The sequence below is a fragment of the Phascolarctos cinereus genome, unplaced genomic scaffold (assembly GCF_003287225.1).
Source record: "Phascolarctos cinereus isolate Bilbo 61053 unplaced genomic scaffold, phaCin_HiC Scaffold_4;HRSCAF=312, whole genome shotgun sequence".
Taxonomy (NCBI): Eukaryota; Metazoa; Chordata; class Mammalia; order Diprotodontia; family Phascolarctidae; genus Phascolarctos; species Phascolarctos cinereus.
The window spans coordinates 348704694-348993051 of record NW_027555847.1 but is presented as its reverse complement, the minus strand read 5'-3'; the positions used below and the strand labels follow the sequence as shown (position 1 = coordinate 348993051).

Below are 288358 nucleotides of genomic sequence, written 5' to 3'. Positions count from 1 at the left end.
GACCATTTATCAATTGGGGAATGACTTGTATTCTTATAAATTTGACTTAATTCTAGAGATGAGGCCTTATTAGAGAGACTGGTTGTAAAAATTCTTTCCCAATTTTCTGCTTTCCTTCTAATCTTGGTTGCATTGGCTTTGTTTGTGCAAAAACTAAAATTTTTCCACACAAACAAAACTAATATAGCTAAAATTAGAAGAAAAGCAGGAAGTTGGGGAAAATCTTTGCCAAGTTCTTCTGATAAAGGTCTGGTTACTAAAATATATGAGGAAATCATTTAAATTTATAATAAGAGCCATTCCCCAAATGATAAAAGATCAAAGGATATGAATAGATAGTTTTTAAAAGAAATTAAATCTATCAATAGCCTATGTAAAATTATTTAAATCACTAATAATTCAGGAAATGCTAATTAAAACCTCTCTGAATTACCACCTCACCTACCTTAGATTGGTTAAGTTGCAAGAAATGGAAATGATAGATGCTGGAAGGGCTGTGGGAAAACAGATTCTTTAATATACTGTTGGTGGGGCTATGAATCAGTTCAACAATTCTGAAAAGTGACTTACAACTATGCCCCAAAAGCTTTCTAACTATCCATACCCTTTGACCCACTGATACCCCTATTAGGTCTGTATCTTCCTTTCTTTTCCTTTTATCTCCTTTCTTTCCACTTCTCTCCTTTCTTCCTTATTTACTTCCTTCCTTTCTTCCTTCTTTCTTTCCTTCTTTTCATGGCTAATGTGGTCATTGATTTTGCATGACTATACATATTTGTAATTGGACTTTGGTTTTTCTTGCCATATCAACGGGTAAGGAAGAGAGAGAATATGGAACTGAAAAAAAAATAAAATTGAACTGAATTTTTTAAAATGTTAATAACAGTATAGTAAAGTGGAAAGAGCACTGACTCTAAAGTCAGAGGATCTTGGTTCACATCCCCCTAATGTACAAATAAAACAAATATAACCAAGATCAGTAGGAAAGCAGAAAATTTGGGGAGGAAGGAATGTATAGACAATTAATCACATAAAGGTCTCACATCTAAAATATATAAAGAACATTGTCAAATCTATAAGAATACAAGTCATTCCCCAATTGATAAACAGTCAATAAATTGATAAATGGGGTATAATTTTACACCTTCCAGACTAAAATGATAAAAGGGGAAAGTGACAAATGTTGGAGAGAATTTAGAAAAATTGGGACACTAATTCATTGTTGGTGGAATTATGGAGAGCAATCTGGAATTATGCCCAAAGAGTTATTAAACTACCTATATGTTTGAACTATTTGTTTGACCCTATTTGACCCAGAAATACCACTCCTTGGTCTAGTTCCAAAGATGATTAGGAAAAAAATGGAAAGAACTTATATGTTCTGAAATGTTTATAGCAACTCTCTTTGTGGTGGCAAAGAACTAGAAATTTCAGGGATGCCCATCAATTGGGGAATGGTTAAACAAGTTGTAGTATATGATTGTGATGGAATACTGCTGTGCTATAAGAAATGATGAGCTGGTTGATTTTAGAGAAACATAGGGGCAGGTAGGTGGCACGGTGGATAGAGCACCGGCTCTGGATTCATTTGGACCTGAGTTCAAATCTGGCCTCAGATACATAACACTTACTAGCTATGTGACCTTGAGCAAGTCACTTAACCCCACGGCTTAGCCAAAAAAACAAAAACAAAAACATAAAAAGACTTGAACAAAATAATGAAGAGTAAAATGAGCAAAAACAAGAAAACATTGTGTACAGTAACAGCAATATTGTTTTAAGAATGACTTCAAGCAAATAAGTTATTTTGTCTATTATAAATACCCAAATTAACTATTAAAGACATACAAATAAGATGCTATCTGCATCCAGAGAAAGAACTGATAAATAGAATTAGGTATGGAACAATTTTACACATATATACACATACACATACACATATATATGCCTATTTGTATATAATGGTAGCCATCTCTAGGGTGGGGAGGGGAGAGAGAAGGAAAGAAAAAAAAGAAAAAAGAAATCTACATGATAATTTTATTGTATATTTGAAAAGAACAGCAAGTTGTGCATAAAAGATTTACAGTTTCATGTGCAATCATGGAAATGCATGTTTTGTTCCACAAATTAAAAATAAAATAAATTTTAAAAAATAAAATCCTTAAAAAAAAGAAATGTACACTCAACATACTTTTAAATTTAATTTGCATTATTAATATTTTTCCATCACTTTCTTAAGGCTAGACAAGTAACAAACAATAAAGGAAGCACAGATTGGTAGTACTTGTGGATTTCAAAGGGAAAACGCTCACATTGAAATTTTAGTAATACAACAATTGGAGCTGGCTCCATCATACTCTTGAAAGTTGCTGTCTATGTGACCATGGGGAAGAGAAGAGAATAAGCATTTATTAAGCACTTACTATGTGTCACACACTCTGCTATGCACTTTACAAATATTATCTCAGTTAATCCTCATAACAACCCTGTGAGGCAGGTCCTATTAAGATTCTCATTTTACAATTGTAGAAACTGGGGCTAAGAAGAATTAAATGAATTGCCCAGGGTCACACAGTCAGTAAATAGTTGAGAATAGATTTGAATTCAGTTCTTCCTGACTCTGCACCAAGTATCCATCTATTATACCTAAGTGACTCTTACAAGCTTTTTTATAAAACTGTATCTATTATAGGAAGCATCGGAACTTGGGCAATTCACTGAACTTGTTAGTCTTTTTCCTTGTCTGTAAAATAAGGAGGTTGGAGCAAATAACTTTTAAGGTCTTTTCCAACTGTAGGTCTGTGATCCTATGACTTAAGTACATATTGATACCATTGGAACACAAAAGCTTAACTCTCTGCATTCCTTTCATACAGTTAAAAACCTTAAGCACTGCCTTAAGCAGTCTTTTAGCCTTTAGTTGGATTGAAGGGGAGAGGTTTGGCTTAATATGAATTTTTTCTTTGCAGGGAGAGGGTCAGAAGACTTTCATGATCCATTTGCTCTTAATACCCTAGCTAGGACATTGCATATCCCCCACTCTTCTAAATGCAGGGACCTACAGGCTTTGAAATTTCTTTTCAAAGAGAACTTTCTTATCCATAGTTTCTCTTTATTCCTTTTCTCTTTCATAGTCAAAACATCAAATGATGAGAAAAAAATTATCTTTTCCCTGATGGCATGAAATATGCATAATCTCTGAAATGATTTTCTAATCAAATACCTTGACAACCTAATTACTAAATCATTTCATTATCTTTCCTTATCCCTACTTTATCAAAACTCAGCAATGAATTATTTATGAGCCCTATAGTATTATAAATTATATCCCTATAGTGTTATACCCAGTTCAGACCAATTTGTTTCCTAGAATGACCAAACCATTTTTGTCAAGTTTTTAAAACTGTTTGTACATGACAGAATAGTTTTTATATTTTGTGTTTCTCAAGAACAATATATTGTTGGATTCCATTTCCTTATCCATTCTGCTCTCTTTTTCATATTTGTGGGGTTTCTTGTTTATCCCATACACATTCAAAGTTATGATAATCAATTGTGTGTTTCTTTTCATCCTATTCTTTATATTTTTTCCTCTCTTTGTTTCACGGCCCTGCTGTATAAAGAAAAAGAGGATGGTACATGAGGAGCACTAGTGCAATCAATGCAATCTGTTTCTGCTTCTTTTTATTTTTCCCTCACCTAGAGCCCAATAATTAGCTCTTATTCTTTTTTGCTTTCCTTTTAAACCCATTTTGCCATCCCCTTTGTGTAGTTAGTTTTGTTTGCTACTAATCTCTCCCTTAACCTGACTTCACACTTATTCTCCCTCTTCCTTTTCTCTCTTGGGTCCTTGTTGAATGAAACACATTTCTTTTTTTTTTTCCTTTTTGGTGAGGCAATTGGGGTTAAGTGACTTGCCCAGAGTCACACAGCTAGTAAGTGTCAAGTGTCTGAGGGCAGATTTGAACTCAGGTCCTCCTGACTCCAGGGCTGGTGTTTTATCCACTGTGCCACCTAGCCACACCATGAGACACATTTCTAAACTCCACTGTGTTTATGTATTCTTCCTTCCTTTGGCCAGGTCAAATGAAAGTGATGGTCATGGATTGTCCACTCCCCTTACCAGTCTCTTTCTTGTTTAAATATTCTTCAATTTATGTTCCCCAATTACATAATAGTTTCCCCCCATTTTTCCACTGCCTTCTCCCCCCCATTATATTTCCTTTTCCTTTCCTCCATTTCTTCCTTCCTTCCTTTCTTTCATATTTTCTCTTTTTGCTTCTTTGTGTCTTTCTTTCTCCCTCCCTTTCTTTCTTTATTTTAAGATGATCAAAATATAACAAAATCTCTCATAAGCTCTTAGTCACTCCCTCTGTGACCCCTGATGATATTAATGTTCTGAAAGGACACTTGACATGTCCCCCATTAGGATGTAAATACTTCATCCTTGTTGTGACCCTTCTGATTGCTCACTCATATTTATCCTTTTATGTTTCCCTTGGTTTGTTTTTATTTAAAGTTTTATATTTAAAGTTTTAGTCTATCATTTTTTTCAGGTATGCTTAGAAATCCTCTATTTCATTAAAGATAGATGTCTTCCCCTCTAGGATTATATTGAGTTTTTCCAAGTCATTATTCCTGGTTGTAAGCCTATGTCTTTTATCTTTTGGAATATCATGCTCCAATTTCTCTGCTTCTTTTAAGAGGTGTCTATGAAATCGTGTGTGACCCTAACTATGGTTCCTTTGTACTTGAAATCTTTCTTGCTGACTGCTTGCAATATTTTTTCTTTGGCATGGAAGCTTTAGACTTTGACTATGACATGTTTGAGAGTTTTCATTTTGGTATTTCTTTCAGATGTGGTAAGTGGAATCTTTCTAATTTCTATATATGTACACACACATATTATATATACATATATATATAATACACACACACACACACACACACACACACACACATATATATATATATACACATATACATCCAGGAACACATATAAACAAAGACCAAGAAAACAGATAGATAGATAGATAGATAGATAGATAGATAGATAGATAGATAGATAGATAGATAGATATAAACATTATAACACATTATTTTCTTTTTTAAAATCTTTTTACTCTTTCTTAGTATTTCTTATTGTATTTTGGAGTCACTTCTGTTTTGTACATTCTGATCTTCAAGAATCCTGTTGTTTGAGTTAGATTTCATTCCTTAACACTCTAACTCTCTGGAACTCCCACATTCTTCAACTTCAAACATGACCCCATTTTGTGTGGACCCCCACATATGACCCCATTTTTCATTTAGGGAAGGGGCATGACTGGTAAGCTCAAGCTCAGCCTAGGACCAATTGAAACCAGGGCAGATGGTAAGCACTTCCAAACTTTGAAGTCCCTGCTCAATCTAGTCTTTACTTGGCTTGTTCATACTTTTGGCTTCTGTGACTCTCCTGACTCATTCTAGCAATTTAAGGTTTTGGCTCCTGTTTTTGGCTCCTAATCTGGTGTGATAGATTTTAACCACTCCTTTCAGCACTTGTGATTCTGCTCCCTCCCCTGGTTGTGGTACCTGACTTCACTGCATCACTCCCTCTCAATGGCCCTGCCTCACCTGCTACAATTAGCTCTTGCTTTGCCCAATCAATAGGCATAGCATTAATTTCATTAGAAAACAAATTCCAATCATTAAAACTATCTGGTACTGGCTAAGAAATAGAGTAGTGGATCAGTGAAATAGAGTAGGTACACAAGATGCAGTAGTAGTCAATGACCATAGTAACCTAGTGTTCAATAAACCCAAAGACCCCTGCTTTTGGGATAAGAACTCATTATTTGACAAAAACTGCTGGGGAAACTGGAAAACAATAGGATACAAACTAGGTATAGACCAATATCTCACACCATATACCAAGATAAAGACAAAATGGGTGCATAATTTAGACATAAAGGGTGACACCATAAGCAAATTAGAAGAGCAAGGAATAGTCTACCTGTCAGATCTATGGGGAGGGGAAGAATTCATGACAAAATAAGAGACAGAGAATATTAAGAAATGTAAAATAGATAATTATGATTATATTACATTTAAAAAAATTTGTACAACCAAAACCAATGCAAGCAAGATTAGAAGGAAAACAGAAAGCTGGGAAACAATTTTTATAGTAGGTATCTCTGAGAAAGGCCTCATTTCTCAAATATATAGAGAACTGTTTCAAATTTATAAGAATACAAGACATTCTCCAATTGAAAGGGTCAAAGGATATGAACAGGCAGTTTTCAGATGAAGAAATAAAATCTATCTATAGGCATATGAAAAAGTGCTCTAAATCACTTTTGATTAGAGAAATGCAAATAAAAACAACTCTAAGATACCACCTCATACCTATCAGATTGGCTAATATGACAAAAAAGGAAAATGATAAATGTTGGAGAGGATGTGGGAAAATTGAGACACTAATTCACGGTTGGTGAAGTTGTAAACTGATCCAACCATTCTGGAAAGCAATTTGGAACTATGCCCAACGGCAACCAAACTGTAAATACCCTTTGATCCAGCAATTCCATTACTAGGTCTGTATATAAAAGAGATCATAAAAAATGGAAAAGAACCTATATGTGCAAAAATATTTATAGCAGCCCTTTTTGTGCTGGCAAAATATTGGAAACTGAAGGGGTGTCCATCAATTGAGGAACAGCTGAACAAGCTGCAGTATATGAATGTAATGGAATACTATTATTCAATAAGAAATGATGAACAAGCAAATTTCAGAAAAACCTGGAAAGATTTGTATGAACTGATACAAAGTGAAATGAGTAGAACCAGGAAAACATTGTACACAGTATCAGCAACATTGTGTGGTGATCATCTGAGAATGACTCAGCTCTTCTCAGCAACACAGTGATCCAAGATAAGTACAAAGGACTTACAAAGGAAAATGCTACCCACATCCAGATAAAGAATTGATGGACTCTGAATGCAGATCAAAGCATATTTTTTTCACTTCATTCTTTTTTGTGATTTTTATCCTTTTTGATCTATTTCTTCTTTCACAATTGTGACTAATATGGAAAGATGCTTTACATAATAGCTCATGTATAACCTATATCAAATTGCCAACCATTTTAGGAAGAGGGGATGGGAAAGAGGGAGGGAGAAAAGTTTGGAACTCAAAATTTTGTAAAAATGAATGCTAAAAATTGTCTGGACATATAATTAGGAAAAAATAAAATACTATTATTAAAATAAAATACTTAGTACTAGACACTGTGCTAAGCACTTTACTATCATCTCATTTGATACGACAACCTTGAAAAGTAGGTGGATAATTTTGATTACATTAAATTTAAAAAGTTTTGTACAAATAAAACAAAGGGATCCATGATCAGAAGGAAAACAGAAAATTGGGGAGAAATTTTTATAGACAGTTTCTCAGATAAAGGTCTCATATCTCAAATATATTTTAAAAAAACTGTGTTAAATCTATAAGAATTCGAGTTGTTCCCCAATTGATAAATGGTCAAAGGATTTGAACGGGCAATTTGCCAATGAAGAAATCGAAACCATTTGTAGTCATATGAAAAAATGCTCTCAATCATTATTAATTAAAGAAATGCAAATTAAAACAACCTTGAGATATTATTTTATATTTATCAGATTGGCTAAAATGATTGAAGTGGAAAGCGACAAACACTGGAGGAGATGTGGAAAAATTGGGGCAATAATTGATGGAACTGTGAACTGATTCAACCATTTTGGAGAGCAAACTGAAATTATTCCCAAAGAACTATTAAACTCCTTATATCCTTTGACCCAGCAATGCCACTACTGATCTATTTCCAAAGATGATTAAGGAAAAAGTAAAAGGAAAAAACCTATATGTTCTAAAATATTTATAGCAGCTTTCTTTGTAGTGGCAAAGAATAGGAAATTGGAAGGATGCCAATAAATTAGGGAATGAATGAACAAATTTTGGTATATGATTGTGATGGAATACTAGTATGCTATAAGAAATGATGAGCTCATTAATTCTAGAAAAACATGGATAGGCTTGCATAAAATAATAAGGAGCAAAATGAACAAAACCATGAGGATGTTGTATATAGTAACAACAATATTGTCTTAAAAACAACTCTGAGGATGCCCATCAATTGGGAATGGCTGAACAGGTTGTGGTATGATTGTGATGGAATGTTGCTGTGCTATAAGAAATGGTGAGCAGGCAGACTTCAGAAAAACTTGGAAAGACTTGTATGGACTGATGCGGAGTGAAATGAGCAAAACCAGGAGAACTGTACACAGTAACAGGCATGCTGTGCAATGACTAACTTTGATAGCTTAGCTCTTTTCAGAAATGCAAGGATCTATGACATCTCCAAAAGACTCATGATGGAAAATGCTATCCATATCCAGAGAAAGAACTATGGAGTTTGAATGCAGATCAAAGCATACTATTGGCTCTTTTTTTTCCTCCTGTTGTGTTTTGTTTCTTCTTTCTTGTACTTCCTCCTATTGGTTCTAATTGTTCTTTACAATATGACTAATGTGAAAATATGTTTAATAGAAATGTATATGTAGAGCCTGTATCAGATTGCACACTGTCTTGGGGAGGGAGGCAGAGAGGGAAGGGGAGAAAATTTAAATCTCAAAAGTTTATGGAAGTGAATGTTGAAAATTAAAAATTAAATTAATTAATTTAAAAAAAACAACTTTGAGTGACTAAGTCATTTTGACTATTATAAGTGCCCAAATTAACTACAAAGAACCTATGGAGGAAAATGCTGTCTGTATCCAGAGAAAGAACTGATAAATAGAAGTATGTATAGAATGATTTTACATAATATACATGTTTGCATCTAACAGTAGCTAGGGTGCGGGGGGGGGGGAGAGGGAAGAAAAAATGAAAGAAAAAAGTTACATGATAATTTTATCATATATTTCAAAGGAATAACAAGTTATAAATAATAGATTTGCAGTTTCATGTGCAATCATGTTTTTTTTATTCTACTATGTTATAGAAAAGCTTGTATTAGTTCATAAAATAAAATAAAGATTTAAAAAAGCTAATTAATTCCAAGTTCCAAACAACTGACTTCCAAGCAAACCTTTCAAATACAACCATTGTGTCAGTTGGATATTGTCTAAAAATGAATGAGTTTCTCATAGAAACCATGTTATACATAAATGATCCTGCTTCCAGAAAGAATGAAGAAAGTGAGAAATAGTCAGTGACATGCCTCTAGTGCTCTATACTTTTCTTTCTGCCAAGGCCCAATGACTATCATCACTCCTCAAAGTGCAGGATTGTCTTTCTCATAGAGCAAACATTACACAGGATCAAAGAATCTTGTCTATCTCCTGAGTTACCAAAAATAAAAATGAAATGTTCTTTAAAATAAATAAGCAAGGAAATAAAGAAAAACAAAAACAGCTTCTTTAAAAATGAAGTTGAAAAGGGATCTGAAGAGACAAGAGATTGGAAGGTGAAAGAAAATGAAACAAAGGATAAAGGCAAGAAGACAAACCCTTGGGAACCAAGGAATAGATTTTTCTTCCCAAAGAAGGGAGATCTGAATCCTCTTAGAAGCAATCAGGAAGAAGGAGGAAGAGAAGGAAAAGGAGGACAATGAGGAGAAGAAGAAGAAGGAGAAGGAGGAGGAGAAGAAGAAGGAGGAGGAGAAGAAGAAAGGAGGCGGAGGAGAAGAGGGAGGAGGATAAATGTATCATATCCCCAACATATCAGTGTTTACTTAGAATTTGTATAAATTATATACATGTTCTAATTATGCACATTATAAATATTACACAAAAAAGTGATGCTATAAAGATGAAACATTTTATTCTACACTTAATAGGTAGTCATTGGAACTTATTGAATAGGAGAATAATGTAGTTATACTTACACATTAAGAAAATTATTTTGGAAGCTGTGTGGAAGATATATAGGGGAAGATTCCAGCAGAGAGGCCAGTTAGAAAATTATTGCAATAGTCTAGCAAGAAGCAATGAATTCAGGAGACTCAATGGATCAAAGGGGACATAATCAAGATGTGTTCTGGAGATGGAACAAATTTGGCAACTGTTTGAGGGGAGGCATGGTTCTTATTTATCCCCCACTGTTTTAGAGCACAGAATTCAGTCTCTGAAAGAGGTCTGCATCAGCCATCATTTAATCAAGGTGGAGGGTGGCTAGTGGCATTTGCACAGCTGTTGCTGTGGGCATTAGGTAGTAGTTAGATTATAACTGACTTGAAAAGCCCATACCTGGCTCAGATGGGAAGAGGTTGGGAGTTTGCATGGCAAAGGGAGACAAGGTAATGTATGTATAGGCATTAAGGTAGGTATAATTGACAAGCTCCAGCTATCGAGAGGAGGTTAGGATACAAACCATATTCCCAGCCTCCAACTACTTGATGAAATAGCCACTTTGGGATCAGGCCACACTCTCCTATGGAGATTGCTGTGAGAGATCACTCATTAAGGGTCAAGAGAAAAAAGAAATGAGAAATGCTAATGAATACCTCACAGATTAAGGACTTTGGGGTGGCTATTTGTCAACCTGGTAATAACAATAGAGAGACTTATTGCTTCCTAGAATAAATATCTAGGACATGATGGAGAACCTTTCAAAATCTCTAAAACTTATGAATCATCCAATTGTGCTTTCATGTGGGCAAAATGATATGAGCAAAAGAAATATAAAAATGTATTACTTAGGACTACATCATTTTGTATAAGAAATTGAAAACTTTAGGGACTAAAGTAATGTTTTCAATATTGCTGCCAATCAAAAGTAGGGGTTCAGAAGAGATAGACTTGGAAGCAGAGTGCTGGTTAAGAAGGTGATTTTTGAGAATGAGAGTTGGATTTCTGAACAATGGCTTAAAATAGAGAAATGGCAGGCCCTTGGCCAGGGATGGAATACCCTTAACGAGAAATGGAAAAAAAATTATTTTTATATATTTATATATATATATATATATATATATATATATATATATATATATATATATATATATATATATATATTTATACACACACACATATATATACATATATATGTATATACATATATATGTATATATATGTATATGCCTAAAGTCTTTTAAGTCCAATCAAAACTGAAAAGGAAGGGGAGGGGAAAAACTGTTTCTATCAAGCTATATGCCATAGAGAGTAGCTATAGTGAAGGAAGAAAAATAGCAACAGAGGTGCATAAAAATTCACAGAAGATATAATACCAAAAAAAAAAAAAAGAATCAAGAATAAAACCTACAGTCCCAATTTTCTATATAAAAATATAGAAAGGATGCATAACAAGATGAACTGTTTGAATGCAATACAAGGAAAAAAATTTGACCTCACAGGTATCCCTGAGATTGGTGAAATGGAACCCATCAATGAAATGTATCAATGAAGGGTTATACTTCATTCAAAAGGGGCAGTAGAAAAAGGGACTGTGCAGGTAGAATAGCACTGCATATAAAAAGAATATATTTATGCACAAAACTAGGGACCACAGAGGAGAAAGTATGGCGGAAACCATTTGGGTGAAGATCAACAGAGGCAGAAAGAAAAGTGAGACTTTAGTGATCTTAGAGACCATTTGAACAGGGGGAAAAATAAGGAATTTAGGAATGAGATCACAAGCTTAGTTTGAAGGTGTGGCATAGTAGTAATGGAGGGTTTCAATTATCTGTATGTCTTCTGTAATCAAAATCACAGCTAGATATTTTTTGTACCCTCTAAAAGGTGAACAAATATATCTTCAGATAGGTAGAGATGATAGATACATAGACATATAACAGGTGATAGATAACTACATAACAAATGGATACATAGATAAAAGAAATGCGATAGTTTCATAGATAGAGCCTTTATTAAGCCCCTACTATGTGCCAAACACTGTACTAAGTACTGGGGATATAAATACAAATAAGTATGACAGCCTTTGCCCTAAAAAAAAACCTTTTTACATTCTAATACGGAGACAAGGGAGCTGAAAAGCGACTATTTGGGGAAAGGGGGCAACAAGTTGTATTGAAAAGTGGTGTCGAGGTCTGGTTCGGGGCAATATAAAGTGAAAGCTCATCTAATAGAGCCCAAGTAGTTCCAGGGACAGAGTGCAAGGTTCCTGGCAGGGATAGGGGAGCGGTGGAAATGAGGATGACAGCTGGAAAGCGGGTAGCCTGGTTTGGAAATCACAAACAAAAATTCATCTTTAAGTGAGCAGACTCTTCTGCAGTAGGCTCATTCCTCTAAGGACTGTACCATCAAACAACCCTCTCAGGGTAAATGTCTTCTGTCAAGCCAAGCCAAGAGTTGTATTCCTCCTCTTAGCAGGGGTCACCTGGACAAATTCAGTTGAGGACATGAGCTTTGAACCTTTTGAGGGGAGAGACCTCAGGTTACCATCCTGTGCCAGGAAAATAAAGATGAAACCATGGTTTTCCAGGGTAATGCATGGTCACCAGGAAGTCTGGTCTACTATTTTTACAACACTAAGCTATCCTTCAAGGATGTCTGGTTTTTTGTCCAAAACTCTGACCTACTGTCTTGCACCTGACTCAAACAATGAGCACTTCTTAGTCTTAGGAGGGAGGGCAGGGGTCATTGCTAACCCTTCATTACCAAATTTCCAACCAATCATGTTGTTCCTGACACTTCAGCTATGTAACCAGTTATGTTGTCCTCAAACCCATGATGTGAGCTATCCTGTTCTGTTCTTTATTCTATACTCCTCCAAACCTATAACCTTTTCAATTCTGATAATCTATAATTCTATGGTGGTTAGGATCGCAGGTAAGCCCATAATTGTCTTAGGTTTCTGAAGTACATAGATAAAATATAGCTCCTTGAGGTCAATGAATGTTTAATTTTTTTACTTTATATCCCCAGCAGTGCCTGGCATATGGTAGGTACATAATGAATGCAGGTACACTGATTGATATGTACTGTAATTGTACTGTAACCTAAAAACCATATACAAGAATCTTTAGAAACAAAATTGTCCCTTGAGTTGCAACTTTGGATGACTGAAATATATGTGTCTCCTCGGAGATTCTAAATCCTTTATTCCCCTGTGACTGGGAAGAGAAGGGAGGTATATATGAAGAGTCTGCTGGTCTCCCTCTTGGGATGCATTCTCTGAGTTCCTGGGCCTTTGTCTAGGCTTCTCTACATACATCAACCTTGAGCATGGCACCCTAGTATGTTATATCCTCCTTCCTTCCCTCACCTCCACTAATTTCTTAAATCTCTATTTTCATTATTATTGTTGATCATTCTCCAGGGGTTAATGTCTTCATTCTCTATCTGGCAAGGATATGGAGTACATGATTACAGTTGGTACCCCCTGGCTCCTAGCAATACCTCAGTACAGCTCCATATCATAGCCATATATTTTCTCTCTCTCTGTCTTTTTTTTTTTTTCTGGGTCTTCCTAGCTCACTTAGGCTGGAAGCACAGGGGCTACTCACTGGCCAGTTTCCAGTACTGATCACCCTAGCACTTTAACGTGCTCTGTTTACAACCTGGCCTGGTTCACCCCTTCTTAGTCAATCTGGTAGACTTCTACTCTAAGGAGCTCACCATATTAATGCCAAACCTAGTCACCCAATTGGCTTGGCCCACTATAGCTCAGAACTCAAGAGCTTAACTGTAGCTGTGTAACACTATGCAGGGACACAGTCATGTATTTTAATAGAAAACACCTCTCCTCCCCTAGAGGGGAATAAAATGTGGTTAATTAATTAAATGCCATGTTTTGGAATAATGAAGTTTTGTGCTATTTTGAGCCATTGCCTAGTTGATATTTCAGGATATAACAATTCATGTCAACCCCCACCCCCCAAAATTTGCCCAAGTAGTAATGAGGCTTTTGTCAGATGGCAGGTCCAGCATTACTTCTCTGGAGAACTCAAATGAAGGCAAAGAGAACTAAGAAAACCTCGTGAACTTCCCTGGAAGGAATCTTGCTTGACTCTAACATAAGTTCTGTAACTCTATTGTTCCTGGATGCCCTATTTTTCTGGTCATAGTCTCTTCTGAAAGAAGCTGGTTTGGAGCTAATATAACTGGAGAAAATCTGTTTCTGAGAGGATTTATTGCTTTGCCTCATGCATTAGCATATTCCCATAAATGAAAATGTTTGTCAGAGTTAAAACCAGAAATTTTGGCCCCTAAGGCATGCAGCTTGAAACCCCTGTCCTCAAATCAACTTTTTTTAAGGTCAATTCAGTTGAGGAAGAGAAAGAGACAACAGGGCAGCATCCCTTTGGGGAAGATACCAGGATACTGTGAGGTCACTGAGGGGAGGAACAGACCTGAGAAGAAGCTTACCTGGGATGTGGGTCCTGGAGATGGAGAAGGAAGAAGCAGGACATCTTATAAAATAGCTTCCTATTTTGAATAATTATTCTTGTTATTTAAGTGCTAAGTTCAGTTGTTGTTCTACTGATTAAGGATAGATGCTATCAATGCCCTTTAAATCTTGATAGCCTGAGGTTATCCCACCCTAGTTACGTGTCTGTTCATACTGTCCCTCGAAGATCATTCTCCAACTTTTCATATGCTTCATAGAATCAGGACAACATCCAAGTTGGTAAATGGTCATAGTACACCCACCTATACACCCTGAGGCTCACTCTCCCTACTCCCAGCCACCTTAGTAGATGGATGTCCAAAGGCATTTGATTACTACTTTTCTCAGAGTCTTGACCTTGTCAGTTGAACCTTTAATGGCTCTGATGGGTGTCCCAAACTCACAAAGTCACTGCCTGTACAATTCCATCTCAGGATAGTTTTTCATCTAATATCAGAAAAGAACAAACAAACAAGCAAAAATCAGAGGAATCATGTGATCACAGGAAACTGGTGCTTAGATGGGCAAAGGCATAGCTGCCCTTCCTCCCCCACCTAGAAGGTTTCTCATGGGAATATTAACTCATTCACTGCCAGGAAAGAAAAGAGTCTGAGAGGGCAGCCTCATCCCTTCTGTATGTGAACTCAGTTCAAGCACAACACTGACAAAGTTATGAATTCTTCAAACTCTGTAGTCAATTAGAAGATATTTTGTCATCTCAACAAATCAACTCTTCAATAACTCTTGGCTAGAAACTGGTTCCTGGAAGTTCCACATGTTGGATTGAAACCAGGCAGGGAATCTCTGTGGCTGGTCCACCAGGAAGGACAAAGCCCCTCATTGTCCATTCTTCAAATTATGCAATTATCTTTCTATAGAGTCAAAAGATAAGACACAGGGAAGATAGAGGAATTTTCCAATGTCACTTATATTCACTAAGATTAGCCAGGTGACTATCCAATCCCCCCCACAAGAACACTTCAATAATATGGACATTTTCCAATTAGTCCATAGCCATGTATTTTTTGAGCAGGTAGAAACAGTCAAGTGGTAAAAACAAGTGAGAGAGAAAACTTTAGTCAGGAAAGGGGTGTTCTCTCTTCCTTTTGAGAAAACTGGCCAAAAAAAAGTGCCCCTCCCCACACATTGTTAAAAATCAAATTTTTATTGCCTCACAACCTGAATCCCATGTCAAAGTAGATTTCTTTTACTTCATCTTGATAAGCAGTAAGGCATACTCTTAACTTGACTTTCTCTCATCTTCTTCCATACACAGAAAGCTGAAATTACACCCCAGGCCTCAAAAGCCATCTTTCATAACCTCAGCCTTGTTTTATACAGTGCTTTTACAAATTGCCACTCCATAGGACATAAAAGCAAACCTTTGTCCCCTTGATGCTAAGCCACGAACTATAGAGGAGTCAGAGAGTTGAATCAGGAGACTGTGATAAAGCAAGAGCAAGTGATCTTGAAATAAAAAGTCCCAGGTTAGTTATTTTACTGTTATAAAGGAAGCTCTCAGAGTGATGCCAAAACCAGGGAACTGGCAGCAATATTTATGTCCTTTGATTGAGGTCCATAACAGCCGAATTTCCCAAGACTTAAGACCACATTATCAAATATCACCAGGGGACTAAGTATTATACTAATCACTTTTGCAAGAGGCAAAGGAAAGCAAGGACTGCTTAGATAGGGACAGAGAAAACTCACTTAGCTTCCACATACACTTAAGTCTAGAAAGGAGACTTGATTTATCAAAATGAATTCCATCAAAGAACCAGGGCCTTAACACAAATGACTTTCTTCTGCCAAACTTGGCTGTAATTCTCCTAAGACTAGGGCATTTATCTGGTGAGTCATTGGGGGATTCCTGCTTCTTCAGAACCTAGAATGCTGGGACGATTTTTCTCTGGATATTTCAAAACTTCTGCAGCTGCTCTTTACTAGAAATGGGAAGTGAAAGCACTTTGTAATAGTAAAGAGATACAGGAACGTGTTATTATTATCCTCAACTAACACCACTGACATTTAAAAAAACATTAAAATTAAGATTTTTATTTAAGTAAAAGCCATTTATTCATTCAAAGATGATTTATTGAGCTCTAATTCTATGGAAGGAGTTAAACTGTGCTGGGAGAGGGTTACAAATATGAATGTCACGTAAATCTTACTTTTTGGGTGGGGAGAGAAAAAGAAAATAAAAATATGGTTAATGTAAGATAAACTGTAAAAAGATATTCAGAACAGCATAAAGAGAAAGCCACGGGAACCCCAAGGAGGGAGAGATCATTTCTGGTTTGGGGAGGGGGTGGGGAGAAGGAAGAAGATGACTCAAGGGAAAAAATTAACATTTGGGAAAATTTATAACTGTTTATTGATGGTTTTTCCTAGAAAAGTGGTTCTGAAATCTTACCCAGAGAGGATGTCCCCTCTTCGTCAAGGAACGCAGAGAGAACTTCATGTTCTTTTCTTTTTCCCTGTTGAGCAACAAAAATATCAGGCAAGAGTCAAAGGCCTAAATGTCAGGTAGGAGAACCAAGGCATATCTTTGTGAATTAACCAAGTTCAGCTACTTAGTCCAAACCTTGAGAATCCAAAGCTCCCAGATCCCAAGCCTAAATGGCTTCTAAATAACAAGCTGACATCTTACAACCAGAACTAGAATGAATATATGGCAGCTAGGAAGAGTCCCAAGAGCTGACGTCCAAGGGGATGATGGGGAAGGATGAGGATGGAGAAGGCTTTCTTTCTCCCTCCATCCCTGCAGAAGTACTAGATGGTCCCTGGGTTAATATCCCCTGGAGTCCAGACTAACATGCTCTTCTCCCAGGATAACTGGGTGGAGAAAACCCAAATATTCCAGCTACCACTCTAACACCTGCATAATAACTCAGACCATGATCTCTCACAAATTTTTCTGCCTTCACTTTCCGCTATGCTATCTAATTTATAAAAACAAAGAAACACAAAACAACCCTCTTTCATCCTACAGCTCCTATCACCTTTCTTTCATCTTCTGGACAGTTCACTGATACCTAGCTTTTTCCTAAAGACAGCAGACCTCTTGGCATCTCCTGCAAAGCAGCGCTCCTTTCTCATTCCCTGAGGCAATGAGACAGAAGGAAGAATTGGCATGCTACTCACCCCTCACTGCCATTTCTAGACCACCCTTCTGCCACCATCACTTAGCAATCACCTCTTCCTTTTAAGGACACTCACTTATGTCCAGATCTTTGTTGCTATAACCTAAAAACCTCCAAATCATCCTCTTTAGTTCAATACCTAACTCATGGTCTTGTTGATGAATGGAGTGTTGAACCTGGAGTCAGGCCATCCCAGATTCAAATCCTGCCAAAGATACTTATTAGCTTTGTGACACTGGCCTCAGTGTCCCATCTGTAATATGAGGGTGTAGGACTCAATAACTTCTAAGGTCCCTTCTAGCCAAAATCAAGGATCCTATGATTCTTCTCAACCCCTCAAACCATGCCTCCATCAAACACTCTGCCATCTCAGTTCCTCAGCCCCATCACACATCTCTAATTTACCTTCATCGTGTACAGATGTTGTCACACCTTAAACCCTCTTCCCTCCTCCCTCCAGGTTTCTGCTCAGATGAATTTGCCACAGGTGCCAGAGTTCCTGGTCTAAATGTTTCCTACCCCTCTGGCATCTCAGACACGTAGTCATAGGTCTTTCTTCAATACTGCTTTCATCCTCCTAGAATCTTCAGGGAAAGATCTCCCAAAATGTGTATTATGAACTATGGCACTGAATGTTTTCTACGTGTTTCCCCACTCCATGCCATCAAAGGTCAGGAGATGTGTTTGTGAAATGGGAAGCTCTGAACATTAATTATAACATATGTGACCTTACATTACAAAATCAACATCCACATGTAATGGCCAGCTGAATTTTCTGGCATTAAAAGTATTTGTATTTTTTAAGTTAAAATTGTCCCCCAACTCACCCCATTGAACCTCTCATCCATATCTCATTTCCCTGTCTATGGCTCCTTTTCTCATTCCTACATACATACAAAGGTCTCCCATATACTTCAGAACTTTTTCTTGACCCTCCCATCCTAGACAGGAATGTGTTGGTAAATGTTTAAAAACAGGCTGGGAAGGGGAGAGGAGGGGAAGATGTACACACTTTTAAATTTAATCTGCTTTATTAGAACTTTTATAAACCTAGACAATAAACAAAACAATAATAAACCAAGCTCTGATTTGTAATAATTGCTGATTTCTGAAGCATAAATACTTTTACTGAAAATTTAATAATAGATTCTTAAAGTTGGGGACAGCCCAGCCCTGCTCCTATGTCTCTCTTTCATTGCTAAATTCCTAGATAAAGCTATCTATATTGGATGTCCCTAACTTCCTCCAAAAACCTTCATGCCTTAACCATTTGCAATCTGGCTTCCAACTCTCTACCTGCCTCCACTCCTGAAACTACTCTCCAGCTATCACCAAATAAGACAGTACCTAAATCTATTGCCTTTTTCTCAGTCTTTATCCTCCTTGACATTTATATGTCTTTTGACTTTGTTGACCAACCCCTACTGGATACTCCGCCTTCCCTTGGTTTCTATTCAACTGCTTTTTCCTATTTCTTGGATCATTCCCCTCCCATTCTCTAAATGTGGATATTCCTCAAGGTTTTGTCTTTGGTCTTCTCTCATTATGTATTCATTATGATCTCGATGGATTTATGTGTCACATCAATGCAGAGGACTCTTATATCTCTATATTTAATCCTGTCTTACTTGAACTCTACTCCCAAGTGAGTTGGATCCAACATATCTAAAACTGAACTCTTCTTTCCCTTTACCCTAGATTTCCTCTCATCTTCACCACCACTTTCCTCATTTCACAGCTTCAAATTCTTGGTGCTGTCTTTGATTTTTCCCTCTCCCATACCCTAATATCTAATCAGTCATCAAGTCCTAGTAACTCTCCTTTCACTGTATTTTTAGCATCCATTCCATTCTACTCATATTGGACCAACCTAGTTCAAGCCCCCAACAACTCTTGTTTGGACTATTAAAACAGACTCCTGCTTTTCTTATTTGCCAGTTCTCTCCTCTTTAGTACTTACTTTGCAACACTGCTAAAATTATCTTCCTAGGGTACAGGTCTAACCACATCACTGCCCTGCTCAAAAACTATCAATGGCTTCCTACTGTCTCTAGAATAAAATACAAACTCTTCATCCTGGCATCGTAAGTACTCAACAATCTGTTCCAACCTAACTTGACAACCAGGCCTGCTAAAGACAGTACCAGGAATTCCAAGGGCAGAAGAGAAAGCAACCCGAAAAACACTGTATTTTATATTTATAAAAAGTACTACTCTTTACTATTTTCTATTTCCAGTGTTGTGGTATGCCCATGAGATATGGATCATAATGGTCTCTGGAAATGAAAAATAAATATCACACAGTAGGCAATGAAGAGATGCACGATGGAGGTGAGAATGTTCTACTCTATAACCAATGAGGAACTTTGAAAGACGGTTGTCAAAGATGTCAATGGTGAATTGTATTATAGGAAAAGAAAATGAACTGGTCATGTGGTGAAAGTCAGGGATGACCGGCAGACATCCCAAGTGCTCCACTGATACAATTTACAATATCAAGAAAAAGCAAAGAAGACCTCCAAAACATTTAGTGGTCCTGCTGTGGTAATTTTATGGGAAGCTACTCGTTAGTCAAACAGGATGAGAGAAAACTGATGTGGCCAAATCTGCATCATTGGAGGGAATAGCCATATCAGTAAGATGACAGGTTCCTTTGGGAGTTTCCACTCCAAATGCATGTTATATGAACCACATCACAGGCTAGGTTGGCCTTTGTCAGCTAGCATGGGAACTCAACATCTCTAGAGTAGTAATACACCTCTTCCCCTTCTTTCTGTATTCTCACTGCCACCAATGTCATAGAAACCTCTCTTCCATCCTATAACACTATTGCAATAACATCCTTACAATTTCCCCAGCTTCACTGTCTCTCTCACTGTAATCTACCCTGCATAGAACTCCCAGAATAGTCTTTCTTATGCACGGATCTGTCCATGTCACCCCTGTGTTCAAAAATCTTCAGTTACTCCCTGTTACCCAGAAAGGAAAATCAAAGCCCTTCACAGTCTGCCACCACCCTGTGCTTCTCTAGCCTCTCCAGCATAACTCTCTTTCATGAACTCTATATTCTAAGCAAACTGGACTGTTCTGTCCTCTTACTACTCACTGTGTTCTCCACTCTCTATGCACATGCTATCCATCTCCATTCTCTATCTTCATCTACTGAAATCCTACTTCTCCTCTAAAGTTTACCTTCTCTGTGAAATCTTCCTTGATTTCCTTTCTCCCCCCCCCACACTTCCATAATTCCACCATTGGGCCTCTTATATCGCTTTGTATTATGCCTTTCCCACACACTTATCGTGTTATATCATATATTATTGATACTTATCTTTGTCTCTTATCCCCATACTATCTCAAAAACTCTGTGAAGATAAGAACTATCTTATCTAAATTTTACACATCTCTAAGTGACTAACAAAGTAATTGCTTACCACAGAACTATAATAAATATTTATTAAATGAATTAATTAATATCCTTGATACTGTGGTATTTTGCACATAATCACCTGAATGGTTTTTTTTTTTTGATTATTAGATTGGATTAAACTGAATTGAACTGAACTGAACTGAATTGTTTCTATGAGAAAGTGAATTCTGAGTTCTGAGTAACTGTTTTAAAAACAAACTTAGAAAGATATTGCTTATGGGGCAGCTAGGTGGTGCAGTGGGTAGAACACCGGCCCTGGATTCAGGAGGACCTGAGTTCAAAACCGGCCTCAGACACATAACACTTAACTAGCTGTGTGACTCTGGGCAAGTCACTTAACCCCATTGCCTAGCCAAAAAAAAAAAAAAGAAAAAAGAAAAAAAGGAAAGATATTGCTTATAAGTTGGAGACTTCCTTTGCTGACATTGTTTTTCCTTGTCAGCAGTGTTTCAAAAGTTGGACAAGGGTGGATAGAGCACTGGCCCTGGATTCAGGAGGACCTGAGTTCAAATCTGGCCTCAGAAACATAACACTTACTAGCTGTGTGACCCTGAGCAAATCACTTAACCCCATTGCCTAACCAAAAAAAAAAAAGTTGGACAGGGAATGATTCTTTTAATTACCACCAAAAGCCAGCTCTTTTTCAAGCCTGGATTTTTGTTTTGTCTCTATGTGTCTTTGTCCTGCTACTAAGTAAAAATTCCATTCATGTTTATAAAATTGGGACAGATAGCATGGACTGCACAATGAGACAGAGACAAGATGTGAATGAGAAAGCGTGATTGGCATATACCAAGATAAGGTCAAAATGGGTGCATGGTTTAGATATAAACAGTGACACCATAAGCAAATTAGGAGAGCAATAGTTTACTTGTCGGATTTATGGAAAAGGGAAGAATTTTTGGCCAAACAAGAGATGGAGAACAATATGAAATACAAAATGGATAATTTTGATTACATTAAATTAAAAAGGTTTTGCACAAAGCCAATGCAACCAAGATTAGAAGGAAATCAGAAAGCTGGGAAACAATTTTTACAGCCAGTGTCTCTGACAAAGGCCTCATTTCTAAAATAAATAGAGAACTGAGTCAAATTTATAAGCATATAAGTCATTCCCCAATTAATAAATGGTCAAAGGATATGAACAGTTTATTTTCAGGTGAAGAAATTAAAGCTATCTATAGTCATATGAAAAAATGCTCTAAATCATTATTGATTAGAGAAATGCAAATTAAAACAACTCTGAGGTACCACCTCACACCTGTCAGATTGGCTAATACGACAAAAAAGAAAAAGAATAAATGTTGGAGAAGATGTGGGAAAATAGGAACACTAATGAATTGTTAGTGGAGTTGTGAACTAATCCAACCACTCTGGAGAGCAATTTGGAACTATGCCCAAAGGGCTATCAAACTATACATACTCTTTGATCCAGGAATAGCACTTCAAGAGCTGTGTCCAAAGACACTATGAAAAAGGGGAAAGGACCCACCTATACAAAAATGCTTATAACAGCTCCTTTTGTGGTGACGAAGAAATTGGAAATTAAGGGGATGCCCATCAATTGAGGCTGAACAAGTTGTGGTATATGAATGTAATGGAATACTATTGTGCTATAAGAAATGATGAGCAGGTGACTTTCAGAAAAACCTGGAAAGACTTACATGAACTGATGCTGAGTAAACTGAGCAGAACCAGGAGAACATTGTGCACAATAACAGTAACATTGTGCGATGACCAGCTTTGCTAGACTTAGCTCTTTTCAGCAATGTAAGGATCTAAGACAACTCCAAAAGATTCATGATGGAAAATGCTGTCCACATCCAGAGGAAAAAGCTATGGAATCTGCAAGCAGATCAAAGCATTCTATTTTCTATTTTTTTTCCTTGCTTGTGGTTTTTCCCTTTTGTTCTGATTCTTTGTTCACAATACAACTAATATTGAGATATGATGTTTAAATATGATTGTATGTGCATAGCCTATATCAGATTACTTGCTGTCTTGGGGAGGTGGAAGAGAAGGAAGGGAGAAAAAATTGGAACTCAAAATCTTATACAAGTGAATATTGAAAACTACCTGTACATGTGATTAGAAAAAATAAAATACTATAGAGAGAAAAAAGAGAGAAAGCATGAATGGGCAGAGCACAATTACAAGTAGGTAGTCTTTCATTTACTGCTTTGCAGTGAAATTTTTTCATTTGACTTTCTTCTACTCAAATATAATATAGTCATTTTGTTACCTGGACAACAAAATCAATCCCTGAAATCAACGAAGCTACTGAAAGGCAGACTCAGAATCAAATTTTTCTATTGGATTTTCTTTTGGACCCAAGCTGATCATTAATGTAAGAAAGTATAAAATAGGAGTATGCATACCTGGTTCTTTGGTTATTCACTGGGAAAGATGACTAGCAGTGGGAAACGGGGTGACAATCACACTTTAATAAGTACAAGGAGTATAAGGGTGAATGGCAAAAGAAATATACAAAGACAACCAATGATAGAGAGGCAGACAATTCAGGAACAGTGGTGGGGGGGATGAATGGGATGATGAAGGGAGGCCAGCAGCATGAAGAAGAGGGATGGAGAGGGAACGAGTCACCTACATAACCATGGATTAGAGTTGGGAACAGTCAAGCAGCATCGACCCTTAAGAGATGGAAGAGTGCTTGGGGAAAGAAATTTTAGGTCTCATTTTTATGGGAATTTTTTGAGGGGAACAGACCAACTCCTATCCGTACTGTCTTGGGGTTAGTTCATTAACATACCCAAGTCATCTCATAGTTATCAGTAAAACTTCAAAGTCGTCAAGGTCATACTCAAAGGTATCAGCATCTTTTTGATGTTCTGTTGGTCAGGAGCTGTGGAGATTGGGATTTTGTCTGGAACTTACATATCATAGCAGACACAGAAGATGGAAGCTTTGCATCCAGAAATGTGACGACATCTCTTCTCAGAACCAGTGGAGTTGGAGGGAAGGCATTTTTTCTGGGTTTTGCTGTCTCTTTTCAAATTTTCATTTTGATGTACGTGCATGAAAAGTTCATCTGAGAAGCAGTGAGGCATTAGTGAATACAGAGCTAGTCTTGGAGTTAGGGAGACCTGGGTTCAAATCCTACCTTGGACATTTTTTGACTGCATCTAAAGCAAACCACATAACCTCTCAATGTCCCAGACAACTCTCTGAGAGTATAAGTTGCAGAGAGGGTGCATCTGATTTGGAAGAAGGAGTTTACTGCAACAATGAAATCACAGGTCTGGTTCAAAAAAAATTAAAAGTTCTTCTGTAGTATACTTCTTTAGGATCTTGGGTCTGCAGTCAATTCTGACTGGGCTGGAGACTAGAAAGCTGCTTTGCAGATGATATTGACATTATTTTTAATGGCCACAAGTTCAGAAACAAAAGTACTCAGAGAGGCACTTGTGAGGTTTTATCACAGAATTCAGGAAACATTTATCGAGTGCCTACCATGTCCAAGGGCCAGAATTAGGTCCTAGATAGAATGAGAGGCAAAGCAGTGAGGGGGCAGAGGCAGCTAGGAGCAGCTTTGAGGAAGTGGGGGTGGGCTGGGTTAGGGCAGGGCTAGTGGGGATCCATTGTACAAAGGGAATGGGAAAGGGGCTTGAGGATACTTAAAGGATTGGCCAGGCTTTGATTCCACTCTTTATTCAATCCCTGAAAAAGTCCGCATGAAGAGTGGTAATTTTTAAAACAGAAAGGACAAACCTCCACAGTGAGATAGAAATTGCAACACTAGGATGAACAGAATCAAGCTCTAGACTGCCTTGGTCTCAATGTCCCTGCTCTTCTCCTCATGTTTCTCTGTCTTTCTTACCCCATCTTAACATCTCTGTCATTCTCTCTGTTTCTCCTCCCCAGCTCCCCCTCTACCTCTGGCTTTGGAGAGAAAAATAGAGAACATGGGCTTAGAGAGATAAGACAAGACAGAAGAAGGCAGAGTAAGAAGTAAATGGGAAGATGGAGAAAAGAAGGTGAAGTAAGGTTTGGAATGGGTGGAGGGGAGGCATATAAAATAGGCAACTAACTAGGGGAGGAGGTGGGCAGCTAGGTGGTGCACTGGATAGAGTACCAGGCCTGGAATCAGGAAGACACATCTTCCTGACTTCAAATCCAGCTTTGGATAGTTACTAGCTGTGTGATCCTGGGTAAGTCACTTAACCCTGTTTTCCTCAGTGTCCTCATCTATAAAATGAGCTGGAGAAGGAAATGGCAAACCACTCCTTTACCTTTGCCAAGGAAACCTCGAACAGGGTCACAAAGAGTTGGACATGACTGAAACAACTGAACAACAATATAGCTGGCACCTCAGTATAAAATAATCAGGGCTCAATGTAAAAATGTACTAATGGAATAGGGTATAAAGAGGTGTGAAATGGGACTTTCAGGTAAGGGTTTAAGGTGTCCACAAAGGAAACAATGTACCCCCCTCCAATATTTCAGTGTGCTTATAGCTCTGTTCAAAAGTGAATTACACTTTTGAAAATAATATCAGTTTTTTAAACTATGTATCTCCCTTGGGAGGAAGGAAGAAAAAAGTGATAATTTTCCAGGATGCATAGAATTGGGGTGAAGGAATACTATCTAGAATTGTGATATATTAGAAACAACACATTTTGGGAGTAGGAGGCCTAGGTTCAGTTCTCCACTCTGGCTTCTGATGTTACCTGTGTGACCTTGGGTAAGTCAGAGGCTAGAGTGAGGAAGTCTTTGAGCCTCAGTGTCTCCATCTATCAAATGAGGGAATTAAACCAGATACCCTCAGGGTCTTTCTGGCTCTAAATCTATTATCTTAAAATCCTAATCTATCTGCAATCTTTTTGACCATCCCTGAAGTACCAAGATACTGATCACTTGCTGACCTAGGAAGATCCCTCAAAGTTTGTTTACCAAACTTAGAATTTGGGAGCCAGAGGGTGTATGAGCACACACTCAGCCTCTATCCACTCTGGGACATGCATAATTGTTGTAAACTAGTTTAGGGCTTGGTTCAGACCCAGCTAAGTCCACAGATAGCATATTTTAAAATTATGTCACAACCATCCTACTAAGCTCCAGAAACTAGGTCAAAGGCTAGCTCATCGTGCCCATGTCATACAACCATGCTTATGAAACATAGTGATCTTTATGGGTAGATAGAGTTTCAGGTCACTGGACACCTGGAGGATATAGTGGTAAATCCTAAAAGAGAAGAGAAACCTAGGAACACAGGGCCCACCATGAGCTGTAAAGGAACAGAATCCCACCACAGCTACACCAATGACCACAAACAATGGAAGATTTCCATCCAAGAACCAAAGGATCTTAGATCTCGAGCTGGAAGAGACCCCAGAAGCCTCCTAGTCCCATATCTTTATTTTATGGTTGAGGAAAGTGAGGCTTCAGGAGGTTAAGTGATTTTGCCCAAAGTCACAGAAGCATCATCTGCCATGAAAAATGTAGGAATGGTTAAAGGCAGACCTATTGATGGAAGGAGCCAGAGTGAAAATGGTCAATGTTTTCCAATATTGCTCCATAAACATAACCATACAAATGCTAACTCACCAAAGGAGAGTGGTCCTTTTTCATCCTGGTCTAATTTTCTAAACTGGCCAGAGCTCAGCAGAGTTCCTGGCACATAGATAGATAGATAGATAGATAGATAGATAGATAGATAGATAGATAGATAGATAGATAGATAGATGGATAGATGGATAGATGGATGGATGAATGGATGGATGGATGGATGGATAGATAGATAGATAGATAGATATAGATAGATAGATAGATAGATAGATAGATAGATAGATAGATGGATGGATGGATGGATGGATGGATGGATGGATGGATAGATAGATAGATAGATAGATAGATAGATAGATAGATAGATAGATAGATGGATAGATAGATGGATGCATATAAAGAAAGAAAAGAGAAAGAAGGGAAGAAGAAAGAAAGAAAGAAAGAAAGAAAGAAAGAAAGAAAGAAAGAAAGAAAGAAAAGAAACAAACAAACAAACAAAAAAGCAATTTATTAAGCATTTATATGCCGAGCTCAGAGTATATAAACACAACCAAGCAAGGCAGTCTCAGCCCGCCTTAAAGGAGCTCACATTCTAATGGGGGAACATCACAACATAAAATGGAGCTAGAAGGGGAGAACCCCCTACTTCTCAGGAGTGAAAAGAGTGGTGGCTGGAATGTAAACAGCACGGTGAAGAGATCAGGCCGGGAAGTGGCATAGAGGCCTGGTCTCAGATATGATGAGCCAAAAAGCGCATTTATCAGAGCATGATGATAATGCTAACATTCCTCTCTCATAGGTGGTTAATAAATGTTTGCATCTGACTGACAAATCCCTAATCTTATCTGTGTTTCCACTGGTCCTCCAATCTCTCTGACTTCTCACATGCCAACTATGTTGTAAACACATGCATGTAACTGCACACATATTTCTTTCCCTCTTTACCATAATTTCTACCCTTTGGTCAAAAACTGGCAAAGAAGAATGAGGAAACATATAAAGGACTGCACAAGAAGAATATATTTTTTGAAAGATAAATTTTTATTATGAAGTTAACACATATCAACAATCATTAGCACTTCAATATGCACAGAAAAAAAGGGATTGTATATAAAATTGTGGACTTCTGTCATGTTCATTTTACATTTTCCACTTCCTTTTTTTTGTATAATTAAATTTAAACACTGAAGTTCTAATACTGTTGTGCTTGTCTTTGTCCCTTTCTGAAGTTCCTTCTGCTCTCTTTTTATTTTTAATGATTTGTTGACACTTTCTTTTTTTTTGTATCAGTGTCTCTCTGTCCTATACCCCCTAAACTTCTCTCACACTCCCCCCCACAAAAATTTCTCTCTTATAAATCCAACAATATGAGAAATCAGCAGAGAAGGAGGTTATAGTAATAATAGTAGCTCATGTTTACCTAGTATTTTGCATATATTTTCTCATTTGATCATCACAATAAACCCATTGAGACAGGTAGTATTAGTATTATCATCGTACTCTGATACATGAGCTTCGTCATGCCTAAAATCAGGCCTCCATGCCACTTCCTGACCTGATCTCTTCACTCTGCTATCTACACTCTAGCCATCACTCTCGTCACTCCTGGAAAGTAGAGGATTCCCCACTTCTAGCTCCATTTCATGTTGCAATGTTCCCCCTTTAGAATGTGAGCTCCTTCTGTTGAGTTTTGTTTCCTCTTTCTGATGGTTCTTCCTATTGGTTTTAATTTTTACTTACAACATCACTAATGTGAAAATATGTTTAATAGGAATGTAAATGTATAGCCTATATCAGATTGTGTGCCGTCTTGGGAAGGGTGGTGGGGAAGAAGTTGGAGAAAAATTTTAAACTCAAAAGCATATGGAAGTGATTATTGATAAATCAAAATAAATTAATTTAAAAAAAAGAAAAAAAGAATGTGAGCTCCTTTAAGGGAGGCAAGCACTGTCTTTGCTTGCTTGCTTCTGTATACCTTGGGCTTGGCACGTAAGTGTTTAACAAATTGTCTGTCTCACTATCTGTCTACCTACCTACCTACTTATCTTTTGTCCATCTGTATATGTCATATCTATCTATCTTATCTATCTTTTGTCTATCCATATATTTATTATCCATCAAGCTATCTAGCTAAATGAAGAAACTAAAGCTCAGAGAGGTTAAAGTAATTTACCCAAAGTAAAACAAGTAACAAACGGCAGAGTTGGGACTTGAATCCAGTCCTTAATACAAGGCCAATGTTGTTTTTGCTATACCACATTGCTTCTTCAAGGGGAAAAAAAACCCTAACTTTTATCATGAGAAGAACCCCTGTGCAATCTACCTGCCAGTAATATAAGGTCCCAGGTAGATATTTGTTAACTAAATAGATTGAGATGACTCACCATGAGTTTTACAGAGTGTCAGTTATGTCTAGAAGTGCTTTTTAAAGAGAAAAACACTTGAAGGAATGTTGTTACTCTACCTGCATTCTCACTCATTTCCTTTGCAGATTCTTAAGAGGTCTGAAATGCTTTCCTATTGAGCAAAAAGGAAAGAATAATCTTGGGAGAGAGTGTGGTGTGGTAGAAAGCCAATCTTGGAGGATGGAAAAACTGCATTCCAGCCCTGCCTCTGACACAGACTAACTACATGGCCATAGGTAAGTCATTTCAGCACCTTGTGCCCCAGGTAATTCAGTAAGACTGTAATATACAGATGACTTGTCAATCTTCATTGATAAAGGGCAGCACAGCTCAAAGTGTGATCTCTGGGACTCTGGAGACTTTTTTAGGGGATCTTAAAGTTCAAAATTATTTTCATAATAAATACTGATGTTTAAATATCTAATATGATAAATATTAATAGATATAAGCCACACAAACAAGAGTTCTTTGCAGGTGTTCTCAATTTTCAAGAGTGTAAAGGAATCCTGAGACAAAAAAAAGTTGGAGAACCACTGGTTTAGGCATTTTCACACTGGGAACTCCTTATACCATGAAATCATAATTTTAAAAAAATATTGGACAGAAATAAAGCTGGATGAAATTGTTCTGTCTCATCATATACGAGAAATTACCTGCTAACCTCTCCGGGTGGATTTGTAAGAGCTGTTTCCTTGTTCTGAATAACAAAGAACCACTTCATGATTTGTTTCTCACTAGGAACAAACTGGGTGTTGTTCCCAACATGAAAGCTGAGGGACACAAGAATTCACAAGGATACAGTGCATTGTGATTGGAGGAAGAAGTAGGGGTGGTGGGGAGAAAAGATATTGTTATGACCCCTTGCCCCTTTCAAGATCTCCACATCACATTTTTGGAGCCAATCTCCAGGCACCTTTTCCAAAGGGAGACAGAACTTAGCTCAGAAACCTCACACCTCTGATGATCAGACACATAACCCTAGGCTAAATGTGTACCACCCAATGTCATTGTTTAGACTCCCTTTGGGATATACTTTGCCCAGTCTCTTGATCAGCGCAATACCCTACCAGAGTCCCATACAGAACACTAGAGGAATGCAAACACCGCACATGAACTCCTGACTGCCTCTCTCTGAGGATCAGCCACAAGGACTGCACAGAACAAATACATGAGGGAAGGCAAAGAAGAGCAGACCCAAGGTGCTGCATTGCTCCCTGGAGTCTCACATAGACATTAGCTCCCATGTTCTTCCAAGCACTTCATTGTGATTCCCACTAAACGCGGACTGGTTTGACAATGTTACACCAGTGATGTTTCATACTACTAGCCTCACCTAAATATTCTTTCCTCTCTCCTCTCCTTTCTCACATGTGGTCTTAGGTGTGTTCCTTTGCCCTCACATTAAATTTAGCAACTTGTCTAGAGGGCAACTGAAAGAATGATTCTCTCTGTGGGTGCATATCTATAGACAAAAAGGAAAAAGGATGAATATTTCATTAGGTTAGGTTAAGAAAAAGAAAAAATAATAAAATCCAAAGTCAATTTTTTAAAAAATGAAATAAATTGTTTAAAATAAATTAATATAGCATAGTGGAAAGAGCCCCCAACTTGTGGTCAAAAAATCTGGGTGAGAGCTTTGCTCTGCTGCTAAATAATTGTATGAACTCAAGCAAGTCGCAAAATCATAGAATCACTCATCATCTCAGATTGAGAAGAAGGCTCAGAGGCCACTTGGCTCAGTCTGTACATAGCAGAGTTTCCCTTCTATCATATCTCCAAAATCGGGCACCTCACCTTCAAACAAGAGTCCCTCATCCAGGGGAAAGTCACTATCTTCTGAACATTTGGATAACTATTACGATGTTTTCCCTCATATCAAACTCCAACTCTACTTCTCTACAGCTGTACTCCTAGTCTCAACCTCTGGAGACAAACACAAATCACACTTACACAGCACAGTCCTTCAAATACTTAAAGATAGTACTGGGCCTGGAGTCAGGATGACTTAAATTCAGATATGACCTCAGACACTTACTAGCTGCATGACCCTGGGCAAGGCACTTAAACTCTGCCTCAACTTCCTCAACTCTAAAATAGGGATAATAGTAACACCTGCCTACTGGGTTGTTGGAAGGACCAAATGAGGTAATATTTGTAAAGTGCTTAGCATAGTTCCTGGCACATAACAGGCACTCAGTAAATTCTGTTTCTTTCCATTCTTCTTTCTCTATATTTTCTCTTCTTCAAGTTCACCATTCCCATTCCTTGAAATTGGATATCTGAACAGTGCTTAGCACAGTGGCTGGTTCACAGTAGGTGCTTAATAAATGCTTATTCCTTCTTTCCTTCCTTTTCAACCACTCCTCACATGGCATATTTCCAAGGTCCTATGCCATCCTGGTCACCTTCCACTGCACCTGCTCCAACGTATCAAAGTTCTTTCAAAAATGTGGTCTCCTTATGCAAATATAATGCTCCTTATCTAATCTGACCAGAGTGGAGTACCATGAGTCTATCATACTCTTTCATTCTTCAGACTATTTCAATCCTAATGCAATTTATGGTATCCTATCAAAGTGATGACTCACACTGAGCTTTCAATCTAGTAAAACCCCTAGATTTATTTCAGACAAACTGCTACTTTAGCCATACTTTCTAGTCCTTTCTTGAACTTTTGAAAAGAACATTTTTAACACAGTAGTAAAACTTTACCTTTTTGCCTATTAAATTTATCTTATTGGATTCAGTTCAATATTCTAGTCTGTTGAGATCTTTCTGAATGCCAGTTTTGTCACCCAACAAGTTAATTATCCTTCTCAGTTTTGTATTATCTGCAAATTTGATAAGGGTATCATCTCTGCCTTTATCATTGATAGAAACACTGAACAGGTAAGGATTGAACACAGATCTCTGGAGCATTCCACATCCTTCCAAGATGATAACAAACCTCTAACAGCTATGCTTTTAGTTCAGCCGTTCAACAAGTTTCAAATCCATCTAACTATACTATTGTCTAGCCTACTTCTCTTTGTCTTCTATTTATAATGGTAACATGTAATATTTTGTCAATGTTTTGCTGAAATTCAGGCAAGGTGTGTCTACTACATTCCCCTTATCTACCAGTCTAGTGTTGTTGTTTTTTGTTGTTTAGTAGCATCAATTGTGTCTGATTCTTTGAGATCCCATTTGGGGTTTTCCTAGCAAAGACACTGGAGTGGTTTGTCATTTCCTGCTCCAGTTCATTTTACAGATGAGGAAACTGAGGTAAAGTGGATTAAGTGAGGTATTCAGGGTCACACAACTAGTAAGTTTCAGAAGCCAGATTTGAACTCATGTCTTTCTGACTCCAGGCCTAGCATTATATCCACTGCCACCTAGCTGCCCGATGTTCAAAAAGGAAAGGAGGTTAGTCTCACATGCCCTGTTTTTGATGAAGCCTCTTAGCAATCACCACTTTTGTTTGTAGATGTTTGGTGACCATCTTCTAAATAGTATATAACAGAATTCTTCCTGAATTTGAAGTGGAGTTCTTTGGTTTATAGTTTTCAGATTATACTTGCTTCCTTTTGGAAAATTTTGGAGTTTGTCCGTCTTTAGTCCTATAGTGTTACCCCCATTCTTTACAGTCTCTGAAAGATCACTACCAGTTACTCAGCACTAACATTTACTGGTTCTCCTTGGGATGTATTTCACCTGAGTCTAATTTTCTATTAGTCCTTTTTTTCTGTCCCTTTCAGTCAAAGACATTCTCCTGGACAAAATAAAAGAATCAAAATAAAAGTAGAGACTTCTGTCCTTTCTCCATTGTCTATTATCACCACCTAATCCAACTCAGGCAATGGTCGATATAATAAAATATAACTCTTGCCCCCAATATGATAAGATACACCATTTTTTATTAATTCCCTAATGTTTCCTCAATAACCGTAGCTCATTCTGAGCTTTAACACTCCTCACCTAGTTCTTAAAGGGGGATAGTGACTGTTTCATTGCTGTCTTTTTTTACTGCCAGCCTAGAGGGGGCCTGGCACATTACTGAATCCTTTAAAATCTGTGGTCCAAAAGTCTAGGATGAAAGTTGGATTATGGCAGCTGTCTTCTCTTTTCATTTCTGTCTTCATATCCTCATGAAGAAGACTCTCCTGCATGACTTTTTTCTCCCTCACTTAACCTGTGTCTTATGTTGACTGTTGTGACCTTCCTAAAAGTTCAAGGAGTAGCTGATGCACGTATGCATCTCTACCTATAAAAATGATGGGTCAAGCTATGCATTAAGCCTCTGTCATTATTATTGTTATGACTATTATTATTATGGCTATCTATTATATTCTGAAACTGTGGCACTTCTTTCCTAGAAGGCATAAGTGTATGATCTGTTATAGTTGTGTATTATAAGTGTGCAATCTGTTATAGTTTTTTTTGCTTGAATGTTGAATTAATGGTTTTCCCTGAAGCATAGCCATTTGTAGTCTTGTGAATTTGTTTTTCAAAAGTGCAATACATGACTGTACATGTATAACCTATATCAAATTGCTTTCCATCTCAGGGAGGGGGGAGAGGAAGGAAGAAGGGAGAGAATTTAGAACTCAAAAATTTAAAAAACAAATGTTAAAATTATTTTTACATGTAATTAAAAAATAAAATGTTTTTTTTACGTGCAATAGATTTTTTTCCTTCTTTTATCTTAACTTCTTCAAAAGGTTTCACCTCTTTTCCCCAACTCTGAGATAAAGTAGTATAGCTTGGTCAAAGGACACAAATTGTTTAGTAATCATTTGTGCAGAATTCTAGATTGCTCTCCTATTCACAGGTCCACAAACAGTGCATCAATGTTTCCTGTATCTCCTCTAGCATTTATCATTTCACTTTTTTAATTTTTGTGAATTTGAGGGGTTTGAGGTAAAACCTCAGAATTACTTCAATTTGCATTTCTCTAATTATTAGTAATTTGGAGCATTTTTTTGTATGGCTATAGATAGCCTAGGTTTCTTCCCTTGAGAAATGTCGGTTTGTATCTTTGGATCATTTATTAACTGGGGAATGGCTCTTATTCTTAGAAATTTGAATCAGTTCTTTCTATATTTTGGAAATGAGACCTTTATCAGAGAAGTGTCCTGCAAAGATTTTCCCCCCAATTGTTTCCCTTTTAATCTTAGTTATGTGTTTATGCAGAAACTTTCAAATTTTGCATAGTCCAAATTATTCATGTTATCTTCTGTGATCTCTGCCTTTATTTTGTAGTAAACTCTTTCTGTATCTGTAGATCTATTAAGTAATTTATTCCTTGTCTCTAATTCATTTCTGATGTGACCTTTTGTTTCTAGGTCACCTATCCATTTGGAATATTTGTTGTTTCTTACAGAGCATTCATACTCCATAACCACAATTTGTTTAGTCTTTTCCCAATTGATTAACATAGTACTAATCAAGCATTGTTGTAACAAACAAGCAATTGTGAAATAATTGCTATGTGCTAGCTAAGTGCTATGGACAGGAACACAAAAAGAATGAAACAAGAATAAAGTGGCTGAATAACATTTGGTTGAAAATCGATTGAGGAAAGAACAGAAACAACAACGTGTTGGGAGCATCTGACAGATAATACACACTGAAGGAAGATATAAAAGAGTTCCAGAAACAGATCCCAAACCTGCCCTCGAAGTACAACATAGTAAGGACAAGGAACCTCAGCTATCATGATGTCTGCTGATGCTCTCTCTCTGCCAAAAGCTGGACAGCTGATACATTCTTGAGCTGCCTTAATGATCATTTTATTTTTCAAAAGGTAGACAAAGTAATAAAGGTAACTAGTGGCCAAGGTTGAAATGATGACAACCTTGGGGGAGGGAAAGGAGAATGGGAAGGGGCCAATACATTTTTGAAAGAGGGTAAAAGATGGATGTAGTCTATTATGCTTGCAAGATCTGGGGGAAACCGGTTTCTAATCAGAGAAGTATTATTTCATGTCTTAAAATTATATGAGAAAGGTTAGCCCAAGAAGATTGGGCTGTCGTTAAGAATGTAATTCTTACCACACAAACAAACAATGCCGATGAAAAAAAGAAAAGGGGAAACAGTTTCAAGAGACCAAAGTAAATGTGCAGAGAACTATCAACCAGCTTAGATTTAATGAGACATGTACATGAGATGAAAAAAAAAAGGCAGAATGAAGATAAACACACTCAGTGGTACAGGTGTGACCCACAAGAATAGGACCTGAGGTTTGCAGTTAATGTTAGATAACAAAAGTGCCTCTTTTCTTTTTAAGCTCTATTAAAGGCAAGGAGAAGATAAAAAGGAGAATGAAACTACTGTTCAAAATAAAAGGGATTAAGGGAATGGACCACAAAAAAGGGTTTCCAGATGTGCAAGCTGTTTCTAAGATGTGTATTTGTGCTTTGTTTTGTAAATGCCATCTTGTAAATTTCATTTGTTTGTCACTGATGACTTCCCTTCCAGAAGAAAAAAAAATTCTTTGGAAATTTAGTTTGAAAACTTCTTTGAAAATTAAGTTCTTTTTGAAAACGGGGACCTTCCAGTCCTATACTACCTTTTACTATGTGTGCTACCTTAGGGAAGTCACAACCTCTCTCTGCCTCTTTCTGCATCTATAAAATGAGTAGCTTGGACTAGGACAACTTCTAAGACTCTCTCCAGCTTTAAATCTATGATCCTATGTCTTCAATTTCTTTCTTTCTTTTTTTTTTTTTTGCCTCTGTGCAGCACCTGGTACAGTGCTGGGTACACAGAAAACGCTTGGAAGTGATCACCCAGTGGACGCAGCTGAAGATTGGTGAATTGGGTGGCCTTACTGGAACAGGGGTTGTTTTAGAGACAGAAATGAGATAAGCAAATTGGTAAAAGGTCTAAAAACTTCTGGCCCAGAATTTGGTCTCAATTCAGTGAGTAACATCTCTAATTTATTATGAGCATTCCCAGAACACATCATTTGTCACTGCTCTGTATATGTCTGCACATGAGTGCATGTGTGTATTTGAACATGTGCTGTGCAACAGAAAGCTTGGGATTGAATTATAGGCCCTTTAGCCTAACTCATCCATATCTGACTCAAGCTCACTTGTTGGAGCCAATGTGATTCCTTTGGGTTTCCCAAATCTGATCTTCTCTAATCCCATGTTAGTCCCTGGTGGTGGCAAAACAGAAGTTCCCTAGCAGAATCCAAGGTCAGAGGAGCACAAAGCAGCAGAGGGCATGAAATCATCCGGGGGTCCGAGCAGGCATGAAGTCAGAAATCACCCAATCAGCACTTTAGAGCTAGAAGGATCCCTGAGTCCAATATTCTCATTTTAAACATGAAGAAACTCAGGTACAGGTAAGATGTGTACATTGTTGTAAGTAGAAGGCCCAAGGCTTGAACCTAGATTTTATGGCTCCAAGTCGGTGCTCTTTGGCAAGAGTTCTTTCAATACTATTCAAATTATTTTCTGCCTTCAAGACCCAGATCAGCTGTTTCCTCCTGGTCTCCCCTTCACTAGGCATGATCCCCTTCCCTAATACCTCATTCCCTTTTTTGTAGCATTTTCCATTTTGTAAGATCAGTATTTGTCTAGTTCTGTGACCCTATTAGATGGTAAACTCCTTGAGGACAGGAATTTTTTAATTTAATTTTTGTATCCCTAGAACCTGACAGAGTAGAATGAACATAATAGACACTTATGAGTATTTGCTATATTGAATAGGTCCTGAGAGGCATGGAATAGCAGAAGTCAGGAGGAGGAAGAATAATCCAGGAAAAATCAGTCACTATCACTAGACCCACAGTTCTTAATCTCCTTTGTGTCATAGATCTTTTCAGCAGTTTGGTGAAGCTCATAGACCCTTTCTAAGAAGAATTTTTTAAAAAAAAATCATAATTAAAGTAAAGGCTAACTTTCAGTTAGAGGTTAATGAAACTAAGATGTAATTTTTTTTCCATCCAAGTTCACTGACCCCATGAAACTCAGAATCCCAGTGAGTCAAGTGAAGTGAAGAAGCACTTTTTTTTTTAAGGCAATTGGGGTTAAGTGACTTTCCCAGGGTCACACAGCTAGTAAGTGTGAAGTGTTTGGTCTGAGGCCAGATATCACTCAAATCCTCCTGACTTCAGGGCCGCTACTCTATCCACTGCACCATCTAGCTACCCCAGAACAAGCATTTCTTAAGAGCTTACTATGTGCATAGTACTATATTATATACTGGGGATACAAAGAAAGGCAAAACCTTAACAAACTCCCAATACAATGGGGGGAAACAACATACAAACACCTATAGAGAAACAAGATATATAAAGTGAAAATGGGAGGGAAGATGCTAGTGCCAACATTCTCCTTTCTCTATTAAAATTAGAAATATACTCAGGACAAAAATCTGAATGAGAACTAGCTTTAACTTACCTAGTGATAATTTTTTCACCAAAACCCATAATTTATCAAATGTAAGACTATCAAACTCCATCTTTATGTCCTTTCACATCATATGTTCTTTCACCTTTGTACCTTTGCATTTTCTGCATTTTTCACTAGAAAGTTAATTTAGTATAAAGCTCTGATTCATCCGGGGGTATCTTACATACTTTTTCCCAGGCCAGGACTAATTCCCAGAGCATAGGCAGCCTGAACCTATAGAAGAGTGGGATTTATTAGATTAGAAAGGAAACCAAGGCAGAAGCAATCAAAGGCTGATTCTGGCTCATAACTGGAGCTGCTCACTATTTCTTTCTCTGGTCCCCTCTGCCTTCTCAGGACACTCACGTCTTGGGTTCCTCAATCACTTATTTTCACTAGTGTCTTAAATTTCCTACCACCACCACAGTCCAAACTTCTCCTTCCTCCACGTAAGCAGTAGAATGGTCTTTGAAAAGCATACTAGTTGAACTTAGCTACAGCTGCTCCTACTGTAGCAGACCAAGCCTTGCAGTTCCCACCACCTCTAATTTATCATCTTGGCTTCACATAGCAATCCAGGACAGCTGCCAATACCTGTTGTACATGGTTTATGCAAAAAGGAATTGTATTTCAATGCCAAGTGGTCTGACTAAATTCTCTTATGAAACTGTATGCAGATTTTTGCATCTTTTTTTTTTCTTTTGAGTCACTTGATTCTTGGCCCTTAAACCTTTGAGATACCATGTACTTCCTCTGTGCTTGGGGTCTCGTGCTTACTGACCTAGATAAATTATTAACATGTTTGTTATTTAAACTTCATTGGCTCAACTTCCCACTGTCACTAACAATCTTCATGCTGAAACAATTAACTGTTGACCTAGGTTTTGGGAAAGATGGACTGATAACTTCCAGACCCAAGTTATTGATTTAGGATGCGTTGGATGAGAATCAGAATTATTGTTTTCCTTAACACTGGTGTTTGTGTCTTAAAGATCCCTCAGGTCCCATCTGGTATTTCACAAAGCTACAGCATGGATTCTGTGGTTACAGGGTGACTTCATCGGGACGAACAACAGCAGGGCATCAAATGTATCAAATCTCAGTGCCCAGAATGTATGGGCAGTCTGATTGGGGAGGAGGGGTAGAGTTGAGAATAGAAAAAATGCTGAGCCTTGTCCTGGTTATGTTAAAGACAGAGGAAGAGAAACAAATGGATGTAATATGGAGAGAGGATATATATTAAGATGAATTTTTGTGAGTAAGGAGGATAAACCATTTCATCTCCCACAAGCTCTGAGCCGAGGGTTCCCTAATTGGAGGAAAAATCTCAGACTCTCCTTTTCTGAGTCCCAGGACCTGTGAGAGATGACGTTCTCAGCTGTCCCCTCTAACATCTGTCTGAATTAGGTCACAAATTCCCAGAGGGCAAATCCTGCAGTATTTCCATGTGAGACAATCACCTGGAGGAAAGATCACATTATTCATAGCTGGTTCCAAACTCTTTTCCTTCTCATTTCCCACTCTATCCACCCTAGGTTCTAGAGTTGGGTTTTGGTAGGGGGGGGTTTTGTTGTTGTTTGTTTGTTTTTTTCTGTCATCATCTGCCCTACTTTATCATATTACAAGCAATGTTAGAGTTAGAAAATATCTTAGAGGCCATTCTATTCCAACCTCCTCTTTTGAAAAAATAAGGAAACTGAAACTCCAAAAGATTGTGACGTACCAACATTTGCACAGCTGGTAAATGTCCCAGCTGAAGTCTTTGACCTCCCCAAAGCTCTTTATGCATCTGGATTCAGCTCCTGTGCAGGTGGGTGGGCAATGGTGGAGGAGGAGATGTAGGGAATTGGGGGAGGGTTCCTTTCCTCTTATTCCAGCTGAGACAAGGTTGGAGTTGAAAAAAAAAACATTTGCTAAGAAGTTTAGGGAAAACATGTAAGCAAAGAAATAGGGATATTCTATTGAACTAATGTCTAACCACAGGTTAGCTTGACCAATGTGGCTTGTGAGAATTTCCTGTCCCTGAAACCAAGGATCTTAAGACACTAGATTTAGAATTGAAAGGAGCTTTAAAGTTCTGACCCCCAAGTGTTATAGATGAGTGGCTGAAGCCCTGAAAGGTAAATTTCCCCTCGTTTCACCTTGGTGATTGAAAAGAGTGCTAGATTTGGATCCAGAGGTTCTGGGTTTAAATCCCAACTCTGTCCTATCTGCGTGACCTTGGAGAAGTCAGTGAAACTTTCTAGGGCTCCAGATTCCTCATTTATAAAATGAGGAGCTGGACTAGATCACCTCCAAGATCCTTCTAGCTTTAGATCAATAATTCTAAATCTAGGGAATCCTTTAAACTCACTTTCAAATTACAGATGACTAAATATAACTCTAATCACTATATGATTCCAGGTTACCTGCCTTGCCCAGTGTGGTAGAATGGAAAGCATTCTGCAACTTACTAGCTATGAGACCTTGGGTCAGTCACATATATTTAGAGCCTCAGTTTCTTTATCTATAAATTGGGTATAATAATGTTTGCTCTACCTACCTTACAGGCCATCATCACCTTTCACCTAGACTCACAAAAGCCTCCTAACTGGATTTGGGTTTCCAGTATCTCTCTCCTCCAATTCATCTTCATTTGCTGCCAAGATAAGTTTCCTAATCTTCCACTGGTCTGACCAAGTCACCAGCCTTATTCCTTGCTGTCTCTAGACTAAAATACAAAGTTCTCAGTTTGGTATTTAAGTCTTTTACTGTCTGACTCCAGCTAATCTTTTAAGACATTTCACATAATGGTTCTTCATGCCCTCTGCATTTTAGCAAACTTAGTTACTAGTTCTTCCTTAACCTCAGCATCTATCTGTGTTTTTGCATGGCATATCCTGTATTTTTGGATTGTACTTCCTCCTTTCATCTTAGAATCCTTGGCTTTCTTCAAGGATTGATTAAGGTACCTCCTCCTAGGAGGAACCTTTGTTAATTCAGTACCATTTTCCTCCCTTCCACTTAAGTCCCTCTCCCTCTTCAAAGATATTCACCTATGTAAACATTATATCCTATCCTCCAAGAAAATGTAAACTGGTGATGGCAGGGGCTACATTTTGTGGGAAGGGTGGAAGGTGAGGGGAGAAGTGGGCTTTGTATTCCTAGGACCTAGAAAACACACACACACAAGTGTGTGTATGCATGTATGTATATATATATACATATATATATATATATATATATATATATATATACACACAAATATACATATAAGCTCTATTATATATGCAGCTCTTCTGTATATGTGTATATATATAGCTTTGTTTAATATATATATATATACACATATACATATGTAGTTCTTCTGTATATGTGTTTTCATACATATATATGTATGTATATATATATGTTACATATATATGTATATATATTAGGTTCTTAATAAATGTCTGTTGAAGTAAATCAAAGTTTCAATTATTACAATAAAGCAGGATGGTAGACCCAAGAGAATGGGATACTCACTCTTCTCTCTTTTCCACTCAGTATTGCTACTGCAGCGGTCCAGACCACTCCCATGGATCAAGTTCAGTCCTGGAGGATTCTGACCAGCTACAATATGGGTCAGACTTTTTTCTCATGCTCTTTGGCTCATTAGGTTTTCCTACCTGAATCTCCAAGGAAAAATCACTTAAGGCTTGGCTTTGGGCTCATGAACACATTGTTCCCCCAAGGAGGGAGGACAAAGGTATTCCTTGGGTAGATATTTGTTTCTCTCACTCTGGCTCATTAAAAATCCCTGCCCCAGGGAAAAATTGCTTAAGGCTTGGATGTGGTTTATGTCCAGGGTCTCCCTAACAGAAAAAATAAAAATACTATTCAATATACAATATATAGCAGGTATGAGAAAAGTATACATTTCTTACACACAAAAAATGCTAAAAGATATGAAAGGCTTATAGTACTCACTGACAGAAAGACTTAAAAAAAGTTTGTAACAACTTTTAACTACAGTTATACTCTCCCAGGAAGTTAATGCTTAAACTTCATCAAAACATCAAACAGGGGCAGCTAGATGGTATAGTGGAGAGAGCAGCGGCCCTGGATTCAGGAGGACCTGAGTTCAAATCTGACCTCAGACACATAACACTTAGTAGCTGTGTGACCCTGGGCATGTCACTTAACCCCATTGCCCAGCCAAAAAAAAAAGAAACAAAAACAAAACATCAAACAGCTACAGTTACATTTCATCTTCATTCTGTGCTATACAAATAACTTCAGGCCCACATCTTTTGGCAGAACAGATCATGCTTGTGCTCATCCTCTTGTTAATGGTGGTCTTCTCCAGCAGTGCTCAAGTAGTTTGCTGGGACTTCTTCCCAGAGCCACCACTAAGTTGCTACCAAAAATATCTCTCAATTTATAAGGTCAGTCTGAGTCCTGGATACATTTATCTCAGGATAGATACCAGTTCACCTAATAATCAGAAAACACAGAGATAGGCCAAAACTCAGTTTAAGGCTCACCTTGGAAGTACATGTGCTTTATGTCTCATATACTCACAGCTACATGTGAGCCAGGGTAGGATTAGAGCAAACGGCCCCTTTTTCACCCCTTACCAGAGTTGCTCAAAATAGTCCTGATGCGATCTCTAGCTGCAAGAGAAGAATGCACTAAGGATGGAGTAACTGCCTTTTAAATATTCACTGAGTCATCAGAGCTTCCTGCTCAGCACCAAAAAGGAGCACTGCCATCTTTGCCATCTCAAAGCGCCAAGCCCCCTCTTCATTGAGTAACACACACATAGTCCACTGAGAGCAGGAAGGATAGCTTTGTGTATGGCAAGAGATGGCCTTAGCTACACTCCAAACAAACATTGAAAATAACAGACACAATTTACATTAAGGGAACATTAAAAGCCCACGGCACCCAGCACTGTGCCGTTTCTATCAGGGAATCAATATTAATTAAATGTAATTGGGAAGGTTTCAAAGGGACATGGAAGAGGGGACTATGAAGATGTATTGTGTCAACATCTCTCTCTGTGTCCCTTGTCTTTCACTAACACGGTGAGCTAAGGCCTGACAGCTTTCCCGGTTCATCCTGTAAGCAGGGACAACACTGCAAATTCTGTGTTAAAGCTATTGTTGCTACTGTTATCAATATTGTAACTAGGGGAATACAGCGAATCCACATGAATGAAAGGAATGACTAAAGTGCACTGGAAATTATTCAGGGTCATAGTAAATGCTGAGGCATTTTTTCCTACTTGAGTGTAGAGGGGAGAGAAGGAAAGACAAGAAAAAAAGATGGACTAAGCCTATATAAGCCTTTAGAGGAAAGCCCTCAGTGGCAGCTATAGAGGTAATCAAGGGCATAGTATCCTTGAATGATCAGATACTAGACAGGGAGGAAGGGGAAGCTAATTGGAGCATGTTTTTATCCCTCTCCAGGTAACTATATGATAACTCACAATACTATGTCTAAGCTTGGCACTTGCAGTGAGGTGCAGAGGAGGGGATCAATTATAAATGAATGAATAAAAATAATCTATTAAATGCTATGGCAATGGGCTAAGTGTTGGGGATACAAATACAAGCAAGACCGTACCTGTCCTCAAGGAGCTTGCACTCCAGAAAGAGGAAATAATGCAAATATGGGAGTTGTGGCCAAGGAAGGGAGTCTTGGTCTGGAGAATCACAGGGATGGTGGATGGCTCCATAGGACAACTGACTGACTCTTCCCTTTTTAGAAGCAAAAGTAGTATGGAAGATCAAATGGGTGAGTCTATATTGACAGATACAGTCATTCATATGCATTCTAAGATGCATTTCTGTAAAGACATTTTGAAACTGGTCTTACCTTTCTAGGGTCAAGTTTAAGAACCCCAGACTTTATAATCTGTGAGTTTGTCTACTTGTACAGTAATTGATTTGCCCATCTATTGTCTTATATCCCACTGCAGATAATTTGTTCTTTTGCTAATGCTATCTCCTTCACAAGAGTAATTCATTGTTAAGGTATGAACTTTGCTTCCCTTCTGTTCTTGTTGCTCTATGGGTACCCCAGTGACTTCAATAGATTGGTTAGCCTGCCAATTTATGAACTCTTAGGGCCCAGACTTTAAAAAGAGGGAAAAAGTTAGAGAAAGAATAAGAACTGGGAGGTCAGAAAGGGAAGTGCAGGTCTGACACATCTGACTTTGTTTCCCTAGAGATAAGCCTCTGCCTTCACATGGCACCTCTAGGGAATCGTGTGTTCCTGGGAACCATAAGTAGTGGAGGATTTCCTAAACAAAACCTCCTGGCCCCAGTGCTTTAGTTTCCATGCTTGAACTTGCCTAGATTCAATAACCTGAAACATGAAATAGTGGGTAAAACATGAACTTGCTCCATTAAAGAGAAATAATTAAAGATCGCTGATCAACATATTTTTATGTCATTAAATATTTTCTAATTACACTTAAAAAAATGTTAACATTCATTTTTTAAAATTTTGAGTTCCACATTCTCTCCCTCCCTCCTAATACACCTTTACCCCCTAAGAAGGAAGCAGTACGGCATTGATTATACATGTGAAGTCTTACAAAACATATTTCCATATTAGCCATGTTGCAAAAGAAAACACACATAGAGGAGGAGGAGGAGGAGGAAGAGAAGGAGGAGGAGAGGGAGAGGGAGAGGGAGAGGGAAAGGGAAAGGGAGAAGAAGGAGAGGGAGAGGGAGAAGGAAAAAGAGAAGGAGAAGAAGGAGAAGAAGAAGAAGAACAAGAAGAAGAAGAAGAAGAAGAAGAACAAGAAGAAGAAGAAGAAGAAAATTTTTAAAAGTATGCTTCAATCTGCATCCCAAGTTCATCAGTTCTCTCTCTGGAAGCAGACAGCATATTTCATCATGGGTCCTTTAAAATTATTTTGGATCATTGTCTTGATCAGAATAGCTAAGTATCCCAAAGCTGATCATCCTTATAATATTACTGTTACTGTATACAATGTTGTTCTGACTCTGCTCACTTCGTTTTGCATCAGTTGATATAAGCATTCCCAGGTTTTTCTGAAACTATCCTCTTCATCATTTCTTATACAACAATAGTATTCCATCACAATCATATGCCACAACTTGCCCAACCATTCCCCAGTTGATGGTCATCCATCAATTTCCAAGTCTTTGCCACCACAAAAAGAGCTGCTATAAATATTTTTGTATGTGTGGGTCCTTTTCCCATTTTTATGATCTCTTTGGTATACGGACCTAGTAGTAGTATTGCTGAATCAAAGTTTGTGCAGAATATGCACAGACCCAAGTATGCAGTTTCATAGACCTTTGGGTATAGTTCCAAATTGTTCTCCAGAATGGTTAGACTAGTTTACAATTCCACCAACAGTGCCTTAGACAGTGTCCTTATTTTTCCATATCCCCTCCAGCATTTGTCATTTTCCTTTTCTCTCATGTTAGCCAATGTGATGTCAGTTAGTATCTAAGAATTGTTTTAATTTGCATTTCTCTTATCAATAGTGATTTAGAGCATTTTTTCATGCAACTATGGGCAGCATTGATTTCTTCTTCTGAAAAGTGCCTGTTCACATCCTTTGATGACTTATCAATTGGAGAATGACTTATATTTTTATAAATTTGCCTCAGTTCCAAATATATTTGAGAAATGAGGCCTTTATCAGAGAAACTTGCTGTAAAAATTTTTTTCTCAGTTTCTTGTTTTCCTTCTAATTTTGGCTGCATTGGTTTGTTTGTACAAAACCTTTTTAATTTTGTGTAATCAAAATTATCCACTTTATTTTCTGTGATTCTCTCAGTCTCTTATTTGGACATAAACTCTTCCCTTATCCATAGATCTGACAGGTTTTTCCACGTTCCCCTAATTTACTTATGATAGCATCCTTTATGTCTAAATCATTACCATTTTGAGCTTATCTCAGTATATGTTATAAGATGTTGGTCTCTACCTAGCTTCTGCCATACTACTTTCCCGTTTTCCCAGCAATTTTTGTCTAGTGGTGAATTCTTACCCCCAAAGCTTGGATCTTTGGGTTTATCAGACACTGGATTGCTATGGTCATTGACTGTATTGTGTACCTAATCTATTCCACTGATCCACCACACTATTTCTTGGTCAGTATCATATTGTTTTCATGATTACCATTTTGTAATAACAGTTTGAAATCTGGTATTACCAGGCCACCTTCCTTCACACCTTTTTTTTTGTTGTTGATATTCTTGACCTTCTGTCCTTCCAGATGAATTTTGTTATTATTTTTTTCTAGCTATATAAAATGTTTTTGTTAGTTTGATTGGTATGGCACTGAATAAATAAGTTAACTTAGATAGAATTGTCATTTTTATTATATTAGCTCATCCAACCCATGAGCAAGTAATATTTCTCCAGCTGTTTAGATTTGTTTTTATTTCTGTGAAGAGTGTTTTATAATTGTGTTCATATAGTCTCTGGGTCTGTCTTGGCAAGTAGACTCCCAAATATTTTTTACTTTAGCTGAAACATAATAGATTCTGCTCCAGCCCCTATTTTAACTCTCTGTTTCTGTTTCAAGTGTGTTTCTTATAAACAACATATTGTTGGATTCTGTTTTTCAATCCATTTTGCTATCTGCTTCCATTTTATGAGTGAGTTTATCCCATTTACATTCACAGTTAGGTTACTAACTGCATATTTCCCTTATCCTATTTTTTCCCTGCTTATCCTTATCTCTCTCTTGCTTTTTTTTACCTTGTCTCTCCTCAAAAGTCTGTTTTGCTTCTGATCACTCTTCCTTAATCTTCCTTCACTTCTATCAGCCTTCTCCCATCCCCAACTCCTATCCCCTTCCCCTCCTACTTCCCTGTAGGGCAAGATAAATTTCTACACCCCACTGAGTAGAAATGTCATTCCTTCTTTGAGCCAACTCCAATGAAAGTAAGGTTCAAATATTGCTCACCACCCCACCCCACCTCATTTTCCCCTCCATTGTAAAAGCTCTTCCTTTTATAGCTCTCTTATGTGAGATAATTTTCCCTTTTCTGTTTCTCCCTTCCCCCTTCTTCCAGTGCATCCTTCTTTCTTACCCCTTGATTTTATTTTTGTGAAGTCATCCCATGATAGTCAATTCACATCTGTTCTCTCTGTCTATGTAAATCCTTTTAACTGTCCCAATAATGATAAAGTTCTTAGGAGTTAAAGTATCATTTTCCCATATAGGAGTGCAAACAGCTTAACCTTATTGAATCCCTTATGATTTCTCTTTCATGTTTGCCTTTTTATGCTTCTCTTGAGTCTTATATTTGAAAGTCAAATTTTGATCTTTTCAACAGGAATACTTGAAAGTCCTCTGTTTCATTAAATATCCATTTTTTTCCTTGAAGGATTATACTCAGTTTTGCCAGGCAGGTGATTCTTGGTTCTAGTCCTAGCTCCTTTGCCTTCCAGAATATCGTATTCCAAGCCCACCACTCCTTTAATATGGAAGCTGCTAAATCTTGTGTGCTCCTGACTGTGAATCCCATGATATCTGAATTGGTTCTTTCTAGCTGCTTGCAGTATTAGAAAAACCTTGACCTGGGAGCTCTGGAATTTGGCTATAATATTCCTGGGAGTTTTCATTTTGAGATCTCTTTCAGGGAATGATTGGTGGATTCCTTTGATTTCTATTTTACCATCTGGTTCTAGGATAAAGGGCAGTTTCCTTGATAATTTCTTGAATATGATGTCTCTAGTCTTTTTGTTTTTTAGATCATGACTTTCCAGTAGTCCAGTAATTCTTAAGTTATCTCTCTTCAATCTATTTTCCAGTTATTTCTCCAATGAGATATTTCACATTTTCTTCTATTTTTTTATTCTTTTGACTTTGTTTATTGTTTCTTAGTGTCTTGCCCAATTCTTGCCCACTTCTAATTTTTAAGGAATTATTTTCTTCAGTAAGCTTTTGTAACTCCTTTTTCATTTGGCATATTCTGTTTCTAAAGGAGGTTGTTCTTTTTTTTTCCTGCAGTTAATTTTTGTGCTTTCTTTTTAACCATTAGGCTAATTCTGTGGGGGTTTTTAAATATTATTTTATTCAGAATTCTTTTACCAGGATGCTAATTCTCTTTTCACAATTTTCTTGCACTACTCCAATTTCTTTTCCTAATTTTTCCTCTACCACTCTTATCTCTTTCTTTAACTCTTCCAGAAATTCTTATTTGGCCTGTGCCCAGTTAGCATTTCTCTTTGAGGCTTTTGGTTGCAGTTATTTTCATGATGCTTTCTTCTGAGTTTGTGTCTTGCTCTCCCCTGCCACTGTGGCAATTTTTTATGGTAAAATTCTTTGTTGTTATTGTTGTTGTTTGCTCATTTTCCCAGCCTATTCTTTTATGGCTAGGCAATGAGAATGGGGGTTAACTGACTTGCCCAAGGTCACACGGCTAGTAAATGTTATATGTCTGAGGCTAGATTTGAACTTGGGTCCTCCTGAATCCAGGGTCGGTGCTCTATCCAGTCAGCCTATTTCTTGACTTTGAATTTTATGTTAAAGTTGGGCTCTGCTCACCTGGGGGTGGGGGGAGGCACTGTCCCAAGCTCCAGACTTTTTTTGTGCTGCTGTTTTCAAAGCTAGTTCTGAGGGCCTGCAAGTTTTTGGTGCTTCCAAGGTGGTGTGATGTGGGGAAAAGTGTAGTCACTGCTCTTTGGTCTTTAGCCAGGAAGGGCCCCTGTTTCTCTGGAGTTGTAAATTCTAGCACTCCTCCTGGCCCTGGAACTGTAATCAGATCCCCTGTTCCCCTGAAGCAGCAAGCACTAGTGCACCTCTCTTCCTTGGAACTGTGACCAAGACCTCTAATCAATTATGACAGACCACAAGCACTTTTCTCCACCCAGAACTTTGACCCAGAACCATGTTTGGGCAAATAGAGTTGCCAAATTCTATTTGTGCAAGGCTCTATAAACAGGGCCAAGCAATGGTTCCCTGTAATCTTTTTCTGATCAGTCGCCTAACTCCATTACCATCTCTAGTCTAAGAGTACTTGCAGCTCCTGCTGCAGTTTTCGATGCTGTCCCCAGTGCCTGCTGCTGGTGCTCCCCCTGCATGTACTCTAGACCATCCCCGAATTGTGTAACACAGACCTCTCCTGCCAACCTCCTAAGTTGTCTTAGACCGGAAAAACATCTCACCTCAACCTTTTGTTGGCTCTGCTGCTCTAGAATTTGATTTGAATAGTTATTTTAAAGTTGTTGGAAGGGAATGTTGGGAGAGTTCAGCTGGGCTGCTGCCTCTACTCTGCTATCTTGGCTCTGCTCCACTGGAAGACGTTAATTTTCTTGACTGTTGACTCATACTGAGCTTACAATCCACTAAAACCCCCAGATCTTTTTCAAATTAACTCTGGTCTAAATTTGTCTCCTTTTTGTATTTGTAAAATTGAGGTTTTATTTTTTGTTTTGTTTTGGTTTTTTTGTTATTTTAACCAAAGCATAAGGCTACATGTATCCCTATTAAATTTATCCTTTTAGATTTGACCTGTCCCTTTCACCTGTAGAGCCAGCAGTAGCTTCCGCGATCATTTACGATGGTAGCTCAACAATCACACCTTACCCATTCTTTCAATATCAGAGGGTGCACTTCCTTTACTACTTAGTAACTATGTGACCTTGAGCAAGTCACACTGCCTTTTTGAGATACTGTTTCCTATTCTATGAAATAAACCTAGTAATGCTTAAAATACCTCCTTCAAAGATTTAAGGCTCAAGTAAGATAGTATATGCAAAGCATTTTGTAAGCATAAAGCACTGTGGAAAAAGGAAAATATTATTCTAAAGTTTGAGTTCTTTACCCATCTCTACCAATTTATATCATCATCATCATGACATTTATATAGCACTTTAAGTTTTAGGAAGTGCTTTATACATTTTATCTTATTTGATCCTCACAACAGCTCTGTAAGGTAGGTACTATTATTATTTCCATTTTATAGATGAGAAAACTGAGGCTTAGGGAAGTTAAGGTTCCCAAGGTCACACAGCTAGTAAGCATCTGAGGCAGGATTCAAACATAGGTATTCTTGACTCCAAGTTCTGAACTCTACTACTTCCACTTTGCTGTTTCTTGATTTTTTACTGATAGTTTTTTTAAAATATCCTGTTTGTAAAAGGATGTTTTTACATCATATTAATTTTTAATTAATAATTAATTCTGTTTTTACATCATATTAAATTTTTCAGGCAATCAAGGTTAAGTGACTTGCCCAGGGTCACTCAGCTAGGAAGTATCTGAGGCCAGATTTGAACTCAGGTCCTCCTGACTCCAGGGCCCATGCTCCATCCACTGTGCCACCTAGCTGCCCCATTACATTTATTTTTGATCCATCTCTACTAGCCCTTCTCTATTCAGTAAGCCTTTGTTTGTAGCAAAGATTGAATAAGAAAAAGAAAAGCTTAGCAAAACCTTGGACCTCCTTGGAGCATATACCTAACATTGGGAGCTCTGAGTTAGAGTGTAGATATTTTAATAACGTTTTTAAAATTCCAAATTACTCTCCAAAATTGTTGGACCTATTCACAGGTCCACAAACAGTGCATTATCATACCTGTTTTACTATCTCCCTCCACTATCAACTAATTCTACCTTTTTTCCATCTTTGCCAATTTGTTGGTCTGAGGTAAACCAAATCTCAAACTTTTATGGGGAGAATAGATTCTTTTAAAAAGTGAAGATGTTAAGAGCTGAAGTGATAGTTTAGCTTTATCCATAACCTTCAAAACTCATTAGGTCTGCAAAAAAAAAAAAGATTTAAAAACTCATTTGCAACGGCCCTTTTACGTCCCTTTGGCTCTGCTAGCCAAACCTCACCTTCATTCATTCCCCTTGGGTTAGTTTTGTTTTCCTATCTGAAATATAGATCTCTCAAGGTCAAAGACTTGTCTTTTATTCCCCATTGTGTCAGTAACAATTGTTCAACAAATGCTTCTTCTTTCCTTCCTGGCTTCTCATTCCCCTCCCTATCTCCTCCTTTCCCTCCTTCTTTTCCTCTTCCCTCCCTACTTCCTTCCTTTTCTCCTCCCTCCTTCCCTCCCTATTACCTCCCTTTCTTCCCTCCCAAACTACCTGCCTGCCTGCCTTGTCCCTTCCTTCCTTCCTTCTTTCCTTCCTCCTTCCCTTCTCTCTTCACTTGTTCTTTCCTTCCTTCTTTCCTTCCTTTCTTCTTTCCTTTCTTCCTCCCTTTCTTCCCTCTTTTCTTTCTTCATTCTTTCCTTCCTTTCTTCTCACTTAAGGCCTATATTCAGCACAATCCTAGGGAGCCAAAAAGACAAGGCTAGAACACTGTCAATCCAGTCTTTTCAACTACCATGACTATTTCTACAGATCACTGAACAGTAGGTTCATCATGTTTTTACAGGACAGATCATGACGAGGATAAAAATGATTGCATCAATCATTTTGGATTTGATTCAGGAGTTCCACACAGACAAAAGCTTACAAAAATTCTACTATCAAGTGAGATGCACTCTGAAGCCTTTTCCTGGGCTATTAGCATGAGAGGGTGTTACCCCATTGGTTAATGCCCATAGTCTAGTTAGAAGGTATTTGGCCCTACCCTCCCTGCCCTAAATAATTTCACTTCTATGCACCCCCATCACTATAGCTGAGGTGATAATAGAACAAAATGTCTGTTCTATTCTTTTCATTTTACCACAGAGGCAATGTGGCATTGTGGAAAAGTCTAAGGTCCAAACCTATGGTTTAGGCCCAGCTTTGCCAACTGTTTGACCTTAGACAAATTTCCCACTATACCATGATAACTTGGGCTTCAATTTCTTCATCTACATGAATTAGAGAAGTCTATGGTCCCTTCTAGCTCTGACATCCATGATTCCATGATTATTAGAGTATACGTTACATGCTTGCCTTGAAGGGACTAAAAAGGATGCCTTCAACCACTTCTGAAACTCATTTTTCCAAAGAAATCCCATGTACCCGTCAAGGGCCAGTTATGGAGAAGAAATGAGGTCAGTCTCAAGTCCCTTAGATACCTGAGTTTGGACATTTCCAAGCGGGATGAATGAGCTCTGAGAAGGCATCTCCATAGCTTATGTAAAGGCATCCTGAGCCAAGGAAGAGTCACTGGGATTGTGCCAGTGAGTGAGCTCCCATGTCTGACACTCCTTCCCTGTTAGAAAAGCAGTGAGGCTGGTGCATAGAAGCTATGCTTGAAAACAAACAGCTTCAAGGATGCCAAACTCATCACTCTATTGTCACCTTGTGGTTTTTTTGCTTATTTGGCATTCTTGGATTCTGTGACTTCTCAGCTCACTGTCTTGGTTTACAATTTTTATTCTTGTTTCAACTCTTAGCTCTTCTAAATGAAACAGTCCCTGCCTGCAAGAAGCTTACATTCTGCTGGGGAGAAATAGCATGTTCACAGACAAGTAAATGCCAAAATAAACGAAAAAACAACAAACAAATAGATGAATGAATAAGTAAACGAATAAAAAAATAAAAGAACAGATAACTAGAAAGATAAACAAATAAATACATTGTTAAAAACCAAATAAATCAACAAATGCAAAGTAATTGGGAGAAAGGCACTTACATCTCAAGGATCGGGAGAGGTCTTATGTAGTGATATTTAAGTTGTACTTAAGTGGTATTTAAATTGTGTCTAGAAGGGAGTTAAGGATTCCAACAGGCAAAAGTGGAAAGGGAGAGCATTGTAGGCATGAAGTATAATCCATAAAAAGGCAAAGAGGTGGGAGAAGTTACATTATGTACAAGGAAGAGCAAGTAGGCCAGTTTGAATGAGATGTAGGGTTCATGAGAGAAAAAAATGTGAAATCAAATTAGAAAAAGAGGCTGGAGCCAAATTGTAAAGGGTTTTGTATACCAGAAGGAAGACTTTATGATCTATCCTAGAGGCAACAGGGAGTCGTTTTGGTGGAGTGAATAGAGTGCTGGGCCTGGAGTCAGGAAGACTCATCTTCCCAAGTTCAAATCTGACCTCAGACACTTCCTAGCTGTGTGACCCTGGGCAAGTCATTTAACTACCTCAGTTTTCTCATCTGTAAAATGAGCTGGAGAAGGAAATGGCAAACCATTCTAGTATCTCTGTCAAAACCAACTCCAAATGGAGTCATGAAGAGTAAGACAAAACTGAAACAACTGAACGAGGAAGATTTTTAAGCAAGGGGGTGACATAAGTCAGACACATGCTTTGGGAGTATAAAATTGGCATCCATAGATTAGAGAGAAAGGAGACTGGAAGCAGAGGAAACCAATTAGGAAGCTATTACAATAGTCCAGGCAAGAGGTGAAGAGGGCCTGAAATAAGGTGGTGACCCTGTGAGTAGAGAGAATGAATGGAGATGACAGAGAGACAGTAATTCTATGCCCCATCGCTCATGCCAACTGTTAACACCATTCCCTCTCCTGAGGTGGCTCTTTGGGCTCCTGTCTTTCTGGTGGATGGGCATTTGGCATTGCTCTTAAAATTGCATTGCACCCTTTAATGATTTCTGATATCCATTCAACTCCCAAAACCTAGTTCTCCTAACAACCCGGCACCAGTCCAGTAATTCCTTCTTCCCTTCTTTCCCAGCCAAGACAAGACAACACATGGGAGGGCACTGTAAGAGGGGGGCATCTAGAAGTGTGAGGCTATATAATCTTAAAGAGGAACTACCTTAATGCATCCTGAAGGGATTTATGACCAAATTCTTCGAAAGGAACTATTCCCTTCAAAGAGCTGCTTTTACATGGTTCAATGGGGATGTTGTCCCATCACCTTCTGGAACTGAGAGAGTTACATTGAGCTCTAATACTGCCAGCAGGCCTGGAAATTATTTGAGAGGGTGAGAGATACCTAGGAATCTAGGCAAGTAGATGCCAGAGACCAGAGCATGAGAAGCTATACAATGAGGTGAGTCACTTTAGGCAGACCCAACTACACCCCTCCTAAACTTACAAATTCAGGCTTTGGAAGCTGCTCAAGTAGCTTCCAATGAACCTAAGCCATCAGGAGCTGTACAAAGAGGAGAGGCTGACCCTGGAGACAACTAGACTCGTGATTCAGCTTGAGAAATACCAAGAGCTATTTAAAGAGAACCCAGAGGCTTCTGTCCTACCTTTGGAGGAAAGGAATGTGTTGGGCCTCCCTGTCCATATACATCTAGGAGTGGGAGAGATGACATTCCCTTGGACAAAAGAATGGTAATTCCTTTCAAGGTGATGGGATGAAGCACCAGGAACTATGTGAGGGGCTGTAGGTGCTTATGTAATCAATCAACAGGCATTTATTTTATAGCAGGCACTGTGTTAGGCCCTGGAGTTATAAAGAAAGGCAAAAATATGTTCCCTGCCCTCAAGGAGTTCTCATTCTAATGGAGTGGCAATATGCAAATAACCATGTACAAACACTATATATATATGTGTGTGTGTGTGTGTGTGTGTGTGTGTGTGTGTGTATGTGTGTGTGTGTGTACAGTGTAAAAGGAAGGTAATCTCAGAGGGAAAGCACAGGTGGGAGTGGGAGATGGGATTGTTGTTGTTTGTCCTTCGTTATCAAAGAGGACCATGGCATCAGGGAGGTGGTTGCCATGGCATGCAAGTGAATTGGATTTAAGTGAGGGAGGGCTGTGCAAAGTCAGCATCCTTACTTTCTCCTTTTCGGAGCCATCTGGGAGATGGGCTCCTGAGATGGGAAAGGTCTCCTGCAGAAGGTGGCATTTGGGATAAGTCTTGAAGAAAGCCAGGGAAATGAAGAAATAGAGGTAAGGGAGCTTTCCAAAGGTATGAAGTCAGGAGTCATCTGATGCAGTGCTGTGTGAAAAATAGCAAGGAGGCCTGGATAGCTGGATCATGGAGTGCCCAGAGAGGAGAAAATGAAAGAAGACTGGGAGGTATGAAGGGGCCAAGTTGGGAAGACTTATACAGACATTGGATTATAATAATCCTCCAATTCCCAGGGAAGGGTGGGGCTCAGGGAAGAAAACTGCAAGAATAATAAGTCTGAACAAGAGAATTTTGCTTTTGCAAGATTATTACACCATCTATCTGGTTTATCCAAACTACTTATAAGTAAACTCCCCAAACACAAGAAAAAGATTTCTACCAAGAGGAAAAGAGGGAGGAGGAGAAATACACACACACACACACACACACACACACACACACTCACCCCAAAATGAAGTTATTCCAGTAATGAAGGAGATCCATTAACCAAACAGAAACCACGCTCAGGTGTCAAACATAAAGGGCCAGGCACCTAACAAGTTACTTTCAATATAGCACGTGGGGAACAGTGGCGGAGGGAAGAGAATAAGCATTTATATAAGCAACTATTACGTGCCAGGCACTGTACTAAAGTGCTTTACAAACAGTATTTCATTTGGTTGCATGCGATCTATCCAAAGAGGAAAGAGTACTGAATTGCAAGGGACCTGGATTCAAATGTCTCCCACTCTCTGTTTAACCTTGGACACCTAACTTCATTTTTCCAGGCATTAATTTTCTCATTCATACTGTGGTTTCACTTGCAATTGGCTGGTTCCTCCTCCACCTTAAAGAGGAGGCCCAAGGCAAAGATGTCTTCATCCCTGACTTATGTCTATAGGACTTCCTCTACCATGCCCCAGCTGGTGTTGTCTTCCTATCACCCACACCCTGTTTTTCAGTTCCCCCATTTGAATGTAAACTCCATGAGGGCAAATACTGCTTTTCTGCTTCCGTTTGTATTCCTGACACATTGTAAAATAAATGCTTATTGGCTGACTGACCAATAAAATAAGGAAGTTGGATTAGATGATCTCTGAGGTCTTTTCCAGCTCCAAATCTAGACTCTTTGCATGATGGGGGATAGAAGAAGTATAAAACACAACTTCTTTAGTCAAAGGGATGTCTAGCCTCTTTTTCAAAAAGGGTAAACAGTGAAACAATTTGGCAGCAGAGAGGAGGCTGAAAATTCAATCCTTCTGAAAGACCTTTTAAGTTCAACATAAAAAAAAATTCAAAGCAATCGCTAAATATTTTTAAACTTAAGAGAGCATGAGAGAGCAAGAGAGCTGCATGGCAAAAGAGATGGGTGGGTGGTGTTTAGATCACTGGGGGAAATGGGAAAACTAGAATGTGTGAGTGCTGGCGAAAGGATAGATAGAAGGAGCCTGAATAAAAAGTGGCCCCAGTGTTGTTTAATGTGGAACCAAATCTGGACCTGGTATCTAAGCAAACAGGAAGTGATCTGAGATGAAACTGTTAAGAAGGAGCCCTTGGAACACCGGGGAGAGAAGGGAGGAAGGAGGGTGGGAGGGAGCAGCTGCTAAGGTACTTTTAATGTCATTTCTTTTGTTTGAATTCTGGACTTTGAACAAAAAAAAAAAAAGGAACCAGGGTGGAGATCTTGCAGCTGGAGAGAAGCTAATGGGAGGAGGAAAGGAAACTTGGGGGAAAGTGCCTCCAAAAAAGTGTTTTTGAACTGCTTCAAACTGGGTCGTGGGTCATACTAAGCTGATGAAACCAGGGTTAAAACTGGCAGAGGTTTAGAGAAGGACCATGAAGCTAGGGATGAAGGCCAGAAAGAGCTGGGCCCAAGAGCTGAGTTCATGCACAGTCTTAAGAATTATAATAAGTTCCCTCCAATGAAGTACAATAATGGATTAAAATGGAGAAGTAAATTAAATATATACATTAAGTCCTCAGAGATACTGGGTAGCCTACCACCTTATCTCAGATGCCTCACTTTTGAAATTTGTAGCAACTCAAGAGGCTGGCCTGAAAGTTACCTCTGCAGTACTGATAAAGAAAGGATTTATTAAACAAAATAATCATACAAGTGAACTCATTACATGTTAATTGAGGCTAAGTAAGGTATCTTTTTTAGATACCCTCGAGCATTTAAGAAGTACACATTTACCAATTTAATAATAATACTTTACAGGTGTATCACACCTCTAGGGTAGAATACAGTCCCTTGTTCCTTGATAGCAAGGACTTTTTTTCTTCTTTTGTTTTGTTTCTTATCTTAAGCACCAGGGACTGATGCACTGACTTGCACACAGTAAGTTTTAATAAATGCTTGTTGAATGAATGTTGCCCTTCAGTCATTTTTCAGTCATGACTCTTTGTGACCTCATTTGGGGTTTTCTTGACAAAGATATTGGAGTGGTTTGCCATTTCCTTTTCCATTTTGCAGATGAGGAAACTGAGGCAAACAGGATTAAATGACTTGCCCAGGTTCACATAGCTAGTAAGCATTTGAACTCATAAAGATGAGCCTTCGTATTTCCAAGGCCAGTGCTCTATCCACTGAGCCCACCCAGTTGCCTGCTGAATGAATGAGCTTAATATTTTTCAGAGTTGTCAGTCAACAAACATGTATTGAGCACTTACTTTGTGCCAGGCAAGGTACTAAGTACTAGGAGATATAACGATAGGCAAAAACCTTACCGCGTTACATAAATATGAGCTATTATTATTATTATTAACTCTTCCATTATTCACATTTTGATACTCATCTTTAACTCTGTCATTCCAGCCCCTCTCCCCCATTACTTTCCCTGGGGTTACAAAGGACAACTAAACCACAAAAATCTGAAATGATTGGCCAGCAGTCACATAGGTTGTTAACAAGTCAACACAAAATCCCAGTTTCTTGGTGCATTGAGGGCCCTTTCTACCACTATTCATTAAAACACCTATTTTAAGGATCCCTGCTAAGCAATATAGAATGAAGGGGGAGGGAGAAAGGTAACAAGCATTTCTAAAACACCTACTATGTGCCAGGCACTGTGCTAAGCACTCAACAATTAGTAATTAATTTGATCATCACAACAACCCCAGGAGAGTTGTACTATTATTATACATATTTTACAGATGTGGCAACTAATGCAGACAGAGGTCAAGTGACTTGCCCAGGGTCACATAGCTAGTAAGTGTCAGAGGCCTGATTTGGTCTCAGGTTTTCCTGACACCAGGTCAGGTGCTTTACCCATCGACCCACCAGGTGCCTCTAGAGAATCAGAACGATGATTACAGTTCATCCAGTCCAACTCCTTCATTTTTCAGATCAGGAACCGAATCCCAAACAATTTCAGTGACTTGCCCAAGATCATATATAGCAGAGCTATAAGATTTGAACCCAGGTCAAATGATTCATAATCCATTGCTTGCTCAACTACACCTCAGTGTAGTTAGCTCCTAGCAATAAAATTATATTTCTTTAAAAATAAAAATAAGGGATCTAATGTGATTTATTCCAACAAAGGCTAATGATCCCGCAAATTATAATTCCAGACAAAATGAACCTCTGTTCCCTGGCCTCATCCTGCCCCCTCCTACCTCAATGCCATAGGCTCTTAAACTTTGCTCACAGCACAGGTATCATTCTTGGCCCTGAGATATCAGGCATGCTTCCAGAGAGGCAGTAGACTACAGCATGCACATTTCTCAGGAGAATAGAAGTGTAAATCCCATTCAATTCTCAGCACAATTAAGAAATGCTGGGCCAAAGCCTTTGCGAATCCAGGCCTCTATATATTTGCACCTGGCTACAGTGCGTAGAGTACATCCACCGCTCATTTGGCAGGCTCATAGCTTCCCAGTCTAGTTCAGATGTTACCTCCTGCAAGTCCAGCCTTCCCTGAATGCCCAGGTTTCTCCTTGTTTCTGCTGACTGTATTCCCTCCCCTCTCAAGTTTCTGGTCCTACTTTGTCCTCATTACATTCTACTTTTATCATTCCTACCCCTGTAAATGTCTGATCTCCGCCCCCCCCATAAGCTCATTGCCTGTGTCTAAGCTTCTTCCTTACGCTATAAGCTAAAAGACTGTGTCTTTTCCCATCTTTGTATTTCCAATATCTAACACAGTGTACACAGTGGATGTTTAATCATGTTTGTTCAGTTTCATTGGCAATTGTCACAAACCAACAAAATCTAGCCATTTCTGAGGGAAGTAACCAGGTGTTTGCAAGTCAATAAAGCAATCACAACCTCTACAGTGTGAACTACCCATCTAAATTCTAAGGTATTTTGCAATTTTATCCGATTACCACCTGCCTTCCTCTGCCAAGAAGATCTCTGGAGAGAAAAATCTGAGCAAAGGATGTGACTACAGCAGAAAACTTCCTTAAAATCCATTCAGCTGTATGAAATATTCTTCAATTTTAATTGGTATGAGTTTCAAAAATCACTCAGTAAATAAGATTTTTGCAGTTTAATTTTCACTGGGGGGGGGGGAATTCATTCAAGAATGCATTTTCTGTTTGTTTTTTTAATTAGAACCAGAGAGGAAAAGGTGTGGATTTTGTCAATTGTGTCATCAATCAGAGAGGCTTTCATTGCTGGTGATTTCTTTGTAACATACCGCAGTTCTAGTGATCTTAAAAAATGATTTGTGAAGCTGAGATCACTTAAGAGACCTGACCAATTATGCAACTACAAAACAAAATTCATTTGGCCTGTGTAGGAGCATTCTAGTGGCAGAATTCATCAGTTTAGGGGGGGCGTGGTTCTCAAATATTTTCAGCCCTCTCAGAAATGGCCAACAGCTGGGCTGTGGAAAGAGGGCTGGATCTGGAGGCCAAGGCCCTGAAGGGAGAGCCCTGTTCTGCCCACTGAGGCTTGGGTAACCTCAGGCTAATTAGTTCACCTCTCCAGTTCTTGATTGCTTCATCTATAAAACAAGAGGTTCTGGGCTAGATGGCTTCTGCAGACCCTTTGAGTTCTAAATCTATGATCCTGAGATCTCCCTACATTAAGAAGCTACAGTGCATCTTTGTATCTCAGGTCTCCCACTTAGCCCCAAAGCTAAACTTCAAGTGAGGTAGGGAAGGTGGGAGGGAAGGAAGGAAGGAAGGCAGGCAGAAAGTGGTGAAGATGGGATCTGGACCCCAAAAAAGAAAAACCCTGGACTTTCCCACATGGCCAAATCTCTGGAGTTCGCCTGAGGCTATAATCCTATCCACTGGCCTTTCATTATCCTATGCCCAATCTACCTCTACATTCCACCACTACCCCCCCAGCTACTTCCCACCCTTAATCCTATCTAGACTCCATTCTCCCTTGGCCAAGTGGTCCAGGTCCCAGGCTTTTGGTTCACCCTAGCTTACTGGCCACTCCCATCTAGATCTTCCTTATACCCCTCCTCCAGTCACCCCAAATTACTTGGCCACTCCTAGATACCTCCCTCAGTCTTTCTATATAGAAGGTCTATCTTGTCTCCCTAAAGGTGCTCAGATTCTTAAAATCTAGCCAATAGTTCGGTAATGTTCAGATTCCTTAAGAGTCTGGCCAATATGGTGGATGTTCTAATAAACCTTGTCTTTGGCTGAAAGAAAGCTTGGGTTGAGTTCATTTGGGCAGGACCATTTCCTGTGATTTTGGGGTCCCAGCACCCCTAAACCTCAACAGAAGGAAGGAAATAAATAAATAAGGAAGGAAGGAAAGAGGAAGGAAAGGAGGAGAGGGAAGGTAGGAAGGAAGGAAGAGAAGGAAGAAGGAAAAGGAAGGAAGGAAAGAAGGAAGGAGAGGCTGAGAGTGAAAGAGGAGACTACAGAAAGTGACTAACCCTTCAATTATTAGTTCTGTAGCCCCCTTGGCTCTTTTTTACAACTACCAAGTTCAAGAGAAATTTCTAAAAGTTGATTTTGTGGATGAAATCTCAGATTGTCTCCATCACCTTTTTTACTCCTCCAAGTCATAGAATCACAAAACTGTAATCCTGGAAGGTATCTTAGAGGTAATGCCATTTAGTCTAAGCCCCTTATTTCATAGGTGAAAAAATGAGACCCAGTGACATGAAGAGAATCACAAAGCTAGTCATTGGCAGAGATTGGACTAGAACTTCATTGCTTTGACTTCCTTTTGTATACTAAAGCTTTTTTTGCTACCCTGTATTGCTTCTTCCTATGTTTCTGGGTTCTCCTCTAGAATTTCCTTTTATTAAATGCCTACTGTGTTCCAGGCACTCTATGCTAAACACTTTACAAACATTATCTCATTTGATCCTCACAACAACCTTAGGAGGTAGGTTGTAGTTGTTGAAACTGAGGCAGAGGGGGTTAAGTGATTTGCTTAGGTTTACACAGCTAGCAAGTGTCTGCCACCAGATTTGAATTCAGCTTTTCCTGGCTCCAGGGCCAGTGCTCTATTCATTGACCACCTGGCTGCCTAATAATCGCCTAATAGCTAGAGTTTCTGCATAATACAGTGAAGTCAGATTGAAGAGGTCTAGAGGTTTGGGGGTGCTGTTGGGAACCCCCAAGATTGCAATGCCAGTCCCTGCCTATAAGAATTCAACTTAAATCTTACTCTGGCCGGAGAAAAAGTTTTATTAGTGATAAAACACTTAGGTCTGGTGACATCTGTAAGGACTAGTGGGCATGAGAAAGTCTCAGCCTTTTGGGCATGAGATTCTCAGCGTCTGAATGGGGGCAAGAGTAGATCTTATAAAGTAACTTTGGGTGGCCAGAGGAGGGGGCTGGGAAAAGGGTGTAGATAAGAATTCCAATTGGAAGTTCTGAAAGATTGAATAGACAATGGGAATAGATAATGAAGGGAACTGGAAGGCATCTACATAAGATCAAAAGGGTGGGGCTAGGGCTTTCAAAGGGAGACAAGGGGGAGTCAACAAGGGAAGGAACCTTTTGAGACCAGAGTAAGGGCTTTCTGGGGCCCATAGACAAAAGGGCATCTGAGTAAGATTAAAAGGTAGGATAAGGCTTTCAAAGGGAGATGAGGGGCTAGGGCCTATAAACAAACGGGAGTCAGATTCCCTTTGGGCAAGGGGCTAAGATCTTGGCTTGGGCCCCCCATCAAGATGATCTGGGTTCAAATCCCATTTCCAATGTTTGTTGCCTGCAATGCCTTGGGCAAGGTCTGCCAGATCTCTCTGTCCTTCAGTTCCTTTATTAAGCTTCAGAGTAGATGAGCTCTAAAGGGCCTTCCAGCACTAATTGCTATGATCCCAAGATAAGTCAGAGTAAGCTAGGGGGCTCAGTGGATAGAGTGCTAGGCCTGGAGTCAGAAAGACTCATCTTGCTGAGTTCAAATCTGGCTTCAGATTCTTCCTAGCTGTGTGACCCTGGGCAAGTCACTTAACCCTGTTTGCCTCAGTTTCCACATCTGTAAAATGAGCTGGAGAAGAAATGACAAACTGTTCCATTATATTTGCTAAGAAAACCCCAAATGGGGTCATGGAGAGTAGACACAAATGAAAAATGACCGAACAAGATAAGTCAGGTTCAAGTCTCCATATAGAAACTCGCTAGCTGTATGATCTCTGGCAAGTCTTTGGCTTCAACTTTCTTATCTTTTATAAAATGAAGGGTTGCACTATATGATCTTTGAGGTCTCTTGCAATTCAATCAACTAATCAACAAGTATTTATTAAGCACCAATATGTGCAAAGTGCTGTGCTAGGCACTAGAGATAAAAAGAAAAAGATTTGAAAACAGTCTCTGTCCTCAAGGAGTTTATAGTCTAGTTTTGAGACAATATATGTGATGGTGAGGAAGTTTAGGGGTGCTGGGACCTCAAAATCCCTACACGAGGGTCTTGCCCTAATGAATTCGACTTAAGCCTTCTTTCAGCCAAAGACAAGGTTAATTAGAACACAGATCAGGAGTGGGTGAGATTTAAAGAATCCCCCATATTAGCCAGACCCTTAAGGAATCTAAGCATTGGTATTGCTAGTGCAAGAGGGCTAGATCTTAAGAATCTGAGAACCTTAATGGAGACAAGATGGGCCTTATATACAGAAAGACTGTGGGAGGGATCTAGGAGTGGCCAAGTAGTTTGGGGTGACTGGAGGAGGGGTCTAAGGAAGATCTGGATGGGAGTGGCCAGTAAGCTGGGGTGAACAGAAAGCCTGGGACCTGGACCATATAGCCAAGGGAGAATGGAGTCTAGATGGGATTAAGGGTGGGAAGTGGCCAGGGGCAATTGGGAGGTAACAACAGAATTGGGAGATTGGATTTAGTCACTATGAAAGGTTAGTTAAATGGATTATAGCCTCAGGCAAACACCAGAGATTTGGGGAAGTCCAGGGATTTTCCTTTTTGGGGTCCAGATCCCAAAAACATGGTCTTTTCCTTTTAGGGTTTCAGATCCCATCCCCATCAGTGCCATGCTGATGAGAAGACCTAGTCAATCCCTCTCACTGGCCCCCACCCTAGTGAATGAATTGACGACCGTGCTCCTTCCTAGCTCTTCATCTTGGGTCTAGCTTTTTCTCTAGCTACTTCCTCAAGTATACTTCTCTAGATTAACAGTTTTCTTATCAAGCCAGCTTCAGGAAGACAACAAAAAGGTAAAATGACCAAGCAACAATCTTTCATATCAGTCCTAGCTCATCATTATCTTCTCCTACCAAAGTTACCATTAATTTGTTGTCTATATTTTGTTGGGGTTTTTTCCCCCTCCCTGCTCTGGAAAATTACAAAAAACAAACCTTTTTAGTTCTTTAGTTCATTTCAAGTTCCCAGACCAGGAAACCTGCCCTGTGAATGGAGAATTTGCTGTTCCCTCTCCCATGCACTCCCTACCTATTTCTTTTCTCTGCTGCATCTGAGAAATAAAACAAACATGCAATCATTAACCACATTCAACTTAGAGAAACCAGCTTTAAAACAAAAAGGAGAAAGGAAGCAAACTGTTATAAAGATCCAGGGAATAGCCATACGTCTCTTGAAAAAAGAGAGGCAAGGAAGAGTTTAAGGGATCACCAGCTTTGGTCTTGGCATCTGAACAGTTTCTGCAAATCCAATGTCTCTTCCTTGTCTCTGACATGGCTCTATCACGAGGTCCCTGTCCCGTACTAGGCCTGAGGGCTTCATGGCCCTCTGAGTTCTCAGAGCATGAGTCAATGGAGGCAGCCCTGCCTCCCCACCTAGGGCTCTGTGTGTTTTCCTCAAATGCTGGTCTCCAATCTGGGCTTCCACCTTGGGCAGCTTCCATGGCTCCTGTCCTTTCTTCTCTCTTAGGCCAGGAGGGCGAGTATATCAGGCAGAGTCTGCTCCAATCAACGAGGGGCTAAAGTTCAGTCCAGAGCCAAGGCAATTCTCTGAGGATCAAGAAGACGATCCCAGGTTTACTGGCTAACCCAGGAGTATTCCTTTGCAATGTCCACACCTCCTCTGTAACTCCAAGTGGACACTACAAACATATATACAAAATATATACAAGGTCTTTGGGAGGAGATGAAAGACACTGGTTGACTTCTCCTCCTTCTCTTTTTTCTTCCTGATTAGGAAAGATCCCATACATAAAGTAATGCTTAAAAGAAATTAGGAATTTTGAGAGATGCAGGTGAGGAGGGGGCAAAGGCAGGAGACTGATTGCCACATATGAGGAACAACAGTATAATTTGGCTGAACTGTAGTATACACGGAGAAGAGTTCTCTTCCCTCTTCCACAAGTAAGCTGGAAACATAGATTGGGGCCAGGCTGGGAAGGGCTTTAATTACAAAACAAGGGAGCTTACATTTGATACCAGAGTTTATCAGATGAGTGACACAGATATGTGTTTCAAGAAAATCAGTTTTTGTTGTTGTTGTCGTTACTCTTAATGGCCCAATTTTGGGTTTTCTTGGCAGAGATACTGGAGCAGTTTGCCATTTCCTTCTCCAGCTCATTCCACAGATGAAGAAACAGAGGCAAATAGGATTAAGTGACTTGCCCAGGATCACAGCTAGGAAATGTCTGAGGCTAGATTTGAACTTACAAAGATGAGTCTTCCTGATGCCAAGCTCAGTGCTCTATCCACCATGCCTTAAGCCATGCAAAAGATGTATTGGAGAAGAAAGACTTGAGGCAAATGTGATTATGATAATCTAAGTGAAAAGTAATGTCAGCCTGTACCAGGGTGGGAATCTTGTGAGTAGAGTGAAGGGGACAGATGCAAGAGATGTTATGGAAGTAGAAATGTTAAGATTCAGCAATTGGTCGGTTATAGGAGATGAGTGAGATTGAGGAGTTGAGAATGACACCTAGGGCATGAAACTGGGGGACTCGAAGGATGTCTGCCTCAGAAATGGGGAAGTTCAGAAGAGCGGTAAACATTTTTTGGGCCTATGACTCTCTTCCAGTTCTAACATTCTTCAGTTCTCTATTTCCTCTCTCCAGGGGCCATTTAAATCACTCTCAGCTCCAGACAAAAGGTTCCCATCAACAAAGTAGGCCATCGACTCTCTTTGGCCATGATGGGGAATTGAGTATTTACACTGAGGAGAAAGGTCTGTTTGTTAAACTGAAGGAGAATGAGGGTTTCACTCTCACAAGACATGCTCTGAGGAGTCAACTCAAAGGCTTTACCAAAGCTCCACTTAAACATTGCAAACTGCTTGGTGCTTCTTTCAAATTGATTTGGAGACATAACAGAAGCCACGGCCCCAGCACCAGATGACAAACTGCATGGTGGTGATATGTAACAGCCTGGCCCAACTGCACAAAGCTAGGAAGTTGTACAGATGTTCTGCACCCTTCCAAGGGCTGGCATTTTGTCGGAGCTCGTGTTTTCTTTCCTCTCCCTGCCACCTCTTTCATTTCCCTGGAGATACCAACCAGCTGTCAAAGGATAGCTAATTGCCCAGCGATTACTAATGAGAAGCAGACGTCAAAGGGAGAGGTTCCATTTGTAGGATGGTGGCACATCGCAAGATTAAAAAGCTATTTCCAGGGAACATCTATGAAGAACAGACTAATTTTAACGTATTTTTAGAAGCTCTGGTGACAGAGTTAGAATGCCTCGAGCCGACATGCTTCCTACTGAATTAGCTCAGGGGGATGAAGCTCACTATCCTGGTGTCTCTAGCTGACTCACCCTGCGCAACATGCTGCCCCCATCACCTCCATTCCCTGCCCCCCAATACAACAGATCAATTAAGTTCTCCCTGTAACAATTGATGAAGTCACAGGGAATAAGGTGGAAAGGAGCCAAGCAAATGTAGTAGCTTCTCATGAGGAGAAGAACAGGTTAGATGTCTTTAATTCGTCTTGGGTAAAATAAGCCTGTCAATTTGCTCCTTGGAATAGAGTGCAAAGCTCAAACATGAAGGCATTTTTGGGATTTTTCTTTCAGAGTAGTTCCTATTATCCTGGGAGTGATGATTTCATAGAAGTATCTCTGCGTGTATTTTGGGAACTCAGAAGACAAAGTAGGTCTTTGCTTTTGTCAAGTAAAGTGAGAGACAAAAGAAGTATAAACTCACCAACAATACCTCTCAGCCCCCCTCCCAACTCTGAGCACAATATCTGGGATTCCCACCATTAGCTTCATTCTTTAAACTCCTTAAATTTGTTGTTATTCAGTCCTTTCAGACTCTTCATGATCCCATTTGGGGTTTTCTTGGAAAAGATACTAGAATGGTTGGCTATTTCCTTCTCCAGCTCATTTTACAGATGAAGAAACTGAGGCAAACGGGGTGAAGTGACTTGCCCAGGATTACACAGATAGTAAGTGTATGAGGCCATATTTGAACTCAGAAGATGAATCTTCCTGACTCCAGGCCTGGAACTCTATCCAGTGTCACTGTGTCATAAGGTATTTTTGTTGTCTGGGAAGAACAAAACAGAAATAAGCTAATTAATGATAGTCAAATTGCTTAATCCATTGCCACTTATTGGCAAACAGGGCCAAAAATAAGATCCTAAGGGAATGAGATAACACTCCTTGATGTTGCAAAAGCCCTCAGTTCTGATTTCTCTCTTCCCTTCTGGCTTTATTTATTCATTGAGACTTAGTGTCAGAAGTCTTGGATTCCAGTCCCACCTCTGATACTTTCTGTGTGGCTGTGGGCAGGTCATTCTCTAGGCCTCAGTTTCCTCATTTGTAAAGTGGCACTAATAATACGTGTCACCTACCTCAAAGGAGTGTTTAAACCTTAAGATATGCAAATAGGTATGATTGTCATTAAGTCTTGACAAATACTAGTTATTCTCTCAGGTACTCTCAGAGTCTAAGTATTCAGCACATAAAAGCATAGATTTAGTGCAGGAAGATGCCTTTGGTGTCATCTAGTTCTAACTACTTCATATCACAGATGAAAGAAAGAACTTCCGGAGAGGTTGAGTGACTACTGAGGGCCTACTCTGTACAGGGTATTGTATGAGGCACCAGGGATATAACATGTCTCAAATGCTTGAAATCGAGTCAGATATATAGAACGTGGTTATTGTCGTTGTTGTTTATCCTTTGTTCTAGAAGAGGACTGATGACCTGAGAATGAATTGGATTGCAGTGAGGCAGAGCCACACAAAGTCATCAACCTCACTGTCTTCACCAGAGTCATCATGGTCCAGTGGCAAGACAAAAGTCAAGATGACTGGCGATGGCCCAGGATGCAGTGGGTGACCTCGGCCTTCTTAAACTAAGGTCTTTCCCAGGTCTCAGTTTGTCTGAGACAATGCCCATTCAAACATGCATGTGTTAACTTCAATATTAGGCAGATAAACTCCCCATAATTAAATAATAAAAATCCCCATAATCCCCATAGTGAAGGCAAGCCAATAACAAAAGAGGATTTTATCATATTTTCAAAATATTATGCTTCAGAAACACGAACAAAAATTGCCAAATGCATATAATAACAGCTGACATGTATAGAACACTGTGAGGTTTACAAAGCTTTTTTATATCCATTGTCCCGTTTGACCCCCACAGTAACCCTGTGAGGTATGTATTAAATTCATTATTCCCATTTTATAAATTAAAAAAACTGAGCCTGGGGGCAGCTAGGTGGTGCAGTGGATTAAAGCACCAGCCCTGGAGTCAGGAGAACCTGAGTTCAAATCTGGCCTCAGACACTTGACACTTACTAGCTGTGTGACTCTGGGCAAGTCACTTAACCCCATTGCCGAGCCAAAAATAAAATAAAAAACAGCCTGATAAACGATGTGCCAAAGAAGGCATTCAAACCCAAGTCTCTCTTGACTCTGTCCAATGTTCTTTTCCCTGTCCATGTTATCTTTCATGATAGAGCAAAGAAATGCCTTTAGATCTAAATTTTCTTAAAATACAGTTCTGACTCTGTCATCCCCCTATTCAATAAACTCCTATTCTCTTTGCCTTTTTAAACTCCACAACCTGGCCCCTACCTACTCTTCCAGTCTTCTTATACTTTGCTGTCCTCTCTGTACTCTATAATCAAACAACACTGTCCTACTTGCTGGTTCTTAAACACAACACTCTATCACTGTGCCTTTGCATTGGATGTCCCCAGTGCCTGGAATGTTCTCCATCCTCATCTCTGCCTCTTGATTTCCTAGACTCCTATAATCAGCTCCAATTTCACCTTCTTCAAAGTGGTCTTTCCCATCTTCCATCTACTAGGGCCTTCCCCTCTGAGATTATCTTCCATTTATTCTATAGTATATTCTTTGTACATACCCAGTTACTTACATGTTGTCTTCCCCATTACTGTGTGTTTCTTAAGGACAGTCTATTTTTATCTTTCTTTGTATCACCAGTACTTAGCACAGGGCCTACCACACGTAAGTACTTACTGTTGTTTGTCCTTCATTTTAGAAGAGGACCAATGACATCACAGGATGATGCATAGAGGCAGAATTGAACAAAATCATTAGCCTCAGATTCCCTTTCTGAGTCATCCAAGTCCAATGGTAAGATAAAAGTCAAGATGACTGGCAATGGCCCAGGATGCAGTGGGTGACCTTTGCATCTTTGATGTCTGACCAAACTCTAATGCTTCACAGCACCTACTTCAGCTACTTTCATGGCCATTGGAAAAAATTGTTCTCATCCACCCACTCCACCTGGAAAAGTCTTCACATGCTTGGGGTAGACATCCCCCTAACTCACCCTTGGGTTTGAGACCCGTGGGTTATCCTCATCCTGGTTTAGCCATCTGTTGAGACAGTTTTCCTGAGGTGTGCCCACTGCTCATGCTACAGCTTCATGGAGGCACAGGTGAGAGTTGAGTGCCAGGTGGATTCAGCGGATTTCAGACCTGAAAAGGATTCAGCAAGAGGTCACACCAACTAGTCCTTTTTTTTAATTAAAAAATTTTCCCCACTTAATAGTATTTTATTTTTTTCCAATTGCACTTAAAGATAGTTTTCAACATTCATTTTTTATAAGATTTTGAGTTCCAAATCTTTTCTCCCTCCCTCTCTCCCCTCCTCTCTCCCCACGATGGCAAGCAATCTGATAGAGGCTATACATATCACATATACATGATATAGGCTAAACATATTCAATATATTTCCACATTGGTCATGTTGTAAAAGAAAAATCAGAACAAAAGGGAAAAAACACAAGAAAGAAAAAACAAAAAGTAAAAACAGAAAGCTTCAAACTGCATTCAGACTCCGTAGTTCTTTCTCTAAATGTGGATAGGTACTAGTCCTTCTTAAATACCCCATATACCTCAAGTACTTAAATACTTAACAATTGCTTGTTGAGTGACTAAATAGAGCAAAGAAACACATTAGACTTGAATTTCAACTAGAGTTTTGACAAAGTCTCTTATAATATCCTTGAGGGAAAAAATGGAAAGACATGAACAAGATGGCAGGATAATTATATGGATTCTGTGGTGTGGGTAATTCACTGATGCAGATTTCAGCCCCTCCCTATGTAGTTAGACAACCTTCATGAGCTGCTTTTCCTAAAGAGATTTGCCAGCTAGTGACTAACCTTAGGATGGATTTCACTAAATGTAACTAGACTGGTCCTTGCAGGGCAAAGTGAGGGTCCATCCCTGGGTTCATGCTTCATATGATTCCAGTTTAGCTCCTTCATGAACATATACGATGCACACATACAAATTCTTTTATTACATGCATGCATTTGGCATGTACAGACATATACATAGATAACACACAGATAACAATTTGTGTAATAGGTACATTATTATAGATGTGTGCATGTATTTGTGTATACATTTATGGAGTATGATTGTAAAGCATTAAGGACAACTGCCATAGGACATTAAGGACAACACAAGACCAGACTCATGGCTTACTAGATAAATACATGTACAACAGAGGTGTATGGAGTGTTCAGGGAGGACTAGCAGCCCTGGTGTGAGGGCTTGCTGAACCCTTTTTCAGGGCTATTCATCCACCTTTGGTGTCCACCTGGCATTCAACACTCTCCTGTGGCTCCAAGAAGCTGTAACATGCACAGCAGCCACACCCCAGTAAAACTGTCTGGACAGATGGCTAAACCAGGTTGAGGGTGCCCCAAGGGCCTCAAACCTGTTGGTGAGTTAGGAGATGTCTACCTCCAAGCATGTGAAGGATTCCTCAGGTAGAATGGGTGGAAGAGAACAATTTGTTCCAACAGCCGCGAAGGTGGCAGATGCAGGTGCTGATCTACAATTATCTTAACACTTAGGTAGACATCAGAGATGCCAAGGTTATCCTCTTCACTTTGATGACTCTGAAAGAGAGAGTGAGGCTGACAACTTTGTGCAACTCTGCCTCACTTAAATCCAGTTCTCAAGAGCTGCAAGTATCATCTTCCCTTGTTAGGGGTGTAAACAGTTTGCCCTTATTAACAACATCTTGTATCTTTCTGTCCCATTTACCTTTTTATGTCTTTCTTGAATCTTGTACTTGAAGATCAAATTTTTTGTTGAGCTCTGGTCTTTTTATCATGAAGGTATGGAAGTCTCCTATTTCATTGAATATCCATCTCCTCCCCTGAAAGATCATATTCATTTTGGCTGGGTAGTTTATCCTTGGCTGCAATCCAAGCTCCTTTGCCTTACAGAATATCATGTTCCATGCCATGCGGTCTTTTAAGGTAGAAGCTGCAAGGTCCTGTGTAATCCTTACTGTGCTTCCATTATATTGAAATTGTTTCTTTCTGGCTGCTTGAAGCACCTTCTCTTTCATCTGGTAATTTTGGAATTTTGCTATTATATTCCTTGATGTTGTCAATTTGGGATCTCTTTCAGGTGGTAAGCGATATATTCTTTCTATGGTTATTTTCCCTTCTGGTTCTAGGACTTCAAGGCAGTTTTCCTTTATGATTTCATGAAAGATACTGTCCAGGCTCTTTTTTTCATCATGATTTTCAGGTAGTCCAATAATTTTTAAATTGTCTCTCCTGAAGTGATTTTCCAGGTCAGTAGTTTTACCGATGAGGTATTTTACATTTTCATCTTTTTTTTTTCATTTTTTTGTTTCTGTTTGACTAATTCTTGCTCTCTTATAGAGTAAGTTTCCATTTGTCCAATTCTAGTTTTTAATAAATTTTCTTCTGTTAGTTTTTGTACTTCCTTCTTCAATTGGCCAATTGTATTTTTAAGGGATTTGTTTTCTTCAGTGTACTTTTTTTCCAGTTTGCCAATTGTGTTTTTAAGGACTCTTCTACCTCTCTCATTTGACTTTTAAAATCCTTCTTGAGCTCTTCTAAGAAGGCTTTTTGGGCTTCCGACCAGTTCATATTTCCTTTTGACATTGCAGATGTGGGTTTGTTGACAATGTTGTGCACTTCAGAATTCCTGTCTTGATCTTCACTCTCCTCATAATATGAATCTATGTTTCTTCTTACTCATGCTGTTTCTTTATTCCCTGGCCTTTAAAGAGATTGAGCTCTCCTGCTGGGGAACAGAGAGCACTGACCCAAGCTTCTTGTGTTGGGAGCCTAGGTCTTGGTCTCCGGCTTTGTGTGCTGGGGCCTCTTATGTTGGTAATTAGAGGCTGTAGAGTTCTGGCAGCTTACCTCATGTTGGGCTGGTGTGTCAGCAAGGCTGAAACTTTCAGGCAATTCTAGGTTGCCTGCTTTTCCTTTCCTTTAGCTTTCTTCAGCTCCTTTTAGATGGGTGCTGCAGCGTGCTCATCTGCCTGGGGCCCTTGCAATGCTGCCTCTCTCATTTCTGCTAATGAACTGGGAGATTCCTTTGCAGTAGAGTACTGAGGCACCTGGTGGTTTTCTGAGCTGGACTCCACAGGTTCCCAACCCCCCACAGCACCCGCCCTCCACCCCAACCTGAGGCACTTGGAGGTCCAGGTGTTGGTATTTGCCTGCTCTACCACTTGGGCTTCAGGATTTCTTCACAATTGGAGGCTGCAGGGCTCCAACAGCTCACCTGGTGTTAGGCTGGAACCAGCAAGGCTGGGGCTTTAGGAAGACTTTGGGTTGCTTTCTTCAGCTCCTTTCAGATGAATGCCCCAGGGTACTTATCTGCATGTGGTCCCTTGTAGTTCTGCCTCCCTTATTTTTGCTGAGGCACTGGGAGACCCGTTTGCTGGGCTGCTGCACTGCTGCTCCCCGTCTCTCTTCTAGTTCAGCTGTTCCAGGGTTTTTTTTCTGGGGTGATATTTTCTGGGTTTTCAGAGGCTGATAGAGGAGAGCGAGAGTGACTACCTTTTTACTCTGACTTCTTGGCTCCCAGAAGCAGAAGTCTCACTTAAATCCAATTCGCACGCAAGTCAAGACGTCACCCCACAAAGTCATTAGTTCTCCTCAAAATTAAGGACACCCAACAACATCAAAGAATCTGAATCTTTCCTGTTCGGAATCATCTTTTGTAGAGAATCTTTCTGGAAGTAGGTACAAAGGATCAATCTCAGGTTAGGGATATCTTTTCCTTATAAGATATGATGTCCAACATTCCACACCTCTTCCTCCTCCTCTTCTCCCTCCTTTGCTTCCGCTGGAGCTCTCAATATTCTTTTCATTTCCAAAGGTTATTTCATAAGTAGCTTCCCTACAGAGATATAACTCTAATGGGGCAACCAAGACTTTAACAAAGTATGCCAACAACCTGTACAATACTTTAACAATTTAAAACCAAATGGATTCAGCAAGAATTTAGTTAGCAAGGTTTCAATTTTCTTTCTGATTTCTCTCGTTATCAAGAATAATGTCTGAAAGTCTCCACTTTCACAATCCATTCATCTTCTTTCACCCGGTTGCCCTCTTCAGAAAGGCAATGGAAGGGTGGGTGGATAGATAGATAGATAGATAGATAGATAGATAGATAGATAGATAGATAGATAGATAGGAAGATAGATAGATAGGAAGATAGATAGATAGTAGGTGGGTAGATAAAATAATAGATATCAATGTATGTCTACATGGGTATTGATCCATCTATATCTGTCATATTTTCTTCTGTTAAGGACTACATTTACCAGATGGCTTGCCAGGTTTAGAAGTCAGGGGTCCAACCTCCAGCTTGCCTTCTCCTGACCAGTGATGCTGGTTTAGCGAATAGTAAGTAAAAGCTATCCTTGGAGTAGTGATAGTGTCTTGACTGAGTTTCATGTACAAACATGTCTAAGACATCCCTTATCAAAAACAGAACTATAGTTTTAACAAACTTCCCCAATATATAAGATCTTTGTATTACATGGCAATTGTCAGACTTTTGAAACTTTTCAAGATGTACCAGGTGCCCCAAAAATCTTAGCTGGGGCTTTGAACTGCACTAAGAGTTTTGGGACACCTTGTAGATTATCCCACGTCCTAGGTAACAGTCCAAATGATGCGGGTCATGAGATCAGTTCGTGTATGAGCTGGATGTATTTGCTGTGTTCTCTGGTTATTGATCCTGGCCAGCTGTCTGCAAATTTAACCATGAGGAAGAGAGCATGACAGATGGGGATGGATCAGCATGGATCCTTCCCCAGAACTGAAGCGTTAGCATCATTGTCTTTACTTTGAGACAAAGGGAAGGCAATGAATCATTTATCCTGTATACAGCTCATTTGTATGTATTTGCTTTCATGTTGTTTCCCCTATTACATTGTGAGTTACTTGATGGTAAGGACTGTCTTTTGCCTCTTTTTGTATCCTCAGCACTTATAGTGCATAGCACATAGTAGGTACTTAATAAATGTTTATTGATTGGTTGAGTCTCAGAGTTGTTAGGAACTTCAGAGGTCATTATGTTCCACCCAGGCATGAACAAAACTTATTGCTTCCACCCATCAGTTATCCAGACTTTGTTTGAAGGTCTCTTGAGAGGGGGAAACTACTCTCTCAGTTCAGTCCATCTTACCTTTGAGGAGCTGTAATTGTCAGGAATTATTTCCTTCAAATTTAGAATCAAAATCAGTTTCTTTGCAACTCCCACCCATTGATTACTTCTTTCCAATTCTGTCATCTGGAGCCAGGAATCAAAATATTTCAAACTGTGGTATGTCCTAAACAGAATCCAGTTAAACTACCTCAGAAACTAATCTTCCCCAAACTCTGCAGGGTTCTTTAAAATCTCCACACCCTATAGGTGGTTTGTGGTAGGGTCAAGGAAGAAGAGGGGAAATAGTAGTTTTACCAGCCTCAGTGGTTCCAGGCACTATGTCTATATGCCTATATTTATATCTGTATCTATCCATCCTGTCTTATCTATTTATATTTTAAATCTGAGAAGTTTATGTCCAGGAAAGATCTTAATTAGAGACCATTTAATCCAACCTGCCGCCTCCCCTGAAACCCAGCGAGTGACTTTCCAAAGGTCACACAGAGATGGTGTGAGAATTCTAACTAGAATCTAAGTCTCCTCATTTATAGGTAAATGCTTTTTCTGCTTCACCATGATGCCTCGCTTAGAACAAATGTGGGAGGTGGGGAGTAGAAGGAAGGGGAAATAGATTTTGTGCAAGGGCCATATCTGGGGAGGGAGCAATTTCTAAGATTCATGTACCCCACTATAAAACTCTTTAATCTGTTGGAGGAAAGGAGGTGTTGCAGGCCAAATGTAGGTGTTTATGCCGTATTTACTGATAAGATAACTAAAAAAAGAGTACTCAAATAAGAGAATGCTTTTTGGAAATTTATCAGACCTTCAGATGCCTTCATGCCTTCAGATTTAATTTAGAATTGTGAAATATAAAATGTCTCTGGCTTGCCTTAAAATTATTTTGGAGTTGATTTCTGTCTACAATGCTAAATTATATCAAACCAAATATGAAAGAAACATTGCAATAGATTGCGCAGGGGCAGGTCTCCAAGATACACACACACTCTTATCATTGAGGCACAATCTAGTCTTACAGCAGGACTTCCTCTAGGGAAAAAGAATAAAAAAATAGACAAAAAACATAGACTAGAACAAAGGAAGCAACTTGAGTTTTAATTGCTGGCATGTTGCTTGGCAGAAACATAAGAATAAATATCACAGTACCTTAATCACAAGAGCAAACAAGATATACAACCTATCATTTTTACATTACTCAGTGATTCTCAAACTTTCCCATCCCATAGCCCTACCAAAGGATCCCTACCCACTAATATGAACACACACGTAGCCCATGATTTTCCTTATGCTTTCCTAAATAATTATAATAGGCAGGGTTGGATAAACATACACACAAAAATGATACCATTCCACAAGCTAGAGTTCGCAGAAGTATCACACCATTGATACTCATTCCCCTTCTGACATTTTCTCATTTCATTCTTAACCACTTAATTAAAAAGTACAAAAACTAAAGATTAATAATCTTAGTGCTGTTATATTTAAACCACCAAAGATATGGCGTAGCTTGGTGTGGCTGTATCATCGGGTCATTCCTATTGGGAAAGTAAAATCTTTTTTTAATCTACCCATTTCAGAAGTAGGCAGTATAACAAAAAGACTTGGGACGTCCTCAAAACCAGCGCTCTGGACATTTGCCCTTGGCTGATCTTGCCAGTACCAAAAAAAAAAAAGGATCAGAGTCTTCCTCTTCTTTACATAGCTTTGTTGAGACCAGGGTGTGGTCACATGCTCCTTTCCTGTCCTTTCTGTCAGCCATTTTGAGTAAGTAAGATCAGCTAATCTATCTTCTGATATGCTAATATTTCAGTAATTCATGGTTTCACTAGGATTGGTATTCCCCTCCACTGATACAGATCTTAACCATCTACCTATGTCATAACAGACTGTCTTCAAGAGTTGCTGTGACTGAAAATAGTACTATCACCCAATGGATGACCCTTTGTTTATGAACCTCTCTGAACTTAGCTGGACTGATCCTTGGATGCCAGACAGACTGATGATTGCTAAGTCTGTGCTCTAAAGCTTTCCAGCTTGGAAGCACCTGGTAGTGTTTATCTTCCTCTGACACACAGCCTCCAAGAAACTTCAGTCACCTCTGTGCCACAATGAGCTATGTGCAGAAGGAGTAAATTACAGGGATGTAAGCTTAGTCCTGGGTTCAATTTAGCGCAGCTTAACACCTAAGCGTGGCTTTTTAGATCTATTTTGTTTCATCACCAAACCAAGTTAGGCTATCATTCTTAGCTCTGATCCTTAGGGAAGACCAGATTCTTTCTAGAGAAACTCCAGGGGCAGCAGCTCAATTGGTCCAAAGTCAAAATTGTGTCATCCACAGTCAGACTCATCACACTTTCTTCTGGCTTCCAAGTACATGTCCAGAACTCCCAAATTTGTCTCCCATCTAAGGTCTCCTCAGCATAAATAGATTTCTATCCTCATTCTCTAGAGTTAATTCTCCAGATCAATAGAGTTTCAGAGGTGGGAGGCACCTTCATTGCCTGCCTGCTTCCTTGCATTCAGAGTATAGGGATGATTGCCCTCATTCAGATCACCCTCTTCTTCATGCCCTCCAGATCCTGAATAATCTGCAAATGTTTCAAGAACCTTAGTTTCCCAGAAACAGTGAATCAAGTCAGCCACAAAGAAAGGAAGGTGATGAAATGGCTCCCCCTCCCCTTTCCTTTACATTGAGAGCAACACAATTATGTAATTTATGAAAACACAACAGGTGGTGGGGAAGAGTTATTCTAAATAAACTAAGATTAGAAGGAACTCACATCAATCAGTGACTAAAACAGCTGAAACCCCAAGTGTTGTTCAGCCAGATAAATGTAGATATGCCTGAGCAAGATATGTTCATGTCTGCTGGCGGAAGGTCCAAAGATGAGAGTCACCTCCTGTAGACTTATCCTACTAACAAGGGGTTGGAATCCATTTACTCTGCTCATCTCACTAACTTGTCTTGATTTTCTTTTGGGGAACTACAGAGCTTTTTAGGGCTTGACTATTTCCAATCAAGTGATTATCTAACAAAATTCATGTCATGGCATTATTCCACTTGAACACCTGTAGGGAAGCCCAAAACAAGTTTGTCTGTGAGTGCAAGCATAAGTGATAAGATGCAGCCACAAGTCTTTATTAGTGTAACCTTTCCATTTTTAACTTGGAATCTTCTGAGTAGCTAAACAGGGAAATATAAGAATGTCTTGACTAATTTGAATGATAAGCCTGTAAAAACAGATCCACAGGGCAAGGTAATGAACAGTGTTTTCTCTTTTTATTAATCATTTTTATTTTTTATTTTTATATTATCTTTGTTTCAAAATGCTGAAGGGTACAGAGGAAAATGATCATCTCTTGAGTCAAAGAGCCTGGGTTCAAATTCTACCTCAGAAACTTACTACCAGTGGTGATCTTAGGAAAATTAGTTAATCTTCTTAGATCTCAGATAAGTCCCTTCTAATTCTAAATTTATGATCCAATGACTTCCTACACCTCCCATTCCCTACATAGTAAATCACCCTTGGGAATAAAACATTTTATTGAAAAGAGAAACTAATACATCAACAAAATCTGAGAGTATGGGCAATGTTCCCTACCCACAGTCACCTACCTATGCAAAGGAGGAAAAGAGATGTATTGTTCTCATCTCTGCTTTGGGGCCAAGGTTGGTCATTATAATCACATATTGTTCAAGCTTAGTCATTATCATCACACAGCTTGGTTTACATTTTTTATTTCCATTTATGTTGTTCTTTTCCTGGATCTATTCACTTCATTCTGCATCAGCTTTCATGTGTCTTCCCAAAGCAGAACTTTTTTTTTAAATTAGCACATTTGCTGTATTAAAATTACAGACATTTCCCCACACCCTGGGAAAAGAAAAAGAGAACGGCAGTTGTTGGACTAAATGTATCCACCAAAAATAGGAACAGGTGAGTCAGAACCCAGTGCTAAATCTTGGCTCTTTAACATCCTACTTATGTGACCTTGGGGTATTTAACCTCTCTGGCCTTGCTTTTCTTACCTCAGTTTGCTCACCTGCAAAATGAAGCAATTGGATTAAATAACCTCTAAGGTTCCTTCTAGCTCCAAAACCATGATCCTATGACTCTACTCTTTAAGAAAATGTGAGTTGGAGGAAGAGTTGGCAAGATGGTGGATTAAGGGCAGGGACTCACCTGAGCTCTCCCCAAAACTCTTCCAAATCCCTTTAAATAATGACATTAAACAATTTCTAGAGTGGCAGAACCCATGAAAAAGACAGAGTGAAACAATTTTCCAGCCCAAGACAACTTAGAAGGTTGGCAGGAAAGATCTGTTGTACCAGGGTGAGAGAGGAGTGCAATCCAGTGCAAGCTGTGCCATTATAGATCTAGCTACAGCAAACCAGGAGCAGGCCTTGGGAGGCATTGAATCAGCTGCAGCAGCAGCTGCTTCTGGAGCTCTCAGCCCACACACGGTAAGGCAGCAGAACAAAAGGAAGTCAAAAGGAGATTACAGGGATCTTTTTGCTAGCACTGAAGCAGGATTCTGTTGCTTTGTCCGTACTTGGACCTGGGTTCCAGTGCTGGGTGCCAGTCCCAGGGCAAAGAGGAGCATTAGCACACAAGAGTTTGAGGATAGAGTAGAGTGGGAATCCTCCTCATAGTTCAGGTCAGAAAAGAGTGCTTGTGGTCACTCACAGACCAGAGTACAGGCCAGGAGAATAGTAAACACCTCTCCTTAGATCATATAACCCCAGGAGAACTGAAAACTTACAGGTACCTAGAAGTATCTCTGAACCCCTGAAGCTTGGGACAGTACATTTTCCACACTGGAAGCAGAAACCTACTTTAACAAAGAGTACTTTGTAACAAAAAGTACTAGGCTGGGAAAATGAGCAAATAACAGGAAAAAAAATCTGATCATAGGAAGTTACTATGGTGACAACAAGATCAAACCACACACTCAGAAAAAGACAACAGAGTCAAAGCTCCCACATCCAAAGCCTCCAAGAAAAATATGAATTGGTCTCAGGACATGGGAGAGCTCAAAAAGGACTTTGAAAATCAAATAAGAGAAGCAGAGGAAAAATTGGGAAGAGAAATGAGAGTGAGGCAAGAAAATAATGAAAAATGAGTCAACAGCTTGGTAAAGGAGATACACACACACACACAAATACTGAAGAAAATAACACCTTAAACAAACAGACTATGCAAAATAGCAAAAGAGGCCTAAAAAGCCAATGAGGAGGAAAAAAAATTGCCTTGAAAAGCAGAATTGTCCAAATGGAAAAAGACGTCCAAAAGCTCACTGAAGAAGATAATTCCTTAAAAATTAGAATGTAGCAAATGGAAGCTAATGACTTTATGAGAAATCAAGAAACAATAAAATAAAACCAAAAGAATGAAAAAATAGAAGACAATATGAAATATCTCATTGGAAAAGCAACTGACCTGGAAAATAAATTCACGAGAGATAATTTTAAAATTATTGGACTACCTGAAAGCCATGATCAAAAACAGAGCCTAGACATCATCTTGCAAGAAATTATCAAGGAGCAGCTAGGTGACACAGTGAATAGAGCACCGGCTCTGAAGTCAGGAGGACCTGAATTCAAATTAGGCCTCAGACCAAACACTTGACACTTACTAGCTGTGGGACCCTGGGCAAGTCACTTAACCCCAATTGCCTAAAAATAAAAAAATTTTTAAAAAGAAATTATCAAGGAAAACTGCCCTGATATTTCAGAACCAGAGGGTAAAAATAGAAGTTGAAAGAATCTACTGATCACCTCCTGAAAGAGATCCCAAAATGAAAACTCCAAGGAATATTATAGCCAAATTCCAGAGGCCCCAGGTCTAGGAGAAAATATTGCAAGCAACCAGAAAGAAACAATTCAAATATCAAGGAGTCACAGTCAAGATTATGCAGAACTTAGAGCTCCTACATTAAAGAATTGGAGGGCTTGGAATATGATATTCCAGAAAGCAAAAGACTACAACCAAGGTTTACCTACCCAGAAAAATTGAATATAATCTTTAGAGGGAAAATGGACATTCGGTGAAATAGAGGACTTTCAAATATTCTTGATGAAAAGAACAGATCTGAATAGAAAATTGATTTTCAAATACAAGATTCAAGAGAAGCATAAAAAGGTAAACACGAAAGGAAAATCATAAGGGACTTAATAACCTTAAACTGTTTACATCCCTACATGGGAAGATGACACTTGTAACTCACAAGAACTTTCTCATTATTACGGTAGTCAGAAGGAGTATAGATAGATAGAGGGCACAGGTGTGAGTTGAATGTGAATGGATGATATCTAAAAAACTTAAAGTAAGGGGTGAGAGAGGAATATACCAGGAGAAAGGGAAAGGGAGAAGTACAATGGGGTAAATTATCTCACAGAAAAGAGACAAGAAAAAGCTTTTACAGTGGAGTGGAAGAGGAGGGAAGTGGGGGGAGTTAGTGAACCTTACTCTCATCAGAATTGGCTCAAAGAGGGAACAATATCCACACGCAATTAAGTATAGAAATCTATCTTACCCTACAGAAAAGTAGGAGGGGAAGGGGATAAGAGAAAGGAGGGATGATAGAAGAAAGGCCAGATTGGGAGAAGGGGAGTCAGAAGCAAAACACTTTTGAAGAGGGACAGGGTGAAAGAGAGAAAATAGAATAAGTGGGGGGGGAGGATGGAAGGAAATACAGTTAAAAATTTTTGAAACAAGTTTCCCTTATAAAGGTCTCATTTCTCAAACATATAGAGAACTAATTCAAATTTATAAAAATAATAACCATTCCTCAATTGATAAATGATCAAAAGATATGAACAGTTTTCAGATGAAGTAATTAAAGCTATCTATAGGCATATGAAAAAATGTTCTAACTCACTTATTTTTATTTAGGCAATTGGGGTTAAGTGACTTGCCCAGGGTCACACAGCTAGTAAGTGTCAAGTGTTTGGTCTGAGGCCGGATTTGAACTCAGGTCATCCTGATTTCAGGGCCAGTGCTCTATCCACTGTACCACCTAGCTGCCCCTCTAACTCACTATTGATTGGAGAAATGCAAATTTAAAAAATTCTGAGGTACTACTTCATACCTATTAGATTGACTAATAAGACAGAAAAGGAAAATTAGAAATGTTGGAGGGGATATGGGAATAATAAGATATTAATGCACTATTGGTGGAGTTGTGAACTGATTCAACCATTCTATAGAGCGATTTGGAACTATGCCCAAAGGGCCATAAAACCATGCATACCCTTTGATCTAGCAGTACCAATACTAGGTCTGTGTCCCAAAAGAGATAAGAAACAAAAAGGAAAAGGACCTATATATGCAAAAATATTTATAGCAACTCTTTTCTGGGGGTAAAGAATTAAAAATTAAGGGGACGCCCATCAATTGGGGAATGGCAGAACAAATTGTGGTATGTGATTATGATGGAATACTATTGTGCTATAATAAATGATAAACAGGATGCTCTCAGAAAAACCTGGAAAGACTTACATGAGATAATGCAAATCAAAATGAACTGTGTACAAAGTAACAGCAATATTGTAAGATGATCAGCTGTGAATGACTTTGCTAATCTCAGCAATACAATGATCCAGGACAACTCTGAAGGACTTATGATGAAAAATGCTATCCACCCCAGAGAAAGAACTGATGGTATCTGAATACAAATCGAAATATATTTTTTTTTGCTTTTTTTATTTTTCTTGAGGGTTTTTTTTATGGGGGGGTATTTTCTTTCACAACATGACTATTATGGAAATGTTTTGCATTAACTACACATCTATAACCTATACAGAATTGCTTGCCTTCTCAATGAGGTGGAGTGGGGAGGAAGGAATAGAGAGAATTTAGAACTCAAAGTTTTTAAAATGAATGTCAAAAATTGTTTTTACATGTAACTGGGGAAAAATAAAATATTAAATAAAATTTTAAAAACCTAATCAGTAAAAAAAATATATGAGTTGCTTCTATCCCAGCTGTTTCTGCCAAAAGAGAAGAATGGCTTTTGGAAGCCCATCTTAATGTGATCCTTCAGTATGTCCTCAGTCAGATGTTAGGGATTATTTCTTTTGAACATGCAAAGGAAGATCTAATATTTTCTTCATGGTGGCAAAGATTCTAGCTTAAACTGGACATAGATGAGGAATGTGCATATCTCAGTAGGGACAACAATGAGGAAAAGGGGTATGTGGTAAGAAAGGAATCAGATACTAAGCTTAGATTTTCCCATCACTGAACCTGGCTTGTTGACTAATTGAATACTGACTATTTTTGGAACAAAAACTATGTTGGGACAATTAGGTCTTTGTTCTAGGAGACTGATATGAGGGACTTTCCCCTATTCCAATCTCCTGGCCCCCTCCCCAAACTATTTTTTGTCCTAGGTGAAAGAATTTCTAGTTACTTCTTGCCTTTTTTCAACATTATACAGGCATACCTCATTTAATTACACTTTGCTTTATTGTGCTTCAAAGATATTGCAATTTTTCTTTTACAAATTGAAGGTTTGTGGCAAACCTGTATCAAGCAAGTTTATCAGTGCCATTCTTCCAATAACTTGTCCTCACATTGTGTCTATGTCACACGTTGGTAATTCTCACAATATTTCAAACTTTTTCATTATCATTATATTTTTATAGTGATCTGTAGTCAGTGATCTTTATTTTGGGGCACCAGGAACCATGCCCACATAAGATGGCAAACTCAATAAATGTTGTGGTGTTCTGACTGCTCCACCAACTGGTCATTCCTCTTGGGTCTCCCTATCTCTGAGACACAGCAATATTAAAATTAGGCCAATCAATAACCCTACAATGGCCTCTAGGTGTTCAAGTGAAAGGAAAAGTCAAACGATGCTGCAAACTTCATTGTTGTCTTATTTTTTTTAAATTGACACAGCCACCCCTGATAGTCAGCAGCCATCAACATCGAAACAGCACCCTCCATCAGCAAAGAGATTATGATTCATTGAAGGGTCAGATGATGGTTAGCATTTTTTTAAAAGTAATAATTAATTAAGGCATATACATTGTTTTATAGATATAATGCTGTTGCATACTTAGTAGACTACAGTATAGTGTAAACATAACTTTTATAGGCACTGGGAAACCAAAAAATTCATGTGACTTGCTTTATTGCAATATTAGATTTATTATAATATTTGCTTTATTGCAATAGTCTGAAACTGAACCTGCAATATCTCTGAGGTATGCCTGCACTCTGGTGTTGTTCCAATCTATGAATATGAATGCACAATTATACTCATATCGAGTTACTTCCCAGGGAAGACAGAGCTAACGTGGAACTCACACAAACAGGCTGATCATGTGCTAAATGAGGGTAAATGACTCTCTTCAGTGATTTATGGGATGATTTCTAAAGGAACTATTCCTAGACTTGGCCTTGATCTCAGATATCTCAGTCGACTAGCACAATTAAAGAAGGGCTAGTTTACTAGATTTTTAATGAGTGAAAGTCAGACATTTAAATGCAATCAAGGTATATACTCTTTATACTACTGAGTATTGGGTACCATTGGGTATTTATAGTATATGCTATGGGTATCTGAAACTTGGAAGAAAGATACTACCATAAATGCTTATGTAAAAAAAGCAAAAAGATGAGGGATACTGTTTTAATTGATGTTAAGTCAGGCTGGCTTTTGTGTATGGTTCACAGTGATTCATGTGATTTTTAAAAATTAGGCACACTTTCACATTTAAACTAATTCTCCCAAAGGATGATGGTGGCACTCCTTCATGAATTCTACTAATGGCAATTTGCTTAGCTCAGCTTCTCTGCTCTGCTTTCAGATCAGAGGAATCACAGTCTGGCACACAAAATCAATATGTGTATGGGCTTATTTGCTATGTTGTACAAGCTTTGTTTTCCTCATGGGGTGCAAGGAATGCTCATTCAGATATATAACATAGGTTATATGGATAAAAAAAACTTCTGTCTGTAATAGTGTAAGGTTCTGGTTAATAAAAGGTGTAGTTTTTAGGTGTAACAGTCTGAAATAAAGAGAGAGATTTGGACCAAATTTTTGCAAGAAATTCTAGACTCTATTAACTGTATAAATCCATTTAGCGCCAATGATATTTTCCCAAATTACATTATTACATATTATATATGCATGTATATGTTTCATATATATAGCTTGCTTCAGTTTCCTCACCTGTAAAATGACCTGGAGAAAGAAAAAGCAAATCATTCCAGTATCTTTGCCAAGAAAAGCCCCAAAAGGAGTCACAAAGAGCTGCACATAACTGAGAAAAACAAAAACAAGTGTGAATACAGATATAAACAGGTCATGCCAGACTAAAACTTTTGAATGCAAGAGTCCTTGAAAGACATAACAGAAATAACCTTAATTGGTGATCTATTAATATCAAGAGAGGCATAAAACAAAAAGGTTCAGCATTGTCATAGAGGAAATCTAGCATAGATTCCAAGCCAAGGTGGGGTTCCTCATATACGACAATGTCCTACAGATCCTCTTGTTTGTGGGTGGCAGAGTCTAACTGCACCAACCCAAAAATAATGCAGAGAGATCATAAACATGTGCAAGAATTACTTTAAAGAATCTGGCCTGTATATCCAAACAGGAAAAACTAAACAAAAAATACTTATTGTCTACCAGGGATCTTTAACCTGAGGTGTGCAGATAACTAAAGGATCCATGGATAGATTTCAAGGGTCTGTGAACATGAATGGGGAAAAAAACTTATTCTTTATTTCAATATAACTGGCTTTCTTGGTAATCTTATACATTTTGCTTCATGCACTAAAAAACATGATTCTGAAAAGGAAGTCAATTGTCTTCACCACATTACCAAAAAAGTCCATAACACACACCAAAGAATGACATTTAAAAAGTTTCAAAAGACACAATTTCTGGGTAATTTAACAATTAATAACAGAAGCCTTTTAATAAAAGGATGATCATTTGGCCATCTCTCTCTTCAACCAAAGACCATCATGGCAGTGTGCTCACAGTTTTTATGCCCTTCAGAAGAGTAGATGTTAGCTAGGGTGGCAATCAATTCTAACTGGCTAATAAATTAATAACTGAATGAATATTACAATGAGCGGCTTGACCAGAACTTTGATTAAGTCAGTTCCTGCCCAGCCTTGAGCAATGTATTCAAAGAATTTATCCCCACCCAAACCTGGGTGTAAAGAATGGCTGTCCCACCTGGGTGGGGTCTGGATAGAGTAGAAAGTTAGCTCAATCTTCAGAGAACCAGAGAGTGAGGTCTTGAAAGAAGGATAAAAGAAGAAAGGGAAATCCAAATCTACCCGAATCATTGGTTACTAGTAATTATTCTTCTCAAAAGGTTAAGAATACCTTGTTTAGACTATGATAAAAAGTTTCATGAACAAACTTAGAGAATTTGTTCTAGTATGTGTATATATATGTGTACATTTGCTTATGTATATAGGTATACACATAGGTATATATATATATATATATATATATATATATATATATATGTATATATATATATATATATATATATATATATATATATAGTTCATTCATGTATGCATATGAATAAATGAATTATAAATGAATGAATTAAATCATTTAAGTGCTTGCTATGTCTCGGAGAGGTTCCCAAATGAGTGATACCACCCCCTTGGGTGCACTGGAATGATCCAGGGGGTGGTAGTATCCTCTGGTGCAATTGGCGGGTGTCAAATAAAAATAAGGGGGTGGTGGAAGCATAAGGAAAGAAAAGATTTTGAAAAACTATTTACACATGTTCCATCTGTTGTGTAACAGGGTTAAAGTTGTAATTATATTATTTTCCAAATAAACACATAAAATGCAAGTAATAACTGATCAGCGGTCAAGTCCCCAGACAAGTCTTAGTAAGCAAATGTTGGCAGGTGAGCATGTTGGGCATGGTCGGGAAGTCCAGTATACATGGCAGGAATATGTGTGTGTTATGACTTGTTTGTGATACAATTCTATATGGTTACAAATTTCAATTCAGGAAAAAACCCACAAATTTGCAATTAATCATTAAATTTAAGATGTCATTTTAAAAAATACATATTTTATATTTTTTGAAGTGATGCAAATTTTAAAAAAATATTAAAAGGTTAAAGAAAGTAGATTTCCAGGAGGGGTGCTGAGTAATTTTTTTTTGAAAAGGGGGTAGTAGGTCAAATAAGTTTGGGAACCTCTGTGTTAGGCACTCTGCTAAGCACTGATGATAAAATTAAGCAAGCTTGAAAGCACCTGCCTTCAGACAACTTATTATATTCTAATGAAAGAATGTAACAAACAAAAGAAGAGTTAAGGGAAATGGAACTCCAACTCATCCCTCCACCACCCTTCTCAAGTGTTAGTAACATGGTTATAAAATGATCAGGAAATATCGTGTTGTCCTAATTCTGGTAAGATAATATAAAAGCTCACCTATCAGAGCCCAGGGTACTAGAGGCTCTGTGTGTGTGTGTGTGTGTGTGTGTGTGTGTGTGTGTGTGTGTGTGTGTACACATCATACTGATGGATGAGCTCTCTGATTTGTAGTTTGGGGATCTGTTATTTGTCAGTCCATGAAAAGTAAGTGAGCTTCTGTTCTATAATTCTAGCCATAGGCTCATGTCTTCCTAGATATTTGATAAGTGCTACACTTTTGTGGTGTGCAATGAGGTGTTTTATAGTTCCTACTGATTCTTTCCTAATCTCCACTGATCTCTCAGTCCAGATGTCTTATGGGTAAACTTTCTGTGAAATTTATGGTGGCAATGACCTGGCTCTAAATTACCACTGTAAACCCCTCCACTTCCATAACGGAATGTCATGATACTGCCATTTGTCTTTGTTGACATATTGTTGGCTGAATTCATGCAGATGTTGCCCATAAAGGGCTTTTTGATTCCATTCACAGGTTAGCTGTTTTATAGGCTCCATCTGGAGGTAAACAGTTTTCCATTACACACTATAAATCTGATGGGATGTACCTGTTTTCAGAACTTACTACTGCTCAGTAAAGTCATGTCGGCTAGTTTCAAAGGTATTTCTAGAGGTTTTGGGTTTTGTCTTTTTACCTCTCTATCATGTGCTATGAGAATGTCCATCTATCTCCTCATTTTGGGAAAGAAATTATTCCCCTGCCCTGTGTTTTGATTTACACACACACACACACACACACACACATACACACATATTTATATGCAAGTGTGTGTGTGTGTATACACACATATATGTATATATGTTTTAGTTGGGATACTTTCTAAATCTTAATTCATTTTTACTATTTTGAAAACGTACATTAAAATTAGAATTGCATAGGTGATAATTGCTTTAATAGCATTTTCTATTTGTATCCCTGTGCTTAGTACATAGTAAGTATTTAAATACTATTGCATTCATTCAGTCACTGTAGAACATGCTCAAGTTTCATTTAAAGTTTATCCTCCGTATACGGTGTAAGTTGTGGGTCTATACCTAATTTCTGCCAAATAGCTTTCCAATGTTACTACCAGTTTTTATCACATAGTGAGTTCTTACCCCAGGAACTGGGGACTTTGAGTTATCAAATATTTTTCTTCTCCATGTTGTGTAGGTAATTGGTTCCAATGATCAACCTTTTTATTAATTTTTGGCAGCATCAAATCATTTTAAGATTTCTGTTTTATAGCATAGTTTGAAGTCTGATAGTGGTAGGTCCTCTTCTTTCCCAATTTTTTTCATTACTTGAAGGAATCAATTTCATGTGTTTTAGGTGCATACTGCTGATTATATTTTCTTAATGATGAAATATAAAGTGAGAAAGATGAAGGGAATATCTAAAATGAGAGAGAGAGAGAGAGAGAGAGAGAGAGAGAGAGAGAGAGAGAGAGAGACACTAGTACTTCAATGGATTGAAGTTTTATTGGTTTCCTTATATTTTTCTTCAACTATGGTGCCTGAAATATTTTTATAATATTTCTAGATATTTTAGACCCCTACAGTGGGGGCTACATGGTAATCTCCTATAGTGATACCACTCCATCACAGGTCAGAAAGTTCTTCACTCCAACCCAGGCATACCTACAGATGGTCAATGCCCTTGTGATGTTGTAAGTAAGCCCCATCAGGCTGTAGATCCTATAGGTTCTACAGAACATTTTCCCTCACCCCTCAGATTGCCATTTGGCTATAACAACTCAGTTTCCTATATACCCTTTCTCAACTCTGTTGTTCAGGTACTTTTCAGTCATGTCTGACTCTTCATGTTCCCATTTGGGGTTTTCTTGGCACTGATACTACAGCGATTTGCCATTTCCTTCTCCAGCTAATTTTACAAATGAGGAACTGAGGCAAACAGGGTTACCCAGGGCCACACACAGCTAATAAATGTCTGAGGCCAGATTTGAACTTAGGAAGACGAGTCCTTCCAATTCCCAGCCCAGTGTTCTACCCCCTGTGTCAACTCTAGCCACCTGCTGACTTCAGTGGGACAATGAATCACAGAGGGAAGTGTGCAGATGGGTATATCTTTCTCCTTTGTATGCTTGAAATTTGAAATCCATTTTCTCTTATTTTATTCTGCTCTCAGAGAATCCTATTTAGCAATTCAAAATAATTGACTATTTAGTAATCGAAATATTCTGCGTGAGCCTTTTCGGCAGGGGAGATTGCTGTGAGGAATTGAATTCAGGTATTGTCTGATCATTTTCTCATTCACATCACCTTGGGGTTTTACTATTTTTCTTTCTCCAATAAAAGTGGAAGTAATGAACAAAGAATAAAACAAGAAACAAGAATTAGGAGTAAAGGCTTGAGAAGGATAAGAAAAGAGGGCAGAAGTAAGAGAATAAGATGACCCAAACGGTACTGTGAAATTCAACTTTCTCTAAGTGTACAGGTCAAGGGCTAATTTACTTAATATAAAGAATAACATATTAATAATATAAATTACAATACACATAAGCTAGCATTTATATAACATTTTAAGGTTTGCAAAGTACTTTCCATATGTTATCTCATTTGACCTCTATAACAACCCTGGGAAGTAGGTATTATTATTATTATCCTTATCTTACAGATGAGGAAATTGAGATGGGCTGAGATTAAATGACTCACCCAGGGTCACACAGCTAGTAAATATCTGAGGATGGATTTGAACTAAAGTCTTCCTACCTCCAAATCCAGTACTCCATGCACTGCACCATCTAGCTGCCTAAGAGACGTTGTCTTTAGGTGTCTCCTGACCTAACTGTACCACCCTATCTTTATCCAACCCAAATTTATCCTTAACTCTTTTACTTCCTTCTCCCTTTACACTCTCAACCATTCCTTGTCTAAGGCTTTTCCCACTGTATGAAAAGTTGCTCTTTCCAGTGTAGAAAGGGGGCATCTTTCCGCCTTTCCAGTATTATATTATTGTTGTAGTAACTTCACCTATACTTATGGCCTCCCATTCTAGGTTGGATGGTAGACACAGGGGTCTGACGTCAGATATCAGGACATGTAGGTCTATCTTATTATATTTACAAGTCACAATTTGATCAACCATCCCCCAATTGATGGACACTTCCTTAATTTCTAGTTCTTTGTTATAACAAAAAGAACTCCCAGAAACATTTTTTATACGTATGGGTCCCTTTCCTCTTTGATGTCCTTGGGATCAAAGCCTAGTAGCATTATAGCTGAGTCAAAGGATATGCACAGTTTAGCGACTTTTGAAGTAGTTTCAAATTGCCTCTCAGAATGGTTGAACCAATTCAGAATTTCATCAAGAGCACATTAATGTCTGTTTTCTGACAGCCTCTCTAAAATTGTCATTGTCCTTATTGGCAATATTGGCCAATCTGAGAGGTATGAGGTAGAAAATCAGAAAATAATTTGCATTCTCTAATGATTAGTGACTTGAAGCATTTTCATATATGGCTACTGATAGCTCTCTTGGGGGGGAGTATATCACTTATTCTTGTTTTTTGCTGTTGTTGTTTTTCTTTTTTCTTAGTCGTGTATATAAGTGGAAAGTCTTCATTTATGGAGATGTTGGTATATACTTAATTTCTGCCAGACTGCTTTCTAGTATTCCACTCTAATAGTCAGGGTTTTAGGGTTTATTAAACACTACATTACTATGTTCAGATACTTCTACATATTGTGTACTAAATCTGACCAACTTTCTACTTTCTAACCAGTACTAAATTATTTAGAATATTATTGCTTTGTACTTCTATAAAGTAATCATTTGGTAGTTTAATTTGGTATGGCACGGAATAAGTAAATTTAGGTAATATTGTCATTTTTATTACAGTGGCTCAACCATGAGCAAATAATAACTCTCCAATCACTTAGGTATGTGTTTATTTCTATCAAAAATGTTTTATAGTCATATTTATAAAATTTCTATATGTGACTAAATATTTTATACAATGATTAATCTAAGTCTCTGTTTCCCCATCTATAGAATGGGGATATTGATTCTTGCACTATTTTGTAAACCTCAATGCACCATATAAATGTGATTTATTACTATAAAATAATGAGAATAACCTATTTTTCCTTACTCTGACCTGAATAAAGATGCCCCTCCAGTTTTGTATTTCCAGTCAACTGTTCCATTTTAATACTTTCGTTGTTAGCATTAGTTTATTTTCTCTTCCTTCTCCATGCTCTTTCCTTCTCCCTCGTGGACTCAATAAAATCTCTGTTCCATTTCAATCCACCAATTACTAAGCATTTAGGCACCTCCTATGTGCTAGGTGCTGGAGATACAAAGACAAATGTGAAACCTCCCCACAAGGAGTCCTGTCACCTCTGTTTGCCTGAGTTTCCTCAACTGTAAAATGGGGATAATAAAATCTCCCAGGGTTGTTTTGAGACTCAAATAAGATAATATCAGTAAAGCACTTAGTATGGTGCCTAGCACACGTTAGGTATTCAATAAATGCTTGTTTCTTCCTTCACATCTTCCAATGTAATCATCTGTACAGCCACCAAATAAAGACCAGTTAGGAAGCACCAGCCTTGAGGCCTGGGCTTAGTCTGATTTGGTATTTTGTCTACAGTAGACTTCAAGGTAGAAGACAGACTGTCTGGTACCCTCCTTCAGGCAGTTGTTACCAGCTATTTATTACCTCTCTGCTCCCATGGCCCAGTCCTGCCTTTGTGACTGTGATAACAGGCAATCTATAAAAGACAGAGGTTTGTGAACAGAAGCTGGTGTTAAGTGTTATATTTAAATAAATCTATGCCAAGTTTGCAAATCACACCTAAAAAAAATTACATGGCAGAAGGCACATCTAGATCTACGGTCCTATGAAAGTGAGTTGCTTAATACTTCTTTAGGAGTAAAGAGGATTTTAAAAATTTGATTAAAGACTTTATACTCTCAGGATATAAATGCTGTGACATGATTTTTCTTTCTCTTTTTTCTTTTGCCACAAAGGAAAAGCACGGGGTTATCAGAGAGAACATTATGGACCTTCTACCTGAGAGAGAGTCCCAGAAAGTCCAATTAATATCATCTATTTAATAATAAATCTAAAAGCCTAAGCAGGCTGCCTACAGCTAAGAGATGGACTTGGAATCAGAATACCAGAGTGGATTTGAAGCCCAATCCTGTTCCTTACTAGCTCTTTGGCAACAGAAAAGTAATTTAATTCCTATGAACCTGAGGCTACTCACCTCTAAAATGGGGGGATTCAAAATAACTGCCATACAGGATTGTTGTGAGGAAAGTGCTTCGTCAACTGTAAAATGATATATAAATGTAGGTTATTATTGAAAATGCTAGAAAATCTACTAGCAGCAGAGAAAAGCTGCTGATAGGGATTTCCATGCCAAGTTGATTTCAAATTCCAGAGCTAGAATGGTTATGACCTTAAAGTATATCCAGGGTGAGTTAGGAAGAAGCATTGTCACTGAAGTCTGGGAATAAGACCAGTGTTGAATTAAGCATTGAATTATAAAGCTAAAGATTAATGAGGAAGCATCATATTGAACCTAGATATTTACTTCCTTTAAAATTTTTACTTTGCTGTTTAATGTTTACTGTGTTTTATTATTTTAATAAAGATATGTCTGTATATATTATTATTATTATTATTATTGTACAGACTTTGGAGTAGGATAAGGATCTCAGATCACTTTGTTATTCTTTATTAATGGAGGTCCCTCCTGCCACTTGGTGGCAGCATACTCTAATTGCATGGACAACAGTCTATAGATGCTTAGCAGCAATTTTAAATTGAAAAATAAATAATCAATATTATTACTATTAAGCACATATTAAACTTGTATCGTGTACTAAACACTGGGGACACCAAGAGGTATAAGGTATGGTCTCTTCCCTTAAGAAGTTTACAATTTAGTTGAGCACATCTAGGATGTGTATATGTATATGTGTGTACATATGTATATGTATTGGTATATATGTATATGAATTATGTATACCTTTATACATATATTGTCTGTGTGTATATGTGTATATGTTTATGTGTCAATGTGTGCATGGTGTATGTGTTTGTACAGTGGACAGAGTGCTGGGCTTATAGTCAGACCTGATTTCAAATTCAGCCTCAAACACTTAACTAGCTGTGTAACACTGGACAAGTCACTTTACCCTGTTTGCCTCAGTTTCCTCATCTGTCAAATGAACTGGAGAAGGAAATGGCAAACCACTCCAGTATCTTTGCCAAGAAAAGCCCAAATGGGGTCATGAAGAGTCAGACACGACTGGAAATGATTGATCAGCAATAAGCATATGTGTATGTGTGTGTATCCACATGCACACATGCATGTGTGTACATATATGTGTGTGCATATACACATGTATGTAATGAATTAACAACTTAATTAACAATTCAAATTAACATAGACTGAAGGTAAAAATCCCATTAATAAGTGCTATAGGAATTCAGAGTAAAGAGAGATAATGGACTGGAACGATAAAATAAAATTTTGTAAAGGAAATGGGATTTGAGCTGGCTGGAAGGGAAAGATAGGATTTAGAACAGTCAATCCATAAGCATTTTTTATATGTGCCAGGCACTCAATGTATTAGGTGCTGGTGATACAAAGACAAAGGTGAAAAGTCCCTGCCTCCAAGGAGCTTACAGTCTAAAGTTTAAATCCCCTTAATAAAAGGATTTGTTCTGTAAAACTTGGACTCAGTCAAAAGGCCACACCCACAGACCTAGAAGACCATATGTGGCCTTGAGGCCACAGGTTCCCCAGCAAGAGACAGCATGTACATAAATAGGTGCATGCAATAATAATCAATGAACAAATATTTATGAAGTACCTATTATATGCTAGTCACTCTACTAGATGCAGGGGATACAGTATCTGAAATAATTCTACTCACAAGATGCTTACATTATAATGGGAGAGGAGAACAAGAAGTATATATATAGCTATACACATAATAAACATAAAGAGAATAAACACACATAAATACAAAGTATTTAAATACAAGATAGTTTGAGAACAAGGGCCTTAGCAGTTGTAGAGATTAGAAGAGATCTCATATGGAAGGTGGTATTGAATTATGCCTTGAAGGAAGAGAGGATTCTCTGACCTGAAGTTAAGGTGAGGAGTGCATTCCAAGGATGGGAGAACAGCGAACGACTGAGAAGGGAGATAGGTGTCTCACGTGAGAAACAGAGAGAAGGCCAGTTTGGCTGGATTGCAGATTGAGGGAAGGAAGGTAGGATACAGTGGGGCTCAAAAGATAGGCTGGGACCAGCTTGTGAAGGTCTGAATGGAAGAGTTTATATTATATTTTAGAGACAATGGGGGACACTGGAGTTAAATGAGTAGAAAAGTAATTGTCAGATCTGAGTTTTAGGAAAATCACTTTAGCAGATAGAAAATAGTTTCTAATAATTTCCATTTTTCTTCATTTGTTATGATTTATCTTTTGCAATTTTTATTACTGGTAATTAGGTTTTTCTCTTTTAAAAAAATCAGACTAGCTAGTAGTTTTACTATTTCATTTTTTACTTTTTAAAAAGCTCTTAATTTTTTCAGTTCAATAATTTTTTTGTTTTCAATTGCATTAATCTCCTTTGATTTTTCAGAATTTCAATTCTGATGTTTAAAAGTTGTTTACTAATTTGTTTATTTTCTAGGTCTTTAATTTGCTTGACTAACTCATTGATCTATTCTTTATTTTGCTGATGAAATGTGTAGAGATATAATTTTCCCCCTTAGGCTACTTATGAAGGTATTGCAGTTATCAAGGCCAGCAATGATGAGGGCCCAAACTAAGGTGATAGTTATATGAGTAGAGAGAAAGCATTAGAAACACAAGATGAAATAGATCTACTATAAAAAAAAAAGATGATACCTGCATCCAAAGAAAGAACTGATAAACAGAAGTAAGTATAGAATAATTTTACATATATATACCTCTTTGTGTCTAGTGGTAGCCATCTGGGGAGGGGGAGAGAAAAAAAAGGAAAAGAAGACATTTACGTGATAACTTTATTATATATTTAAAAGGATAGCAAATTGTACATAACAGATTTACAGTTTTATGTGCAATTATCTTTTTATTATACTATGTTATGGAAATGTTGTTTTATTCCATAAATTAAAAATAAATAAATGAAAGATTCCCCCTCCAAAAAAATAAAAGGGGGAAATAGCACTAAGTAAATAAACAGCTGTAATCAGTTTTATCTTGTTAGATTGGGAATTAAAGCTTGAGTGCTGTAATCAGACTCAAAAAAAAAAGAAAGAAATACAAGATGATGTAGGAACAAGAAAGGCGCCTGGTTGGACATGTGGTATGAAGGACAGTGAGCTATCAAGTATAACTTGAAGGTTACAGACTGAAAGAATGGTGATGCCTCTGACAGAAATAGGAAAGTTGGAAAAGGAGCAGGTTTCACAGAAAAGATAATGAGGTTGATTTTACACAAATTGAGTTTGCGATGTCTCTAAGGCAACTGTTAAATGTAAGGTGGCACCTTAGGGGAGATACTGGAATTGGATTTATGGACATAGGCATCATCAGCACCAAGATGATAATTAAACCCAGGGAAGCTGTTGACTATAGTCATTGAAAACATATGGAGAGAAGTAGGAAGCCCAGGACAGATCCTTGGGAAACACCAACATTTTGGGGGCATGATACAGATGGTGAATTAGCAAAAGATAATGAATAGGAATAGTTTAAAAGGTTGAAGATCTAGGGGAGGATACTGTCATTAAAATCCAGAGAAGAGAAAGTATGCAAGAGAGATGTTAAGCACAATGTATAGGCTCAGAAGTTGAAGACTAAAGAAAAAAAATTAGAAATTATTATTGGTAAATTTGGAGAAAGCAGTTTCAGTCAAGTGATAAAAAGAAATGAAATTCGGACAACTTACATAGACAACGTTTTTTTAGACATTTGCCTAAGAAAGGAAGAAGAGATAGAGGATGTTCATTTGAGGAGACAGTAGAATCTAGTAGTTATTTGTTTGTTTTATTTTGTTTTATTTTTAAGGAGGAAGACTTGGGCATGTTTGAAGGCAATTAGGAAAAGATCAGTAGATAGGAAAAGACTGAAGAGAAAAGGGATGACTGAGACTGCAATCTGCTGGAAAAAGTAGGAATCAGGAGCTTATGTTTATGGGTTGGTACGGACAAAAAGAGCCACCTCTTTCTCAAGAGTCTAGAGTAAAGAAGGAAAGGGTTGGGGATGATGCCAAGGATTTTTGAGATCAAGAAAAGGGCAAAAGAGGGACAGAAAAGGGCTGGGTTTTAGATTGAGCCAGGCCATACAGCCCAGACACTCCATTGTACAAGAAGCAGGGTCTGCTAAGCCGTTTGTCCATCACAGTACAGTTATCCCTTCCATATTGTGGTGGAGGGAGGTTACGGGCACAGCACCCCCTCAATCTGGAAAATCCACATAGAATTTTTTGGCCCTCCCTTTATACCAAAGAAGTCTGAATTTTTTTCTTTTTCTTTTATGGGGTGTTTACAGTACCTTATTGTAAAATTTGGTTAACTATTTGTTCATACACCTTGTGTCATCTGTTGGCCTTTGTATGTCATCTGTGGCTTCTGCAAAATTTCCTCCAAATTTCCATTTAATTTCTTATGCTGATGTGTGATATGTTGAAACTGTGATGGGGAAAGTTGTGATGAGGAAGGGATAAATGTACTGTGTCAAATTAACGTGGGACAACTCATCCTTCACAGAATCAGACCCTGCAGTGAATTATATGACACACACCCCCTTTCACCCCACCTCCCCCCCAAGAAACGATATCAGTACCTGCAGTTCTGGAATTTTAAGTTGCCTTAGACATTTGTGTTCCCTACAGATGGGCTGCATTGTCATTTATCTTATTACAGTTTTAATAAGGTTCAAGATACCAAAGAAACACCAAAATACACAAAACAATACAGCAAGCCAGCTTTGTTGTGTTACAATTAAAAAAGGATAGTCCAGGAAGATTCAAATAGGTCAGGTCTGGAAGGGCCCAGGTGGAACTGGGTGCCCCAAACTATTACAGTCTGGTGATTTTTATAGGGTTCTTATCTGGGTCTAGCAAGACCAGGCATTGGGGAGAGGGATAGAGAAGCCTGGACCTGGGAACTGGTGTTCATTCGTTCTAGTGGGGGAAGAGGAGATTCCTGGGGAACTGGAGGCTAGTTGATATTCCAATTCCACCTCCTTCCTCCTGAACAGGAAAGGGGCTCTCAGCATTACTGCTGGACTTATTTGGAGGCCACTAAGTACACTCCATTGTACTTTTTTGTGCCCACTCTTCTGCCGACACACTCTGTATCTATTTGTGGGAAAGTAGACCCTGTGTCTTTGGGGGGGAAGTTTTGTAACAAGTCTCTATTGGCTAATTGTTAAAGGGAAGCATTATGGTGAGAGTTCATGAACTACCAGTTAGGTGGCTAGCCATCTTCGGGATTACCCCCTAGAATCTTGGTAATAGTGGTAGCAACTGCTTCTATGTGGCTACAACCTGCCAGTTTGGATTAGACTCCCAGGTTCCCTACCCCTAGTCTAGAGAATAAGCCCAGAGGGGCTGGGTTCAGGTCTCACTAGTTCTTGTTGTATGACTCTGGGGAACCCACCTTAACCTTTGATTACCCTAGGCAACTCTCTTTAAGTTCCATAGAAGGTACCCAAGAAAGTCACAGAGACCAGGTTTGAGTCTTGCTGAAAAAAAATCAGGGGAGAGGGGGAAGCTCTTGAGAAAGAATAAAAAAGCAGAAAAGGAAGAGGGGAGGGAAGTGGAGAGAAATGGGGAAAGAGAGGAGGGGAGGAGAGTCGAGGAGAAAAAGAGTGAAGTGGAGGGGAAAGTACCACCTCAGAAGGTCCTCTAAAAATCTTTACAAGAGATTTGTTTTAATATGGAAAAATCAAACAAAACAAATATGCCCTAAATATGCCCTGCCTGGAATACAAATGAAACTTTGAATACGAAAGGAAAATATTTATTCTTAAATAACATGTTAAGATAATATATATTTTAACATAACAAAATACAATTGCGCCCCCCAAATTTTTAAATTACAACTTTATTTATAAAAAGCTACATTTTAAAATAATTGACTTAGGAAAACTGTGACTGCATATAATAAGATGATACTGCATTGTCATATCAGCAAAATGCAGAAACAAATTTCATATGGGATCAGAAATGCATGAAAATGCTTTGTTCAAATGTGCATATATATTGTTAAGAATCACAATAAAATACAATTACAATCTATTCTTAACATGTAAGTAGTAATTCTTTCATTGATTAGAACCTATTTTGGCCAATAACTGAGAGAACTTTTATATCATTTTTTCTTTCAAATCCACAGATTTTTACAATGGATTTCCAGAACAATAGACAAAAATGATACCACTGAGAAAGACAAAACCATGTGAACTATAGTTAGTCCCATGCCCCCTTAAGACTGCTAGGCCCTGGTAATTTGGAACATTTTATTTCCTCCACCCCACTCCTTACCCTCATCTTGCCAGCCTTAAAGATACCAAATAAAATCACAGGTCCTATGGAGGAGGTTGGGGGAGTAGGACCTAGTCAATAAAGGACTGGCATCAGAATTAGGAAAATCTTTGTAAAAGTAATGGTTTTAACATGTATCTTTATGGGTGACCCTAGGCAACCTCTTGGGCAGGTTGGTGGCACAGTGGACAGAGTACTGAGCCTGAAATCAGAAAGACTCATCTTCCTGAGTTCGAATCTGTTCTCAGACACATACTAGCTGGGTGACCCTGGGCAAGTCATTTAATCCTGTTTGCCTCAGTTTCCTCATTTGTAAATTGAGCTGGAGAAGGAAATGGCAAACCACTCCAGTATCTTTGCCAAGAAAATCCCAAATGGTGTCAGGAAGAGTCAGACCCACCTGAAAACAATAAAAGGCAACCTCTCATTTCCTCAAGCAACTCTCTAAAATAATTATCTGAAAAGAATATACCAATATGCATTAGCCATTAGTAAGAGGGAATTTCTTTACTGGGCATATAGACCAGATACACACACACACACACACACACACACACACACACACACATACACAAACACACACTGGCAAATGTTTAACAACCAGCTCTCTGGAGGGGAGGGGAATATTCACAGGAAATGTTCACACTTTTGAGTTTAACCTACATAATTAACATTTTCTCCATCACTTTCTTAAGTTTAGGCAATCAACAAAAACAATTAAGTCAAGCCCTTATTTGCAGCATTTACTGATTTCCACCCTAAGGTATAAATACAATGAAAATTAAACAGGTTCCCAAAACCTATTTAAACAAAAATACATTTGAGCTGGCTCCTCCAGCATGTGCCTGTATTACACATATGTGTGTTCATACACACATATAGTATGGTCATGTATGTATGTATGGCACAGTGGTTAGCTAGGAACTACTTGACTGAAGCCACAGGTTCTGATGGCCTGCAGCAATCCCTGTCCTTTATCTGTCCTCACAGCTTGTATGAGGTTCAATGCCATGAGGCTAGTTATCCCAGCAGTAGAATAAGGTTTCCCATGTTCATATTCATTGATTCCTCACCCCCACCTCAGCTACTCCAGCAACAATTTGATTTTGAACTCTAGACTAGTCCCACTCTCACAAAGGAAGGTAAAGGAAGTGCCCAATACCCACCATAAATCTGTCCTGCAACATGTTTATTCCCATACAGAAAAGGGAATGCTAAGGAAGAAAGAATTAGAATTATTTTATACTGATTTTTATACAACGAATTCTATAGCATCACTACTAGAATATAACCATTGGGAAGCTAATAGTCAAGTCTTATTGAGGCACAAATAGCTTCATTTCAAGGATGCTGAGAAGCCATTTTACCTTTCATCTCCACCGAGCACAATCTGCCAAACACCAAGCAGAATCCTTTTTCTGGTGGCAAGGATCTTCTTGTGCCAAGCCCAATGCTGCTACTAATGATGCTGTCGCAACTACTACCCTGGTTGCTGACAGTCACTAAGTCAATGCTAGAAGGAAAAGAAAACGCAAAAGGAAAGAAAGGCAGGGCAGCTGGAGGCCTCTGTGACAAGCCTGGCTAAATAAGTCCATGTTCCATGTGGGGAGAGAGGACACCAGAGGATCCTGGTCCACCATTATGCTAAGGTAGAGAAGGTGTCTTCCTTCCTCCACCCCTAACAACACTTTTTTGATGATTACCTTCAAAAACTCACCAGCCAGAAGCTGCCCTTTCTGCTCCTGTATGGCACCCCATGTCACCAGTTTTTCAAACTCAACAACCAACTAACAGAAGATGGAGTGACTGAACCCTGCCTTATATAACAGGAAGTAGGTAAACGCTATCTAGGAATATCCACATTTCCTTGAAAAGTCCCCAGGGCTCAGAGACTACATGCAGGTGCTCTGAAATTGTAAGGTAGGGGTGGAGTGAAGAGGTCCATGTATTTGCCTGGAACACCCTTATAAGACTATGGGTGCTACAGAGATGATAAACAGTAATATCACCATTTCTTCAGCACCCCCACTCTAATTGAGGAGCAACCTTAAATGTCAAGTGTCTTCAAAGTTCTTCAGCTCCCTCCATAAAAAAGGAAACTGCTATGAAGAGAGATGTATTGTTTATACCAAAGTTCACAGCATGATTTTCCTAATTCAGATTCCAATTATTTTTCTACTTCATTCACCACTCTTCATAATTCCATGAGATAAAATCTACAGTCTTCACCATGTACCCATAAAAGAATGGCTAATAAAACACCTAACCTGGATATGGTGTTTTTCACTTTTCAAAGCCTCGGTGCATCTAATACTTCCTTGTTATTCTCAGGACAAGCTAGCAGGTACAGAAGACATGGATGTTATTGACAGATGGAAGAACTCTAATCCAGAGGTCGAATGACTTGGCCAAGGTCACAAAACTCTTTAGTAACAAGATAAAGGCAAAGACCCAGGTGGCCCAATTCCAGCCCTGCTCTTTTTCCACCTTGCTTTGGTTTACAGAATGAGTTATGGCTCACAAAACTCTTTGCCTCACTCAATCCTCCTAACAACCTGGTGAAGTAAACAGTACAGGTATTATCATTCCCTTTTTACAGGTGAGAAAACAGAGACTCAGCCAAGTGAAAGGGCTTTAGCCAAACCAATAAATTAATTAACAGAGCCAGTCTCTTGGATCCAGTCGGTTTCTTTACAGCAATAACACATGTATACTTACATATTATCTGGTTTAGAGATATATGTGTGTATATAAATTCTTTCCTCACATAGATGTGTATTAACACCTACATACACATTGTCTCTGTCTACATACACATATGCGTTTGTATAAGCCTATGTACATAGCCATATATGTATTATACGCTAGGTACATATGTGAGTGTGTGTGTGTGTATATATATATATATACACACACACACTGGCATATATGCATAGATATGTATACATACATAGATACACAGGCCTATGTATGTGCATGGGTGTACTGTATATATGTATAGGTATCTATGTATGTATTCACATATACATATGCATAGGTATATATAAACGTATTTATACATGGGTATATATGCATAGGTATCTATGTATACATTCATAGATACATACGCACAGGTTATAAATACATATTTATACATAGGTCTATATGCATAGGTGTATTATATATATCATATACATGTACATGTGTGTATAGAGGCCTACTAAATGTGTATATATACATATATAGAAATATTCTTTTGCACATATACATATGTATGTATATGTGTATATAGGTAAGTATATATGTAACAGCATAGATACCTATTCATATATACATATCTACCCATGCATATTATTTAGGCATACATACCTATGTGTATAATCAGACAGTTCTCACTTTATTTGCATTACACAAATTTGACTTTACACAAAGAATTCTGAAAGAAATCCACATTCCAAAAAACACCCATGTTAACTTTACTGACAGTACTGTGTTCTGTTTCAGCTCCTGCTGCTTGGTGGTACTCTGACTTTCTCCAGCAAAATCTTCGACTCCCTCCCCCCACTCCATCCCACTCCCATGCCTCCAAGTGAAAACAGAAAGGACTGGAGGACCTGAGACCTCTGGGCACCAAGAGAAACCTTTACCTGCCCCTCCTTGACCTCCCCCTACTGTCTGTATAATATACCTATATATATATGTATATGTGTGTGTGTGTGTGTGTGTATGCCTATACACACACACACACACACACACACATATATACATATAACTTTGTTGTTGTTCAGTCCTTTGTGTCTGACTCTTTGTGACCCCATTTTAGATTTTCTTGGCAGAGATACTGGAGTGGTTTGCAATTTCTTTCTCCAGCTCATTTTACAGATGAGGAAACTGAGTTAAACAGGGTTAAGTAACTTGCCTAGGGTCACACAGCTAGGAAGTGTCTGGGGCCAGATTTGAACTTACAAAGATAAGTCTTCCTGACTCCAGACCGGCACTCTATTTACTTAGGCACCTAGCTGCCCCATATACATTAAACATATACATATATCTATATGTGTATATATACCTATGCTTATCTACACATGCACCTGTGCATATACATATGTAATACATATATGCCTATATACATATACGTACATACCTATACACATATACTATATGCAGATATGCCTTTCTATATATTTATATATACATATACTTAGGCATATACATATAAACCCATGCCAATACACCCACATATGCAATATACTTATGTATATACACACATATACACCACATATGTATATATAAGTACATTCAAACATAATGCAATGCATATATACACATGTATATGTACAAAACATACATATGCACAAGTGTATCCATGTATAACACATAGTGTACATATACATGCATCTGTTTGAAGAAAACATTAAATATACATCACTATCGGAATCACATATACTTACATATACACATACACACATGCTATTTCCTCATAGGAGCCCCGTGGAATATTAGTAATACTATGCCCACTCTGTCTATGAGGCACTGGAGGTTCAGAATGGTGAAGACTTGCTCCAAGGTCCCACAAACTAGGTGCCAGGGGTGCTTTTCAAGCTGGCTCCATGTTGCTAAAAGTAGCCATTTGGAGGTTGGGCCTTTTAAATGACTTTCCTCCTGAATTTCGCTCTCCACCCCCTAAAGAGAGCTAACATCAGCGTGCTCCCGCCTTTGTTTATTTACCATAGTTATCTTTCGGACCCTGTTTTCTTTCGGGGAGTAGGGGTGGGCCTCCCTAGAGGAAGGAAGTGTGCTGCACCAGCCAGTGCTTTCCTCTAGGAGGAGCCGAGTCGTCCAGATGAAAGTGACACGCACCAACTCCAACTCCTTGCAGGCAAAGGCAGCAATCTGAGCTCCCAGGAATTCGCTCCCCGGGCGGCTCTCGCCTCCTCCCCAGCCCATCTCCCACCAGCTGCCCTCACTCCTCCTTTGGCTGGAGCGCTCCCTCCCCTCCCGTCCCGAGCCTAGACCCTGGAGCGTGCTGCTCTCTCCCGGTTTCAACGAGATCCTCAATCCGCACCCCACCCCTCACCCCTGCAAAAAAGCTGCCTCTCCCTTTCCCTGGTTCCCACCCCTCCCGTACCCTCCCCTCCACTCCCCTCTCCTCCCCTTTACCCCGCCCCCCTCTCCACCCCTCCTCTCCCGAAGCCTGACAGCCCGAGAGCTGCCAAGCAGGGCGCAGCCATGGGAAGGGGAGGAGGTAGAGGCGGCGGCGGCGGCGGCGGCGGCTGCTGCAGCAGCAGCGGTGGCAGCTGTGGCTGCTGCTGAGCGCCCCGGCAGCGGGGACCCCCCTGGGGCGCCCGGGCGCAACCCGCCGCTGCGAGGAGAGAGACCCTCGGCTCGCTCTGCTACGAGGCTCCGCTCCAAGGTAGTGGCCGTGGTGGTGGGCAGATCCGCGGGCGAGGGGTCACTTCCCAACTCTGGGCTGGAACTCGGCGTTGGGGCCGGGCGGGGGGAGGTTTATTTGGGGGTGCTGGAGGCTTAGGATTTATCCGCAAATACACTGGGGGCTGGAGGTGGGGGTAGAGCACAGAAGGCTTGCGCTTCCTACCAAAGAAGTTGTTTTCCGCTGGTAGGTTGTTGTAATCTGATCCATACCATGGACGTGTGCGTGCGTGCGTGTGTGTTTCTGTCTGTCTGTCTTTGCTTGATTTTTTTTTCTTTTAGGGGAGAGAGTTGGGGGAGTGAGGATAATAGAACTAAACTTGTTTACGTGCAGGAAGGAGGGTGTCTTACTGAGGGGCGTGTGTATGGAAGGACTTATTTTGGAAATAGTTTGTGGGTGTCTTAAAAGTTTCCTCTATGTGAGTCTCTCTCTCTCTCTCCTCTCTCTCTCTCTCTCTCTCTCTCTCTCTCTCTCTCTCACTCTTACTCTCCCCCGCCCCCCCCATATATAATTTGTGTTTGACATCTTCAGCCTACTCGGGATCAGGAGCTCCAGCTGGAGCTGTGTGTCCAGAGAGGTGACTGGATGGTTGGAGAGGATAAGGGAACAATGGGGCTCCTTTTCCAGCCTTTCCTAATGTGCCCAGCCTTTCTTCTATCCCTGATGCAACTGTTATATATTTTTTGTTGTTGTTGCTCTTTTTTGCCCTTTGGGAGACTCTGTATAAGTAAACTCGGTTTGTCTGTATGGGATTGGCTTGGAAATTGGGGCTGCAACATCTTCCTCACTAGTGGCCCCTCACTAATCTGCGGTTTAGAAACGACCGCAAAGTTTTGACAGCCAGCGCTAACAGAGGCGGTCGGGAGTGCCAGCGGGTGCCTGGTCTAAGGGACTCCCTGCTGCTCAGTGGCTAGGGCTTTGGAGGAAGGCAGAGGGCGTGGGGCGCGTTGTCTGGGTGGGAGACCCTCCTTGTATACACCACACTGAAAACTGATGTTAGAACACTGGCTGTCCGGGTTTGTTTTGTTTTGGTGGTGGTGGTGGTGGTGGTGGTGGTGGTGGTGGTGGTGGTAGCTGTGGTGGTGGCTGCGGCGGCGGTTTTGTGTGCTTGCACGGCTGTACGTGCTATGTATGTGTGTCGGTGTACAGAAGAGCAAGCACAGCGTGTAGGAGTGTCCCTTAGCTGAGAGAGTACTGTGGGGGTAGGCGGAGGCCCTGGGAGGTGGTGGTGGCGGTGGTGGTGGTGGGAGGGTTGTTTATGTCTCAGCCGTGGACGGGACTGCGGAAAGGTAACGGGAGGCGGGAGGGTGGGGAAACTGGAGAAGTTCCCTGCCGGCGAGAGACTGGGAATTAGCTATGTGCTCTTCCGAATTTGCAAGCAGCAGCGTTACAGTATAAGAAGTACCCCCATTTTCTCTGAAAAAGAACCCTGCAGAAAGACGGGCACAGCCCCAAGCTAGAGACGTGGTGCCCTGCGGCGAATCCCCGAAATGGAAGGAACTCTGGGTCTGCAGTGTCACCCATTCGCTAGGGGTGTTTGTTTGCCTTCAGAACTTCAGCTTGAAGAGGTACTCAGGCACACCACCCTCAGGTTGTAGGCACCCGCCTGGGCTCTCCTGTTGTAGGAAACTGCATCTCTCGTCCAGAAGCGTTTGCAGGGGATCCCTCATGTTTCATGTCCCTGAGATCTTAATATAGAGTCTCATAGAAAGAAAACTCCTGGAAAAAAAAACCTACTGAAATAAAAGGATTGGGCAAGATGCTGGTCTGTACTTCATTCATTTGCTTTTTGGACGAGTGAAGGATGGTGTGTTTGCTCTGTGGGGGAAAAACGACTCGAGGACCCCGGAAAGAGAGACCGAGGTGTCTCTAGTTATATATTTGTCATGGAAGATTTGCTTTAGCCTAAAAGTCTGTGAGGCATACTGTAATTTGTAGCCAAGAAGTTTTCTCCTCCTACTGCCAACTTGAAAAAAAAATTGCCTAACATTACTACTTAGGAGAATAGGTGACTCAATGTTCAGCCTTTCTTCAGAGTAAATATATACATCGAAATTATTCTATCATTGGTCTCCTGAAGTGTTCTAAAAGCAAACATTGTGCTGAGGAGGATGGGAGATGAGACACTATAAACACAAGGACAGCACACATGCATGGTTTTTGTTTTTTTAAAGTGAGCATAACTCTGACGTGCAAATATTTGTCTCAGTCAGAGTTCGGGATTATAATTTTTTTATTACTAAAAAAAAAAAGCCACAGCGTAAACCACTTAAAATTGATATTTGCTACAGCCTGTCTCAGTCATATCTCTGGTGCCTGGTGAACAGATGTTTACTGTACTCAGTAACCTATTGGACTGTCATGTTGAGTATCTTGTTAGCTCAGGACATAATGTTTATAGCATAATGTAATAAATGGAGCCACAGTTGCAGTTGGCCTGTGCCAAGCTCAGGAAGTGCCCCAGCATGGAAACAATTCCTGAAGTTGGTCCAACTCGGCAAGCCCTGCTGGCTATCTGCCGGTTAGCATTGTTAATGTAAAGATAAATCTGAAAGATATAATGAGAATGCAGGCAGCAAGATGTTTAGTTTAAAAAAAAATAGGTTCTTTCAGTGAAAGCTTCACTAACCACCCCACTGATCTTTACATATTTATTGCTACACTGTGGAATGACTGTTTTCTTCTTTTTGATTTCACTTATTTTCCTCATAGAAGTTTTTTACTCATAATAGACTTTTAGGCTTTTGTTGTTGTTGTTTTTATTGTTTTTGTGAGGCAGTTGGGGTTAAGTGACTTGCCCAGGGTCACACAGCTAGTAAGTGTCAAGTGTCTGAGGCTGGATTTGAACTCAGGTCCTCCTGATTTCAAGGCCAGAGCTCTATCCACTGTGCTACCTAGCTGCCCCAGACTTTTAGTTTTTAAACAATAATTGCTAAAATTATATAGCATTTTAAAAATATAATCTCATAACAACAATGGGAAGTAGGTACTATTCTTATTATCCTCATTTAATAGTTAAAGAAACTAAGGCAGAGGTTAAGTGACTTGTCTAGGGTCACACAGCTAGTAAGAGTTAGAGGTCAAATTTGAATTCAGATCTTCCTGACTCTAGGTCCAGCATTCTATCCACTATACCACCTAGCTGCCTCTGGGCAGATTTAAATTAAAATCTGCAAGGACATAATTTCTTTAGTACCTATTATTTTCTAAATTGTGTATTCATGAGATTTGCACAGTGTTGCAGGTCCTCTTCTAACATTTTAATGGATTGAAGTTTGCTAATACTCAAACCTACACCATATTAATTATGTAAACAAGGTGATAGCTCCATGTGTCTCTTTGGCATTTTTTTCACCAGGATCATATAAGAGTTGGGGTGTGTATGTGTGTGTGTAGAGGAGTTCCAATACAACTGATGCTTGGTCAAATTCTATATCAGCTTGATTCTTATCCCTTATTTATTTTTCTTTATGATCATAAGATGGTTATAACAAACTTCAAAACACTTCTGCAATACCTAGCACACTTTCGTGAATGTGCAGGTAAAATTACTTTTACTTACAACCCATGTCTTCTTCATTTCCTTTTGTCAAGAAAGATTTAACTTTAAAAGATAGCATTTGTATGACCACACTAAAGGTCAGGAAAACCAAAGCTGAATGTTCAGAATAAGTAGGAAATTTGAAACAGTCCCTACATATAATTTAATTAAAAACTCTACTTTTGGTTTGCTGAACTTAAATCCTCAGAATCAATCAGTAGGTAGGCAAAGAATGCCTCCTGTGTTTTTCTGGAGACAGCCCATGTTCTGGCTCCAGTGGAGATAAAAGGTGCTTGGGAAGAAATGCTTCCTGATGTAAAGAGGACCCAAACTATATGTATGGGACATACATATGGTTAAGTTAACAACTCATTTTGCTTGTGAGGCAAAGGGGATAGGAAATGAAAATATAAAAGAAGTCTGATGTGCTCTTTCCTGATGAACCAAAGTGGGTTGCTGCCTTCTACAGAAGCTGAAATTTCACACCCCTTATGATAATAGTGAAATTTGACAGCAAAGCTTTTCTTTTTCTCTAATTATCTAAGTTTTCCTCAGTTAGAATGAGAGGTAGTGAGGTATAGTAGAAAGAACATTGTTTGGGGAGACAAAATGCCAGGGTTTGCTTCCCAATTCTTCTACTTTACTAATTTTGCTGCTTTACTGTGTGTCCCTGAGCAAGCCTCTGAGACTCAATTTCCTCATCTGTAAAATGGGAATAAAAATACTTGTTCAGTCTATCACACAGAATTGTTGTTTGCAAAGTGCTTTGCAAAGATTCAAGTTCTTTATAAATGTGAGTTATGTTGAATTAAATTCTACTCTGATGCTTCATCCTGAATGTAAATGTGAACCTGAGACCTTATACTACTCTAGAGTTGGTCCTGACTTCTCAAGGGCTGTGCCTATGACAGTGAGCTCTGGCAGGCCCTACTAAGCTGAAAAGCTGAGTGTGGGGCCAACAACAGAACAGTCCCAGTAATAGACTATACACCTTGTTGTCCATGTGGCTAAGTTGGAAGAGACTCATCACAAAATGGTTTGACCACCCAGGTGCTAAAGTTGTTTGGCCACAGGAACTAACAAAGACCCTCTCCCTAAACTTATGTTTGTTATCTTTCTAGGTCACATGAATATTGTTTCTAAGGTCTATCCATTTTTTCAAGGCCAATTCAAGTCCTGTCTTCTTGGAAACACTGACCCCTTGAGTGACGAATGGGAGTGATTTGATCATCCCCAATCATTTCCTCTTCTGAAGTCCTGTGATAATAATCTATACCAGTGCTATCAAGTTAAATAGAAGTGAAGGCTACTAAGCCATACATAAGGATTCCTGTGGGTTTTATATTGACTTAGAAAACCACATATTAGCATTATCTATATTCTATTCTATTTTTAGTTATTTTGTTAAATATTTCTCAATTGCATTTTAATCTGGTTCTGGTTCCTCCTTGGAGTATTGCCAGAGCAGCACAGGTGGCATGTTGTATACCTCTGAAATATACTACCAATTTGGCACTTAACATGCATGGCCTTAATTTCGTAGGCTATCGCCTGCATTTGAGGGCTAGAAGAGCCTTAAGGGGTCATCTTGTCTTGTCCTGTCCTGTCCACATTTTATATGTGATGCTCCCAGGGAGTGAATAACTCTCTCAAGGTCATATGGGTAGTAAGTTGTATAGCTCAACTTTGAACCCATGCCTTCTAACTTTAACACAATAGCATGCGGTTATTTATCTTTTTTCAGTATGTGTTTTATCTCCCCAGCTATACTCTAAAGACCCTCAAGAGCAGGAACGAGGACTTATATACCCTGTACTAGCCACGAGGCAGAGCTATTGATATTTATTGTTTATAAAGATAATGCTCCCACCAACAGTTCTGAATGTGGAGGATGTTACATTTCTTTACCGATTATAAATGGGAGAAACAACACCTAGTAAAAGATGATATCTGAGGATATTAAGCATTATCTTGGCTAACCTCTCCAAGATGGAAGATCTCAGGTCTTGTCAACATGTTTTGTATTTATCTCTACTGTTAGAATTTTGGGTTCCATCAAGAATAAAGTTAATTGGGAATAGAAGACAAGATCCAAAATGTCTCAGTAATATTAAAAATAGCTGACATGTCCATGATAATGTTTGTCATAGGCCTTTCATGGACATTATTTCACTTGATTTTCGTGACAACTCTGTAAGGTAATTAGGGTAAGTGATACTTTACCCATTTTACAGATGAGTAATTTGAGGTAAGAAAAAGGTGTTTTCTAATCAGGAATCTGTTTTCTTTTAACAAAAATCCTAGTAGGTAAATACTAATCAGCATTTTCTCATTCATGTTATACAGAGCAGGCATTTATTAAATAACTGCTACTACATGCCAGTTGATCTACTAGGACCAAGAGTAAAAGAGAAAAGTGAGACAATGCCTGCTTTCAAGGAATTTCCATTCTAATGGAGAGACAATGTATATCCATATATATACATGTACAGAATGTATACATATTTATGATTACATACATATGATTCTCTAGGTAATAGGGAGCCATTAGATTTAATGATGGGAGGGTGACATTATAAGATCATGTTTAAGAAAATCACTTCAGGGGCAGCTAGTGGAGCAGTGGATAGAGTACCAGTCCTGAAGTCAGGAGGACCTGAGTTCAAATCCAGCCTCAGACCAAACATTTGACACTTACTAGCTGTGTGACCCTGGGCAAGCCACTTAACCCCAATTGCCTAAAGAAAAAAGAAAATCACCTCAGTTGCTATGTGGAGGATGGATTGGAGTTCTGAGAGTCTTAAGGCAGGGAAAACAATTAGGATTACAATACCACAGGTGAGAAGAGATGAGGAACTGAATTAGGGCAGTGGCTGGGTGAGTGGAAAAGTGATGTATGTAAGAGATAGTATGGAGATAGAAATGATTAGATCCAACAACTGCTTGGATATGTGGGGTGAATAAGAATAAGGACTCAAAGATGCGAACCTATCTGGATGCATGGCAGTGACCTCAATGGTAATAGGGGAATTTTGAAGAGGGGTATATTTGAGGAGGAGGGGAATTTTGAAGAGGGGTATATTTGAGGAGGAGAAGTAATGAATTATTTTTTGATCATGTTGAGTTTGAGATGCCTTGCCTATATGTAGCTGAAAATGTTCTAGAGGCCATTGATAATGCAGAATTGGAGCTCAGTAGAGACTAGCTCTGAGCCTTCTGCATAGAAATGATAGAAGCTGAATAGGTCACCAAATAATGGAAAAGAGAAAAGGGCCCAAGACAGGCTCTTGGGTGTGGGGCAAGTATGTCCTTAGTGCAGGGAGGGGTGCCAGTAGGGAGGGTGAGATTGAAGAGTCATCAGAGGTGTGGGATAATTGAGGGAACAAAGTCATGGAAAAGATGGGAAGGATGGGGATCAAGAAAACAGGTAGAGAGAGAGATTGGAATAAGCAAGGTGGACCACCTTCTTTGTGGTTCTGGGAGAGTGAGGATATGGAGAGATTTAGAGCTGGGAGAAGAGTTAAGGTAGCTGAGAGTTGAATAACTTCAGTAATTTCAGATACTTAGCTGATTGTGAAGGTAATGGAGAGGGACTGGAAATGAATTCTTTCAGGATAGAAAAGATGATTTGTAGCAAGCTTTGTATAAAATGTAACAGAGGAACAATTATGAGATGAATACAGTTGCTAAGGACCAGTCAAGGTTGATTAAGCTTAACTTTGAGTGGACCAAGTCAATCTAATTCTATTCTTTTCTGGAGCCCCTTGAGCCACTTAGGAGTTGGTATAAAGGAGACAGGTGCTAGGAGTTGCACAGATTTGAAGGTTAAAAAGGTATAAACAACGGAATGCCAAAGGGATAAGAGAGTCAAAGATAGAGGAGAAGCCATCATTGAAATGGGTGATCGTAGGACCAGAAGGAAGGGTGGGAAGTGGGACCAGAATACATTTAATAGATTGGAAAAACAAGGAAGAATTAAGAGGCTCAATTAAATTCAACAAGTACCTAATATTGAATATGGGAAGATGGTGTTGTATTATGACCTAGAGAAGTCCAGATCATAGACCCAAGTCAACTCTAAGAATTCATTGATCAAGAAAACCTAAGGGAAATAGCTGTAATTTCCATCTAGTCCAAGATGACACAACAAAAGATTGGCAGAAACCTGTAGAAGCCTTCATGGCCACTGGAACAAATTCTTCTCACCTGCCCATTCCACAGGGTGGGGGCAGGCAGGACCTTCACATGCTCAGGGTAGATATCCTCCTAACTCACTGATGGGTTTGAAGCCTGACAGTTACCCTCAACCTGGTTTAGTCCATCTGCGGAGGTGGTTTACCAGGGTGTAGCCATTGCTCATGTGCTACAGCTTTTTGGAGCTACAGGTAAGAGTTGAATGAAAGAAGGACCCCAAAGGTGGATAAGTGGGCCTGAAAAGGGCTTACTAGGCCCTCATACCAGAGGTGCTGCCTGAACACCCCTTACACAGAGAAAGTAGATTGTGGTTTAAAAAATTATGTTCATCATTGAGGATTTTGGAGTTCAGGTTGTTCTAATCAGTGAGGTCCAAGATGTGACTCCACTGGTATAGATGGGATGTTAGAAGGCTTGTAAGAGCATCCCCAAGATGATGGCAGGACAAGGGGTGGAGAAGACAGCAAGCTAAGATAATTTCTTCCAGTCCCCCCTCTTGAGAAAATTTAATTCCAGTAATATAAAATGAAACCACAAATCAGAAAATTGCTTTGGTCAACACTTTACAGGGAGACAGAGTTCTTGTCAGAAATTGCTGTTTGTGGATTATTTTTTTTGGCTCTTTAAAATGACCACCAGACTTACTTTTAATATCTCTAGTTAATACAATTTCTTTCAGAGATATCTTCAAACTGAAGTTAGAAGAACTTGGTTTCAGTTCCAGTGCTACCACTTAATAGCTGTGTGGCCTTGGTCAAGTCACTTAATTTTTCTAAGTTTAAATTTTCTCATCCCTAAATCAGGGATAAAAATGCCTACCCTGCCAGTTTGTTATGGGGAACACATGAGATAATACAGAACTGCAGACAGCTGCTGTGGGGAACTCACCTGCCCAGTATCCCACAAGAGGACATGTGAGGTCTTCATGCTTCTCCATATATTTTAGCTATTTTTAGCTGTTTATTTTCATTTAGAACCTGTCTTTATTTAATTTATTTTTTGGCTAGGCAATGGGTTAAGTGATTTGCCCAGGGTCACACAGCTATTAAGTGTTATGTATCTGAGGCCGGATTTGAACTCCTGAATCCAAGGCCGGTGCTCTATCTACTGCATCACCTAGCTGCCCCATAGAACCTGTCTTAATAAAAGCCTGTGTGATCACAGATTTCAAGCTGTAAGGGATTTTGGAGGCGACTAAGTCCAACCACCTCATTTTGTAGATGAGGAAACTGGAGCACAGGGAGGGTGAGTGATTTCCCATGGGCCACACAGCTTAGTACTTGTCTGAGAAAGGATTTGAATTCAAAACTTGCTGACTTCTGAGCCAGTGCCAGACCCTGTGCCACCTAGCTGGCAGGCATCTTAGAGGCAGGTGGTATGAAGCAGACAGAGCATTGGGCCTGAAGTTGGGAGGACCCGAGTTCAAATCTGGCCTCAGACACTTAAAAGCTGTGTGTCCCTGGCAAGTCACTTAACCTTTGTTTGCCTCAGTTTTCTCATCTGTAAAATGAGGATAATAACATCACCTACCTTGCAGGGTTGTTGTGAGGAACAAATGAGGTATTTGTAAAAGCATTTAGAACATTGCCTGGCGCATAAGAAGTATTATTAAATGCTTATTCTCTTCCCCCACCTGTGGGATACAAAGTGAGAGGGAACACAGGACTGGGCAGTCTGCAGGCCCTCATTCTAGTCCTGTCCCGGTAACTAACTAGAAATCAAAATGTCTTCATATTATTATGAAAATGGTTTTGACTTCATGGACCCCTTGAAAGAGTCTCAAGGACCCTCAGTGGTCCCCAGACCACTTTGAGAACTGTTGATGTAGACATGGTACACACTTGCAGTCAGTAAGGCTTGGGTTTGAATCCTGCCTCAGAAATTTTACTCACTGGATGACCTAGGTCAAGTCACTTCTCTTGGCCTCAGTTTTCTCATCTGTAGAATGAGAGAGTTAGATTTATTGATCTCAATAGACCCTTCCAGCTTTAAAATCCAGGAGTTAACATGCCTGATGCACCTGATACAAAGGGAAACATTGTCCTTCCTATCTCAGGGCTATGGGTAGGTAGATAGATAGAGCAGAATAAAGGATGTGGCTAAGGGTGTATAGGTGATGTGGAGGAGCATGCACAAAGCCAGGTGGAGCCTGACCTTTACCACTGCTCTCTTCTCAAAGGAGATGGCAGGAATTGCCCTTCTTCACTTATGGAAAGGTGATGGATAGATATCCTAGAGTTGCCTTGTCTTTTCAATCTGCTTAGGAGAGACATAATGAAAAGCCAGGACTTTTGTAATGTTAGTCGGCATAGCACCTTCTATTCCTAGGAGACTTTTACAAAATAGACGCTTATTGGGCATCCTTGACTATTGATTGATACGTCTCTCTTGGTAGATATTTTTATATCACAGGATATAGAGGGACAATGAAGGAGAAAGAGCAAAGCTGAAGTAGGAAGAATGTGGAGCGTGAGAATAAGAAGTGAAAAGAGAGGAACTGGAATAATAAACCATGTATTTTCTTCTGCTGTAGTTATAGTAATAATTGTTCACATACTTCTAGAGCTTTAAGGTTGTATAAAGCACTTTCTTCACAAGAATCTTGGGAAGAGAATAGTGAAAGGATTATTATCCATATTTTAAAAATGAGACTCTTGATATTCAGAAAATTTAATAGCTAATACATACAGTTGATTGGAGTGACAGCTCAAGGTCATTGGCCTGCTTTCCAGCAGTGACCCTGTGGGGATGTTTTACAAGTATCTAAAAACTTCTAGTAATGGCACCATTTGAGAATGTTTCTCATTTCTAATGAGGTGTCAGCAGATAAAGGTTCCATTTCTCATTCCACTAATGACATATTGTGATGCTAATCACTGAACCTGCACAGCTTTAACATGCTGTCTTTCTGTTTCCACATGTGTAAAATTGGAATATTCTTTTTTGATTACTGACTCAGATAGTGAGAACTAATGGCATCATCAGTAAGACCCTTTAGAGCCTGTTGGATAATGATGCTGAGTAACCAAGCTAGGGCTGTAATTGATACTGGCCTATAAAATTAATCAGACCATCAAACGACTAGTTTTGGGGCTCAGACTCCTAGAGCCCCAGGGTTCTGACTTCAAAACCAATGTTCTTTCTCTTGCACTGTTTCCAGGGCTGTCCTAGGCACTGAAACACATAATACATACATATATACACCCATAAACACACATATATACATACACATACATACCATATTTCACTGCACAGTCATTGCCACTGCATAATCATTGCACTCTGGGTTTTTTTTTTCAGTCCAAAAATTGGTTTATAACCTTTCATAGCATAATCGTTGCATGGCACAATTCTGTTCATCACACCTTGTGAGCCACAAACCTAGAATTCTCAGCACATGCGCATTGTTGGTATATTTCCAAAAGCTGACTTGCGTGGTTTGTTTAGAGCCGCTGCAGTACTAACAGTGTTGTCACTCAACCCAATGAAGAGCCACAGACACGAGGAGAGCAGGCCGGCTGGCAAACCCGGCCATGAGTAAGTCACATGACATGGTAAGACTTTCATCTTCCCACGCCAGCTAAACTATACAGTTTGTGTGGCAGCAATACAGATTAGTAATAAATGATTTTTAAGGGCAGCTAGGTGGCGCAGTGAATAGAGCACCAGCCCTGAAGTCAGGAGTACTTGAGCTCAAATCCAGCCTCAGACTAAACACTGTATGACCCTGGGCAAGTCACTTAACCCCAATTGCCTGAAAAAAAAAATTTTAAGTAATACCAGCACAATTTTTAAAGCTTCACATAATGGTTGCACCCCCACTTTTTTTGCAAAATTTGTCATAAAGTCTGCAAAGACTTTGCAATGAAATAAGGTGTCTATCTATCTATATCTTATCTACCTATCTATAATCTATCTATCTATGCACTGGGCTTGGAATCAGAAAGACCCATCTTCATGAGTTCAAATCTGGCCTCAGATACTTATTATCTCTGTAACCCTGGGCAAGTCACTTAACCTTGTTTTCCTCAGTTTCATCATCTGCAAAATGAGCTGGAGAAGAAAATGGAAAACCTCTCAAATATCTTTGCCAAGAAAACCCCAAATGAGGTCACAAAGAGTCAGATATGACTGAAATGACTGAACAACAAAAAATAGAGTATTATGTATATATTTGTGTACATACGTATATATGTATACACAAACATGATATCTGACTTAATATCCTGGGAATATCCCTGGGGAAGTTTGGTCTAAAACACGTAAGTAATTAAAGAATAATAAAAGATAGTATCTCATTAAGTGTTGAATAGCTTGGTGGAAAATGGTAGACATTCTAAGTTCTACAAAACGTTCAGAGAATTAGTGCTTGGTGTGCAGTAGAGTATTTGGGAAAGGTCTCACGGTGGATTTAAATCTTGAGTTGGACTAAAAAGCCGGGTTTACATTTGATTTGTCAGAGGTAGGAGGAGGACATTCCTAATGTGGTAGGTGGAGAGAGTGTGATGTACGTGGGTCTCCCTGGTGATTAGTAGAAAATAAGAGTGAATAGTAAGGGTAGGGCCATATTACTAAAAAGTTTTGAAAATCAGGGAGAAAGGTTTAGACCTCATGCAATAAGCAAGAAAGAGCCATTGTAGATTCAAAGGATGATAAATTCATGTAAGCTAGCATTGGAAGAGACTTTTAATATCATTTAGAACAGAAGTGGGGAGCCTGCAGCCTCAAGGCCACACTTGGCCCTCTATGTCCTCAAGTGCAGCCAAGTGAATTGTGAACTGTGAAGTTTGGATTCAGTCAAAGGGGGGCACTTTAGGAGCTAGAGGGCCACATATGGCCTCGAGACTGCAGGTTCCTCACCCCAATTTAGAACAGAGGTTCTTAACCTTTTTTGTGTCGTGGTCCCCTTGGCAATCTGGTGAAGCCTATGGATCTTTTCTCAGAATAATGTTTTTAAATGCATAAAACATAGAATTTCCCAGGAAAGCAATTATGTTGAAATGAAATTATCAAAACATTTTTTTAAAAGAAGTTCATAGGTCCCAGGTTAAGAACCTCTAATCTCGGCCAATGTACCAGCCATTGGATAGATCTCTGCTACAACATGCTAGACAAGTGGTCAGTTTCCACTCAAATACCTCAAATGTCTGTGGGAATAGGCCTCAGAAGGTGGCCTATTCCATATTTGGACAGCTCTGTTAACAAGTTAAGAAACTGCTTCCCTGTAACTTCCACAGGCTGGTCATGATACTGTCCTCTGGCATCATACCAACCAAGTGTCATCTTACACATTTGAAGACATTTTGAAATTCTTTGAGATTTTTGAAGAAAGTTATCATGACCTTCTTAAGACTTCTCTTTTCCAGACTCAGCACTCCCCAGTTCCTTCAGTCTTTTCTTTTATGATGTGATTTCCAGACCCCTCAGCCTCTGGAAGTGCCCCAGCTTATCAATGAATGAGGCAAAACAGAGCACAATAGACTATGTGTAGTCTGGCCAGGAAACGACAATGGTCCTATTAACTTTCTTTGTTCTGGATACCATCCTTGTGCTGCTACAGCCTTACACAGCATTGGCTTCTTGGGCCCTAATATCACACTTTTGGCCCGTTATCATCATAATTATAGAGAGACCTTGTGGCATGTTTGATGAAGTGCTGGTCTTGGAGTCAGGAAGACCACGGTTTGTACCTTGCCTCTACCCCTTAATATTTCTGTGGCCTTTAGCTTAAACACTCAGATCCTCAGTCTCTCCTTTAAAGTGGAGAAAATAATACCGATAGTATCTACCTCAGAGGACTAATGAGAAGATCAATTAAGATAATGTGTAAAGCATTTTATAAACCCTTTGGTGCTATATAAACATAAATAATAATATTATTATGCTGTGAGCTCATGATGCTTGCCGTGAAAAAATGAACCAAAAAAAAAACCCCAAATGACAAATCACTGTATTCTTTCAACCCTTCTCTATCAGATAGGCCAATTTACATTTGGTAAATATATGATATGATTACCTATCAAATTCAAATAGAATACTATCTTCTCATAGGTCGCTAGAATAGTTTCCTTGTTTTCAACAATCCTCAATTTCAAATCTGGAGTTTTTCTTGGCTTCCTCAGACAAGTCCTGCTGATAACTAACGCTGTAAACTTCACAACAGCCATATCCATCTATGAAGCTACCATGGGTCCCTTTTGCCTTAGGGATCCTCGTGGCTTTTTATATCCAGCTTCATGCATTTCTGCTTTGGTCTATTTCTTATTACCTTATGTGTCTTCTGCTAATTTGCCCTGATGCTATCTATCAGTGATAATCAAAAGTCCACCAATATGAAGATATTTTTTGTCCTTCCTGTTTGAAAATTAAATAATTAACAGTAATAGTTATCAGTGTGTGCACTGTTGTGATTGAAAAGACTGAAATTATAATCAACAGTTTTTCAACACTGTATACCACAGAAGATTAGCCTTTGATTTGGGATTGTGACCAGTATTTAGTGCCTATCACTATTTCTGAAACTCTCCTAGACTAAAACCTTTGCTAGAAAAAAATTTATTCCATTTCTGATTACTGATCAATTTCCCACTGTGTTTTGCCAGTAAAGTACATTTAGTTCTTCAGTATGTCTCTGAAGTGTTTTTATGCCCCTCCTGAACTCAGTAGCCTTACTTCATAATTATACTGCTTTCAAAGTGTTCATTTCCTGTTTGTGAATTCTTGCTAATGTGCCTACCCATTGATGACTTAGGTTATTAATGAATCAGAAATGGAAAATATACTCAGAGACTTTTCAGTAGCTCATTAAATATGAATTTTAAATAATAAAAAAAACATTCCTAAGAACAGATGTTTCTCATAGAAGTTACCATCTGTCATTTGAGAGATACTAAAAGCATGTTACCTTAACTTTTTATTAGAAAAGAAATAAATCTTAAATCCTTAACTTCCCACTTACTGGATCTCTGTTTGCCAAGGAAGAATACTAAACGAGCAGCTATGAAAACTGGGTTCTAGCTCTGCCACTAATTTACTGTATTTGTTTTGGAAGTCATAGAATTACCAGCTCTAAGGGTTGGTTGGGAATGCAGAAGTCAGTTAATCCAACTTGTACTTCAACTAAGAACCCCTTTTATAATGTTACAAATAGGTGGTCATCCAGTCTCTGCTGAAAGACCTCCCACCTACTGTCTCTCAAGGTGGTCCATTCCACGCTTGGATAGCTCACATTGTTGGGAAGTTTTCCCTCATATTTAGCCTAAATTTACCTCTCTGAAAATTCCAGCCATTGCTCCTGGCTCTGCCTCCTTGGACCAGTCCGAAGAGTTTAATCCCTCTTCCATATGACAGTCACTAAGTCAGTCAAAAAGCATTTACAAAGAACATATTATGTATCAGTCACTCTACAAAGCTCTGGGGATACAGAGAAAGGCAAAAAACAGTCCCTGTCCTCAAGAAGTGTACATTTTAATGTGGACAGTTTGTCACCCCAGAGGTAGCTAACTTTTCTCCCCAGATCTTTTCTTCTCCAAGCTAAACCTTTCTAGTTTCTTCAACCAGTTCATATAAGGTCTGGCATCTAGTCCCGTCATCATCCTGGTCACTTTACTACTGTCCCACATGAAAGACTTAGCAATGAAAACATGCTTAATATCTTAAAGTTCTACTTTCCAATTCAGCTGTATATATTCCACTATGACTGAATGGAACTTTATGCCCACCCATCTTTGAAGACCTTTCCAAAATTAAGTCCTGTACCATAACCTAATAAGGAACGACCTGGTACATGATGAGCCTGATATAAGATCATGTGTCCAACCCTGTGATACACTAACAGCAGCAGCACCTAATGAGCCTTCACGTGTCAAAGATTCCCAGATGTCCAGAAATTGGACCATTTTAATAGACCTTCCGAACCTCTTTATCTCATCTGAGTGGAATCACTACCTTTTGAGTTACACTGTGCTCTAGCCAAAGTGAACTTCTTTCCGTCCTCTGAAAATGCTTCCCTGCTTCCAGTCCTGAGTTCACATCCTTTTCTGTGCCTGGAATGTTCTCCCTTCCTCTCTTTGTATGGCAAGACTGGCCTCCTGGCTATTCCTTGAACAAGACACTCCATCTCCAGGCTGGGTATTTTCACTGGCTGTCCCCCATTGTTGGAATGCTCTCCCTCCTCATATCAGCCTCCTGGTTTTTCTGGCTTCCTTCAATTCTCAGTTAAAATTCCATCTTTTACAAGAAGCCTTTCCTTGTGCCCCTTAATGCTGGTGCTGTCCCTCTATTGAGCATAAAGCTTGTTTGTACATAATTGTTTTCATGTTGTCTCTCCTATTAGACTGCAGACTCCAGAGCTGGGATAGTCTTTTGCCTTTTTTGCATCCTTAGCGCTTAGCACATTGCCTGGCAAATAGCTGGTACTTGATAAATGTTAATGGACTGACTAAATTCCTTTCTATCCTTTAAAGTCCGTCTCAAATGCTACCTTCTTGAAACCTTCCTTGATCTCCCAGCTTGATAAAGACCCATTCCCTTTTTATCTAACAAAGTTCTTCATTTTGCTCCTCTTCCTTCCTCTCACAGTAATCCCGCCTCAGGTATTGTAGTTATTACTGTATTTCTCATAGCCTGCTTCTAGAGTTTAAGCTCTATGTTGGCAGGAACCCTGTTGACCTGAACTGAATTGACTTGAAAGACAGATGAACAACAAGAAACTTCAGGCTAACCTTGTCAAAATACTTTTGAGCTTTAATTATATTCTCAAGGTAAGCAATTTCAAGCTTAGTTTATTTTATATTAAAATTGTTGGAAACCTAGTATTCATACCTACTAATACAAATAATCTCTGAGCAAAGCATGAATTACTGGTTCAAAAGCAGCTTTGTCTTGTAAGGAGCTTGCAAAGGAACAATCATGTAGAAGCAAGATTTCATTTTGAAGGCACAACTACAGATTAACTGTAATGTGATCCTTGTACAACATTGCAAAGTTCCAGAAATGGAAGTTCATCACTTCTCAGGAAAATGTGTGCATCCCAGAACCTTTTTATTTCATTGATTAGGATGGCATGAACTTGGTAGGCTTTTTGATTTGCTGATCCATTCAGCTTACCATGATGGTTATACTCGTATGGCTCTTTTCTCACTTCCTCTGGAGGAATTCATCTGAATTTCTAAGACTTGACACATTATTTCTTTGGTTATACGGACTTTCAAAACTTTTAGACTAGACACTCCATGAGGGCCAGGGACTTCCTGTCTTATACATCTTCTTATCGCTCTACGGTAGTCAGACCTCTGTGTGTCTTGCACGTGGCTAGTACTCAGTAAATGTTTGTTGACTGACTGACTGATCTTTCTACTACCATTTCAACTTTACATCAGAAGCCCTAAATGGTGTCTAGCATCATGTGCATTCCCACTGCAATCATTCAGCTGAGATGCAGCAGTATCCAACAGGTAAAGCGTTAGACTCTGGAAGACCTAAGTTTGAAGACCTGCCTCTAATAAATACCAGCTGTGTCCCCATGAGCAAGCTTAACCTCACAACTCTCTAAGATTCTAAGTTAGATTAGTTGTGTTTGCATGTAAAGAGATCCCCTATACTACTGAAATCCTAGATTGGGAAAAAACCACCACCGTAAAAATCAGTAATTAATTTTAAAAGAATTATATCATTTTTATTTAATCTTAAATTTTCAGACACTTGTACAAGGGATTTGGAAAAACAGTTTCAATAAACCATAGGCAAAATACCATTTTAAAAGAAATTTTAAATTCTCAAATTAGCCATTAAATGCCTGTAGGACTGTGGTTTTTTGTCTTCTTCCCATGCAAAGAAAATTGTGTTTTAAATCTACCATCTAATGAAAAAAGTGCCAATTACATTGCTTCGTATAGCCTGTTTACCTTTAGAGAAAAAAAAACCTTTTGAGAAAAGCTAGGAAACATTCATTTGTACACTTTGTTAAATTATGACTCATAATCTACAACTTTCAAAAAAACATGCTTGAACTTCACATGATTTAAAGAAGGAAATGAAATGGCAATAATTTTAACCTTTTCCCTTGAGAATTTGCTCAGCTACTCAAAAGGGTCTTCCAAGCTAACAGGGCAATTCATTTCTTAGCTTGCTTTACTTGACAAATTGATGTTAACTCTTATTTTATGGCTATTTGCAGTTTAATAAATGACTTGGACTTTGATTTATGTCACTGGAGCTCAAGCTTATGAACTCACAAAGGCTTCAAGAAATTGCAGTCTTTCTTTATATAGGATCATATCCCTGAGAAGGTGGAGGGAGATAATGATTTATTTCCAGGGGGCATTGGAATTGGTGTTTGTGTGTCAACCTCAGAACTAGACCCAATTTAAGTCATTATATACTATACTACGTGTTCTACCATCTTTAAAGTTTTTTTTTTTTATATACTTAGCAATCACATCCCTCCTACTATAATGTAAGGTCCATGAGGGTAGGGAATTTGTGCTAAGTTTTGTGTCTCCCACAAGTTTGCCTTTCTTATGAGTTTATAGGTAGCAAACTTTTTGAGCATGGGAGTTTGGAGGAAGCAGAATTTTTATATATCTGGTGAATAGCACAATGCTCTGCACACAGTAGGTACTGATTAAAGGACTTGGAGTCAGAAAGACTTGTATCTATTGAGTTGAATTGAATCTGGTGTCTTTCTCTGGAAGGCTTTCTGATAGCTTCCATTGGAGTCACACAACATCTCCCTTTAACTGGAATTCAACTATAGGCAAAGAACAAATTATATATGCAAATATATACATGCTTATATATATACACTTGAATACATACATATATGTAAATGCAAATAGCAATAATAGGGACCAAACCAGTGATTTCAATGCTAAAATCTCCCAGATGAGCACACTCCCTTTACTGCAACTTATAGTCTTTCTCACTCTCTCTGTCTCTCTCTCTCACATCACACACACACACACACACACACACACACACACACACACACAAAGTTGGATTGGGATAGGGTTTGCATATTGGTTTCTTACAGCCAGGTGCCTTAGCCTAGTATCTTTATTTTTTTTAAATAGCTAGCTCCTCATCCCTCACTCGTCTTATGTGAAAAAAGCTTTTGGTGGCATGATAATGTTCCTGGCCACTCTTCCTGAACCTGAATGAGTGGGGTTGTGCAGGTTAGAGATGAGTGGTGTGTAAACTCTCGAAATGGATGAACAGTGTCATTTCTTTGATCTTTGTATCTCTAGTATGAATTGCAATACCTTGCATGTAGCAGACACTTGGGTAGCTAGGTGGTGCAGTGGATAGAGTGCAAGAGTCAGGAGAACCTGAATTCAAATCCAGACTCAGACATTTACTAGATGTGTGATCCTGGGCAAGTCACTTAACACTGCTTCTCTCAGTTCCTCATCTATAAAATGAGGAGAAGGAAATGGCAAACCACTCTAGTATCTCTGCCAAGAAAATTGCAAGGGCAGTCACGGAGAGTCAGACACAACTGAAATAACTCAGCAGCAACAGCAATCACTTAATAAATGCTTGGTGAAATGCTTTTTAAGGGCCAAAAACATCCACTAGCAGCATTATCACAAGAAATTTCTTCAGGATCTTCCTATGAATAGTACTGCATGTTCTACAAAGCTGCCTTGTGCCAGATTACAGACACCTCTGTTCCCAGGTACCTCTAATTAAAAACGCTCCCCTCAGTTTTTCAGATATTAAGACAAGTAAAGAGGAGTAGTTAGGCTCCAAATAAGTGGGCCAGCTATGAACTGGAAGAGTCCCACTTGTTAAGCTACTGCTGGAGCTGATCCAGCGGAACTAGCCATCTCTCCCTGTATAGTCAGTCTTCTGGTTCTCAAAGTGAAAGGCACATGTTTTAGAGCTGTGACGGCCCAGGAGGAACAGGGACGACTGAACAAGGTCTGAAATGTTTAGGAAGAAAAAGTCCATGTTGTAATAAAAATTTTTTAATTTCCTTTGAAAAATGTAACAATTTTAGATTAAGGTATTATTTTAGGCATGGGGGGGGAAGTTCACAGGTATGCAACATCACATATAGTGTTAGCTTTTTTGAGATTGGTTTTTAGTGAAAATAGATGAAAAAGAGTAGATGTCGTTCTATTTGTCAACAGACTGTGAAATGGAAAAAGTTCTCACTAACAGGAGAGATTTAGAGCAAATATGAAGAGCTTTTGTGGGGATGAAGAGTGTTAAAACAATACCTGATGCCAAAGGAAGTTATGACACCATTTTTTTAAATTTAATTTATTTTTTGTTACATTTTAAGTTCCAGACTGTTTCCTTTCCTCCCTCTCTACCCCACACCAGAGAAGGGTAGTAAGTGGTAGAGTGGGATTTGAACCCGGTTCCTCTGACTCCATGAAGCCAATGTTCTTTCTTTTATAGCCATGCTGCTCTCTGGTGTGTGTGTGTGTGTGTGTGTGTGTGTGTGTGTGTGTGTGTGTGTGTGTGTGTGTGTGTGTCTGCTTGTGCCTGACTTCTTTTTCTGTACACTCTGGGGCTGTACAACATTTTCTGTAATGAGAATTTTTAAGCTTTATTGTTTGGCAAAGAAAGGATTTTGGCCATGTCTTCTAAGGAAACAAGAATGGTTGCTGTTTATTATCAAATCCATTGAGATAGAAATGTGGCGGTCTGACACACCCATTTTTGAAAATTGGGCCTCTCCATATTTGACTGGGGAAAAATGCGGAATGTAGGCAGATTTTCAAGCAAGGTGCTTTCCCCTCTCAGTTCCAGGCAGGAAAAAGTACAGCACATTTAACCAGCAAGAAGTAATAATAATAGATAAGTTTATATAAAACTTACTATGTGCTGGGCATAGTACTTTACATTTTATAATTATTACTTCATTTGATCCTCACAACAACCCTGGTAAGTAGGTGCTATTATTGTCCCCATTTTACAGATGAGGAAAATGAGGCAAACAGGTTAAATGACTTGCTCTGACCAATACTGAGCTAGTAAGTGTCTGAGGTCATATTTGGACTCAGGTCTTCTGGACTCCAGATCTGGTGCCACTGCACTACCTACATGCCCTAGTGATATTGGCAGGCATTCAGATCAGTTGCAAATCTTTTGGCAGTGCCACAGTTAGTGGTAGTAATGGGCTGACCTGAGCAGAATTGCCCTCCCTTTGTCCATTTCTAGAAGCTTCACACAGAATGGGATATGGCCCTTGTGAATAGTAGGTGTAAAAATAATGCTGCTTCTTCCTATATGATTTATAGAGTTGGTATCAACAGTGATATCAACAGGATGCTCAGGTTGTGAATTCCACACGTGACATACTTCTTAGGGATTGATTATATTTATTGACACTATTTCTGCACAGTGCTGAATCTGTCTTTTGATGGAACATTCATTGCTCCTGATTTCTGGCTGGTCCATTAACTAAGTATTGCTTGATAACCCCTTGATTCAGTAAAATTTCAGAGTCACCAAAGGTTGAAAATCCTGCATTTCTGCATCAATTTGTAATGATTTGATATACCTTTTATGAGGCCAATGTACCAGGGCATCCCTCCAGAATTTCTGCTTCCTGGCATAATTGTGGCATTTCCCATTTTGCTTTTGTAGGCAAAGTATTTAGATGGTGTTCTCTACTCGAGGAGAAAAGAACTGGGCTCCATTCCAGACTCTGCTTCTGATAACTGTGTGACCTTAGGACAAATCTCTTTTCTTTTCTGGGCCTGTGTCTTCATCTGCAAAACAAAGTGGGGAGGAAAGGGGGGTAGGGGCTCAGAATTACAAAGTTTGAGAAGCATAATCTTCCTTGCCAGAGGAAGGAATCTCTATTACCACCTACCAGATAAGTGGTCATCCAGCCGGCTTGACCTACAGCCTGCTGGGGCAGCACGATACACTTAGATGCTTAGGACGTCTTGCCAACCTTGAGCTTGCCTCTTTGCAACGTGTCCACCTCTTGATTCTGCCCCCTGGGACCAAACAGAGCAAACCCACTGCCTCTTCTCCTTGACAGTCCTTCAGATTCTTGAATGAAAGGTCTCATGTGCCCTTGAGTCTTCTTCTCCAAGATAAACACCCCTAGTTCCTTCAGTTGAGCCCCAAGGCCCTTTACCATCCTAGTTATTCTCTTCTGTACACTCACCAGCTCCTCTCTCTCTAAAAATATGTCCCTGAATTGAATCCAACACTCCTGATGTAGACCGACAAGAGTATAGTGGGACTATCGCCTTCTTATTGATTCAACACACAACATTTATTTATTAAGTGCCTACTGTGTATCACCCAGACACTATGCTTACTGGGAATACAAAGATAAGGCAAACAAAAGTCCCTGCCCTCAAGGAGCTTACATTCTTTTGGGAGAGAAATAGACATATAGACCAACAATCAAATGCCAAGTGGATATGAAGTAGGAGAGGGCATTAGCAACTTGGAGGATCCAGACAGGTATCACTTGAACCAAGTTTTAAAGGGAGCTAGGATGCCAGGAAGTAGAAGTGAAGTTCTAGACATGGAATGGGGGGGCAGAATATCAGCAATGTAAGGAGAAAATCAGTTTGGCAAGTTTGCCTGGAATGTAGAAGAGCAAGGTGAAATAAGCCTAAAAATGGAGCCTGGAACCAAGTTATGAAAAACTTTAAATGTCAAAGGAGTTTTTATTTTTATCAAGAGGAAAGAGGGAGCCATTGAAACTTCTTGAGCAGGGGAGTGATGTGGTGAGAACTGAGATTATGAAGTACTATTTTGGTAGCTGATTGGAAGAGAGATTGTTGAGGGGAGAGACCTAAGGCTGGAGAATCCAGGAGGAGTTTACTACTGTAAAGTAGTGAATGAGGGTGATGGCAGTGTGAGTAAAGAGAAGAAGATAGATACCAGACGTGTTGTGGAGGGAGAATGGACAAGACCTAGGAACTGGATATGAAGAGGATGAAGGAAAGGTAAAGGTTGATGATGACTCCAAGAATGCAAAACTGTGTGAGTAGAAGGATGAGAGTGCCCTCAGTAGAAATAGGATCCTGAAGAAGAGGATAAGGTCTGAGGGGAAAGAGAATGAATTCTGTTTTGGACACATGAAGTTGGAGTGCCGGGCTTACTCATCTTCTGGAGTTAAATCCAGTCTCAGACACTTCCTAGCTATGTGACCCTGAACAATTCGCTTAACCTTATTTGCCTCAGTTTCCTCATCTATAAAATGAGCTGGAGAAGGAAATGGCAAACCACTCCAGTGTCTCTGCCAAGAAAACCCCAAATGAGGTCGGAAAGAGTCAGACATAACTGAAAAACAACACAACAATATGTGACATTTAGTTGGAGATGTCCACTAGACAGTTGGTGGTGTGGAACTAGAGTTATGCTTCTTAATGCAGCTCAAGATCCCCTTGGCTTTGGCTGACAGCACATGCCTGATTTATAGTGAGTGTGCAGTTCACTAAAACCCTTAGATTTTTCTTTTTCAGACAAACATTTCATCTGATCATGCTTACTTCATCTCATAATTGTGAAGTTGATTTTAGAACTCTAAAATGAGACTTTACATTTATCCTAAATTGTTTAATTTATTTTAAAAGTGTTTTTTTGAATTTTAAAAATCACTAACTTTTCTCAACAACCCCAAACCTCCTTTTTGATAAAGAAGTTAAAGCAGCCAGGTGGCTCAGTGGATAGAGTGCTAAGCTTGGAGTCAGGAAGTCCTGAGTTCAAATCCAACCTCAGACACTAGCTGTGTGATCCTCAGTAAGTCACTTAACCCTGTTTGCCTCAGTTTCCTCATCTGTAAAATGAACTGGAGAAAGCCATGAAAAAACATCCAGTATCTTTGCCAGAAAAATGCCAAATGGGGTCACCAAAAGTCAGAAACACCTGAACAACAAAAAAATGAGAGCAAAACAAATGGAGACATTAAATGAATCCAGTAGCATTTACCAGATTCCACAACTGTAGCTTATCACTTCTCATATTGATAGGAGGGATTAGATTTAGCCTAGGGTTCTAGCCTATCGGGAGGTTTTTGGATCTTGTCTTTCATACAGTGGATAATGTCTCCCCTCTCCCCCAGCTTTGTGTCATCTGCACATCTGCTAGGAATTAAACTAGACAATCCATTTCCCTTCAATGTTCCATGATCCTCTGAGCTTCTGGCTTCCTTCTTTTTGAATCTCCCAAAGGGTCATCTGAACCAACACCTTTATCTGCATAAGCTGTCAGTTATAGTAAATCAGGTAAAACAGGGGACAGTACGAAGGTCCTATTCAAGAAGAGGATGTTCTCCATTAAAATCCTTAATGAAGCTGTATTTAGCACCTGAGGCCCTGCACTCAGGGGCTCTGCAGAACAGGTCCAAAGCTCAGTTGCTATGGCTATTGCAGTGGAGAGGGAAGGATTAGTTTCTTTATACTTTCTCATTATTTTATAGGGGATTCTTAATTAGGTTTTGTTCATTCTTTCCTGGATGAGAACTGGATCATTAGCCTGGATGTGAATAATTTTCTCTGGGAACAACAGTGATTTTTTAAAAAAAAGATTATTAAACTGTTGTTCTTCCTTCCCCCACCCCCCCAATGTTGCTGTAATTTTCGACTTGTTGCTCCAGAGTCCAATGCACTCATTCAACCCAGCCTTATGGCTTGGCATGTCAACCTTGAAGCTGACACCTGAGGGGAGCGTTGAGCCCATGATATCTGTCAGCATCTCTCTCTGGGCCTGAGACAGTGAACTATTGAATTTGACCTGAGGATATTATGTCTTTCTGCAACTTGAAAATATTTAGCTTAGCTAATATTTAAAAGGAAGCCATGCAGAATCCTTCTTTTGTAAAGTGAATAGTCACCCCTAAATATAGATGCCTTTTCAAAAGTTCAGAGGTTTGTGTATTAGGTTCCCTTAAACCTAGGCACAGCTAGGCTAAGTAAACTGCCACTCCTCTCCTTTTCAGCTTCCCTGGTGCGAGAGGATGGCCCCGGGATCCTCTGCTGGGGTTGTCAGACTCAGATGGATCTCTGATCTCATTGTTTCAGAATTCCCTCCAGACCTGCAGATTACAAGCCATCTGTGGCTGCCCATACTGTGTGACTCATGTCCTCGAATTCAGCACAGGAGGGGGGCCACTCAGTATTCTAAAAGTTTCTTCTTTCTCCTAACATCTGGAGAGAACCAGTGGTAGTTCTGCATGTCCAGCAGTCATTCCTTACCCTTATGGCATAAGCAGACCATCTTCTCTTCCCATCAGACAGCTCTCCCGTTTTCTCCTGTTTTCTGCTTCCAAGTTCCTCCCTGGTTAGATGCTCTTGACTGCTCCTAGCTATCATATGCCTCTCCATTGTCCTCTGAGTCATACTCATTTTCAGCTCTTAGAAGACCATTGTATTCCTCATCTCATGTCCATAGGACAACACTGATAGAGTGCTATTAAAGAGATGAGCCATTTTTACCAGGAGAAGCTAGGAGTCACTAAAGGAGCTTCAGGCAGGGCTGTCTACAGAAGATATATTGTCACAGTTCTTTTAACAGGGACTTTTTAAAATTTAGTCCTCCTCTTTAGCATTTCTTCTTCATGGGCCCTCTTTATCTTTGTCCCATAATGGTACTTCTTGCTGCCATAAAGAAGGGGGTCATTTCAGTATAGGGGATCATCCTTGGAGTTTCTTCCCTGTGTGGGATGGAAAAGAGTAAATCCCATTGCATATTTATTATTAGCAATGCTGACTGAGAGCCTCCAGATGTTGAGGCATTCTCATTCCAGCTGCTTGGCTGAAAACTTGTGTCGTTAGGCATTTCAGTCCTGTTCTGTTCTTCGTGTTCCTTTAAATGTGCCTCACTGGATATCTTAACTGCCGAAAAACCCGTTGGATTTACATACCATGCAAAACTCCAGACATTAATATCAGCAAAATCTTTCTCAAAGGGTTTACACTATCATTTGGCCCATTTGGGGTTTTCTTGACAAAGATACTGGAGTGATTTGCCATTTCCTTCTCCAGATCATTTTATAGATGAGGAACTGAGACAAAGAGGGTAAAATGACTTACCTAAGATCACACATCTTTGAAGTGCCTGAAGCCAGATTTGAACTCAGGAAGATGAGTCTTCCTGACTCCTCACCCAGAGCTCTATCAAGGGCACCACCTTGCTGACCCTCTGGCTCAATTGGTTTGGTTAATCATCATCAGTGCTTTTTTCATAATACCTCCCTCTGTGTGAAATGGCCAAAGTTTGATTCTTTGTGAAAAAATGCTCCAGTACAGAGGTTTCTGGGACTAAAGTTGTGCATGTACTTTCCCAGGCTGTCTTTGAATTACCTACATCACGGCTTGACCTCATCAATAAGCTGGTGGTGGAATCTTATCTCTCTGTGCATCATCCATGCCAATTTGTTCACAAAAGATTTGCTGAAAAAACATCCTCTGTCTGCTAAATAATTTAATTTATGAATCAAGCCTTTCATTCATTGTTTCATGTGTGGTTGCATGCTTGTCATAACTAATTATCTTTCTGGCCTGCAGCTGATTTTATGGAGAAAATGGTTGCCTTAAAAAAAGTAAACACTGTAGTGCAAGAGACCACAATGTTCTTCTCTGGGTCTCAAGGCCAACAATTTTTTAAAAATACAAGAACGCCTGTCTCATAACTAATGTAACGATATGTAATATGATACATGTACTGAGGCTTTTTCTCCATTCTCCTGAAATCATGTGTCAACAGAAAATAAGGAATATAATTTAAATGTGCTTCACCAGATATCTTCACTGATGAAACACCTGCTGGATTTACCTACCGTGTAAAACTCCAAACATTTATATCATCAAAATCTTTCTCAAAGAGTTTACAATATCATACAGAATAAATGTTTATTAACCCTTGCAGCAACACTTGGAAAGAAGGGGAAGAAACACTTCTGAGTACAATTCAGATTGTTACAATTCAATAAACATTCAGAACCAATTGTGCCATAAAAAAAAGAAATGTGTTATATTTGAAAAGAGCCTTGAGGGACTTCTGGTGCCAAGATGGAGAAGTGAGGAAGGAATCCTTAGATGCTCTCCCAAATTCCCCTCCAAACAACTAGAAACTTCCTCCAAATTGATCTAGGATCAGGAAAGCAGCTTACCAACCTTGGCAGGAAAGGCCTGTCTCACTGGGATAAGAGCAAGAGGTCCAAGAGCAGCAGCAGCCAGCCTCACAGCAGGGGGCCTACAGCAAGGCTCTAAGCCTGGGGCAATGCATCAGTGAGGCCCCATCCTTCTGCAAACCAGCACCCTCCTAGGCAAGTGAACAGTCTGTGTAGGGAGGCAAGGCACCATCCCAGTGATCCCACCCCCAGCACAAGCCACCAGCAAGGCCTTGACCCCATTGCTGACCAGTAGTGAGGCCTCCCCTGGGGGTGGCCAACAGTAAGACCCTGCCCCTGTGGCCTACCTACAGAGAAATCCTGTTTCCATTATCAATATAGTAGCAGGGCCCTACCCCAGGAGCAGGTCAGCAGCTAAACCTCACACCCAAGGGAGGCCAATGGGGAAGCCCTACCCTACCCCATACAAGCCAGAAGAAAAGCCTACCCTCCAAAGAAAGTAAGCAGCTAAGGCCTGAAGCCAAGTGAAAGCCAGGAGTAAGACCCTGACCCCAGCACAAGAAGCTTGGGACAGTACAAGACCAGAGCCTAGTTCTCACACAAAAACACCAAATGAGAAATGCAGGGAAAAAAAAGAGCAAAAAAAAAAAGAGCTTGACTATAGAAAGTTACCATGGTGATAGGGAAGATCAAGGCATAAACTCAAAAGAGGACAATATTGTCAAAATGGCTACATGTGAAGCCTCAAAGAAAAATGTAATTTGGTCTGAGGCCCAAAAAGAGTTTTAAAAGGATTTTTTAAAAGTAGATTATAGAAATAGAAGAAAAATTGAGAAAAGAAATTAAAGTAACGCAAAAGAATGATGAAAAAAGAGTCAATAGCATGGGAAAATATATAGAAAATTTTACTGAGGAAAATAACTCCCTAAAAAAATAGAATTGGCCAAATGGAAAAGAAAATACAAAAGCTCACTGAAGAAAACAATTCCTGAAAAATTAGAATTTAACAAGTGGAAACTAATGACTCTATGAGACATTAAGACATGATAAAGTAGAAAAATAAAAGAAAATGTTAAATTTCTCATTAGAAAAATAACTGACCTAGAAAATAGATCCAGGAGAGATGATAAAAGAATTATTTGACTACCTGAAAGCCATGATCCAAAAAAAAAAGATCCTAGACAAGAAATTACCAACAAAAACTGCCCTTCTATAGTAGAACCAGAGGGCAAAATAGAAATTGAAAGAATCCACCAATCACTGCCTGAAAGAGATCTTAAAATGAAAACTTCCAGAAACATCATAGCCAAATTCTAGAGCTCACAGATCAAGGAGAAAGTATTGTAAGAAACCACAAAGAAACAATTCAATTATCATGGAGCTATAGTCAGGATTACACAGGATTTAGCAGTTTCTACATTAAAGAATTGGAGGACTTGGAATATGATATACTGTAAGGCAGAGGAGTTAGGATTACAACCAAGAATCACCTACTCAGCAAAATTGAATATAATCTTTCAAGGGAAAAATGGACATTAACAAAATAGAGGACTTTCAGGCATTTCTAATTAAAAGACCAGAGCTGAATAAAAAATTTGACCTCCAAATGCAAGATTCAAGGAAAAAATAAAAAGGTAAAAAAGAAATAAGAGAAAGAAAATATAAGACATTCAGTAAAGTTGTTTATATTTCTATATGGCAAGATAACATGGCAACTCTTAACAATTTTATTGCCATAAGAGCAATTAGAAGGAGTCTGTGTTGACAAAGGGTATGGATATGAGGTGACTTTGATGGGATGATACCCAAAAAGAACGAAATATAGCAATAAGAAAGAAAACTGCAATGGAAGAAGGAGGGGGGAGATTGAATGGAGTAAATTATCTCACATAAAAGAAGCACAAAAGAGCTATTATAATGGAGGGAAAGATGGAGGTGGGAGTGGGCAAAGCTTAAACCTTACTGTCATCAAAATTGGCTCAGAGAGGGAATAATATACACACTCAGTTTGATGCAGAAATCTGTCTTACCTTATAAGGAGGTAAAAAGGGATGGGGATAATAGCAGGGAGAGGGTGGGGTACTGATAAAAGGAAAGGTATATTGGGGAAGGCAGTGATCAGAAGTAAAACACTTGTAAGGAGGGAAAGAATGGGGAATAAGAGAGAGAGAGAGAGAGAGAGAGGGATAAATAACTGAAAAAAATAACATGGAAGGGGATAGCAGAATGCATTAAAAACCAGAATCTTACAATATGCTGTTTACAAGAAACACATTTGAAGCAGAGAAATACACACAGGATAAAGGTGAGGGGTTGGAGCAAGATCTATTAGGTTTCAGCTGAAGCAAAGAAAATAGGGGTAGCAATCATGATCTCAGACAAAGCAAAAACAAAAATAGATCTAATTAAAAGAGATGAAGAAGAAAACTATTTCTTCCTGAAAAGTACCATAGACAGTGAAGTCATATCAATATTAAACATATATGCACCAAATAGTATGGCACCTAAATTTTTGAAGGAGAAGTTGAATGAATTATAGAATGAAATAGATCGTAAAGCTATACTAGTGGGAGACCTCAACTTTCTCTTCTCAGAAGTAGATAAATCTAACCAAAAAATAAGCAAGAAAGAAGTTAAGGAGGTGAATAAAATTCTAATAGATCTCTGGAGAAAATTCAGTGGGAATAGAAAGGACTGTACCTTTTTTCTCAGTGGTACATGTCACCTTCACAAACATTGACTATGTATTAGGACATAAAAACCTTACAACCAAATGCAGAAAAGCAGAAATAGTAAACACATCATTTTTAGATCTCAACGCAATAAAAATTACATTCAGTACTGGACGATGGAAGGAAAGATTAAAAATTAATTGGAATTTGGGGGCAGCTAGGCGGCACAGTGGATAAAGCACCATCCCTGGAGTCAGCAGGATCTGAGTTCAAATCCGGCCTCAGACACATAACACTTACTAGCTGTGTGGTACTGGGCAAGTCACTTAACCCCAATTGCCTCACCCCCCAAAAAAATTAATTGGAAATTAAATCATCTAACAGTAAAAAATGAGTGGGTCAAAGAACAAATCATAGAAACAATTGATAATTTCATTAAAGAAAATTACACCAATGAAACAATATACCAAAATTTATGGGATGCAGTCAAAGCAGTACTTATGGGAAAATTTATATCTCTAATTGCTTATATCAATAAAATAGATAAAAGCAGATCAATGAATTAGGCATGCAACTAAAAAAAACCTAGAAAAAGAAAAAATTGAAAATCCTCAGTTAAACACCAGATTGGTAATCCTGAAAATCAAAGGAGAGATTAATAAAATTGAAAGTAAGAAAACCATTGAACAAATAAATAAAACTAGAAGCTGCTTTAATGAAAAAAAAAACAATAAAACAGATAAGCCATTGATTAATTTGATTTTAAAAAGGAAAGAAGAGGGGGTGGAGCCAAGATGGCAGAGTGAAAGCAGTGACTTGCTTGAGCTGTCCCCCAAACCCCTCCAAATACTCATAAAAAATGGCTCTAAACAAATTCTGAAGCAGCAGAACCCACAAAAAGACAGAGTGAAACAAATTTCCAGCCCAAGACAGACTGGAAGATTGATCAGAAAGGTATATCGCGCTAGGCTGGGAGCGCAGCGCAGTGCAGCATGGGTGCACAGGCCGCAGCAAACCTGGAGCGAGCCTCAGAGGACTGAATCGCGGGCAGCTGTGGAGATTTCCAGACTTCTCAATCCATGAATGAAGACAACTTAGAAGGTCAGTGGGAAAAGTCTGTTTCTGTCGGTGGTCAGAGAGGAAGGCGGGGTTTCAGCTCCATTCCCCAAGAGCTTGGCCCTGGGGGGGGGGTGCAGCTGCTTCCCGAGGTTCTGGCCCACAGACTGAGGGGGAATCCAGTGGCTGATCAGAGAGGGACTGCAGGGATCTGTTTGCCAGTGCTGAGGCAGGAATCTCTTGCTTTGCCCATGTGTAGATCTGGGTCACAGTTCTGGGCCACAGTGCTGGGGTGAGGGAGAGCGCGGGCGTGGTGGAGCTTGGAGTGGCTGTGGAGAGAAACCCCTCCTCACAGTTATGGGACAGAAAGGAATACTTGTGGTCACTGGCCAGGAAAGGAGTAAACACCTTGCCCCTTATCATACCACCTTGGAAGAACTGAAAATTTACAGGTCCCTACAAGTACCTCTGAAAACAGCTACACAAACCCCTGAAGCTTGGGACAATACACTCTCCACTTTGGAAGCAGACTCTTACCTTAACAAAGAGTGTAAAACTCAAGTAATTGTCTGGGATCATGAGCAAGCAGCACAAAAAGAGTCAGACTATATTATCTTACTTTGGTGAAAAAGAAGATCAAAATATACAACCAGAAGAAGACAACAAAATCAAAGCTCCCACATCCAAAGCCTCCAAGAAAAATATGAATCAGTCCCAGACCTTGGAAGAGCTCAAAAGGGATTTTGAGAAGCAAGTAAGGGAAGTAGAGGAAAAAGAGAAATGAGAGTGATGTAAGAAAATCATGAAAAACAAGTCAACAGCTTGCTAAAGGAGACCCAAAAAAATACTGAAGAAAATAACACCTTAAAAAACAGCCTAACCCAAATGGCAAAAGAGGTCCAAAAAGCCAATGAGGAAAAAAAATGCCCTAAAAAGAAAAATTGGCCAAATGGAAAAGGAAGTCCAAAAGATTACTGAAGAAAATACTTCCTTAAAAATTAGAATAGAGCAATTGGAAGCTAGTGACTTTATGAGAAATCAAGACACTGTAAAACAAATCCAAAAGAATGAAAAATTAGAAAACAATGTGAAATATCTCATTGGAAAAACAACTGACCTGGAAAATACATCCAGGAGAGAGAATTTAAAAATTATTGGACTATCTGAAAGCCATGATCAAAAAAAGAGCCTAGACATCATCTTTCAAGAAATTATCAAGGAAAACTGCCCTGATATATTAGAACCAGAGGGCAAAATAGAAATTGAAAGAATCCACAGATCTCCTCCTGAAAGAGATCCCCAAAGGAAAACTCCTAGGAATATTATAGCCAAATTCCAGAGTTCCCAGGTCAAGGAGAAAATATTACAAGCTGCCAGAAAGAAACAATTCAAGTACTGTGGAAACACAATCAGGATAACACAAGATTTAGCAGCTTCTACATTAAAGGACCGCAGGGCATGGAATATAATATTCCAGAGGGCAAAGGAGATAGGATTACAACCAAGAATCACCTACCCAGCAAAACTGAGTATAATCCTTCAGGGGAAAAAATGGTCATTCAGTGAAATAGAGGACTTTCAAGCATTCCTGATGAAAAGACCAGAGCTAAACAGAAAATTTGACTTTCAAATACAGGACTCCAGTGGAACATGAAGAGGTAAACAGGAAAGAGAAATCATAAGAGACTTATTAAGATTGAACTGTTTACATTCCTGCATGGAAAGATGATATTTGTAACTCATGAGAACTTTGTCAGTATTAGGGTAGTTGAAGGAAAAAAATTGTATGTATGTATATATAGATAGATAGATAGATAGATAGAGGGCACAGGGTGAGTTGAAGATTAAGGGGTCATATCTGGAGAATAAAATTAAGGGATGAGAGAGGATGATACTCAGAGAAGAAAGGGAGAGGTAGAATGGGGTAAATTATCTCACACAAAAAAAAAAAAAGAAAAGTCTCTCACAGTGGAGGGGAAACAGGGGAAGGTGAGAGGGAATGAGGGAATCTTATTCTCATAGGATTTGGCTTAAGGAGGGAATAACATACACATTCAGTTGGGTATGGAAATCTGTCTTACCCTACAGGAAAATAGGGGAGAAGGGGACAAGAGAGCAGGGGGTGATAGAGAGGAGGGCAGATTGGGAAAGGGTAATCAGAAGTAAATACTTCTGAGGAGGGACAGGGTCAAAAGAAAGAATAGAATAGATGGGAGGGCAGGATAGGATTAAGGGAAATAGAGTTAGTTTTTCACAACATGTCTACTAAGGAAGTGTTTTGCATAACTGCACATGTACAACCTATATTGAGTTGCTTGCCTTTTCAATGAGGGTGGGTGGGGAGGGAGGAAGGAGAAAATTTGGAACTCAAAGTTTTAAAAACACATGTTTTAAAAAAAGTTTTCACATGCAACTGGGAAATAAGAAATACAGGAAATAGGGGTACAGAAGTCTATCCTGCTCTACAGGAAAATAGAAGGGGAAGGGGATAAGAGAAGAGAGGTGGGAGAGATAGAAGAGAAGGCAGACTGGGGAAGGGGTATTCAGAATGCATGTCATCTTGGGGTGGGGGGAGGGGTGAGAAATTTGGAACTCAAAAACTTGTGGAAGTGAATACTGAAAACTAAAAATAAATAAATTTATATTAGAAAGTAAAAAAAAAGGAAAGAAGAAAACCAAATTGCTAGAATCAAAAATGAAAGGAGTGAATTCACCACCAATGAAGAGGAAATTGAGACAGTTGTTAGGAGTTAGTTTGCTCAATTACTTGCTAATAAAGTTGATGATCTAAATGAAGTAGATGAATATCTACAAAAATGTAAATTACTCGGGTTAACAGAAGAAGAAATAAAATACTTAAGTAACCCAATTTTAGAAAAAGAAATTGAAAAAGACATCAATGAGCTTCCTAACAAAAAATCTCTAAAACCTGATGGATTGATTCACAAGTGAATTCTATTAAACATTTAAAGAGCAATTAATCCCAATATCATATAAACTATTTGGAAAAATAGGCAAAGAAGGAGTCCAACCAAATTCCTTTTACAACACAAATATGGTGCTGATACCCAAACCAAGAAGAACCAAAACAGAAAAAGAAAATTATAGACCAGTTTCCCTAATGAATGTTGATGCAAACATTTTAAATAAAATACTAGCAAAGAGATTACAGCAATATATCACAAGGATCATATACTCTGACCAGGTGGGATTTATACCAGAATTGTGGGGCTGGTTCAATATTAGGAAAATTATCAACATAATTTACCATATCAATAAAAAATAACAACAGAAATCATAAGATTATCTCAATAGATACACAAAAAGCTTTTGACAAACTACAGCACCCATTCCTATTAAAAATACTAGATAGTATAGGAATGAATGAAGTTTCCCTTAAAATGATAAGTAATATTTATCTAAAACCATTAGTAAGCATTATCTATGATCGGGATAAGCTAAAAGACTTCTCAATACAGTCAGGGTGAAGCAAGGATGCCCATTATATATCTATTATATATCTATTTATCCATCTATCTATCTAAAATAAAACTATATATCTATATGTAATATACCTATTATTTAATATATTAGAAATGTTAGCTATAGCAATAAGAGAAGAAAAAATTCAAAGAATTAGAATAGGGAATGAGGAAACAAAACTATCACTCTTTGTGTATGATATAATGTTATACTTAGAAAATCCTAAAGAATCAACTAAAAAACTACTTGACATTATTAACAACTTTAGCAAAGTTGCAGAATACAAAATAAACCACACAAATCATCAGCATTTTTTTATATGTCCAACAAAGTTCAGTAGCATGAGATAGAAAGAGAAATTCCATTTAAACAAACACAGAAACTGTATGAACACGACTATAAAACACTTTCCACACAAATAAAGTCAGATCTAAACTATTGGAAAAATATCAATTGCTTGTGGGTAGGCTGCACCAATATAATAAAAATGACAGTTCTACCTAAATTAATCTATTCAGTGCCATACCAAACTGTCAAAAATTTATTTTATAGAGCTAGAAAAAATAATAACAAAATTCATCTGGAAGAACAAAAGCTCAAGGATATCAAGGGAATCAATGAAAAAAATGTGAAAGAAGGTAGTCTAGCTGTACTAGATCTCAAACTGTATTATAAAGTAGTAATTATTGAAACAATCTGGTGCTGGCTAAGAAATAGAGTGGTAGATTAGTAGACTAGATTAGGTACAAATTACATTATAGTAAATGACCATAGTAATCTAGTTTTTAGAACAAAACCTCATTATTTGACAAAAACTGCTGGGAAAACTAGAAAACAGTTTGGCAAAAACTAGGTGTAGACCAACATTTTACATTGTATACCAAGATAAGTTCAAAATGGGTACATGATTTATACATAAAGGGTGATGCTATAAGGAAATTAAGAGAGCATGGAATAGTTTATCTGTTTATCTGTCAGATTTATAGATAAGAGAAGAATTTAGAATGAAAGAAAATATCAAGAGCATTACAAAATGTAAAGTAGATAATTTTGATTATATAAAATTAAAAAGTTTAAGCGTTAACAAAACCAATGTAACCAAAATTATAACGAAAACAAAAAGCTGGGAGGAAGGGGGAAATTTGCAACAAGTCTCTCTGATAAAGGCCTCATTTCTCAAATATATAGAGAACTGAGTTAAAATTGTAAAAAATACAAGCCATTCCCCAATTGATAAATGGTCAAAGGATGGCAGTTTTCAGACAAAGAAATCAAAGCTATCGGTGGTCATATGAAAAAATGCTTTAAATCACTATTGATCAGAAAAACAATTCTGAGGTGCTGCTTCTTACCTGTCAGAATGGCTAATATGACAGAAAAGGAAAATTTTGGATGTTGGAGGGGATGTAGGAAAACTGGGACACTAATGCACTATTGGTGCAGTTTTAAACTGATACAACTATTCTGGAGAACAATTTGGAACTATGCCCAAAGGGCTATAAAAACTGTTTTTACCCTTTGATCCAGCAATACCACTTCTAGGTCTATATCCCAAAGAAACCTAAAAAAAAGGGGGGGGGAGGACCTATTTGTACAAAAATATTTATAACAGGTCTTTTTGTGGTGGCTAAGAATTGGACGTCAGAGAGATGCCCACCAATTGGGGAATGGCTAAACAAGCTGTGGTTTCTGATTGTAATGGAATGTTGTTTTGCTATAAGAAGTGGCAAGCAGGACAATTTCAGAAAAACCTGGAAAGACTTACATGAACTGATGTATAGTGAAGTGAACAGAACCAGGAGACACTGTACACAGTACCAGCAATATTGTTCGATGAAGAACTGTGAATGATTTAACTATTCTCAGCAATACAATGATCCAAGACGATTCCAAAAGGACCAACGATGAAGCATACTATCTGCCTCCAGGAAAAAAAGAACTGATATTGATTGAATGCAGACTGAAGCATGCTATTTTTCACTTTCTTTAATTTTTTGCTTTTATTTGAGTCTTCTTATACAAAATGACTGATATGGAAATGTTTTACATAATTGCACAAGTATAACCTATATCTGATTGCTGATTGTCTCAGGGAGGAGGAAGGGAGGGAGGGATAGACTATAGAACTCAAAATTCTAAATAAAAATGTTTAAAAATTGGAAGAAAAAAAGAAAAGAAAAAGAGCCTTGAAAGCAGAATCAGAAAATCTAAATCTGAGATAGACTTCAACATTTTGTAGCTGTGTGATAATGGGCAATATTTTCCTCTCTGTATGTCACTTCCATCATGTGCCAAAGGCAATGTTAGAATTTGTACATTCTGCCTTAAGGGTTGTTGTAAGGATAATACTTTGTAGAATTGTAAAACACTATTATAAATGTGAGCTGTTATTAAAAGAAGTTTTAAGGTTTTTGTGTGTGAAATGAGCATGTGCCATTCATTTTTTTTTAAATAGCGATGAGCCATATTGTTTCATCGGAGGTGTTTCTTCCTTTACCAATGCAAGTTGGAAACTTCTCTGCACATACCATCTCACAGAGTTGCTTAGAGTATTGAGAGCTTTAGTGATCTGCCCGAGGTTTCATAGCCAGTATGTTTCAAATGCAGGATTTTTCCCAAGGAGCTTAATAAATGCTTGTCGATTGATTGGTTCTTGGCGCCCACGCCACTTCTGTATGCGTTGCATCATGCCCTACCTCCCCTCTCTCTTTTTAAAGGAAATAAACTCTTAACTGTCGTTTGTTAATATTTATGTTCACTCTACCATACTCAAATTAATTTTCAAGCTTAAAACCATTCAGTATATGCAGATTTCTGGTTTATAAGTGGTGAATGTTGTTTTTCCATCTCCTTCAAGTAACTTCTCACTTGAAAGAAATTGGTGGCCGCACTACAGAAAGGCTTTCCAAACCACAGCACTGAGTACTGGCTTCTTGGCAACAATATGAATTGGTCTTTTGATTAATGTCCAGCAAATTAATGAATTATCCTTCTGTTTATACTGCAGTTCCAAAAGCTAAATGTTAGTTCAGCCTCTGCTGTATGCCTTAATCACAGGTGTTTACTTAGCTTAGTTCTCTAAGGTAAAACGCAAGATTTAGGGATTTCAAATACTATTTCACTTACAGATGGCCTGAAATCAAGGTGCAATTTTTTTAGCCCCACCCCCAAATCAATTATTGGTTTGTTTGAAGAATAAAACAAGACAACTCAAGGCCTTGCTCTTGTTTTGCACTGAGAAGTTTTAAGTCTTGGTGAAACCATGATCATTTCAGTAAGTTCACACTTGCAAATAAAAGGGAGGTTCCTTAATAAGTTAATGCCCGCTTTGTCTTAATTCTCACAGCTATTCTTTGTATTGTTGGTGGAGTTGTGAACTGATCCAGCCATTCTGGAGAGCAATTTTGAACTATTCCCAAAGGGCAATTAAACTGGGCATATGCTTTGATCCAACAATACCACTACTAGGTCTGTATCATAAAAAAGAGATCATAAAAAAGGACCTACCTGTACAAAAATATTTACAGCAGCTTTTTTTGTGATGGCAAAGAATCAGAAATTGAGGGGATGCCCATCAATTGAGGAATAGATGAACCAGCTGTGGTATATAAATGTAATGGAATATTATGGTGCTATAAGAAATGATGAAGAGGCAGATTTCAGAAAAACTTGGAAAGACTTACATGAACTGATGCTGAGTGAAGTGAGTAGAATCAGCACAACATTATACACAGTAACAGCAATATTGTACAATGATCAACTATGATTGACTTAGCTCTTCACAGCAATATAATGATGCAAGACAATTCCGAAAGACTCATAATGGAAAATGCTATCCACATCCAAACAAAGAACTGATGGAGTCTGGATAAGATCAAAGCGTACTATTTTCACTTTTTTTGTATTTCTTTTCTTTTTGTTCTGATTCTTCTTTCACAACATGGCTAATGTGGAAATATATTTAACATGATTGTACGTGTATATAACCTCTATCAGATTGCTTGCCATCTTGGGGAGGGAGGAGGGAGGCAGAAAGATTTGGAACTCAACATCTTATAAAAAATGAATGTTGAAAACTATCTTTACATGTAATTGGAAAAAATAAAATACTATTTACATTAAAAAATACACAATTATTCTTGAGCTGAAGAAGTTTAGAGCAGACTTCTAATGTAAGAATCTAAGAATGATCAGTTTCTCTGGGAAGGGGGGTTCATCTCCTTTTGCAGTGTTCCTGTTTTCCTAGGGCTACATAGGTGGGACCTGCTGAATTTTACTCACTATTAGACAGCTCTGAGGTAGCAAAGAATTATAAAATTGTAGTTAGTAGCTAGTGGATTAACGTAGTTAATAGGTACCATATAACTAAGGAAAGAGATGTGAAGAAAAACATAGTGTTTCCATCAAGAAGAGAATAAGCCTCGTGTAGATGCTTCTCATTTAAAGCATCAATAAGGATACCAACTGTATTAATCAGAATTAATGAGACTTAATATCAGGGATCCAGGATGTTTTCTTCAGGCTTTGAAGGTCAAAATAAACTGCCTGTATAGCATAGTTTGAAGGACACCAAAAGGCCCATGTTTCATTTATTCCGAGATGTCTGCCTGGGTCTGCCAAAGTGACTATAAAGCCCACCACTTGTAGATGCTCATTCTACTATTAATACCTTAGTACAGGTTAGTGTTTTATTAGGTTAGTTCTAACAAATCTCAGAGGTTTGAGAAAGCAGAGCACAGGTTTAGCTTTGTTAACCTTGATGGAAAAGAGAGAGGGAGGAGGGAAAGTCTGCAGTATGTCCTCCGGGGAAAGCTGGCCCAAGAAGAGCAGCACTATGGGAGGCCTGGGGCAGGCAGGTAGCAGCATGAGGGTGCCCCACCCTGGGGCAAAGAGAGAAGGAAAGAGAAGAAAGTACTAAGGGAGAAAAGGGGTGAGAGGAATGGAAAACAGACTTCCTTTGCTTTATACTTTTGCCTAGGTCCCAGATCACAAATCCCTCAGGATTATATAGTTACTTCAAATTCAACAATTCTATTCAATTCCACCAACCCTTATTAAGCACCTGCGGATGCACATCGTGCAACATCTGTCAGACCATCCATATTCATCTAGATTGAATGTAGACGGGTTCTTAGGACAGAGTTCATAGTCTGGGCTTGAAAACAGACTGTAGGAAGCATACCTGTAATCTTGCATGTGCCCATTCAGCACAATCTGTGAACATCAAATCTGACACAAAAATTATAATATGTGAATTGAAACTAATATTGGAAGGCCAAGCCCCCTTAAGGTTTTTGGATTATTAGGATCTTATGGATGCTAGAATCACAGACTTTGCTTCAGTTATTGCTGTTATTAATTACTAATTATCAATTATACTGTTAATTATTATTAATCTCTCTAGTTGTCTCAGCAGAAGTCAGTAAATGAAGATGTCAGAATAAGTCTGATTGTTTCCATGCAGTTGTGGGAATTCTGCATGCTAAGTTGTGCCCTCTATTGTTTGCCTCAGTTTCCTCATCTGTAAATTGAGCCGGAGAAGGAAATGGTAAACCACTCCAGTAGCTTTGCCAAGAAAACCTCAAATGAGGTCACAGAGTCAAACACGACTGAAATGACTGTACAACAATAACAACAAATTAGATTAGTGGTACCTGGTTTGAATTTTTTCAGTTTCTTAGTGAAAAGACATAAGGGAAATTCAAAGAGTAGCCTTCATATGATAATAATTTTCTAAATGAAATGTTGATTTCTTAGTCAAATCTAAACAATTTTAGTATGCTATGGAAAGTTATTTTCTGGAGAAAGTCTTTGAATGTTTATTTCATGGATTATAAAGAAATTTACTTTAAATAAGCATAAACTCATATCCTCTGTTCATTATTAGAATCTAGTATGTCGTTCCCCATTCCAAAGTACATCATGGGTAGAGAAAAAATTGTTTTCGGCATGTGACATAAAACCACATTTTTTTTTTCAAAGCACATATAGCTAGGGAGCATAAGTCCTGAAATGAAGACACCTGATGAAAAGATAGCACAATCTTGTTGAATAGTTTTTGTATCCAGTAATTCTATGTCTGTGTGAAAAGAAAGTTTAAGCGGCAGCTAAGTGGCACACTGGATAGAGCACCGGCCCTGGAGTCAGGAGAACCTGAGTTCAAATATGACCTCAGACGCATAAGACTAGTGTGACTCGGGGCAAGTCACTTAACCCCAATTGCCTCACCAAAACAAACAAACAAAAAAGTTTTTAAAAAGTTTTATGATACTTTTTGCTTTTAGATAACAGTTATTTCAACACATGCCACCAACCTTTCTGGTAGTGGAAGTGAGCCATTCTTTGTTATAAAGAAAGATAGCAAGGGGCAGGTAGGTGGTGCAGTAGATAGAGCACCAGCCCTGAAGTCAGGAGGACCTGAGTTCAAATCCAGCCTCAGACCAAACACTTGACTCTTACTAGCTCTGGGACCCCAGGCAAGTCACCTAACCCCAATTGCCGCCCCCCCAAAAAAGATAGCAAAGCGAGAGCAGCTTAACACATCATATATAATATTCCACATCCATAGCCCCCCCACACACCTCGCTAGAAAAAGGAGAATGGTAAATTGTCTCATTTTTTCTTTTCTGAATCTAAGATTCATTATAATTGATTATACAAAATTCATCTATGTTTGAGTTATTTTTATTTATATCACTATGCTCATTGTGTAAAGGGAGTCTTAGGGCAATTTTAAACTATTAAAGATTATATTGTATAAGCTTTTCCTGAGTATGGTTTTCCTGGTTCTGCTTTCTTTACTATGCATGCTTCTGTGAATTCTGTCATTTGTTCCTTATGGCACAATAGTATCCTCAAAATAAACTGTCAAAAGAAATTGCTGATGCTGATTTTAAGAGTGTGAGACAATTAGAAAAGGGTAGAAAGTAATATCCCTGAGGAATCATGAAACAGCTGGAAATGGATCAATATTTTCCAGATTTGTTGACATTCAAATCGAGATTCAAATAGAAATTTGTTGTAGGTTCTAACTTGAAATTTTAAAACACAAAACCATTTCTTAAGAAACAATTTCACGATAACTTATTTTTTGTTCTACTGTGAAAAAACTGACAAAATATTTCCAAAGCTAGTTATTAAAGTAAAATGACATAGACAGTGTTATTGCTTATAGTACAGCCCCACAAAGACTGCAGAGACCTGAAACATTTATTTAACCTGTTCCTTCTTCATTCTACATAAAATTATTCTGGTCTCTCTGAAAATTCATGTAATAACATATGGGCTTACTCTTGTCATTGTAGATTATCAAAGTAAATAGGGAATGCTCATGAGTGGTTGGCAGAGTTTAGTAAGAAGGTGTCTCTGAATTGAAAACTAATCAAGTTTTTTCTCTAAAATGTCAGTGTAGGGAGGAAGTGAAGAAAGATGTTGAAGCAATTTTATGACTAATATGCCTCGAGGAGAAATGTACTCACACTTCCATTGTCCTTTTGTCCATATTGTTGGACATGGAATTTGTGTAGGAAAAAAAAATCACATTTAAAGAATATAAGGATTATGGAAATTTTTGATCAAAATATTATAATTGAATCTTGAGTGGACAAAGTATTCCATAGCAACTGAAGTAACAATGATTCAAGTTAGATATAAGAAGGAATCTCTTAACTAAAGCCCTGGAATGCGTGGACTAGGAGGACTGTGAACTCTTTTTTTGAAGGTTTTTGGAATAAAAATAGATATCCATCTGTCTGAGAATGTTATCTCCATTCTGAAGAAGCACTCTGGACCAGAGGCCATTTGACACACCTTTCAAAGTTTGCAGCAATTCTATAACATTGGGTCATATGTTACTTAATTACATGTCATTTTCTATTCTTCCTACTGGCGTATTATAATCTTTACTTGATCTGGTGAAACTACAGCATTCTTTTTTTATATTTTCTTCAGTGCTGGCCTAGAAGTTTGTTATCACTCTTAGTTTTTGGAGGGGCTGTTGTTGGCACTGGGGCTGCCATTCAAAAGTATTCCAGAGAAGGATTAAAAAGTTCATAGTTGTCAGCCTAGAAACCAGTTCGTGACAAGGACCAGAAGAGCAGACAGAATAAAAGCTGGAAAGATGAGGGGAGGCAGGTAACAAAGTTAAGAGAGGAGACAGTCAGGGCTAAACAGGGAAAAGAATAGAGTAATAACTATGGGCCCTGTGGGATACCCATGCTATTGGATTAAGGGATGTTAATAAGACAGGGGAAAAATGCTAATGGGGTAATGAGAGAGGAAGCAGAAGCCACCAAGAGTCAACCTCAGTTTCTTCACCTGTAAAATAATGGGTCGGGCTAAATGAACTTTTGTTATTCTTTCCAGCTCTGATTTTTTTAATTTAAAAACTATTGATATCTTTTTTATATCACTTGTATTTCCCAATATATTTTATATCATCTACATTCCACTTTCACAGAGGCTTCTTTTATAACAAAAAATTTTAATATAGGAAAAAAAACCAGTTCAGCCAAAAATACCAATACATTAACCAAGTTTGATGTTGTCTATAGTGTTCCACACTTCCATAGCCCTCCACCTCTGCAAAGAAGGGAGGGAGGTACATTCTTATATGTCTTCTTTGGAGCCAAGCTTGGTCATTATAATTTCACAAATTCAGTTTCTTGTCACTGTTTCCATTCACATTGTTGTAGTCATTGTTTATATTGTTTTCCTGGTGCTGCTTACTTCACTCTATACCCGTTCTTATGTATCTTCTGCTTTTCTGTATTCACGATATTCATTGTTTTTTACAATCCAGTAGCATTCCATCAAAGTTTTATTCATGTGCCATAACTTGTTTAGCTGTTTCCCAGTCAGTGCCACCCAACGCCACCCTAACTTTCTAAGGATACAGTGGGAGACTGGGCCTGGACCAATGATTTCATTGACAGAAGGAAATCCCTGAGGAAGAAGCTGCCTTTATCAATGTAGGCCAGCATCCTCTCTGCAACTAGTAGTTGCCAAGAGATTAAATGACTTGCCCAAGGTTACACAGCTGACATATGTCAGAGGTGGGTCTTGAACCCAGGACTCCCTGGTTTCAAGACCAACCTTCTATCCATTATACCATATTGCTTCTTTGAGTATCACCAAAAATAGTCAAATCCCATTATTAATGGTCATCCTTGCAGCAGCCAGGTAGTTTAGCTCAATCCAAACAATCGCAAAACATAGGCTCAAATCCAACAGGTTTCTGGTGTCCCGGACTCTCCCCCAATGAGCATGTTATATATGTGTTTTCTTATTTGTTCTACCTTGTAAGCTCTCTTACCTGAGCCAGTATGGACCATGAGGTCAGATGGAAGTCAGCAATTATGGGCAAGAACCAACAGTCCCTTATTATGCGAATAAATACAATTCAATTAATTCCAAGGGCCTACATAGAAGGCAGTATATTATGAGATAAGATGAGGGAGAGCTTACCTCCAGATGGGACAATCATAAAATACTCCTCCTCTTATTACTACTATGATTTATATAATGCTTTAAGGTTTGCAAAGCATTTTACATGGGTTATTTCATTTGATTTTCACCATAACCCTATGAGATAGGTGCTATTATTCTCCCCATTTTATAGATGAGGAAACTAAGGCAGACAGAAGGTAAATGATTTGCCCAGGGTTGCATGCCTAATAAGTATTTGAGGCTTGATTTGAACTCAGTTCTTCTTGACTACAAATCTAGCACTTTATCCACTGAGCCAGCTAGCTGCCTACCCAAAAAGTAGTTTACAAAGTATATCCTCTCCCATTAGAAGGTTATCTCTTTGAGGTCAGGAATTATCTTTAGCCTCTCTTTTTTTTTTTAATCCTCAAAACTATTCTGAGAAAGGTCAAGTAGGTGGTGAAGTGGATAGAGGTAGGAAGACTTATCTTCAGGGGGCAGCTAGGTGGCAGCTAGGTGGTGCAGTGGATAGAGCACTGGCCCTGGATTCAGGAGGACCTGAGTTCAAATGCAGCCTCAGACACATAACAATTGCTAGCTGTGTGACCTTGGGCAAGTCACTTGACCCCATTGCCTAGCCAAAAAAAAAGAGAGAGGAAGACTTATCTTCCTGAATTCATGTCCTGGCCCAGACACTAACTAGCTGTATGACCCTGGGCAAGTCACTTAACCTTCTTTGTCTCAGTTTTCTCATCTGTAAAATGGTTTAAAAAAAAAAACCTGTGGTATCTTTTCCAAGAAAACTCTAAAATAGGGTCACAAAGAATCAGACATGACTGAAAAATGATTGAACAACAAAAATTCTGAGAAAATAATAATGAGAAAATGAATAGCAATTTCTCCTTTCTCTGGAACATTTTATTTTCTATTTCTAATGGAACAGCTCAATGAACTTCCTGAAAATAGAGCTGAATCATACTGATTGATGTAAATATCATCATCATTGTCCTACAAACTGTTTATCTCGTGGTCTAGTTCCTTTAAGCCCAAGGTAAACATGACAACATGCAAGATGGGACAAGCTGTACACTACACTAATAACTCAACTGAACTCATGTAACTGTTCTTGCAATGTATTTAGAGACTCAGGACACTGTCAAACAGGGAGTAAAAACAATGACTTCATGCGTAACAAAGGAGTTCAGGTTGCAAGGGACTTGATTTGTCTTGTGTAAGCAACAAGGTTTCAGACCTGATTAATAGGCACAAAAAGTGACTTTTTTGTAGTCTTCTACCTGGGGAAGTAAATGTGCTGATGGACTTGCTAAACTCTTGGAATTCTATACAGGGAGAAAGGCCATTCCTGATATCAGATCAAGGGGGAGCTATCATTTCTCATTCTATAGAGGATTTCCCCCTGACTCAAGAAAGAAAAGTGATCTAGTGATAGGGAACCAAATGAGAGAGGCAACATGATGTAGCGTGGGCTTTGAGTCAGGAAGATAGGGATTCAAGACTGCTTTGACATATTGGCTGTGTGACTATTCTCAGTGAGTCACTGAATCTCTGGGGGTGGGGCAGGAGTGGGGCAGGCAATTTTCTAAGATGGTGTGACTCAAAATAGTTGCTGATTTGCATTAGTAGAGGGATTTGCTTTATGAAGAGACCCCTATACATATGACCAAAAAAATAAGGTAATTGTTTTAAATGTTTGTCCTTGATAAGAAATCAATCAGCAGAATTTATTAAGCACTTAATATTTGACAGGCATGGTGCTGGGCACTAGAGATAGAAAGGAAATACGCAGTCCCTGCCTTTAAGGGACTTACAGTCTAGCTGTGGAAACATGTACACATGTAAGTATATACAAAATAAATAAATGGTGACTGGAAGATGAGAGTAAAAAGCAATACAACATTTGGCTTTAAAAACCTGAAAAGGGCTGATTTTAAGGGAGTCCCAGCCAGTAGATGGAGTAATGACAGAAAAATGGGGAAGTCCTCACGATGCATTGATAACAGCAAAGCAAAGGTGGAGAACAAGTGCAGAGGGAAGGATTTCCTAGGCAAAGTGTGTCCCTGTGCTTAGCAGAGGGGCCTTAGGTGGGCTTCCCCTTCTATTCATGATTACATGCATTTGCTTTGTGTCTGGCACTAGGCACTTCACACACCTCCCCATGCCTGGGGCTAATATAATTAATAATAATAGCTACCATTTATGTAGTGCTTACTATGTGCCAGGCACTTTACAATTATAATCTCATTTATTCCTTACAACAACTCACAAAACTCAGGTGGCTAGGATCTTTAAAGACCACCCCTTAGATTGTAAACTCCTTGAGGGCAGAGACTGTCTTTGTCCTCCTTTTCTATCTCCAGGACTTAGTACAATGCCTGGCACATAGCAGGGTACTCAATGTTTATTGATTGATTGATTGATTGAAATCATGGTATAGTACAAATGAGTCAAACACCATGTTCGAGGGCCCCATGCTGCCCACAACACTCCCAATGCAGGCTGAACCAGGTTAAAATGTGATGAGAAATATTTAACAAGATAAGTAAAAATACAATAAAACATAATAATGTCAACATGGAGATTATTTCCCCCATTTTACAGCTAAGGAAACTGAGGCAGACAGCAGTTAAGTGACTTGCTCAAGATCACAGAGCTACTAAATTTCTAAAGTCAGATCTGAACTCAGGTCTTCTTGACTTCAGACCTGGCACTCTATCCATTGCCTCACCTAGCTAAGGCTTCAAACCTACTGATAAATTAAAGGAAAACCTGGAAATACAGAATTTTATAGCAGGCAGAGACTTAAGCAGACAGGTAGTCCAACCTGCCCCGGTAATTAAAATGTGTCTTAAAATAAGACTTCACACAATTAGCCTGCTACAGAACAAGCATCTCACACAATCCCCTACTTTTTAAGAGCTTACAACTTTCAATCAATCAATCAAACAAAACAGATACAGGGAAACCTGTCTCCTAAATATCAAGTCGTCCTTGATAGATGGACAGCATAAAGTGGATTCTATCACAGCAGGTAAACTGCCTGTGGTATGCAAAGGAGCCCTATGTCTGTGGGACAGAGAAGACATGTGCCTTTAGGGAGCTTAAAGGTTGAGGTACATCTAGGATTCAGAAGGTCACAGCTAGAAAAGACTTCCTCATTTTACAGATAAGAAAACTGAGGCACAAAGGTGTTAAGGACTTATGCAGGGACACATAGCTATATATATATATATATATATATATATATATATATATATATATATATATAGTATCTGAGGCAGGATTCGAATCCAAATCTTTCTGACTCTAAGTTCAGCGCTATACTTCTATATCCATGATGTCAGGATCAAATAGAGCCATACATAAAGAACTCTGTATATCCATGTTGACTTAGAAAACCACATGTTAACATTATTTATGTTTTATTGTATTTTTACTTATCTTGTTAAATATTTCTCATCACATTTTAACCTGGTTCAGCCTGCATTGGGAGTGTTGTGGGCAGCATGTGTCCCTCTAGCATTGTGTCTGATCCATCTGCACTATACCATAATTTCAATCAATCAATCAATCAATCAATAAACATTAGCTAAGTACCCTGCTATGTGCCAGACACTATATTAAGTACTAGGATAGAAAAAGAGGCAAAAAAGTCATCCCTGCCCTCCAGGAGTTAAAATCTAATGGGTGGTCTTTGAAGATCCCAGCCCCTTGAGCTTTGTGAGTTGCTGCTGATAAATTATTCATGGACAACCCTCTGGTGATAGACTTCCTACAGAATGTCTGGTCATCAGACATTCACCCAGCCCCGAACTTGGCAGAACCTGAAACCTTTCCAGATGATAATACTAATAATAATGATAGTTGGTATTTATATAGGATTTTAGTGCTTATAGATTCCTCTCCATATATCATGCCAAGAAGGAGGTGCAGTGGATGGAGTGCTGGTCTTGGATTCTGGAAGACATGAGTTCAAATCCTGCCCCAGGCACTTGTAAACAGTGTGCCCCTGGGCTAATCACTTAAGCTCTCCTAGACATTTCCTCATCTGTAGCAACGAAGATAATAATAGTACCTACCTTACTGAGTTGTCCCGAAGTTAAAGTGAAAGTGCAGCATATGTGGTAACTATTAGCATTCCACTTAAGCCCCACAACAACCCTGTGAGGTACAGGCAACAGGTGTTATGAAATCTGTAGAATTCAGGACATTCACTGGCAGTCCTTGACAATTACACAACAGGAAAATTAGATTGGTAGGTGGGGGCGGTATTGGGAGAGATGTGAGGCAAAGTTAGAAACTGCTTTGGGTCTCCACAGTTGTGTACTCTGCTGAGGGCTGTTGCTTCATTTTCTGTTTGCTCCCTTCTCACAACTCTCCTGCCAACCTCATAGTTAGGAGGCTACTGTTTTTAGAATGTCATTCAGGAGATGTTCTGAAGTGAACTCGTGTTACGCGTCAGTGTGGGCAGTTTTGTAGGGATGAAGAAATAGTAACTCTTTAGAGGAAGCCATTGATTAGCTGCTCTTCGAGACAGGAGGCTGCTAGATCAGTCCTTCCATGGTGAAAACAAGCCAGCGTGCTGGAGGAAAGGTAGAGAGTCATGGAAGCACAGGTTGGTATAGGCAGAAACCGTGTCACAGAAAGGTTAAAGTCACTTGCCCAAGGTCACATAAGCTAGATGGTTATGCTAACTAACTATAATTTCCTGGCTTTTCTTGCTCCAGTTCAACAAGTTTATCATACAGTCAAAGACCAAAACAAAAGTTTTGGCCCTTCAAGAAGCTACATTCTCATGGTGAGTAAGGGTGGAGGAACATGTCTGGTGAGGAGTACTGATGATTATAGGGGTAATGAAAGCCTGTGTGCTATAGGTGTCACTTGGCAAGCCTTGAAAGGAGGTCATTATTGTAAAAGGCCAAGGAGAAACAGGAGAGCCTTCCAAAGATGAAGGTCGGCTGATACCAAGGTGTGCAGATAGACGATGGAGAGGCATAAACAGGGAACAGCAAGGAGGCCTGTTTGGCTGCAACCTGGAGTGGGAGAGGGGTAGTATCAGAAAATTAGTCTAAGAAGAAAGTTGGATCAAATTATCAAAGGCTTTAAATTTCAAAAAAAGAGGTTTGTATTTTATCTTAGTGATAAGAGGGAGCAGCTAAAGCTTCCTGAACAAAAAAGTGCCATAGTAAGACCTGTGCTTTTAGAATATAGGTTTGGCAGATGTGTGGAATGCGGACTAGAGGGGAAAGAGGGAAAAGGGGGAGGCTGTTGTTTCTGTCCATATGAGAGGGGATGAGGATTTGAACTAGGATAGTGGCAGTGGGAGTGAGGGAATGGGCAGATACAAGAGTTGTAGGGGTAGATGACATTGGAGTGGATACATTCAGGTGGCCACTGGAGAAGGAAGGGAATCTATGAAATGGCAAAAGGACAGAGGATTGGGGTATTTTAAATCCTCGCATTTTGTTTTTCTCCTTTTATTCCCTCCATTAATAACTTTTGTTAATTTTTTAAACATCAGAATCATTAAGCAAAACCTAAACAACAAACCAGGTATACACCATCATTCCATATCTGGAGTTGTTCTCTAGCCTTCCATGGAAAGGAGGTAGACAAGTTCCTCCCCTTTTCTTTCTTTAATTTTTTTTTAATTTTTAGGCAATTGGGGCTAAGTGACTTGCCGGGTCACACAGGGTCAAGTGTTTGGTCTGAGATCAGATTTGAACTCAGGTCCTCCTGACTTCAGGGCCAGTGCTCTATCTACTGCACCACCTAGCTACCCCTTCCCCTTTTCTTTGGCATCAAGATCATAATTAATCTGAGTTTGGAGGCATTTGGTGTTGTTTTCATTAACATCATTGAATTCATTGTGTGTATGTACATGCATATATATGAATATGTATATGTATATATAGTTCTAGTCTATTTGGGCAGTTAAGAGTGTCAGGCCTAGAATCTTATCTTTGTGAGCTCAAATCTGGCCTCAGACACTTACAGCTGTGTGACTCTGGGCAAGTCACTTAATCCTGTTTGCCTCAGTTTCCTTATCTGTAAAATGAGCTAGAGAAGGAAAAAGCAAACCACTGTAGTATATTTGCCAAGAAAACCCCAAATGAGGTCACAGAGTTAGATACAACTAAAAAGGCTAAACAACAAAATAGTTCTATTCATTTTATTCTCTTTGCTCTGTTAATTTATATGAATATTCCTATGCCTCTTAGAATTCCTTGTATTCATCATTTCTTATTAATGAATAAACAATTATTTATTTAGCACCTGCTATGTGCCAGGCACTGTTCTAGGTGCCAAGAATAGAAGTATGAAGAATGAACGAATCCCACTTCACAATGAATTTAAATTCCAGCCAAGTACATGTAAATTTATATACAGCATAAATATTTAGCTAATAAATATGCACACATATTATATTATGCATGCATACCTACATATATTTTATATGCATATGCTTTTGTATGTACATATACATGTATTTGTATGTATTTTGAATGTAGACACAGGAAGTAGTATATAGTTTCTAAAAGCAAAATGAAACATTCATCGAACTTCTTGGAGTAGATGTCTAGTAGTGAGATAGTTGGATGGTTTCATCAAAGAATATTACTGACGTGTATAATTACAAATTTTTTTTGAGAATAGTTGGACAGTGTATTATTGTGCATGTTTTTCCACAGTCCTTCCCATAATTTTCCATTGCCATTTTTTATTATCTTTGCCAATTTATATGAGCATGAACTATTAGAGTTGCTTTCTTTTGCAACTCTCCTATTGATGAATTGCAGAATCCCTTTATATGATTGTTGATAGTTTTCATTTCTTTTCTTGAGAATTTTTTCCATTCATAGACTGACCATTCATCTATTTGTGATTATCTCTTAATCTTATCTATCTTTATATTGAATATCAGACTTTGTGTGTGTGTGTGTGTGTGTGTGTGTGTGTGTGTGTGGTGAGGTGGTTGGGGTTAAGTGACTTGCCCAGAGTCACACAGCTAACAAGTGTTATGTGTCTGAGGCCGGTTTGAACTCAGGACCTCCTGATTCCAGGGCCGGTGCTCTTTCAGTGGCCACCTAGTGCCACCTAGCTGCCTCCAATATCAGATTTTTATCAGAGATAATCTCTGTGAAAAAATTTTCCTAGTCAATAGTTTTTTTTTTCTATTACAGGTACATTATTTTTCCAAAAAAAACCTTTGGAGATTTTTATAAAATCTATTTTTTATTTAATGTAATCAAAACTGTCTTATCTCTGTGTTTACTTCTGTCCTTTGTTTGGTTTTTAATTCCTTCTCAGCCACAGTTTTTAAATGCATCTTTTTGGGGTTACCCCTATTTTTTTTAATGATTAAACCTTTAATGTTTGGGTGAAATATTTATTTGGAACTTACTGTGATGTGTGGTATAACATGTTTGTCTATCTCCATTTTCTGTCAAACTCCTTTCCAGTTTCCTCAGCAGTTTTTGTCAAATAGTGACCTTTTCTAACAATACTTTGTGTTCTTGGATTTATCAAAACCTGGCTTATTATTTTGAGTTGGTTCTGGGTCTTATTTCTTTATGCTGTTCTACTGATCTTTTCTATTTTTAATCAGTACCAAATACCTTTGATGACTGTTGCTTTGTAATGTATTTTGACTTGTCGTGCTCACTTTGTTCCTGTTTTTTTCTTGAGATTCAATACCTTTTATTACTCCAAATTAGTTTTGTTATTACGAAATTTTATAATGTAACTCCTTGGTAATATTATTCGGATAACACAGAATATATGAATGAGTTTAGGTAGTTACATCATTTTGGTTATATTAGTTGAGCTCATCTATAGAAAAAAATCTCTATGATCATTTAAATCTTTCTTTGCTTTTGTAAAGAGTGGGGTTTTTTTTGGGGGGGGTGTAAAGAGTGTTTTTCATTGTATTTATTTAACTACTGAGTATATCCTGGCAGGTTAACTCTCAGATGCTGTACGCACTATGAAATTATTTCATAAACTGTCTCAAGTAAATGGTAATTTTTTGGAATTCACCTTTCATTATTTCCTTCTGTTTTTTGTGAATATTGTACAAAAAGGTAAATTATTTTTATGAATTTATTTCGTGTTCTATTATTTTGTTGAAACTTGATGATTTTGATTTGTTTCATTTTGGATTTTCTGGCGTTTTCTAAGAAAACAACCATGTCATCTTCAAATAGAAATGGTTTTGTCTCCCTTTTGTAGATGTTTATAACTTTAATTTTTCTTTCTTATCGTATTGCTATAGCTGGCATTTCTACAACTCTGTCAAATAATAACGGGGCGTGGGTTGGGAGACAAGAGGAAGTATCCTTGCTTTATGCTATACTTTTTAGGAAATCTACTGTTTCTACTATGCAAGTAACAGTAGCATTTGCTTTGGGTATCTCTGTGTCTGTCTTTATTTATATATGTATAAAATATATTAAATAAAGATCTTACAGTGCTTGTACTTTGGGGATTTTTTTTAGCCAAAATTGATGTTTTCTTTGGTCAAATGTTTTGTCTATGGCTCTTTCATGTGATTTTTTATCGCTTTTGTTCATCATTTGATTAATGACATTTTCCCCCTAATTTTAAACCATCTTTCCAACCCTGGTATGAATTCAACTTTGTTATAAGTGAATTTTTTTATTATGCTGCTGTAGTTTCTTTGCTAAGATTTTATTTCAGATTTTTGTGTTGATATTCATTAGTGTGATTATATAGTTTGTTTAATAGACAAAGTCCCCCATTTCTGGTTTATTCCTTCCTGGTTTGTTTATCAGAACATAATTGTCTCATAAAAAGGAGTTTAGTAGAATGCCTTTTCTGTTGATGATTGTGGATATTTTTATGGCATAGATATTAATTGTTCTTAAATATTTGATAAAAATTAACTAGTAAATCTGTAGGTCAGCTTATTTTTTCATTGTTTTTTTCTCCTTGATAGTTTCTTTATGACCTGTTCAATTCCTATATGTGAGAATGAGTCATTGAAGAACTCTAAGATTGGGTCATTTAAGAACTCTCAGTTTTATTTTTCAAAAGAGCTTATGAAGCAATACCTTTAACCAATGGTACCCCTTAAATTTAGAAATGGGCACCAATGGAAAAGCAGTTAATGCTCTGAAACCATGGATTTTCATATACAAACTTTATTATCCGCAATTTTTATTTCTTCAAATACCAAAATTAAACATTTGACCAGTTTTTATGATCCTGGTACATATTTATCAATAAAGGAGTGAGTGACCATGCTAAATATTTTTTAATGTCATAACAACAATAGAACAATTGTCAGATTATGCAACACATGCATTATCCAGTAATTTGTTGTAAAATCTTTCATCCTTCTTTTTACTTCTTAAATGACAGCACAGCACTTTTATTATCCAGAAGTGGGATTCAAAACAATGTCAGGATGAGATAGAGAACACTTTTAAAAATTCCTGCCTAGGTGCTGAAAGATGAAAAAGCTCACTCCAAGTACGCTGGACTCATTCCATCCACAGCATTAGCCCAACAAAGCCATGGCTGCTGCTTTGGGTTCTGTCTCATTTCAGATGAAATATTTAAGCTTATTTGATTTCTAGTCATTCATGATCTTAACAGCACCTTTCAAAGGATTAAATTGGTGACTATGGCCTGGGAGTTAAGTTCTGTCCTATATAGTTAAGGATAAACAGCTTTCAAAGATCTACTCTTTGGAGAGAGAAATCCTAAACTAACAAACTAGTTTTCCTTAGATCCCAGATTGAGAGCTCTTGTACCCTCTCATGACCACAGTGAGCATTTACCCTTAGACTCTAACCCGTATTTGTGAATTTATTATTCAAATGAGCTCATTTTGCTCTCTATTTTTAAAATATTTGTGCATTATTTTTATAGGCTACTCTAGAAAGTATAAACATTTTTTTTTCAAAAATAGCAAAGAAGACCACGCAGCAAGGGAATTGGGTAAGATGGAAATGCTAAAGTCCAGAGGGGCAGCATCAGATGAGGAATCTTGTGATCTTTGAAGGGAAGAGTTCAGTCATAGAGCATGGTGTGAGGGCTCAGAGAATCTTATTATTCACAATTCTTGTGGATGCCAGAGAAAGCAAAAACAGAGCAACAAACTATAGTCCAATTCCCCTCATGAACATTAGTACAAAGAATTTTAAACAAAATACTAGCCAGGGGTTTATAGCAACATATCACAAAGATCATATTCTGTGACCATGTGAGATTTATACCAGGAATGCAGGACTAATTCAATATTAGGAAAGCTGTAAGCATAATTGCTTATAGCAATAACAAAAGTAACAAAAATCTAATGATTATCTCAGTAGATGCAGAAAAAGCTTTTGACAAAGCACAATACCCATTTCTATTAAAAAAACACTAAGAGGCATAACAGTAAATGGGGCTTTTCTTTTTCAGCTAGGCAGCGGGGTTAAGTGACTTGCCCAGGGTCACACAGCTAGTAAGTGTTATGTGTCTTGAGGCCGGATTTGAACTTGGGTCCTCCTGAATCCAGGGCCAGTACTCTATCCACTGGGCCACCTAGCTGCCGCCAAATGGGGCTTTTCTTAAAATGATAAGTAGGTTCTAACTAAAACCAAGAGCAAGCATTATTTGTAATGGTGATAAACTAGATGCCTTCCCAATAAAATCAGAAGTGAAACAAGGATGTCCATTATAACCATTATATCTATTATTTAATATCATATGAGGAATGCCAGATATAGCAATAAGACAAAAAAGAGGAAATTGAAGCAATAAGAATGGGCAATAAGAAAACAAAATCTTTACAGATGATATGATGGTATACTTAGAATACTCTAAAGAATCAACTAAAAAACTAGCTGAAACAATCAACAACTTTAGCAAAGCTGCAGGATAATAAAACAAACTCACATAAATCATCCACATATCTATATTTTGCCAACAAAACCCACTAAGAAGAAACAGAGAGAGAAATTCTATTTAAAATAGCTGCAGACAACATAATATATTTGGGAGTCTACCTACCAAGACCAACCCAGGAACCATATGAACACAGTTATAAAACACGTTTCACACAAATAAAAACAGATCTATACAATTGTAGAAATATTCATTGCTCACGAATAGGCTGAGCCAATATAATAAAAATGACAATAGCACCTAAATTATTTATTTATTGAGTGCCATACCAAACTACCAAAGAATTCTTTTATAGATCTGGAAAATAAAATAAAATCCACCTGGAAAAACAAAAAGTCAAGAATATGAAGGGAATTAATGGAAAAATATGAAGGAAGATAGCCTATCAGTACCAGATTTCAAACAAAGCAATAATCATGAAAACAATCTAGTACTGACTAAGAAATAGAATAATGGATTAGTGGAATAGATGAGGTACAAAATACACAATAGTAAATGACCATACTAATCTAGTGTTTGATAAACCCAAAGGTCTAACTTTGGGGGCAAAAGCTCAGTATTTGACAAAATTTTCTGGTAAAACTAGAAAGCAGTTTGGCAGAAACTAGACAAAGACCAATATCTCATACCATATACCAAGATAAGGTCAAAATGGGTACATCATTTAGACATAAAGGGTGATATCATAAACAGATTGGGGGAGTATGGAAAATTTTAACTGTCAGAGCTATGGATAAGGTAAGAGTTTATGACCAAACAGGAGATAGAGAGGATCACAGGAAATATAATGGTTAATTTTGATTACATGGAATTAAAAAGGTATTGCACAAACAAAATCAATGCAGGCAAAATTAGAAGGTAAACAGGAAACTGGGAAAGAATTTTTATAAGTTTCTCTGATAAACGCCTCATTTTTCAAATATATGAGGAACTGAGACAACTTTATAAACATACGAGCCATTCCCCAGTTGATAAATGATCAAAGGATATGAACAGGCAGTTTTTAGAAGAAGAAATCAAAGCTATCTCTAGTCAAATGAAAAAAATGCTTTAAATCACTATTGATTAGAGAAATACAAATTAAAACAACTTTGAGGTACCACCTGATACCTATGAGATTGGCTAACATAACAGAAAAGGAAAATGACAAAAGCTGACAGGAATGTGGAAAGATAGGGACACTAATGCACTATTGGTGGAATTGTGAACTGATCCAGCCATTCTGGAGAACAATTTGAAACTATGCCCAAAGGAACTCATTTTTTTTTAATTTAAAAATAAATAAACAGCAAATTTAAAAAAAATATTGAGGACAGTAGTTCAGGTTATAAACTAATAGCTAATAATAACTAAAATATGCATAGCAACTTGAGGTTTTCAAAATACTTTATCTCATTTTATCATGTCTACAACCCTGAGATAAGTGTTATTATTATCCCATTTTATAGATGAGGAATCTGAGGCTCAGAGAGTTAAGTGATTTGCTCAGCTTCACACAGATAGCAAGTGTCTGAGATGGGATTTGAACTCAAGTCTTACTGACTCCAAGTTCGGCACCCTATGCACTTTGTCACCTAAACGGTACCTCAGAGGCCATCTAATCTAACCTTTTCCTCTTACAGATTTCAATCTGGATCCTATGACTTTGGAGTCAGTGTTATTTCCACACTGACTTGTATATTTTTAAATCATACATCAAAGAAAAGAGATAGGTACATTCAAAGTAAAATTATGATAAAAATGTTAATGTCAGTTGACATGTTCGGTCATTCTAGTGTTAAAGTTCTTTTTTCTTTTTTGATCATTGGTGATAAGGGAAAACATGAGACCATCCTTCAAAAAAAAAAAATCTCTTGTATGTTCCTAGTTAAGAAAAATTTCTCCATAGGTTCTGTTTTCCACCTTTCAGGTATTTTTGTTGGTCTCTGCTACCTCTACTTCAAATTCCCCATATCCTTCTTAAGTGCTATAGCCCCCAAAAGGCCAGAAGTTTTTCTTAGGGGGTTGGACAGTTAAAAGGCATCCTTGTTCTGCCACTGATTCAGTAGGTAGCTTTGAGCAAGTAATCTAACCTCTTTGGGCCTCGGTTTCCTAATATATAAAATGAATAAGTTGGAGAAAATGATCCCAAAGGTACTTTCTACATGGAATGGTCTGTCAGAGTAGTAGAGCAGAGATCTCTGTATTCCTCGGGACTGGCTTATCAGTTAGACTCCTCATCACCAAGCTGTTAAAATACTTCCTGCCACATTGTTCCATGGGAGATGAAGCATGTCACAGGGAACAGAATCATCTTCAAGTGTCAGTGAAATGTCATTCAGGATACAGTGCCTTACACGAAGTAGACATTTAAATGTTGAGTGATACTGTTTTTAATAATTTTAACACACATTATTGCCTGTTTTGTTGGACAGAATTCCTTCCAGCTAGCACTGTTTCACCTATTTGTCTGAAAGATTGAAGGACATGAGTGCCATTTGGCTTCTTGCCAAAACAAGAGCAAAACCAAAAACGTGATTGAGCAACAGGAATGTGAATGTTGCACAGGACAATTCTTTCGAGAAATATCAAATCTCAGGCACCATAGAGCTATAAGCTAGTCTAGCTCCTAAATGGCAATGAATAAATGACAGTAAGAAAATGATTAGAAGTTTGCCATACAAGTCCGTGGGGTAGAGTGGAAATAACACTGACTCCAAAGTCATAGGATCCAGATTCACATCTCATGCTCTCTATATGACCTTGGGCAAGTCACTTAACTTCCACTGGCCTCAGTTTACCCACCTGCAAGAGGAAAAGGTTAGATTGGTTATGTGGTAGAGAACTGATTGTGATTCACAAAGGTTAAATAACACAACCATCTAAGCTCATCCTTTCTATTATATGGTACTGTTAATATTCATAGCTTGCTATTAACATTAGTTGACTCAAGCTCTCTAGGTCACAGTTTCCTGTTTGTGTAAATAAGCGATTAGACTTGATCAGGGATACTGACCTGTGTCCCTTTGGCAAACTGATGAAGCCTAATACCACTGTGGTTTGTTACCTACATTCATAATTGAAGGAATTGCTGAATTTTAGTTGGGAATTAGTGAAAGTAAAGATGTAATTCTTTTCCCATCCAAGTCTAAAGACCTCTTAAAATATGATCATGGATCCCAAAGGATTAGCAGACTACAGATTAAACACCCTGGATTAGATAATCCTTAAGGTTTCTTCTATTTTTTTGTGTTCAGTTGTTTCAGTCAAATCTAATTCTTTGTGACACCAAAGATACTGGAATAATTTGCCATTTCTTTCTTCAGCTAATTTTACGGATGAGGAAACTGAGGTAAACAGGATTAAGTGACTTACTGAGGATCACACAGTTAGTAAGTGTCTCATGCCAAATTTGAATTCAGGTCTTCAAGACTCCAAGGCTGGCACTTTATGCACTATGCCACCTAGCTGCCCCCTAATTTTATTCTAGACAGTTTAGTATTCATTTATGATGGGAGAAGAGGGATAAAGTAGTGTTAGTACATCTTGTTCCTCATCTTTCTGGATCTTGTTCATACTTCTGAAAAACAATAAAGATGAAAGAACTGGGGTTTTTAATATGTTAACTCATATTTACATAATATGTATAGAGTAATCCATCTCTCTGTTCTCTTCAATAGTAAAGTAATGTGGGGGATGGGACATTTTTTTTAAAAGCTCTTTGAAGACTTGGGTAATAATGGTTTTGTTGCTTGTTCGCTTATTTTTGTAGCACTATGAATTCCTAGAAACAGATATTTAATAAATGTTAAATGTTTAGTATGTGCTATGTACTTGGGCTTGGGCAGCTAGGTGGCTCAGTGGATAGAGCGCCAAACCTAGGGTCAGGAAGATGCATCTTCCTGAGTTCAAATGTGGCTTCAGACACTAGCTATGTGACCCTGGGCAAGTCAGTTCCCTCATCTGTAAAATGAGCTGGAGAAGGAAATGGTGAACCACTCTGGTATCTTTGCCAAGAAAACCATAAATGGGATCATGAAGAGCTGGACCTGACTGAAAAATGACTGAGCAACAAAATGTACTTGGGGGGTGGCAGGGGTAAATACAGTAAAATAGTCTCTGCTGTAATGAAGTTTACAATGTAGGAGAGGACATAGGATATGTATGTAGGTAACTGTAATTGAAAGAAAATATGAAGATCCAATAAGAGGTGGAGTTAAGAAGAGAAGGTGATTTTCACTTAGGAGTATCTACTTTATAGAGTGGATCATGAAGCAAAGCACCAGCATTTATTACATACTTAGTGTATAAAAGGAACTAAGTGTGTGGATGGCCTTTATTAATCACCCCATAGTGTCCAGTTGTTTGATTTTTCATTTTTGAGTTTTACCTTCTTACACCTTAAAATAGTTATGTGGAAATGAGTGGAGGGGATACAATGTCCTGCAGCTCCATTCATTCTGTAGTTTTCAAAGAGGTTCACTTTAAAAAGAGTCTCTCTCTGAAAATTACTTCATACTTGAATTTTAACAGTTTTTAATAAATAAAGGTGTTTTTTTTTTCTGTACTCTTTAAACTGTTCACATCCAAAAGAAGCATGACCCTAAATCCTTAGCATGGTGATCCTGCCCTTACATTTATTCAACAATTTACTTTCTGTAACTTTTGTAACCAAATTGCTTATCACTTATCTGAAAACTATGTCCTTATATTCAGATCTAGCAGGTTTTTTTTTAATTAAAGCTCCTTTTTCTACTATTTTTAGCCTCTAAAGTGTTCATTTGTGGAAAGAGGTAAGACCTTACATCCTTTGTCTGTTGAATTAAGCTATCTTTATTTATGGCAAAAGTACTTTTTCCACCCCCTTCAGCACCAAACTGCTGCAGTGTGAAAGAGCAGTACCCAAAAGGAATAGTACTTTACATTAAGACAAATCTGTCCGTGGTATAGAGGATGAATTATAGGGCATGAAATGGGAAACAGGGCACCAATTAAGATACTCTTGTAATCCTATGTTGCTTTGGTTGTTCAATCGTTTCAATCAGGTCTAACACTCCATGATGCCATTTGGGGTTTTCTTGGCAGAGATAGTGGAGTGGTTTGCCATTTCCTTCTCCAACTCATTTTACAGATGAGGAAACTGAGGCAAGTAGGGTTAAGTGACCTGCCTAGGCTTTCACAACTAAGAAGTGATTGAGTCCAGATTTGAACTCCTAAATAGGAGTCTTCTTGACTCCAGGCTCAGCACTTTGCCCACTGCTGCCCCCTAGCTGTCCCCATTGTAGGTAATCATCTAGGCAACAGTTAATAGGGACCTGGAATGGATGGGTGACAGGGGAAGTTGGGAGACAGGGATACTGTATGATATTACAGAGATAGAAACAACAAGACTTAGCCATTGTTTGAATGGTCAGGCTGGGCAGTAATTCTGGAGGGAGGGAGAAATCAGAGGTGAGTGTGATCCCTTCTCTGCCTCTTCTTCATTTTCTTTAAATTAACTTTTTCTTTGGGGGGTAGGGGTGGAGAGGAGAATTTCCCTAATTAGCCTTGGTGATGAAAAGCAAGAGTTCACAATAGATGATTATAGTCATACTATTACAGTTATCATAAGGGTGATGTAATCCTTTCCAGAGCCTCTTGCAGCCTATTAAGCAAACTAAGGGACATTGTCCTTGTCTAAGAAGGCAGTAGGGATGAATAGCAGGTATGACAGGGCCATTGTGTCGAGGATTCAGGAATTATTTGTTAGCTCCAGAACTTTCCAGTTGAACACGTCCAGTTGTATTTCATTGTGCTTCCTGTGTCCAATATGAGGTATTTTTTGTGGGTCAAACCTAAAAATGATGCTGATGATAGCATGGGTCACATACTGTGAAAAAAACACCAGAGGAAGACTCCTCTTAGCCTATGGTCTAATCATACAACTTAAGGCACAGAGGCCAGGCCAAAACAAGAGTCTCAAATGCTTCTTCAACCTAGACCTGAACTCGGTCACAGACCTTACATGTATGTAGTAGTGCTGAAAGACAAGGGTCGTTTCCCAAAGTGCAGACCTGGTGATTGTAATGTTTTGGCCTACGTTCCAAGGACTGGCCCTTATTTTTATCTTGTGTTTCAGATCTCAGGCCAAGGTTTTCTCTGCCAGCTCTGTGCACAGAGGAGACACTTAATAAACCCTTGAGAGCTGATTGATGGGACTGATTAATTTAGAAACAGTCCCCTCTTTGCTCAAGTGCACTTCCTTTACCTATAAATGCCTTAATATGACTGTTTCATTTCTAGCTCTTGCTTGTATATTGCTAACAGACTTAGGAATCCTAGGGAAAGAGATTTTTGCCGACAAGTATATGACTCACATAAGCCTGAACTTAGGACTCTGTTAAATGCTGCTCTTTGGACCAACTTTGCAAGCCTCATGTGAACAGGGCACGAGTCGTTCACTAAAAATATGATTCATACTTCAGCTTAAATTAGACTTCAGGCACACATCAAGCAGTTAAATCAGTAGGTTAGCCTTTTAGGCCTGGTTGGGGCTGGGGCAGCAGTTTTTCAGAAGTTGTAAATATGATTTTTTTTCAGAGAAATAAAAAAAAAGTTTTCCAGAGGGGTAAGACAGGTGGTGCCAGGGGTCAGCCAGGTTTTGAGGCCTGAAAAATGGGAACTCCAAATGAAAAGAAAAACGTGTTGTCTTTGCCTCATCCTTATGAATATGGGGCATGCTTCTTATCTCATAGTAAGGCACATGGCCCTGATGAGAACACGGAGCTTTCTTTAACTCACTTTCAACTCACGGACATCTGCTTTCAGTTCAGTCCCTCTTGAGGCATAGCCCAAGTCAAGAAAAGGTGGCCTGGGTCCTTTGCCAGTGAATTTCAGTTCAGTAATGAAAACTGGCTGAATTCCAAAAGTTTAGTCAAAGGTTTGCTGCAGTGTGCTATTCATTTTTCCACCTTGGCGTTCACTTAAATTCTGGGTCTCTAAGCAGAATTCCTCAGAGTAGGTCCTCCCCTGCCTAACCTCTACCCTTAGAAATATCACAGGGTCATAGACTCATAAACTCATAGGTTTGTAGGATTCTTTCACACAGTTGCCAAAGCAATTTTCCTGAATTGTGGGTCTGACCATATCACACACATACCCCACCTTCAGTAAATTCCAAAGTCTTCTCATTGTCTCTGGGATCAAATCTAAGTTCCTCTGCTTAGTTTTTTAACCTTTCACAATGTTGCTCCAGTCCACTTTTCCATAAGCCATTAATCCCCTTCCTAAACTTTATGGTCCTGCCTAGTAGGCCTCCATATTGTTCCTTGCATTCTACTCTCCATCTCTTTTGTCCTTTGCATTTGCCATCCTCCAGGCCTCAAATGCATTCCCACCTCATCTTCACCTTTAGATTTCCCTGTTTTCCTTCAAAGCTCTGTTCAAGTGACGACTCCATGAAGCCTTTCCAAATCCTCCCAGATGCTGATGCCTTCTACCTCCCCCAAATTTAACTTGTATTCTTTTTATTTGTTTGTTTGTTTTGCTTTTTGGTGAGGCAATCAAGGTTAAGTGACTTGCCCAAGGTCACACAGCTAGTAAGTGTCAAGAGTCTGAGGCTGAATTGGAACTCAGGTCCTCCTGACTCTAAGGCCAGGGCTCTATCCACCTACCTTCCCCCTTATATTATTTTTGTATAATATTTTATAGATTTTATTTATGTTTATTTTTATCCTCCCTCAAATGAAATGCAGGCATCCTAAGGGCAGGGTCTTCTTCCTTTTTGTCTTTGGATCGCCAGCGCCTACTACAATGCTTGGCACATTATGAGTGCTTAATAAATATAAATGCTTGTAGATCATTTGATTGATTGATCATAGGAGAGGATATAGGTTATGTATGGAGGTAACTGTAATTCAAAGAAAATATGAAGATCCAATAAGAGGTGCAAAGTGCTGTCCATGGAGTTAAGAAGAGAAGGTGATTTTCACTTAGGAGTATCTACTTTATAGAGTGGATCAACGAATTGATTGTAGAGTTAGAACCTTAGAATCTGTCTAATCCAACACCTTTATTTTACGGATGAGGAAAATGAGGCCCAGGAAGTTAAATAACTTGTCCAGGGGTCATACAGAAAGCAGATAGAAAGTCTGACCTATTTGTTGATAAGCCTCAGTTTCCCTGTCTGTAAAATGAGAAGCTTAGACATAGATGATCTCTAAGGATCTTTTCAAATCTAAAACGTAGGATGCAACTATATTTACAAAGAACTTTATTTTTACTCTGGAGCAGAGTAAAAGCAGCAGGAGACGTATAAGCAAGAAATAAAAAGAAAGGAGATAAGAAGGAAGAGAGTAGCAGAAACAAAACCTAACAGCATTGGCAACCGTAGGCAGTGGTGATGATTCAAAGAAGGCCTGTAGATCAGAAGTGGATGAAAATATCAGACAGTGACAATAAAGAAGAGAAGCAGGAGAAAACAACTCTAGAGGCAGCTGGATGGTGCCGTGAATGGAATGCTGGGCCTGGAGTCAGGAAGACTCGAGTCCAAATCTCACCTCTGATGTTTACCAACTGTATGATCCAGGACTAGTCACTTAACCTGTCTGCCTCAGTTTCCTTGACTGTAAAATGGGGATAAGTACAGCACCCTACTTCCCAGGGTTTTTGAGAAAATTAAACAAGACAATATTTGTAAAGCATTTAGCACATTGCCTGGTATATATTCGATGCTTAATAAATACTTTTTTTTTCTTCCTTCCTCTGCAATCTGAGAGGGCAAATAACCATCTTCCTCTCAATAGTCTTTGAAGATAAGCATAGGAATACATCTCTATTGTGTGGATGTGGGCCCAGACTTTGGTTTGTTTTATTTTCTTGGGTTTTTTTTGTTTGTTTGTTTGTCTAGGCAATGAGTGACTTACCCAGGGTCACACAGCTAGTAAGTGTTATGTGTCTGAGGCCGGATTTGAACTCAGGTCCTCCTGAATCCAGCCTGGACTTTGGTGAAAACAAGACAGACTTCTGTCTCGACTTGTAAGAGCATGAAGTAGAAGGACTAAATCCTTAAGACCCATGCCCCATGAAAAATGTACCTGTATCTATGACATAATGCAGCAACTGATGTTCATAATTAGGCCATTGCTTAAAATATGCATGTTACAAGTGAAATGGAATTTTTAGGCAACAGTAGGTACAGAAAGAAATTGCCTTCTAAAATGCACAATAATCATAGATTCATTAAAATCTAGAGTTATAAGGAACCTCAGAGATCTTCTATGCCAGTCCTCTCATTGTACAAATCAGTTAATCAATAGGCATTTATTTAGCACTTATGTCCTAGGTATTATGCTTGGCATTGGGGATAGAAATATAAAGAATGAAATAATCCCTATTTGAAAGAAGCTTACATTATAATGAGAGAAACAAGAAATACTTACAAAATATACATATATGTACAGCAAATGTATAAACTGAATTAATACAAACATATTGAAAGTACATTGTGACTTTCCCCATCCTGGTTTCAATATATTGCAGGTCAGCATTAGAAATTAAATGGGAATTTTGGGGGAATTTTGTGAAAGCCACAGACGATACAAGAAGGCCAGCATGCAACACAGAGCTTATGACCAAATACTTAACCTAAAATTTACAATAAGCTACTGTAAACACCCATAAAAGAAAAAGAAAAAATTCAAACTTCTTCTCTGGTATGAAGGGAGGGCCAAAAAATTTTAAACAGGTTTTTCAGATCATGGGGCACTGTGCCCCTAACTCCCGATGTGGAAGGTAGTTTGGGAGAAGATGATGCCTTAGCTGCATCTTAAAGGAAGAAAGGAATTCTAGGAGGCAGGCAGGGGTAAGAACAGACTGCATTACAGGTGTATGGAATGGCCACTACATTAGGACCCAGATAGGCAAAGTGACTTACCAGAGGCCATATAGTTTGTTAGTGGCAGAACTGGGACAAAGCCCTAAGTTCAGAATCTGGGACCCTTTTGTTTTCCCATTTAACTTGTTCCATTGTATTGTGAGAGGACTTTATTTTTTTTATTTTTTTAGTGAGGCAGTTGGGGTTAAGTGACTTGCCCAGAGTCGCACAGCCTCAGATGAGGCCGGATTTGAACTCAGGTCCTCCTGACTCCAGGGCCAGTGCTCTGTCCACTGCGCCACCTAGCTGCCCCATTCCGTTGTATTGTGGCATTGGTTTTTTTTAACAGAAAAGTTCTTAGAATTATGTAATTGTTAGTTATGTTCAGTTAACCCCCCAACAAATAAAAATAAATTCAGTGACAATATAGTACTCTTCCTTTGCTTACCAAAAGGCTGGCACTGGTTGAAGCTATGCTGTGTCTGAATGAATCTCTTTTGTAAACGCCTCTAGTTTTCTACAATACTTCCATAATTGGGAAAGGGATATTTACTCAACCAAGAGGGAACCATGTATTAAAATACTGCTTCATCAGTAATATTTCTTTATGGCATTTGTTTGTATGTACCAGTGAAACAAATTTTTGCTGTGCTTAATAATTTTTTGCTGATGAATGAGCATTTTAAATTTTGGATTTCAACTTTGATGGTGATGACTTCCTCCTAGGCTCCCAATAATTTTTTATGTACACTTTGGTCACATCACTTATCCCCATTGAAACCCAGTTTATAAATGTGAAACATGAAAATTCTGCCTATCAACTCTGTCTATTTCTGATTCATCTTTAGGATTAACAGGAAAAGAAACCATAGAATCAGGAGGCTGGAAAAAGGACCTTAATGGGCAAGGATGGAGACAACCTCCTGAAAGCACTATTGGCCAAGTTCCTGTGGTGCCAAATCACAAGGCAAGGTTTCCAAGGTCAGTAGGTCATAGATATTTCTTATTCTTCCTCTCTCTCCCTCTTAATCCTCTCTATCCATAGTACATTTTATCATATGGGTCATCAGAAAAATATTGTATTTCCTTTGGAATAAATAGGCTCCATTATTGAGAGTTCGTCCCTTATGTTCTTCTACCTTCAGGGAAAACTACATTTAAACCACGCAGAGAGATTGCTGCCTACACTTTTTCTTGAAAGAGGCTCTGCCGTTTCCATTAGTGATATGGTCTAGTGTCTCAACCCTCTTGAGCCTGTGAATTCTAACCAGAGTCCTTCTTTTGCTAATTTAAGTCCAGTCTGTCTTTTCCTGGCCACAGTGGAAAGGGAGAACAGCTGGTTACTGTCACTTATGCAGCAACCTCGCCTACATTTGCAGCAGCCCCCATGCAACCCTAACCTCCCCAGGCCTTGACTTCAGCCCTCTTTTCTTTAGGCCAATGAAACCCAATCTTTAGCCCTTCCTTACCTTTCCCATTCTAGGAGCTCCTTTCTATGTTTTCTGCTATTTGGTAAATTATTTTGTCAGAAATTACTGTTCATTGTTATTTGTTCTGGATGGTATTTCATTTGTAATCTCACAGGTCTCTGGGCTGTGTTCTTTCATTTTCATCTCCACAAGCATAAATTATAGCTATTCATCTTCATTAATTCTTCTTTTAAAAAAAATAGTATGGCTTCCTTAAAGAATCCCAAGGGAAGCTTGGTAGGGCTTTTAATTCATCAGCGCTCATAGGTAAAGCTGGCCAAGTAGAGTCCCCTCTTGGTTATCCTTGAAGTGCAGAACTCACCTCTGTGGGTACCTTGCAGGTTACCTGCAGGAAAGAGATCTGTGGAAATGGTGAATGCCAGCAGTGGTTGCAAAGGGCAATAAATAAGTCAGCGGCCTGGCCACCCAGAATAAGCTAGAAATGGTGCAAACATGTCAAATGGGCATGAAAGGTAGGAAAGAAGACATGGAGTGGCCTCTCAGTATGAAGAATGGAGGTGTAGGAATTCCTGAGACATCTACAAACAGATGCAGCACTTATTAACCAAGTAACTTAGTTTATTCCTTGGTTTATTAAGCAGCTATTGTGTACAATGAAGGGAATAGATGAGACATACGTGCATAGTTTATGTCATAGGGCTGTTGATCCAGAGCACAAAGGAAATTCAGTGTGGTACAGTGGAAAGTGTACGGGTTTTGACGTCAGGAGACCTTGATTCAAATCCTGCATCTGTCACTACCCTTGGGATATTTGGAAAGTCACTTAATCTCCCTGGGCCTCAGTTTCTTCATCTGTAAAATGAGGGGGTAAGACTAGAAGATGTCTAAAGTCCCGTCTAGCTATAAATCTCTTATCTAGTTCAACCCACTCTCTTACAAATAAAAAAACTGAGTAAGACGCTATTAGGCTGCTAGGTGGCTCAATAGACAGAGTGCCAGGCCTGGCCTGGAGCCAGGAAGACCTGAGTTCAAATGAAGCCTCAAACACTTACTAGCAATAGACCAACAGCAAGAAAACACTATCCCCATTCTCGCAGAGCTTATAGACTAGCCAGGGAATATGACATATAGACAATTTGGTGTAATCACATTATTACATCATAAGTACTTTGAGGTGGGGGTAGGGAACAAAAGAGACCTGTAGTTTAATAATCTTTTTGTTGTTGTTCAGTCATTTCAATCACATACAACTCTTCATTTGGGGTTTTCTTGGCAAAGATAGTGGAGTGGTTTGCCATTTCCTTCTCCAGCTCATTTTACAGATGAGGAAACTGAGGCAGACAGGGTTAAGTGACTTGCCCAGGATCACACAGCTAGTAAAAGTATCTGAGGCCAGATTTGAACTCACAAAGATGAGTCTTCCTGACTCCAAGCCTGGCGCTGCATCCACTGAGCCACCCAACTGCCCCTGGCACCTAAGGGCACCTAACTGCCCCTGAATCACCTGGGAAAACTCCTTATCTGGGAACTTCCCCTGCCACTTCAGATCAGAACCTACTCTGTACCTTACAGTGTTAACTGTAGCAGTGCCTGGGGCACTGAGAGGTTGTGTTCACACAATTAGTATGTGTCAGAGGGAGGACTTGAACCTAGGTCCTCCCTCCAAGTCCAGCTCTCTGTGCCTTACTCTACTATATAATGCCATATAATGCATTATATAGGTTCAAAATAAAGTCTGTAGTGATGCCATCTGTAAAGAATAGTTATGTCCACCCTTGACTCCTAGGACCTCCGAGGAGGGCAGCATGTGTTACCTGGAGCCATTTACACCATCTGACAGTATTGTCCCTTTGTTCTAACTACTGTGACCTTCTTGTGACTGGAAGAATTGAATGACCCTACATTAGTTTACCGTCCTGTACATTTTAGTACCCCTTCGGCACCGCAAAAGTGTGTAAAGTATATTTGCAGCCTTGGCCTAAGAAACCTGAGATCTATTGGCAAACTCAGATTGTGCAATTTAATGCACCTGATCATATTGACATCTGTGACAGCTGGGGTAGCCACTATTGACATAATGCTGCAGCATTATTCAGAACCTTGAATAAAAAATGAAAAACCAGTATGTCAGAATTCTGTTACTGCCTGAGGAAAACTCAGCCACTAATTTGCTGAGCATCATTCACCTTGCCCATGATTTATGAACTGACCTGGTATTCACTGAGGTTCCCAGAACAATTTATTTGGTAGATAGACCTCCAAATGTGACAGAAGTCTTCATGGGACATTGCTTGATTTTTTTGTTTGTTTTAAACCAGGCATTTCCTTCTCCCAAATCTTCCCATAAAAAGTTAGGGTTGAATCCTGTTATAACGTAGTGCACTTTCACACAGATTCAAATATGACATGGATTTTTTAAAAAGTAACTTACTGTATGAAGTAAAAACCTTCTGTAACATTTAAGCTATCGTACTAGGGATCATCTGATCTCCTGAAAGAGTCTTTTTGTGTTTTAAATCATCACACAATTAGAGCATTAAAGGATAAATGAAGGGGTTTTTTTGTTTGTTTACATTTTTTGAAACAAACTTGAAGAGAAACGTACTACTAATGCATGAGAAAACTGAGATTCCATTTTGATTTTTGAAAATGGCAGTGCCAGCTGATATCACAGTATTCCTGGGGGAGGGAGCATTCATTCTAGCCCCAGGGAAATAACTGAGTGCACAGAAACAGTTCTGAAAGCAAGCACTGATACTTGTACCTGGGACTTAATGAGAATTAAGCAAGAGACCTAAATCGTGAAGTCCTTGAGGATGTGGTGGAATGTGTTTTGATTATTTTCTGTAATAAATGGTTACTGAAAAAAATACATGATGGATGAATTCGACCTAATGAGGAACTGAAAATATATTCTGTTCTGGATTTTCTGAGCTTGAATTACTCGGTTTTGGATTCCCAATAGCAAATGTTTAATTCCAGGCTCATTTATCTCTGTGATTTAACACTCTTACCCTTGGCTTCCTGTCCATCATCAGTTGGTCTGTGCTTAGGGAATTCAAAGTAACATTATCAAGTCATATCATCTTTACCAGTAAATACTTATTGAGTTATTTGTAGGGCACTGTGCTGGACACTGAGAATATTAAGAAGTGTGAAATAGGTTGCCTGACCCTCTTGAATTTACACTCCTAGTTAGGGAGATAAGACATGTACAGACAAAAAATAAATAAGAACACAAGATAGCATATGCCAGATGGAAATGAGCAGGACACAGAGTGAGTGCTGTAGGATCACTGTAAGCTGGGACAATTGGGGAAATTCTAATAAAGGTGGGTCTTGAATTGTTCCTTTGGGGATGGGTTGGACATAAATCAAAATGAGGAATTAGGGTATTATTTGACAGAGGTAGATGGGAAGATGGAGGAATGTCATGAACAAAACTACTTCGGAAGGAAGGTTTGTGACCTGTTCAAGGAGCAAGAAATAGAGGCCACTGGGTTTGGAATATGGGGTGTGTGTAGGACCATAGGAAATAGAGAGATAAATAGATACCATTTTGTGAAGGATCTTGAATGCTAAGCCAAGGAATTATTTTGTTTCTGTTTTCTCTGCAAAAGAGAATGTCTGGAAATGACAGAACAAAAATGACTAACAAGGTGTTGCTCTCCGGGATAAGTAAGGAGATGGTAAGAGAGTCTCTTGCTGCCCTTGATTTATTTAAGTTGCCGGGTCTATAACTACATCCACAATCCTGAAAGAACTTGCAGATGTCATTACTGAGCCCACTGTCAGTGATCTTTGAAAGGTCATGAAAAACAAAAGAGGTGCCACAAGATTAGAGAAGGGCAAATGTACTGGTTTTCAAAAAAAGAAAGTGAACAGAGTGTGTAAACTATAGGCCAGTGAACTTGACTTTGCTTCTTGGGAAAGTTCTAGAAAAGCTCATTAAAGTAGAAAGGGGGGAACCGGCTCATTGCCAGTAGAAAGGGGAAAAGTAAAACCAGCTTGGCTTCATCAAGAACAGTTTCATGGCAAACTAATTTCACTTTCTTGTTTGATAGGATTATGAAATTGTAGATGAGAGGAATGCTGTAGATGTAGTTGGCTAAGGTTTTTAGCAAAGCTTTTGATAAAGTATCTCATTCTGTTTTTGTGGAGAAAGTAGATGAGATAATACAGATAGATTCAGAACTGGTTGGTTGGTAGACTCAATGAGTAGTTGCCAATGGATCAATCTAAATATGGCAGGCAGTCTCTAGGGCAGAGCCACAGCAGTCAGTGTTTGACCCTGTGCTGTATTAAATATTTTTATAAATGACTTGGATCATTAGATTCACAGATAACACAGGGCAGGAATAACTAATGCACTGGTTGACAAAATCGGGATCCAATAGGATCTGGACAGACTAAAATATTGGACTAACTCTAACAAGATGAGATTCAACTTGTTGGAGTAGGGACTCCTTTAATATATGGGTGAGATGAGAGGGACACTGAGGCCTCTTCTGACTCTCAAGTCACTCTGTGAGTTTGTGAATTTAATATTGTCCAGATGGCCTAACTGAATCACAATTAAAATCAATATATTGTTCCACTTTCCAGACTCTGCCCTCACACCTGCTCTCCATCCCTCTCCCTGCCCCCCCATCATATACAGGCATTCCTTGGTTTTCTTGTCAGAATGTTTCTAGAAACCATGTGATATGCAAAACCATAATGGTGTAAACATGTTTTTTAGCTGTACATTTATATTGCCTGCTAAGACTATAAGTTGCAGAGAAGATATTGATTGGCATTGACGAAGGATGTTTCTACTTGGGAGCTCCTTAAATATGAAATCACAGATATGATTTTTAAAATAATATTGCTACTGTCAATCAGTAAATGTCCATTAAGTGCCTCCTGTGTTCCGGGCACAGTGCTAAGCATTGGAGACACAAAGAGACAAAAGATAGTCCCTGCCCTCAAGGAGCTTACAATCTAATGGGAGAAACAAACAAACTACAACAACAAAACCAAATATATACTAATAAGGTATATGCAGGAAAAAAAAAGGAAATAATTAAAAGATGTCACTAGAATTAAAGGGATTGGGAAAGTCTTCCTGTAGGAGGTGGGATGTTAACTGTGACTTGAAGGAAGCCAGGAGGCAGAGATGAAGAGAAATAGCATTCTGGGCATGCAGGACAGTCAGAGAAAATGCCTGGAGCCAAGAAATGGAGTTATATCCTGTTTGTGGAACAGCAAGGAGGCCAGTGTCACTGAATTAGAGTGTGTGGTAGAGAGTAAGGTATAAGAAAACTGGAAAGGTAGAAAGGGCCTAAGGTATGAAGGGTTTTGAATGCCAAACAGATATTTGATCCTGGAGGTTATAGGAAACCACTGGAGTTTATTGAGTGGAGAGGGTGACATGATCAGACATGCACTTTAGGAAAATTCACTTTGGTGGTTGAATGGAGGATGGATTGGAGTGAGACTTAAGGCAGGCTGACCCATCAGCAGGCTATTGCTATAGTCGAAGTGTGAGGTGATGAGGTCCCGCACCAGAGAGAGAAGGGAGTATATTCAAGAGATGTTGCAAAGGTGGAAGTAGCAGGTCTTGGCAACAGATTGGATATGAGGGAGAGGGGAGTGAGAGATGATGAGGAGTTGAGGATCACATCTGGATTGCAAGCTTGAGGGAATGTAAGGATGATGTTCTCAGAAGTAATAGGGAAGTTATGGGGGTTAGGGGAAAGGTTTTGGGGAAAAGATAATTAACTCCTTTGAGACGTGTTGATTTTTAAATGTCTACTGGATATCCCGTTCGAAATATATGAAAGGCTGTCAGTAGAGAGGTTAAGGCAGAATAGGTAGATCTAAGGATCATCAGCATAAAGATGGTAATTAAATCCACGGGAGCAAATGACATTGCCAAGTGGAATATCATGGAAGGAGAAGAGAAGAGGGTCTTTGTGGGACACTTATAGGGTGTGCCCTGGATGAGGCTCCAGCAAAGGAGATTGAGAAGTACTCCTAGAGATAGGAAGAGAACCAAGAGAAAGCGGTGTTCTGAAAACCTAGAGACAAGAGAGTACCAAGAAGAAAAGGAAGATTAACAGTGTCAAAAGGCTTCAGAGAAGTTAGAAAGAATGAGGACTGAGAAAGGGATATTGGATTTGCCATTTAAGAGATCAATGGGAAGTGTTGGGCCACTATATAGTTTACAGTTACCCATGGTATCATTGGGTATCATCAGCAAGACAAAATGATAAGATTAGAAAACCTGGAGAAACTGAGCAAGATACTGAGTCTGATATGTGAGCATATGAAGAATAGAAGCTGTGGGCTTTGTTTTTATTGTCATCATGGGGTAAACAGATGCGATTTGAAGCAGGAATAAAATGGAGACTGCCTATTTTACATTTTAAAACTATTTTCAGATGATTCATAACACGTCCCATTCTATCCAATTACTTTTTTACTTGACTTTTATTCTCTCTGTTTATCTTTCCCAAAAACAGGAATGTGTATAGGCAAAACACAAGGCAGCTAGATAGAGCATTGGCGAGAAACTTGCTACATACCAGCAGCAAACTCACAGACGGTCTGGTATGACAAGGAGAATAATGAGGGTGCAGGGCATTGCCACAAATGCCAGTGCCCTGCAGCTCACCTATTTCCAGGCTGACAGTCAGTTAGTCAGCTAGATTGACATTCAGCACACGCACACACACACACACACACACACACACACACACACACACACACACAATTTAAAACTAATTAAATTCTTACAGGGAATTCTCTCAACCTTATTTGCAGAATATCCTCTGCAAATGAGAAGAGGATAGCCTGCAGAGCAGATGTTCTGAAAATGTATTAACTTTTTCTACTGTGATGCAATCCACCAACAAGCATTTATTAAGTACCTACTATGTGCAAGGAACTGTGCTAAGCCCTAGGGATAGAGAGACAGAAGTGAAACAATCCCTGTCCCTGCAGAACTTTCAGGCTAGCCAGGGGAGATGTTCATATGTAGGTATATGTGAACTGGATAAAAGATGATTTGGGGGGAGGTAGTAACAACTTGGGCAGGGGGGATCAGGAGAGGGGAATCAGGTTAGAGTACAGGGCCTGGAGTAAGGAAGACCTGAGCTCAAATCCAGCCTCAGATATTGACTATCCATGTGGCCCTAAGCAAGTCACTTCACCTCTTTCTGCCTCAGTTTCCTCATCTGTAAAATGAGGATTATAATAGCACCTATCTCCTAAGGTTGTTGTGAGGACTAAATGAGATAATAATTATAAAGTGCTTATCACAGTGCCTAGAACGTAGTAGATGCTATATAATGCTATTAGTTATTATTATGCTATTATTATGCTATTAGTTATTGTTATTATAATTGTAATAAAGAATAAGCATTCTTAGGACTAGATTTCAGGGGGTCTGTGAACTTGGATGGAAAAAAATTATATCTTTAGTTCATTGTAAGTGGTTTCCTTGGTAGTCGTGTGTATTTTATTTTATGCATTTAAAGACTTATTCCAAGAAGGGGTCCATAGGCTTCTTCATCAGACTGTCAGCAGGGTTCATAACACAGAAAAGATTAAGAACCCCTGAGCTGAGCCTTGAAGTCAGCTAAGGCTTCTGAGAGACTAAGGTGAGAAGGGACTGTATTCCAAGGAAAGGGGACAGCCAGTGGAAAGGCATGTAGATACAAGATGTATGTGTTATGTGTGAAGAAGAAAAAGAAATCTAGTTCATCTAGACTGTAGTGTGTGTGTGTGTGTGTGTGTGTGTGTGTGTGTGTTCCATTTCGTTCTAGAGTAGTGGTTCTCATAGTGTGGTCTGGGAACCTTTGGGAATCCCTGATCAAAACTAGTTTGAAAATCATATTATGATGTTTTCATTTTTAATACAAAAATATCAATACATATGACCTACATTAACAAAAGCTCTTTGTCCAATCCTTTGTAAGAGTGTAAAGGAGTCCTGAAACCAAAAACTTTGAGAACCACTGTTCCAGAGGTTATAGGAAGCCACTAGAATTTACTCTGTAGGGAAGTGACATGGTCTGATCTGTACTTTAGGAAAATCTCTTTGGCAGCTATGGGGAGGTCAGGGTGGGGTAAGGAAAAGCTTGAGGCAGGGGGACCCTTGAGGAAATTAGCACAGGTGAGAAGTGACAAGGGTTCAAACTAGAATGTCAGCCATATGAGTAGAAAGAAGGGGATGAATGAGAGAGGCTGCCAAGGTGGAAATTACAACTGAGTCAGCATTTAAGTGATTGCAGGTAAGTTTCTGATGTAGCTTTCCAATAAGTTAAATGATGGAAGCTTCTGCCTCTTGAAGTTTCAGTTTCAGAATGAGTAGCTCTAACCAGAGTCGACAACATGCCAATATCCAGTTTATACTGGAAGGGGATGAATCGTTGAAAGGCATTGAAGAGGGCCCTTCCACTGCAGAAATGACAAATTCCATGAGCTGTAGGTTTACAATCTACTTGATGACCTCATGCTATTAGACGACAAGAAATCTTGGGTCAAAAAATGCAGGAAGTGTTATTGCAGCTAGGGGAGTCTTGTAGGAAAAAAAGGATGGGCACCTAACAGGCACCTAATAAATTTTTGCTAATTGATTGCTTTGCTAATAGTGGCAGTTATTGATGAATAATCAATATTGATACATTATTTTTCTTAGCACTTCATGACCCATTTTTTTCCAGCAATATAGTCACTCTGTGTAGAGATTCTCTACTTTACAGATTATCCATAGTATATTTTAAATTCCCTCAATTTAACTATTCCCTTAAATAACCCCTACTCCAGATTATTTATTACTAAGATGTCTTTTCTTTTTTAAAATAACATTTTATTTTTTCCAGTTACATACAAAAACACTTTTTAACATTTTTTTTTAACTTTGAGTTCCAAATTTTCCCTCTCCCTTCCTCACCTTTCCATTCCCTGAGACAGTAAGCAATTTGATACAGGTTATACATGTGCACTAAGATATCTTTTCTTACTAAACAGTATGTGATCAGAAGACACAGATGCATTTTAGTATTAGCCTAAGTAAAGCATAATATAGTATAATATTTTTCTTCGTTTGTGTTTTTCTCCCCAGTTAACCAAATACCATACTGCAAAGCCAGATCACAGAGTTAGAAACTTAGAGCTGAAAGGGAAGAAATCATCTGCTGTAACCTCTTCATTTAACATGTATGGAAACTGAGGCCCAGAGAATTTATGTGATTTGTGCCACTAGTTAGTGGCCAAACTGTGTCTAAATCCCAGTTCTCCTAATTTCATATTCAGTGCTTTATCGTTATCCATGTTATTACATTTTTCTCTTAGTCCAGATAATTGAATAAGATCATGGATTTGGAGCCAGAAGGAACCTTAGAGGCTGCTTAGTCTAACCCCCTCATTTTACAGGAGAGAGAACTGAGATTCAGTGACTTAGACACAGTCAAACAGAACGTGACAGGTGGGATCTGAACCCAGAATCAGTACTGTACTTCCTCTCTCCACATAACCAACAACACAGTAATAGCATCTTGTATTTGTATAATTCTTTTCAGTACTCTTAAACCTGCACTACCTCAGATGGATCCAAACAATAACCCTATAAGCTAATCAGGCTAGGTCAAGGGTGGGTATTGTTATCTCTTTTTTAGAGATGAATAAAGTGATGCTCAAACTGGGGCAGCTAGGTGGCGCAATGGATAGCATGCTGGACTTGCAGTCAGAGAGACTTGAGTTCAAATTCTGCCTGAGACATATACCAGCTGTGTGACCCTGAGCAAATCTCTAATTATTCCCTTTTTATGGGAATAATAATAGCACCTACCTCATAGGATTGTTGTGAGGCTCAAATGAGATACCATGTATAAAGTGCTTGCAAGCCTTAAAGTACTATTTATTACTGTTATTATTATTTAGTACTATTATTATTTTTGGTAACTTGATCAAGATTCCAGAGCAGATATACAGCAGAACCCAGACTGTAACTTAGACTAATGCTTTCTCTCCATGTCTACACTGCTGTCCTGGTTTGCATTGATGAAAAAAAAGTGAAAATGCCTGACTTGCTACAGTTTTGTAGAGGTGTGGTGCAGAAATCCCAGAGGTGTTCAGCTATGCATGGGCATGACTCCAGTGCGTGCAGGATTATGTGTAGAGAAAGCCAGAAGATGTAATTGCTAAGCCACTGTCTGTGCTCTTTGAAAAATCTTGGTGAAAGGGTGGTACACCAGGCCTGATGAAAGGTAAAAATTGTCCCAATTCCCCCCCCCAAAAAGAAAGAAAGAAAGAAAAAAGGGTGGTATCTGCAAGCTATAGAACAAAAGGCTTCACTTCAATTTCTTAGGAATTTGTAGAACCCTATATAAAGGGATTAAGTTATTGTTATTCAGTCCTTTCAGTCCTGTCCGACTCTCTGTGACCTCATTTGATGTTTTCTTGGCTAAGAGACTGGAGTGGTTTTCCATTTCCTTCTCCAGTAGATTAAGGCAAACAAAGGTTAAGTGACTTGTCCAGAGTCACATAGCTAGTGAATACCTGGGGCCAAATTTGAACTCAGGTCTTCCTGACTCCAGGCCTAGCTCTATCCACTGTACCACCTGACTGCCTGAGGCAGATTTAGGAGTTCCTAATAATTAGTTGTTCAAATAGGGAGGGGACCTGCACCAGTCACCTGAGCTCTTCAAGGTGATAGCTTGTCAGGGGTCTTGTAATAGAAAGCTTTCCTGTTCAGCTCCAGGTTGGCCTAGAGGGGCCCTGTGGTCCCTCTTAATTCTGAGATTCTGTGACTGTTGTTATAGATTCTAGATGCCAAAACTTTTTTAAAGAGCGAGCAAACTTTTTTTTAAGTTTTTTTTTAAATAAGGGGTACCCCTTCCTTGGGTTCCCCCTTTTATCCTGCACTGCCTCCCCTGGTGCTCTTTTACAATGGGTAGATTCCTGACAAAGCTTAGTGGAGTCTCCTCCCCCAGCAGCTGTTTTAAAGGATTCTGGAAGGAATCCAACTTGCAGATACTTCTTGCCTTTTCCTTTGTGATCTTTCTTCCTGGCACTGTGGGCTAATCCCTTCATGCTTGTTTAGATCATAATATCATGAATCTAAAGCTGGAGGGGACCTTAGATGTCATGTGGTTATCCCCTCCCCACTCCATCCTCTCACTTTACAGGTGAGGAAATGAAGGCCCAGAAAGGTCAAGTGATTTGCCCAAGGTCACACAGGTGGCAGATTCTGGATTTGAATTCAAGTCTAGTGACTCTCACATTTAGCATTCTTCACTATACCACACTACTTTGGTGTTCCCTTACTAGACATAAACAATTACATCTATTCATTCTTAATATTAGGTCATGCTTATTCATTCCATAGCTAATTCTTTTTAATGTATTAGGCATTGTTGTTGTTCAGTCATGTCTGACTCTTCATGACCTCATTTGAGGTTTTCCTGGCAAAGACACTGGAGTAGTTTATCCTTTCCTTCTTCAGAAGATTAAGGAAAAAAGAGATTAAGTGACTTGTCCAGAGTCACACAGCTAGTGAGTGACTGAGTCCAGATTTGAACTCGAGTCTTCCTGTCTCCAGGCTTAGCAGTCTATCCGTTGTACGACTTGGGAGTTCAAAGGAGTGAAAAAAAACCCAGTTTCTGCCTTTAAAGGAACTTATGTTCTATTGAAAATTAACAATGACAACAATAGCACGATAATAATAAAGCTTTCTGATGATAAAGAATTAGCTCCAAGTCTCACGTTAAGGTCAACAGTCCTGCCCTTTTAATTGGTCTTATGTTTCCCTATTTTCTCAATGATTTGGTATGTATGAGAAAGATTATATAATCTCAGAATCTCTGAATTTTAAGGGAGTTCAAATGCCTCCCACTTCAACCTTACTTGAATAAGAATCCCATCTACAGTATCTCCAACAACTGACCTATTACCTTTGACTTGAAGCCCTCCAGTTAAGTAGAACACATACTTTCCAAAGCAGCTTATTCTATTGTGGATCAGCTCCAGTTATCAGAAATATTTTCCTTATTTCAAATACTAATTTGCTTGTTTGCATCTTTTACTTACCAGTCCTAGTTGAGCCTTTGGGTGCCCAAGTAGAATGAGTCTAATTTGTCTTCCAAGACAGAACTTCAAACACTCAAAAACAGATTATGTCTTCTCCTATCCAAACCAAACATTTCCAGTTCCTTCAACAGGTCCTTATATAGTGTGATAATTAGTACTGGAGGTAGGAAATCTTAATGTAGAGTGAATGGTAAAATGCATAACATTCAACAGTTTGGTCAAGGTTTCAGTTGGATTCTGCTGAGAGATCTCTGGCTGCCATTCCTTTCTAGGTGTGGTCATAGAGGTGGCTTCCGAACCGAAGTGATCTCCCAATAATGTTTTGGACTGGGTAGTATGACACCCAGCTGGGTGGTGCAGTGGATAGAGTGTCTCACCTGATGTCAGGAAGACTCATCTTCCAGAGTTCAAATCTGGCCTTAGACACTTATTAGCTGTGTGACCCTGAGCAAGTCACTTAACCTTGTTTGCCTCAGTTTCCTCATCTGTAAAATGAGCTAGAAAAGGAAATGACATGCCACTCCAGTATCTTTGCACCCCCCCCAAAAAACCAAAAAAACCAAATGAAACCATAAAGAGTCAGACATGACTGAAATTACTCAACAACAGCAAAAAAAGCAAAGGACAGCATGGCTTACTACTTACCTGTTTACCAGCTGTTTTGACCATGAGCCAGTCATTGCACTTCTGGGCCTCAGTTTCGTCATCTGTAAAATAAGGGTGTTGAAATAGATAATCTCAAGGGCAATTTCCCACTCCCTTGTCTGTGAACCCTTGCTTTTAGCCCCCTGACTTCCCTGGCTTCTTTTAAGCCTTAAGTAAAATCCCACCTTCTACAAGAAGCCTTTCCTAGTGCCCCTTAATGCTAGCCCATAAAGCTATGAACTTATCTCCAAGTTTATATAAATACATACATATATAAATGCATCTATATAAATATATACATATACACATACATGTATATTTATATATACAGCAATATAGTTTATATAAAACATATATTTGTATGGATGTGTGTGTGTGTGTATGTGTGTGTGTGTGTACGTGTATAGAGAGAGAGAAACGGAGAAACAGAGAGACAGAGAGTACATTTGTTCATAGTTGTTTACATGTTGTCTCTCCCGTTAGACTGAGCTTCTTGAGATCAGGGACCGTTTTTGTCTTTCTTTGTATACCCAGTGTTTAGCACAGTGCCTGGCACAAGGTGAGTATTTAATAAATAATTGTTGACTTGTTAAAAAAAAACAGTATGACTAACTGTAATGTTTTACTTCATATATTTTTGCAATTATCTCTGTACATAAAGTTCCTGGAACTCCAGCAGATCACAGAGCACCAGATGTAAACTTAGAAGTGTAATCATGGGGACACAAGGTTCTTGAAGGGTCGCCAATACTATTTAGCACTAAGTTTGTTGAGTGACATGTAGGCCTTCTCCTGTTGAATGCTTGTTACAGCTCCTCAAGGACAAATTGCCTTCAAGGAAATTGTCAAGTAGTGTGACACCACTGATGGGCCAGCGCACGTACTAAGTGGCATCTTGAAAGCAAACTCTCTACTAAGAGATAACATTCAGTGCCCAAGCACGGGGGGCTGTCTCGGATGAGTTCCATGTCTTTCTAGGTCACACTGTACTTGGTTTCTTCCCTCTCCCAAGAAGGACCCTTCCCTAATTTTGCCTCATTTTTTTTCCTGTCAGCAATATAGAACTGTGCGACTTCATAGAAGGGCTTTAGAGATACTCACTTTGACAGCACATGTACCAAACAAAACTCAGGCTCTTGAGAGGAATAGGTTTTCAGCATTGCTAGTAAGAGCTCCCATTTTTCTAGCACTTTAAAGTTTAGAAAGGGTTTTGCAAACATCTTACAGCAACCCTGAGAGGAAAGTGTGATTATTTTACAGATAAGGGAATTGAAGCTCAGAAAGATTCAATAACTTCCTAGGGCCACACAAGTAAGTGTCTAAAAGCGAGACTTGAACCCAGATCTTCCTGACTCAGAATTCAGCCATCTATCTGCTCTGTCAGATTGCCTCTCTAGGGCAGAACTGTGTAGCCACATGCTAAAGAAACATTCTCTTAAGCTACTAGAATAACTCTTTATATGCCATTTTCTCAATGTTATCTGCCGTCACTTTGCTCAGAATTTGTGTCTTGGTCTGTGCCGGCCCCATGGATTCATAGAATTTTAGACTAAGAGATGAAAAGAACTTTAGTGATTGTCTAGTCCAGGGATAGGGAACCTGCGGCCTTGAGGACACATGTGGCCCTCTAGGTCCTCCAGTATAGCCCTTTGACTAAATCCAGACTTCACAGAACAAATCCCCTTTATGGAAGGATTTGTTCTGTAAAATTTGGACTCGGTCAAAAGGCTACACCCAAGAACCTAGAAGACCACGTGTGACCACAGGTTCCAACATTCATTTTATTGATGAGGAAACTGAGGCTCAGAGAACCAGTTGAAATCACACAGATAGTGGCAAAGTTAGAACCAGAATCCAAGGTTCATGACTCTTAGTCCTGCCCTTCTTATATTACATTACATGCCCTCTTACTGTATACACTACCTACTATCCTATGCCCATCTCTTCCTTCTCTCTCCAGGTTTCTTCTTTAACAAATTTTTATGTGTTTTTTTTCTTCAAATTTATGCAGGTCAGTAAGCATTTATTAAGTGCCTACTGAGACAGCTCGGTGGTGCATCGGATAGACCACTGGGCCTGGTGTCAGGAAGAGCTGAGTTCAAATATGGTCTCAGACACTAGCTGTGCATTGTTGTTGTTGAATCATTTCAATCATGTCTGACTCTTCATGACTCCATTTGAAGTTTTCTGGGCAAAGATATGAAGTGGTTTGCCATTTCCTTCTCCAGCTCATTTTACAGATGAGGAAACTGAGGCAAACAAGGTTAAGTGATTTGTCCAGGATCACATAGCTAATAAGTGTCTGAGGCCAGATTTGAACTCAGGAAATGAGTTTTCCTGACTTTAGGCTCGGCACTCTATCCACTGTACCACCTAGCTGGGTACCATGGTACATAGTCCATAGAATACCTATGACTATTTGGGGTGCTATGGGGAACATAGAAGAAGTAATAGGAAGGCCTTGCTGTAATACATAAGCCCACCCACCTAGATATTATGAACAAGTGAATGATAATCATTACTACCTAACTTCCATGGGAATGATCAGCAGGGGAGACAATATCTTGAACTAGGTCGTGAAGGAAGCAGTGGATATGGTTAGCAAAGAAAAAACCAGAATAAATTAGAAGTGGGAGAGGGGGACAGGAGGAAGGGAGACATCTCAGGAGCAAAGCATTGAGTGTAGAAATGACTTAGCTCACTGAAGTCATCAAAAACTGTTAGGCTTTTGTTGAAGCCTACTTTATTCACCTCTTTGTACTTTTTTTGTTTTCCTTCTTCTCCTACCCCATTTAAAGACTGTGTTTGTGATGACTTCAGTCCTTTGCAGCGTGGGTTTACTTTGTGAACTAGCTTAGAAGGTGGGTCTACCATCAAAAGTGATTGACCCTTCCCATGTTCATAGGATATAAGGCTTTGGCACTATTTTCTGCCATTACATTAATACTTTTTCTTTACATCTCCCTCCTCCCCTACTTTCCATGTAAAGAGGAAAAGCCTGACTTCCTTATCAGTGTTCTCCATTCCTCCTCCCTTAATAAATTACCTTGGCCTTCACGTAGAGTGCTCATGGACTGGATGGCAGGTTTCTCGTTCCCGTGTACTTGAAATAAAGCCTTATTTATCTTAACCTTTTGTGCAATATACTTACATTCACTACCTTTCCTTCCTTATCATTATTTGCATTTGTTCTGTAGCATTTCCAAACTCACAGTTCATTCCATGGGGCAAATGCTGCTTCTAACACTGGATGAACCTGGATCTGGTTGTGCCCCTCTCTCGTCCCTCACTACCCTACCTGGAGTTACTTTTTGGGCATTGCAATTGGCCTTTTGTCTGTTTTCCTATATTAGTTCCAACTTTCTTTTTAAATGATAGGTATCATTGGATGAGAATCTGATCTCTTACTGAATGTTACTCAGTGGATTTTTTATTCAGTAATTCAGTTCAATAAACCTTTAGTGCCTAATATGTGCCAGGCATTGTGCACAAGCATTTCATTCAACTTTCCCATAGCTTCTGAAAAAAGGAAAAAGTCTGAGATAGAAATGGCCTTAAAGAGTTGCTCATTAGATAGAGACATCTTGAAATTTTGCTATCTCTTTGTTGCCCATATCTGAAATAAATCATCTAATCAAAATGGATCAGATATCCACAGTATCCAGAGAGATTAGGGGACACATAAACTTGCATTCCCACCAGCTTCCATGGAAGTGTGTGTGCGCGTGTGTGTATGTATGTGTGTGTGTGTGTGTGTGTATGTGTTTAGTCTAAATATGGTCAGAGAGCTGTTTCTGTTTAAGAGAGTTATATGTTTCCACCATATGTTTTCCTAAGAATTAAGCCAGATCTGTTTCCCTCTCTGATTTGTGGAACCCAAAGAGGCTTCCCTATTTCTCCCTCTTTTTACTTTAACTACAAGCTTCCAGATATAATGCACGGTCTACAATACTAATACTCTCAATGTCCTCATTGTGGAAGGCACCTCCTATCCTGTCATGCCCTAGCCTGCTACATTCCCTCCTCCTTCTGCCTGTTCACCCCTGCAGGGGACCTCTTCTGCATTCCCAGAGCCATGTTTACTCAGTACAAGTTTGTGCCAGTTGACACAGAGTCAAGAAACTTCTTACACAGAGGCCTGTTCTGTAGAGACTGGTGGAATAGGCTATACTTTAAAGGATCTCTTGCACAATTTCCCCACGAAAATGAAGACTTAAGAAGGAAATGTGGCTGTAATTTCTTCCTCGTCCCATCCACCATGTGAATTAGCAGGGTGATAACAGGTGAACAGCTAAGGATATTAGAAGTCACATGTCACAGTCCTTTGCTTTCTTAATTCTAGTACTAGCAGCAGCTTAGAAGGAATCTGTAGGTTTGGGGTTTTTTGTTTTTTTAACTGGGAAGGTTGCTGTACAGATTCTCCGTGGTTGTCCCCAATGTCCAGCTTCTTCCAAGTTCTGACTACTGGCCCTAGGCTGTAACACATACAAAGGCAATATCCTTTCTTTAAGATGACTTGGCTCAGTGGTTAAGTGACTTAGGCCTTAAATTTGTGTTTTCTCAGCAAGCTCCATTAAACATGATGCTAACATGACTTTACATGTAATGCCATGGTAATGCAGTCATTATTCAGCTGTGGTACCCTCAGGGTCCGGTTCAAAGTCTGTACTGCATAGAGCTCACTCACTATTTGGCAGTATTTATTAGATTACAATTATCTCTCTCTCCTTTCCCATCCTTTCCTCTCCTATTTCTTGTTTACACACACACACACACACACACACACACACACACACACACACACACACACACACATAAATGCAATCACTTTTTTACCTTCAGTTGTGACAGCTTGATATATGTAACCCGTACTTCAAGAAGCCATAATGCCTTTGACTGATCACAACCCTCCTCTGTCTTAGAAGGAAGTTCTCAGGGCTTCGTGTACCTCAGATCACCCCCAGGGGCCGGCTTTCTGGAGATGAACCTTTCTGAACCTCAGCTAGGCTGACCTTCCAGGAACAGATAAGAGTCCATCATGGCTGACTCTACCTGAGTCATCTCAGCACAGGATGAAGTATCAGACATTATATATGCCTCTTCTCCACTCATTAATGATTTTCCCATTTATGCAAGTGCTGAAGAAACTGAATCTTTGAAGCGTTGATAATATATGTACATATATATGCATATACATATATAATCTTCATTCAGAAGCTTACACAGTTGAAGGTAAGAAGAATATGTATTTACATGTAATATCCAATACTTCATCAAATAAATAACATCAGTTTATACAGATATATATGTATTACATATACATATATACATGCATATATATACATATGGGTATCATATCTGTTAATTATTTCATATTTATCTTGAATATAGCTTGCTTTATATATATATATTTGCGTGTTTTCTCTCTATTAGATTGTGAGCTCATTGAGGGCAGGAACTGTCTTTTGCCTCTCTTTTATATCTCCAGTACTTAGCACAGTTCCAGGCACATTGTAGATGCTTAATAAGTGTTAATTGATTGATTGATATGTAAAGCGCCTCACGTCACTTACACTGTATTTTGAATGCCTGAGCAAAGAATCCAAATGAGAGCTTTATATAAAAGCAAGTAAATATTGATAGTACTGAAAAATAACACATTGATCGGTATTTGTTTTGGCTAGTCTGTAGAACTTAAATAAAGTGACTATGACTTGCAAAATGCCCCCTATTAAATATGTGAAACCATTTAATGATATTTAAACCAAAGTAATCTTTTCAAAAAGGATTTATAATGAAGAAAATGGCAAGTTACCTGTGACTTATTGGTAAGCCTTTTTTGTTTTTGTTTTGTGAGGTAATCAGGGTTAAGTGACTTACCTAAGGTCACAGAGCTAGTCAGTGTCAAGTGTCTGAGGCTGGATTTGAACTCAGGTCCTCCTGACTTCAAAGCTGGTGCTGTATCCACTGCACCACCTAGATGCCTCCCTCCTTTTTTTAATCAAAGATTCCAATCAAAGACAAGTGTGACACATTCAAACTTTGAGAACTTTAATAAGTATTAAAATTCGTTCCCTGGTAGCCATTAGCTGTTTTATTTATAGAATCTCAGAGTTCGAAGGTGACTGCAGAAGTTATGAGTTCAACCTCTGTCTGAGCAAGAACCTGGCATATGCTAGCCTCAGGAAGTAGTAATGTAGCCTCTTAACAGATCTCCAGGAATAGTGAATATACAGCTTTCCAAAGTTGCTCATCCCACTTTTGGACAGCTCTCAACTGTTAGGAAGGTTTTTTTTTCCCCTTATCTAGTTGAAATCTGCTTCCCTACAATTTCCACACATTGCTCCTAGAGCTGCCCTACAGTGCCAAGTAAAACAAGTTTAATGTGACAGCCTTTCAAATACTTGAAGACAGCTTTCACTTCCCCTTTCTGTCTTCTCTGCTTCCTCCAGTCTAAACATTCCGCGTACTTTCAAACAATCCTTGTGCGACATGCTTCCCAGACCCCTCACTACACTAGACTCCTTCCTTTTGGATGCATCTATTCAGCATTGCTGTCCTGGAAATGTGGCCTCTGTAACAGAACTTGATGATGGCCCATTTATTGCAATACATATCCCTTTGACTAATGTGTGCCTCTGGCTACTGTCTTCTATCTTCTATATTTTGTATTTATATACTTAATTTTTTGAACCCACATGCAGAATTTTAAAATTTCTCTTTATTAAATGTTATTTTATTCCATCTTGTTGAGAGATGTCTTTGGTCATGTTAACTATACTTTCCAGCTTCTCTGTGTCATCTCTAAATTTAACCATTCCATCTATACCTTAGGCCAAAATAAAAAAATCATTCCACAGGAAGTTTCCCTGTAGGTTAGCCAATGTTGTTCTGTTTACAAACTCCGTATTTATTTCTTGTATCTGAATTAAAGGTCTGTAGCATTATATATGCATACTGGATATACTGTCCACTCCTGTAGATTTTGTCTCTGATTGGCTGCTTCCTCCCAGAACTTCTATTTTAAGGAGGACACCCAACCAAGCCAAGTCTTCCTTGCTAGGCCTCACTCCGGTGTCTCCTGGACTTTCTTTACAATTGTTCTTCCTGTCATCTTCCCTGCCACTTTTCAGCACCTCTTAGGTGCTATCTTCTCCCAGTAGAATGCAAGCTCCTACAAGGAAGATCTTTCTTTTTTCTTGTTTTTGTATTCCCACCACTTAGCACAGTGCGTGGCAAATAGTATGTTCTTAACAGATGCTTGTTGACTTAACATGCTCTCACTACAATATTATTTCTGTTTTTCCCTCCTTCGACCTTCACCCCAAAGAAATGCTCTCTGAAGGCTCTATGTTTCCCTCTTGTATCTGGTAGTTTTCCTCAAAGGTATCTATCTTCTTGATATGCAATACTATTTTTCCATTTCTTTTATCTTATCTTTTCCTTTTAAGTAAAGTGCATCCTCCTATTGCCATATTCTAGTCAGAGGTTGTATCCCACCACAGTTCAAGGATACCTATGAGACTGATTTTACGTGCTTGTATTGAGATCTCCATGTCACTTATGTCTGTTTGGTTGTAGACAGAGTATACAACTTTAGTGTTTTGGCATTGACAGAAGTAAAGTTTTACAAAATCTGGCAGAGCCTTCACATCCTTTGCCCATGGGAATAGTTTTCTGTTAATGGACAGATTGCTACATACAAGTAATAACTTTTATTAATTATTCAGCTATGTGATTCTTTGCTGGTAACCATATTCTTCATTTTCTTCTGCTTACTTTGGAATTCCTAAGCTCTTTGTTTTTGCTATGGTATCTTTGTTCTTATTATGATGTGTGTTTGGGGTATATTCCACCATCTCATGGGGCAACTAGGTGGTGCACTGGATAGAGTGCCAGGCCTCGAGTCAGGAAGACTCATCTTCCTGAGTTCAAATCTGGCCTCAGACACTTACTAGCAGTGTGACCCTGGGCAAGTGACTTAATCTTGTTTGTGTCAGTTCCTTCATCTGTAAAATGAGCTGGAGAAGGAAATGGCAAACCACTCTGATATCTTTGCCAAGAAAACCCCCGATAAGGTCCCAAAGACTCAGAAACAACAGAACAATAAGAACTTGACTCCGCCATCTTGCAAGTGTTTGCTGTATAGATAACTGAAGGCATTGGGTTCTTATGCAGTCTTGTAGTTCCCAGAACTACTATTTTTATATTTAAGAACAACATCCCAAATTACATGATATACCCGGAAGATCCTACTGTGGATTTAGAATTAGAAGAGGCCTTAGAGATCATCCAGCCCAATCCTACTTTTTTCTTAAGTTGAGGAAAATGAAGCCCACAAAGTTATAAATGACTTGGCCAAGGTCTCTATATCTATATTTATCTATCTGTATTTGTGTATCTGTCTATCTATAAATAAAAACATATGATATTATATATACATATATGTGTGTTTATGTATATATGTGTATGTATATATTCTATATATGTTACATGGAAGCAGCTAAGTGGTTCAGTGATCAGAGCACTGGGCCTGCAGTCGGGAAGACATAGTTCAAATCTGGCCTCAGACGCTCACTAGCTCTGTGACCTTGGTTAATCCACTGAACGACTGAACAACAACATATATTACATTTGTAAGTATACATAACATATACATGAGTAATATATACATGCATACTTATGTCTCCCTTCTCTATCACACGCATGATTCGATGGGCTCTACCAAACTTTGCTTTTATTAATGCTAAAATATTAAAGTAGCATACTTTGATATACACATACAAACATATGCATGTACACATACACACACATATATTTTTTACCTCCAAACAAGACTCTTTCTACTATATGACATAATCTAAATAATTTGCACAACCTCATCCTAGTTTATTCCTGAATGTGAGGATTGAATATATCTCCTTTCTTTCCTTCATTTGAGACACCTACAGAACAAACAATGTTGTTTCCCAAATGTGCTATGGCAGCAACATACTAGCCTAGGAATTCTTAAAACTGGGGTCCATGGATTCCTAACTTCCAGTAATTACATGGGGTCCATGAATTTGGATGGGAAAAATAAGTTTATCTTTATTTTCGCTAACCTGTTTCCATTTTCTTCAGTGATGAATGTAGGCAATAGACATTATTTGAGGAGAGATTCATAGGCTTCACCAGGCTGCCAAAAGGATGCATGACATAAAAAGTATTAAAAACCCCAGTTCTAGCCACATGAAAGGAGCCTCAGTTAAAGCTGCTAACCAGTCTTCCAGGTCAGAGGCTGAAACAAAACAGTTTGGACAGGTTCCTACTGGCCCCCATGGTGAAAAAGACATGTCAGTTAAGAGTAGCAATTGAAAGAATGCATCAGGAGAGCCATGGGGAAGGGAGAAGAGGCTTTGAGAGCTTTGGTGATGTCTTTGGCACCTGGTTTCTCTGTAGGGGAAGTCAATAATTAGAAACCCTTGTAAAGGGCCTGAAGAGAGAGGAGCTGCTCAGAGCTCCTAGACCACATCAGAATGGAAAGTACCTTATATAATAATATTAAAGGTAGAAAAGTGCCATCATCCAGGCAGACTGATGACTGTCCTTGTGAGTATTAATGCTTCTTCCTGTTTAATATACCATCACCATTCTTCTCCTTCCCCACCTCACCCCACTACACTCTTCACATGCCTCATGCCCAACTGCTGCCTACTAGGGAAGCATGAACCAGCAAGAGAAAAGCTTCGTGCTGGAAACACCCAGGCATGTGCCATAGGCATGTTGATGGAAGAGTGTTGGAAGAGGAAGAAGTATCAGAAGCTGGTGTTCTGCCCATGGCCAGGAGCCATCCACAGAAGAGATTAGTGCCTTCAGGACAGGAAGAGAGTGTTCACAAAAAAGACAAGACCTTTCTAACCTGAAAGGAAACTGGGAGCTTCCCTGCATCAGGAATTTAAGGGAGGGCAGCTAGGTGGCACAGTGGATAGAGCACCGGCCCTGAAGTCAGGAGGACCTGAGTTCAAATCTGGCCTCAGACCAAACACTTGACACTAGCTGTGTGACCCTGGGCAAGTCACTTAACCCCAATTGCCTAAAAAAACAAGAAAGAAAAAAAGAAAAAAGAAAGAAAGAAAGAAATGAATTTAAGGGAGTGAAAAAGAAAAGAAAATCCCTGGCCTACCTTGACCCCAGAGGGCATAAATGTGTCTTGAACCATCCTCTTTTTACCATGAATTAGGTAAACAATGGCCTTCTCATCTTTGGTGGTATAGTTTGGGAGAGGGAAGTGAGGGGAGAGGGGAGAAAATATGGCAAAGTAGAAAGGAAGAAATGGGAAAACATGTTCCTGGTGTCACCATGATCCCTTCTCATCATGAACCCACAGAATCCATTTTCCCATTAAAAAAAATGTCATAAATGGTAGTTAAGGTCCTGAGCCAACCCACAAAAATCTATTTAACCCATAACATGGCTGCAATAATACTATAGTTCAACTACATTATGGGTTAAACAGGCATTTGTGGGCTGGGCTGGGAAGCTAACCACCATTTCAAAAATTATTTTTATAGGAAAATGATTCCCAATTGTCAACAAGGGAAAATAACCCATATAGAAATTGGAAACTGTCTATACTTCCTTTATATCTCCTATTGTACCAAAAATAATGCTAGGCACATAATAGTTTCTAGATAAATATTTATTGAATTGAATTAAATGAACTTGAACAAAAGAACAATTCAGGCTTAAAAAAAAAGGAAAAGCATCATAAAACAGAAGTATTACACATGAAGATCTGCAGGGGTCCAGCAGCTGAAGCGTTTAGCCGGGCTGAAATGTGTATCATGGCATCTTTCTTTCTTCCTTTCTTCCTCACAACCTACATCTTTCCAAACAGTAGAACTTCCAAAAATGTATGGTCTTTCTTTTGTAACTTGGTCCTATATAGAGAATTCTTGATTTCCCAAAACTTTGCCATTTGAAACTATGGCCAGAAATCAGTAAATAAGCGAGAAAGGGTTCTGTGCAGCTGAACTAGATGTCACAAAATATTCCGTGAACTAGAGATCTCCGATTGTCACATATTTTGTTACTTAGCAGAATTCTAATAAATTTAATCACCTTATTTCTAAACTCTTAATAGTCAGAATTAGACCATTTGTCACAGGGGGGAGACGTTTCTATAAGTAGACACTCTGATAGCAGTAAGAGGTGCCAATTGACTGTTTAACTATAGGAGAGGAAGCAAAACCATAAAAAGCAAATATCAGAGTACAGCAGTCTAAGGCCTGTAGTGTAAAGCAAATCACCATACACCCAACCTTCAGTGGACCTACAGGCCATCACTATATTAAAGCATGTAATCATTCTTTTATTACAATGACCCTAAAAAGTTAAAAAAAGAAAAATTAAACAATTATCAGTATTCTCTGTTTAAGAAAGCAGAGGAGCGTTTTATGCATCTTCAAAATTCAAAAGATTTCTAAACAATATGTTATTTCCAGCAAAATATTTATGTTTGTCATTCTCACCTATCTGGAAAACCCTACTATCCAAATCATCTCTAATCACAAAACTGAAGTTATTAATTTTAGATACTAATTGAGCACCTACAACATGCCAAAGTTTATACAAATGGTTCTCCTTTGTTAAGAAACTGTGGTGAGATGTGGATATAAATTCAAATTTTGTGCCAGTCGTGAAACATTGTGATCTAGATTTGGTGAAATTTAGAGAATGAAGTCTCGTGCTATTACTATAATGTATATCTCAGGGCTCAATTGGTGAATGAATGAATAAATAGATTTTTAAAAATATTTATTAAGTACTTACTATGTACTAGGCACTCTATGGGGCATTGTGAATACAAATATAAAAGCAGTCTGGAGAGTTACAGCGGTGGTGAGTTGATCCACAGGCAAGCACTAGATATAGAAACAATGATAGTATTGACTTGACTACTAGCAGGAAGTAGGAAAAGGGAAGAGGGGTGTAGAAGGCCAAAAGGGCATATGGCAAGATGACTTGATGGGATGTAAAGTCTTGGGCTGGCTAGGTAGAGTAGAATAGATAAATTCATACTCATTCACCAGTAAAATAGTCAGTAGTCAGCTCAACCCCAGAGCAGGCGTTCCAATAAATATTTTATAATTAAAAAGCAATTGTAAAGCCAGTTGGTGAAATTTGGCAGGATTAATTCTGTAGTTCAGAATACTCAGCCTCTCTCTTTAGAGCTAGTTAATTACAGCTGGCACTTATAGTGTTTTTTGGTTTGTTAAAGTGATTTACATATTTTTTATTTGTTCCTTATATCTTGACATAATGGAAAGCCTCAAAGACAAGAAAGCCTGACATGTTCTGACTCTGTGACCCTGGACAAATCCCTTAACTTCTCAGTGCTCTGGGAAGCTAAAACTATACATTTCAGTGAAGGTGCCATTCTGCATTGTTAGAAGGATTTTCCTCACCCTGAAGTTCCTTATACCAATGAAATCATAGAGCTAGTCTTTAATTCTATGCTTCCCCACAGTACTTCAAGATAAGCATTGTTAGTGGATCAGTGGAGGCAGCTAGGTGTCTCAGTGCATGGAGGGCAGGACCAGAATCAGGAAGATCTAAGTTCAAATCCAGCCTCAGACACTTACTAGCTGTGTGAGCCTGGTCAAATCACTTAATCTTCATTTGCCTTAATCCATGGGAGAAGAAAATGGCAAACCACTCCACTATCTTTGCCAAGAAAATTCCATGGGCAGTACTGGCATATTATGGTCCATGGGGTCGCAAAGAGTCAGACATGACTGAACAACAAAGTGGATCAATGATGAAGCATGCAACCTTTTGATAGACAGATGATGGACTCGGTACCGAATGAGACATTTTTTTAAAAAAATTGTTTGGGGGCAGCTAGGTGCACAGTGGATAGAGCACCGGCCCTGGAGTCAGGAGGACCTGAGTTCAAATCCAGCCTCAGACATATAACACTTACTAGCTGTGTGACCCTGGGCAAGTCACTTAACCCCAATTGCCTCACCAAAAAAAAAAATTGTTTTGATTGACTGCATATTTGTTTCAAGGATTTTGTTTTTCATTTTTCTTTGTGCAATGGGAAGAAGAGAAAATAGATTGTGTTAATTGAAAAAAAAGTTTTTAATGCAAGTGCTATTATCCCAGTTTAACAAAAGAGTAAAATGAAGGTCAAAAAGTTTAAAAGTGACCTCTCTAGGAATACACAGCTAGCTGATAAGTGACTAAGCTGGGATTCTAACCCAGTTCTCCCTGATTCCAAATCCAGTGCTCTCTCTGGCCAACAGGTCCAGTCAGTCAACGTTTACTAAGCACCTACTATGTTCAGGAACACTAGGGATACAAAGAAAAGTAAACCAAAAAAAATACCAGTTTTTGCTCTTATGGAGCTCACAGTTTAATGGGAGAGACAACATGTGAACAGCTGTGTATAAACAAGGTACATATAAGATAAACTGGAGATAATCTCTGAGGGAAGGCTCTGAGATTAAGGAGGATTGGGAAAGGCTTTTGGCAAAAAGTGGGAAATTAGCTGAAACTTGAAGGAAACCAGGAGGCAGAGACTGGGAGGGAAAGAGTTCCAGGCATGGAGGCTTGTCCCTGAAAAGCTTCACGTAGGGAGTTGGTGTTCTGTTTGGAAAATATCAAAGACGCCAATATCATTAGATCACAGAGCATGTGAAGGGGAGAAAGGTGTAAGAAGACTGGAAAGGTAGGAAGGGGGCAGGTTATGAAGGGCTTTAAAAACTAAACAGAGGAATGTTGGTATTTGACCCTGGAGGTAATGGGGACTTTATTAAGCAGAGGAGTAGCAAGGGCAGACCTGCAGTTTAAGAAGATGACTTTGGTTGCTGAGTGTAGGATGGAGTGGCATGAGGAGAGATGAGGCAGGGAGAGTAACCAGAAGGCTGACCAGCTGTCACATGTTGAGGGTGCACCAGGGTGGCAGTAGTGTCAAATGAGAAGGGTAAAAAAGACAGGACTTGGCAAGAGATTAGATATGGGGTAGGTTGGGGAGGGAGGGAGAATGAGTGAAGAGTTAAAGATGACACCTAAGTCTAGAGTCTGTGTAACTGGGAGGACGGTATTCCCTCAATAGTAATGGGGAATTTTGGAAAAGGGAGATGCTTGGGGGGACAGATAATGAAGTCAGTTTTGGATATGTTGAGTGTGAGATATATACAAGATATCCGACTTGAGATGTCTAATAGGCTGTAGGTGGTACAGTGGATAGAGCTCCAGCCTTGGAGTCAGGAGGACCTAAGTTCAAATCTGGCCTTAGACACTTGACACTTACTAGCTGTGTAACCCTGGGCAAGTCACTTAACCCCGATTATCTCACCAAAAAAATGTAAGACTGGAGGTCAGAAGAGAGGTTAAATACATCTGGCAATCATTAGAATAGAAATAAGTCATTGAAACCATGGGAGTTATTAAGATCACCAAGATATAGTATAGAGGGAGAAGAGAACACTGTCCAGGACAGAGCCTCTGGAAACAATCACTCTTAATAGGCATCGCCTTCGTGAAGATCGGCACAGGAGACAGAGAAGGAGCAATCAGACTGGTAGGTGGAAAAGCAGGAGAGATTAGTGTCATGAAACCCTATCAAGAAGAGAGTGTCAAGAAGAAAAAAGTGATTGACAGTATCAAAGGCCACAGAAAGATTGAGAAGGATAAAGATTATTTGGGGGGGGGGAAGCCATTAGATTTGGCCATTTAGAGATCATTGGTAACTTTGGAGAAGGTGGTTTTGTTGAATGATGAGGTCAGAAGCCAGACTGCAGAGAGCTGTGAGTGAGAAGAATAAAAGTGGAGACACCTGTTGTACATGGTCTTCTGAAGCACCTTACTCATGAAAGGAAGTAGGATGACATAGCATATTAGCTAGAAGAGAAAAATAGATCAAGTGAGGGTTTTTTGAGGAGGTGGAGACAAGGACACTTTGTAGGCAGTAGAGAAGCAGCCAGGAGACAGGGAGAGATTGAAGATCAGTAAGAAAGCAAAGATGACGGAGGAGGCAACCAGTTGGAGAATACAGGCCAGAATTCCTATTGCTCTCTCAGTTTGAACCACTAATCGGAGGCAGTTGTAATTTTTATTTGGCTTTTAAAAAAATTACAGGGCCCTTGTTCCTCTGTAATTAGTGGTTGATTTAAAGGTGAAAGAGTAAGGTAGTAAAAAAAAGTTAAGATTAGACAGCCGGCTGTTTGAAGGACACCAAAGAAAGAATAGTACGTGTTCACTTGGGAACTAGAAGCTGTGTTCACAAAGTACCCTCCGCCTGGAAGTACTTCCTGACCTCCCAGAATATCAGAGTTAGAAGGAACCTCAAAAAACCTATAGTCTGTTCACCTCACTTTACACATGACTTAACTGTTTCTTGCCACCTTTATAATGTATGCCATATGTTGCTAATCATTGCCTTTTCTGTCCCTTTTGGTGTGTTTGTTGAGGATCTCAGTATGTACCAAAAGTATATAGTAGTAATGGCAGCAGCAGTAGCAGCTATTTATAGCACTATTTATATTTTTTTATATTTAAAGTGCCATTTTTATGGTGCTTTAAGGTTTACAAAGTGCTCTCCTTATGTTAACTCATACGGTAATATGAGTAAGGTCTGGATGCTTTTATTTTCTCACAGATACCATATGAACTCTGGAAACGAAGTGTGAATTTTCCTTGCGCTGGTTCTTAAAAATCTTTGTTCATTCTAATTGCTGGCTTAAATTCCCAGCTTCAGTATTTGAGGATTGCTGAATTCCTTCTTGTGAAGGATAAAGTACAGCCACTGGAATAGACACTTGACCTACCCACAGGCTCCCAGAGGCGCAAAGACACAGAGACATTGGGCTACAAGGAGATGTCTCCTTCACGTCGACAAAGCCTCCATAGGAGACCTTATGCCTCTTCAGGGGTGGGAGACCTGTGGCCTCAAGGCCTTCAAGTGCGGCCCTTTGAATCCAAACTTCACAGAACAAATCCCCTTAAGAAAAAGATTTGTTCTGTAAAACTTGGACTTAGAAGGCCACGCCCAAGGACCTAGAAGGCCATACTGCAGGTTCCCCACCCTTGCTAGGGGCTAGCATCATTTGAAGGCTTAGAAGGACACATGTTGCCTTTAACAGGGACCACATAGATTAAGGCAAGAGCCATGGCAGCAAAGGAATTCGAAGTCTTAACAAGAGAAGGTGGAAGAGGAGCCAGGGATCTCCATCCTCACTTAGAGCTAGAGAAAGCTCCATGGGCTACATCTTTATCACCCCAGATTTCATCCAAAAGATAGGCACAACAGAGAACAGTGTATACCAGGGAGCAACCTAGCCATATGCCTCCCCTAGTTATTCTCATGTGGTCATGTTTAAAGGGAAGGTGGAACCCATTAATCAATAAACATTTATTAATCGTCCATTAAGTGCCAGGCACTGTATTAAGCACAAAAGGGAAGATTGCTTGATGTCTTCTGCAAACAGGAATGAGAATTTTCTTGTCTGCTTCTGGTACAAACCCATTCATTCTGTGTTTTTGTCAGGTTAAATAAAACTTGTCCTGTAGCTAGTGATATGCTAGTAAATGTTTAACAACCAGCTCTCCAGGAGAAAAAAGTACTCATGACACTTTTTCAAGTTTAACATGCATTATTAAAGTTTTCTCCATTACTTTCTTAAGTAAAAACATCTCCAGGGAGAATAGGATTTCCACTTTGAGGATATGGAGAAGGGCTGGGCATTTACTCCTTCACTATCCTGTCTCCATGAGCGTATTGGGTGAAAATTATATCTATCTACCATACATTGTGTATTTGCAGTCTGGGGATACAATGCTTTTTTCACAGGTCATGAGGTTCAGAAGAAAAGCTACTTTTCTTAGTATCTTCAAAGGGGAAAGCAACAGTTAGTTTACTCTTTGCCAGACTAACTTCCTTCCCACCAAAGACAGTCCTTACACAAAAGACAGTCAGGTACAGTGAGCAAACATCTATAAATAATAATAGCAATGATAAGTAACATATAACACTTACTATGTATCAGGCACTTTGTTAAGAGTTTTACAAGTATTCTCTAATTTATCCCCACAACAACCCTGAAAAGAAGGTGCTATTATTGTTGCCATTTTAAAGGAAAACCCTTTTAAGGGCACTGAGGCAAGCCAAGGTTAAGTGACTTTCTCAGTGTCACACAACTATTAAGTGACTGAGGCCAGATTTGAACTCACGTCTTGATAACTTCAGGCTATGCGATTGTATCCCTTTGTGAAATTCTTTTTTTGCTTTTTTTGTTTGTTTGTTTGTTTCTGTGTGTTTTTGTTATTCTTATTTGATTTGTTCTTGTCATTTCCTTCTTGGGAATGAATATATGCTGTTCCTGGATCATTTTATGCCCTTTCCCTTAACTGCCTGTTCTTAAAAGGCAAAAAATTAGATGCCTGAGTTCTTTCACACCTGACACAGCTCTGAAGACCCAAGATCCTGTCAATCATTGTGTGTAGGTCACCTTCAGTTGCACCATGTTGATATCTGACATTTGCTGCACCCATGAGGAGAAGCCTAAACACACCTTTCTTTTTTTATTTTTATTTATTAATTTTTAATTTATAGAATAAAACAAGCATTTCCATAATATGATAAAAATATTGCACATGAAACTGAAAAGCTATTGTCTACAACTTACTATTACTTTTAAATACATAATAAAGTTATACAAATATTTTTTCTCTTTTTTTCACCCGTTCCCCCCACCCTAGAGATGGCTGCCTTTAGATACAAATGTGTGTGTGGGTGTGGGTGTGTAAAATCATTCTATACATTTACTTATCAGTTCTTTCTCTGGATGCAGATAGCACACACTTTTCTTAAAGCAGAAGAGCAAGAGTTCTATACTTTTCTTGTGTGTGTGTAAGAGTTCTTAACCTTTTTGTGTCATGGCTGCCTTTGGCAGTCTAGTGAAGCCAGTGGACCCCTTCTAAGAAATGTGTTTTATTTTTTAAAGTCAAAATTCAAAGGAAATATTAAATTTTAGTTAGAAGTTACTGAAAATAAAGATACAGTTTTTCCCGCCCAAGTTCATGGATCCTCTGAAATTTATCCATAGATCCCAAAAAGGTCTCTGGACCCCAGTTAAAAGCCCCTGTGGGAGAGAAGCTTAATCAGCAGTTTCTTCAGGCTAGGGGACCTTGTTCTGTGCTTACTCAAGTGACAACAGGTGTTTTTCCTAAGACTATTACAGGATAGCTGGTGTCTTCTTTGCTTGGCAGCAGGTTCCTTAAAGATGAACAGAAATATATTCTTTACACCTTGATTAAAAAGCAAATTCATTGAAAATTTGTAGCTGTATGCTTTGAAATCTCTCTTTCTGGTCTAGCAGCTAATCAGCTGCAAATTCAGTACTAGAATTACTCAGTTGGTGTTTAACATAGAAATTCTGTTAAAATGGCATTGTCATAGTTGGCAACTTTTCTGGACTGCTTGATCATATTTTGGCTCTATTTCTTCCTCCACAAGAAAAGAAGACTCTATTATTATATTATATTATATATATTATATATATTTTATTATCTATATTATATTAGACGACTCTAAGTTTAATCACAAACAAAAAGTAGGCCTGTACCTTACTGACTATTCCTTTCATCTTAAGCAAGTGTTGTAGTTTTCTGGTCAAAAACAAGGTTAAAGGAAAGAAAACAGTATTTGATAAAACTTATCTCTGACCTTTAGCTTTTTGTGAGTTCCTTTTGACATTTATTTGTTCCTTTATTTCTTTATTTGGTTCTTCCTTCTTTCCTTCCCTCCTTCCTTTCTTTCTTTTTTTCTTTCTTTCTTACCAGTGAGTTGTTTGGAGATTTGGTTACCTGACCTTCCATAATTTTCTAAAGTTTTCTATCACAATCCTAGTTTCTCCTTCTGGTTAGCTCAGATTGACTTCAGAGACTTGCCTTTAGGAAGCAATGTGGCTCTCAGATACTGCCTAGTTGTGACCTTGGAAGAGTCATTTAATCTTTCTATGCCTCAGTTTCCTTCACTATAAAATGACAAATTTGGACTTGAATCAGAAGACTAGATTCAAGTTGCTTCGCTATCACTTAATCTGTGAGATGTATTGCAAGTTGAGGCCACAGTTTTCCTCATCTATAAAATAGGGGGTTGGACTAGATATTCTTCTAAAAATATTTTTCTGAGTACCTGAAAAACCAGTAATGACCCCAAAGAACAAATAATGAAAGCAAGCTCCTACCACATAGCAAAGAAGGGCTAAGGGAGAGGAACTATTGGAACAAAATATTATATACATTTTCAGGAGCATTTACTGCATCAAGATGTTTTGTTTAATGTCGGGAGAAAACAAGAACACTTCCAGCATTGTGGATGAACCGGCCCCTCTGATGACCTTGTGGGTGGACACGGACAAGAATCACACAGGATAGGTAGGCTGGCCTACATGAGCTGTGATCTGAATCAGGAGAGGAAATTTCTGAGTGGATGAAATCACAGACCCATTTGAAAGTCAGCTACCAGTAGAGGTTTTATGCCCTTGGCTGCCAGTACCTGTCAGTTGTGAACGCAAAAAATAGGTCCAAGAAATTCCATGAATGTCTTCTTGCTATGTAGTTGTATTTTTCTGGGGGCTTTCCCCCTGTTTGCTAGCTCTCTTTGCCAGTTTTCATGGGATACTAAATATCTTCTTTTTGTGCACTAAGAATAACAAAAACAAAAACAAGACCTTTTCTGTCTGCTTTTAGATTGTTGATGTACCACGCCCCCACATCAAACACCCAATTGCCAATTTTGGTCCCACTTTAGGTAAAGATATAGTACTGTGCTAATAAAAGGATTGTCAAACCACAGGTGATGAAGGAAGGAAGAAGGGGACATCATAGTTCTGGATGACTAATAGCTTTGGAGTCTGGGAGCAGCCCCTAAAGAGAGTAATGTGAGGTGGGGGAAACATATTTTAACACTAGGAGCCCTAAACATCTTTGGTAGATTGAACTGTGGTATTTTCAGAAATGGGCAAAAAAATTTTTTTACACTGAGTACTCTACTATACTTCTATGTCATTAATAAATCCTTTACCTATATCTGAAATAAAATAACATACATAAAGAAATTTCAAATTTCAAAGTGTTACATGACTGTCATATTATCTGCATTAAAATGACTTCATCTGTAATCTTTATTAATGAATTGGATTTCCTCCCTCTTTACTTCTGTTCCTCTCTGTTTCTGTCTCTCTGTCTCTATCTCTCTTTGTCTCTGTTTCTATCAATTTCTCTCTGCCCATCTGTCTGACTCTCTCTCTGTCTCTCTATTTCTATCAGTCTCTCTTCATCTGTCTTTCAGTCTGTCTCTGTTTCTATCAGTCTCTCTTATTATGGGCAATAGTGTTTTCTTTTTTTTATTATTTTTTTTTTGGCTCAGTAATGGGGTTAAGTGACTTGCCCATAGTCACACAGCTAGTAAGTGTTATGTGTCTGAGGCCGGGTTTGAACTCAGGTCCTCCTGAATCCAGGGCTGGTGCTCTATCCACTGTGCCACCTAGCTGCCCCTCTATCAGTCTCTCTTTACTTGTCTCTCTCTATGTCTCTCTCTCTGTCTCTCTCTCTCTCTTTCTGTCTCTCTGTCTCTATCTGTCTATCTATCTCTCTCCTGTATTTCCTCCAGTTTGGCCCTCTCACTGTCAATGAGCTCAGTGAACCACACTTGAGCTAGGATCCTCCCCAATGATATTTGAGTGATGGAGCTTGGAGGTGGATGCGTGACCTCAGAGCTCTCCTGAAGTTTAGTAGTGACTTGGGCATTTTCAGCAAAGCTTCATGAAGCTGTTGTCCCCAAAAGCAAAGAATTCTAGACTCTGCCCTCATTTAAATATTCTGATCTTATCTGTGCTTTTGTAGGTGTTGAAATGATATTGGATCCTCCCAGACTTAATTCTCCTCTAGGCAACTGTGAAAATGCTTCTGTATAGTGTTCCTGGAGCTTCTGTATTATAGGGACCATTTTAGATTAATCTGGGGAGGGACACACATAAAAAACCGCAGTAATAATTTCACTCATCATACATTCTGTAATTCACCCAGCACATATTTAATAATACTGCTGAATTGCTATTCATTTGTTAAAGCCCAACTCAAAGAGCATTGTCTTCTCTGTTTTTTTCTGATCCCCAGAATCAGTCATGAATTTTCCTTCCTTACAACCTACATAATATGTTATTTGCTCCATTCTAATGGTGCTACCTATTAGACACCTCAAACTCAAAGTCACATAAGCATCTCAAACTCAGCATATCCAGAACAGAGAAGTTTATTCCCCCTGACAAACCTATACTTTTTTTGAACTTCCAAATTACTATTATACCAATTACTGTTATCCCACTCTTGTCTCAGATATCTAGTTCCCCAAGGTTTCCCTCTGGCCATGGATACCTCATACAGACCTGTCATTTTTTCTCTTCCCTATAACTCATCTACTCCTTGGGCAAAGCCTATTACATCACCCTCACTTCATCACAGACTCTTAGGTAGATGGACGTTAGAGATACTCCAAATCTCTGTACAATTCACAAGTCTGCATAGAATCATCCTTCATAGCAAGTGATTATCCAGCTTTTGCTTCAGCACAGAGGTGTTCACCCTTGTGAGCCCAGGTGTGCCTTGGGGGAAGGACAAATGGTAATGTTCACACCAGCACCCATTGTATGCTCCATGAATACCCATGCTTAAACACCTGCAGTGAAGGTGAACTCACCTTATCAGAACTTTTTTGTACTGTGTGCCATTTCCTTATAATCCTGGGGAGGTAGATAAACTAATTCATGATTCAGGGTTAATGGATAGTAACAGTCTAATGAGTTGCCTATATCTGGGCTTATCTCAGAGTTGTTTGTCCCATATTATTTCATCAAGATTTTTTTTTCGTGACCTCAAAACATCATATAATGTTGCCCCGGTGCTCTCCCTTGACTACTCTTAGCTACATCCTTGAAGCCAAGTAAGTGATGAGGCCAAACTGAGTGAATGTTTCCAAGGCTTATGGCCAAAGGAAGTGACTAGAGCTTTAGCCCCAGATCTGCCTTGACTATCTGTGTGGTCTCTAGGGAAGTTCCTTAAATTCTCTGGGCCGGAGTTTCCTCATCTGTAAAAGGAGTTTGGGTTTGGATAATCTCTAAGAGACTTTCCAGCTGTTACATTCTATAATTCTGTCTGAATGGACAGAATGAACGTAAAAAAGAGGCTCCTGAAGATCTAATACCTTAGCCCAGAGGAAAGCCTGAGCAATTTCAGACACCCCAGCCCTAGGGAAAGTCTTTGGAGTTGAAGACTTTCCTGATGCCTTCAATCACATTATTATATAAATAACTGCTTATTCCTCCTAAGCCACAGACCCCTTTGGATATATGTCAGAGGTTCCATGGACTTGAATTGGTGTGTGTGTGGGGGGGGGGGGGATTTACATCTTTATTTTTACTAACCGCTAACTGAAATTAAGCATTTCCTTCCATTGATTAAAAACATTATTCTGTGAAGGAGTCCAAAGGTTTCACTAGACTGCCTGAAAGGTCCATGAAATAAACAGGGTTAAGAACTCCTGTCTTAGAGTAAGGCTGGGTCTTTTGATACTATAAATCACTTTGCTGACCTGCTTGTCTGGTTCCTACTTCTCTCCTCGGGCAGTATTCTTTTTAACCACCAGGAGGTGAAGTTCAGCCCAGTCAGTTTGGTTGGTTTTTAGCAATGCTGATAAGAAGGGTAAGGGTTTAGGAAATGGTTAGAGAGGGAAAGGAATGAGATTAAAGCTATTGATTAATGAGGCTTGGGGATTATCTATAAATTTTATTTATTTGTATTCTCTGTCCCCCATTTCCAGGGATTAGTCAGGAGCTGACTTTAAGTCTTAACAGGGATTAAGACAAAGTTCTTCAGTATATGTTGAAAACACTTGGGATCAAAGACAAAAACACATTTTGCCTCAGATTTTTTAAAAATTATTAACAGTTAGTAACTGTAATGCCTGGAACCCACCCATGTGTCTTTGGGCAAGTCATTTCACTACTGGGGACCTCAATTTCCTTACCTGAAACATAAGAGGGTAAGGCTACGTGATTTCTAAAGTCTCTTCCACATTCTGAAGCTGCCAGTTAGTGCAAAATACAGCAGGCTACCTGCTTCAGGCTGGCTGAGTCCCCTTTAGGAGGATTTTACCCCTGCATTTTAGAATGGGCCCAGCTTTCCCATATGCTTCTGAATGTAATGACGCAGCTCAAGATATTACCATTGGTCTTTAAATATCTTCCTGTACTCCCCCACCCAAGATTCAGCTTTATTCACTGCAAGGTCCAGTCCAGGGCTATCCAGGACATCATAAAAGGTCACCTTCCACAAATGGCTCTTCCCTATTTCTGGCCCTTCTCCAGAAAACAAAAACAAAAATAGTTATATCTTCCCTCTTAGCTCAGTCTGTTGCTCTCCAAGAGTTGACCTATATTCACACGTACATGAGAATACATATGTGGACATAGAACCCTATAAGGTCCCAAGTTGGAGGAAGAAGATAATCATCTGATCAAGAGGGAGATAGACCAACAAATACATGCAATCCAACCAGAAATATTCTCAACCAACACTTATTTGGAGAAACTGGGTGTGAAGACTAGAAATGGAGAGACTGAAAAATTGATGAAAGGATGGGTAAATGAGAAGGGAATCAGGAAGAGGAAGACCATGACAGGGTCAATGGAGGGTGACTTCCAAAGCAAGTAGGGAAATTTGTAGAACAGGGTTTTGGGAGAAGCCTTATGACTCACTGTTGCTTGTGAAAAAAATATAGAATCATTGTTGCTGCAGAGGGCAGAACTGTGATCCAGTGGCTTTCATGACTACTCATCTATGTGTTCTCTGCCATCATGTTTAAGGACTTCCATGCAGGTCTTCTCGAAGAGGAGATCTATTTGCCTGCCTTGTGTTCTAGCCAATCTATTTCTTTCCAATAAAATATTCCCTTCTATTGGCATGGTCCAATCACATGTGCCATCCCACCAATCTCAGGGATCATTGTGAGACCCCATTTGCCATCTTGGTTTATAATGTCAAGTTTATTTTATTTCTTTGTGAAATGTAGAAATGTAAGGTTGTGACTTTAGTTCTTGATCTTTTCCTTTATCTTTTCATCTGAATTACTGAGCAACTCCACTGCTATTTCTTTTCTGTATTATAACTACAATATTTTTTTTAAATTGAAGCATTTTGCTATTTTCTTCATGTTCCTCAAATTTCAGTTTAAATACAAAGTAAATAAAGGAATACCTTCAAACATAGAAATGATCCAAACTGTCAGGAGACTAGATAGAAACCTTAAATTCTCCAATCTTAGAAAATGAAATAAATATAGCTGTAAAGGAGCTACCAAAGGAAAAAAAATCCTTGTTCTGATGGGTTCACAAGAGAATTCCATCAATTTTTTAAAGGAGAGTAAGTACCCATACTTCACAAATTATTCCCAAAATTTGAGAAAAAACATCCTCCCAGATTCCTTTTATTGAACAAATATTGTCCTAATACCTACATCAGAGAAAAAAAAACACAAAACCATAAGCCAATATTATTAATGAACATTGACTTAAAATTTTTTTTTAGTATTTTTAAAAAATATTTTAAAACAGACTACAATGACTTATCCAAGAAATCATTCATTATAATCAAGTGAGATTTTAAATCAGGGATGCAGGAATGGCTCGACATTAGGACAATTCAACATAATTAATCATATTAAAAAACAAAATGTACAAAACCACGTGATCATCTCAATAGATGCAGTACTTTAACAATAGAATTGTACTTCAATGAAATACAATTTTATGCTAAAATCCCTACAAAAGAAACATAGGGGACTTTTTTTAATATTGTGAAAAGCATCTATCTAAAATGAAAAGCAACCATCATATGCAATGGAGATGCATTCAAACCACTGTGGGCAAAGATGCCCACTCTCCCCTTTATTATTAGATATAATTCTGGGAATGTTAACAATAGCAATAAGACAAGAGAAAAGAATTAAAGGAATAAAGATAGGTAAAGAGGAGATAAAACTACCCCTGTTTTCTGATAATATTATGATTTTCTTTCAGATGATAGCTTCAGTAGAGTTGCAGGCTACAAAATAAATTCTCAAAAATCAACAGCATTTCTATATAATAATAATAATAATAATAATAATAATAATAATAATAATAATAACAAAACACAGAAGCAATAATAGGAAGGGAAATCTCATTTCACATAATTACAAAGTATGTGAAATATCTGAGGATCAGCCTACCAAAGCAGCCTAAAGACTTGTATAGATTTAATTGCAAAATGTTCCTTAAAGAAATGAACTTACCCTTTGATCCAGCAATAGGTCTATATCCCAAAGAGATCATAAAAATAGGAAAAGGACTCAAATGTACAAAAATATTTATAGCAGCTCTTTTTGTGGTGGCCAAGAATTAGAAATTATGGGGATGCCCATCAATTGGGGAACAGCTGACCAACTTGTGGTATGTGAATGTGGTGGAATACTGTTGTGCTATAAGAAATGATGAGTAGGTAGACTTCAGAAAAACCTGTAAAGACTTGCATGAATTGATGCTGAATGAAGTGAGCAGAACCAGGAAAACACTGTACACAGTAACAGCAAGATTGTGCAATGAGTTACATTGGTAGACTTAGTTCTTCTCAGCAATGCAGTGAACTTATAAAGTTCCAAGACTCATGGAGGAAAATACTGTCCCCATCCAGAGAAAGAACTATAGAGTCTGAATGCAGATCGAAGCATACTATTTTCCCTCTCTTTTTTTTCTTTGGTTTTTTTTCTTTCTCATGGTTTTTCTCTTGAGTTCTAATTCTTCTTTACAACATGACTAATGTGGAAATATGTTTAATATGATTGTACAGGTATAGCCTGTATCAGATTGCACACCATCTTGGGAAGGGGGAGGGAAAAGAGGGAGAGAAAATTTAAAATTCAAAATTTCATAAAAGTGAATGTTGAAAACTAAAACTAAATAAATAAATGTTTTTTTTAAAAAAGAAAGGAAGAATGTAAACAGCTGGAAGAATATTCAGTGCTTATGAATAGGCCATCCCAATATAATAAAAATGACAATACTATCAGAATTAATTTATACTTTTAATGCTATACCTATATGATTACCAAACAGATGCTTTACAGAACCTGATAAAATAATAACAAAATTCATTTGGAAAAACAAAAGATCTAGAATATCACGGGAAATGATGAAAAGAAATAGGGACAAAGTGGGAATCCACTTCCAGACCACAAACTATATTATAAAGCAGCAGTGATAGCTAACAATTGAAAACAAAATCGATGTCTATGAATTGGAGGATGGATAAAAAAAAATTGTAGCACACAAATGTAGTGGAATATTACCTTTCTATAAGAAATGATGTGTGTGATGAATACAGAAAATTATGGAAAGATCTATATGAACTGATACAGAATGAAGTAAGCAGAGCCAAGAAAACAGTACACATAGTAACTACAACAATGAAAACAGAAAGAATAACAGCACATCAAAAACTCAAAAGTAAATATAACAAAATTATAAAGATAAGCAGGCATTGAAGAGGTATAAGAAAACACCCCCAACCTACGTCTTCATGAAGGTGGGAGATCCACAGGTATTACACATTGTTTTGGGACTTTTTCAATGTATTGTCAGTGGTGCTTATTTGTTTACCTTTCAAAAAAATTCTGTCATATGAGATGGTTCTCTAGGAGAGGAAAAGGGAGGGGACCAGGGACAGATACTTGGGATAACCATTATGATGTAAGAAACAAAGGATATTAATAAAAGCTTATTTAAAAGTTTTAATCAGTTTAAATCAATTTCTTCCCGGGGCTCACAAGATATATTGCTCCCTTGCCTAGAGCCCATCATTTTGAGATTTTAAACCATAGTCCTGAAACATAAATGTTCTTTAGCACTACTCAGGTAACCAAATAATCTGTGTCAGGTCCTCCTTTCCCAAGTCCAGAAGCTCAAATGGAAGGTTCTACCTAGAATCTTTTCTGGGCCAGCTCTGCCATGACACCCCATCCTCCATCCCTTATTTTCTGTGCTCTGGTGGTCCTCCATGCCTGGACTGAACTCCCAATTCAGAGTGGGGGGAAAAAATTCCTTCCCTTTTCAAATCTCGTTTCCTTCAAGTGTCTGCTTAAGTGATATTTTCTACGTGAAGTCTTTTCTCATCTCCCCCAGCTGCTAGTAGTGCCTTCTGCTTCCCCCTCCCCCCCAAAAAAGACCTTGTATTTATTTTATATCTGCTTATTTACACACATTTGTCTTCCCTCAAAACTTTGAGGGCAGATACTGTTATATTCCTGTCTTTGTACTCCTGGCAGCTGACACACTGCCGGCTACATAGTAGGTGATTAATAAATGCCTGTTAATTGATTGCCTTTTGAAATCTTATCTGTACTTCAGAGTGCAGTTTCTATTTCATGAAAACTACCTAGATCCCCCTAGCCCTAGGTGATCTCTCCATCCTTGTAACTCTTAATAGTACTTTGTCTTTATGCATCTTCTAAAACTCATTTATATTCAGCCTTTTTGATGATGATGATGATGATTGCTATTATATTTATTTGTGGACCAATGGCCAATCAGAAGATACACACACACACACACACACACACACACACACACACACACACACACACACATATATATCTGCCACTGATTTACTATGTCAGTCAGTTAATCAATTAACTAGAATTTATTAAGAACCCACTATATGACTATTATGTGACCTCTGGTAGTTATTACTCTCTGGGCTTCAGTTTCTTCTTTGTAAAATATAACACAAGATTACTATTATCCTTTATTACTGAGTATTGTATATCTATATCTACTGTGTTTTACGGATCTACCTTTATATTCTTCTATTTCTTAGCCAGTACCAGATAGTTTTGATAATTAACTGCCTTATAATACAGTTTTAGGTCTAGTACTGCTAAACTTCTGTCCTTTACATTTTTTTTCTGTTAATTCCTTTGATATTCTTGACCTTTTGTTCTTCCAAATGGATTTTATTATTTTTTCTTGCTCAATAAAATAATTTTTTGGTAATTTAATTGGGATGGAGTAGATTGATTTAGGGAATATTGTCATTTTTATTATATTGCCTTTGCCCACCCATGAACAATTAATATTTCTCCAGTTAGTCAAATCTGACTTTATTTGCATAAAAATATTTTATAACTTTGTTCATGTAGTTTCTGAGTTTGTCTTGACAGGTATTTCATGCTCTCTACAGTTATTTTAAATGACATATCTCTTATTCTTGCAGGGTTTTATTGGTGATATATAGAAAACTGATCTTTTATGTGGATTTATTTTATATACTGTTACTTTGCTAAAATTATTAATTGTTTCAGCTAGCTTTTTAGTTGAATCTCTAGGATTTTCCAAATATATTATCGTATCATCTAGAAAAAGAGATGGTTTTATTACCTATCCCCAGCTTTCTAACATCTACTTCTCACCTTTCACCTTCTCTAAAATGTCATTTTTATATTATCTAGACCCATTGATTAGTCCCAAAGCACAGGTCATGAAAATCCAGTTCCTTAATCAGAGGGCAACAGGCATTATCCATAGTTGCAACATCCATTTGAAACCCAGCTCTGTTCTCATTTAATGGAAAAATACATTTCAGGGAAGAGAATATAAAGAAAGCCAGAAATAAGGACAGACAAGCAGGACAGTTTTGAAAGCTACAGGCTGAACTTATATAGTTAAAAAAGAAAAGCAAGCAATATATGATAGGTATCTGCAGTTTCATATACAAAACAAAATACATTTTCTAGCACTGCTTTTTCATTGGTGAATATACCTAATAAGCAATATTGTCACACTTCCCAGACTTTGCCCTCAGACATCCAAAGAGCAATCAACTCTTTGGAGAGTTATCAAATAATTGTATTTGAACAGGAGTCTGGTGATCTCCCAGGTCAGGTAGGGCATTTGGGCACTGAAACTAGCAAAGATTTCAGCAATAAAAGGTGCCACCCACCTTTTATCAAAAATGCAAACTGTCCCCGGGCAAATGTCCCCTGGGCCTAAAGGTCAGGGAATATGATAGCGCCTTGCACATCAGCCTTGTGCTGTTTCTGTTCTTTATGTTGGGATGACATTGGAACATCTCAGCATGAAAAGCCTTTAAGTCATCATGGTTCTGGCAATCTGGAAAAAAAATAAAAGATACCTACAAATCTTGGGGGATTCATAATTTTTTTAGGCTTTATTGATACCTTTTGATTTTTATAACTTTTATTTTCAAACGCACACTTTTGAATCTTCCTCTTAAACAAAGAAAAACACTAGTGGAACAATGCATATCCTCTTCCAACAGCATATGCAACGGTTGCCTCCAGTAGACCCCACCTCTTTATTCAGAGAAGAGCAAACGGGTTTCATTTTCTCTTCTCTAAGACCAAGATGGGTCATTACCATTCATCTGAGTTCAACTTCCTTTGAATGTTGCTTTCATTTCCATTCTTGGAATCATTATTCTCCCAGTTATGCTCACTTTCCTCTGCATCACTTCTTACAAGTCTTCCCATCTTTCTTGGAATCCCTTATATCAGTTGTTTCTAACAACACAATGACATTACCGCAAATTCACAGGCCACCATTTGTGCAGCCATTCCCCAACCAATGGACACCTTTTATTTCCAGATTTTTTGCTCCCATGAAAAGTTGCCTGCAGATGTTAAAAGCAGTTTGCTATATTGGTGGAAACAGTTTGCTTTTCCTTTTTCATTTATTTTGGCCGGCATATGCTAGTGGCTCCTTGGTCCAGACAGCTACTGTTTACAATGTTTATCATTTTTTTCTCTAGTCCAGGTCCCCCTTTATCTTTCTAGTAGGATGAGTTTTGGGATTGCAGTCTCTTTTGATATTTGTTCTTTTGGACTCTAGTTTATATCTCTATGCTTTGGGTGGGGTTAAGCAGAGTTGGCATCATTCTCCCTTTGAGTTGGGAGGAAAGAGAAGAACAGGTTGAGAATCTGCTCAGTTTTCAGGGAGAATTCATTTGCCACTTTCATTTTGCATCTTTTATCTTTTTTTCCCTTTTGCCTCTAGCTTACTGGAATTCCGTTCAGTCTTAACACCCTGAAGATGTTAATAGATGAGGCGAGAAGTTCACACTGGCCAGCTAGGGTTTTGTGGCTATCTAATTGAGTATTGATCCCATCCCCAAAGGGGCACCAAAAAGAGAGCACTAGCTGGTCCTTAGCTTTGGCTTTAATTATAGCTTAGGGAACAGCTCAGAGGACATTTTGACCTTCAGCTCTTCCAAGGTCTCTGTACTCTTCACTTTTGCCTAGAACGTGTCTTTAGTTTAAATTAAGACTTGCATGCTCACTAAAACCTCCTCCAGATACCTTAAAAAAAAAGATTATGACAATAAGAATTGTTTTTAATAGAAACAAAAAGCTGGGGGGATGGGAGGATGGGGGGGCGGGAGTTGGGTCATTATTGGGATGGAGAGGAGGTTTTTCTGTATGCTTGCTTTTTTAAACATCTGAAGCAGATCTCTATGTTTGGTCCTGGCCTCTGTAAAGATCTGAATGGATTGGTAGCTGGAGGGAACTAGTGACCTTTAAGGGAGGCCCACTCTAAGCACAGGCCCATCTGCCCTGAGTGCCTGTGATTGGTGCAACAACTGGATGCAAGCCCAGTCTTGACCCTGTCAGACTAATGCAGGAGAGCAGTCAGTGTCCTTAAAGTTGCAGAATGCAGTGGGAATTTAAATTGGCTGCTTAAGAGAATTATTGCTGGAAGGAAGCTTAGAAATATACATATTTGCATCTAATGGTAACCATGGGGGAGGGAGGGAAGAAAAAAGGGGAAAAAAAAGAAAGTTACATGGTAACTTTATTACTTATTTAAAAGGAATAGAAAGTTGTACATAATAGATTTGCAGTTTCATGTGCAATTTTTTTTGTTATACTATGTTATAGAAATGCTTGTGTCCATTAACTAAAAATAAAATAAATAAAATTTTTAAAAGAGAAATCATGCAGTTCAATACCATACCCTAGCTTGATTTTTTTGATGAGAAAACTGAGAACTAGAGATTGAATGACTTGTCCAAGGTAATAGCTCTTAGGTATAGAAGCAGGACTCAAAAGTCATTGAATCCCATATTTAAAGCTGGAAGGAACCTTAGAGGCCCTTGAATCCAACGTTTTACAAGTGAGGAAACTAAGGCCCAGGGTCACACAGACGGAAAGTACTGAAACAGAATTAGAATTCAGGCCTTCATGACTCCAAGTCTGGTCTCCAAATCTCTGAATTCCTAATCTTCTATTCTTCCTACTATAACAGTGCCCCTTAAAACAAAGCTTTTAAAAATAGGATTACCTGATTGCCTATATAATATTCAGCTGCTTACTTATCTCTTTTAAATGTCAGTTAAACCTAGATTTACCTCCTGCCTCTGGCTTATCCTGGCTGTGTGACCCTGGGCATGTCACAAACTTTCAGGGCTCTAGGCCAGTGGTGTCAAGCTCAACTAGAAACAGATCCCTCTGTGGGCTGCATATTGACTTAGAAAACCACAAATTAATATTATCTGTGTTTTATTATATTTTTAGTTATTTTGTTCAATATTTCCCAATTGCGCTTTAATCTGGTTTGGGCCAAATGGGCAGCATAGGGTGTGTGTTTGACCCCTCTTCCCTAGCCAACTCTCTAGGACTATGTTAGTCTTAAAGAAGGTGCCAGCCTCCATTGACAGAGGAAGTTCCTTCCTCCCAGAGTTCTTTATACCAATGTATCACAGACCTAGTTCCTAACTCTGCCATTTTAAAATGGACTCTACGAAGTATTGCTTGGTTATCGTTCAGTTGCTTCAGTGGTGTTTAACTCCTCGTGACCCCATTTGGGGTTTTCTTGGCAAAAATGTTGGGTTGGTTTGCCATTTCCTTCTGCAGCTCATTTTGCAGATGGAGCAACTGAGGCAAATAGGGTGAAGTGACTTGTCCAGGGTCACACAGTTAATGTCTGAGAACAGTTGTGAACTCGGGGAGTTTCATCCTCCTGACTCCAAGTCCAGCACTCTACCCACTGAGACAACTAGCTGCTCCTACAAAGGATTAAACTGTATTCCATTACAAAATATTTGAAAGTACATTGTAGTGAGCGAATTGGGCATTGGAACTGGAGTCAGGAAAACCTGGGTTTAAAATCCTACTAGAGACACTAACTAGCTGAAGGATCCTGGGCAAGTTTCAGCCTTTCACTGGATTGTAGTTTGGGAACTGGAAGGGACCTTAGGAACCATCTAGTCTATTTCCTGCATCCTCCATTGCATATATAAGGAAACCAAAGCCCAGAGAGGTTATGTGACTTAGCCAAGTGTAATTCTAACCCATGTCCTCTAATTCCGTGTCCGTATGCTTTCTACTGAACCACAAACCCTTGTCATTAATTATCTGTCATTAGAGAGGGGATCCCTATAAGGGGAGGGGATGGTCTCAATGTCCTTTAAGAACCCTCCCAAGTCTAAAATTCAGAGACCTCTGACTGAGTGGTGTGTTCCTGTTGAAGAGGTCTGTTCTACTGTCTTTTTTTTTTTTCATTTGCCCCTCTCATGTAACATGACCCTCTTAGGTTACAGAACAGACACGTGCTTAAGGAGCAGAGAAGACTGGTTCATTCATTTATCCGACAAAGATTTATTTATATAGTAATGTCTTGGGGAGAGGAGTTTTGTGGGAAGTGGAGAGAAGAGGCACTTGAGAAGGATCTGAGAGAGGTACCCGATGATTCTGATTTCTTCTGGCAGGATTGTTAATAACAGCTGACATTTTCATAATACTTTACGCTTTCAAAGCACTCTACAGTCACTAACTCGTTAATAATCCTCCCAACCCCATGGGAGAGGTGGCAAGTGTTAGGATTGCCAACTTAGAGCTGGGAGGGATCTCCATATCCATCTGGTCCATCCTCTATTTTATAAATGAGCAAACTAAGATCCCAGTAGGGTTAAGTGAATTTGTCCAAGGTCATACAGGTAGTAGGCTACAAAACCAGAATTTGAACTGAGGCCCTTGACCCTTGTTTCCACTGTGCAACATTGCCTCTTGCCTCCTACGCTTTATCGTAAAGGTGAGAAGGGAATCTTAAGTGACTTGCCCAAGTCATAATAGCTATTAAGTGACAGAGCTAGGAGTCTGACTTAGCTTTTCATCAGCTTTCCACCAGCAAAAGATGGGAATGTTTGAGGTTACCAGAGATTTCCTTATAGGGTACCAGCAGGGAACCAGATGAGACAGCTAGGGATTGGTACCCAAATGTACCAAGGGAACACTGAAGGATTGTTGGGACAACCTCCCCTACAAACTGAAAGGAGATTAATGGGTTCTGGGGATGAGAGAAGTGGAGGGTAGGCTGATGAGGGACAAGGTTGATCATTCACATGAAACTAAATTATTAGATTTCCAACCTGCCCTGTGGGAAAGTCAGGAATGAATGACTCTTCAGTGCTTTGGAAAAATTCAAATACCAGTCAGAATTGAGATTTCCAACTGGAGTAGGTAAAAAGTGTGAAGCTTTCCTCAGGTCATGGGACTTGTTGGTTCATTCAGGGGGCCAGCGGGTCTTTGTGGTCTCATCTGGAAAGAGTCACTAACTCACTGTGTCACCTTGGCAAGTCAGCTGATTATCCTGTGCCTTAGCACCCAGCCCAGCTGCAGGAAGGGCTGAAAGCAGGACCTCACTGAAACCAGATGCTGCCTCTGTGCAGGGCTCTCAGCAGTAAATAATATCTTATATACTTTGTTCCTGGCAGCAGATACTAAAGTTTCGTGGAGTATGAACTGTTATAACCCCCTGTTTTCACTTGCTTCTAAATTTCTGGAAATTTCTCCTTTGGGCTTGAATTTTTCCGTGCTTGGTCTCAGCCCAAAGCTTTTTGGAAAGTTTGATTAAAATCCACTCAGCTGTTTTTGCTGATTTACAGAAGAATATAGAGAAATGTAATGTTTTTTTCTGATCCTAAAGGCGACTTCAAATGCTCTTTGCCCTTTTATGCTTCAAAATGGTTGAAACAAAACACCTCTGAATTTGACACAGTTTACCCTGGAAATACATGGTATATAATGATGCAAGGGACATTTCTGAGCATCTAGTCCATCCCATTGCCTTTAAGTAGGACCGCACATAAACCACTCAAGAGAGAAAGGCTCTATCCTATTTTTAAAGACTTCTAATGGGAAGATGTCACACACTCCCTCAGGAATCCATCCTAAGTTACTGGTAAGCAGCCTCAGTTACTATAAATCCTTCAGCCCTTTTTGGCTCCTGGCTGTGTATTTTCAGGCCTTCATCCAAACCAGACTTCATGTCTGTATGTAGGCATGCCCCTCCTCTGCATTTTGAGTCAAGATTGACCATGAATGCTTGATACTTGAAGATATGCCAACAACCTCTATATACTTTTGATCAGGAGGTGTAGTTATTCTAGTTGGAAATTTTCCATGTTGTGGTTATGCCTGTTTTTGAGTTATCTCTTATTTTAAAGAATGCACAGAAGTTCTTACAGAGCAATCACAGACCAATTCAAATAATTCTTTCTTTGGAGTTTTCATCTATTAAAGTTGAGACTCTGAGTGGACAACAGACTTCTGTGCATGGAAGACTTAATTCAAGCAGTTGTCAGCAACTATTAATTAGTCTCTCCTGGGGCTCTAACACAACATTTCTAGGTTCTGTGAGTTGGTGATTAAGCATTGTGGGTGTCTTGGTGTGAGGTCTGGCTCAAGGGAGTATATTTATGAAGCAGTGGTTATTGAATGAGAAAAATAGAAAGGGATTTGAGAAAAAACAGAGCTTGGATCACTTCCATGATAGAGAAAGAAGGGAAGAGGTGGAAAGAGGAAGAATAATTGGAAATAAATGTCTGGGAGAAAAAGTTTGCCTTCAGGCAAAGTATGAAGAAGAGCATCTGTGTGTGTAACCTTGTGCAGGTCCCTGCTGGATCTGTGGAAAGCAGGCAGAAGCTGACCAAAGAGGGTATGCCACGGAGGGATATTATGGAAGCAACTGTGATGACAAAGCTTTGGCAGATATAAGTATCAGACTGGCACAGTTCTTAGCCCATAGCTGTCTACACCTTCAAGAAAAGTGTGCCCAGGAAGTACAAATAAAATCAGGGTTTAGTGAAAGATTGAGCATAATGAGACCCTACCATGTGGTCTCTATCATTATTGCTGTACCATTAAGGAACTTATTAACTCATTTAGAGCATCGTATTAACAAGGCTAAGGTAAAAGATCCAATACGTTGGTTGGCTTAACTTCCTCCTATGGCCACAAACTATACATTTACACCTATCTAGCTACCTCTCAAATACTTGCCTTTGGTCTAGAAGAGACAGTCAGACGAATATGGATGTTAGAAGAAGTCTACTACTATGGTTGGAAAAACAACTAGTGTATATTTGTTCATTTGTTGTTTTTCAGTCATGGCTGACTCTTCATGACTCCCTTTGGGGTTTTCTTGGCAAAGATACTGGAGTGATTTACCATTTCCTTCCCCAGCTCATTTTATAGATGAGGCAACTGAGACAAAGAGGGTTAAGTGACTTGCCCAGGGTCACACAGATAGTAAGCATCTGAGGCCAGATTTGAACTCAGGTCTTCCTGACTCCAGCCCCAACCTTTTACCCACTATTCCATAGTTTTAGAGCTAGAAGGGAATTAGGGTTATCTGAAAGGGAACTTAGAGGCCACCACTTCAGAGATGGCTGAGAAGTTGGTTTTTCCAGGTAACAGAAGAGAGCAACTTATACAACATCACCATATTTTATTTTATTCTTGTCTTTCCTTGATTTTCCCCTGTGCCTGATGGCACCAAGATATAATGGGAAAATCACTAGACTTGGAGTCAGAAGACCCAGATTTGAGTCCCTATGGCCATTTATTTTCTGTCTGTCAGCAAGTCACTTACCTTTGAGAGGTTAAGCCTCGGTTTTTTCCATTGTAAAATGGAGATCACATTTGCATTATTCATCTCACAGACGTATTATGAGAAAAGTGCTTGAGGAAATAAAAAATTGGGAACTATTATTTACATGAGAACCTAACACTGTAAGAATTGGAAGGAAAATTGGTAGGCTAAGTTGATTCTCAAGAGAATGCATTAGGCTCCACCATTCCAATGGGTTTCCCAACATTTGGCTTTTTCAAGTTACTTTCATAATCAGTTATTGTGTACTTACTGTGTGTAGCTCACAGTTAGGTGCTGATTTCCTCCTTATTTCTATGCTTCAAGTGGCTATGATTTTATCAGTGTGAACATTCCTTCCACTAATACAGTCTATATCCCCTTAAAGATTTAGTTGCTGGTCACTGCATGTTGCTATGGCTAAAAACTCTATCTTCCTGGGGGCAGTAGACTAGATTTGGTTCCTGGGCCCACAGTAGAAGCCTTTTCAGCCTGGTAGGACCTACCGAAGCTTGTGTTTTATTGATATAACTTTCAAGAGCCTGTGGTAACTTTCAAAACTTGAAGACAGATAAAAATAAGGTTGTTAGTGAAGAGAGGTCTGTGTTCTCATGGAGCTTACAGACTGTCAGTAAGACTGCATCATAAGCACATAGAATAATAATACAAAATATTACATGATAAATGCATTGAAAGATGCAGTTAGATAGGATCGAGAAATGTCATCATTGTAATCCCTGTCCCACCCAAACCTCAGACAGTTTGGCAGTACTGTGACACCTATGCTTAGTATGCAAAGGGAGACATGACTCCTGATTGGCTGACAGACCTCTGAGCCAATGACGTAACTACCTTTTAGGGGAAAGACGCTTCAAAGAAGGAGTTAGGGTGAGGGTTCTCAAATATTTGTGTCATAGACTCCTTTAGCAGTCAGATAAAGTCCATAGACCCTTCTCAGAATAATGCTTTAAATGCATAAAATAAATTGCATTGAATTACAAAGATAGCTAATTATATTGAAATAAAGATATGCGTAGATAGACATATTCAAACATACATTTATATGTATGTGTGTATATATGTCTCTCTCTATATATATATACACATATGTGTGTATATATGTCTCTCTCTATATATATACACACATATGTGTGTATATATGTCTCTCTCTATATATATACACACATATGTGTGTATATATATACATATATACATATATGTGTATATATATACATATATGTGTATATATATATACATATATTCATTCATTTACTCATTTATTTATTCCCAACCAAGTTCATTGATGCTGAAATCTATCTACAGACCCAGGTATTGAATGCCCAAGTTAAAGAGTTTGAGAGGCAAGCTTCAGATCAAAGGTCTGTGATCCAATCAAGAGACAAGTCTCCCTCTCCTCACTTCACTCATCCCATTTCTGTCCCTTGGGAAAAAATCACCAGAGACTTGAATGGGAATCAGGGTTTAACTGACTAGCTGCATTAGGGAGGCTTTATCAGGATATTACTGCATCAGCTGTAGTTCTCAAAGCTGCCCTAGCTGTGGGCTGTCCCCCAGACTGCCTTTTCCAATTTTCTTAGAACAGGATTTTTCCCACCTCTATTCTCCATGGTAGGATTTTGGTATTCTGACTTCTGTATCTTCCAGATCAAATGTTTATATTCATCTCAATGAGTCTTCCTTTAATCACTGCCATGAAACTCCAGTTCTTTCCAGATGTTGAAGTTGTATCATCCATGGAAGGCTGTGATCTGGTTCTAGAATCATGAAATCATAGAACACTGAAACCAGGAGAATCTTAAAGATCATTTGACCCACTGTCTTCATTTATTAGGTTTAGGAGATCTGCCCTATTAATTCCCATCAAGCAAAATACCTTACCTTAGATATCACAGCTCCTCATTTGAAACATCTATAGATAAATGAAACAGTTCTCAGGCTGCTCTTGTTAATGATTTTCATCTGCCTCTGATCTGTTTCTGCTCACTGAATTTTGCTTGGTTAGATTGTAGAAGTAAAGATTATATTTTTAAATGCATTCTTTTTCACATTCTTTGAAGAGATTGGTTTCTTTTTATGTAAAATTCTTCCCTTCTTTGGGTTTGTTGAGAAAATCATTGTATAGATAAGGAGGAAAAAATGGTTTCTCCTTTTAGCTAACATGTGCCAGGTACTGTTCTAAGTGCTTTACAATTATTATTTCTTTTAATCCTCACAACTAGCCTGGGAGGTAAGTGCTATTATCTCCATTCTGTAGATGAGGAAATTGAGGCAAACAGAGGTTAAGTGACTTGCCTAGGGTCACACAACTGGTAAATATATATGGTTGGATTTGAACTCAGGTCTTCCTGACTTTAGGCTCAGCACTCTTTCCACTGAGCAACCTAGCTAGAGACAATACCACTAAATGTATTCAGAATTATACAATGTGCTTTGTCCATTCTAAGCTGTCAGAACTTTGCAAAACACACACACACACGTTGAAAGGGTTTTAAAGAGGGGATAAAAGAAATGTCATCATGTCTGCCTTCTCTATCATTTTAGCAAATTTGTGTGAGTCTCCAGTATTGAAGATATTTTTGAAAAGGAAGAGTATAAGACCCCTACCACTTCACCTTCCACACTTATGTTACTCCCCAAGCTCAACAACTGCACATTATGAATTTCCAAACAGCGATTACTGTAGAGGGAGTGTGGATGGAACCTTTACACAAAGTTCCAGGGCCAAAATAAACATCCCATTATTCCCTAGTTTTCTGTTGTGCAAAGGAAAACATCTCTGCCATTATTGTACTAAGGGGACCCATATTACCAGCTTTGGAAGGAGAAGCCAGTGGCTGATGGAGGCACTTTGTGAGTGAAGGGTGGTGCAAAGTTTATTGCCCAAGTTCTAATAACACAAGAAAAAAAACCCACACATTTATATGCTTTATTTTTTTTTCTTGTCCATTTTTTATTAATAATAACTGGGAGGCAGCATGGTATAATGGAAGGAGTGCTGGATGTATCAGCAGACCTGGTTCATATTGTGGTTCTGACCCTTAAATATGGAGTTAGAACTCTGTGGCCATAGGCAGGTCTTTTAACCTTTTGACACAGTTTCCTTGATAATGATGATGATGATGATGATGATGATGATGATGATTGGCTTTTTATGGAACTTTAAAGTTCTTTGTATATATTACCTCATTTGATCTCAACATTGTGGTACACTGGAATGGGTCCTGGCTCTTGGTAGTCAGAGGAGGGGTTCAGATCCCATCTCTGATGACCACTACCTCTGTGACCTTGGGTATAACACTTAACCTTCCTGTGACTCAGTTTCCTCATCTTTAAAATGATGGAGTTGGAAAGATGGCCTCTGAGGTCCCTTCTAGGTCTCGCTCTGTGATTCTATAACTAATCCTGTGAGCTAAGGAGTATGGGTATTACTATTCCTATTTTGCAGATGACATTAAGGTTTTTATAATTTAAATAACTTGTGTATGGTCAGTCAACTAGTAAGTAACAGTGGCAAAATCTGAATCCAGGTCTCTACTGCAACTCTAGCCTTAATTCTATAATGCCACCGATAAAATATTTGTGCTACCTATCTCAGAATTCCTGGAAGGAAAACATTTTATAAACTTTAAAATGCTATATAAGTATAAGCTATTTTTGTTCAGGCAGCTAGGTAGTGCAGTGGATAGAGCACCAGGACTGGAATCAGGAAGACTCATCTTCATGAGTTCAAATCCCACTTCAGATACTTCCTAGCTCTATGATCCTGGGCGAGTCATTTAACCCTGTTTGCCTCAATTTCCTCAACTGTAAAAAAAAAAAAGTAAAGGAGACAATGGCAAAGCACTCCAATGTCTTTGCCAAGAAAATACCATATGGGGTCACAGAGTTGGATATGATCAGAACAACAATAAAAAATTTTGTTTGGGGGTAAGACTTCCTTCTACTAGTGCAGTACCTGCTCTGCAATTTATAGTCTTAGGGCAGGGGTTTTTAATTTTTTTGTGTCATGGAACCTTTTTAAGTCTGCTGAAGCCCATGAACCACTTCTTAGAATCATGTTTTTAAAATGCATAATTTAAGATACATAGGATTACAAAAGAAATCAATTACATTGAAATATGTATTTTAAATATAGTCATCAAAATGTCTTTTTCAAAGTTCATGGGCCCCAATTTAAGAACCCCTATGTCAGAGCTCCCGAGGGCACTGGGAAGCTAAGAGATTTGCCCAGGGTCACATGGCTAGTGTGTGTGACAGACAGTTGACTTCGCCTGCCACTGCAGTGAGCCCTCTGCCCAGCCTGCCTCTCCTAAGATATTATAGTGGTAATAATAAAAGCACTGTGGAAAGGTCACAGAGCAATTTCCATTTATTATTTCATTTGATCATGGGTGGTTAGTAATGAACAGAGGTGGGATTTAAATCCAGGTCTTCTGGCTCTAAGCCCAGGGCTGTTCTCCTGTACTCACCGCCTCACTCATTAGAACTTAACAGAAAAAATAACATAATATTTTTAAATGATTTTCATATTTCCTTATGCTTTGATCACATCTTAGTCGAGGCAACTGAACACTTGAATCTAAAAGTCTCCATAGTAAATACCAAAAAATTCTAATTTAAAACAAAAGTCGGCCTTTCTACCATTTTGTAGTCTTCTCCCCACCCCCTCCTCACCTTCCCTTTCTTGGCTGATAAGAATTGTGGTGATTAGCCTATGAAGGCAGAGGGGTATAGTGACAGTGTCCTGAATTTGGTCTTGTAGGATCTGGTCTCAAATCCCAGCTCTGGTAAGATGGTACAGTGGGAAGAGCACTGGGCCTGAAGTGAGGAAGTCCTGAGTTCAAATGTGACCTCAGATACTTCCTGGGTGACCCTGGGCAAGTCATTTAACCACTGTTTCCTTCAAATATAAAATGGATATAATAAATGCACTCACCTCCCAGTGTTGTGAGGATCAAATGAAATAATGTTTGTGAAGTACTTAGAACAATGTCTGGCACACAAGTCCTTGTTTCCTTTCTTATCTGTAAAATGAGGTACTTGGACTAAGGTTCCTCCGAGCTTTAAATCTGTGATGCCTTGAACTTCCATCCATAAACATCCTATTAACTGTGGCAGAATTTCAGCCTCTGACCTGATGTGACTGCCTCATACTTAAAAAGAATCAACATCATCTCATCCCCAGCATTCTATTGGGCAGTCTAGATTGGCCTTATCATTGTCTAACTCTGTGGGTTATTTCCCTTACTTTTGTGGCTAAACTATAGGGGTCTTAAAACCCAGAGATGATGTGCTGTGTGCTTATATATTCTTAGGTACTTCTGTCCAACAGGGGTCAGGTTTACTAGTGAAGAAAATGTTAAATATCAACCGACAATAATTATTTAAGCCCTTACTGAGTTCCAGGTACTGCAGAGATGAGGATAGAAAGGCAAAAGAAAAAAGCCCCTCCCTTCAAGTATCTTACATTCTAATAGTGATATTATAATATTACCTAGCATTTCTATGAGGCTTTAAGGTTTGCGAAGCATTTTGCAAATATTATCTCATTTTATCCTCACATCTCCCCTAAGAGGTAGATATTGTCAACATTTTACAGATGAGGAAAATGAGGCAGATGAGGTAGAGTGACTTGCACAGGGTCACACAGCTAGTAAGTTTCTGAGGTTAGATTTGAACTCGCATCTTGCTGACTCCAGGTCAGGTGTTCTCTCCACCATGGCACCTAGCTGCCTCTAATAATAGAGTAACAATGTCAGTGGCTATAGTTCCCCATGCATTATTCAAGAGAGTGGAGGGGAGAAAGCAAAGCCTGAAGGTAGAGGAGGCAAATTTTTTCAAACTTTCCCTAGGATGCCCTAACACCTCCTTCTGACTCTGTGTCTGAGTTCATCCCTTCATCCCATCTGGCAGTCCTTTGGTGTTTAGTCCTCTTTTTTACCTGTTTGGGACAGTGGGCATCAATAGTCAAGTCTCAAAATTGAATTTAGCCATGTTTTCTCAGACCCTGTGGCCTAGGATTCCTCAAACCCAGTATGAATCCTGGCTAAATAGACATAGAAAGGCAGCATATGGTAGAGCATGGACAAAGAAGCAAGAATAATCTTGCTTCTCCATAGTGGGCTGCTTGATGAATAGACTGCTAGACCCAACTCTAAAAGATTTGGGCATATATGCCACTTCAGAGATGTACCAGCAGTGTGATCCTGGCCACTCTTCACTTCTGAGCTTCATTTCCTTGAACTGACATGGTATGGACCTTATCAAACTTTGCCTTGTATGCAATTCATATGGGATCATAGGAACCATAGAATTGAGAACTAGAAGGGACCTCAAAGAAAAGATTAAAAAGATTTAATGAATTGTCCAAGGTCTCATAGTAAGCTGATAGAGCAGGCATTTAAATTTACCAACTCCAAATTCCATTCTCACCTGAGTACTTGTCTTACCCCACCTCCCCCCATTATATTGTAAGCTTCTCGAAGTCAGGAACTGTTCCTTTCTTATCTCCGTGGGCCCCGACTTCACAGGGTTGTTGTGAGGCTCAAATAAGACAATGCATGCAAAGCATTTTGTGAACTTTGAAAGCACTAAAAAAATGTGAGCTATTATTATTCTGCCTGGTCAGTCCATAATTAGTTAACCAGAGAGGGGGCATGAGGAATGTTTCAGACTAAATGGAGCGTTGAATTGATCCAGTTCAGCATCTCTTACATTCCTACAGAATGATTTAGCTGCCTATGCCTTAGTTCTATTGCACAGAGCAGACTGTAACTCAGTTACTGTAGGTATTCAAGAGGACTTTCCCTTTGTTTCTGCATAACTCTCTCACCTGTCAGTCTTTCAGAAAAGCTGCTTGCAATAAAGTCTCATCACAAGGCTGCTAAATATTCTGGATCTCACCACCACACTCCTTGGGACTCGGTATACAATCATGATTCAGGGTACACATGCTTTTATGTGGCATGCTCTTTGGTGGTTAATGGCATAGTCCACATTATATATTCAGGGCAAAGTTATTGTCCCATAGTACAGCAATGACTGTTTTAATTTCTCATTTTTCTGAAAAAGGCAGTGATAGTGAAATAGATTCCTGGATATGGTTTTATGGTCCTCTACTCTTGCCATGCTCAAACTCCTTAGGAAATGTTTATTAAAGAGTAATTAGCGTGCATGCTGAGTAAACATGAGGGAAATGTTTTTTAAGAGAAATCCCTAAATTTTAAAAGCACCTGTTTTAGAATAAATGCCATAATTAGAATAAATAAATGAGAACAAATTCCATAATTTATATTAAATGCCATAATTAAAATGCCATGAATTCATGGATTTTTAAAATAAATTTTTGTTGCTATCTTTTGATAGCATCACCCACATTTCCAGATATATCTCTAACTTCTTCCCTTCCTAGAGAGATATTCCTTGTGACAAAAAAAAAGAAAAGAAAAAGAAAAAAAAGTGCAGCTCAGTTAAACTAACCCATATATCAAAAAGACTAAAATTATATGCAATCTTCCTTGGCCATTATCCTCTACTTCTGCTAAGCAGGTGAAGAGGCTTCTTCTCCTCTCTCTTTCTCTCTTACAGCTAATTGATCATTATAATTTTGCAGCATTCAGCTTCATTTGTTTTGTTATTGTTACTGTTGTTTCTGTTTACATTGTTGCAGTCATCATGTATGTTGTTTTCCTGGTTGTACTTACTTTACTTTGCATCAGGTCAAATAAGTCTTTATATGCCTCTCTGTATCCATCACGTTCATTATATCTTGCATCACAGTAATGTTCTATTAAATACATGTCCCTGTGTTTATTTAACCAATCCATAGTCATCTTTGTTGTTTTTTGCATCTGCTTTGTTTCCAGTTATTTGCACTTCAAAAAAGCAGCTGTAAATATTTTGGAGTCTGTGGGGCTCTTCTGTCACTGACTTATTTGGTGTTTAACCTTAGCAGTGAAATCTCGGAGGCAAAAATATTGAGACTTTAATCACTTTCCTTGAATAATTCTAAAATGAGCACAATTTTTAAGGACTACTTTTGTCTGGTCAGGTAGATTTTAAGTTGATGATTCCCTGTAGGTGCAGAAGCACAAGATGGAACTTAAAAAAACAAAACAACAATTTAAATATCTCCTACTTTCTCTGTTACTATAGAGAACAATATCATCCTCCCAGTCCCTCAGGCTCACAACCTAGGAGTCATCCTCCACTCTTCACTATCTCTCACACCTTATATCCAAGACTTGTTGGTTTTACCTTTATAACGTCTCTCAGATATGCTCCCTTCTCTTCTCTGATGCTGCTACCATTCTGATAGAGGCTCTCATCACTTCACATGTCTACTATTGCAATAGCCTGCCAGTGGATCTGTCTGCCTCAAGTCTCTTCTCATTCCAGTCCATTCTCCATTTAGTCACTAAAGGGATTTTGTGAAAAGGCAGGTCTGATCATGTTTTCCCCTGCTCAATAAACTCTAGTAGCTTCCTATTTCCTCCAGGAGCAGATAGAACATTCTCTGTTTAGCATTCAAAGCCCTTCATAACCTAACCCCCTCCAACCTTTCCAGTTGTCTCACACCTTATTCTCCAGCAAGTACTCTTCAATCCAGAAATACTGGCCTCCTGGCTGTTCTATGAACAAGACATTCTATCTTTCAGCAATAGACATTTTCTTTTTCTTTTCTTTTTCGACATTTGCTTTTTAAACTTTGAATACCAAATTCTCTCCCTTTCTCCCTCCCCACCAGCCTTCATTGAGAAGGCAAGCAATTCCATATAGGTTATATATGTGTAGTCATGCAAAGCATATCCATAATAGTCGTGTTGTGAAAGAAAACAGACCAAAAAAAAAAAACTCAAGAAAAATAAAGTGAAAAACAAACAAATAAAAGTTGCTTCAATGTGTGTTCAGACACCATCAGTTCTTTCTCTGGGGGTGGATAGAATTTTTCATTCCAAGTCCTTCAGAGTTATCTTGGATTATTGCTGAGAGTAGCTAAGTCACTGACAGCTGATTATCTTACAGTATTGCTGTTACTTTGTACCCAGCACGTTTCACTTTGCATTAACCCGTGTAAGTCTTTCTAGGTTTTTCTGAGAGCATCCTGCTTATCATTTCTTATAGTACAATAGTATTCCATCATAATTACATACCACAACTTATTCAGCCATTCTGTAATTGATGTGCATCCCTTCATTTTCTAATTCTTTACCCCCAAGCTATGGACGTTTTCTCTAGCCTCCATGCCTAGAACACTCTCCTTTCCTGTGTAAAGGTTTAGTGCTAGAAATTGGAGGGGTACAAAGACAAAAATGATTTATTTGGGTACGATGTGGGTATAGGTCAGGCTTTTCTCTCAGATAGTGTCAGATGATGAAGGTGAAAGTGATTTTCTGGGTTTTTTGTGCATAGACAGAGATCCTTATTGGTTTAGAGATAACTCCATATGAGAGTTACACACAGCTATCACCTTGGGAACTCTGGTATCTACACAGCTGCTGACCAGCACTCTTTCAGGTTAATCACTGTTTTCTTAATCTGTTGTTTTTCAAACATCTGACTATCATTGTACCACATATTACATGTTTGTGTATTTTAGTATGTATATGAGTTTCGCAGTAGACAACCTTGATAATATTGGTAGGTGGTCTCATATTGCACTTTGACATGATCATCTATAATCCTTCACAGAAAATTCTTTTTAAGAGAAAGCATTTGTGCCCTCCTTAAGTACAATTTCTTTTGACTGTTCTTCTGTTAAAATCAGGAAAACCTAAATTTAAATCCTGCCTTAGACACTTACTAGCTATGTGACTCTGAGCAAGTCTCTTACCCTCTCTCAACCTCAATTTCCCTTATCTGTAAAAATGAAGATAATAATAGCACCTGCCTCACAGGGGCTTTTAAGAATCAAATGAGGTAACATAAGTAAACTGTTCTGCTAAACTTAAAGTGGTATAAAAACATTGATTATCTTTATGAGCAAACATAAGCCCAATAATAAAAAAAAAATTTCCTTTGGTATGGTCCAGGCTGCTCTGGGAACAAGACTATAAGTCCAGACTATACAAAGTCTACCTTGCTTTTTCTTCCTAGAGGCTGAGACCGGATCTTTATCAAGGGAATATTTCCCAGCCTGATATCTGAGGTTGAGAAAGTTTCCTTTGATTTTGGAGGAGGGTCAGGTTTAGCAGAGGAGATGGTGTGTTCTGTTTTTGCCATGTTAAATTTAAAATGTCTATGGAATATCCAGTAGATTTGCAACAGGCACTTAGCTCAGAAGAGAGGTGTGGGCTGGATATATAGACATTTTGGGAGTCTTCCATATAGAAATGATAATTGAACCCATGTTTCCAGAGGAGATCAACAGCATATATAGTTTAGGGAGAAAAGAGAAGAGGACCAGGTGTAGGGTTATGGTTAATAAGCAGATTCTCGATGATAATAATCCAGCAAGGAACACTGAGAAGGAATAGTCAGAAAGGAGAGGAGGACTAAGACAGAGAACCACAAAAGCCCAAATGTGAGAGAGGATAGAGGAGGAAAGGATGGCCGATGGGGTCAAAAAGCTATGAGGAGGTCAAGGATAATCATTGAAAAAAAAGGCCATCAGAACTAGCAATTTAAAGATGGGCAACTAGTGGTACAGAAGATAGAGTGCCCAGCTTGCAGTCAGGAAGACTCATCTTCCTGAGTTCAAATCTCATCTCAGACACTTACTAGCAGTGTGACCCTGGGCAAGTCACTTAACTCTGTTTGCCTCAGTGTCTTCATCTATAAAACAAACTGAAGAAGGAAATGACAAACCACTCCAGTATCTTAACAACAACATATAACCTTTGAGAGAATAGTTACAAACACAACTGTAAGGACTTGAGAAGTGAGTGGGAGATGAGAAAATGGAAGCAATGAAGTATAGATGTTTCCCCTGCATACTCTAGGAAATTGACTGTGAAAGGAAAGCAAGGTACGAGAAGATAGCTAAAAAGGGCTAGAAGGGTCAAGTAGGGTTTTTTAAGGTTAGAGGAGACCAGCACACGTTTAAACCATAAAACCCTCATTGACTTCCCATAACTTCCATAACCTACAGAATAAACTATAAACATCTTCCCTTTGCCCTTGAGGTCCATTAAGATTTACCTCTTCTCTCCCTTTCCAGTTCTCATTCGCACCACTCCTCTGTGATCTAGCCAATCTTTATTCCATATTCTTATTTTGCCTCCCAACCCCATGCCTAAAACACATCTCTGCCTATTGAAAATGTTCTGTTCCTTCAATGTTCACCTCAACTACTGCTTCCTTTATGAAGCCATCCCTGATCCTCTCCGAGTAAAAGTGATTTCTCCTTCCTCAAATTTCTTATGCCACTTTGGATCTTTCCTTTGCCTTTATCACATTCTCCATTGTATTATATTTGAGATCATAGGGGATCATTGGATCATAGGAGTCATAGGAAGAAGTCTCAAAGAAGATCTAGTTGATCCTTTTTACTTTATGGATAAGGAATTAAGAACTAGAAAGGTTTTGTGACTAGTCTGTGCTGACATAGTAAGTAGCAGATAGGATTCCATCTACCATACTATTGACTCCAAATCCCATTCTCATCTGTAAATACATCTTCTCCCTTTCCTTCACCTGTGTACTCTGAGTTTCTAAGGGGAGGGGTGGTGCCATTTCTTTTTATCTTTGGAATCCTAACATTTAGTGCATAGCCACACAGATGGCATTAGCTTAATAAATATTGATTTAACAAAACTATATATAATTAGAAATTGAATTTTCAAGCAATGGGGAAGTTTGAAGGTGATTAGTACTACCAAGATTTAGCTGTCACACCATGAAAAGAAATCCTTAGAGCCAAATTTATAGACAATATCATGAAGCATGCCCGTATGTTAACATCATATGTATATAAGAGTCAGTTTGATATAGGAGATAGAAAGCCAACCTTGGAGCCAGGAAGAGCTGGTTTCAAATCTCACCCACTTCTCATACATACTGATTCTATGACCCTGGGCAAGTCACTTAACTTCTTCATACTCTAGGTAACTCTCTAAAATTGCAGAGAAAATACCAACCTGCACCAGAGAGTTCCTATATCAGTGAAATAACAGGTCCTTATCTCCCTCCATGAGACACAAACTGAGGAAGCTGTGAGTGTAGTAGTCAGAAGACCTAACTGGGTTCCAATCCTGCCTTTGCCAGTTGGTTGTTTCCTGACATTTGACAAATCATTTAACCTTCCTGAGCTTCAGTTTTCTAATAAATAAAAAAAGAATAACACCCTTTCCTCAGACCTCATGAGGTGAGATGTATGCTTTGTAAAATTTTAATACAAACATATTGATATTATTTATGAGTTTCTTTATAACTTTGGTAAATTTGTAGGTTTTAAAACTCTTGGTCTCATATTTGGCATTGGCTTTTTAAAAATAAATGAGTTTTACATGGAATGGTAGCATTGAATATAGTTTGTATATATGTTTGCCAGTGTTGGTGTGTGGATGAAGAGAAGGGAATGAGGGGGGAACCATTAATGGTTGAGTGCACCATGCACTTCTCTATTGCTGTCTGAAAAAACTGAAACTTTCATTGTTCAGAGACTGGGATATTCTATTGCCTGCATCCAAAAAGCATCAAAGGAAGAACATTGGTATTAAAAAGAAAGTCCTCTGTTTAAGGAGAAAGTATGGTGTTACTAATAGCACTGTGCAGTTTTCCCAATGCAATCCAGATTCTTTTGACTACATCACACTGTGTTTGTCATTTTTCATGGCACAATAATTCCATCAATTATATTCATGGCACAATAATATACATCTGTAAACCATGGTTTGTTCAGCCATTCACCAATTGATACACACCTACTTTGTCTCCAATTCTATGCTAAAACAAAAAGTTCCAAACTAAGTATTTTTGTTCATCCAAGGGCTTTCCTGCTGTCTTTGATCTCTTTGGGGTATGTGCTTAGTAGTGGTATTTTGCTGAGCCAAAGGGTATACACAGTTTAGTGATTTTAAGGATGTAGTTTCAAAACACTTTCCAGAAAATAGTTGTCCCCATTCACAGTTCCATCAACAGTGCATTAGTGTTCCTGTTCTCCCATATCCCCTCTAGCAATTGTCATTTTCCTTGTAGTTCATCCAAGCCAATCAGTTGGGTGGGCAATAGAGCCTCAGAGTTGTTTTATTTTGCATTTCTCTAATAAGTGAAGCATTTTTTTTGCACATTGTTGCTGATGATTTGGATTTCTTCCTTTTAAAGTCTTTGATCATTTATCTGCTGGGAAATGGTTTCTGTTCTTATATATTTGTAACAAGTAATTATCTCTCTTGCATATCATATTATAAGAGAAATTTGCTGCAAATTTTTGTTTCTCATGAACTATTTACTTTTTAAATTTATTGCTTTTGTTGGTACAAAAACTTTTCAATTTTGCTGAATCCAGATTGTACATTTTGTCTCCTTTGATCATCTCTGTTTCCTGTATGATCAAGAACTCTTCCATATCTACAGTTGTAAAAAGTATCTTCTTCCATTTCCTCAGATATATTTGTGATATGATCTTTTGGAGATTATTAATGCATATGGCATGGTTCAGTAGTTACTAATAGTTTTTAAGTAGCTTTTTTAGGTAATAATGAAGTCTGTGATTTTTTTTCTCCCAAGCTTTTACTCCCATCTTTGAGTCGTTTTGTCACTATCTACATGGAGCTTCTGTATCTGTCACCATCATCATCCATAAGATTTTACAAACTAGTGTTATCATTGGCTTCTATATCTTTCTCCTTGGCAAGGAGATCAAGTTTTTGCTGAATAGGTGGCAATTAACTTATAATGGTCCATCTTCTTTAGGAAATGGTGACACTCTTCGCTGATTAATAATAATGATGATGATAATTTTTATATAGTGCCTTCTATTTCCAGGTGCTCTAAAGTGCTTTACAAATATTAGTCCATTTCATCCTCAGAACAACTCTGGGAGGAAGGTGCTATTATTATCCTTATTTTATAGTTGAAAAAATGTAGGCAAATTGAGTTTAAGTGAGTTGCTAATAAGTTGTATGCCTTATCTTCCTCTCATTTTTCTGTTTCTTCTAATCTAGTGTTAATTTTGATATTTGCTCTTTTGCTGTAATAAGCCTGTGCTCTGACTGTACTCAGAGAGTCCATTTGGCTTCTCTCATGTTTTACTTCTAAACTATATTTTCCCAAATATTTTTAGCAATCTTCCTCTATGCTCTCCTTTGCATTGGAATCACCAGCTCTTAGAATATGTGTTGATTCCATTGGAGGGTCTTTTTAAGTTCTCCATTGAAGTTTTCCACAGTTTCATCATCTGCAACTGATGTTGGCACATGGGCTACAATTGTCTTACAAAGGCCTGTTTGCAAACATTATAACATTAGATGCCCACATGTCTCATGAATGATGTTTTCCTGTTGACTTTGGACTCCACCAAAGCCAACTCCACCGAATCCTTTATTTTCCTCTCTAAGAAGAACTTAAGAGCTTTTCTTCTATTTAGTGAAAACTGCTTCTTATCCTCTGGTTTCATTTAAAATGGAAAAGTCAAGGTATTATGACTAAGTTAATACAGTGCATATCTACTCAGAGACTAGATCAGAATCTCACTTTTAGAGTACCAAGAGCTACATTAATGTTTAGAGATAGATGGTCTAAAAACAATGAGATTCTTACTGCTCTCTGACCCTACCTCCTTTTCTGCTGCTCTGCCACCATTACCACAGAAGCAAAGGGATTGTACAGGATTGGAGGGTCATTTTGTATTTTTCTGTTTCATGGGTTGCCATGGCCAAGGAGCTTGTCACCAAGAAATTAGCTTCCTATGATATATCTCTCCATCCTTAACTGTACTGGTCTAGGAAAGCAGACGCAATCTATGGCCAGGACTGCACCTAAATCTGTTTCAGTGTAAATATCTTGCTTCTGCTTGTCTTTGCTGGTGCAGCCTACAAGAACTTGCAGTCATGCACACACACCCCCACACCCACACACACACACCCCACACTCAACTATAATGACACATCATAGGAGGACTTTTGATTCTTAAGATGCCTCAAAAGTATATTAATCCTATCATCATTATTATTAATAATAAGGCTATCAAATGAACTGTATAATAAACTTTCTCCTTTGACACTTTCTGAAATTGAGTTGCTCAGTGGACTATTAATGTCGCCATCATTTTGATGTTATGAATTTGATGATAAACTGATACAATTTTAATATACAATGAGATTTTCAACTGATAAGTTATAATGATAAAAACAAATTCATTTTGAGTCTGTAAAAAAGTACAGTCAATGCATGTGTTCAGTAGTCACAAATATGACTTCTTTACCCTTCATAATATGAAACAGTCTCTCCTAAAAGTTCTTCTATGGCAGTTTTCTTTCAAAAAATTATTTATTTATTTATTTTTAATTTGTTTATTTATTTACTTATTTTTACTAGCATTGATTGTCTCTCCCTTCCACTGGCCACAATTTTTTAAAATAAAAAATAAAACACATAATAAATATGCATGGTCCAGGAAAACAAATTCCCACACTGATCGTGCCCAGAAATGTACATCTCATGCATTTTAAGTCCATGCCTTCTGCTGGAAATACCAGATGAAACAGTCCTCTGGACTTGTGGTGTATCATTTCATTAATCAGCATTCTAAAGTATTTCAAAGCTGTTTTTCTCTATAACATTGTCATCATATAAATTGTTCTCCTAGTTCTGCTTATATCCCTCTGCACCAATTCGTAGAGATATTCCTAATTCCTTCTGAAAGTGTCCATTTCATCATGTCTTATAGCATGATAATATTCCATTTCATTCCCATACCATAACTTGTATAGCTACTCCCCAATTAGAGGACATCTCCTCATTTTCTAAGGTTTTGATACTACAAAAAGAACTGCTATAAATATTTTTTGTCCACATAGGTCTTTTTCCTGTTTCTTTAATCTGTAGGATATAGATTCTAAGATAGCTTTCAACATTTCAAAGATTTTGTCCTCATACAATCTATAGCTAGAACAAACATTGGAGGTTATTATTTTACAGATGAGGAAACATAGACCCCAGAAGGGTGAATGACTTGCCCAGGGGTCAAGTGGTGAGTCGTAGATTGAGGATTTGACCTCAGGTCCTCAGGCTTCAGATCCAATGTGCTTTCCAGAATATCACACCATCTGTCTCTTCAGTTCAACTCCTCTTAAGTTCTTATGTATGTGTGTGTGTGTGTGTGTGTGTGTGTATATATATATATATATATATATATATATATATATATATATATAATATATATATATATATATTTAGCATCATGCTATATTCTGATGATACAAAGCGATGTGAAGACCTCAGACTTTGAGGATCTTACATTCTACTCTGAATACAGGACATAGACTCATGTAAGTATAATGCTACATCTGACATCAATGAGATACAAACTCATGCTTTCCAAGAAAACTGGAGCCTAAACCTAGAAACTGAGACCACTTAATCATAGTACCCCCCTAAACTAAAACACAGCATAGTGCAGTATAAAGGACCCTGAGCCCTTGGGAGTCAGGAATCTGAGTTCTTTTTTTGTATTTTAGAAGGATATTTTATTTTATGACATAAATAATAGTACTTCAGATTTTGTTATTCAGTTTCAGTCATGTCTGACTCTGTGACTCCATTTGAGGTTTCTTTTTTTTTCAAAATGTTTTATTAATTTATTTTAAATTATCAACAATCACTTTCATAAGCTTTTGAGTTTTAAATTTTTCTCCCTCTCCCTCCCTATCTCCCTCCCCAAGACAGTATGTAATAGGCTATACATATACGTTCCTATTAAACTTATTTTCACATTAATGATGTTGTAAGTAAGAATTAGAACTAATAGGAGGAACCACCAGAAAGAGGAAACAAAACACAACAGAAGAAAAAAACAGCAAATAGTATGCTTCGATCTGCATTCAAACTCCATAGTTCTTTCTTTGGACGTGGGTAGCATTTTCCATCATGAGGCTTTTGGAGATGTCTTAGATCCTTGTATTGCTGAGAGGGGTTAAGTCTATCAAAGTCAATCATCACTCAGTGTGGCTGTTACCGTGTACAAGTCTGTCTGGTTCTGCTCACTTCACTCAGCATCAAACTAAACAAGTCTTTCCAGGTTTATCTGAAGTCTGCCTGTTCATCATTTCTTATAGCACGATCATATTCCATTACATTCATATATCACATTCACAATAATGATTACTATCTGTATCTTTCTCTCTATCCTTTCCCTCCCCATTTATGCTTTTCTTTCTCTTTTCTCCTTTTCCCTCTTCATTAATGTTTTGTTTTTGACTAATACCTCCCTCAGTCTCACCTCCCTTCTATTAGCCCCCTCCCTTTTCTTTCCCCTTTTCCCTCCTACTGCCTATAGGGCATGTTAGATTTCTACACATAACTGATTATGTTATTCCCTTCTTGAGCCAAATCTGATGAGAGTAAGGTTCAAACAATGCTCATCTACCTCCCTTCTTTCTTTCTGCCGTAATAGGTTTTTGTGCCTTTTCCTATGATGTAATTTACCGTTATCTGCCTCCTCCTTTCCTTTTCTCTCAGTACATTTTCTTAGTTAGATCAGATTAATTCACTTACTTGGATCCATTTAACCCACTTGATTAGATTTTTTTCATCATTACATCAAAGTCAATTTATACCCACCCCCTTTATGTATACCCTTTAACATGGTATAATAACAATACAGTTCTCAAGAGTTACAAGTGTCATCTTCCCTTGTAGGGATGTAAACAGTTTGCCCTTATTAATAACATGTTGTTTCTTTCTGTCCCATTTACCTTTTTATGTCTCTCTTGAGTCTTGTATTTGAAGATCAAATTTTCTGTTGAGCTCTGGTCTTTTTATCAGGAAGGTATGGAAGTCTCCTATTTTGTTGAATATCCATCTCCTCCCCTGAAAGATCATGCTCATTTTCACTGGGTAGTTGATCCTTGGTTGTAATCCAAGCTCCTTTGCCTTATGGAATATCATATTCCACGCCCTATGGTCTTTTAATGTAGAAGCTGCAAGGTCCTGTGTAATCCTGACTGTGGTTCCATGATATTTAAATTGTTTCTTTCTGGCTGCTTGCAGTATTTTCTCTTTGACCTGGTAATTTTGGAATTTGGCTACCATATTCCTTGGTGTTTTCAATTTGGGATCTCTTTCAGGAGGTGATTTCTTTCTATGGCTATTTTACCCTCTGGTTCTAGGACCTCAGGGCAGTTTTCCTTTATGATTTCCTGAAAGATACTGTCCAGGCTCTTTTTGTCATCGTGATTTTCAAGTAGACCAATAAATTTTAAAATTGTCTCTCCTGGATCTATTTTCCAGGTCAGTTGTTTTACCAATGAGATATTTTACATTTTTATCTATTTTTTTCATTCTTTTGTTTTTCTTTGATTGATTCTTGCTCTCTCATAGAGTCATTAGCTTCCATTTGCTCAATTCTAATTTTTAACAAATTGTTTTCTTCTATTAGATTTTGTACCTCCTTCCCCATTTGGCCAATTGTATTTTTTAGGGACTTGTTTTCTTCAGTGTACTTTTTTTTCCAGTTGGCCAATTGTATTTTTTAAGGACTTGTTTTCTACAGTTAATTTTTGTCCTTTCTTTTCCAAGCTATTGACTCTCTTGCATACCTCTCATTTCTTTTCCCATTTTATCTTCTACCTCTCTCATTTGACTTTTAAAATCCTTCTTGAGCTCTTCTAAGAAGGCTTTTTGGGCTTCAGACCAGTTTATATTCCCTTTTGAGGTTCCAGATGTAGGTTTATTGACAATGTTGTCCTTTTCAGAATTTCTGCCTTGACCTTCACTCTTCCCATAATAAGAATCTATTGTACATTTCTTTTTGCTCATAGTGTTAGCTTATTTCCTGGCCTTTAAAGAGATTGGGCTCTCCTGCTGGGGAGCAGAGGGCACTGACCCAAGCTTCTTGTGTTGGGAGCCTAGGGCCTGGTTGATGCCTTTGTGTGCTGGGGTCTCTCATGTTGGCAGTTGGAGGCTGTAGGATTCTGGCAGCTTACCTGGTGTTGGGCTGGAATCAACAACACTGAAACTCTAGGGGTAGGATTTGGTAGTGTGGCTCCTGGAGACTTCCTGCTCACCCAGGCCTTTCCTTCCTTTTGCTTTCTTCAGCTCTTTTCAGATGAATGTTGTAGGGTGTTTATCTGCCTGGGGCCCTTGGAGTTCTGCTTCCCTTAGTTTTGCTGAGGCCCTGGGAGAGCCAGTTGCTGTAGAATGCCGAGGCACCTGGTGGTTTTCTGAGCTGGTTTCCACCAGTTCCTCTGCCCTCACTGAGGCATTCGGGGGTCCAGGTGTTCTGTGTTTGCCTGGTCCACCACCTGGGCTTCAGGATCTCCTCCTGGTACACAGAGGTGGCACTTTCTACCAGCTGGGATGCCTCCCATTCTGTACTGCTCCCCTTCTCCCCAAGTAAGAGGGGCCTTTCCAGTTAATCCCTTAAGCTATCCAGGCTACTGGACTGCTGTACCCCATCTTTCTTCTGGTTCAGCTGTTCCAGGGTTTTTCCTGGGGTGATATTTTCTGGGCTTTCAGGGGTTAATAATCAGGAATCTGAATTCTAATCCAGCTAAGTGATCCAATGGATAGAGCTCTGGACTTAGAGTCAGGAAGACTTGAGTTCAAATCCTGTCTCAGACATTCACTAGCTGTGTGACTCTGGGCAAGTTACTTAATCACTCTCATCCTCAGTTTTCTCATCTGTAAAATGGATATAATGAAAGGGCCTAACTCCTAGGATCATTGTGAAGATAATATTTGTAAAGCACTTTGCAAACCTTAAAGTGCTATGTAAAGCTAGCTATTATTCATTATAAGCTATGTGACCCCGAGTCGTTAATTTCTTACTGGGTGTATATTTACTCAAAAGTGAAATGAACAGTTTAAATAAGATCATCTCCAAAGTCCCTTCTAATTCTAAGATGAAATTATGTATAATATTCTTTTTATAGCTTTCAATTCTTTTATCATATAGAGACTCAAAAGTATCACCATGCATTTACCTTTAATTTGCTAACTTATTAGTAATTCATATTGTACTTAAGAAAAACTATACCAAAATGCACTGGAAAGAGTTTGAAATAGTCTCAACTACTTTAGTCGTGTTTTAATTACAAAGAACTTGGCTAAAACGTGTGAGTATGTGGGAAGTCAGAGGTGGGAAGTCAGAGGACTGAAGATAAAATATTATGGCTTTAACAATTTTTGTTCAAATTTTAATTTTATCTCTATTGATGTCTCTTGTTTCTATATCACCTTCATTCCTGAATATATCCCTCCTTCCTCCTCTCCCCTAAACAATAATTAAAAAAGAAAGAGGAAGAATAGTAATTCAGCAAAACCAACCAGTATGCTAACCTGCTTTGCAATACCTTATCTCCATAGTCCCTCACCTTTGCAAAGAGGGTCAGGAAGATGCATTTTATCTATGCTTCTCTGGATACAATCCTGGTCACTATAATTACAGAGCATTCATTATTTTTGTTTTTATTCTTAATTTGTATTTACCTTTAATAATTTAATTTTTTGTGGTCTGAATGTTCACTTTGGTTAAGGTTTCCTCCCATACTAAGCTTTGAAGTGTTCTAGTCTTCATAAACTTTTAGTTACCCTTTGTCTTTTCAGTCATTTAAAAATGCTTTGCATTTTGCCCATTGTTAGTGATGGGAAAGTATGGAAGGGAGCAGTGAAACAGTGGACTGGGAAGGAGTAGACTTGGAAGGAGAGATTGTTGTACTTGAAGAAAGCAGATGGAGAAATTCAGTCCCAACATCCTCCTCCTGTACTACTCCCTATTCCCACACCCACCTACCCAACAAAGTTTTCCTTCCCTTTCATCCTAACATCTTCCATCCTTAGCAGAGGGATAGGAAAGTGAAATGACTTAGGTAGCCTTATCTTGATCCATTCTGGATCAAGTATTCTTCCAAAAGTGGATGAAAACCTCCCCTTTGTAATTGTGTGAAGTTTGATCAATGATGACATTCTAAAGACAGTGATCATAGTCAAAGGCTTCCATACTTCCACACTTTTTTACAAAAGGCTTCTGTAAAAATTCAGGACCATAATTTCAGGCTCAGTAACATTTTGAGCTTCTTTTGAAGTTTCTATAAAAGCAACAGCTCGATTAGGTGGGAAGCCCTATCAAAGGAAAGGATTCCACAGATAGTGGTTATACAGTGAAATTTGCTATTAAGTTAAATCTTCCACTCTTATGGTCTATAAAAATAAAATGGCTTCCCACAAGGTGTGCCCATGGGACAAGTTGTGTTCAAAAGCTATATCAGAACCTGGGACCAGGTTTATTTTAGAGCTAATCTAAATCTAGCTTGGGAATCTGGTTTGGTTACACACCAGAAGTTACTTTTATTTACACTCAAAATTGAAATCCAGTTGCCTAAGATAGAATGTGTCTTGTTAGGGTCATTTTATGTCATATATCCCCTTCTTGTTCCCACGATGTCCTTCTCTTGACCCTTACTCCAGCCTCTGCATCTATAAGATTTGCTCAGGGTGTGTGTGTGTGTGTGTGTGTGTGTGGTATTGATTAAACCAATTATTTTTAAAGCTTAATATATGTTCCTTGCGTGCTCATCATAAATATTGGCTTTGAATACCATCACAAGTGGTTAAGAGTCCTCTGTTGCATAGTGGATAGAATGCTGCCCTTGAAGCTAGGAAGACCCAGGTTAGAATGCCACTGATGACACATACCAATTTTATGACCCTGGACAAATCACTTAACCTCTTAGTATTCTAGACAACTCCCAAACCATAAATTGAAAGTTGCTGCCTTACATTAGTAGAAGGATTTTCCTTATCTGGGAGTTTCCCCTATGCCAATGAAATCACAGGATTAGTATCTATTCCTACAAGAAGTTGCCTAGTATAATAACAGTTAGAGGTAGTATCTTGAGTCTAATAAAGAAATATACACCACAGTGCTAATTAATGTTTTGGTTGTGAGCCAAGAGCCCAGACACTATTTGAATCTAGTATCCCTCCTGAGCTACATTCTCACATAACCAACTACTTTTTAAACATCTCAAACTAGACATCCTATAGAAAACTCAAAGTCAGCAAGTCTACAATTGAACTCATTATCTTTCCATAAAAATTGTCCCTTCTTCCCAATTTCCCTATTATATTTGAAGGGCAACACTATCTTTCCAGTCACCTAAATTCCTCACTCTCACTTACCCACATAGCTAATCTGTTTCCAAATCTTGTCATTTGTACCTTGACAACTTCTCTTGTACACATCCTCTTCTCTCCACTTCCACACAGCCACCAACCACCTTCATTCAGGTTCTCATCATGTCTTGCCTGGACTGTTACAGTCGTCTTCTTCCAAATTGTTGACATTCTTCCTGCCTCAAGTCTGTCTCCATTCCAACCCTTCCTCTCTACTCAACTGCTAATGTGACTTTCCTAAAGCTTGTGCCTAACCATTTTACTTCTGCTCAGTAAATTCTAGTGGCTCTCTCTTACCTAGGATCAAATATAAATTCCTGTTTGGCCTTTAAACTTCTTCACAACCTGACCTTTTCCTGCTTTTCCAGACTTTCACTTTACTCCCCCTGTACATTCTACGGTCCACTACACTGTCGTACTTGTAGTTTCTTACTCATGGTGTTCCATCTTCTGACACTGCATCTCTACCTGCTGTCCACCATTCCTGGAATGAGCTCCCTTCTTACCTCTGCCTCCTCGCTCCCACAGTTTTCTTCAAGACTCAGCTGCTGAAAGAAGCCTCCCTCCTCCCCTAGCGGTTTCCATCTGAGATTGTTTTCCCTTGTTCAGTCGTATCCACCTCTTTGTGACCCCATGGACTTTCTCCATGAGGCTTTCTTGGCAAAGATACTGGAGTGGTTTGCAATTTCCTTCTCCAGTGTGTTTCCACTTTACAAAATAAGGAACTGAGGCAAATAGGGTGTCAGGTAACTTGCCCAGGGTCACACAGCTAGTAAGTATCTAAGGCTGGATTTAAAGTCACAAAAATGAATCTTCCTGACTTCAGTCCCATCACTCTTATCCACTGCACCACCTAGTTGGCTGCACTGTCCCCCACCCAAATTACTTTTCCTCTCTTCTGTGTATACAGATGAATATAGTTATCTGCATGTACTGTATGTATTCTCTCATTGGAATGTAACCTCCTTGAGGACAAGTACCATATTTTTGCCTTTCTTTGTATCCCATGCTTAGTACAGACCTTGTCATATAGTAAGTGTTTAATAAAGGCTTGTTGGCTGACTAATTGACCTTTGTTTGCATAATTGGCATTTTTATACTATAATACTTTTGCCTTCCGTTTGTAGGAATAGTTGATTTCTTTATATCATCCAATATCACAGACTAATAAAATCACAGATTTATAGCTGCAAGGAACCTTGGAGGCCTTCTCATCCAATTCCCACATTTTACTGGTGAGGAACCAGGGGCCAGAGAAGTCAGATAACTTTCCCTTAAGTAGCAAGGCTGGGATTTAAAGCCCAGTCCTCTGACTCCAAAAGCAGTTCTCTTCACTGTGTATCATCGTGCCTCATTTTATTTAATTTTTTAAATTTTTATTCTATTTCATTTCAAATATAAAAAGTCAAAATTTTTACACCAATCTTCAAAAGAAAACCAGACAGAGCAATTAAAAATACAGTCTTTTGTTTCCTTAGTTTGCTTCTTTATACTAGGTCGTTGTCAACAGAACAGACTTTTCTTAAAAAAATTCCACATTGTTGGGCAAACCCTGAACCTAGTCCATATAGATGGCCCCAAGATTACTGCCTCAGTGGTCTCTGGGCACTCCAGGTTCTTATGTGTTAGTAAGTATTTTAACTCATTTTAAAATGAACCCATCTATTTCTTTTCTGGTCATTGAGTATACTTCTTCAGGGGCTGCTTATGGGATCTGAGGTACTTTTTTTGCCTTTCCATTTAAATTGTAGTAAAGCCTAGGAGATGCTATTCCCTACCTAGGCTTTGCATGGGTAAATGGTTTTCCCAGCTCTACACTACAGTGAGACTCCTAGCCTAGATTCTTGGTCGAGCCTTCCTTGGTGATTTATTGATGAAGATCCTGCAATTGAAATCCAGGTTTAACCAGAGCCTGGTATTTGTATTAACACTATCTTTGAAATCTATATAGTTTAGGGGCAGTTATGTGGTGCAATGGATAGAGCACTGGCCCTAAAGGCAGGAGGACCTGAGTTCAAATCCAGCCTCAGGCCAAACACTTGCCACTTACTGCATGACCCTGGGCAAGTCACTTAACCCCAATTGCCTAAAAATAAAAAAAAAAGCATGAAATCTATAGTTTAGAATACAAAGAGTTCCTTACAAAACAACAGTTTCGGAGGCAGCATGGTGTAGTGGATAGGGCACTGGATTGGTGTTCAGAAAGACCTAGGTTCAACTTCTCCCTAGGCTAATTACCAGCTGTGTGACCCTACATATACCTTTAAGTTTTCTCTGCCTTAGTTTCCTTATCTGTAAAAATGAAGAGGGTAGGGAATGGCTGGACTTAATGGCCTCTAAGTCCTAAATTGAATAGTTCCCCACATCTGCTGATATAACTGTTTCCTGTGTTCCACCTTTTCTTCTACTGTTTGGTTTTAAAATAAACTGAACAACAGTTTTTGACATGTTGCATTTAAGATTTATCTAGGGCATCCAGTTTGAAATGCCTAGTAGGCAGTTAGTGTTATGGGAATAAAGCTAGGGGAGAGACTAAGGGTGCATCTACATTTATATTTGTGTTACATGATAAATTTTATATATAGTAATATTATCTATGTATTATGTATCTGAGAATCATCTGCCTAAGTTTAGCTTCCACTTAGTGATCTTTTCACTTATATTGACAAAATTATTGTGTATATCATTCTGTTGGTTCTGCTTATTTCACTCTGAATCAGTTCATGCAAATATCCCCATGGTTTTTCTTCATTCCTCATATTCACCATTTTTTATTACACAAGATGATTGTAAATGTTGCACAAATTAAATAGCTTTCGAGTTCTAAAGAAGAAAGAAAGAAAATAAACTGAAAAAGTTGTTTGAGATCTTGCTTTCTCTGACTAACCTGTTTCTCATCAAACCAAACTAAATATTCTCATCTGGTCAGAGAGCAACCCTGGGGAAGTCTGAAGGTTGAGTAACCATTATCACCAATGAAGTCACACATGGGATGTGGTAACTACTGATTATAATCCCGCTGTTTTTATAAGATTGCTAATCCTCTTGAGGGAAGAAAGGTCTGTTCCCTAAGACAGTCAAAGAGTCGGATCAGATTGGCAAAGATTCAGATGCAATGTTCTCTGCATCTAATTAGAGAGTAAGAGAGAAGTCATCCCTTGCCTGTGTGTGCTGGAGGCAACTCTGAGAGAGAGCTGATTGTTAAATTTTTAGTGTTTAAATTTTAAATTTTCGCAAGTCCATAAGTGCTGCTAGTCAAGGCTCAATTTATTCTCTTGTTGATTGTCTAGGCCAGGGGTGGCTGCAGATTCCCCGGCCACTGGTCTAGGCTTAAGAAAGTAATGTAGAAAACGTTAATGATGCAGATTAAATTTAAAAGTATGTTGTAAGTGCTTTTTTCTTTCCTTCTGGGTGGGGCAGCTCATTATTTACCTGCATGCTAGTAGAAAACATCTCTTCCTGTGATGATAGTGATCTGGGACACCTCTTTTTCACCTTCCTCAGATTGATTCCACAGTATATGAATGTGAAGGACATTTCTCTCATCTAAGGCTACTTAGAGGACCTCAAGCCAGCTTGTTGCAGGCCTCTCTCCATGGAGCAATTGCATCCTGATTCCCAGAGGAGTATGGGGAATGCCTGTGATTGTTCCCAGGCTTCTGAATCTGACTGGGAAGGGCCTGAATTTGTGCTTTAAAAGATTCCAAGCCCCTCCTCCTCATCCCACCACTCTACCATCCCTCACCCCTCCTCTCTGCTTTTAAAATGGATCATGATCCTACTGTGCTGAGTGACAGTCATAAGGGATAAGAGAAGAGTGGTACCCACGTATACTTGCTTGTGACTTAGTCGCTTACTTCCCAACCCTCTGCACTCTTGTGCTGTCAGAGAAATGACTTGCCTTTGCCTAGTGAGGGAGATGTGTAATTAACTGAAATTGTTAGAAAGCCAAATATTGATATGGCTCACTTGTGTCTTCTGTTGGACAAAACATGGAAGCAGTCACTCCCTTACAAAAATAAAAGTATCAACTAGCAACAAACCTAAATTTAATATTCAATTATTAATCTGAAGTGGTGCCCAGTCTTACTGTGCTGGACATTTAATTCAAATCAGCAAACAATTATGAAGTAGTCATTGTGTGCAGACCACTGTGCTAGACACCACGGGAATACCAAATTTTGATGAAGCCCTGCCCTCATGGGGCTTACTATCTAATGGAAGACTATTATAACTAGACTGATTACCATAATGTCCACAATTACAAAAGACCAACCAAAGCTGTAGCTTTATGAAGAATTAAAATTGGTCAGTGACAGGATAGACTAAAGAAATGCTTTGAGGTTTCCTAGAAACCCTACTTTGAATGGAGCAGGATAGCTTTGAAACTATCAAAGAACAGAGAGTTAGGGTGTCTTTTGGCCATTGGGCACAGGTTGTTGTCTACACTGATAAACTGGTTTGAGGGACAAAACAAAACCTTAAATTCAGTCAACTCACAAGTTATTTTGAAAATAGTGGGCTGAATTCAATAAAGTAACTGGTTAGTAACTAAAGTAGCACTTGCTATTTTTCAGTGGTTTTCTTCAAGATTCACTCACAGGCCACCTTCTACATGAGGCATTTCCTGATCTACCAACTCCTAATGCCCTTTCCTGCAAAACTGCCATGTATTTATGTTGCATCTATTTGCAATATAATATACATTTACATATTTCAACATAGTATATACATGTCTTACATATGGATACATGTATGTGTGTATATGCATACACATATATATGTATGTATTTGAAATGTCTCACCCATTAGAAAATAAACTCCTTGAGAGCAGAGTATGTCTAATTTTTATCTTTATATCCCTAGCACTTAGCATAGTACTTGGCACATAGTAGGTACTTAATGAACGCTTCTTGCTTGATTAATCATTTAAAGGAATTCAACTTTTATTTCCCCTACCTAGTTTGTAAGTATATGTAGATACAGCCATAAAATGTCTCATTTTGAAAAGGGCGTTGGATAGCCCAAAAATAAGCTAAAGAAGCATTGCTCAAACCCCATGCCAACAGTGGATACAGCCACAGATCTAAGACGCCATCTTTTGTTTGCAAACATAGGAAAAAAAAATGTTGGCTACATTTTTCAGCACATTGACTATGCGATCCAAACTTAATAGCAAATATATAACCATAGAATATCAGGGCTAGAGAGAGCCTTGGAAATCATTTAGCTCGTGACCTTCTCTTACGTCCAGATTTGCCTACGGTTACAGAGGGAGCTTTCCAGAGAGACAGGGCTGAAACTCAGGTTTCCTGATTCCTAGTTCAGTGCCCTTGCCATTATATCAGACTGTATACCATGTAAGATGTAAAGAAGCAACTTTCCTAGTACAAGCCAAGACAAAGGAATTTGTGGGCATGAGACAAAGTATTGAAGACCAAAACATTATTTTTTCATTGTATTGACTTGATATCCTGATTGTTTTTATTTTTAGGACTAATCCTTCCCTTGTTACAAATTAAAGGCACATTAATCAAATGATCGATCGACAAGCATTTATTAAATGTCACCATGTTCCAGGTACTATGCTAGGCACAGTGCTAGGCATTGGAGATACATAGAGAAAAAAAGTCTGTACCTTGGAGAGTTTACGTTCTACTGGGACAAGGCCTCAAACTTGGGTCTGTAGACACCTACGGAGTCTGTGGATAGATTTCAGGAGGGGCCATGAACATGGATAGGAAAAAATGTACATCTTAATTTTCACTAATCTGTAACTGAAATTTAGCATTTATTTCAATTAGAAATATAGGCAACAAGCATTATTCTAAGAAAGGAGACCACTGTCATCACCATACCGACAGAGTTCATAACACACAGAGATTAAGAACCTCTGTACTAGGGAAAAAAACATGCACACAGATAAACAAGTATAAAATATATACAAAGGGATTTCATAGGTTGGTTGGAACAATTGGTGAGATCACAACAGGCTTCAGGAAGGTGGTGGTCCTTGATCCAAGCCTCAAAGGAAGCTAGGAATTCCAAGAGCTGGAGATGAAGGGGGAGGGGGTGGGTACTATAGACATGAGGGACAAGAAGTTGTCAGAGAGGCCAAATGTAAATTGTCAGAATTCTAACTGGTTCTACATATAAAATAGTTGTAGTCAATTAAGACCTGTTAAAGCTCAATGTGCAAAAGATACTAGTGGTTCAGTAGTCATCCAAACGGTAGCACTATAAGAGTAAAATATTGTTGAATATCTACAGTAAGGGATATCAGGACCAAGAAAGGCTCTAATGCTGTTCGAATTACACAGATTAACCTATCAGATGAGAAATGACCTGATTGCTTTGACAGAATGGTATCATAATCTCTTTACACCTTTAAGATCATTTTCCTCATCTGTAAAAAGAAGACGTTGGACCAGATATCCTCTCATGGCTCTTTCAGCCCTCGAGCCTCCCATCCTAAGATTGTGGTCAGTTTCATCCCCCTGCACTGGCCTGGCTGGCAGGGAGGCACCTTCTGAGAGAGTCCAGCTTAGCCTTGGGCTGCGCTTCAGCTGGCAGGGCACAGAGGCTTGATGGGCAAAGGTTAGAGGGCTTGTTTTACATTAGGCAATGGTTCTGTGTGCTTTATTTTACTTTTCTGGTACTAGGGAGCATCAGGGGCACATGTGAGAAGGGAAACAGCAGAAGGACAGGCAGACATCAGAGTAGACAAGGAATGGACAAAACCTGAGATCAGGACATAAGGGTTTGGTGAACAGAAAATTTTCGTCCCGATTCTAGCCCAACCCGGCCATCCTTTCCTCCTTGCCAAGTGGTCACCAAATGAGTATCGTGTGACCTGTGGAACAAAGCTGAAGGAAAGAGAAACAGGAGTGTGTCATGAAGCCTAATGGATACTATGGGACGCCCCAGCCTCTATTTCCAAAATGTCTGCGGGACTGCTGGTTAGTAGTCACTTCTTTATATGTCTGATATAAAAACCAAAAGGTCAGATGTTCATATTTGTTTTTCTGTTTGTTACATTCGGAGCTCTGGTTTGGTTTAAGAAAAGTGTTTTCTTTCTTTTCCCATCCCTCTTCTCTCTCCATGTGTTAGAATAGAGAGAGCACGGAATTTGGAGTTTGAAGACCTGAATTCCAATTCTGGCTCTCTGGTATTAACTTGCCCATCTGACCTTGGGGAAGTTGTTTGCTTCTCTGGATCTCAATTTCTTCATCTCAGAGGGTGATTGAGAGAGAAAGACACAGAAACAGAAACAGGCAGATATAGAGATAGAGAAAGAGAGAGCAAAGGAGACCAAGAATGAGAAAAAGAGAAAAGGAGAAAAGAGGAAGGGAGTGGGGGGGGAGAGAGAGAGAGAGAGACAGAGAGACAGAGAGAAATTTGGATTAGCTAGAAGGGTCTGTAAGATCCCATCTACCTCTAAATCTGCATTCCTGTGCTTCTCTATCCATGTACCTGTGTGTTACCTGTTCCCTCTTTCTGTTTCCTATTCTCCATTCTCTTCAACTAACCTTGCTTTTTTTTGCTTAGTGGTTTTAAAAGTTCATTACAAGAGGCCTTAGACTCTGATAAATGCTGATGCTTCATTTGATTTCTGTTGCTTCTTCTCTGATTTAAGAGCTAGTCATCTCAGCTCTCACTGAGGGTAGAATTTATACTAATCAACTGAGGTTATAATTTGCATTCAGAAAAAAATTGCAGGCTTTTTCTTCTAGTCCTTGTTTTACATTTGAGCTATCTGTCCATGTTTAGAGAAGCTGATGAATGGAAGTAATGACAACACAGTAGTATGTTGGGTTGGTATTTTAATCTTCCTGAATCCCAGTTTCTTCATCAACAAAATGAGAGGGTTAGATTAGATTATTTCTAAGGTTATAGGGATCATAGATTTAAAGTTGGAATGGACTATAAGGTCCGTCTAATTCAACTCTTTCATTTTAGAGATGAGGAAGCCAAGTCCCAGAGAGGTTAAGTGCCCAAGATCCCTTCCAGCTCTAGAATTCTATGATTTGATCATTCTTCTGTGGCTTTCCAAATGACCTTATAAATATTCAGAACTTTAATAAAATAGAAAAAGTATTACTCTGCCAACTAGCCCTGACTCCTTGCTGGCTAACTGCATTTGTAACTTTCTTCCTTCCATGACTACTCAGGATGTTCTGAATGTGGACTCTTGGCACAAGCTTCACCAGCCAGATGCTGGTAAGAATTAGTTTATCCATAATCACAATTATCTAATGAGCCACTGAAAACCACGGAGTAGAACATTTCACAAAAGAACACTCCTACTCCCTATGAGCCCCAATTTAGAAGCAGCCCTGGGAAATATGTATGGTTATAAGCAGAACTATCTCAGACCTAAAACCTAGGCTGGTCCCAGTTTTGAGTCGTTTCAGTCATGTACAACTCCTTCTTGGCAAAGATACTGGAGTGGTTTGCCACTTCCATCCCCAGTTTATTTTACTGATGAGGAACTAAGGCAAATAGCGTTAAGTGATTTGCCCAGGGCCACAAAGCTACTAAGTGTCTGAGGCCATATTTGGACTCAGGAATATGAGTCTTCCTGACTTCAAACCAGATATTCTATCCACTGTACCACCTAGCTGCCCTAGTCACAAATGTGGGAGTCAGTCCTGAGTCACCTAGGTCTTGTTCTACTTTAAAGGAAATCCCATAGGAACCTTAAGTTGTATCACCAACCAGCCTTGATCCATCTTACTCTGAACCCTACATAAAGGACTCTCAGAACCTGGGGTGGGAATGAGATCCACTTAACACTAAGCAACTACACCTTCAGTTCTGCAGTCTATAATCCCATTGGGTAGGAGAGAAGATCTGGGGATCAGTCTTCTGTTGATAGGTTTCTCCACATTTAGCCTTCCCATATTAGCCTCTCCACTGGGCTGTCATGAGACTATAATTAAAACCTGTCTAGCTTGGTAGAATCTGTCATAGTTTTTACTCTACTATCTAAGAAACCAAGGTCACCTCCACACCATAATAAAGCATGGGAGCAGGATTTGTATGGAGCAGATGTTCCAAACTTAATTGGCCTACTGCCCCCTTTCAAACAAAAAAAAAAAGAAATACTCAGCACCTCCCCCTGCCCCAGGGAAATCTACTTTCTTCAACCCTTTAATGTTTTTTTAATTTGTATTACTCCAAAAAATATGAATTTTTTAGATGACGCATCTTAAATTTAATAGTTTTTTGTAAATTTGTGGGGTTTTTCCAGCACTGAAATTTTGATGATACAATACTGTGTCATGTAACCATACAGTATCATATTATAAACAAGTCATTATATGCACATATTCTTGCCAAAGCATGCTGGACTTCCCAACAATGCGCAACATGTTGGCTTGCCAACACTTGCTTGTTAAAACCTATTGGCGGACTTGACCATTGATCGCTTATAACTTGCATTTTATGTGTTTATTTGGAAAATAATGTAATGGGGGGGCAAGCCAAGATGGCAGGGTAAAAGCACTGACTTGCATGAGCTCTTCCCCAAACCCCTCCAAATACCTGTAAAAAATGGCTCTAAACAAATTCTAGAGCAGCAGAACCCACAAAAAGACAGAGTGAAACAAATTTCCAGCCCAAAGACAACCTGCATGGTTGATTACAAAGGTATATCATGCCAGGTGAGGAGAGGAATGCAGTTCAGCATGGGCACACAGGCAAAATATGCCTCAGCAAACCTGGAGCAGCCCTCAGAGGACTGAATTGTGGGCAGCTGTGGAAGTTTCCACACTTCTCAACCCACAAATGCCAAAGACAACTTAGAAGGTCAGTAGGAAAAATCTGTGACTGAGGTGAGAGAAAAGCTTGGTCCCAGCCTCAGTCCCAGCTCAGCAGCCCCAGGGCAGCAGTGGCTGCTTCCAGAGCTTCTGGCCCACAGACTGAAGGGGAATTGAGTGGCTGATCAGAGGGGGATTTCAGGGATCTCTGCTGGTGCTGAGACAGGATTCTCTTGCTTTGCTGCTACTTGGACCTGGGTCACAATTCTGGGTGACGATCCTGGGGTGAGGAGGAGTGCTGGTGTGGTGGAGTTTGTAGTGGTGGTAAAGAAGGAATCCTCCTCACAGTTCCAAGGCAGAAAAGAGTGCTTGTGGTCACTCACAGACCAGAGCACAGGCCAGGAAAGGAATAAACACCTCATCTTTGATTATACCACCTAGGAAGAACTGAAAATTTAGAGGTCCCTAGAAGTATCTTTGAAAACAGCTGCACAAAACCCCTGAAGCTTGGGACAGTACATTCTCCACACTGGAAGCAGACCCCTACCTTAACCAAGAGTTTATAAGTCAAATAATTGGCTGGGATCATGAGCAAACTGCATAAAAAAAGTCAGACCATAAAATCTTTCTTTGGTGACAAAGAAGATCAAAATATACAAACAGAAGACAACAAAGTCAAAGCTCCTACATCCAAAACCTCCAGGAAAAATATGAATCAGACCCAGGCCATGGAAGAGCTCAGAAAGGATTTTGAGAAGCAACTAAGAGAAGTAGAAGAAAAACTGGGAAGAGAAATGAGAGTGATGCAAGAAAATCATGAAACACAAGTCAGCAGCTTGCTAAAGAAGACCCAAAAAAATACTGAAAAAAATAACATCTTAAAAAATAGCCTAACCCAAATGGCAAAAGAGGTCCAAAAAGCCAACGAGGAGAAGAATGCCTTAAAAAGCAAAATTGGCCAAATGTAAAAGGAAGACCAAAAGCTTACTGAAGAAAATACTTCAGGGCAGCTAGGTGGCACAGTGGACAGACCAGCAGCCCTGAATTCAGGAGGACCTGAGTTCAAATCTGGCCTCAGACATATAACACTTACTAGCTGTGTGACCCTGGGCAAGTCATTTAACCACATTGCCTAGCTAGAAAAAAAAAAGAAAAGAAAAGAAAAAAAAGAAATTACTTCCTTAAAAATTAGAGTGGAACAATTGAAAGCTAGTGACTTTATGAGAAATCAAGACATTGTAAAACAAATCCAAAAGAATGAAAAAATAGAAGACAATATGAAATATCTCATTGGAAAAATAACTGACCTGGAAAATAGATCCAGGAGAGATAATTTAAAAGTTATTGGACTATCTAAAAGCCATGATCAAAAAAACAGCCTATACATCATCTTCCAAGAAATTGTCAAGGAAAACTGCCCTGATGTTTTAGAACCAGAGGGCAAAATAAAAATTGAAAGAATCTACCTATCACCTCCTGAAACAGATCCCCAAAGGAAAACTCCTAGGAAGGTCAAGGAGAAAATATCATAAGCAGCCAGAAGGAAACAATTCAAGTATTATGGAAACACAATACTTGATAACACAAGATTTAGCAGCTTCTACATTAAGGGACCAGAGGCCTTGGAATATGATATTCTAGAGGGCAAAGGAGAGAGGATTACAATCAAGAATCACCTACACAGCAAAACTGGGTATAATCCTTCAGGGGGAAAAATGGACATTAAGTAAAATAGAGAACTTTAAAGCATTCTTGATGAAAAGACCAGAGCTGAATAGAAAATTTGACTTTCAAATACAAGATTCAAGAGAAACATGAAAAGGTAAACAGGAAAGAGAAATCATAAGGGACTTGTTAAGGTTGAACTGTTAACATTCCTTCATGGAAAGATAATATTATGGGTCAGGTATGTGGCACACCGGCCCTGAAGTCAGGAGGACCTGAGTTCAAATCCAGCCTCACACCAAACACTTGATACTTATTAGCTGTGTGATCCTGGGCAAGTCACTTAACCCCAATTGCCAAAAAAAAAAATAGAGAAAAAAAAGATGATATTTGTAGCTCATGGAACCTTTGTCCCATGACCAATTATAGCAGTTGGAGGGAAAACATTATATGTAGGGATAGATAGATAGATAGATAGATAGATAGATAGATAGATAGATAGAGGGCACAGGCTGAGTTGAAGATGAAGGGGTGATATCTGCAGAATAAAATTAAGGGGTAAGAGAGGATTGTACTGGGAAAAGGAGAAAGGGAGTGGTAGAATGGGGTAAATTGTCTCACATAAAACAGACAAGAAAAGTCTTTTACAGTGGAGGGGAAATGGGAAGGTGAGAGGGAATGGATGATTCTTATTCTTATCAGATTTGGCTTAAGGAGGGAATAACATACACAATCATTTAGGTATGGAAATCTATTCTTATCTTACAGGAAAATAGAGGGGGAAGGGGACAAGAGAGCAGGAAAATGATAGAGGGGAGGGCAGATTGGGAGAGAGGTAATCAGAAGCAAATACTTCTAAGGAGGGACAAGGTCAAAGAGAGAATAGAGTGAATGGGGGGGTAGGATAGGATTAAGCAAAATATACTTAGTTTTTTTACAACATGACTACTATGGAAGTGTTTTATATGACTACACATGTATAATCTGTATCGAGTTGCTTGCTTTCTCAATGAGGGTGGGTGTGGAGGGAGGAAGGGAGAAAACTTGGAACCCAAAGTTTTAAAAACAAATGTTAAAAAAAAATTGTTTTCACATGCAACTGGGAAATAAGATATACAGGAAATGGGGTATAGAACTCTATCCTGCCCCACAGGAAAATTGAAGGGGAAAGGGATAAGAGAAGCGGGGGAGAGATAGAAGGGAGGGCAGGTTAAGGGAAAGGGTATTCAGAATGTATGCCATCTTGGGGTGGGGAGAGGGACGAGATGGGGAGAAAATTTGGAACTCAAAATCTTGTGGAAGTGAATGTTGAAAACTAAAATAAACAAATAAATACATGAAATTTATAAAAAGAAAAGAATGTAATCACTACAACTTTAATTCTGCTACACAACAGATGAAACGTATGAACGGTTTTTCAAAACTTTCTTATCTTCTCTTCTTTCCTTATGCTTCCACAACCACCCCCTTAGTTTTATTCAATGCCCCCAAATTCACCCAAGGCTATTACCACCTTGGATCATTCCAGCCCTCCCCCCCCACCCCCAGAGGGTGGTATCACTCACATTGGGAAGCTTGTGGTCACTGTAATATCTAAGTAATATCAGAAGAAAGTCCCCAGTGTGTTGAGTAGGCCTCCTGTGGGGATTTATGAACAAGGGTCACACAGGTTTGTCAGGCATGGATGGTTTGTACTTAGGACTGGTGGAGAGGGTGCTCATATTAATGAGAACACAGATCTGTTGGAGTATGTGTGGTAAAATAATCGAATCCAGACATGACCTCTCCTTTTTAATTCCAGGGAACTAGTTTCTTAAATGGGCCCTAACCTGGATATTAGTGTCTAGGCCATATTTGTCTCTTAGAAGAAACAAAAGGTCTACTGTGACTCTGTGACCCTTCATTCCACATGCCTTTTTTTTTTTCCAAATTGACTCATCTTTTTTTTAAGATTCATTAATTTATTTGTTTTTAGCTTTCAACATTCACTTCCACAAGATTTTGAGTTCCATATTTTCTCCCCAACTCATCCCTCTTCCAACCCCAAGATGGCATGCATTCTGAATACCCTTTCCCCCTAATCTGCCCTCCCTTCTGTTTCCTGCTCCCCTTGTCTTATCTCCTTCCCCTTCTAGGGCAGGATAGCTATCTATACCCCATTTCCTGAATATCTTATTTCCCAGTCGCATGTGAAAACAATTTTTAACATTTGTTTCTAAAACTTGGGATTCCAAATTTTCTCCCTTCCTCCCTCCCTACCCACCCTCATTGAGAAGGCAAGCAACTCAATACAGGTTATGCATGTGTAGTCATGCAAAACACTTCCATAGTAGTTATGTTGTGGAAAACTAACTATATTTCCCTTTATCCTATCCTGCCCCCCATTTATTCTATTCTCCCTTTTGACCCTGTCCCTCCCAAGAAGTTTTGCTTTTGATTACCCCCTCCCCTAATCTGTCCTCCCCTCTATGATCCCCCTGCTTTCTTATCCCCTTCTCCCCTATTTTCCTGTAGGGTAAGACAGATTTTCATACCCAATTGAGTGTGTATGTTATTCCCTCCTGAAGCTAAATCCAATGAGAGTAAGATTCACTCATTCCCTCTCACCTTCCCCCTCTTCCCTTCCACTGTAAAAGCCTTTTCTTGTCTGTTTTATGTGAGATAATTTACCCCATTCTACCACTCCCTTTCTCCTTGTCCCAGTGTAATCTTCTTACCCCTTAATTTTATTCTCCAGATATCACCTCTTCATCTTCAACTCACCTTGTGTCCTCTATCAATCTATGTATACATATAATTTTTCCCTCTAACTACCCTAATGCTGACAAAGGTCTCATGAGTTACAAATATCATCTTTCCATGTAGGAAAGTAAACAGTTCAACCTTAGCAAGTCCCTTATGATTTCTCTTTCCTGTTTACCTCTTCTTGCTTCTCTTGAGTCTTATATTTGAAAGTTAAATTTTCTATTTAGCTCTGGTCTTTTCATCAAGAATGCTTGAAAGTCCTCTATTTCACTGAATATCTATTTTTTCCCCTGAAGGATTATACTCAGTTTTGTTGGGTAGGTGATTCTTGATTGTAATCCTATCTCCTTTGCCCTCCAGAATATCATATTCCAAGGCCTCTGGTCCCTTAATGTAAAAGCTGCTAAATCCTGTGTTATCAAGTATTGTGTTTCCACAATACTTGACTTGTTTCTTTCTGGTTGCTTGCAATATTTCCTCCTTGACCTGGGAACTCTGGAATTTGGCTACAATATTCCTAGGAGTTTTCCTTTGGGGATCTCTTTCATGAGGTAATTCTTTCCATTTCTATTTTACCCTCTGGTTCTAGAATATCAGGGCAGTTTTCCTTGAAAATTTCTTCAGAGATGATATGTAGGTTCTTTTTTTGATCAAGGCCTTTAGATAGTCCAATAATTTTTAAATTATCTCTCCTGGATCTATTTTCCAGGTCATTGTTTTTCCAATGAGATATTTCATATTGTCTTCTATTTTTTCATTCTTTTGGTTTTGTTTTACAATGTCTTGATTTCTCATAAAGTCACTAGCTTCCATTTGCTCCATTCTACTTTTTAAGGAAATTTTCTTCAGTGAGCTTTTGGACTTCCTTTTCCATTTGGCCAATTCTGCTTTTTAAGGCATTCTTCTCCTCATTGGCTTTTTGGACCTCTTTTGCCATTTGGGTTAGGCTATTTTTTAAGTGTTATTTTTTCAGTATTTTTTTGGGTCTCTTTAGCAAGCTGTTGACTTGTTTCATGATTTTCTTGCATCACTCTCATTTCTCTTCCCAGTTTTTCTCTACTTCTCTTACTTGCTTCTCAAAATCCTTTTGAGCTCTTCCATGGCCTGGGACTGATTCATATTTTTCTTGGAGGCTTTGGATGTAGGAGCTTTGACTTTGTTGTCTTCTGTTGTATATTTTGATCTTCTTTGTCACCAAAGAAAGATTTATGGTCTGACTTTTTTTTGCAGTTTGCTCATGATCCCAGCCAATTACTTGATTAAACTCTTGTTAAGGTAGGGTCTGCTTCCAGTGTGGAGAATGTACTGTCCCAAGCTTCAGGGGTTTTGTGCAGCTGTTTTCAAGATACTTCTAGGGACTCTGTAAATTTTCAGTTCTTCCAAGGTGGTATAATCAAGTGAGGTGTTTATTCCTTTCCTGGCCTGTGCTCTGGTCTGTGAGTGACCACAAGCACTCTTTTCTGCCTTGGAACTGTGAGGAGGATTCCTTCTTTACCACCACTACAAACTCCACCACACCAGCACTCCTCCTCACCCCAGGATCTTCACCCAGAACTGTGACCCAGGTCCAAGTAGCAGCAAAGCAAGAGAATCCTGTCTCAGCACCAGCAGAGATCCCTGAAATCCCCCTCTGATCAGCCACTCAATTCCCCTTCAGTCTGTGGACCAGAAGCTCTGGAAGCAACCACCCCCATCCCAGGGCTGTGCCAGGACTGGGCCTGGGACCAAGCTCTCTCTCACCAGGGTCAAAGACTTTTCCTACTGACCTTCTAAGTTGTCTTTGGCATTTGTGGGTTGAGAAGTGTGGAAACCGCCACAGCTGTCAACAATTCAGTCCTCTGAGGGCTGCTTCAGGTTCACTGAGGCCTGGTCTTTGCCTGTGCACATGCATGCACACTGCACTGTGTTTCTCTCCCAGCCTGGAGTGATAGACCTTTCTAATCAACCATCCAGATTTTCTTGTGGTAGAATTTTGTTTCACTCTGTCTTTTTGTGGGTTCTGCTGCTCTAGAATTTGTTTAGAGCCATTTTTTACAGGTATTTGGAGGGATTTGGGGGAGAGCTCAAGCAAGTCACTGCTTTTACTCTGCCATCTTGGCTCTGCCTCCTACGACTCATCTTTTGATTTGACTTAAGTTTTTGTAGCAATGTATAATAGAAAGAACCAGACTTTGGATTATAGATTTGATCCTGTTTCTAACTAGCTGTGTGACCTTGGTCAAGTCAATTAAACTTGGGATCTTTCATTCAAATTCAACAGTTACAGAGACCTTTACTCAGTGCTGAATGTATTCAGAACATTGTGTGAGAGCTGAGGGAAATACCAAGTTTAGATAAGAAAGGAGGTATAGATAAAGCATGTGTATAGGACTTTGTGGTTGACATGTTGCTTTATCTCATATGACCCTTTCAAGATGTAAAATAAGTGAATTGGATGAAGTTATTCCTCCAGTTATGAAATATGTGATCTCATGATTCTATTTCTCATCTTCTATCCCTTTCTCCTCCCATATGAATTACCTTAATACAACTATCTTGGTCCTCCTGGCTATCTGGCATTAGTAAAAACTAGCTTCATCAATAGGTCTTAGAATCATAGATTTAGAGCTAAAAGGGATCTTAGAGGTCATCTAGTCCAAACCCCCTATTTGACAGATGAAGAAACTGAGGCCCAGAAAGGTTAAGTGACATATCTGAAGTCATATAGCTAGGAAGTATCTGAGGCAGGAGTGAAACTAAGGTCTTCTTGATTCCAAGGCCAACACTGTATTCACTATACCATACAGTCTTGAAGAATATACTATAAATATGATAAAAACTTTTTTAAAAAAGAAGCTGTGTTCATACATTCATGCAATGGATATTTGTTAAATATTATTTGTAATCAGAGAGAGCACTGTGCTTGGTGCTGGGATTATGTGATGTTTAGATAAAACATAGTCTCTGCCTTCATAGAGCATGGTCTGCATGTGTCTAGTAGGAAAGCAAATCACAGAGATTTTTATAATCAATATATGTTGATTATATACAGATACATATATATAATCAATATTGATTATAAGTACATTATACAATATATTGTGGAGAGAGAGAGATATTATATAATCAGCATTGATCATAAATAAATTAGAGTCTTGCCTCACCAAAAGGTGCTCTTTGAGTTTTGAGAAAGAAAATTGTTGGGGCAGCTAGGGTCACAGTGAATAGTGTTCTGGCCTTGGAGTCACGAGGACCTGAGTTCAAATCCAGCCTCAGACACATGACTTTTACTAGCCATGTGACCCTGGGCAAGTCACTTAACCCCAATTTCCTCACCAAAAAAAAAAAGGCAAAAAGAGAGAGAGAGAAAGAGAGAAAATTGTTAAAAACATGGGTTATCAAAGAAGGCTTCATGGAGGGAGTGACATTTGGGTTGTGTTTTAAGGGATTTGGAGGGAATAAAACATGTAAAAAGAGGTAAGGAGGATATTCTGGGTGTTAAAAAATAGCATGAAAAAAAGTAATATAATAAGGAACATGGGGCAGATTCAGGGATAAGAAATAAATATAGCTTGTCTAGATCATATGTGGAGGTGAATGAGTAAAATGAAGTGAAATTACTAAAGTAGGCAGCTGTTAGGTTGTAAAGGTTCTTGAAAGCCAGGTAGAAGAGGAGGAACTTAGTTTATACCATACACAATAAGTATCTACAGAAAAAATTTAGCAGCAGCATGATATTACTAAATCTGTGAAGAAAGGCTGCTTTAGCAGTGAGATGAAGTATGGATCAATGTAGGGAAAGAATGAAGTAAAAACGATTTATAAAGAAGCCATTGTTGAGGTCCAAGCAGGTGTTGAGGAACAGAAACATCACCTTTCTGACAAAGGTTCATATAGTCAAAGCTATAGTTATTCCAGTAGCAATGTATGCCTTGTGAGAGTTGGACTATAAGGAAAACTGAGCAGCACAAAATAAACACTTTTGAATTTTGGTGCTAGAGATTTTTGAGAGTTCCTTGAACAGCAAGGAGATCAAGTCAGTCAATACTTTAAAAAAAAATTAATTCAGGCTATTCAATAGAAGGTAAAATGCTGAATCTGAACCTTAAATACTTTGGCCACATAATAAGAAGACAGGACTTCTTGGTAAAGACCCTGATATTGAGAAAGATTGAAGGCAAAAGGAAAAGGGGACAGCAGAGGATGAAATGGATAGATAGTATCATGGAAACAACAAGTATTAATTGGACAGACTTTGAGAGATAGTGGAGGATAGAAGGGCGTGGTTTGCAATGGTCCATGGAGGTCATGAAAACTCAGACACAACTGAACAACAACAAAAATACAGGATGATGAGAACAGGAATGGAGAGAAAGAGGTGGAGAGGAGAGTACTATGAAAATGGAATCAACAAAAGTACGATTAAAGAGAACCCAAAAATTTTGAATGTGGGAGTCTGGATGAGAGATGATACTAATGGATTTAAACAGCAAAATCATAAAAAGTTATAGGTTCTTTTTTGTTTGTTTGGAAAGAGATAGGGGATATTTTTGCTCTGTTTTAGGTATTAGTGGTCCATTCAGAGGAATCTACCCTGTAGGCAGATAGGTGATGGGAGTATGAAGCACAGAAGTCAGGGCTAGAGTTTTCTACCTTTGGGACTATGATAGTGAATGAGATTGCCAAGGGAGAGTATAGCAGCCTGAGGCCAGATCTTGGGGAACACCTACATTGTTGGGTCCAGATGAGAGAGCCAGTAAAGGAAATATAGAAGACGCGGTTAAAAATACTGGAAGAATTAAGAGAATATAGTGTCTTTGTGGACAGAGCCTGCCTTAGACACTTCCTCGCTGTGACAACTTTGGGTAGGTTATTTAACCTCATCTAGCTTCAGAATCCTCATCCACAAAATGGGAGAAAGAACAGCATCTACTTCACATGGTTGTTGTAGCAAATCAAATAAATATAAAGTGCTTTGCAAGTCTTAAAGTGATAGTTAAATGCTAACTATTATTATGATTGAATGATAATTGTAACTCATGTAGACTTTAAAGGTTTGAAAAGCATATTATATCTTCTCTTTGATCATCACAAAAAATGACCTTTCAAGGTTGGTTTCAGAGATGTTATCATTTTATTTTACAGATGAGAAAACTGAAACTTAGAGAAGTTAGGTGATTTGTCCAAAGTCACAAAGCTAGTCAGGTCTTCCAGACTCCACAGCTAGCCCTCTATCTGCTGGAAGATAGCCCATCTATCTATATGGAAGAAACGAGAGTATATTCAGTAGTACTCATCAACAGTATCAACATGCTGCTGAGAGGTCAAGGCAGAAGACTTTTTTTTTAAAGCCATTGGATTGGTTGATTAGGGTCATTGATGACCACAAGAGAGTAGTTTCAGTAGAATAATAGTCTTCCTGGAATCCAGATTCAAGGGATTGAGAAGAGTGAATATTTGGGGAAGTAGGGGCATTGGGTAGAGCCCCTTTTTTCAAGAAACTTATTATTGAAAGGGAGAAGGATTGAGAAATAGCTGGTCCAAAAGAAGGCTTTTTTAAAGGGTTGATGGAGTTTGGGTAAGTTTGTGGGCAAAATGGAAGAAGCCATGGAGAGAGAGACTGAAGGTTCTAGAGAGAGGAGCAATAGCTCTATTGGAACAAGATCCTAAGTGGGGAATTCAGGAGACAATGAGATTCAGGGCACAAGTAGAGATACTAGTTGAGGGATGGGGTGAGGTGGGAAGACCTATGATTTCATTGATAGGTATTTCCTATCTCCTCTGAAGCCTACAGACTTAGAAAATTGCTTCGGGCTTTGAAAGATTGGTCACATGGCCAGAATGTGTTCAAGGCAGGACATCTGCTTTAGTGAGGAATCACTGTTATTTTGGAATTTGTGACCAGATAAGGGACTTAACTTCATTCTCCATAATGATACAGATAGAGACTGAACCTATTATTCACTGGCATAGAGTGAGCAAACTCCCTCCACCAATGTAGGTCAGCATCTTCTCCACAACTTAGAGTCTTAAAGATTCTCCATAGCTTAGTTTAAGTTAGAATGGGTTCTCATCTGACATGGCTTAAGGAGGCAGATCAATTCAATGACCCTTTGATATCACATAGCTAAATAAAGGATGTAGGTATCAAGGTCGTCTATTAGTTGTTCTATTTTAGTAGATAATCACAGTTCATGGAGAATAAATCTTCCCAAGTTGGGACATCCCAGAAATATTATATCATACTATGGAACTAATTGAAGCCCAACTGTAAAATTTGGTGGGTATATCTATGTATCTCTTCCATCTCTTCTTTCTCTTCCTTATTTTCTTATCTCTTTTTCTGTGGTATGGAAATCCCAACTAGGGGATGGATGGAGATTGGATCATGAGAATAGCTGGGTGGTGCAATGAATAAAGTGCCAGGCCTGGAGTCAAGAAGACCTAAGTTCAAATACAACCTCTGACACTGACTGGCTGTGTGATGCTGGACAAGTCACTTAATCCTGTTTACTTCAGTTTCCTCATCTGTAAAATGAGCTGGAGAAGGAAATGGCAAACCATTCCATTATCTTCAGCAAGAAACTCCACCACCCCCCACCCCCCGCCAAAAAGTTCACAAAGAGTCAGACATAACTGAAAGGACTAGAGAAAAACAGCATCAAAATGAACGAGAGTGTGAATCTGGCTTGTACTGGCATAGATTTGAGAAAGACCATTTGAACTGTGGGGAAGTGAGGTTTGCAGCCTAACAAACTAATTCTTTTACCTTAACTGGAGCATCAGCAGCCTAACACAGTGATTCTGCCAGGTTTCTGCAGGAAAAAAATGCAAAGTAGACACAATTTAACTACAAAATATTTTGGTTTTGTCATCTGTTTCCTCTCATCTAATCCCTGGACTTTTGGTGCCTTCATGCTATCTTATGACTATCCATCTAGGCCTATGCTTATCACCCAAATTTCCTCTCTTTCTACCCTCCCCCAATCAAAATTCCTTTACCCAATAGCTCACCCCCTCTTAATTCTCAGCTAGTTGCTGATCAGTTTAGCTTATTAAAGTAATTCACACTAAGGTGTGAAGGAAACTTCCCTGTGTAGGGTCATTTGCACTGTAAAAAACAGAACTTGTTAATGCAAATTAATCTCATAATTTGTGGGATGATCTGGAAAATTACAGAGGGAGGGGTTTTAGGCATTCTTGTACCACTTTAAAGCCTTTTCCTAGTCTATACATATGGCTAAATAAATGGAATCCATATTTTAAACAGTCAATAAAGACAGTCCATTTACATAGTAAGACATGTAATGGATATCTTTAAGGCATATAAGTATGAATAACACTTATACATATACTCTTCCCCATTCATCTTTGAAAGGAAATCCTAGGGGCTCAATATGTCAAACAGCAAGCATTTAGTATGCACCTACTATGTACTCAGCTATGTACTGTGCTAAGCGCTAATGATAAAAAAGCAAAACAGAGTCCCTGCCCTCAAGAAGATAACTATTCTAAAAGGAGAGGGTGGCGTATGAGAGACTGCGTGTGTGTGTGTGTGTGTGTGTGTGTGTGTGTACGTACGTGTGCACACACATGCATGCACAATGCATTCATACATACATATATATATATATATATATACAGGCACGTAAAAATCTATTCAAAATTAATGAAAAAGAGTAAATTTCAAGTGTTATAGTTAGTGTATCAGTTTTGGAGGAGATTACAATTTATCAGCAACCACAAATGTTGGTAGTATAGAGAAAAGGACACTATAGAGATGAAGTCAGAAGTTCTGGGTTCAAGTCTAGGCTCCCCTGCTTACTAGCTGTGTGTAAGATCAGGCCAGTTGTTTCAACCCTCTAGACCTTATTTCCCTTGTCTGTAAAATGAGAAGTTTGGACTTGACCTATAAGGTTCCTTCCAGCTCTAAATCCTATAATACTATGATCCTGTGAAACCATTTCTTAGGATGGGTCACTGCTGGGAAGATTTCCACAGGTGGCTCATCCCATCTGTTTATACAAACTATTATTAGCTTCAGTTTCAAAAGGAGTCAATTTTTTGACCTTGTCCCCAAATTCTAGGGTTACTAGGCACTATTCAGAACTAGGCATTGACTGTTAGGCAAACTGAAATATATCAGATGGTAAGAAACTATCTTGCCATTTTGGTGAGAACTCCTTAAGATTATGTTTGTTATGCTCTTACAAGCAAAAGAAGTAAATGAATTATCCAGCAGGAAGGGATCTTTGGCATCATCTGTTTAAATTGCCTCAGTTTATAGGTGAGGAAACTAAGGTCCAGGGAAGTTCTTAATAATAGCTCAAATTTATACAGACTTTCATGGTTTACAAAGCAATTTCCTCACAATTCAGTGAGGTGGGCAGTGCCAGTATTATTATCCTCATTTTACAGATGAGAAAACTGAGGCTCAGAGTCATTCTCCATCATGGTAAGTATTTAAGCAGAGGCTAGATGAATATTGCAGCAATGACTCCCTTGTGTTTGTTGGGAGACTGGACTTGAGAGTAAAGTCCCTTCCGCATCTAAGGTCTATGGTTTAAATATCAAAACTAGAATTTAAACCAAGGCCTGCTAACTTCAAGTCCAACTACAGTGCCTTTCAGTAACTTAAGTGACTAGTCACATAGTGTGGTGGTCTCTGAACTTTTCTAATTGTGTACCCCATCAATAAAATTTTGTTGGATGTATATCTCTAAATTTACTTATGAATGTATAATTTTATACATTATAAAACTTATACTTAAAGAGAATTAAATAGAATTTTTAAAATAATATTTTATTTTCCCGAGTTACATGTAAGACAATGTTTAACACTCATTTAAAAAAAAATTTTAGTTCCAGATTTGCTTTCTCCCTCCCTCCCTCAGACAGTAAGCAATTTAATATAGGTTATGCATGTTCAGTCATGCAAAACATATTACCATATTAGTCATGTTGTGAAAGAAGACACAAACCATAAATAGAAATTGAAAAGTGGGAAGTAAAAACAAAATGATGTTTTATCCTAGAGTCGATAGGGAGCCTCTGGAGTTTATTGAGCATGGGGAGTTATGTAACCAGACGTGTGTGCTTTAGGAAAGACACTTCATCGTCTCTGTAGTAGAGACTGTACTAGAGGAGGAAGAGACCTGAGGCAGGAAGATGAATTGGGAGACTGGTTCAATAGTCCAGGCAAGAGGTGATAAAAGCCCTCAACTAGAGGCATGGATTTGTGAGTAAAGAGGACAGATGTGAGAGATGTTGTGGAGGTAGAAATGTAAAGATTTAGCACTTGATTGTGATACATGGGATAGATTGAGGATACATAGGTTGTGAATCTGGGTGACCAGGAGGATAGTGGTGCCTTTAAAAGTAACAAAGGAGTTTGATAGAGGAATATGTTTGGGGAGGAAGATGCAACAAGTTCTGTGATGCCAGCAACAACCCATCCATGCCTGTTCATCTGGTGCCATTCACTCTGTCTTCCCTAAAACTAAAAGGGAAGAAGACAGGGCTCTTACTGGTCACTGGTCACTGCCAGAGGGTAGAGCCCTCTCCCTTATATCCTCCAAGGGTTCCTGCTGCAGCCATGAAGTGATCTGAAGAGTAGGAGCAAGATATTTTTGGAAAGAGATGGTGGGGGACAGGGGAAAGTGATTTTCCCAATAACATCTAAGCAGCTAGCTATCTTAGTCAATGCCTGGATAGCACTTGGGCTCTAACTTCATTATGGACCTACACTTGGTTTAGAAGGGAAAAGGTTGGGAACTTGAACAGCAGAGAGATGAGGCAGAGTGAGGGAGTGCTGGGGGATGATGTTTCCTGTGCTTGTGTTAGAAACAATCCCCATTAACGGCCATTGCCTATAGGGTGATATATGCCCCATTTTCCACTCTCTGATTAACTGATCACACGCCCTTTGAGTTCAGGCCACAGTTCCCTTGGGCTGAGATCCTGGGTCAGCAGAGAACTTTGGTCTCCACTCTGGGTATACTGACACAGTGAGTTCGTGACTGACTTGAAATTTAGACTTTTATCGTATTCTACTCAGCATTATACTTATATACTCATGGGGTCAGCTAGGTAGCACAGTGGACAGAGTTCTGGGCTTGGAGTCAGGAAGACCTGGTTCAAATCTGGCCTTAGAGACTTACTAGCTGTGTGACCCTGGGCAAGTCACTTAACCCTGTTTGCCTCAGTTTCCTCATCTGTAAAATGAGCTGGAGAAGAAATGGCACCACTCTAGTATCTTTGCCAAGAAAACCCCAAATGAGGTCACAAAAAGTCAGACAAGAGTAAAACAACTGAAAAACAACAATAAAAATCATGAAAAAAACTGTGAAAGTAGATGCCATTTTAAAATTCTCTTTTTATCCTCCCCTGTTGCCTAACAATGTACTCTATATTTAATAAACGTTTTTTGGATGGATGAATGACTAGAATCAGGTCTTCTGACACAAATATTGTAGTAGAAATAACAGTGGATTTAGAGTTAAAAACCTGGGTTCCTATTCTGCTCCTGTGACTTCTCTGGGCCTCATCATCTAGACAATGAAGAAGTCAAAATTAGACCCTTCCAGCTTTGAATCCAGGGATCCCAATTCAATTCAATAAGTGCCTACCCTATACCAGGTATCAGAGACACAAAGGTAGAAACAAAGGTCTCTTGTCTTCAAGGAACTTGTTTATGACCAGGAAGTAACAATATGTGCACAAGTAAGTACATAATTGTACAATACAAATGCAAGTAATTTTGAAGGAAAGGGAGACAGAGAATCTCAGTAAATGGGGGAAATCAAGAAAGGTCTCATGTAGAAGGTGACACTTGAAAGGATCAAGGGAGTCCAAGGGGCAGAGATAAAGGAGGAGAGCGTTTCAGAAATGGAAGACAATTCATTGTACGCAGTAACAGCAGTATTGTTTTGAGAACAACTTTGAGCAACCAAGTCATTTTGACTATTGTAAACATCCAGATTAACTACAAAGGACATACAAGTAAGACACTATCTGCAGCCAGAGAAAGAACTGACAAAAAGAAGTGTGTATAGAATGGTTTTACACACACACACATATTTGTGTCTAGTAGTCACTGTTTCTAGGATGGAAGGGGGAGAGAAGGGAAGGAAAAAAGGTAGGGAAAGAAAGTTACATGATATCTTTATTATATATTTCAAAGGAATAGCAAGTCATACATAATAGATTTGTGGTTTCATGTGCAATCACCTTTTTTTTTCTACTATGTTTTTAAAATGCTTGTTTTATTTCTTAAGCTCAGAATAAAATAATTTTTTTAAAAAGAAAAGATACAGAAACATAAAATGAAATGTCATCTGTGGGAACAGCAACTGGCCATTTTTGGCTGGAACACAGCATGCTTATGGAGGAGTAATGTGAAATCGGTCCAGAATGTGGAGCTAGATCATGAGAGGTTTTAAATGCCAAGCAGAAGAGTTTGTGTTTTGTCCTAGAGGTAACAGAGAGCTACTGAAGCTTCTGGAACAGGAAAGCCACAAACCTGTGCTTTAAGAATATCAATTTGGTATCTATTTGAAAGAAGATTGGAAATGGGAGAGGCTAAAGAACAAGGAAGCCAATTAGAAGACTATTATTACAGGGGCAACTAGGTGGCGCAGTGGATAGAGCACTGGCCCTGAAGTTAGGAGGACCTGAGTTCAAATCCGGCCTCAGACCAAATGCTTAACACTTACTAGCTGTGTGACCTTGGACAAGTCACTTAACCCCAATTGCCTAACCAGAAGAAGAAGAAGAAGAAGAAGAAGAAGAAGAAGAAGAAGAAGAAGAAGACTGTTACAGCAGCCCACTGATTAGGGCCTGAGCCAAAGTGGTTGTTGTATGAGTGGAGAGGATTCCAACATAATAATACCTGACCAGTGATCAGGTAGATCAAATCAGAACTGATCAGATTGAAGAGTCCAGGATGATTCTGGCATGTGAATTTGGGTAACTGGAGGAATGGTGGTGCCCTTAATATTAATAATGAAGTTAGAAGGAGGGTGAGTTTAGGGAGAAAGATGATGAGTTCAGTTTCAGACATGGTACATTTGAGATGTCTATAGAGCATCCAGTTGGAGATGTTCAGCAGGCAGTGAGTGATGTAAGACCAATTCTCTCTGGAAAGATGAGGGCTTTATTATATAGATTTAGGAGCTATTTGCTTAGAAAAGATAAAACCATGGGAGTCAATGAGATTATTCAGAGTCAAGAAGGCCCAGGAAATGTGGAATACCTGATATGTAAGGTTTGGTCCAAAAATGATGACTTGGGAAACAAAACTGAGAAGGAATAGTCACATGGGTGGAAGAGAGAAGTGATGCACCTGTAATTCACCCCTTTTTTACCTCTGCCTTGTAGAATCCCTAGATTGTTTTCAAATACAAATCAGGTGGTCTTCCCAATCATTAGCAAGTTATCCCTCATGAAATTACTTAGCATCATTCTGTATATGACTTGTATTTACTTATCTACTACCAAATTGTATCCTTCCTAGTATAATTGTGAGCTCCTCAGAAAATGGGATTGTTTTTGTTTTTGTGTCCTAGTTCCCATACTCCAACCGGTGCTTAATAAATATTTATTAAACTGAATTGAATTGAAAACCTGGAGGTGATTGAGTATCCACAAAGAGGAAATTAGTAGTATCAAGCCAAATGTTCAGTAAGGAAGAGGACTCCCCATCCAGTACTCTTTTTACCAACTTTACGTATTAGGGATCTCTAGCATAATGAGTGCTATCTAACAGTCATTCATTTATTTGTTCATTCATTTATTAAACAAACATTTATTAAGTGCTGTGAGGACAGAAATGTTCCAGGTTCAAGGCACCAACAGACTATTCTAATATCCAGTATTTTGTGATAAATATATTTGAGAGGTCTGCAAAACAAGTGTTTTACTGGAATACACTGCTTCTTTTTTATAAAGCTATATGTAGTAACTTTTTATGAAACAGACTGTATAGCTATTTGATTAACCAGAGTACTCTATTACTAAATCATGAAAGATTAAAAGAGTTTATTGTGTTGGCTAAGAATGTAGCACATACTGTACTATACAATAAATAACCTAATACTTCTTAAAGTTTGTGCTCACATGTATGCATGCTAGAGATGTATTTGGTTTTTGTAACAGCACTGTAGTGTAAATTCATGTTTGCACTATTATTATTTAGATATTTTACCTATGGGTCTGATCCTACTCCTCTAAAGCTCTTTTACCTCGTATTTCTACACATTTAGTTCTTCATTACTCTGCACTTAGCCATATAGATGAGTACTCTGTACCTATCCAGGAGAAATTTATTTTCCTTCCTTCCTTCCTTTTTTCCTTCCTTCCTGCTACCCATCTTTCCACCCTTCTTCCCTTCTTTTCTTTCTTTCTTCTACCCTCCTTCCCTCCCTCCCTACTTCCTTTTTATTTCCTTTCTTCCTTCCTCACACAAATATTGATCATCCGTTATGTGCCGGAAAGGCATCAAAATACCTTACTTCTTCACTCATTAATGAGACCTGCTCATTTCTGGGAAAGAAATAGCTCTGCAGAAAAACAAATAAACAAAACATCCAAGAGAATGAATGGCATCTCAGCAGCCAGGATCTCTCTGCCTCCTGAGTGGTCATAAACATGAATACCTTACTCTCTTGACTGAGTGGCTCACCACATGGCTCTACACTCTTTGATCCACTCCAGAGAGTGATTTCCCTTCTTAACAATAGGTGGACAAAATCCAAACGGTTACACCTCCTTTCATTTATAAAGGGTAAGTGGTATGCCATAAACTTCCTGGAGATGGGATATGACATTGATCTGTCTTGTGTTTGGCATTTCTCTGGCAGCCAGTCAGTCTAGCCAAGTAGATGTCTTTCTATTTATAGCCCTTGAAGTAGAAGGTAGTGTGGTTGCCTGTGTCCTGGAGAAATCCACACCTCATCTCTTTTACAGAGTTTGTATTAAAGTAGAAAGGACCCTGTGGGAGATCTGAGGGACCCATGTGAATGTTGTTTCCTTTGGACATTCCCAGTGCTTGTGTTTTAACATTCAACATTGAATCAACTTCATTAGAAAATTCTACAAATTACAAACAGGCTTACAAAGAGGAGGTAACTTGCCTAAAATTACATGGCTGGTTAGTAGCCCTAGGACTATCATTCAAGTTCCCTAATTTGTAGTTTTGGCTTTTTCTCTGTAAATCATGCTAACAATAGCCTTGGAGTCAAAAGATCTGAGTTCTAGTCCTGGCTATTTCTCTAACTTGCCATGTGATCTTGCATTAGTCACTTCAGTCACCTAGGAATCAGCTTACCCATTCCTAAAATGAGAAAGTTGATTAGGTGATCTGTGACATTCTAGAAATTTATGAATTTCTCTCACCCCATGGTTTCCCATTTTGTTCTTAGAAACATAACTCTTGGGGCAGCTAGGTAGTGCAGTCGATAGAGTGCTGGCCCTGGATCAGGAGGACCTGAGTTCAAATCCAGCCTCAGACACATAACACTTACTAGCTGTGTGACCCTGGGCAAGTCACTTAACCCCATTGCCAAGAAAGAAAGAAAAGAAAGGAAGGAAGAAACAAACAAACAAACATAACTCTTGAGAGTTTTTTGGCGCCATTGGTGTTCTTGGTATTCTTTAAATGTCAAGATGCAGAGACTTGGTGGTTGTGCATGGTTGGACTTGGAGTTAGGAAGACCTGGATCCAAATACTGCTGAATGACCCTGAGACCTTACACTTAACCTCCTGTATCTCAATTCCCTCACCTGTAAAATGAGGTTATTGAACTTGGTGGTCTCTAAGGTCCTTTCAGATCTAGACAATGATTCTGTGATCTATGGTCCTGTGATTTGAGGAAGATAGCCAGCATGTTAGATGGACCTCCTATGACAAATACCATGAGGATATGGACCTAGCTGGGAAGATATCACTCATTAAGCACCACCAGCATCCCTTTCTGTATCTATCTGGGAAGAGTGCTTTCCTAAGGCAAGTGTCTTAGATTCGGTATGTCTGAAAGAGAGCCATAGGGATATTAGGAAATAGTTACAAAAGAGTCTGATTGATTAGACAAGGGTTGCCCAGGATGGACAGACTGTCTGCATCATAAGAGGAAGACTTCACCTTGTTGAGATCACAGATATATCTGAGGAACTTGATCCTGCTATACTGGTTTCCCTGGAAGGAAGACAAAGGACATGGACTAATTTGGGGCAACCACATGTACAAAGGAATGACATGGACCTTATGCCTTCACTGTAGTGTGAGTCATGTGGTCTGCAGAGGTCCTGAGGGAAGAAATTTGAATTTACCAAAGAATTAGAAGGCTTAGCTGACCACTCAAAGGCTCAAGTTAGAGCCTTGATTGCATTTTCTATCAGGTTAAATAAACCTGATAATCAAGTATTAGCCTGAGTGCATGGAGGGGAAGTGGGAACCCTTTCAGGGAAAGCCATGAAACAGATTATAATGTTCCTGGAGAAATCCTTGGTGGAAGCACAGATCAAAGAGATCTTATGACAGACTGCCTATCATTATTCCTGGATCCATAGTAACACTGGGTAACACATGGTAACACAATGGGCACATCTTCAAATAAACAAGTTAAATACCTCTTCTTCTTCTTCTTTTTTTTGTTTGGTTAGGCAATTGGGGTTAAGTGACTTGCCCAGGGTTGCACAGCTGGTAAGTGTCAAGTGTTTGGTCTGAGGCTGCATTTGAATTCAGGTCCTCCTGACTTCAGGGCTGGTGCTCTATCCACAGTGCCACTTAGCTGCCCCCTAAATACCTCTTCTTTAATAGTCTATGTGTATATTGTATCCTTCTTGCTCCTTGCCCCCCTACCCAACCCCACCAAAGCTGTGTGCATGTTCCTTGAGGACAAAGATTGGTTTGTGGTTTGTTTGGCTTTTTTGTCTTTGTGCCCACCACACTTAACATAAATTTCTTGCACATAGCAGGTGACCAATAAATCTTTTCTTAAGCCAAACTGAAGTAGCATCTACACTGAACTTTTTTTTAAATATCCTGAAAACAGTCATTTTCTAAAGCATCACTTAGAAGAAAGTGCTAACATTTTCATTTTTGCTCAAGACTCAGTCTGCAGCTGGCGTTTAGTATGTTAGGGTAATGAAGGATCACATTCCTGGAATATATATCAGGGAGCAAGTTTTTCCTTTCAAATGAGCACATTGACCAAAGAGAAGTGACCAGTTACAGTAATGTGACATAAAGTTGGACCTACCTGGGAAAAGTTCACCCAAACGAGCAAGACAGGGATCCCTTCCTGGGTCTATCTAGGAGCAATGTTTTCCTAGAGCAAATGTCTTAGATCAGATACACCTGCAAGAGAACCATGTGAACATTTACCAATGGTTATAAAATAACCTGGATGATTACTGCTGAGTGCTCAGGTGTGTCCAGACAGACTCAGTGGAACTGGAAATCCATCCCTGTCTGCCCAGAGAGGAGCAAAGGCATGAGTAGAAAGAGTTTGCTTCTCTGGCTTAATGGCCTTCTTTTTTCAAGTCTCCAATTAAAGAAAAAACCAAGATCAAGGGTCATGACCCTAAGCAGGCTTCTACCAGTTCTCACAGGAAGAATTCTGGCTCCTTGCCAAGCTCCTTATCGTTGGAATTCATCTGCCTACTTTTCAACTAGTAAGAATCCGTAATTGTTCAAAATAAGTGAGCTGTGGATGCAATCACTTCTGCTCTCCTTCTGTTTTGTCTCACCTACTCTTTTCTGTGACAAATTCAGGGGGCAGTCCCTGTATTATTCTCCATAAAGTTCCCTTTGGGGGGGCGGTACTGTTTGACTCTTCAGCCAAGCCAAAACGCCCCAGATTTCTTCCATCTGAAAGCATGGCCCATTGTCCTGGAAGTAGGAGACAGAATTCCAGGACCAAAGGTTGCCCGGGTTCCTGAGATAATGGCAAGCAAAAGCTAAGCCTTGAGTATCAGAAGCACTCTGTAAAATAGGCTTAGATTGACCAACTGACCCCAATGTGCCGCAGTTCCATCACATTTAAACTTGGGACTTGCTCACGGGCCCATTTTATAGACAATCAGAATTGGATAGTGTCTTTGTAGCCATTCCCTGAAAGAAAGGTAACAAGTAAATAATAGGCCATGGCTTTCTGAGAGGGAGGTAGAAAGGAAGGAAGGATTTATTGGGAAACATAGGTGATATTAAAAACCAAAATATTCCGACAGAAATTTATTTTTTAAAAGACAAAACAACAAAACAAACCATGGAATCTGCTAAAGGAGCTGCAGTCATTTGTTCTAGATTGCTAGGAGTATTACTGTGATCTACGAAGCAAATGTGGTCTAATGGAAATGCCAATGGCCTAGGAATCAAAATGGGCAGCTAGGTGACACAGTGGATAGAGTGCTGGGCCTAGAGCCAGGAAGACTCATCTTCCTGAGTTCAAATCTGGCCTCAGACACTTAACTAGCTGTGTGACTTTGGTTTAGTCCCTCACCTTTCTAGACTTCAGGATACTTATTTATAAGAACAGTCATTAGGGTCCATAATAGCCAAGGCCTATTCTAACTTTGAAATGTCTCTTCCATTGACCCCCTCCTCTCTACTTTAACTACTACTATATTCGCTTAGTTAATTATCATCTTTGTTGATGTAATAACCTTCTAGCCAGGCTCTGCTTCTGGTCTCTCACCTCTATAATCTATCCTTTATGTAAATGCCATAGTAATTTTCCAAGCACGCAGGACAGATCTCATCACTCCTCCACTCAGAAATCTGGCCCTAACCTACATTTTTAGTCTTGTTCCGTAGGGCTTCCATTCACTCATTCGATAGATGGCCACTGAGAATCATAGACCTGGGGCTGGAGGGCACCTCAGAGACACAGAGTCAACCAGCGAGCATCTATTAAGCTACTATGGTAATCTGCCAAACCCAGCTAAATTCTGGGGCTACAAAGATGAAGGTGAAATACCCCACGTCCTCCTTTTGTAAATCTGAGGCCCAAGGAGACTAAGGAACTTGCTTCAGGTAACACTTAAAGTAAGTGTGAATGACTTAGCTCTTCTCAGCAATACAAGGATCCAAGACAATTCCAAAGGACTCACGAGGAAAAAATGCTTTCCGCCTCCGGGAAAAGAACCAATGCAGTCTGAATGCAGATGGAAGCATACTATTTTTCACTTTATTGTTTTCATGATTTTTTTTTTGTTCTGTGTCTTCTTTCACAACATGACTAATATGGAAATATGTTTTATATGATTGCATTTATATTATATATGTAATTTGATATAGGTTTTTTATACACACACACACACACACATATATATATACATATATACATACATATATATATATATACATATATATAACACCTATATCAAATTACTTACTGTCTTAGGGAGAGGGGAAGGAGAAAATTTGGAACTCAAGAATTTTAAAAAAGTGAATGTTAAAAATTGTCTTTACATGTAATTGGGGAAATTTTCTATTTAAAAAACACAGTAAGCATTCAGAGGCAGATTTTAATCTGTGGCCTCATTCCACTACATCTCACTGGCCATTCTACCTCTGCCATGACTTTACTGCCCCTAAAGTCAGATAGAAAAAGCTATCAAGCTGAGCCTAGGATTCACTAAGCTGTATTTTTGTCCCTGGCATCTTGTTTAAATGTCAGCAGATTGTTCAGTCTCTGTACTCTGTACCTGATACCTCATTTGCAACATAGGCTCTTTCATTCTGGCCACGATTGCTTAAAGACAAAAGTACTGTGACTTTTTTTGTATTTTTCTTTTTTTTTAATTTAGTATTTTATTTTTCCCCAGTTACATGTAAAAATGATTTTTAACATCCATTTTTAAAACTGTGAGTTCTAAATTCTCTCCTTCCTTCCTCCCCAACCCCCTTCACTGAGAAGGCAAGCAATTCGATATAGGTTATACATGTGTAATCATGCAAAACATATCCATAATAGTCATGTTGTGAAAGAAAACAAACAAAAAAAACCTTAAGAAAAATAAAAAAGTAAAAAAAAATGCTTCAATTTTATTTATACACCATGAGTTCTTTGTCTGGGGAGGGATAGCATTTTTCATCATATGTCCTTCAGAGTTGTCTTGGATTGTTGCATTGCTGAAAACAGTCGTCATTCACAGCCGATCATCTTGCAATATTGCTGTTACCCTGTACATAGTACATTTTCCTTTGCATCAGCCCATCCAAGTCTTTCCAGATTTTTCTGAGAGCATCATGCTCATCATTTCTTACAAGTACTGAAAGTAGAATATTTCCTGGGACTAATCTACAAGGCACTTTTACTATAAATGCATTAATATTTCTATCTCTAAATTTTGTTCCGTTTATTCTGTTTAGCATATGTATAACTGTGGCATTTTAAAAATTGTAACACCATTTTAAAAACAACCCATCTTATACTTTTGAGTTACTTTCCCATAATTTCTTCCCCTGGCACCCAGAGGGAGAACTCATTGAATGTTGTTATTGTGTAGTTGTTCAATCATGTCCAAGTCCTTGTGACTCTGTAGGCCCTACTGTCCATGGGGTTTTATCGTCAAAAATACCAGAGTGGGGGCAGCTAAGTAGCACAGTGGACAGAGCTCTGGCCTTGGAGTCAGGAAGAGCTGAGTTCAAATCCGGACTCAGACACTTGATACTTACTAGCTGTGTGACCCTGGGCAAGTCATTTAACTCCCGTTACCTCACCAAAAAGCCAAAACAAAAAGAAAGGAAGATACTGGAGTGGCTTGCCATTTCCTACTCCAGTGACATTGAATGGACTTATATATAAAATAACCATAAGGTTTTTCTTTATTCCTTAATGGGAAAGAAAGAAATTATTGTTTAAGGAAAAGTGTAGATCTGACCAGTTTTCAAATAGGTACTATAGTAAACTTGGGAGAAGAAAATGAAATAGAAAAGTATGCTCTTCAAATCAAGGTCTGTCTCTCAGTATTGCCAATTAGACTTTTTAAATTCCCTTTGGGATTAATCTCTTCCTAGCATAGCTCTGAATTCTTAGAAAAGCCTAACCAGGAAATCAAGTGGGTTTTACTGTTGCAATATTTTATTAGTAATCAACACCACCATCTAAAAGTACACATTTATTTTTCTGTTTACCTGAGGTCTTGGTTTTGCAAGCTAACACAGTTCTGTTGGGAAGTGGCAGTAAGGTATTGTGTGTATGTGCTTTAATTGATTTTTGATTATTCAGTATATTTAGAGAAAGGCTTTTGATCATCATATTTATATATGTATGCATATATGTGTGTATATATGGAGAAAGATGGAGAGAGAGAGAGAGAGAGAGAGAGAGAGAGAGAGAGAGAGAGAGAGAGAGAGAGAGAGAGAGAGAGAGAGAGAGAGAGACCTTGCTACTTCTAATGGATTTGGCTCCTGCTTTCTCATTCTCTTTGGTTCTGCCCTAAAAGCTCCATTGGCTCTTGTCTTCAGCATTTAAGATATTCTCCCTCTTAATAATATGCTAACCACATGTGACAAAGTTTTTGCTCCCCACCCCCACCATCTTTTCTATCAAACTCATAAACCTTTCCATAGAGAATGGAATTTAGTTGCTTTTTTTCCTAAATTTGAATCGTTTCTTGGCAAGTCACAACTCCAGATATAATAAGATTACCTCCCATATAGCTAAATGTTTTGGATATTACTTGTGAAATAGGTCAGTATTTAAAGTTGTTCTGAGAACTAATACAATCTTACATTTTCAGCTAGCTCTTAGAATAATAGGATGTTAGCCAGAGAAGGAACTTGAGACATGGAGTCCAACCCCTTCATTTTACAGAAGCAAAAATTGAGACTCAGGTTAAGGAACTTGTCCAAGGTTATACAGGTTAGTGACAAAGATCTTTTCCACTTAATTAAGGCTGGCTCTAGACCTGAGGTCTCCTGACTTCCCAGTTTCAAGTTATTTGCACTTTTATGCAAATTTGTACTGCTTTCCTTTTTTCTAAAAACCTCAATGTAAATATCCTTCAAATTCAGCCCAAATCTCACTCTCAAGCTCCAGGCCTATATATTCAGTTGCCTCCTAGACATTTTCAGAATTCTTTTTTGTTTGTTTGTTTCATCTTTTTTTTTTTCATTTTCAGATTTCTACATGTCATGCCATCACTTTAAATGTAATATATACAAAACAGAACTTACTGCTTGTGCGAAAAATCCAGATTCTTCTCCAGAGTTCCCAGTTTCAGTTGATGCCACTATTATTATTCTAGTCATCCAGAATCAAAACTTCCTTTGATTCCTCTTTTTTTCATTCCCTAGATCCTTGCCTCTGATTATGCCAATTCCCTGTCCTCAGAAACCTCTGATTCATTCATTCAAATCTTTTCTCTTCTTGCAACTTAAGTTCTGTTTCCTCCACAAAATCATCTTATCCCAAATATGATCTCTCAACTTTCTGTCTTTCAAGTAGCATCGCTGTTCTGTCTAACTTGCTCGCTTATGTCATCATGCACCATATTGCTCAGTGCTGTTACTTGCGTCACCACAGAAGTATTTCATCTCTCCAACTAAATGGGTAATTTCTGCCAGACAGGGATGATGTCTTCTCCCTCCTCTGTATTTATGTGCTTGGATTAGAGCGTTAGCACAGAACAAGTGTTCAATAAGTAGATGTTGAATTAAGCTAAATTGGATGGCTCCAGTAGCCTCCTTTTCTTGTGAGTGATTGGTTATGCAAAAAAGGAAAGCTGGCCACTTAAATTTCTTGTGCCCAACACTTGTTTATGCACTATTATGTGGTTGAGGCCTAGAGGTCGACTATAGGTACAATTTTGTCATCTGTAGGCCTCTTCCGTTGTGCAGTCTGAAACCCATGCCAGCTGGATACATTGGTGTCCATCCAGCCTTCAGTAGAGGAAGGGTGAGGAGACAAAATGCCTTGGGCATGGAGGGTGGAATTAGTGTGTGTTTCATTATGCAAGAATAGAAGCATGACTTTTTTTTTTTTTGCTATTTCAAATCTTGCCATGAGGTTATTGCCGAAGAATGCATAAATATCGAAGGAGAATTAAAGAGGGCTTTTCCTTAGGAAAATATTGCAAGCTTTAAGAGCCCAGTAAAGTAAGGAACAATTTAGTAGATTCCTCTTAAATATCTTCTTTCACTTCTTTTATTAGCCACGTGCCTGGTCCTTTAGAAAAGTACTTTGGAAATACTCCAGCACTTTGAGGTTAATGGGGCTGTGTGATGAGTTTGAGTGTGGATTGGGGGAGGAAGTTTGAGAGAAAAGGAAAGTAATGAGACCATGGTGTTTCTCTTGCTCAGATCTGGGGGTTTCATATTATGAGCTGAATTAAAGTACTGAGCCCTTGGGAAAATGCAGACCCCTGTACACTCATGTCCAGTTATCTCCAGGGAACAATTTCAGCCAGAACCCGATCCCTAGCCCCCCCCCACCATGAGGTTCTTTCACCCACCCAGTTCATCAAGCCTGGTCAAGAGAGCCCAAAGTCAACACAACTGAATTTCCAATGACCCAGGCCTTGTGACCAAGTCAGAGAGATAGTTCTCCCCTGAGTTCAATGAAGGATTGCAAAGGAGATTTCTTTCATACCCTTTCACAGTATTTCAGCACTAGTAAGAATGCAGTGAGTGACTCTAGACAACAAGCTCTCTCTTTATGTTCCTTGGCTCTCCTCTAATGAAGCAATTAGTCCCAACTAAATCTCACCATATTCCCTGTTCTCCCCATCTCTCTCCCTCAATTAGGACTCTGCTCCTTAGTAATCCTCCCAGGGACAGTTGTCAATGTCTATCAACTCTCAGTTATGGGGAGAGGGATACAAATTTTAACCCTCTTTTTCTACCATTAGACGAGTGCCCAGATATAGGTTTCTTGTTTGTTTTATGAACTGAATTAAAGTACTGAGCCCTTGGGAAAATGCAGACCCCTGTAACATGCCAGCATTTTGGCTCTAGAGCACTTGCCACACTCTCCCAGATTTAGGGGAAAAGATGTGGTTTTGGAGACTAGCTTTTCAACAGCAGAAAATAATGGAGGGAATAGAGAGCTTCCATCCATCCTCAGCAAAATTCCCTCCATTTCATCTCAATGATACAATTGAATAGGTTACTTCTAAGCAGAGATAGCTGCATTGTAAGAAAGCCCATCCTATTAATTTTGGCAATCAGTGCTTCATAAGGACAGTGGTCTGGGAATTTGGTGTCCAGTGTCAAAATTTGCAATAACGTGTCAGTGTGTCCATGTGGGTTTCTCTGCTAGGAAAAGGTTCAGGATGATATCATAGAAATTGTTTGGAGGTTTTGGAAGATGATACTCCAGTATGTGCGCCTTGAGGGCAGGTTCCATATTTTCTTTTTTTGTTGTTGTTTTTCTCTGTATCCTCAGTGCATAGCACAGTGCCTAGAACATAGTAAGTGCTTAATAAAAGTTTATTGACTATTTGACTGTTGAAATAAAGAGCTAAATTTCACAATCCCTTCTCTGTTGTTTCTTCCCCTCTCCTAGCCCTACTGGAAGGGAATAAAATCAGTAACCAACAGAAAAGTACATTCAATCTATTATTTCCCCAGTCCTATAAATGCCAAAATGTTTCTATTTCTTTTGGTGACCTTCACTGTAACACTTGTTAAATTTATCAAGTAAGAGAAGGCTTTCTGAAAGATCAAAGATACAAATTATAGGCAGCTGATACAAAGTTCATCTTCCCGCTATCTACCAAGCTTTAAGGAAAAAAACATGGATATAGGGTGTTTCTCCCACCCCAAGCTAAACCTACCCTCTCACACACAAACCACGTATATATATAATAGCTTACTCTAGTCCAGTGGAGGAGGAGATATTTTCCTGCCAGTAAAAGTGACAACCTCAGTCCTAATGTAAGTTTGCTTGGGCCAAACACATCTGAAGTAAAGAAAAAATATAAAATTTGGCATCTACAGATGGGAGTGTGGAAAATGAGGCATTTGAACTCACTCCAAGTGCCAAAATCAACAACTGCCAGAGATCCATACCTGTATGTCTTATTATAAAGACAACAACAAAATATTACTCACTAATTCAGACTAATTGGGGATGGTTAGAGAAATGCAATTTTATTAGTTTTAAGGTCAGACTGTCAGCCAAAGGAAGATAAATAAATGTTCCCTATTAGAGATCCTATTAGGATACCAACTTCGATGAATAGACAGAATTTGCAGTCAACTTAATTATATGTCCTTGGGTGCTACAAATGTTCTTGAAAACCACTTATTTACACTAATTGCAAAGTGGGAAGACGGATGTTCCGCAGGACAGCATGTTTTATTTCTATTTATTTATTTTTTAGAAGGTTTATTTCCTTCAGGTAAAGACACAGATTGCCCGGGGGAAGCTAGACCCACCTCTCACCTCTCAACAGTTACATACCAACTCCCACAGAGTTCTCTTAAAATGGAAGAACCAAGATGTTCCTGAACTTGGGATTCCAATGCTCTAGAGCCAAAATGCTGGCATGAGATCAGGATCGATGAGGTGTTCAGCATTCCTGGGTTTCTCAGAGACCACATTCCCTGAAAACCTCATAAACCAAAAATCTACCACAGGCCCAATATGTTGACTCCAGGCCACCTAGGAAGCCAAAGTGTTTTGTTTGCTGTATTCTCCTCCCTCTCCACTCCCAGCTGTTTCTCTTCCCCACCTTTTACAAAATTTCATTTGGTTGGCTTTTTACCCCCTCTTTCTATCACTTGAATCCTTTAGTTCTTTCAAAAACAGAAGGGGAAAATTTCACCTGCTGTTCCAATAGGTTATTTTATTTTTCCCTTTTATAGCATGTCCAGCACAAGGCAGCATGCTTAGAGAGATTGCTGACATGTTGTTCTATTTCCAGATCTAATTAAAGTGAACTACATTTGTCTTATTGTTGTAGCTGTGTGTGGGGGTAACTTGTTGGGAGGTGATTCTGTGGCCATCAGCCAGGATTTGAAAATCTTTGGTGTCCATGTTATTTCCTGAGTCAAGGACCCACAGGAGGCAGAACTTAGTATAACCAACTGCTGGCCCTGATAAAGTACTTTACAGCATGACACTGTGAGACAACAGAAGTTATCACACTCTGTGTTTCTTTCATAAATTGCAATGGGCGCTTATTCATGAATTGGCCGATTTGTTAAATAGCACTCAGACAGGATTATTCTTTTTTGACTATCTGAATTTGTTCTGTCCCTTTTGCTATTACAGGACCTACAGGTATGGATCTTTGGCAGCTGCTACTTACTTTGGCCCTGGCAAGTTCAAATGATGCTTTTTCTCAAAGGAGGGTGAGTTTTGTCTTTCTTTTTCCCCCTTGAAAAGTTTTTAAACAATGTTGAACTCTGGGTTAGGCAGAAGTTCTTTGGATGAAGGAATTCAGACATTCAGTTATTTGTTTTGTTTTGTTTCACTGAATTCAAAGAGAAAATATGTCTTATTTTTAGATTCATGAGACACTAGGAAGTTTTTTTTGTTGCTAATTCGAGGTGAATTACAATAGGCAGCTTTGACATTTTGTATTTGAAAGAAAACTTTCAGCTATACTAAGAGCAAGGCATGATGCTGGACCTTCAGCTTGGGAGAAGGAAGGATATTTCGCCAAAGAATTGTAGGGCTTCCCTAGTTGATCTGTGGCTAGTGAAAGGGCCTAAGTGCAGAGTTGGGGTTTTTGTTAGTATTGCAAGAGATTGAAGAGTAAAGCTTTGGTTGAATTTTTCGTTTCATGTTAGGCAAAAACAATTTTGACCAGTTTTAAAGAGCAAACACAACCTAGGGATCAATGGATCTACAAGTTCAGACTCCCTTTGCCTCTGGGAGCTGATCAGGAAAACCCTGGAACTTTTTTTACATCTCTTCAGCACACAGGCTCCTCCCTTTCCATTGAGTGACATTGCCTCAATGTATGGGAAGACCAGGGCTCACAAGCGCAATGTGTAAAATATAGGCTGAAGAGAACATGCAAAAGGCCTGGTCTCCTCAAGCTCTTCTCCCAGGGAGATGAAAGACTCCACAGGGGGTCATCTTGTCTACTTCTGTTTTGCTTGCACGGTTTAATTAGAAGGAAGCAGCAACAAGTTTTCCTCACCCTACAATGCAACTTCAGTTTGTTGTCTTAAAATGAAAAGGCTGTGTTATACCCTGAGAAAATACTGGAAGAAATTATGACAGCTCCTTAAAATGGACCTTCTGCCCCTAAAAAACCCATAGTAGAAAGGCACTAAAGGCAAACTGTAACTGCAAAGATGAGAGAGAGTCAAGAGAGAATGTGATTTTATCTATAAAATAATTTTAAAATATTTACAAGAAGGCATTCATATTTGTTTGAAATACTTTGGGTCTTAACTGGTGTTATTTTTAAAAATGTGTCTAGATATCAGCAGTATGTAAGTGAGACATGTAGGGAACTGCAGACTTTATTTCAGCAGCTTTTCCCATGCCTGGTTTTAGACTCTGGTCCTGAGCCAAAGAATGACAGCTAAGATCCATGCCTGTAAAGAGCTAATGAGGGTAGCTTAATTTTTACTTTCCTCCCTAATATGATTTTCACTTTCTCAGCCCTAGGTGGGCAAGGTTGGAAGAATTTTTTTAGTTATAGGACTTGGAAATGGGAACAGTAAAAACCAAGGAGAGGGGAAAAAAGGAGAAAAGAGGAAGGAAAAAAAGCAAAAGTGGGAAGGAAAAAAAATTGGTTTAGCCAAGACTAGAGAATAAAAGCTATTTCAATCCTAGAGAATGTACAAAAGTGTCCTAACATGAAATGCTTTAATGCTTTGGCAAAGCCTGCACCTTCCCCAGACTAATTCAGAAAAAAAAAAACTTCAGTGGTTGGTCTCCCTGCCCCCCCAGGTTGTTGTTTAGTGAGGAAATGGAAGGGTTTGCTAATGCCAATTAAACCCAAGGTAACTGACCTACCAGAGACATCCTGGTCTATTACAAAATGCTCCTGATTTCATTTCTGCCTCCTTTATTGGTTGAATAACCAACATTTCTTTTGGACTTGGTGCCACTCTGCAGTATGACTTAAAAATGGCTTTGGGTTTATTAATGATGGGCTATGACTATTGACATAAGCAGGTTTTTGCCAAGTCTCTGGCTACTTATCTAACAGATCCAGCCAGAGAGAGCACATGGTAGGGGCTGAGCTCAAATGACATTCAAGGGCCATGTGTTTTCTTTTACTGCCAGATCTGGTCTATTGCCAATTCATTTTATTTTTATTTCGTCTCCCATTGTATAATACAAACAGAAAATGAAGGTGGAAAACAAACGTTTACTCTGGATTAGCATTCTGTTTACTTGAAATCAATTAAGAACAGAGAATTGCAAAATTTTCATCTTTGAGAATTGTTGAAGGATTGTTATATGGAATCACTAGAAGAAAAGTCATCTAAACAACAATGTGGTACAGCATACATTAATTTTACAGTATATTACAAATAAATAAGGGTCTGGGGTAATCTGACATAGTATTCCTGGGAACATCTGCATTCAAAGTATTAAACAACTGAGCACATTTTTCTTCTTGGGATAGATGTATGATGAGAAATATATTACGCCTCAGGGGCCTTTTTCATTAAGTCTTATTTCCCCATTAGAAATTAAATGGACATTAAACACTAAGGAATGCCTTCCTTGCATTGGATAAAGTTCAGCAATAGACTGAACACTGTCAGTCACCTGAAAAATCTTTCCATCTGCTTCTGACAGCAAGGACAAATAATTCCAGGGATACTTCATTTTCAGAGTTCCAGAAAATGCTGATCAGTCTCAGATGGTTGTACTAAATTGCTACTAATGGAGTTGCTTAATGAGAAATACATTTTAACACATACAACCTATAAAAATGCTTCCAGGGATTAGAAACCTGTCTGTAACATAGCAATTAGTCGTCCAGCATTTTTTTGCACTCCCACTATGTTCCCAGCAGTTTAAGACCCTTGTCAGAGTATGTGGAAGATACGGAAGTATAAGACACAGTCCTTGCCCTTAAGGAGCCACCAATCTAGTTTGGGAGATTGAGGGACCTGTACACATGAATGTTTTACAGCACAAGGTAGTTTAAAATTGCTTGTTAAATGATGTTGAGGACGGGCAGCTAGGTGGTGCAGTAGATAGGGCACCAGCCCTGAAGTCAGAAGGACCTGAGTTCAAATGTGGCCTTGGACCAAACACTTGACACTTACTAGCTGTGTGACCCTGGGCAAGTCACTTTAACCCCAATTGCCTAAAAATAAAAAATAAAAAGAAATGATGTAAGGACAATTTTTCAGTGCTGCAAAAGGGCATCGAAGAGGGAACAATATGGGCTGTGGGTGGTTTACTGTAACAAATTCATTCTGTCTGCATCTGGAGAAAGAACTGATAAATAAAAGTATGTACAGAATGATTTTACATGTATATACATATTTGTGTCTAATGGTAGCCATGGGGGGAGAAAAAAAGAAATTTACATGACAACTTTACTATGTATTTAAAAGGAATGGCAATTTATATATAATAGATTTGCAGTTTCATGTGCAATCATTTTTTATTATACTATGTTATGAAAATTCTTGTTCTATTCTATAAATTAAAAATAAAATAAATATTTTTTTAAATTCATTCAATGAATTTTTTTAGCCCTGCATTTTAGCTTGTTTATTGATTGGTTGATTGATCAGTGCTATGGGAAAGACAGAGATGGAAAGGGCACAATCTTTGTCCTTAAGAAGATTATAATTTGCTGGGAAATGTGGCCTACCTCAGATATCTACTTTCATGCCATATAAAGTTGAAGGAACTGGGAATGTTTAGCTTGGAGGAGAGAAGACTACAGGTGACCTCCTATCTGCTTTCACCTATTTGAAGGGTTGTCATGCTGTTGTGGAGAAGAATAATTAGAATTACCTTGTTTGGCCTCAAAAAGTAGTGGCTACAGCACCAGCCCTGGAGTCAGGAAGATCTGAGTTCAAATTTGGCCTCAGACACTTACTAGCTGTGTGACCCTGGGCAAGTCACTTAATCCAGATTGCCTCAACAAAAAACAAAAAAAGACAGGGTCAGGGACAATGGTAGAAACCAAAAAGAGGAAAATTTAGGCTTGATGTCAGAAGAACTCCGTAACATTTAGAACATCCATAAGACCTCATTAGACGTCTTCAAGCTGTGCTGGTTATGTTGCAATGGAACTTACTTTTCAGGTATGAGGGGAACCAGATGGTGCTTTAAGTTGAAGTCCTTCCATCTTAAAATAATATGACAGATTCACTTGGTATCATCTTGAATGAATAAAGAAATATTATTTCTGAAGCACCTACTAAGTGCCAGAAAATAAATACAAAAAGAAGATAGTCTGAGGCATCAAGGAGTTCACGTTCAAACTGGGGGAGATGGCATATAGGAACACTGAGTGCAGAGCAGATGGAAAGGCCTGGAGGTCCCAGGGGTACAGCGGCAGGACATGTAGCAAGGCCCAGGTCCTTAGGGTGCATTTTGTCCACATCCTCACATTTCTCTCTCCAATGGTCCTAGTTAAACAAGGCAGTTGATACTTTCATGACTGTCCCTCAGAGAAAAACATACAAGAAAATACTCTGGGCACAATCATTTAGTCGGGAGACTTGATAATGAAACACAGAAACTTCAACAGATGGAAGAGATTCCAGGTCTCCAAGACAACTCTAATTGCATCAGCTCAGTTGCATGGGAGATCCCTTCTACCTCTTGTCCTTTCCATCCCACTGTTATCTCACCCTGCTGTTGCTGCAGAAGGAGTGGGGCCAGTTTAGGTAACATAAGCCTTCTATCTTCCTAAAATAGCCTTTAATTACTACCTTTTAGGAAAGGATCCACAACTGATCTTTCCTGGGGCAGCCCTCTGTATAGCTAACATCCCACTTTGGGACACCAGGTCTATAGTTTCTCAAATCTGCCACTGACTATAAAGATAAGACTGGGAGGTGGGTCAGAACCAGACTGTGGAGAACTTGGAATTGGGAAAGGCTTCATGGAAAAAGTGGAAACTAGGTTTGTCCTTGAAGAACAGGTACATCCTAGATAGGCAGGGAGGATAGAGCAGTCCCCCACACTTACTGTATTTTGAGAGCGTGATGAAAGAGCCCTGCTCAGAGGCAGGTCATGCAGAAGGACCAAATTCTTCAAAGAAGACTACTTGCCTTTTTGTTTGATGAGAATGGCTTAGACCAAGGAGCCTCTTGGAAGCAATGTAGCTCACAACTTGAATGATTGATCCTACTGAGGGTATGGCTGTTGAAGCCTATATCATGATATATCATACAAGTTATAAAAAATAATTACAACTGACATTTTTATAGCACTTTAAAGTGTACAATACGCTTCATATACATTATCTCACTTGAACCTCACCACAACCCTCTAAGGTAGGTGCTGTTATTATCCCCATTTTACAGAGGAGGAAACTGAGGCTCAAGCAGATTAAGTGATTTGCCCATGTATTGGGCATCAGAGGTTGCTGAATTTTAACCCAGGTGTTCCTGGCCCCAGCCTTCCATTTTACCATGCTGTCTCCCTAGTTAAGAAATTTGTGTTGTCAGTGATACCAAAGTATACCTCTTTTAAAAAACAAAACAAAAAAAAAAACTAAAAAACTCCATAGACACAACGAAGGCACCACTCTAAGTGGGGAGATGACTCCCTTCTTGTCAGAATGGAGAGGACCTGAGGAGATGGCTGGAGCACCTGGATGATTTTTTTTTAATATGCATTCCACCACCACACCTGAAATTCTCTGGCACGTTGAGAGCACCAGTATAGGCTTCGACCAGCTTTAGGAGCAAGTCCCAGAGCCAGTCAGAAAATAGTACAACCCCATGAGAAGATGGCACCCCTGAAGATACCCACTGGCAAACCTCAACATGTACAAAGACTTTTTTAGTCACTCTTGGAGTAATAAAGGTGTTCCACCAGATTTAACAGATGCTGTCATCAATGCTGGCTCCCAGAAGAGGATGAGAACTATAAGGACAGCGATGACTGTAACTGCTTGGCCTGCCTGTCAATAGATTCTGGCTGGAGTTCTAGTCTATCAGCTGCTATACAAGATGGGCAAGGAATCGTGTAAGCTCCTGAAGAGCAGACTTTCTCTCCCCCGCCCGTACCCCTACTTCCCCAGGTCTTTTTATCTCTAGCTTAACACAGTACCTTGCACATAATAAGCACTCAATAAATGTTTGTTGAATTGAATTGAATGTGGTCCTGGAATTACAACTTGACTGTAAACGACAATGTGGTACTGCAGATGCGATTTTTATACTATGTTAGAAACAAATAAGAAAGAGGAGAAGGAGAATGAGGAAGAGGAAGACATTACTACTACTGCTACTACTTGAGGGATCCTGGAGTGGTTAGAGGACTTTCCTCCCATGTCAGGGTCAGGGTAGACTGGGATTATGTCTTGCATAATTATAACCATACTGTCCCACATGGTCTTTGTAATTCTGTTTGCCGGCCTCTCTGTCTCCTTGGAAACTCTCTTAAGACCATACCTTGCAATTGTTGTTGAGATGGGTCAGTTGACTCTTCATTACCCCATTTGGAGTTTTCTTGGCAAAAATACTGGAGTGGTTTGTGATTTCCTTCTCCAGCTCCTTTTACAAATAAGGAAACTGGGGCAATAGGGTTAAGTGACTTGCCCAAGGTCACACAACAAGTTAAGTGTCTGAGGCCAGATTTGAACTCAGAAAGAGTCTTCCTGATTCCAAGTCCGGTGCTTTATCTACTGCACCACCTAAATGCCCATACCTTGCAGAATGTCTCCCAATCTGCATCAGCAAAGAGAGCTAATTATCTCACAAGGCATTCCCTACACTAGTGAAATCAAAGTTAAAAAAAAAAGCAGCAGCTTATATTTAAATAGTGACTTTCAGCTGGAAATTGAGAGGATGTCCATCAATTGGGGAATGACTGAACAGGTTGTGGTATATGAATGTAATGGAATACTATTGTGCTATAAGAAATGATGAACAGGCTGACTTCAGAAAAACCTGGAAGGACTTGTGTGGACTGATACTGAGTGAAGTGAGCAGAACCAGGAGAACATTGTACACAGTAACAGCCACATTAAGTGATGACTGACTTTGATAGACTAAACCCTTCTCAGCAACACAAGGATCTAAGATATCTCCAAAAGCCTCATGATGGAAAATGCTATCCACATCCAAAGAAAGAACTATGGAGTTTGAATGCAGATCGAAGCATACTATTTGCTATTTTTTTTCTTCTGTTGTGTTTTGTTTCTCTTTCTGGTGGTTCCTCCTGTTGGTTCTAATTCTTCTTTACAACATCACTAATGTGAAAATATGTTTAATAGGAATGTATATGTAGAGCCTATATCAAATTTCACACCATCTTGGGGAGGGAGGTGAGGAGGGAGGAGGAGAAAAATTTAAAACTCAAAAGCTTATGGAAGTGATTGTTGATAAATCAAAATAAATTAATTTTAAAAAATAAAGAAAAAATATTAAAAAAAATTTTTTAAATAGTGACTTTCTAGTCACTGAGTACTTTCACTTACATATTTTATTTAATACTCCATAACAACTTTGTGAAGAAGATGGGGCAGCTGTTATTATCTCTATTTTGCAAAGGAGGAAATTTGTTCCCAAGAGGATAAGAGGTTTGCCTTAGGTCAGTAGTGTCTAACTCAAATAAAAATGACAACCAGTAATTTAGTTGTAACAATCCTTGTATATGGCATATTGCTTTGGTTTTAAACTATAATGTTATCTGTGTTTTATGGTATTTTTATTTATTTTATTAAATATTTCATAATTATATTTTGATCTGGTTCTGAATATTCAGAAGTGTTACCCATAGGCCTCATATTTGACATCTCTGCTTTAGGTCCCTAGCTGGGGATAGTGTTATGTCTAAACCACAGTGGGCAGTACCCAGAAGTGGCAGGTAAAGAAAGGAATTTTTAATAGTATTTTATTTTTTCCAAGTATATGTAAAGAAAATTTTTAACATTCATTTTTACAAAATTTTGAGCTGCATATTTTTCTCCCTCCTTCCCTCTCCTCCCCTCTCTAAAATGCTAAGCAAGTTGATATTAGTTATATATGTGCAGTCATGTAAAGCATTATTTCCATATTAATCATATTGTGAAAGAAGAAACAACCAAATGGGAAAAAAAAGCTTGAAAAAAATAAGTGAAAATAGTATGCTTCAATCTGCGTTAAGTCCATCAGTTCTTTCTCTGGAGATGGATAACATTTTCCATCATGAATCCTTTGTAGTTGTCTTGCATCATTGTATTGCTGACAAGAGCTAAGTTAGGGGTAAGGTACCTGTGGCCTCAAGGCCACATGGGGCCCTCTAGGTCCTTAAGTGCTGCCCTTTGACTCAATCCAAACTTCACGAACAAATCTCCTTAATAAAAGGACTTGTTCTGTAAAACTTGGACTCGGACCTAGAGGGCCACATGTGGCTGAGGGCCACAGGTTCCCCACCCCTTAGATAAGATATTCATAATTACTGTGTACAATATTCTCCTGATTCTACTCAAAGAAAGGCATTTTTGATGCTGTAGGAGAATGTTAAGATACAGGATACCCATTTCCTACAATTCCTGCATTTCTTGTCCAATTTTATCTAAGTCATTCTTAATACTGCATGGTGAGGCAGGACAGGATCATGGAGGATGAAAGACTGGAACACAGTCAGCCTGCCAACATTGGGGTGGGATTTGGGTAGCAGTTCTGTCAGGAAGGCTAGTTGATGACGACAGCCATTGCTGTTTGTGCCTGCCATCTGCCTCCTGTACCCATCTGCTTCCCCCACACTGTAGCCCAAGCGAAAAACTTATCCTGGCAGTAGTTTGGCAGCATGATGTCTGGTCATGGGGTTGCATAGGGATCATAGTTCTTCTACCTTTGAAAATAGGACTTTCAAACTCTACTGTGGGCTCTTTAGTGCTGCCAGATTTTTCTAGCATAGACTGACCCTGACTTTGTGGCGTTTGAAAGTGAGGTCTTAAATATACACATGCACACACACACACACACACACACATACATATACATATACATATACATATACATATACATATACATATACATATACATATACATATACACATACACATACATATTATATATATAGATATATAATTAATAGAATAAGTATGGGACATGAAATTGGAAAACTTATGTTCCAATCCCACCAATTACTAGCTGTGTGAACTTAGACAAGTCAATTAAACTTCTCAGAACCTGTTTGTTCATCCTTAAAATGGGCATGATAATACAACTCCCTACTTCACAAGGATCTGGGATGATGGGGTTGGGGGAACAAATGTGATGATGTATGTCCAAGCATTTAGAAGTCATAAAGTGCTCCATAAATGTTAGCTCTTATTAATCTTGGGAGTAACTTCGTGAGCATTGAAATTCTGGGAAAGTACAGCTACAAGGCAGATCATCTTGGATTACAGTTTCCAAATATGCGCTGGACAGGGAAACCCTTGGAAAAAATGGTAAAATATGGGAACCCCAGTGGGGAAGGAGTATTGAATTTGGAGTCAACTGGACCTGGTTTCAGTTTCTGGTTCTTCTACATGTTACCTATGTGACACTTGTCAAGTCAATTTACCCCCAAGATATGGGTATATTTGGCTATAAAATAAACAAATTGAAGTAGATGTTTCTAGTGTTCCTTGCTCCTTTAATAGTTTGAATTCTATGCTACTATTTGTCTCATACCTCATGCCACATCTCTATGCCCCCTTCTCCCACCTCAATGGTGCCATAAATGCAAAGCCCCTGTGTATATAATTGTGCAAGGTTCTGCCGGGCTAGTTTTGGTCTTTTTAACAAGACTTACACCAAAACACGAAAGTGAGGCTGCCAGTAAAATCACCTTGCTGTGCAAAGGACTCTCACTGATCAGTGGCTTCCTCACTCGTCATCAGCTCATCAATAATTATCAGCTCAAAGGTGATGATGAAGTGGAATATTTACACACCTTGAAATCTGTTGCAATTCATCCTTCAAAGGT

The 288358-nt window shown here is 38.8% G+C and overlaps 1 long non-coding RNA gene across 1 annotated transcript; it reads left to right on the top strand.

The window, feature by feature from the left end:
• Positions 1 to 101909: 101909 nt before the first annotated feature.
• Positions 101910 to 278655, top strand: LOC110215182 (uncharacterized). Its single transcript, XR_013486149.1, has 3 exons — positions 101910 to 102486; positions 167549 to 167681; positions 278552 to 278655. It is a non-coding gene; the product is annotated as an uncharacterized LOC110215182 (long non-coding RNA).
• The last annotated feature ends 9703 nt before the right edge of the window (positions 278656 to 288358 follow it).